Source organism: Ursus americanus, chromosome 17 (assembly GCF_024610735.1).
Source record: "Ursus americanus isolate L20-20 chromosome 17, mUrsAme1.1.p, whole genome shotgun sequence".
Taxonomy (NCBI): Eukaryota; Metazoa; Chordata; class Mammalia; order Carnivora; family Ursidae; genus Ursus; species Ursus americanus.
In genome coordinates, this window is record NC_142143.1 from 9,477,027 (window position 1) to 9,687,958 (window position 210,932).

A 210,932-nucleotide genomic window follows, 5' to 3' on the forward strand; every position below is an offset into this window, starting at 1 on the left:
GATGACAAACAGAATTTCAACAGAGAACTATAAACTACGAAAAATAATGAAATGAAGATCCCAGAGCTGAAAAATACATGAACTGAATTCTTGAGCTCAATAAATAAGTCTAACAGCAGTTAGACACACCTGAAGAAGGAATCGTGAACTCTATTAATAGAGATCTCAAAAGAAATGAGTGAGAGTAAAAACTGAGGGTTAAAGAATAGAAAGTACCAGGGGAAAAACATAAGATTAACAAGGGACATGGTGAAAAGGTCTAAAAAGTAAGGAGCCCCAGAAAGGGAGAGAGTAAATAAGGCAGAGAGTAAAACTGTTGAAAGACATGAAGCCACAGGTTTAAGAATCTCAGGGAACACCAAGCATGAAAAATGCAAAGAAAACCACCACTAGGACTTTGATGGTGAAACAGATACAAAATCAAAGATGAAGAGAAAAATCTTCCAAGGTCCCACAGGAAAAAAGAAGCATTACCTTCCAAGGAGCAGCTACCTTCTCAACAGAAGGAATGGAGAAAGGAGGACAATAAAGTGATGGTGGCTTCAATGTGTTGAAATAACCACCATTCCAGAATTCCCTATTCGTTGAAAACTCTTCAAAAAGAAAGATGGCATAAAGATGTTTTCAGACAAAGAAAACAGAGCGTATTTATCACCAATGGGTTTTGTTACCAACATAGCTTCTCTGGAGGACAGACTAAAGGAAATTGATCATGGAAAGGGTAAACGGTCCTGAGAGGAAGAAACGTGGAAATTCACAACAGAAAGGGTAAGCATAAATCGAAGCGAATGCCAAGGGAAAAAAAAAATAACAATGATCTCCTGTGAGGTTTAAAATTCATGATAACAACAGAATAAAAGGTGGGAAGAGGTAAATGCAGTTAAAATGTTCTAATTTCCTTGCATTGTCCTGAACATAGTAAAAGCATTAATTTTATATTAGACTTTAAAACATCTAGGGTCGACATTTCATTTTCCTGGGAGTAACTGCTGAAAGGATTGTGAAAGAATATGTAACTTACAAGTTCAACAGAAGAAGAAATAGAATGACAAAAACAATTCAAAAGAAGGCTTAAAAGGGAAAGAAAAAGGAACACAAAAAGGGTAGAATAAATAGAAAATGAATACTGAGTTGATTGATTTAAACCTCAACGTAATGTAAGTGGGTAATCACCTTAAATATTAAAAGGGAAATATTACAGCAAAAATATTAATCTTGTCAAACTGGTTATACGACAGGTTGGAATTTAAAAGATAGAAAAATATATACCATGTGAACACTAATTCAAAGAAAGTTGGTGTAGCTATACTTAGTTCAAACTAGACTTTAAGACAAGAAGTATTGCCAGAGATAAAAGGGACATTTCATGATGATAAAGAGTCAATCTCTTAGAAAGATATAATAATTACAAATTTGGATGCATGTATTAACACAGCTTCATAATATATAAAGTAAAAACTGACAAAACCAGAAGGTAAATTTGACAAATCCACAATTGCAGTGGGATAGTTTAACACACCTCTCTCAATAATTTATAAAGCTAGCAGACAAAAAAATTCAGTATGAGTATAGAAAATTTGAACAAAATGATTAACGAACTTGACCTGACAGAGCAACTACAGAGTAGATATTCTTTTCAATTACGTGGGGAAAATTTACCCAAACTGACTACAGGAGGTAGAATAATGGTCCCCCAAAGATGTCTGTATCCTGATCCCCAGAACCTGTGAATATGTTATATCACATGTCAAGGGGAAATAAGATTGCAGATGGAATTAAGACTGCTAATCATATAACCAGAAGATAAGGAGATTAAGCTGGATTATCTGGATGGACCCAATGTAATCACAAGATTCCTTAGATGTGAAAGGGAGGCTGAAGAGCCAGGTTCAGAGGAATACAGAAAGTCTCTAGAAGTTGGAAAAGGGAAAGGAACAGTCTGATCTATAGCCTCAAGAAGAACACAGCTTTGGGAAAACTTTGCTTTTAGCCCAGTGAGACCCATCATGTCAGACTTCAGGTAATAAATTAATGGAGGGTCTGGGTGGCTCAGTCAGTTAAGCATATGACTCTTGATCTCAGCTCAGGTCTTGACTTCAGGGTTGTGAGTTCACGCCCCACATTGGGCTCCACACTGGGCGTGGAGCCTACTTAAAAAAAAAAAGATAATAAATTTATGTTGTTTTAAGTCACTATTTTTCCAATCTCTGTTACTTGCAGCTGATCCAATTGCTACCTGATTCCAGGGTGTCTGCATCCAGCCATGTTAAACAGCAGGAGCAGTACACGAAAGGGTGTAGCTGGAATACTGGCTGAATCTTGAGGATTGACAAGAGCTGAGTCTGAAGAAGTAGGGTAAGATCCTATCCACTTCATTCGTTTGCTCATACATCCATTCATGATACGTTTACTAAGCACCTACTCTCTGCTAGATCCTGTGTGTAACACAGGGCTGTAGAGATGACTAGGATAAGGTTCTTGCTCTCCAGGAGCTCATAGTAGAAGACAGAGAATTAAACCATGGAGAAGAGCAATGCCAGGAGTAGGAACCAGAGATGGGAGCACAGAGGTTTCTTCTGTTTGCCAGTGATGGAATCCCAGTGTGTACAACTTAGACCAAACGTGTATGGGCTCATACAGTCAAAAGGAGGGCGGTCAGAGAGAGAGAATGTGGCCAAGAGGATGTGTGAGCAAAGGCAAGGTGAGAAACAGCTTGGAGGGTGTGGAGAGCCATGAGAGCTGGTGTAGGTAGGGTGCAGAGCACAAGGGAAGGAGCAGCAAGAAGAGATAGAGGCCTCATGGGCCACACCACAGGGGAGCTTCAAATGGCAGGTCATGGCATCTGGATGTCACCTGGCAGGTTATGGGGAACTGTGGAGAAAGGGAAGGAGTTGTTAAAGAGAGCAATGCAGTGATGAAATTTGGGGTTTAGAAGCATCCCATTGACTGTAACATGGAGGATGCATTGGAGAAGGGCAAGATTGCAGTCAGGGAGTCCCTTTAGGAAGTTGTTGCAATAATACAGATGGGATCATAGTGCTGTGCACATGGGGAATGCCATGAAGATAGCCAAGAGGGGCTCTAATCAAGACATAGGAGTCAGAATCAGGAAGCTTTTGATTGACTTGAGGTGGGTGATGGCAGGGGGAAGTAGATATGAAGGACATGATTCTCTGATTTCTGATGGAAGCAACTAGGTGGTGCTATTTATTGAGATGGGGGATACAGGGAGAGTAAGGTGAGGGAGATGATCGATTCAGTTTGGGGCACATTGACTTTGAAGGGCTTGGGGGACATTCTGGTGGAGATGGCCAGGAGCAGTTGGATATTTAGGTCTGGAGCTCCAGTGAGAAGCCTAATCTGGAGAGAGAAACACAGAGCCATGAGAATCTAGGACATTGACAATGGAACCATGGGAGTAGATGAGATCCCCAAAGGACAAGACTTACGGCAGCAACTCTCAACAAGATAAGCATGGGGTGGCCTAACTCCCTGGGAGGGTTTGGAATCACCAGAGGGGCATTCCCAAAGCACCAACCCTCAATTTCAGTAAATACCCTAGGAAGTGTGACCAAGGGAAACTCTTGCCGGTGAGGATGTGACCTAGGGTAAGAAGAAATTTGAGACCCTTGGTAAGAAGAAAATAGAGTCAAGGTGGGCACAGAGAGCAAAGGAAAAAGGAGCCAGAAAGGAGGAGAGGTTTGAGGAGATCCAGGAGAATGAGGTGCCCTGGATGATAGAGCAGTGACTCTCAACTGTGAATGTGCACCAGGGGCACTTGTGACAAATACAGATTCCTGCCCTTCACTATTCTGATGCCACGGGGCCCTAGAATCTCCATTGTAAAGAGTTCTGCAGGCACTATTTCTGGAGTAGAGAATTTCACGAAGACAGGTGTGGTCGACAGGCTTACACCAGCAGAGGGGTGGTGGACCCAGCAAGATAGAGATTTGTTGGATTCCGCTCTTCAGGAGGTCACCGGTAACCATGGAAGAGGTAATTTCGGTGGTGGCAGCGTGGGTGTAGACGCCAGATTGCAGTGGGCTGAAGACTGAATAGGAGGTGAGAAATAGAAGACAGCAAACGTAGACCCCTTTTAGAAGTTTGGATGAGAGGCGGAGGCGAGAGCTTCATCCCCCTCAAAGGCCAACTTCCATCTCCTGGAGAAACTTGGCAAACAGGATTGGGGAAATCTGGAGGCTGAGTCAGACACTCCGTGGACCTTCAGAATGCACCAGGAAGGCAATCTGGGAATCGGCAAGGGCCGAGCACACCTCAAGCTGCCAAATCTCAAAACCAAACCCACTGTGCCCTCCTTCTGTCTACCTACTCCAAGCGCGTTCCACCATATTCACCGCCCAACTGATCTTCCCATGACTCAGATCTGACTATCTTTCTGCCCTACTTGAAACTTCCAACAGCTACTTTCCCCACTCTCACCCAAGAGAACACCAGGGAACACTCCCAGAGAATACCCAAGTCCCTAAACTTGGCATTCAAAACCGTTCTGACTCTGGTGATCCCTACTTCCCTCTGCATCTTAACCCCACCCTCTTCACCGTCACCTCCCACTGTACCACATTCACCTTGAACCCAGGCTTCATGGAGTCACTGGCAGTTCCCCAGCGAACTGTGCTCTCCCGCCCTCATTAGCCTACTAGTCATCTTAGCCACAGCAAACTCAAGTACCACTTCCTCTGAGAGTTAGTTACTCCTTCCTCGGAGAGAACCAGCACCTTGCCCACCCCTGTACCAGAGTACAGGTAGAATAAAGTCTTCTTATCTATTTGTGGACACAGCTGTCCCCTCACTGGACTGTGTCTTCTCTGGAACCAAGGTCCTCATCTTACTCTTCTCTGAATGACCAGCATCCCGCCAGGGCTGAATTCCCAGTAAGTGCCGGTGAATGTCAAGTAGGGTTTCACCTGAAATACCCATCATGATAAAGTAAATGTTTAAATTATGAAGTCACCCCACTGACCCTTTGATCCACCAATCAAGTAATTGAATCTGCAGGTTCTTCTCCCCCCCTCCCGCCCCCTGCCTTTCCCTTCTCCCAGGTTGTACTAATGCTTTCGGATTAATTTCCCCTCCTAAATGTAAGAAAAGGCATGCTCTGGACAACTGTGTCTTTAAATTAGATGGTACAACGTCTCCTATGGACTACGAAGTCATAGGCCGGTGCGCTACAGTGGAAAGAGGCCCTGGTTCCATCTCACGGAGTTTTAGCTTGATTTTTTCTTTAACACGTTTCTTAACCTCTCTGAACCTTAGTGCAGATGGGGTTACGAATACCACTACCTTGAAAAATTGTGAGAATCTGGCGAAATGCTCCTTGCAAAGCCTAGTTTTTGTAATGCTAGTTGTTATTAGGCTTCTGAGAGCCTAATGAAGTAGTATTTTAGTGTCAGGACGCCAACAAATTGCATTTGTAATTTCAAAAGTCTAAAAGAAGCGCCCAAAGTAATACCGCCCTTCAAAGTTTGTTCCTCTAAAATGCGAACTTCTGTATCTCCGCCGGCTCCTCAGGCCCACTTAAGACGACTATAACTGAAGCTCCGCCTCCCTAGCCTCTAGCCACGCCCCTTTCCGTACAAGCCTTACGTTGTAAGGGGCCTTTAATATTGATCGACACTTCTATTCACCAATAAAAAGTGAAATTTCCGTCAACGTCCGGTGAGGGGGCAGGACTTCCTTGTTGTTGCTAAGACACTCTTGTTTCGCTCCTTGACAACCCTGGCGGGGGTGCACTAGCTGCGGCCCCGGCTCCGGCCCCCGCGGGAGCAGGTGAGGCCCCGGGGCGCGGCGGGCAGCCGGGCGGGGAGGGCCGGCCCGAAGCGGGGCCGAGAGGCGTCGCGGGGTGGGTGGGGCCTCGCCCACCGCGGAGGCCCCACCTCAGTCTCCTGCCTTCTGGTCCCCAGCCCCAGGTCCTCCAAACCCCCACCCCACACTTCGGGGACCTGCGAACTCGGCCGTGACAGATTAGCGGTGGCGACTCTGCGGGCTGCTCCTTCCCCCCGACACCTGATGCCCCGCCCTGCTGCGCAGTCCCCCAGACTTCCGAACCCGAACGCCTCCCCCCCCCCCAAAGACCTTGATTCCCCCCGACATTTCGCGGAGTAATTTCCCACTCCCGCGGCTGGACGGGTGGTCGCTATCGCCTTGGCCCAGACCATTTATTTGACTTGGACAGTCGGTGACGTGCTAAGACTCCAGGCTGGTCAGTTCCTTCTTTGGGCCTCAGTTTCCCCCATCTGTAAATAGAAGTTGGATTGAATAATCTCTAAGGCCTCTTCGACTCTGACGTTCTAGGACGTGATTCTTTGACCCAGCTGTAGGCTTCTTTGTGGATGTGCTACCCATGGGACTTGCCGGGTGTAGTGAAAAGAACTTGGCAAACCTAGTTTGGATTCCCAGTTACAGGACCTTAGCAAGTTATCTAACCTCCTGGGCTCCCGGCTGAGTATATATGAAATCAGGATACCATAGGGCATCTCCTTGGGGAATTCTGAGGATAAATAGGAATTGAAGTATGAAGAGTCCAGTCCGGTGTGGATTTAGTATGTGTTACTTCACTTCCTCTGTCTCTTACTTCCCCACGTTCTCCCCCTCTGCGAAGTGTCACCAGCACCCTTAGTGTCAGCCGTCATTTCTTCATGTGACCCTCAGATCCAGAGCTCCTGCTCTGATCTTTCTCCTGGGCTTCTTTAGGGGTTAGGGGTGCTTTGGGGTGGGGCTGAGGGTAGCGTGAGTTGTATCGCTGTGGTGGTTGGACTGATAGCTTCCCTTCTGCACCCGATGATCCTTGATTTGGTGATTACCTCCTCCTGACAAGACACCTCCATTCGCATGTCTCACCAGCCACTTAAAGTAGTTCCAAAATCAAACTGGCCTAACTCTTTACCTGACCATCCATTCCACCTGACTTGCCCTGTGTTTCTCAGTGGCGTGGCCATCCTCCCTCCCTCTGCCATGCCCCTCACACTCAGGCGGTTGTCAAGTTCCTTTGATTCTGCCTCCTCGAGGACCTCACATCTTCTCCATTCTTGGAGCTACCATCCTGACTCAAGTCTTTAAGTCTTTAATGCCTGTCCCCTGAGCCAGTGCTCTAGCTTCCTAGCTGGTGTCCCTTCCTCCAGTCTTTCCTGTTTACCCAGCCCACCAGAATAATCGCCTGAAAACAATGCAATGTCACCAACTCGCAAGAGACCTCCAAAGGGCTTCTCGTTCCCCACTAAAAATATCCACTTCTCAAGCCTAGGTGTTAGAGCCCTTCTGTACTTTCCCAGCCCAACCCCAGCATTTTTTCCCAGGCTTCTTTTTCCCTTCTCCTGTGCCAGGTTCTGTCCTCTAGCCAAACTGGACCGTTGGAAATGCTTTGAGCTTTCTGCTTGGATATCACTGTGTTTGCTCATCTCTCTGCAGAGGGGTCTTCCTCACCTTGTCCACTTGCCAGGATTCCCACTCAAATGCTGCCCCTTCCACCGAGCTTTTCTTGCTGTCCTCTACCCTGCCCCTTCGAGAATTCTCCTCCCTCTGCCCTGCATCTGCCTTGTGGCACGTACTGCTTTCTGCCATGAACCATAGTTGGTTCCTTGTGTATGTGTGTTGGTCTTTCAGATTGTAAGCTCCTTGGAAGCAGAGACTCTCTTGCTTATAGTGGAGTCGTTGAAAAAGCATAGTCTTGAAGTCCTATATACCTGAGGGAATCCTAGCTCCTCCATTTGTTAGCTGGTTAGAAAGTCACTCCTTTTCTCAGCCATCATGGTCACCAGAAAAGTAGGCATAATAGCGTCTGTCTAACAGAGTTATTGGGGGGGGGTAGTAAATAAGATCCCGTATGTAGGACACCCATCCTGTGGCCTTGCTCAAGGTCATTGTTCAATAAATATTGAACGGATTGGATACGTCCTCTCCCTTCCCAGGGGGTAAATGAAATATAATTTAATCACACTGTAGATATCTGATGGGCTTCTGCCATGTGCCAGACACTGGTCTTTGCACTCTGGGACATCTAGAGAAGAATAGATAAGGTCCTTTCAGCTTCGGGTGATTGATCGGACTCACGACACACTGCTAAGTCGTGACTGGTTGTGAGATGGCACCGGTAATTAGCAATCGTGAATGATAAAAAACATAATAAATCAGCGCTAACTCCAATTTATTTCTGTAATAATGTCATTCTTAGTCTCTTACGTTGAAATCTGTTCTCTTGAGTGGGAAGGGGGGTGGGAAACTGCGTAATCCACTGTCTGTGGGAAGCATCTGTTCTCGTGTAGAGCTAATAGCTGTGATGGTTATGACTTTTTGCTGTACTTTGTATCTTGACAAAAATGTTTGGGATTTCATCCACATTTGGGTATGTTGGTGAGAGGGTACCATGCGAGTCAATATTGTTTATTATATCGGGTCACACATAAAGAAAATGTCTTCATCTCTCCATGTCTTTCTCTCCCCCCTCCCTCGTTTGTCTTCCCTCCCTCCCCTTAGTCTAAGGCACAGCAAAAGTGTTCACTGGACTACAATAAAATGAGAAAAAATAAGGGTAGTGTTAAAAACAAGAGCAACAGCAACAACTTCCCTTGTGTGTGTGTGTGTTTGTGCGCGCGTGCACATGCGCGTGTGTGAAAGGTAATTGTCTTTTCTGAGGACTGTCCTTTATTCTGCAACCATCTCCTTGTAACTATTAAAACCTTCCTTTATAGTAGATGCGTTTAATGCTCTTGCTTAGCATGATTTAAAAATGCAATCCTGTGTTTGCTTCCCCCTTTCTAAACTGGTCTGTGAAATCCAGATCGTCCGTGTTGTTTCCTGACCTCACCACCATCTTGGATGAATGGCCCCAGGCCCTTAGGTTGCTCTCTCTCCTCCCCCCGCCAGCTTTGGTCTGTGTTTGCCAGAAGGCAGAGGGTAGACGTGGCCGGGAAAGGCGGGAGGGTGACCGAGGTGCACCAGTGTGTGTCCTGGATATGGCTGGAAGCACGAGGTGTGCCTGGACAGGTGGCGGGACTGGGAGATGCTGAGAATTGAAGCTATTTGCGTTTCTGTCTGTCTCCTACTTGCTTGTGACTGGGGAAAAGGCATAGAAGGTGGAATCAGAAGAGGAGGTGTGGGTTTGGATCCGGGCTCCGTCATTGCAGGCTGTGTACCCTGGGGCCAGCCCCCAGACCTCTCTGAGCCCCAAGTGCCTCATCTGAGAACGGGCGTGGATGCTGCCCCCACAGGTTGTTGTGGGGTGAAACGAGACAATGAATGTGAAAACCCAGTGTACCCACACCACTAGCGCTGGCCCCAGCTTGTGCTACAGAATTGCCTTGTGACTTTCGTCCGTCCGTGCTAGTACCGTGGTTTGCAGAGTGACAACTCGGCAAGTGTTTGTTTGTTTGGCTGAATGTCTAGATGTTTCGTGAGCTGGCGTATGAAGAAAGACATTGCAGGTCCCCCTCCGAGTGCACCAGTAACAAGAGCTGACATTTACTGTGAGGTAGTCTGTGCTTCATCCCAATTTCCAGGTGAGAAAACTAAGGCTTAGAGAGAGAAACACTTGTCTGAGACGTGATATGTCGATCCGGACCTGCCTGTGGAGCCCACACCCAGCCACCGCCCTGTCCTGCTCTGAGTGTGTCCTCCCATCTCTCAGATCCCGGTGGTGGTGACCGGGGGCACCCCAAGGTCCACAGGCCAGAAGTGTTCTGGGCATTGAGTGGCTGGGGGTACCCCCAGAGGGCGGGCAGACACTTTGGGCCTTATTTCCCAGAATCCTTTATTTCTCCCCCATCCTGCCCAAATCCCCTAGCCCTCTTCAGGATTCTTCCGAAATGCTTCAGACACAAAATAATATACAGCGACTGAGGTCAGTGTCACCAAAGAGCAAGGCACAGACAGCAGGACAGGGGCACTGGCTGTCTCAAGGCGATGACAGGAAGAGCCCTGTCCATGCCCCCTGTTGCCTGGGAGAAGCCTCGCAGCAGACATGGGCGAGGCTGGGCAAAGCGTGCAGAGGCGCCCTTGGTCCGGGAGGAGAACAGGGGGCCGGAGAGAGGGCACGGCTCTCACCGGCCTGGTGTACCAGGACGTCCTGGGACTGGTACCCAGCAGATCCAAGGACCCTAGCCATGGGCACACTTGCATTATTAAAGGGCTCTCTTTTAGGCCTGATGGGACTTCTTTCTGGCCTGGAGCTGTCAGGCACACGCTTATTTGCATTGAAGATTGATACGGTTATTAGAGCTTCTGGGTCTGCTATTTTTGGTAGCGTTCTTCCAGCCGGGCCTTAAATCGCGGCTGAATGACTCTAGCTGTACTATAATGATACAGCATCATAAAAGATTCTCCTACCTTTCTGTATTTGGAAGCACATCATCTATAACTGTTCCTTTTTATTCTGTAAGTCTCATCCCTTTTGGATCCCCAGAAGTACAGGCAGTGGTTAAGAAAAGCCATTTGCAATTGTGGTCCTTAATAAACATGCTTGACTAATGTGGATGAAGTCCTGGCTAATGGCAGGGCAGCCGTAAGAGCCGCGCGGCGAGAAGAGTGTGCAGACCTTTGCCGTTTCCAGATGCTCCCGGGCCTCTAATCAGTGCTCGCGATGGATCTCTAAGAAGGAGGAGATGGGTTTCTCCCATTTCACAGAGGAGGAAACCAAGGCTCCGATTCAGTTACTTGCCCAAGGCTACAAAGCAAGGGAGAGAGCAGAATTCATTTTGGTTTTATAGAACGGGCATTCAAGCCTAAATTCTCTGCCTCATGGTTCCCTTGCCTCCCCCACCTCCAAAAAATACCTGTCCCAGTGGCTTTTCCCCCTTTGTTCCTGAAGAATAGACTTTGGTAATACCTGAGTCCTGTTTCATCAGGATTCCACGTTCTCGATCCACGGAATCCAAGCAGCGTGTGCGCGCTCGCCTCTGGATTCGCTTCCAGGCCACTCCAGGCCAACACTGGTGAGCCCCGAGGAGGAATTGGATCGAATTGAAATATTGAGGTGGAAGAGGCCCGGTTCAGCGTTTTCAGCTGAAAATCTTGGGAAGTCAACAAACCTTAAAGCCCTTAGCCTCTGATCATCGCTGCGGCCGCCACCCCTGTCACACCTTGATGGCGTGGAGGGGGTGGCAAGCACGTGGCCTTGGTGAAAGCCGGGAGGACAGGATGCAATTGGAGATGGGCCTTAACATTAATGAGCAAAGACCAAACGAGTCACTGGATTTTGTGAAATAAGAAGCAGGAGCAGGGGCGCCTGGGTGGCACAGCGGTTAAGCGTCTGCCTTCGGCTCAGGGCGTGATCCCGGCGTTATGGGATCGAGCCCCACGTCAGGCTCCTCCGCTAGGAGCCTGCTTCTTCCTCTCCCACTCCCCCTGCTTGTGTTCCTTCTCTCGCTGGCTGTCTCTCTCTCTGTCAAATAAATAAATAAATAAATAAAATCTTTAAAAAAAAAAGAAGCAGGAGCAGAAAGTACAAGGAGGGGGCCCCTGGTCGTTTGCCGGCTTCCACGGAGAGCCAAAAATTGCTAATATCCGAGTGCTCCAAATGCCCGGGCCTGATGACCTCAGAGGAGCCGTCTGTCCCCCGGGAAATCAGGTGGTGGGGTTGGTCCAGCCTGGTGCGAGGGAGCCCACCAAATGGGGTGGCGCGGACGGCTTCTGAGGCCGCAGAGAGAGGGAGAAAATTGAGGGCACGGCTCGGGGAAAGTACACAGAAAGCTCAGCTCCCGGCCGCACGAGGGTTGAATTCGCGTCAGAACAGTGGTCGCCGACAGGCCAGACGGCAAGCGTGTGCTTCACGGCTGGGGTCACAGGAGCCGCACCGGTGGTGGCGGCTGGCTGGAGGCCGGTTTCGTGGGCGCCTCCCGGGTGTCGGCGCTGTGACGGCCCACATCGGGGACCGGGCCGGAGTCAGACCCCAGCCCTGCTGCTCTCTCGCTGAGGCCTCGGGCCAACGGAGTAACGGCTTCAGGCCTCCGTTCGTGCTGGCCTCCCCCACGGGGTCGCTGCAGCAGTGGGGTGCTGGGGACCAGAAATCTAGCAGATGTCATCCATAGTTACTCTGCTGGGCATCTTCCGGCTTCGGTGGCTGTGCCGTGAAAACAAGCCTGTTCAGAACCGTGAGACGTGCTGGTGTAACATGATCGGGCTGTTTGTCCAGCGCGGATGGTTAAACAGGGTTCACAGCACGGTGGTTTGTATACATCTAGATCAGTACTTGTTGTTGTTGTTTTATTTTTGAGAGAGAGCGAGTATGAGCTGGGGGGAGGGGCAGAGGCAGAAGCAGACGCCGTGCTGAGCCAGGAGCCCGATGCACGGCCCGATCCCAGGACCCTGCGATCGTGACCTGAGCCGAAGGCAGACGCTTCACCAGCTGAGCCACCCAGGCGCCCTAGATCAGTACTTCTTCTGAGATGAAAAGTGCTTTGAGCTACAGGAAAAATGGAATTGTAAAATGAAGAGAAACACCAGGATTTCTAGCAATGCTCCCAGACATTTAGGATCCAGGCTCCTCTCTTTAGGAAAAGTCCCATCTGTTATTACATAACTAGATTGGGAAAGAAAAAAAAAAATCCAAACATACGTATTAGGCTTTATACCTCTGTGTTCATATGCACACACATTCCCTCATATGTGTGGCCACGTGCCGGGCCCTGTGTTAACCGCTTTGCACACATTGTCTCACCTGGTCTCTTACAGCCCCCAAGAGAGAAATGTGACTACCCCCGTGTTACTGGTGAGGCATCTGAGGCCCCAGTTCATGCTGCTGGTGAACAGTAGAACCAGCACTAATGCCCAGGCCTTATACCTTCTGGACCAGCCAGACGGGACAGGGAGGCCTGAGCTGGGAGCCAGGCACGCCCAGGAGGACACGGAGCATCACTGCTCCCGGTCCTTCTGCACATCAGGGACCTGTGGAAGGAGGTACTTGCTTGCATAAGCCCAGGATTGTCGACCTTGACATTTAGCTTTCTAACCACGTGTGCGGGGCAGTAGGGACCGCGCGCACTCGTGTCCCTGCAGAGTGCTGCATCTGTTAATTGCGAGCTCCAGCTCCATCCTCGGCCTGGCCCGCAGTCAGTATTTGTCTTGGTAATGACAGTGTGGGCTTCTAGCAGCATACCAGTGTGTTCTTACCGGTCCCAGCAGCTCGCGTTGACTCATCCTCCCGTCTGCAGACTTGCTGGCCATTTGGAAAAGGATGTGGAGGAGTTAAGACGGGGAGGTGTCACATTGTCAGTGAGACATTTCTAATTTGTGATGTATGGGTTTAAAGCCAACTCTTTCTCCTGGTTTTTCCTGTTTTCTACAGCACCCCTAGAGGAAAGACATTTTCTGCTCCCACCCATTTGGCAGGACCTGCTTCCCGAATCTGCCGGGCGTGTCTTACTGCCAGGGCCAGCACCTCCCGAAAGCCCCGCTCTCTCCCTCCAGTGGTCACAGTGGAAGGATCATGGGAGAAACGGAAGGGAGGAAAGAGGAGGCTGATTATAAGCGACTGCAGACCTTCCCTCTGGTCAGGGTAAGCCTCAGGGGAGCGAGGCAGGGAGGCTGGCTGGGCTCACCAGCCTCGGAGTGAGGCAAGGAGCTCGTTCCCTGCAGGACTGCAGGGGGAGGAAGTGAAGGGCTCGGCAGACTCAGATCTCGAGGTCCGGAAGTTGACAGCGCTTCATTCGTCATCCATTCATTCGTCCAACAAGTCTTTCCTTAGTCCACCTGCTACGTGTTGGGCACTGTTCTAGGCACTGTGGATGTAGCAGTGAGCAAGACAGAGGCCTGGGCCACATAAAGGGAGGCTTAAGGGACATAACTCAGGTAATTAGTGCTCTAAGGAAAAATAAAGCAGGTGTATGGGGCTAGAGAGGAGAGGTTAGCTTCTGGAAAGAGTTCTCTGACCTCTGACTTGAATGAAGTTGGGGAGATAGCCTTGAGGATATCTGGGAAAGAACATTCGTAGCAGGGGAAACGGCGAGCACAGAAAACCCAAGGTAGGCTTGAGCTCCGCATCTTGGAGGAACAGAAGGATCGGAGTGCCGAGATGGGTGGCGGGATGTGAGGGCCAGAGTGACAGCAGGCCAGACCTCACAGGCAGGCCAGCCACCCAGACAGACGCGGTGACAAATGTGAATTCTATCCTGAGTGCAAAGGCGAACAATGGATGTTTTAAACAGAGGAGTAATGTGACCTGTTTGATGTTTTTAAAACCTCACTCCAGCTGTTGTAAGGAGAATGGATTTTCGGGGACCAGAGTGGAACTGGGGAGACCAGTGAGGACGCTACTGCAGGGACCCAGAGAGATGAGGGGGTGGCTGGGTCCAGGTTGTGGTGTGGAGATGGGTGTGGTCACACTCAGGACAGATCTTGAAGGTCAGGGCAGTAGAACTCACTGACGCCTTGGGTGCCAGGTACAAGGGCACACGATAGTCAAGATAGCTCCCAGGGTTGGTTTTTTCCAGAACTTAGGAGAGAAGATGGTGTCAATTACCAAGAGAGGGAAGATGGAGGAAGAGTAGTCGAGTTATCTTTTAGACTTCTCAGTGAGCTTGTCAAGTAGACGGTTGCACATAGGAGTCTGGAGCCCCAAAAAGAGGTTGTAGCTGGGAATGACAATGTGGGAACCCTCCCCATGTAGACGAGAGACAAGTCCACAGGACAGGGTGGCATCTGCTAGAGAGGAGACTGCTGGAGAAGAGAGAGAGTGGAGATGGAGCCCAGGACCGTCCCGCAATCAGGAGGAGGAGGGGGGACCCAGCAAAGTGGATGAGAAGGAGCAGCCAGAGGCAGGAAAAAGCGGGAGACATCGAGAGCAGCCAAGCTGTCTCTTCAGGCTTTTGGGGTGAGATCCAGCTGTGTTCTGGGGCCACTTCTAAACTGTTTCCGTAAGTCGCATCCTCTCCTGCCCGGGGCCAGCCTGCTTCGCCGTGGCTGCTGGCTGGAACGCGATGCCGATGAAGCTTCATGCCCTTGCAGGGGGGCCCGGCTGTTAGAGCCCGCTTGGTTCCACTGGATTCCATGCCCTCTGCCCACACCCAGCTGCACACCCCGAGTCCGGAGATGGGTCCCCTCTCTGGGCTGTGCCAGGGCAGCTCCCCAGTGTCCATGCCTTAAGCTTTGGACAGAGAGGCCAGCCCAGAAGGCCAGGTGGCGGGCTAAGCCTCTCTCTGTTTGTCCCCCTGCCCTGTCTCTAGCACTCGGACATGCCAGAGGAGATGCGAGTGGAGACCATGGAGCTGTGTGTCACGGCCTGTGAGAAATTCTCCAACAACAATGAGGTATTGCCATCGGTACAGGTGGCCTCTTGTGCCTTTGGTGACCCCGTGGGTGAATCAAGTGGCCCCCGGCCCCAGTCCAGCTCCAGAGACTCCTTCTGGGAGCTGGCTAGCACCTTCCTTGGAAGCGTTCAAAGCCTAAGGAAGGCCAGGAAGGGAAGGGGCTGGTGCTGTCTCTGGGTGCTGGTCTGCTGGTCACGCCCAGCCCTAGAGGGCTCTCCGTGCCGCCCCTACCTGTGTGCCCTGCCTCAGGCAGCCCACCCAATAGGCTTGCCCCTTGGCTCCACCCCAGTGGAGAACAGGGCCTGGCCAGTCATTCATTCATGTATCCATTCATCCATTGAGAAAAGATGTGAAATGCCATCTCCTTGCCAGTCGCTGTTCTAGGTGCTGGGGACGCGGCCAATAAGCATTGTCGTGGGAACATCATTCATCAGGGTGATGATGAGTGAGAAAGTCAGTATCGTGGTGGCCGATGGGGAGGCAGACCTTGGCCGATGAGAGGCTGTGCTTTGGGCCAACCAGGCCCCAGTCCCAATGCTGTCTGCAGCCCTTCCAAGCTCTTTGACCTTGGATGCCCATTTCTCATCTCTGAGCCCCGGTGTCCTAGTCTGTAAGGGGAGTCAGATGCCCGTCCCCGCTGGGCGCTCGTGAGGACGTGTGCACTGAGGTGGCGGGGCCAGGCGCCCGGCTCGCCGTGGTGCTCAGCGCACACCTGAACGTGGGGCTCCCCCTCCGAGGCTGGGTCCTCTGCCCCTCCCTAGACTTCTTCTCAAAAGAAGCTTCTGAAAGAGCCAGCGCAGGAAGGCGTGGGGGCTGTTGCCGTAAAGGAGGGAAGCAGCCCAGCTTCCCTTCCAGGAGCCCCCAAGCCCATTAGGGAAAAGCCTCTCTGTTCCCTGAAAAAGCTGTCAGCTGGCAGTGAGGACGATCCGCGTACAGTCTGCGGGGTGCTGTCGGGCGCGTTCCCGCGTGGGGTCCCGAGCACGGCCTGGCGCTGTGGACGCCAGGGACAAGCGCTCAGTGGCAGAGCCGGAACTTGGACCCCCGGCTCTGTCTGCAGACTGGTGTCTGCTTCCCTCCCTCCCCAGTGTCTTCTCGACAGGTGGGGTCATGTCTGTTCTTCCATCCCTGTGTAAGAGCCCCCGGCAGGGCGGGCCAGTGTGGAAACCCTTCCTGAAGGTTCCAGGAGAAGGAGAACAGCAGTAGGGCGACAGGCTCTTCCTTGCCAAGATTCCCAGAGAGGGGATTGATTCGTGCCCCATCTCCCCCGGTGACGAGCGTCCTCTTCATTCCAGAGCGCTGCCAAGATGATCAAGGAGACGATGGACAAGAAGTTCGGCTCCTCCTGGCACGTGGTCATCGGCGAGGGCTTTGGGTTTGAGATCACACACGAGGTGAAGAATCTCCTCTACCTGTACTTCGGGGGGACCCTGGCTGTGTGCGTCTGGAAGTGCTCCTGACGCTGCCCCCCCCAGTCCCCGTCCCCTGCGGGGCCTCTTCCTGCCGTCCCTCGCCCCTCGGGAGGGGGAGCAGCCCCAGGCAGCTCCTGGTTTTTCAGAGGAGAGTCTGGGGTCTTTCCTTTCGCCCCTTCGTGCAAGTTTCTGAGTCACGCCCAGTGTGTGCACGTGTGGACCTCTCTTTCCCCAGGCTCCTGGTGTGTGAAGGGGAGAGCACCCTGTGGTCTCGAGGCAGGGGAGTGGTGGGAAGCGGGACAGGGTAGGAGGGCGGGGAGGTGGAATTTTTCTCACCAGGACATGCCAGCCCCACCTCTCTTGGGGGCTGCTCTCCCCTTGCCTCCCGGGACCCCCGCCTGTCCACCCCCAGCACTGCCGGCAGCTGCCCACTGTCCTGGTCTTTATTGGCTGGAGGCAGATGGCCCCAGGAGGAGCCTGTCCTCTCAAGGGACACTGGCAGCGTCTCCCCTTGTCCTCTGGAGAAGTGGTGACTCCCCAGAAGCCCCTTCCCCAGTCTGACCCCAGGCCGAACAAACCACTGCATCTCGTTGGGCCAATAGCTCCCTAGTCCCCGGCTTTGGCATGAGGACCGAGCAGCCTTCCCCTGTCCTCCCTCCCTCCCCAGCCGCCAGGCCGGGACCTTTAGTACGGCCTCCACCCCCGCACTTGGTAACCGAGGCAGAGAGTGTGGGTGTCGCTGAGCCTTGCGAGGCCCCCGGGCCAGGAGTGCACTCCCCACGAGGCCTGTTTCGGCAGGGAGTCCTGCCTGTCGGCTACTTCTCATCAGGGACCACATGCTGATTTGTACTTCTTATCTCTGCTGGGTTTTCTATATTCTTTTTTGAGCGTGGGGAGAAGGGTTTTAGTAGAAGGGTGAATCCTATTTTACACAGCGGTCTTATTTATATAATGTCTTGGTTTTTACAATTAAAGTGACCAAAAACGGACCTCGATCTACGGCCTCTTCAGGTTCCGGCGGGGGGGGGGGGGGGGAATGGGCTCAGGCTCCTCAGGCTGTGATGGGTCCCAGGAGCCCAGGGAGTCTTCTGGAACCTGTGCCCAGGCATAGTCCTGCTCGCTCGGGCCCTGCCCCTCACCATTGTGTCCCAGATGGGGGCTGCGGGCCCTCACTGGGGCCACGCAGACACTGAGCGAGACACCCTCGGTGGCCAGACCGAGCTGCCATGGCCATAGAGACGTTTTCAGCCTCACATGATGGAGTTTGAGTTCGAAGCTGTTCATTCAAGGGCTGTCGAGGGCCAGGCCCCAGGGGCAGGGACACGGAGATGGGAAAGCCACAAACCCTGCCCTCCGTCGCTCACGGTCTGCTGTGGTCTGGAGCAGAGGAACACTTGAACCCGCTTGTTTCAACCGGACAGGAAAAGTAATGTGACCGAAGATAGGCCAGGGGCCCTCCAGCAGGAGGAAGGGGCGCCTCCACACCCAGCGCGGGGAGTGAGGAGGGGGGGTCTCTGGCAAAAGCGACTCTTGAAGGGGGACGCGGCTTCCCTGGGGGAGGGGCTACCCCAGGCCAAGAGTGGTGGGAGTAAAGACTCAGGAGGCAGAAGGAATTTGAGGATGAGGGGGGCACACTGTGGGACTGCGAAGCCCCTTCTACTCGGGGGCCGGCCCCTCAGTTCAAGTCTCAGACCCTAAAATGCTGGGCAGAGCTGGGGCAGTCTGTCCTCCGCAGCCTTCCTGAGACGGCCCTCCTAGGACACTCGGGCCTGGGGTCTAAGGCTGACCCAAGGCTGGAGAGATCGGGGCACACGGAGAGGAGTGACGGGAGAGGGGCGCCAAGGCCTGGAGTTAGCTGTGGTTTATTAACCTCCTGCTCTGCGTCTGTTCTCTCCTTTAACCTGCCACCGTGGCTGCCAAACGGGGAGGTTGGCGCAGCCTGCCACCGAGGTGGCAGGGGCAGCATTTGGGAGCGTGGGCTCCGCAGTCCACCGATCTGGCTCAGGCCTGTGCTTCCAGACCCTTCTGTGCCTCGGTTGCTTCGTCTGCAGAATGGATAATGTTGGGAGTCTCAGGCCTGCCTCTGGAGCAGGTGACCCCTCCCCCCGGGGTGTGTGCTGTTGGTGTGTTCCCACCTGACACCCAGCCCCTCAGGACGGGCTGGAGACTCAGTGAGATGGGGCTGGTAAGGGGCTGGCCCCGTGGGCATGTGATAGAGTGGTGCTTCCTGGGTCCAGGCAGAGGACCCCGTCCCCGCTTGCCGCCCCACTCCTGCTCCCACAGAAGGTCTGGTCACGGTCGGGCCGGGTCAGGTGACCGGGCCCCCTGGCAGCTGTGTCTCCCAGGGATTTCTTCCTTCTGCTCCCTGAGGCCGAGGCCAGCCACAGTCACCCCGAGCTTCCTCGCAGGGCCCTCCCCTCTCCTGGCCAGTGGTTCAGCAAGCATCCGCAGACCGGAGCTGAAGAGAGGGACGTAGTGAAGAACGCACCGTCCTTGGTAGTGAACGGCTCGAGGTCTGTTGAGCGGGACAGACCCGGAACAGAAAAGCAGGGCGCATCGAAGTCATCCACGAGGAGGAGAGAAGGGGCAGGGGTCGCGGAAACATGGGGTTCAGAAAAGGGAGCAACTCACTGCCCAGGGCACTGGGGAAAGCTTCCAGGGGAGGTGGCATTGAGCCAGGCCCCCGGCCTTTTCCGGGGGTGGGGCAGCAGCATGCAGCTACACGGCGGCCCGAAGACACCGCCGAGATGCCCTGGGAAGCGGGGCAGTTGGGCTGGAGTTGACCAGAGGGCAAGAGGGGAAGGGAGCGCGCGGAAGGTGAAGGCTTTGCTGGGGTTGGGGAGGAAGAAAATGCCGTCTGTCGAATGTGTCCCAATTTGACAGGCACTGGGCTCCCTCCCTCATGACCACGATATCCTGTATCCTCAGCAGACCTCCCAGGCGGTAGCCCCTGTCCCCGTTTACAAATGAGGAGCCTGAGGTTGCGAGGATGAGGTATCTTGCACCGGGTCCAGCGGGGAAGCCCCTAGCCAGAACCTGAGCCCTGGCCCTGCTCGTCTCTGCACCGGCTCTATTCTGCACCTGCTCTGTTCCGCACCTGCTCTATTCCCCGGCCTTCCGTGCGCCCCCCGCCCTCACCCTGCAGAGAGCTGGGTCCCCACGGTCGCTCCTTCCAGCTCCTGGCGGCTTCTCCCACTGGCCCTGGGCCTCTGCTCACACCAAGCAGCCCCGGGCCTTTACTGAGCTGAAGCGGGAGCGCAGCCCTGCAGCCCGGCCGGCCTGTCTCTGTCCCCATCCGGAGCAGTGGCTCACCGCTCACACCTCTGTCCCACTGCCAGGCCCAGCCAGAGTCGGGTTTGTTTAGAGACAGGCCCCCAGGGCTTGTCCCTCTGCTGCGAGAGCAGGGAGTGCCGGCCACTGCGGCCTACACTGACTCCAGAACCGTAGGCCTCCAGTGCAGGGGCAGCAGGGGGGCCGTGGGGCACTGGGGCAGTCAGTGTGAGAAGGTGAAGGGTGGGGACTTGGTATGGGGTCCCCGCTGCATGCCACCAAAGGGGCAGCTGCCTTTGAAGTGCTCCCTGTGGCCTCAGGAAAAACCCAGTGAATATTTAATGTCTTCTTAGAAGGGAGGCTCAGAAGCTCCAGGATCCCACTTAACCTACTTCCTGCCTCTCTGGAGAACAGGCAGGCAAGGGGGGGGGTCCCCTTGGGTTGTGGGGTCCCAGCACAAACCAGTGCCCCCCCACCCAAGCAGGAGTGACTGAGCCAGGAAGCAGGGCTTTCAGCTCCTTAAAGAGAGAAGCAGGCAACCTCTGAGTCCGCCCTGCAGACCCCTCTCCTAGTTGGGGGGGGATCGTGAAAGTTTAGCCACAAGTCGCCACCCTGTTCTATTTTCCTTTTGTTCTTCTCATCTCGTATTTAAAGCAACTACCTCCCACCGCCAGCTGCTGTCTTCCATCCTTCGAAAGGCCCCGTAGGGGGGGGGGTGGAAAGAGAGCACGCTCGCTCGCTCGGGAGGCAGAAAAGCTGAATTAGTATTAATAATATTCCCAGACTCCCAAGCGTGCCAGGCACTTCCCTGAGCGTTTTCCAGACTCGAGCTCATTTAACTCGTCCACCCGCTCTGAGGAGGTACTGTCCACGTCCCTCTCTTCACATGGGGCAGAGAGGTGAAGCCCCAGGTCACACGGGGCTGGGGAGGCAGAGCTGGGGTTCACTGTAGGCCTGGGACACCAGAGCGCCTGCATCTAAACCTCGCCAGCCCAGCGGTCTGCCCGCCGTCTCTTCATCTGCAAAGTAGTGTTCACAACCCCTGCCCTGCCTCCTTCCCAGGATGACGGGGGGGGGGGGGGGGCACTAGGCAGATGCTGGCCATGGACATGGACGTGCTTTCAAGTGGGAAGGGCTAAGCCGGGATTCGGGCCTGGGCCAGTCTGGGGAGCCACCCTGCACCCTTGAGCCTCCTGGTCCCCGTACACATCGGCCCGCAGTGCTGGAGCGTGAATGGCAGGGTGACCGTGCGTGCATCCACACACACTTCCAGTGACCAAGGACCCCAAAGAGCTGGACTAGACACCCCTCCACCCTGAGCCAGGGAAGACAATCTCCATGACAAGTGCCTGTGGGGGTTCATGGCCGCGCAAGCCCTCCCAGAACCGCATCTGTACCTCCAGTCTTAAAATGGCCCAGTGAAGTGGGGGTCCCCACCACCACCAGCGGTGAGGAAATGCCTTGTGACCCGCCTGCAGTGGGGACTGGCCCTGGGCTCAGGTTTCCCTACTGCACACCCACAGCCTCGGAGACGTGGCGAGAGTGACAGCTCCTCCGGGACACGTTCCCCACTGCACCTGCGGGACCCCCCTTCTAGACTTTCACTCTGTGTCCCCAGTGTGCCACATCTTCTGTCGGTATCTACACCTGCTACGTTTTATCCACTTGATGGCAGGAGGTGTGTGCTGTAGCACGGGCCTGGTGTGTATGGAGGATGCAGCGTGATGAGTAGGGAGTGAAAGGATGGATGGGTGGATGGATGGACGGATGGACGGACGGCTGATGGTTGGATAGACGAATGGGTGATAAGTGGGTGCTGATGGATGGGTGATGGAGGATGGGTGATGGGTGGATGGATGGATGGTGGATGATGGATGAGTGGAAAAGTCCCGGGAAACTTAGAGCAGTAGGCACCCCTGGTGGTCAGATCAGCGATGACTGAGTGAGGGGCTGAACCTTGTCCCTTGAGTTCTGATACCCTCCGCCAAATTTCCAGACCCCTCACAGAAGACCCCAGGTTTGTTTGGGACTCGCAGAGTCACCCCTTTGCCCTGGTTTCCAAGAGACATGGAAAATCCAGAAGCAGCATGAGTGGATTCCTATGGGTGGAGGAGCATTGCAGAGCAGGGAGAGGGTGCGGGGTTTGCAGTTAGCCCTGGAGACCTGCGCTGGCCCCACCACTCGCCAGCTGCGTGGCCTGGAGTGAGCCCCTTCATCTCCTGAGGCCCATTCTCCTTGTGTGCAAAATGGGGAGAAGTCCTTGCCCTCCTACGCAGAGGTCACAGGGAGGATGGAGCGTATGGAGGGGCAGCTGAAAGGGGGTCACAAGGTAGCTACTGTTGTCAAAGCCTCTGCCTGCGGGTTGTCATTGGCAAGCGCAACGTCAGCTTGGCTCCTACACGCCGGGTTGGCCTTCAATGACCACTTTCAGCCTCGCCTGCCATCCTGGTGGTCTTTCCAACCATCGCTCCACAAATATTTGACGAGCTCTGGGGAGGTGCTGGGCCCCGGGCAGAGGAAATGGGTGCCCACTGTGGTCCCTGCCCCCTGGGGGACACAGACTACAAAGGGGCTTCCTGGAGAAGCCCGTCCTGGCAGAGCCCTGGGTAAGCCAGTGGGTTTCAGGAGATGTGTGTTCCAGGAGCCCTGGAAAGCCTCGCTCAAGCCTTCCTGATCGCCCTGGTGGGCACAGAACCTCCCCCTTGAGCACTCACAGGCTGGCACACTTGTGGGAGCCAATGGGTTTTGCATTATGTATCCCTCTACCGAGCTTAGCACGGGGCAGGGTGGGGGGGTACGTACACAGCTGGTGCTCAGTAAATGCTTATTACGTGAACGCCCTTGTCCATTTATTCCTTTGTCAAATCTTTCTGCCAGGTTCTGATGGGGCCGGGGACACATGCTTGCCACCCTTCAGAGCTGGCAGTGAGGCAGACCTGAGAGCACGGGAATGCCCAGGAGGGGCGCGAAGACCAGAGGAGGGACGTTTGAGCTGGACCTTGAACTGAACTGGACTTGGGGTTCAACCCACGGGGAAGGGGCTGAGGCTGTGCTGGGAGCATATGCACGAGCACTGCCGGCAGTGGGGGGGGGGCGCACAGAGCACAGGGAGGGGGGCAGGAGAGGAGAGATCGTTCTGGATGGGGGGGGCAGGCCTTTGCAGGCTCACTCGCTGAGATGGGAAGTGGGAGCAGATGGTCATGGAGGCGGTGGCAGCATCCACATGGCAGGGTCCAGCTGCCCTGCAGCGGTCAGCCTGCAGGGTGGGGGCAAGGCCCACACCAGGATGGAGAGAGGGGGCCGAACCAGGGGAGGTGACAATGTGTGGCCACTCATCAAGGGCTGGGAATGCTGGTGTGGGGAGGTGTACCTCAGTCTTTGAGGGGTGGTCCTTGCTGTCCCCGCCACCCCCAGCTCAGAGCCCCCATGGAGCCGGAAGCGAGAGCACCACCCTGGGGACAGAACAGCATCTCGGGAGGTTTGTCTAGGGCTGGGGGAGGAGGTCAACGTTCTGTCACTGAGTCACCTGGAGGCCAGCCCTGCCTTCCCCTGGGCCTCTTGGAGCTGGGCCCCTTGACTTGCGGGCCGTTCTCTTATCAGCACTGATACCTGATCCCCCACCACATGGCCAGGCCTCCTCTCCACCGTGGCCTCTACTGTGTCCCTGGGGCCTTGGGCACTCCCTGGAGTGCCCATCTGGGAGATGACCCCCACTCAGGCCATCAGTGCCCCCTTCCAGGCTGTCGGCCCGACCCAGCTCCATGGCGCTCCCACTGTCTCTATAGGGGTGGTGATCCCACCTCCGGCTGCTGGGACTCTTCTTAGTGGCCCTGCTGCTGCCCTTGGCTCCTTCCTCTTGGGCCCCTTCAGGTGGCCTTGTCACATTCAGGGCAATGCATGCCTGCCCACTGCCTCCCCGCCTCCCCCCCTCTGGCTCAGGGCTCGGGAGCCCCTGGAGGCCCTCGGCCAGGTGCCTTCGGGAGCGGCGGGACTTCCCCAGGACTCCGGGAGAGGAGGCTGCCCAAAGAACCCAGGGGCTGCAGCATTCGGGGTGGCCAGGGCCAGACTGGCCGAGCTGTCTGCCCAGCCCTCTATAACACCCGCACCTGTGCCGGGGGGAGGACAAGCTCCTCCAGGTCACCCCAGAAAGAACTTCTCGCTGACAAACATCAAGAGTGCCGTCCAGCTCCTGAGTGATGCTTGTGCCCCGGCCAGAGACCGAACCCCACCCCCACGTCTCCGCAGCCGGGTGACAAGTCAGGAGGGCTCTGTGAGGCCTGCACAGCTCAGACAGACTCCAGGATGGGGCTGTCTCTCTGTCTCAGGCTCCCTTCTTGGCTCTCTTCCTCATCCCTCTTGCTGAGTGTTCCGCCTGCTGCTGGGCCCTGGGGCCCCGGAAACGGGCACTCCCTGCCATGAAGCCGTGTTCCCTACCTATCAGGGCCTTGGCCTCAAACCCCGCTAATTGACTGTTGAGCTCCCACGAGCTGGGGGTGCCAGGGAGAAGCCTCCATACCCAGACTGGCCCAGAGGGCTTCTTGGAGGAAGTGGCATTTGAGCTGCACCTACAAGGGATTTCCACAGGCCCCAGGGAGGTGGGAAGGCGTCAGGCATTGTAGCCAAAGAAGCTGGGGGTCGGGGGTGGACAGAGCTGGAGCTAGGGCTGGGTCAGCAGGGAGGGAGCCACGGGGGGTTGGGGGTGGATTCTTGCAGGACCGTGATGCCACAGAGCCGGGAGCAAAGGCCCTTTCTCTCAGCTCCGAGGGCTCAGGAGAGGCAGCCAGGAGCCAGTAACCTGCTTTGCTAGCCAAGGATGGAGCTGAGCCGTAGTATGCTGCAGGCACAGGCGAGCAGGGCCTCCTAACCCGGTGCCCCAGCCCCATCTCGCCCCCCACAGCAACCAGAAGGACCGTGCTGCTGCCTAGCGTACCCCCCCTGTCAGTTTCCCCACTGCCCCAGGATAAAGCCCAACTCCTCGCCCTGGCCTGCCAAGCCCATCGTGGCCCAGCCTCACTGCCTGTCAGCGGGGTCCAGCTGCCTTGACGGCCAGGTCCAGCCTGACCCTCAGGTTGATAGAGCTGCCAAGCCAGACCCCTGAGGCACCCACCTCATGGCGATGCTTCCACACCTACCAAGACGAGCTATACCCCAGCGTGACTGCCGGCCTCTCCCTGTTGGAGGACGTGGCTACTAGGATGATCGTGGCCTCACGTGTGGTCAGGTCCACCTGCATTCCCCGCCCCACACTCCCCATCCCCCGGCCCTGCCCTCCCCAACACTATCTCCTCCTTGCAGTCCAGAAGTCTCGGGGATCCCAGCTGAAGCTAACCGCAACGTGCCCCAACAATGGTACACCGTCTTCAAACCCATGAGGCGAGACCAGCGAGGGGACTTCCCAGCTTGGCCACGAGCTGGCTGTGTGTCCCTGGGGCCAGCCACCCCCTCTCTGGGCCCATCTCCTCCTCTGCGGCCAAGAGCTGATCTTCCGGATAGTACAATTCAGCTCCGCTCCTTGTCCACCCCCATCCACGCCTGTGCGGTGCCATTTCTCCAAGATGCGAGCCCTCCTCTCCCGCTAGGAGCCCTCTGGCAGGCTGTTCTCGCTGCGGCTGGCGGTGCGGGGCGACCTCTTGTGGCCACATGTGGGCATAACATGGCTCTGCAGGGACGGTCCCCGCCGGGGCCCACACGAGGGCGCTGGGAGGGCAGCCTAGGCTCTGCCTACATCCTGCTCTTCTCCAAGGCCCAGCCAGGCCCCCTCTTCAAGTTCATCAGGCCCCAGTGGGAAAAGGTGGGGTGCTGTTGAGTCAGATCCAACTGCCTTCTGATCTTCATTCACAGACATTTATTAAGCATCTACTGTATGCCCTGCCCATGTGGGTGCCGGGGCAGCAAACTAACAGAGCAGGCGGGTCCCCGTCCTTGCTGAAGCCCCAGCACCTCCACTTCGATCTCCGAGCCCCATATCTCCTCCTGGAAGCTTGCCTGCTCAAGTCCCCACCTGGAGGGCGGCCGTGAGGATGGAGGTGCAGGGGTGGGACCTGGCCCAGGGCAGACAGCAGAGACTGAGCAGATCCCCACCCTCCCCTCCTCCACCCACTCCCCCCCCCCACTCCACCGTCCCTTTGTCCAGAGGCCTATTCCAAGACCTTCTGCCTAGACTCCTGAGGACCTCCCTCCAAGCTCAAGTGCCTCGCCTTGTCTAGGAGATCAGCTTGGTGCTGACTCGCACTTTACCTTCCAGGGAAGGGGCCAAACTAATAGAATTGGATGGGGAAGCTTTTTTAAAAATAAGGATCCTTTCACAGAGAGAGGGGGCACTCTAAAATTTGTCTTTTAGGCCCCTTTGGATTTTCTGCTCAGAGGGTTTCCTCGAAGCAGGGCAGTGCTGAGCCCCTCCCCCAACCCCTTAGCCAACACAGGCCGAGGACCCAGGCGCAGAGGAAACGGCAGGCGGGGCTGTCCCCTTCAGCCCCCAGGGAGCCTGCCTAGAGAGCAAGGGAGACCCCGGCGCGTCTCCATTCCGTGGCTGGGAGTGTCACCTCCAGAGCAGAGACCAAGCCCCTCCCCGAACCTCAGTCACCATGGGAAGGGACATTTGCCACACTCCACCTTCCGTCCACAAAAGACCCAAACAACCCCAGGGATGTTCTTCCACAGCCACTCACACATCTCTGATTGCACCTGCTGAGGCAGAGGGAAGACACTGAGGCACAGAGAGGGTAAGAACCATGCCCGGGGTCACGCAGCCACTGGGAGCTGAGCCCAGAGCAGACTGTAAGTTCTTCAGAGACCCCAGGCCCATTTCACTGGACCATCTCTCTTGACTTTTGAAAGGCCTTCCTGTGGACCATTTCTGGAAGGAAGCCCGAGGACAGAAGGGAGTGGCCTATCAGGGCAAGGCTCTGGGCCACGTTCTCAAAACCACCCCCAGCCACGCAGCTCTCTCACAGGGGCAGGATTCTCTCTCCGGTGTTGTGGGCAAGATGCCGAGACATCCCGACCCCAGGACCAGCAGGTCTCTGGCTTAGCATGAGGCTTCCCCAGCCACTGGGCCCCTGGGGGAAGGGTCGGGTCAGGAGTGGGCAGACCCACGGTCGGGAGGCCCCTGCCCGCTCCTGCTACTTCTCTGACTTTGAGCAACACTTTGTTCGAAAGGGTGGCTTTTCTCCCGCTACATGAGCCTCCACGGCCAGATCTCTGGCGGCCCGGGGCCCCCAGAGCACAGCCCGGTCGGCAGGTCTCCTCAAGCTCGCCCCGTCCCTGGGTTTCCCTGCCTCCACCCGGCTTCCCAGGGGCAGATTGGGCCCTGGCGCTTGGCTCGGAGGGGGCCAGCTGGTGGGTAGAAAGGGCATCTGCTTTCAGACCCCCTGGCCTCTCCATTCACCAGGTGCTCACCTTGGAGCAGCCACTCAATGTCCCCGAGCCCAGCTTGCCGCAAAGGTGTTTATCAGCCTGCGTCTCACGTTTCGGAGATTTATCTGAGCTCACAGGCGTTAGGAAAGTGCCTAGGGCCTGACCAGCGCGTGTCCTTCTTTCCCTCTCTTCTGGGACAGGATCCTAGAATTCTGGAGGGTTCCCCCAGCCGTGGGCCGAAGGCTGAGTATCGTCAAGGTGATGTGAGGTGGCCCAACTGACAGAAAGCTCTGCGGACTCTTCTTCACAGCCCCCCGGTGAGCAGGCCCACCTCACTGGGGCCCCTGGCCTGGGGAGGCAGTGAATCAACAGCCCTCCTCCTCTGAGCCTCCCCCTGAGGCCTTCCCCCTCCCCCCACTGTCCTCCACATGGACTGCCTTCCCCTCTTCCTCCTGGGGAATCCCGTGTCCAAAGTGGACGCAGACTGTGCCCACTCTGCCTGTGAGCCTTCTCCGTGCCAGCCCCAGACAGAGCCTCGCACACTGGCCCGTCTCTGGTGGGGGACAGGGGACAGTGCCAGTGATGAAGGCAGCAAAGGGCACAGGGTCCCGCGAAGGGGACACACAGACCACCCCCGCATCCCGGGAGGCTTCCTGGAGGAGATGCCATTGTCGCTAGGATTTGAAGGATTTACGAGTGTGCCTGTGAATTAGTGGAGTGTTAGCCGGGACAGGGAAAGTGAGGCAGGCCAACAGTAGAGGTCACAAGGGTCTGGAGGCTGGAAGCAGCATGATGGGTGCGGGAACCGTAGGCAAGCAGCCCGTGGCTGGTACTGGAAGTTGAGGAGAGAAAGGAGCAGACTGGGGATAGGGACGCAGGGAGGAGGCTCTGGGTGGAGATTGCTGGCCTGAGTCAGTCCAAGGTGCAAGTCCCCTAACCTTGTCTCCCAGGTAAATGACGGGGCCATTTTCACATCTACTGCCCTGTGTTCACTTGTGCCCCGGACAGTGAGCCCGGGGGCCGTGGGAGCTGGCTGGCAGGCCATCATTCCGGGGCTGAAAGCGGTCATGTGTTCTGTGGGCCATCCGGGTGTTGCCCTGTGCCTCAAGGTCTTCCAGGACACGCAGGAGGCCCGAGGCGACTTCAGCCCTCCGATGCCCGTGCTCCGGTCCCCAGCAGCCCCAGAGGGCTCACACTCCGCAGCTGGCTGGCCGGGTCCAAATGCTGGCGCCCCACTTACCAGCAAGGACCCAGACCAGCTGCTCATGTTGTGTTCTTGCCGGGTCTCGGCTGTCCTTACGGCCGAAGTGGAGACATGAAGGTCTGTGTGCTGAGGCCCATCGGAGGCGCTCATCGCCATGAGTCCCCTTCCCCGTGTTGCAGGACCTCCCTCCCTGCTGAGGCCAAGGGGTGGGACCTAGGCTGGCGTGGCCTGCAAGGGGAAGGGCAGGGGGTGGCACAGAACCAGAGCAGGAGGAGGTAGGGGGTCAGGTGATGCCCACAGGGGACAGTCCAGGCCCACAGCCACCAGGGCTGGGGTGGGCATCTCAGTGGGGGTCATGGGGCTGCCGCAGCAGGCAGGGAGCTCAGGGAGAGGGAGTCGGGAACCTGCAGCCCTCGGAATCCAGGCTGGGCTGCTGTCAGGGACAGATACGTTTGCTGATCCCTGGGGTGGGCGATGAGAAAGAACGATTTATTAGTCACTTTACCATGACAGTCCTTTCCCCCCCTCAGCCACCCCAGGTAGGGTTATTGTGTCCCTCTTACAGGCCAGGAAACGGGGGTTCATCTGCCCCTGGCCAGCTACAGAGAGGGGCCAGGTGAACAGAATCTGGGGACAGGTGTAGCTGGGATCTGGGAACGTGGCAGGAATCAAGTTCATCAGAGGTGGTGTAGGGCCGGAGCCCAAGGGAGTCACTGCCTTATGGCAGAACGTGGGGCAGAGGTCCTTCCGCCCCTACCCGAACCCAGCACCTGAGCGGGCTGAGACTGGTAAGGGACAGCAGCCAGGCAGCCTCTCCCAGGCCTGGCCAGCATGGCACCGCCTCCGGCTTTGCTCCCTCTGCAGCGAGCAACCGTGCGTGTCCCTCCAACTACAGTATGAGCCCAGGCCGCACGGTGGCCCCACGCACCAGAAGGCGCCACGGGCACCTTTGTGTCCGAGCCAGCCCGGCCAAATGCGCTGGTGCGGCCCCCCGAGATGCTCCCACAGCAAGAGCCAGAAGGCCAAGCGAGCGCGGATAAACCTCTCATCTAGAAGAGCTGTGGTCAAAGCCATGGGCAGGGGGTGTCTGCTGGGACTCCCCCTCATTGCGCGTGTGGCTCCTGTGAGCTCCAGGGCAGGCACCGGCCAAAGGAAAAGAGAAATATGCTCTGGATTCAGAAAGCTCTGGTTTTATCAGGAACTGGCTAGGGGACCTCGGACAGACCACATCTCTGAGCACAAATCAATTCGGTTTTTTCCTCTGTAAACTGGAGACAGCAATGCTCGCCGGAAATGGTTGTCATTCATTCGTTTAACTGGCATTTACTGAGCACCTACAATGCTAGGCACTGGGGAAGCAGCACAGTGAGTCACTCTTACTAGGCAATGGTGGACACCTTCCAGAAATCAAGTTTCCAGATGCCAGCCAAGGGCCAGTGTTGAAAGCCAGCCTTTGTCTCAAGCCTGCTGTGTTAATTCTTTTCTGTGTAAGATGAGGGGAGGCCAATCAGGCTGGGGGGCAGACAGAGGCCACGCCAAGGGGGCTTTCTAGGCCAAGCTGGACTTGACCATGAGCTTGATGGAGCCATGGACAGGTGGTAAGCTAGAGACAGCTGACGAAGTCTAGCCTGTGCTTAAGGAAGATTGTTCTGGAAGCTTTGTGGAGGCCAGAGGGAAAGTGTGGGGCGGGGGGAAGCTAGGAAGCTGGAGAAATAATTCAGAATCCAGTTCTGGAACTGGGGTTCCTAGGGGACAATGACAGCATGACAGGCCTTAAGAGGCAGAGGGATTGTCAGGTGGGGGGAGGGGTGGCACTGAGCTGAGGGGTCCCAAGGGCAAAGGTTGGAGCGTAGGGAGGGGAGCAGACGGAGGTGCAGGATCCAAGGAGCGGGTCCTGGGAGGGAGGCTGGCAGTTAGGGGTGAGATGTGGGGTGGGACAGGGACCCAGTTCTGAAGGGTCTGGGATGAGGGTGATGGCTGGGGAGGGGCCGGAAGAGGAAGACCGAGAAACTGCCTGAATTTCAAATAACCACAGCCACCTTGTCCCCAAGAGGAAAGCTGTCAAGAGTCCAACACAGGAGAAGGTTGGAATAACAGAGGAGAGAAGTGGGGGGTGGGACAGGAAGGCAGGAGAGACAACAGGAGACTTTCGAGCATTCCGGACACAAAGGAGAAAGGACCTTTGGAGCCCGTGTGGCAACAGCTGGGGAGCCAGCCCCGGGGAGAAAGAGGAGGGAGGCTAGAGCAGGCTCAGGTCACTCCTGTCCCCCCACGCCCCGCTCGAACTGTCCCCGTGTGGCAGGCACCGGACTGGGTGTGCAGACAGGTACCTCACTGCCCTGGGGGCTGGACATGTTCGGGCAGGGGTGGCCGGGGCACAGACGGGGGGCAGCCACTGCCAGCCAGGAGGGCTGAGCCAGTGATGGACTCTGGAACGGACACCTGCCGTGGCCACAGGAGCACACTGAGGCTTGCCTGAGGCCATGTCATTCCCCAGCCCCAGACTACAGTCCATGCTGCACACGCCCACGCACGTGGACTCCACACACACCGGGCCCCCGCTGCCAGAGGCCGTCTTCTCCTGGACCCCACCCCTCTCTGCTCCCCCCCACCTTTCTTTAGCCTCCAGAAGTCAATCGTCTTGAGCCCACAGCTCCTGACCACCAGGGAGCCACGGCATGTGGTGGTCTCTGAGCCCAGGGAGACGCTGGGCCGTGGCTGCAGGCGGGGCTGGGTACGGGGTCCAGGCACCGGGACGGGGGTCCTTGGAGGTGCTGCTGGAGGTGCTCACTGGCTGGTAGGACCCAGCCGGGCAGTCCTGCCCTGCCCTACTCGTGTGCCCCCAGAGCCAGCCAGCCAGATCCCCCCACACCCTGGGAAGTACAGACCCTCCAGGAAACAGGGGCTGTGGGGGCCGGCGGAGGGGCTCAGGAGAGCTGAGGGAACTGGGGTCCCCCGACTGAAATACCCTCAGCCGGGGGCAGAGGCTCCCAAGTCCCACACCCTCTCTTGGAACCACACCGAGTGACTCATGACGGAATGTTCCTCCCCGTGCAGGCTGCTGTGCTGACAGCCCCTCTGAGGTCTGTCCCTGCGTGGGAAAGGCACGCTGGCCACACCAGCAACAGCACCGCCAGGAGACGGCTGCCCCTGGGGTCGCATGCAGCTCAGCTCACCCTCACCACAGCCACCTGAAGGGCAGGGCTGGAGGGCGATCCCCACCCGCTAGCCCCACCCCTAGCCCGTGGAGCAGACCTGCGGGGGCTGCAGCCCTGGAGGCGGGGGCCCGGGGAGTGGCAAGTGGCGGAGGATTTGTTGGCGTTGGGGAGGGGCTGGGGTGCTGCTGTGACCTCTTAGGTTAGCTTAGGGGACAAGGGCGAAGAGTCCAGTGACAGGGCAGGGAGGGGGCAGAGGCTGTCCCCACACAATGTGCCTGGTGGGTCCGGCCATGTCCCCTAAGCTGAGTGCTCCCCCTGCTGTCTCCTCTGTCCCCTGGCTACTCCTCTCCCCCTGATTCAGGTCACTGTCTCTAGCAGCTTCCCTGACCCCCAAATCTGGGCGAGGGGAGTCATAACCAGTCCCTTCCTTACACATAGCAGGCACAGGGCCAGGGCCCGCAACACATTGAGGGTCCACAGAAATGTCTTAATTGTTTTTTCAATCAGAAGGAAAGAAAAAAAGGAATATAATCCAGCCTGGATTGTGGTCCCCTTTATACCAACATAGCCACAAAGTAGAATTTTTAATATTTTTACGGAGGTCAAATAAATAAATAATCTTTTTTTTCTTTTTTTTTTTTTGTATTTGACAGAGAAAGAGAGAGCACAAGCAGGGGGAGCAGCAGGCAGAGGGAGAGGGGGAAGCAGGCTCTGCAGAGCGAGGAGCCCGATGTGGGTCTCAATCCCAGGACCCTGGGGTCATGACTGGAGCTGAAGGCAGTCACTTAACCGACTGAGCCACCCAGATGCCCCATAAATAAATAATCTTAAAAAAAAAAAAAGAGCCTGTCGCTCAAAAAAAGATACTTTTATGGAGGAAGGGGCCCATGAAAGTGATACCAAGGCCTTGATCATGGGGGACCCTCGAGGCCTGGGTCCCTCCTGGGGCCCCACTGTGTGATCTGCTTACTCACCTCCTTCTCCAGCAGGGCTGGGTCCTACTCACTGGCAAAGCAGGCATGCAGCAGGCATACAATAAATGAATGCTTGTAAATTAGAAAGTATTTGACGTTGATCGAGCGCTTACTCTGTGCCAGGCACTGGGCTAGGCTTCCAGGAAGTAGACACATCAATGTCATCCCCATTTTACGGATGAGGACATTGAGGCTGAGAAAGCCTAAATGATTGGCCCACGTTGTTCACCTGGAGCGTCTGAGTGTCAAGCCTGTGCTCGGAACCACTGGCCCAACAATGTCCACACGGCAGGTAGAACAGCAGGTGGGGGCGTCAAAGGGCTGAGAGTCGTTTCCAGGAGAGACAATCACACGGGAATATCGGGCCAGTCCCTCTAGATGAGCCCATGAGTCATGACCCGTGGAGGCCCCAGCGCTGCCCCGGACTTTCCTTCTGACCCCAGAGGCCCGGCAAGCCCTTCCTCCATGTGTCCAGGAGCCATGGGGGGGCCAGTGAGTGACCATCGAAGCTGACACTGAGGGCCAGGCATGAGCCGTGCCGGTGCTTGCACTGTCCCCAGGGGCCGTGGGTGACTGTTATTCCCATTCTGGGACACAGCGTGGGACGCGCCTGGATAGAGGGGATGGGGAACATGGGAACATGGTACAGGAGCCCTTCCTTCTGCCCTGGGAACTTGGAGGGGGGGCAGCAAGCCTCCACGGGAGAAGTGACATCTGAGCCCATCCTTGAAAGCTTAGCAGTATCTCCTCAGGCAGAGAAATGGGGAAAGGGCATCCTAGGCCAGCGCACAGCCTGAGCAAAGGTGTGGGAGTGCGAGGGGCCCTGGGTGAGGCCGAGGAGGGCTCAGCTCTAGGGAGCATAAGTGGGGCGCTCAGGGGTCTGCGGCCGCCACGCTAGGGAGTGGGGTGTTGGAAGATCGGGGAGCTGCAGTCAGGCGGTTAGTTGATGCGTGTTTATCGAGCAGTTCTTAGGAGCCTGGCCCTGTAACAGGCGTGAGGGGACAGAGATGACCTCAGGCGCAGTCACCCAGAAGAGCCTGGCTGGCCCGCTTACTAACCCGGACCCAGCACCTTTCCTTCCTCAGACTGGCCTTCTCCTTCCATAAAACAGGCTTTACTGCGCTTGTCGCCAGGTGACAGAGCTCTTTGAGGTCTTGGGATGAAAGATCCCGTAAATATGGAGCCCTGTCGCCAGTTGGGGCAGGGTGGAGTAGGGAGCCCACATCAGATCCCTGAGAAGATAGAGAAACAGCCCCTGGGGGGGGAGGGCACCAGGATCCTCTGAGGTTACCCCCCCCCCATAGCTGCCAAACGTGTTCCTGCTGCCAGGAAGCCTGACATGAAAGTCCTCCCCATCCCGCCCCCAGCAAGGACACTCCGCTTGGGGTGATTAAATGACAGACGCCGACACCCTGGCTGCTGACCCGTGTGGACGGCAGGGAGGAGGAAGGGGGGTGGCCTTGGCAGCAGTGAGGGGAATAGAGACTTCACTGTCGCTCGTGTGCTCCTCTGACACGAGCACACGGAGTCCCTGGCACACGAGTCTGGAGTCATGGGGGAAGCACATAGGTACACAGGTCATCGCACCTCCACGTGAGAGCCGGGGTCCCTGGAAGCCCAGAGACGATCCCTGACTTGACTGTGAGTCCAGGACAGACCGGCAGCTCGATCTCCTCATCTTCCCAAAGATCTCCGGCGGCAAAAGCCCTTCGTGTTGGAGCGGTGGCTCTCCTCGCTAGACCTCACACAAGAGGAAACAGAGGCCAGGGGGCCTTGCTGACTTGTCCGAGGTCCCACGCAGGACGGTTGTCGTTACTCACGTGAGGAAAATGGCTCCGAGAGGCCAAGGGGCCACCCCAGGGTCACAGAGCCAGCAAGCAGGTCATCGCTACGCTGGCGTGAGCCTTCCTATGGCTGCTCTGGGTAAGGGTGGACGAATGTTCTGTGGCCCAGGAGCGCCCGGGGGTGGGCTGGGGGGCCGGCAGGCGGGGCTGGGGCAGGAGCACATTTTGCCCCCCCTGGCTGAGCCGGTCCTCCGCATCTGCAGCGCGGGGCCAGCTTTTCCATTCAGCAGGGCAGGCCGGGCGCCCAGGGCCCACGGAAATGTTTTCATGTTCACCCTCTCAACATCAGAAGAAAAATTCCGTATAATAATAACAAATATTTAGGAATGAATCAAGCCTAGATTGCAGTCATCTGTCTGCCAATGTGATCCTAACATGTACATTTAAATATTTTTTTTTTTATGAAGGAAGGGGCCACCAAGGCAAAAGTCCCTGGTGACAAAGCAAGCCATCACGTGGCCCCCACTGCACTGGCTGCATGGTCAGCCACTGAGACCTTGTTCCAGGAGACAAGGCGTCCACCTCCTGCCCTGCCACTGTGTGTGAAATGATGAGGACTGGGGCGCCTGGGTGGCTCAGTCCTTAAGCATCTGCCTTCGGCTCAGGGCGTGATCCCAGGGTCCTGGGATCAAGCCCCACATTGGGCTCCCTGCTCAGCAGAGAGTCTGCTTCTCCCTCTCCCACTCCCCCTGCTTGTGTTCCCTCTCTCGCTGGCTGTTTCTCTCTCTGTCAAATAAATAAAGAAAATCTTGAAAAAAAAAAAGAATTATTTAAAAAAAAAGAAATGATGAGAACAGAAAGGAGGAGAAAGAGTGGGGCGGACGACAAGAGGAGAGCGGAGCTGGGGGAAGACTGGCCGCATGAAGAGCTTGGAGGGGCGAGAGTTGCTGGGTGAGCAGACCGCAGATAGGCGAGGGGCCGAGAGAGAGGGAGACGGGTCTGCGTGTGATCTTGCAAGTCTGATGGGTGGCACCAGTGACGACAGTCAGGATGGATGGAGGGGCACGGCACAAACATGGGAGACCCGCACACTGAAGCCAAGAATTTCTCCCGGCTCTTAACGACTTTCCCGTGGCTGCTGTAAGAAGTCAGCACAAATTTAGTGACTTATAAGCAACAGAAACGTATTCTCTCACAGTTCAGGAGAGCAGAAGTCCAAAATCAAAATCACTGGACCGAAATCCAGGTGTCGGCAAAGCCGTGCTCCCTCCCGAGGCTCTAGAGGAGAATGGGGTCCTTGCCTCTTCCAGCTTCTGCGAGTGGCCAGCATCTGTTGTCTCCTGACAACATCACTCCAATCTCTGTCTCCAGAGTCACGCTGCCCTCTCCTCCTCTCCTCTGCCTTTCTCTTAAAGAACACTTGTGATTACATGTAGGACCACCTTAATAATGCGGGATAATCTCCCTATCTCAAAATCCTTCATTTAATGGCGTCTGCAAAGACTTGTCACTCTCGCTAACATGCACAGTTTCCAGGGATTATTCACCTTCTTCTGGCCTACGGAGGCAACATGATTTAAGAGGGGCCTGCCTCTGGCCGGCGGAAAACACACCCCAGGAAAGGGTCCTTCTACCTGGATCCTTGGAGAACAAAACAGGCCTGCCTGCAGGGGAGGTGGGAAGATATGGACACGCCACTGGAACTGACTAGGTCAGGACTGGGGAGTCAAGCGCCCAGGTGAGAAGGTGTCAAGAGAGGCCCCTGGAAGCTGGCCCTACATCTGATTTGCGTTCTCATTTCACTCATTCCACGGTCAGCAGGAACTCAGACCTAAGCCAGGCCCCATGTGAGGTCCAGGAGAGCCTGCCCCGTCCTCAGGGGGTCAGCCTTCTAACCCTTGTCTTCAGGATGCTGGAAGTGCAAGTGAGGCCCCTCTTTTCCAGGGGGAGGAGTAGAGGCCCAGGAAGGGGGGTCGTTTTTGTCTGGAGTCAACTTAGCACAAAGGGCTTCACTCTTCCTCAAGCCTCTACCCCCAGCACCTTCCTGTCCTGTCTCAGTGATGTTGTAATTTCTTGTCTCTGTCTCTTCCTCTTGGTGCGTTAAAAGTGAAATAACCACAGTTACCCTTAGAAGAACTTGCACAGGAAATGATCCTCGGAGCTGTGCACTTGCTGCGTCTGTAAAGTTGGCGGGTGTGGCAAGACTGCTGGAAACGGGCAGCACTGGACTCACTCTGTATCTATCTAGCTATGTATCTGTCACACAAATTTGAGTGAGGCAGAGCAAGAGGTAGTCAGCCCTGCCTTCTCAGTATCAAATGTAGCAAACTCCCTCCTTAAAGTGGAGAAAAACTTCTGCAGTGAAACTTGGGGGTCCTGTGGGCAGACTGGGAAGTGACGGGAGCCTCCTGCCGTGTCCCGAATCCTAAAATCAACCGTAAAGCGGAAAAATCAGACTTGGATGTGAAGAGAATCTCCTAATCTCAATGTTGCCTCTTTCTAGCTGTGACTTGAAGCAAATCACTTAAAACCTCAATGAACCTGTTTCATTTACCTCTAAAATCGGGGTAGAAATGCCTGGCTAAAAGGACAATTACGCATGCGCCAGGCGTTCAGCAAGCCTTCAACAATCGTTGGGGCTACTAGCTACCCCTCCGGTGGGCCTGAGGCCAGCGGTCTTCTACTCTCCTTGCTCCCCACTTCCTTGGGCCGTCCTCAGAGAGGCTGCGTCTCCCCAGTCAACCGATGCCTTTAAGGCTCCGGCCCCGCGGCTTGTGCGAAGTCCGCTTGCGGAGCGCTGGGTCGCCGCGGCCCGAAGGCCACGGGTGGGTGAGACGCACGAGGCAGCCCTCGGAGCGGGATCGGGTATTTTGAGCCACCAGGCCGGGAGTCAAGGGCGCAGGCAGGCCCGGCCGAGCCCCCACCTGCGGGCTCCAGCAGCTTCCTGCAGCGGCCCGGCTCCGCCCCCACGCCTCCCACGCGCGGACTCCTGGCGAGGCGCGCCAGGCCCTCGGGCCCACGCGGCGGGCGGAGCAAACCGGGGCCTTTGTGTTCAAACCGCCCAATGGGCGGTGGCAGTGGGCGGTGACGCGGGCGGGGCCCGGCCAATGGGTTGCGGCCTGTCAGCGTTGATTGGCAGGCGCACACATACACACTCGGCCACGCGCGCGCCGGCCGGCCCAACTCGCGCGGAGCGGTTCTGCGCGGGTCGCATTGTCTGCCGCGGCGTCCCGCCCGCTGGCCTCGTCCCGCGGCGCCGCTGCCCGCGCGCCCCGGGCCCCTCACCGAGCGCAGCTCACGGGATTCAGACGCGGGAAGGGGGCGCGCCCGGGAGGCGTAGAGGGCCTCGGACGCCCCCGGCCCCGCACGGAGCAGCCGCGGCAGCAGGTAACCGCCGGCCGTGGGCCTCTGGCGGGTGGACGTGCGGGGCAAGGGCGGAGGGGCGGCCTCGCCCGCCTCCCCGCGGGCCCCGGGCCCGCCGACTCTGGGGTCATCGTCAGGCCGCTCCGGCCAGGGCCGAGCTGCCCAGGCCTGGCTCTTCCTCCCCGGGCCAAGCTGGGCCGGGCTCCAGCCCCGCCCGGCGCACGCCCCTGGGCCGGTCGGGAAGGACCAGCGCGGTGCCGGGGCCAGCCGCCCTGACTCATCTCCGCAGCCCGCCCACTGGCCAGCCCGGAGGGCGGATGTCTCCAGGCGGGACTTCCCTGGGCAGGACCTCCCCGAGAGGAGGGGAGCGAGAGCCGGGCCACCTCAGACCGGCCCAGGGCAGTGCCTGTGTTTTCGTGCCAATCAGGCAGTTTCCAGGGACAGGCAGTTCCCTGCCTCTGCCTGTCAGACTCTGGGAATAGGAGGAAGGCCCATTTTGTTCCGTTCTTAAAAAAAGACACCAAACAAATAGGAGGCGGGAGTGTGACTTAGAGCGGCAGGGAAGGAGCGTGGTTGGTTAAAGAAAAGAAAAGAAAGAAAATCAAATGTCTGCAGGTTCAGCCCGTAGAGAAAATGAAGGGAGAAGGGAGTTAGCACCTGGAGCGTTTTACAGGTCCCACGAGGGAAAGTAGTGTGAAAACGCCCCGTGGAAGACGCCCGAGATCTAGGTTAAGTCTGAAGACCGGCCGGATACTGCCATATAAGTTTGTGGAGGGGGGTGTGGGGAAAGGTGGAGTTGAGAAAAGGATGTGGTTCAGCCCAGAAGTGGGGAGGGATGTTGTGTTTGAGGGTTTCTTAACTGATGTGTGTGTGTGCGTGTGTGTGTGTGTGTGTGTGTGTGTGTGGGTGGGTGAGGGTGGGGTCTATTCTGATACGCAAAAGATTTGAGCTCCTAGAGGCTCTTGTTTTGTTTTGGAGGATTCAGGCCTGACCTTTCTCATCTTCTGAAATCCAGACTCCGTTGCAAACTGTTTCATGGTACTGGGACTACAGGAAAGACGGGAAGGGTGGAGGAGGGTGCTGGCTGCTGACAGTTTTCACCACCCCCTTCCACCCCGCCCCCACCCCACACACTCCCTCTGAATATTTATATTCTTGCCAACTGCTGCTTGAGTTGGCAGAGACATTGTTTTGTTTCTGCCCCGGGGTGAAGGCTTCATTCCCTACAGCAGGCAGGGGTTAAGAGGAGGAGCCTATATGGGCATCTGGAGCTTTCAGGTGGGGAGGGCAGTCGTGGGGGTGGAATTACCTTATAAGGAGTGGAATATAGAAAGGGACCCAGGCCAACTTCCTGCTTTGCTACTACCAATTGGTCCCTTTACCAACACCGGCTAAAAACCACGGAAGAATGCCAGGTGGGCATCCTACCTGGGAAGACGCCAATAAGACCAAGACATGAGGCTGCTTGTTTTTCAGAAGAGGACTTTCTAGAATTCTCCAGCTAGACTAACCAGACCTTCTGGTTTGCACAGTCTTGAGTTGGGAAATAGCAAATATGCCCTCTGTACAACCTAGGGAGCTAACAGTTTAAGTATCACCCAGGAATATTAGAAGCGATAATAAGTCACAAGTACTGGGGACTATCGAGTGAGCCGAAGTATAAAAAGACTTCGTACACAGGCAGCCAAAAGCACCACGTTGCCTCACGTTGGTCATCTGAGATTATGAATTTGAGTTTTTATATCTGGAAGGTTTATTAATCCTCCTCTGGTTGTCGAGCGCTGCCTTTTGCCTGGTCTCACCTTGGCCTCCTTTGAGTGCTCGCTATCAAGTCCAAAGCCTTGATTTCTCACCCCACGTGCTGACTTGTTCCCTCGCGCAGAGATTGACCGTAACCCCACCCGCTGCTCCACCTCCCAGTTTTGTTAGTTTGTTAACAAATACTTGTTGTGTGACAACCCTGTCGACAGCCTGTTCTGAGCATATTTGAGGCTATTAAAGACTCTAGTTGGGGACACACAACACAACTAAAAAAAAAAAAAAAAAAAAAAAAAAAGGCAGCTTGAAAGCTTTATGGTAGAGGGGAGAGACCCAGGCTGTGCCACCTGTCAGATCTAAGCTCAGACCCTGCGTCTGTCATTCACAGGCTAGGTTGTGGGCAGGATCACCGATCACCTCGGTGTCCCGGGTTCCTCCCTTGTCCAGTGGCAGTAACGGTACGTCCCATGTTCACAAGGGTCAGGGATGGCTGTGTAAGGAGCCAGGTACCTAACCTAGGAGGCATTTAGCAAAGTATTTTGTCATCACCATCACCATCCTACCAGGATGTCCTGCTGTTGCTGTATTAACCGCGGAAGGGAAACCGCACACAGACCCCTTCAGGGTGGAGGTGGGGCTTACGAGGAAAAGGTTTTCTCCGGTCCAGGTTGGATTGGCGCCCTGAGTCAATGAGTATAGCCACAAGGAAAAGACAGCGTGTCCCCTCGAAGAGCAACAGCTGGGATGAGCGTGCACACGGCTCTAGGGGGAGGGCAGCATGGTGCGGGTTGGCTGGACTGGGGCGTCTGGGCGAGGCAGCAACGATCAGAGGCGTTCAGTTAGCATCTATCGGGGGCCTGTTGTGTTCTCCGCGCTCTGCTATGTGCCAAAGGTTGCGGAAGGTCTGGTTCTGCCTCTCGTGCGGCTCAGCGGTAGGTAAACTGAAAACTAGAAAAGCTTGTGGAAAGCACCAGGAGAGGCCACCCGGGTACTAAGTGAGCTCGAGGCCGGGCGGGTGCCAGAGGGTGCTTAATGCCCCCACGTTCCCACCTCTCAGGCTGGGTTGAATGCACACGGGGGTGGACTGTTCCCTGGGAGCCAGGTCCCCAGGGAGGAGCTGAGACCCACCCCAGGCCTCCCAGGTCCTCCTTTCTCTCCCAAGATTCTCTTCACGGGAAGGGTCCCCATCCTACGTCGTCATGTCCCGCCGAAGCCAGCGGCTCACGCGCTACTCCCAGGGTGACGATGACGGCAGCAGCAGCAGTGGAGGGAGTTCAGTGATGGGCAGCCAGAGCACCCTGTTTAAAGACAGCCCTCTCAGGTAGGGATTGCCACCCCCCCCCACCATGGATCGCACTGACCTGCAGAGCAGAGGGCCGGGTGGGTCGCCGCATGGTGTCTTTCCGTTGCCACCTCAGCGGGCAGAGATCAGATGCCCTTGTCTGGTTGAGGGGAGCCTTCCCACCGGTGAGGATGCCAGGACCCCGCAGTGGCATTCCTCCTCCCCCTGTTGTAAGCCGGGCTGTTGCTCCCATGTTCAGAGGACAGGACGTGGGGAGAGGCAGCTTCAAGAATAACCCAGGCCAGATGCCCCCAAAGTGCAAGTGAGGTTCACGGGAGCCCCCTCTGCTATGGATGGGCGGGCCCTTCTGGCCATCCCCCCAGACCCACGTGTCCTGTCTGTGGGGCTGCAGCAGGGCCCTCAGCACGGCCAGCGAAGCAGCCGAGGGGCACAGCAAATGAGCTGAAGCAGGCGCCCGCCTCATCCTGCCCCGCTTGCGGATGGGAGGTCCCCATAACAGCTCCCGACGGGGCTTTGGCTAGTCCCAGGCGGCCAAGTCAGCTTGGTCTGGGTTTTCAGTGGGTGGTAGAAATTGCCACTGCATTAAGAAGCACGAGAAGAAACTTGGGCTTTGAAGTTAGGGACCTGGATTTGAATCCTGACTCCATCACTTAACTGCTGGTGGGATTTAGAGATAATGGGAGCCGAGAAAGCGCCTGTGGTTAGCACCGTCAGTAGCCGGGAAGCTGTCCGTTGCCTAGCAACACGGCTGACCCGCTCACTAGAGGCCGGCAGAGCGGCCTGCTTTCCTGTTCCTGGCCTGGCTCACCTGCCTGTTCCTGGCCTCTCCCCTCCTGGCTGACCTCCCGCAGGACCTTGAAGAGGAAATCCAGCAACATGAAGCGCCTCTCCCCAGCGCCCCAGCTGGGCCCCTCCTCCGACGCACACACTTCCTACTACAGCGAGTCGGTGGTCAGGGAGTCCTACTTCGGCAGCCCCCGGGCCTCCTCCCTGGCCAGGAGCTCCATCCTCGACGACCACCTGCATAGTGACCCCTACTGGAGTGAGTACCCGAGACCTTTCTCCTGGGGCCTTGCTTCCTTTGCTTCCAGTGGAAACTTAAGGCCCAAAGTCTCCCCATGAGTGGTTTCAGAGGAGGGGCTAGAGGGGCCGAGTGTCTGAACTCGCAGGCCGCTTTGGACAAAGAAATGGTCATGGAGCCGCTCCAGGCCCAGAGCCCCCCCCCCGCCCCCCGCGGACCCGGGGAGCTCGGGAGAAGCGAAGGGCAGTTCCATCTGTCCATCAGAGATGCTTCTCAAGGTGTCCCCGTGAGGCCCTCTGAACTAGGCTCCTGGGAGCAGCTCTCGGCCCCCAGAGAACCCCGCGCTCTTCCCTCCACAGGTGAGGACTTGCGGGGGAGGAGGAGGAGGGGCACGGGCGGCACGGAGAGCAGCAAACTCAACGGGCTTGCTGAAAACAAGAGCGCCGAGGACTTCCTGGGGTCTTCCTCGGGCTACTCTTCTGAAGATGACTTTGCAGGTGGGTGACACCTCGGCGATATGCTCCAGCAGGTCCTGGGACTGCTGGGGAGGTGATGGGGGAGGCCTGGGGAAGGCGCCCCCTGACAGCCCGAGAGCGCGCAGTATCTGGCAGGCCTCTCCACAGACCAGCCGGGCATCCCCCCGTGCCCCCACGGCACCTTGAACCCAGGCCCAGGGGGGCCCTTAACACACAGTGACGGCCCTGCCCCATCAGTCTGAGCAGCCTGCGGTCACCTCCATCGTGTTTGACTTGTTTCCAGCAAATACTTAACGTGGGGCTTCATGTAGAGGAGGGGCTTGACCCCTTTAGTTCTGAACGATGGTTTGAAGGACCTGCTGGCAGGGAGAGGGATGCAGACGAGAAGCTCAAGAGAAATAAAAGTCAGAATCCTACCACTTCATTCCTTTGACAGACATTTACTGACCTGCTGGGGGCCAGGCCTGCGTGGCGCTGTGGGGGCACAAAGGCGTGTGGTGCGTGGTCTCAGCTCACAGTCTGAAGGAGACAACTAGTAGGCAGTCTCTGTATCCCCGGGCTCTTAGAAGTGAGGACGGACCGAGCTGTGGCCTCTCTGTCCCTGCAGGGTACTTGGAGACTGACCACCGTAGTTCGGGTTCACGGTTAAGGAACGCCGTCTCCTGGGCAGCCTCTTGTTTCTGGACGCTTGTCACTTCTCCAGGTGGGTGCTGGCTCTTCTGCATACGATTATTGCCAGTCCCTTCTCCCCGCTTCTCCCTGTGGTTGGGCAGCCCACGGAGAGACCACAGGACCGTCAGGGAAAGCTCATTTCAGGATAATCATCGGAAACCGGGAGCCATAGTAACACTCTAGCACCCTTGGGTGGGGGGGCAGGAGCGGCGGTGGGGCACGATGGAGGGGATTGGCAGACTGGGCAGGGGCTCCGAGGAACGGGGTAGCCTCGGACAGGACCAAGGTGCTCTGGCAGCTCAGTGCTGCGGGTAGGGGCGGAGAGGGCCGCAGGTGGACAGAGTGGCCCCGTGAAACCATGACCTGCAGGCCACCGGCTCAGGGTGATGCTTAGGCCTTGCTGGTCCCTCTTCTAGGCCGGCTCTTTGGCCTCCTCTACTGGTGGGTCGGCACCACCTGGTATCGCCTGACGACAGCTGCCTCTCTTCTCGATGTCTTCGTTTTAACCAGGTGAGCGAGACCCCCACTTTGACAATCCGAAGCTCTGGGACAGAAGGGACCAATAAAGCTGCTAAACCCATTTATGTTCTCTCTCTGAATGTGGTTGTCCCAGCTCACTCGTAGCTTCTATCAGTGAGCAGGGAGCGGACTCCCCCGAGCCCCTCTTTGCCTGACGGATGATGAGACCGAGTCAGCTGTTGTTTTCCAAACCAGTAGCTCTTCAGGGAGTATTCTGGAATTACGGATTCCTGTTTCTTGGATTCGTCCTGCTAAATGCCAGCCCCATTTGGCCACTTCTGAGCCTGACGAGCCTGGCCTTCCTCCTGCGGGTCAGGTTTTAGGCTCCGGCCAACAAGTGGTGTTGCCAAGAAAGTTCGGCTTCCCTCTTGGCCCCACAGCCGTCAAGAACCCAGTGTTCTCTGAGGCGTGTTCAGAAGCCAGGAATAGGTGCTGTGTGAGGACGCCGTGAGTTTATTTCCCACGTCCCTGACCCAGCAGAGCCAGGAAAGAAGCCTGAGCCAGGAAGTCAGGTCCTCTGGCATAACCCTAGCCGAATGGTTGGCCAGCTGTGCTGAGAAGAGGGGCAAGGATGGGTCTGTGTCACCAGAAGGTTCCTCATTTTTCTAAAATAAAATATTGTTTAAGGAGTTCCGTATTTTTTTTTCTATTGGCTTGCTTAGAGGACCTCTATATATGAAAATTTCAGATTTTTCCAAAAGACCCCACTTTTTTTAAAATTTTTAATAACATCAATAAAATTCAGAGAGTCTGAATTCTCCCCATTATTCTAAGACCTGCAGGAACTAAAGGATCCAATCAGGCCCTGGGAAGATGAAAGCCTTCAGGGCATCCCCCTCTAACTCTAGTTCAGCACTCAGGAAAAGCCTCTGCAGATGCCCCGTGGGGATGAAGAGGCCCAAATGCCCTCCTGACACCTCTGCCCCCCCGCCCCCCACTGTCCCCTCCTGTGGTCCAGGCGCTTCTCCTCTGTGAAGACATTCCTGTGGTTCCTCTTGCTGCTGCTGCTCATGACCGGCCTGACCTACGGTGAGCTTGCCCGGTATTGCAGGGGAGGGGTAGGATGAGCGGGCCAGGCGGTAATGGAGCTGGTGAGCCAGAGGGGCAGGGCAGGGTGTGGGTGGGGGCTGGGCCAAGCAGAGATGTGAAAACCAGACGGTGATGACCTGCAGGAAAGGGAAGGAGGCAGGACGAGTGGGATCACACTGCATCTGGGCAGCTCCCAGGCCTTGGGCCAGTCCTGTCTGGCTCTCCTGGGTCCTCAGGGACCCATGTGGCATTCTCAGGGAGTCCGGCCCCAGTCCACCGATCTTGGTTTGGGTGGCTGCTCCGGACTGCCGGGCACGTCTAGAGCAACCCCCCCGGCTCAGGACATGGTCCTGGTACAGGAGCATTGGGGTAAAAAGCAGGGATCTTGACACTGTTACTAGTCGTCAGTTTCCCTCCATTCGAAATCAGGATGTCGTCCGGGTGAGTGAATTCTTCTTACGACGTCAAGTTTAATCTTTAGCTCTCTTTGAAATCAAAACAATAAAGTAGTAAAGAGAAACATGCCCTTTTATATGAATAGAGCTCATTTACAAGATGCTTGACATTGTTCCAATGCCTGTCCTAGGAGACCCATACAGCTTTTCAGGTGCCCTCATCCCTATACCCACTGCACGTGCACAGCTCAGGAGTAAACGCATCACAAGCAGATGACCCCTAAAGCAAGATGCACGTGTCGCTGTCGCCTTGTGTTCTGTCTTGGGTCGAAAGCACCCTCTCTTGCCATCTGAAACTCAGAAAACCAAAGGTGTCTTGTTCTAGGATTCTCAGCCATAGTGGTCCATGAGAGTTACCCGGGGAGCTTGTTTTGTTTTGTTTTTCCTTTTTTATAAGGAGGCTCCATGCCCAGCATGGAGCCCAATGCTGGGCTTGAACTCATGACCCTGAGATTAAGAGTCAGACACTTAACTGACTGAGCCACCCAGGTGCCTGTCCTGGGGAGCTTTTAAGACTCACCTACAGGGGCGCCGCGGTGGCTTGGTTGGTTGGGCATCCAGCTCTTGGTTTCGGCTTAGGTCATGATCTTGGGCTCATGGGATCCAGCCCCGCATCAGGCTCCACACCCCCACACACAGTCTGCTTCTCCCTCTCCCTCTGCTCCTCCCCCGACTCACTTGCTCTCTTTCTTTCTAAAGTAAATAAGTAAAATCCTTAAAACAAAAACACCTGCCCTACAGAGGGCTCCCCCGGACCAGTGATATCACGCTCTAGAGAGAGCGGCCAGATGTTGGGTATTTGCAAAGCTTCCTGGGTGATTCTGATGGACACCCTGTGGTGGCCTCTGGTTCTACCCCTGGATCGTCCCTAGCTTATTAGAGCCACATTCTCCGAGTTCTGCAACCCCCAGAAAGGTGAGGGTTCCCGAGGGGTGTGGGAACGCGTACACCCCGGGCTGTCGGGTGGACGTTGCTGCCCAGAGGAGGACGGGAACCTCCCTCCCTCGTACTACCTCCTAGCAGAAGCGCAGCTCACCGGAATGAGACGGGCTGCTGATGACCCGTGTCGATCAGGCCGCCGTCTTCAGCGGCTTGTGCCTTCTCGCTCGTGACCGTGGGCCTGGGTCACCCCTCTCCTCTGCGCACAGGTGCTTGGTACTTCTACCCGTACGGGCTGCAGACACTCCAGCCTGCTGTGGTTTCCTGGTGGGCCGCGAAGAGCAGCAGCGGGCGGCAGGACGTGTGGGAGTCCAGAGACTCCTCCCCCTTCCAGGTGAGCATCTGGGGGTCACGGGTCCTCGCTCTGCCTGTGTTTGCAGTTGATTTCCGGGCCCTTACGCCTTACACGCAGGGCTGAGAAGAGGTGCAGTCCTCGCTGCTAAGTTGCCTTGTCTCCCAGGACACCCCTTTCACTAGTGTTTGGGGCACAGGTACTGGGGAAGCAGTTTGCTTGTGCTCAAATAGGACTTGAAACGGTCCCAAAGTTAGTTGCCATCTGAAACTCAGAAAACCAAAGGAAAAAGAATGAGACAAATCATTTTGTCAGCTTTTGTTCCTTTGCAATATAATTTCGTAAGTATTTACGAAGCATCTTCTACGAATAAGGTGATATGTTGGTCAGTTACCAGTTACCACAAGTAAATCACCCCTAAAATCAGGGCCTTAAAACCACAAGCGTTTGATTAGCTCACAAGTCTGTGGCTCCTCCGGCTGGTCTAGGCTGGGCTCCCTCGGGTGTCTGCAGCTGGCCGATGGGTCACTGGGGCGAGCTGTGTGCCACACATGCTTTTCTCGCACAGCAGGCTAACCGAGGCTTGTTCACGTAGCCACTGACCACGGTTCCATGGGAGCAAAATCAGGCCTAGATTCAGAACTGTTCCTTCCACCACGTTCTAGGCCGAAGGCAATCCCGAAGCCATTCTAGATTCCAAGAGGGGGACACAGACCCCTCCTCTTGATGGGAGCCCCTGCAAGGCCACACTGCGGAAGTTGCAGGTACAGGGAGGAGGGTAGAACAGGGGCCATTTCTGCAGCCCAGGCTGTGTCAAGGAGCCTGCAGTCCAGTGGCGGGTGACAAGTGCCCAGATAACCACACTGTGTGTGTGACAATGAAAATGTAAAATTCTTTATTCCCTAAATACATTGGAATTTTGCTTGTATTTTGCTCAATCTAATTGAGCATTTTTAACTATTTATTTTGGTGGATATTACTTTCCTGGCCATCATGTTATCGTTTCATAAAATCATGCCCTATTTTGGCATAACTTTCTCTTTTGTAATCGTTAGTTAAGATGTTAAATACAATTCCAGGACCACCTTTCCTGGGAAAGGGGGGAGTATGTCATTGTACTTGTTACGTTTGCATAGACACTAATGACAATCGTTGCTTGGTTTGGGAGTGGGTGGTGGTTGAGGGCACCAGGTGGATAGGGACACAGGTTAGGAGAATGACTTCTGTTTGCTTTTTGAGTCCTGCAAATGTACAGCCTATTTAAAAATTTTTAAAAATCAGAAGCAACTTCTGCACTCAGGAGGCTCCTGTCTTTAACTGACAGTTGACAGATTATATCTTCCCTTGGCAAAGATTTTTGTTTTTAAGCCAGCAAGTGTCTCAGAATTCATAGCGTGCTGTCGGGTACAACCCCCAAGTCCAAATGACTTCTATTCTATTTACTCTGTGGGCCCTCCAATTAAAGAGAAGAAAGCAAGCCTTTTCAAATTATTTTGTCTTTTAGCCCTAGCTCTCTTGGACAGACTTAGTGGGAGCTGCTGAAGTCAGCAGCTGAACCCCTCGGCCCCTCGCTTTCCGGCATGCACACCCAGGTAGCGGAGGGAGGGGGCTGGGGTCAGCCCGGCAGGCACCCAGCCCCCTGCGGCTCCCTCCTCGCTCTGTCCCTGCTCACCTGGCTCGCACCCACTCCTCCTTGGGGATCAGACCCTTCCGGGCCGCGTGCGTCCAGCGTCCTGTGCCGCAGGGTCACCACATGTCAGCAGGCTTCTGGCACGGCGTCTCGCTGCTGGCGTACTCCCCTACCTGCCGGCCACAGAGCGGGCACAGAGCCAGCGTGTGTCCACATTTGCACGTTGCTGGGATTCTCTTCCCTTTCTGTTCGGGAAGCACTGTCGTCCTAGGTCACTCACCTCCGTGGCCTTTCTCTCCCCACCCCCCAGGCTGAGCAGCGCATCATGTCCCGGGTCCACTCTCTGGAGCGGCGCCTGGAAGCTCTCGCTGCTGAATTTTCCTCCAACTGGCAGAAGGAGGCTGTGCGGCTGGAACGCCTAGAGCTGCGGCAGGGGGCCGCTGGTGGGGGAGGCCACGTGGGCCTGAGCCAGGAGGACACCCTGGCGCTTCTGGAGGGGCTGGTGAGCCGCCGTGAGGCTGCCCTGAAGGAGGACTTCCGCAGGGACACCGCCGCTCGGATCCAGGTCTCTGAGCGTGAGCGGAGCGGTGTGGGGGTGGCACCGCGGGTGAATGGGGTGGAGGGGCGAGGTGCTGCGCACCCTGGGATGACAGAGACAGCAGTGTTTCTAAGCCTTAGTTCCCTCCTGTAAAATGGAGGTGTCATGTCTACCCTTGCACCCCCACCCAGTCGTGCGAGTATGAGACTGGCGTGCCTGGCACAAGCGGTGTGCAGCGGAGATCAAGGGGGTCTTGCATGTTTCCAAGAAGCACTGGAGCATAAAGGCCAGGAGCTGAAGTTTACAGTCAGACAGGCCTGGTTCAAGGTCCAATCCCACCACTACTGGTTGGGAAGTTCCCTCTGCCTGTAACTCCAGAAAGTCCTCAGCCGCTCTCCTCTGTCTGACAGGAGGAACTGGTCAGCCTGAGAGCAGAGCATCAGCAGGACTCTGAAGACCTCTTTAAGAAAATTGTCCAGGCCTCCCAGGTCGGTGGGACCCTTATCCAGTTCAGCATCTGCTCTTGGGCTGAGACAGCGGGGCTCTCCCGACGGGCTGCTTAGACACCAGACGGGGTGGGGGTATAGTCCCCTGACTTCTGCGGGAGCCGAACCCACGGGCTCCGGAATGCTCTGCAGGGACACGCTGGAGCGTGCTTGAGGAACGGGGGCTTTCAGGAGGCCTGTTGTGCTGGGTATAACATGCCGAGTGAATGAGTGAGTGAATGAATGAATGCCAAAGTGTGCCAGCAGGGGGACTCTCCTAAAGACCTTGACCAGGAGGTGTTTCGGTTTGCCGGGGTGGAGCCGTGGTGAGACAGACTCCAAAGGGAACAGATTCTGCTCTGGGAGACCGGCTGCTGTGAGCGTGGCATTTGTTTTATCTGTGCCTTCTTCCTGCTTCCAGGAGTCTGAGGCTCGACTCCAGCAGCTGAAGTCTGAGTGGCAAAGGTAATGGGTACTGCCATCTGCCCTAGGCCTGCTCCTCCCCCCACCACTCCCCCCCACACCTGGGCAGGCCTGGGGAGCAGAGTCCCAGAGCGGAGAGGGGATGGCTGAAACCTAGCTCAGGAACACCTGCTTAGAACCTGTCCTTGAGGTGCAAGAGAGGTTGGGTATGGGGGGCACTGCGAGAGAATTGGGATTTGTGGGTTCACGTGTAGACCCACCCTTTTTTCTGTACACGCTCACGCAGGCTGCCTTGCCATGCCCCAGACATCCGTAGGTGTGGAGGGTGGGAGAGGCCGAGGCAGAGTGAATTATGGACCTGGGCTTAGAAAGGGAACAGGGTAAGAATGCATTCCTTGGGCTCAGCAAACCAACTCATAGGCGCTGTGTTCTACAGCCAGGGTCCCCAGGTGTAGGCCTTGAATGCACCTGCGGGTGATGGGCACACACTTCTATCGGGAGCCAACGTGGGGATCCTCTTGTGTTCTTCAGCACGGCCTCACCCGTCATCAGAGATCCAAGGCTTACTCTTTTCTCCTCTCTTTGGGAGCAGGATGGCCCAAGAGTCCTTCCGAGAGAACTCCATGAAGGAGCTGGCGCGGCTGGAGGGCCAGCTGGCAGGCCTGCGGCAGGAGCTGGCAGCCCTGAGCCTGAAGCAGAGCTCGGTGGCAGACCAAGTGGGCCTCCTGCCCCAGCAGCTGCAGGCCGTGAGGGATGATGTAAGTTGGAACCCCCAAGTCCCCTGCTGAACACCCTGTCCTCTGAAGGCGTCTGTCCTAGGAGCCTATATGGCAAAGAGCCTCGTGCCCCGGTGGCCTGTTAGTCCCACCGGCCCCTGCTTGGGACTTGGCACGGACGTTGGCTTTCTTTCACAGGAGTTGTTCCTGTTTTGTTTTCAGTAACATGGAGGGTTGTTCGTAACTCTTTCCTCCGTGTGGGCTAGCAGGATTTGCTGCTAGCAGGCCCTCCCTTCCCAGGCTTGTGCTCCTTCCCTAACCCTCCACTCAAGCCGGGCACCACCCTGCCCTGGCCTAGGCCACCAGAGCAACCCTGTCCCTGTGAGCCTCTCAGAGACCCTTTTTTCGGTCCCTAGGTGGAGTCTCAGTTCCCCGCCTGGGTCGGTCAGTTCCTTCTCCGAGGCGGGGGAACCCGCACGGGGCTCGTTCAGCGCGAGGAGCTGCAAGCTCAGCTGCAGGAGCTGGAGAGCAAGATCCTCGCCCACGTGGCCGAGATGCAGGGCAAGTCGGCAAGCGAGGCTGCGGCCAGCCTGGGGCTGACGCTGCAGAAGGAAGGCGTGATCGGGGTGACAGAGGAGGTGAGGACTGTGTGGTCCCTGGAACACCCCCACCCCCTGACACAGTGTTCTCTTCCCTGGGAGCCGTAGACCTGCACAGTCCTACAGTACCGGCTTCTGGTATGTTCCAAGGCCTAAGGGACATGCGAGAGGCTCTGATGTTGGCTTGGGGCTGGTGGGGGTGGAGGGGGCCACCTAGGGAAGTGGCATGCGTGGCTGGACCCCAGTGTGTGGTGCAGGATAGAAGGGGCCCATTCAGGGGTCCCTGGCCCCCAGTAGTAGGGGCTCAGGGGTGGACCAGTCTGCTTCACCTGGCAGCCGCCCTGGGTGTGTCTTTTAGCAGGTGCAGCGCATTGTAAACCAGGCCCTGAAGCGCTACAGTGAGGACCGCATCGCGATGGTGGACTACGCTCTGGAATCAGGAGGTGTGTGTGCGCTCTCTGCCCTTTGCAGAGCCGGTCCTCATGCGGGCAGGCCCTCTGGCTCAGCTGGGGCAGCCAAGGTGCTAGGCGAGTGGGGCTTGAGATCAGCACAGATCACTCACAACAAAGGCAAGGGAAGAAGCTTGGAGAAGTCTGGATGAACTGAACACCACTGTTGGCCAGGGAGAGGCTGACATTTACAGTTACTCTGTAGTTGGATATAGTTGAGGGACAAGACTAGGCCTGGGGCATCTCCCCTCCAACCTCAGAGAGGACATGGCAATAGCCGTCCCTGCCTGGGTTCCCTGGGCTGGTGAGATGCACTGGTGTCTGGGTCTCCCACCCTCCGTCCCCTGCTGGGGTCCAGCTCCAGGTGCCCACACTGCCTTGCTTTCCTGTCTTAGGGGCTAGCGTTATCAGCACCCGCTGTTCCGAGACCTATGAGACCAAGACGGCCCTCCTCAGCCTCTTCGGCATCCCCCTGTGGTACCACTCCCAGTCGCCCCGAGTCATCCTCCAGGTACGCACCCAAAGAGGGCAGCAGCAGGGGCCCAGAGCAGAGTGACCGTGTAGCTGGGGGACTCCCATCCTGGGTCAGCAAAAGCTGTGCTCAGGGTGGGCTGTCTTTGTCGCCAGCCCTATGCTGACCCAGCTTCCTTCCCCTCCAGCCAGACGTGCACCCAGGCAACTGCTGGGCCTTCCAGGGGCCCCAGGGCTTTGCCGTGGTTCGCCTCTCTGCCCGCATCCGCCCCACGGCTGTCACCTTAGAGCATGTCCCCAAGTCCTTGTCGCCCAACAGCACCATCTCCAGTGCCCCCAAGGACTTCTCCATCTTCGTGAGTACCTGTTGGGGGGGGAGGTCAGAGGGGCTACGGGGCCTGGTGAGGCTCTACCGAGGATAAAGCTGTGATCTGTTCTTTGGCTGGGAGGAAGGGAACAGATTTGGAAGAGAGAGCAGCGGGGTGGGAAATGGTACCTCAGTCCCAGTTATCTTAGGCTGCACTGGAAAAAACTGGGTCCAGGGCTCAGGGCTCCTACAGTCCTGCCAAGGCTGCTGCCGATCTGCTAGTGTGGGAAGGGACCAGTACGGGAACAGGAAGGGAGAGCATTCCTCCCTGGGGGGCCGGGGCACTTACTAAGTGCAAGATCTTCCCTCCATCTTGTTCTCTTTTCAGGGGTTTGATGAAGACCTGCAGCAAGAGGGGACACTTCTTGGCCAGTTCACCTACGACCAGGATGGGGAGCCCATTCAGACCTTCTATTTTCAGGTACAGGACTCTGCTGTGCTCGCAGAGGTGGCATAGTCCCTTTCCCATCCACTCAGCAGAGTTTCTGAGCACTTACCCTGGGCCGGGCACCGGGGACTCAGGGCAAGAAAAAGTACAGCCCCTGCCTTCCAAGAGCTCAAGGTAGGGAACAGGGACAGCTGTGCAAGGGGCATGGGGGAGGCACCACCTAGATGTCAGCACAGGGGAGGGGCCCATCCCAGCCAGGGAGCATGGAGAAGGCTGCCTGGAAAGGGCAGTTGTCCGAGGGTGGCCCAGCTGGGCCTCAGGCGGTGCAGCATGGCTAGGGCACAGAGGGAGGGAGCTCGCCTCAACTTGAGTGGGCATCAGTTTCCTAGGCCCTTATTAGAAATGCAGATTCCCAGTCTCTACCCCAGGAGATAGGCTCCCAGGTTCCAACTGCCCTAAGGAATCAATGTTCTTTTTTTTTCTTTTTTTTAAAGATTTTATTTATTTGAGAGAGAGCGTGCATGAGTGGGGGGAAGGGCAGAGAGAGAGAACAGACTCCGGGCTGACCAGGGAACCCAATGCAGGGCTCGATCCTAGGAGGGAGGCCTGAGAGGCTTCCAGTTGGGAGGCCAAGGGTCAGGTTAGACAGAAGTGGGGAAGAGGGGGATGGCTCCTAGGTGCCAAGAGGCAGGCTACCGCAGGAGGGGGTTTGGCCACCAAGTCTGAGGCACCTGCGGGATGGGCCAGTGGAGCAATCAGGGGAACCAGACACAGAGATGAGCGGTCCACTCCAGGGTGGTAACTGAGCCAGGGGAGTGCTTGGGACTTCTCAGGGATGGGTGCAGACTGAGCCCTTAGGAGAAGGTAGAGGACAGAAGGCTGTGTGGAAGGCTAGAGGGAGGCAGAAGAATCGGAAAGCGCTGTGCCTGTTGGCATCAAACCAGGGGAAATTTGCTCCAAAAGCTCACTGAAAAATTGTGGCTTTTTGAGCAAAGAGGACAGAGGCCTGATGAGAACTTCAGAGAGAAAAATTCTGCCTAATTCAAAGTAAAAGGATTTTTTTCCAGCATTAACATCTATCAGACCCTCCGTGAAGATAATTCTGTCCACTGACAGCAATAGCTCTTGTGTCAGTCTGGGATGAATCTCGCTGGTCCTCGACTACAAGGCCATTTGTGTGTGGCTGAGGGTCAGTGGCCCCTGGAGGACCTCTGAAGGCCCTGGGGCTCCTGGCTTACAGGCTGGAAACTCTGCTTCATGGTCTGAAGACAGGAGCTTTGAAGCCTACTTCCCTGTACAGGCTGATGGCGGGGGGCGGGGGAGGGCGTGCATCTGGCTGTCTCCCTTCCTGCCCTCCTGTCAGTGAGGTTTGAGGACCTGGCCACTCTTAACCCTTCTCTCTGTACCCAGGACACTAAAATGGCCACATACCAGGTGGTGGAACTTCGGATCTTGACTAACTGGGGCCACCCCGAGTACACGTGCATCTACCGCTTCCGGGTGCACGGGGAACCCACCCACTAGGCCTTCTCTGTGCTGCGGCCAGCCAGCTGGGAGGCCAGCCCCTCTCGGCACATGCCCCCTTCTCCGGGAGTGGGAGAACAGCACCCCTGCCACTTCTCCACACGCTTGACCAGCGCACAGACTTCCAGGAGCAAGAACCCCTGGCCCGATGGAGCTGAGAATATGCAGGGCTTTCCTAGCAGCGGGACACCTCGAGGTGGACAGCAAGCTCCAACGTCCATTTTCTTTGTCCTCCTTGTGCCACGCACTGGGTGTCTACGTCCCCCTCTTGGGAGGGTGTATATATGTAGCATATCGTGGGGGATTGAGAAACAGAGAGGCAATGAGTGGACATGTACCAGCAAAGATGGGTGATCTGTCTGCCCCTTAACCAGGATGGGGCGCTGGCACCCAGGGAGCTGCTGTTGGTCGGCATGTGAATGAAGCAGGTGCCAAAGCCGTGGGTGGGATATAAGTGAGAGCCTGGGGCAAGTGAGCTGCCCCCATCCGCAGGCAGGGAAGTGAGGTCCTCTGGGAAGAAAGTGCTTGTGGTGCAGGTTGGGATTGAGCCCCAGGCAGAAAGCTCCTTGCACAGGGCAGCTGAGCTCTTCTAGAAGTCTAGTGCCATCAACCTAAGGGAGCCTGACTCATGAGGTCCCCCAAAGGCTTCGCTACACTGTATTTGTTCTGGGTCAAAGTGGGCCCTTGGGCTTCCCATACCCTCAACGGTCTGGCTCCTGTGAGCCTCTGAGGGGCCAGGGAGCCAGCCTGTATGATTCCCCCTCTGCTGGGGCTAGTTGCTTTCTCTCTCTCTCTCCTGATGCTGGGACCGGGGTCTACTCTGCTCCCCATTCCTGCTAGGGCCTGCCTGTGCCCCAGAGCAAGCTTGTCACATTCCCCCAGGGTGCAGGGAGCCCAGACCAGTTTATGAGGCCATAAGCAGCTGGGGTAAGCTTAAAAGGGTGAGAAGCAGGGTATCCCCCAGGCTCTCGGGGTGGTCCAATGAGTATGATAGTGACATTCAAGGTGTCATGGTGGGAAGAGGTCTGTCCACTGTGGGCCCCCATCCCAATCAGGCCCCTGATTGTAAGGGCCCTGATCCTCAGCTATCCCCTTGGGACTCTTTCAGCTCTTGCTCAAGATTGTTCCTTTCTGGCTCATTTTCTATGGGGGGGGGGCGGCATTCAAGGGTGGTGGGCTGGGGGGAGAAGAGGGCTTTTAGAGCCAAGCAGGCCCTGCTGTATTATGTATATATTTTTCAAGGTCTGATTTTTTAACTGAAAAGCTTCGGGCTTGATTCCTAGCCCCGTTCTGTGGGGCACTGGCTGACTGCAGTTCCTTGTAACCTGGCTGCCGCAAGGGGCTGCTGTGGAGGCAGGTGCCCTGGGAGCAGGGCTGAGCCTCAGATGGGCTCCTAGGGGAGGAAGCTGGAAGGAAGATGAGGCCCAAGGCCACGAGCGGTCCTCTGGCAGTGGCCCCAGCCCAGACAACCAGGTTTCGTTTTGCGCTCTCCTGTCACAAATGCTGCACTACTGGTTCTGAATTTTTTATCTCCAGATTCTAATTTATGCCTATGCAAAAAAAAAAAATTATGCCCAGGATTCATGGCGTGTATAGTTTTTATCTGGCCCTGGCACAGGGACTCTACTCTTGGGAAAACAAGAGAATGGATTCTGAACCAAAACAATGCCCCAAAGACTTACCCCCGAACTTCGGAAACCCAGGTGTCTCCACTAAAACCCAGCTGGGATGGGGGAACAGAGCTTGAGGCTGGCCCTGCTCTGGGATTCTGGGCTCAGGGGAGAGAAAGGGAGGTAGAGAAAGAAGGGAGGTGGCTTTATTAGCCCTCCTAGACATCCCAGTAGAAGGAGGCGGCTTTGCCTGAATCTCTCGGTGCCACGTGAGCAGAAGGTAGAAGAATTACCTGTTCACTACTGACCACGTCTGCCTTCAGTGTGGGACTGGACTCCACTGTGGGAACTGGACATTTGTCCCTTGTATCTGTGCTGGGATGGCACAAGGAGATGGGTCCCCTGAAGAGCCAGAACCTGCCAGCTCAGAGGAGCAGGTCTTGGCCCTTCCCTGCCAATATGTCCCCACATTCAGTGCCTCCAATGTGCTGCTTGAAGGGCCAGGGGTGGTTCCACAACCACACTTTCCAACATGCTCTGCTCCTGACCACGGCACCTGACCCAGGGCTGGTCCCCACTGCAGCTGAGAAAACAGAGGCTGGAACGTGTCAGTAGGGACGGCTTAGGGGATAAACTGCACAGGAGAGGGTACCAGGTGCACTCTAAATCCAGCCCTGAGATCTCGGGCCAGGTAACCCCTCAGCCCTATGTGCCAGGAAAGAGCTGGTGCTATGGCTCACCCCCAGTGACCACTCCATTTTCCCTACTTCACCCAACACCTGCTCTGCATCTAGAACTGTCTCAACAAAGCTGCACCACTAAATGAGTGCCTGGAACTTAGCACACACCGGGCTCAGTGCCCCTGGTTGTGCCCTCCAGACACGTACCCTCGGCCCATCTGCACATGTTCAAATCCTCTTGACCCCTCAAGACACAGCTCTCACCCCGTTTTCTCCATGTCCCATGCCCCCAAACCTGCATTTCCCCCTGCACCATGGCATATTCCTGTTCCCTTATTCCGTGCCAGGGAGGCCAATAAGCCAGAACAGAGGTCCTAACTGAACTAAAGACGCCACAAATGCAAGCTGTACATACAGAAGGGTCAGGATTGGCCATTCGAGATGATTAACAACTTTATTCTTTATCAGCTACAAAAGGGCTGGTGTTTTGTTCCAAACTGAGAGTTGGTAGGGCTGAGACCCGTAGAGGACCTGTGGAGTCCCTGGTAATGACAGTAAAACACTGTATTCAGTGAGCCCCTGCTAGCAGGTGTGGGTCTCGTGACCACAGAGATCCAGACCAACCTCCTGCACGTCTGAGGGCAGAGGCCAGGGTAGAGACCACAGCTTCCAAATGTAAAGAAAGTGGTTATGCTCTTAGGGGCAGAAGATTTCAAACCAAACAAGGTCCCACCCTGGTGAAGCCCTGTGGAAACATGGACTCCACGGCACCTGGCACGGGGACAGAAAGCAGTGGGTGCTCATGCTGGAGCCTTCCTCTTACAAAGGCACCAGTGGGCAGCAGCAGCCCCTATAAGCAGAACCAGGTCAAAAAGCACGAAGGAACTAGCACACAAAGGAACAGGCAGGGGCCCAAGGCCACGGGGCAGAGTGGCCGCCTACCAACAGCCGGGGGTGAGGGCTGGTGCCGCCGCTCCTCCAAGCTTCAGTTGCCTTAACTAGAAAAATGGACCGCCTCTCTCCCAGATGGTAGCTTCAAAATCAAAGCGCCTAAGCGAGGGAGACATCTGGCACAGCAGGGCCACCGCGCTCCCGCCGAGCCTGCCCACCGCCCCACGGACCCGGGAGCTGGCGCCGCGGGAAGCAGCACGGCGACCGTGCAGCGGCACCTCCCACGGGCTGGCACGGCACAGCCTCACCACACGCTCTCTCGCCGAATCCTCACAACACCACGACTCAGGCATTTGTCTACCTCTCACTCTAGATGAGGAAATAGGTTCAGGGAGGACTGGCAACTTGTCCTGTGCCCCATCTGCCGAGGAGCCTGCATTTAGAAGCCACACGAGCCTGAGGGACGCTGGGCTGCTCCCGCCCCTGCCCCGCAGCTGGGGGCTCTGGGCAGGCACAGCCAGCACTCCCCGTGGTGGCACCTCCCTGGGGGGCCTGGGCAGGGAACATGACACCATCAACTTAGAACAAACTTTTATTTTTTGTGCTGGTCTGGTCAGTCCATGGCCATGGGTCAGTGGTAACTGGACATAGTTGGAAAGAGGGGAGGGGAAGGGACCAGCAGTCCAGAAGCAGGAAGAATGGAGAAGGGTTGGGGACGGGAGGGAGGCAAGGCTGAGGAAGGACCCAGCCAGCTGGGTGTCTGCCCTGGCTAGAAAGAACGTATCTCCACCCACCAGTCCACCCTAAACCCAGGGCTTTTGGCCACAGTTCAGGCCAGGCTGGTCTGAGCCCCACACTGCCATCAGTGGCCTGAGTGACCCCGAACCCACCCCCACCCCAGGCAGTGAAACTTCCAGAAAGCTTAATGCTCTGCGCTGGGCCAGGAAGAAACTTTTTCACTGTACCTGCCCTCCCCCCACCCCAGTGGCGCTTCCAAAACTGGGGCTCAGGCCCTTCCCTGTTGTGCTCCTGCGCAGCCATGCTGGGGCAACATGGTGGGGCTGTAGCGGGGAAGGAGGGGTTCCAGTCTTGGCCTGGCTCAGAGGAACACCTCACACCCCCACCAATAGGAGGTGCCAGTGAGCGGGACTCAGAGCAAGCCCATCCCAGTCTAGGCCATCAGTGCCCCAAGGCCCAAGAAGATTCAGAGAAAGTTAAGGGCCAGGGCCTCCAGCTCAAAGTCAGCACAGCAGGGGTTGCCCTGGCCTGGCCAGGCAAACACAGGATTGTCTCCAAGGGGAAAGGAAGACCACCAGCTGTCTTTGGGTCAGTGGCAAGGGTCAGAGTTAGGGGCAGGGAGGGTCCTACAATCCAAGTGCCACTCCCCTCCACACATCTACTGGCTACAGCTTAAGAGCTTTTGGCATTACCTGTTTTGGGGTTTAAGGGGGGAAAAGGAGGACACCATTCTCCATTCTGTTAAAAGCCCCCCAGTCCCAGAGGGAAGGCTCCCTGCTCTGGCAGCAGCACTTAATGAAGCCCCTAAGCCCCGAGTCCGGCTCTGTGGAGGGGCTCTGGGTGCAGAGGAGCGAGCACAGGGGAGAAGGGTGAGCACAGGGAAGAAGGGTGCTCTTCGGCTCCTGAAAGGTTGTCACAGAGACACACAGACGGATGGACAGATGGGCAGGCAGCCAGCTCCTGGAGGCTGGTGGCCAGCCACAGAGGAAAAAGGAGAAAGACTGCCAGGGCCCTAACCGGCTGCACTTATGCACCACACACACACATACACACACGCACGCACGCATGCACACGCGCACACACACACACACGAGAGAGAGAGAGAGAGAGAGAGAGAGAGAGAGGAAGATAATAAAAAGAATAAAAACTAAGGGCCCAGATGTACAAAAAATGTGAGTAAGGAAGAAGGCAGGGAAGAAGGTGGATGATGGTCAGTCCTCCAGAAGTCTGGCCACCTTCCTCAGCTTATAAATTACAACCCCCCTGGAAAATGGGGGTGGGGGCGGGGAATGACGAGGCTCTAGCCGTGGCCTGGGGGAGGGCGGGTGGTGGTCAGAGCTGCTCTGGCCCATGTGGTGGAACAGTGGCCAGAGTACAAGGATCTTTCGGGTGGTGGGGGTGGGCCAGGGGAGATTCAGCAGCCGCTGGCAGGAGTCACGCAGGCCCCCTGGGACTTCACTTTGTGACGCTGGCCCCCCCGTCGCCGGCCCCCGCTGCTGGGCTTGGGCTGAAAGGGAGAAAGAAGGAGCTTGAGAAGTAGTGGCCCACTGGGAGCAGGGTAGGACAGCAGAGGGGCAGGGTGGCGGGAAAAGGGGTAAGAGAAAAGCGAGCAGGCAGGATGGTCCCGGCCTAGCCTGAGCAGTCATCTACTACACGGCCTGGAGCTGGGCACACCCCCCCGTTAGATGGAGCCAGCACCCAGCCTGCCCTCCTAGCAAGCGGGGCACCTGTGATGATGGTGTGAGACGGAGCTGTTCTGAGAAGCACAAGGAGAGCAGGAACCAACACCTGCCCCCATGGATAGATGGAAAGAGAAAGGCTCATCGTGGGGGAGAGAACAGAAAGGATAGTCCAGACAGAAGTTTCCTTCTCCAAAGAGGGGTGAGATGGAGAAGACCCTGGAAGGAGCAATATGAGGGGGCACCTGGAGAGAACCAGGGGACTGAGCTAACAGGAGATGCTGAGTGAGAACCACACTGATACGGGGCCCAAGGCCACCTACGCCCACCCAGGAGGACCCTCTAAGGCAGCACCTTTCCAACAACCTTCTGGACCACCACACACACATCCCACTCCCACACACAGACCACACGTGCTCTTCCTTGGGAATTGGAACCCTGACAAAAATTTTTCTATTGCTTCATTAACACCAAAGGTTAATCGGGACCAACTCAATCAGCTGTATGCAGACCATGTCTCAAAGACTGGAAAATACCGCCCTAAGAGACAAACAGCGCACGCTTAGCACTTGTGTGCCAAGAGTTGGGGGAGAGGCCTTCTATGAACTGCAGACATGGGAGCTAGACACAGGCTGCCTGAAGCTCTCCTGTCACCTCCACCAACTAAAGCAACAGTCACCTTCCCACTCCCACCCTGCGGTGGGCAGGGGACCCGGCCGGCGCAGGCAGCACACTCACCTGTGGCTGGAGACTGCTGGACAAAGCTGGTTGCACAGCCCCGAGAGAGCAAGCTTCATCTCCAGGGGGTGGCACCCCTACTGCTGGCCCTCCAGAGGGGCCTCCTTCTTCTCGTTTGGTCAGGGGACCCTTTTTTGTTGACTGCATTTTAATTTGCTGGGGCTTTGAGTTCATTGGAGAGTTGTTGGTGGTCTGGAGGAGCTGCACGAGCCAAGGAGCTGAGTGAGGCTGGAGCCGCAGGCAGAGACGTGGGCTCAGCTGCCCAGGCCCCGGGCGCCCGCCCCCAGGGACTGCCCACTCCCTGGCCTGGCTGGTCCTGAGTGAGGTGGAGAGATGTTCTCGGCCCCATTCAGTGTCTCAGGGCTGCCCCTCCCCGAGCTGATGTCTCACCTGCCTCAGCCCAGCCTGGATCCCTCCTAGCCCCTGCCCCAGCTGCTGCTCCCACACAGCCTGTGCATCTTGGCTATGCCGCACCCGCCCTAGCTCCTAGGCTGGAGTCCGGCCTGCCCAGAACCTCGTAAGAGAAACCAAGAGGCTCTTTTTCTCGCTAAGCTGGCTGAAACTCCTCAGAGCGTCAACTGCATCTCTCCTACTGCCCCTATAACAAGAGTCTGGGGCAAGTTTTAACTTCAGGCCTCCTGAAGAGACCAAGCAAATGTTTAGCATCTGGAAATGTTTAGGGTGTGGCTGTCAGGGATCTTAAGAGCTACCACCCAGGAGGGACTGATTTAGAGCCTTCCCTTGTGGCCCAAGTTCAATCTCAAAGCAGGGGGGAGGGCTGCCATACCTCCAAGGGCACTACAGCACATGTTGGCAGCTTCTGCCACTCTCAGCCAGTCCCAGAGGCAAGTGGCCTTCAAGGACATGACCTACCCGCCTACCCCAGGTCTGTACTGCATGGATGGGCCTGAGGAAGGCCGTTTTGGAGGCAAGGGCAGCCTAAGGTTGCTCCCAAGATTTCACAAAGGCTGTTTGGAGCAAGAGTCAAATCACTCTATCACTCTATCAAGTGTCCCTACCCAAGGCCATGGGTGAAGTCTGTAGAGGGTATGAAGTGGACTCCAGGACACACAGCTCAGGCCCCAAGGGAACTCGAGCCTAGGCCCCCTAGCTGTCCAACATTCACTCTAACCTGACCCAGTGTTGTAAGGGTGCCGCCCCAGCCAGGCCACTGCAGCCTGTGCCTGGCATCTCGGAGGCCAACCATGGCCAGGTCCGGACACTCTCCTACCACTGTTTCCTCAACCCCACCTGAGCCAGGCCTCAACCCCACCTGCTCTCCTCCACGGTCACCACCAAAGCCCAAGGAGACCTCTCAAGGGGAAGAGAGAAACTGGCGCTAAGGCCACACTTCAGCACTGTTCCAACTCTCCCAAGGTGGGAACTAGTGCCTCTGTCCGGGCAGCCTAGGGGGATTCTGCAGGGCTTCTCCTGCTGTGCTCACAGTCTGAAACTGGAGTGGTCCCCATGCTTCCTGGGGCTGGGCAAGGAGGGCTGCCTGGCCATACCTTGGTGATGGTGCCCACAGCCTTGGTGCGGCCTTCTCGAAACACCAGCCGCTGGTCTATGTGCAGGTACTCAGGGGTCTTGATGAAGCGGAAATGCACAGTGGCCTTGTCCCCGGTGCGCAGACAGTCCTTGTCCATGCTCAGAATGGTAGCCGTCTGCCTGATGCTCCCACAGTGCACTGCCAAGAGAGCCAGGGGGGTCACGATAGGACTGAGCTGCCCAGTGGCCTCCGGGCAGGAGACGCAGGAGTGAGAGCATGGAATATGCTGGAGCTGTGGTCAGCTAAAGGCCTCAAGGGGCCGCGTGTGGCCAAGTGAGTTGGAGGTCCGCTCTCAGGTCTGATCCTTACCACACACACTCAGTTAGACCCCACCTTCCCTGGACCCATGGTCCTGGTTCCTGAATACAGGGCACTCTGTTTGCATGTGCGCCTTGTCTAGACTGTTGGCTTCTTGACGGCAGAGCCCCTGCCCAGCATTGCGTTCCCCAGCACCTTGGCAACACTGCCTGGCACACAGAAGCATTCAGAAGACGTTTGCTGAAGGAACGAGTGTGAGGTTCTTGCGGGTAAGTCTGGGTGTCCAGAGTCCGGCGCAGAGCCGGCGCTCAGTTAATGTTTGCAGAAATGAATAAACACTGCAGCTTATGGGAAGAAGAGAGGGGGCACATCACTGAACAGCACGGAGACCTGACTCTTGGCTGCAGCTGAAACCTGGGGGTCCAGGTAGCTGGAGCGCTTTGTTGGGGGAGCTAGAGCAGAGGGCCTCCTCGGCTGGCAGTGCCCTTAGACACCTACCCATGGCCTGGTAGCGTGGGCTAATCGTGGTGGGGTGGTGGAGGACAAGGATCTCGGCCTCAAACTCCCAGGATGCTTGGGGATTCAAGCGTGGGGAAACCATCACCATGCCCTTGCGGATGGACGAGCGCTTGATCTGAAAGAAAGAGGGAATCCCACACCTCAGGGGCAATAATGCCCAGGGGTTCTTTCCCCTGGTCCCAGAGGACTAGGAGTCCTTTCTGGGAATGGAGACCACCCCAACTCAGCCTTGCCCTCTCACTGCACTAGACGACAGGTCTTCTAGGGTGGACAACACGGGGCTGACTTGAGTTCTATGTGGGAAGCCTAAACACTCCTACTAGGGGTCAGGAAAGGCTTTGGGCAGGAACTGGCATTTCAGCTAGGCCTTGAAGGATAGTTAAGAATTAAGTGGTGGTGAGAGGGCAGAGGTAGGCAAGCTTTCAAGTGGAAGGGACAGGGTGAGCATGATGTGACTGTTGGAGAGAATAAGGAAAGTCCCACTCTGCTAGTTAATTTCGTTGGCAGGGAGGTAGGTGACCCTAGAGCTAACACTTACCCCAATCCCTGAGGGACAGAAGGCTGACTGGGAGGAGGATTTGGCATGGACCCCAAGGACCCTACGTAGAGGGACGATCTGCAAAGGAGGAAGGTGTCTTTCTGACCTTACCACTGAGTTTGGGGCCCCCACCTCAGGCACCAGAAGGAGGAAAAGAGCTCAGGAGGCAGGCAGGCCTGGGTTCTAGTCCTGGCTCTAGAACTTACTAGCTGTGTGTTGCTGGGCAATTCACTCGGGCTCTGTGACCCTGAGTCTTCTGACCTGTAAAAGTGAGGTCAGTAATCCCTGCCTTACAGAACAGCCAGGACGACTAGAGATGGCCCAGAGCCTAGCGTAACGAACCCGAGGGAAATTCTTCTTTGTATTCTCGGCACTCACCTTCTTCAGTGCAAAGGAGGCTGTCTGGCCCCCCCGCACCTCCTTGACAGGCATGCGCTTGCGGTGGATTGATTTGACAGCAATGGACAGGAAGTTACCCAGGGGATCTGGGCCAAGCAGCAATGTGTCATTCAGCTTAATCAGGCCTCTCAGTGTTGTCCCCGACACCACCGTCCCCACACCCTGCAAAGAAGGCCAGGGTCTAATAAGTCTATCCCACTTAGGTCCTCCCCACCATATACTTGCCCTGATGCCCCCGTAGGAAGTGCCCACCAGCCTCCCGGGAACCCTGTTCAGTCCACCAGAAGCCACTCACTGGGACAGAGTAGGTGTCGTCAATCTGAAACTCAGCAGGCTCTTCCTCCCGGTAGCTGGTGCGGGGGGACAGGAGGTTGAGGAACATCTTCAGCAGATCTAGGTTCTCACCTGTAACGTTGGAGATCTGGAATATCGGGCACATCCTAAGTGGAGGGTGAAGAAAGACAAAGGAGCTCAGGTGGCCAGCTCCTGCGTGACAGGGTGGGAGCAGGAGAGCTCCTGGAACATGTGCCGCTGCTAAGGGCCCCACCGCCCCCTCCCCAGCCTCCCAAGCCTGGGCTCCACCCCCTCCCCAGCCTCCCAACTGCCGGCCAGATCTGCTTCAAGGCCTTCTTCTTTCATTCAGTTTTAGCTCTGAAATCTGTCCCTGTGTCTCTGTCTCTCTACCACTGCCATATTTTGGACTTGTATGACTGCCTCTTCTTCCTAAAGCACACACATTCTTCCTTAAAATTCTTACCTGCCTTTCCACTGCAGAGAAGACAGAATTCCCTCTTCCCAACATCTCTGCAGGTTTATTTCTCTCAAATTCCTGTCTGCCAGCCAGACCAGAGAACCTTCTCTTCTCCCAAAAGCTTAGTACTTTTTTGCTTCCCATGTGTTTCTTCACTCTGATCCTGCTGCCTGAACTCTTTCCCTCTTACCCAACTAACAAATCTTCTCCTCCTTCAGGGCCCATCTGCAACGCAGATTTTTCCAGGAAACCCTTCTCTGAAGGGCACTCCTGACTCCTCCCAAATCTAGGGAGCACTTTTTGCATCTGTTACACAGGACTACACCTGATTTTCCGTCAGTCATCACAACAGCCTCTATGTCACCTATCTAGGGTTAATCATACTCTTCAAGATCAGGAATTATATATTCCCCATTGCTCCCAGAGTAGCACCTGCACAGAACAGGCATGAGGAATGAATGGAAACAGGGGCGTCTGAAATGTACCCCCTCTGCTGGCCGCCTCACGGTACTGAAGGCAGCATCAGGACACAGCCACAAGCCAAAATGCCAGCCTGCTCTGGGTGCTGTATACCGACTAGCCATGAGGAGATGGCTCCTAAGCAGCCCCAAGACTCTGGGAAAAGGAGCAAATTTAACAAAGTTCACTATTATCAAGAGAGTATCTCTGACCAAGGAGGTGACCACCTTGAGGACAAGAATTATACCTGAGTCAATTCTGAATCCTCACTGCCTAGATGAAGAGCCTGGTACAGAACATCCAATATTTATGGAAGCAAAGGATACATGAACAAATAAATGAAAAATGCTAATCTGTGATTAGAGAGTTTTTGAGAGACAACAGTATAAAAACTTACTAAATAGTTATAAAAAAAAAAAAAGGCTGTGTATATATCACACAGCAGTCAGCCACAGTGCTGTGCTGTACATACATGGTTTCTAACACTTACGAGGACACTGTGGGGAAGGGAATATTATTCCCATTTCACAGGCAAGGACACTGAAGCCTCAGCTGGGATTCCAACCTCAGCAAGGCCAGCACCTCAGAATCTGGGTTGCCTGATATAGCTCCAGGGCAACACTGCTGGCCTAGAAGAACTTGTACGGAGACCAGAATTTTCTATTCCATCTAACCTCTGCGCCTGCTCAACAGTGAGTGCTCCCTACCCCATTACCTCTCAGAGCTGAAGTTGGAGGCTGTAACGATCACATCATCCTTGCTCTGTACCAACACAGGGATCTTCCGGCAGCCTGGAGACTTCAGCAGGCGCTGTAACAGCTTCAAAGTTTCTTAAAGGTTGAAATGGAACACAATTAGGGGGACAGAGCTTTCTCTCTGGCCAGGCTTCCAGGGCAAGACTGGTCCACTCCTTACTGAGAGAAGCAGGAGACAGACAGACCAGTGTTAAATGCCATGCCTGGAGAAGCAAAAGGAGGATCAAAACTTGGGGTGGGTATGTGCTTACTAGAGTAGAAGGAACACAGATAAAGCCTGTCTGGTAAGGTTACAAGTCTGAAACCTGTCGGATTTCTCCAGAGTCTCTAGAAGACCCAAATCCTGTAAGTAAGTGACTGCGGGGTCCATGGGAAAGGCAATGCTCTCAGAATGCTCTGCTTCCAGGATAAAAATTCATCTGACAAAGGATCTCTGTGACATTTACACATCTGCAGAAGCCCTTATGAGGCATTCCAAAAGGACACCTCTCCACTTCTCTTCTTCTACCATCTGCAGCAGTGAGGGAGAAATGTGAGGCTGTTCTGAAACCCTTGGTGGTAGAAGGCAATCAGACCCCCTGTCCAGATGCCTCCATACGTATCCTGTTCAGATGGTAAAACCCAACCCCCTGCCCTGCAGCCATCTGAAAAGAGGTGCCAGACTAGGAATCTCAAGGATCCTATATTTAGAACCAGAAGGAATGAAGAGCAGGGGATAATTCTAGGGTGTGCTTAGACCAAGAGCTGAACAAAGGAAGAAGCAGAAGATTCTGGCTTGATGGAAATTCAGACCAAGGTCTGAGCACAAGACAAAAAAGCAGAAGATTCTGGGCTGAAGCCCTGGCAGCACCACCAAGGAGCCACAATGGGTGACAGCCCCAAACAGAGAGACTGCTACTAGCCACAGGCTTCACTTACCTTGCAGGATGTTGGCAGGACACATGTCAATCTTGGTGACCACCACAAAGACAGGCACATTGAGTGCCAATGCTAAGCCCAGATGTTCCTTGGTCATCCCCACGATGCCAGCATTGCTGCCCACCTGCCCCAACACAGAAAGAAAGGTCAGGCCAAGGGAGACAGAAGTTGCTGCTGGGTGGTCACAGGAGCTCAAAGAAGGCTGGGTTAGGAGAGAGCTCTCATCTGACGCCCGCATTAGAACAGGGACACATGGGGTGGAAGTCTTAGGCCAGAAACAAAAGAGCTGTAGATGAAAGCGGGGCTGGGCACAGACGGCTTTAACCTCTGATTTAATGATGTGGGCTGTCAAAATCTGAAGAGACTTGGAAACAATAAAGCCAGACAGTCAGGAGAAACAACCATCTAGCGTCGTGAAGGTAGATTCTGTCTAACATCACTGGCCCCCAATTTCCTGTCTATAACATGGAGAGATAATAACATCCCCTCCTTTAGAGGGTCTCTTGAGGTTTAAGTGTCATAATGTATGTCAAAAATCCCGTACACAACTGGCATGAATTAGGTGTTCAAGAAATGGCAGCTCTTATTACTGTTAACTATTCCTTCCCGTAACAATAAATGTTTTAAAACGTCACCATAAAGGTTGGCTAAATAAAGGAGCACGCATGTACAAGTGTGCCGCACGAAATGTACCAAATGTCCTATGGACAAGAAAGAGGAAACTCTTCTCTACCGACATGGGATAATCCCTAAGGTATGTTTTTAAGAGAGGAAAAAAAGCAATGTGTATACAGTACGCTGCCGTTAAAAGGGTGTAGAACGGATCGTTGTTTGAAAGAAGCAGCTGTAAGAGCTGGAAGAAATTTGGGGAACATCTGAGATCCTCTAAACACTTCCAGCCTAGATATTAGGGAACTCTTGTTCATCTTCCCGCTGCTGTAATAGCAGGAGACAGTTCTTAGTTTTAGGAGCTGTGTGCTGAAGGATTTGGGGGTCAAGAGTAACAATGCCTATAATCTACTTTCAAATGATTCAGCCAAAACAACAACAAAAATACACATACGTATCCCATGACATCTAAAGATAAACAGAGCAAATGTTAATGATTGTTGAATCTGAATGGTGGGTCTATGAGATTCACCTTACTATTCTTACAACTTTTCTGACTGTTTTGAAACTGGAGGGAGAGAATGTATCCACAGTTGCTGGTATGATTACAAAATCTCTCTGGAGAATACCTAAGAAACTGGAAATACTGGTTGCCCCTGAGAGGAAACTGGACAGAGGAGGAAGGGAAACTTTTCACTGTAAGCCCTTTGATATCTTGTTTTTGTACCACATGCACGCGTTACTTACAAAAACATAACAAAAGTTGCCACGACACATTTATATAGTTTAATACGTTCCAGAAGGTTTTCATGTTCTCATTTGATCCCAGGTCACAGGTGAGCCGCTATCCCCCCAACACCAATGTCCCCTGCATGTTCCCTTCTGCCCACACCAAGATACCTCCTCTCTCTGCCTTCTAATTCTTCTCATTTCTTCAAACCACCTTTCCTATCCAACCCAGACTTGCTTTTGTTCTTCCCAACTGGGATAAGAAAATGCTCTCTCACTCTGTTGTCTGTATAAAGGTTCCCCCCCCCCCCCGGAAATTGTCATGGGGCAATAATGATTTCAGTGTTTTCTACAGAAAATTTTTAGTATTTGGATTATAGCCTAAAGTGAGATAATACATAACATTTCATCTAGGGTGAAGGTATTTCCTTTAATCGGCCTTGCTCACTATAGCTTAGTTGGACAAATGCTCATTTTAGACTGGTTTTATACCTTTCTTAATATAAACCCGACAACTCCCCCTAATACGCCCTAGGGCTCCTCCTCTCAAATCCCTTCTTGTAGAACAGCTTTTCTTAGCCCCGTCAAGTTGGGGGTGGCCCCCTGAAATGTTTAAGGATATGGGCAATGAAATCATGCTGAGATCTCAAGAACCTTCGGCAGAGAGCCGACAAGTGTTCACACATATGCTCTGCCTCTTTACCCTTCAGTTTGGGGAGAATTCGCCTGAGAACCTGTGTTTGTGGGGCAACTTGATCAGTTATGCTCTCAACAGATGCCTGTGTTTACTACACTTATTAATACAGGCAGCTGGAGAAACTGGGAAACGGGGAAGGGCTTGGAGAAGGATTTGCCAAAGGAAAACTTGCTCACTTGTGCTCTCTGTGAAAGCTGTGAAGCTATGGGCAAGGCTGTGGGCCCCACAGACTCCCACTCTCTGTCCAGAGATCAGTGGGACCCAAAAGGAAGCTTTGCAACATGAGCCAACACAGAATGCTCACCTGCCTTCTCAGGTGAGCTACAGGGTGAGCTGCTCTCACTAGACTCAACTGCTGTATCTTCCGGTCCAGCACGGTGCCAGGCACACGGCCTCTCCACAAGTCCCTCGGACTGGGTGACACTCCTCCCAGGCTTTGCAAGAGGCCACCTCCCAGGCACCTCTTGACTGCTGCCTGTGCTCTCCTCCACTTCTTCCCAGGCCTCCCCTTCTCTGGGGGTGCCACCTGGTGTCACCTCAGCAGAGAAGCCCAACCCCAGGAGACACATTTCTGAAGGTAGTAAGTAAACCCTAGGAGAAACCCTCCTCTGTGCCTCTCTGAAAAATAAAAGAGGGCCGCAAATGGCACCAGAGGGAGAGAGATCAAGGTACAGCCCTTCAGAAGGTCACAGTGCTCAGAGGACTAGGCATCCCTGTAAAATCTGTCATCCTTACCCAGTGTCAAAGACCCAAACCAACAGGCCTCTGTCGCAGAACAATTTCTAATACTTGCGCATAAGCACCCCCCAAACAGCCCAGCTGAAGCCTCCCGTCCTCAGGAGCGCCTCACACTTACCATGAGCATGCAGAAGTCAGGCAAATGACCAGTCATGCCAAAGACAGTGGTCTTCAGGTACTTCTCATGGCCAGCCAGGTCGATGAAGGTAATCACCTTAGTGGATTTCTCACAAATCTTTGTCCATTCCAGGCTGCCACCATGGCTATCTGGCTTGTTCACCACATTGCCTTCACTGTCAAAGCCCAGAATGTCGTTGCCCACGCTGCTGGTGCGACCAGATTCAATCTCGTGTTTGTGGCGGAAGAGCTTCTGGCGGGCAAAGCCTCGGCCATTGTCCAGTTCCCCATGTGTCAGGACCCCCAGGAGCGTGCTTTTGCCAGCATCCACGTTGCCTACTACTGCTACCCTGTGTGTACATGAACCCAAACATCCTGTGAGAGTCAGCGAGGGAGCCAAGTGAATCTGAGTAACTGGATCTGTAAGGACAGACTTGCCCCTGAGCCTCTCTAGCCCACTGTTCCTCCCATTCATGGCTGAGCACACTGGGAATGACACTGGAGGTACACCCAGGGTAGAAAGAATTATTCAGGAGGACCTAGGCTCCTGTCACGATGGCTTTCTCTCTTAACTTCCACAAGCCTCCTCAAAGCTGCCAGACAGAAGCCCAACAGCTGAGAGAGGCACAAAATGCTCTCCTCCAAGACTCTGGTTTTTATTTTTTATTTATTTATTTTTTTTAAGATTTTATTTATTTATTTGACAGAGATAGAGACAGCCAGCGAGAGAGGGAACACAAGCAGGGGGAGTGGGAGAGGAAGAAGCAGGCTCATAGCGGAGGAGCCTGACGTGGGGCTCGATCCCAGGCTCGATCCCAGAACGCCAGGATCACGCCCTGAGCCGAAGGCGGACGCTTAACCGCTGCGCCACCCAGGCGCCCCAAGACTCTGGTTTTTAGCCTCACAGGCTGATAGGTAAGAAAGTGTAGCCCACATAATGGCCACAAATGTATGGCTAGCCTCCCACTCTTACCACATGGAAATATTTAAGGATGGCAAACTACAGAAATAGAAAATGGAGCTATCATGTCTCTGGACGCTCCTTCCATGCCTCAGAAGGGGAAGGAGTGAAGCTGACGTGGCAGGAGCCAAAGGCTCAATCACCACTCTCTGCGAAGCCCTAGACCACAGGTCCTACTGCAGAGAACCCCTGAACTGTTCTGAGGCCTCCTCACCTGACCTCCAGGAAGTCATTGTCTCCTACTCGTTTCCGAACCAGGTAATCACGCACACGGCCCCCAGCTTCTTGACGTTCCCGCAGGAGGATGACATCAGCCTCTATCTGTTCCGCCATGCTCTTCACTGTAGCATAGGAGGCCTCCATGTCAGCTTCACTCAGTCCATACTCAGTCCCATCTGGTGACAAGAGAGCCCAGACATCAGCCTGCCAACAAGCCAGCCGGTCAACCACCCCTACGAAAGGCCCCACCCCAGGCACTGGAGAAGAACATGGCTCTCTCTACCTGACACTTTTCAAAAACTTGGGCACACACAGAGTTAATAAATAATAGTGCCATCGGCTTCCCCTTTAAGCAGGGTATTCATTAATTCATTCAACAGTAATCACTAAGACTCTCCAAGGTTTTATGCCAAGCCTCATGCTGGGTACTGGAAATACAGGTGCCCTTGGTGAGCTCACAGCCCAGCGGGAGAGACAGAAAATTAATTAATTGTAATACAATGTGAGGGCTTTACTAGAGAACTGTACAGAAAGAATGTAAAGCGTGAGCTACTGGCATTGCCTGGGGAAGCTAAGGACAGCTTTGCAGGGTGTTGACTCCAAGCTGGGTCTCCAAGTGTGGAAAATGAACCTACAGAGAAAGGAATAAAAACATCCTAGGCACAGGAACAAAGCACGAAGCATGGCAGGTCATGGCACATTCAGGGACCAGTAAGCAGCTCGGTGTGTTGGGGAGCAGGATGTCAAGTGGTGAGAGACCACACAAGAGGTGGGAGCCGTTAAGCAGAGACATCAGAGAGCTGCAAAACACAGTATGCACCAGGCAGTGGGAAGCCTTGGGGGTTTAGGCAGGGGAGTAACACGATCAGATCGCTGTGGGTTAGAAAGAGGTCTTGAGCAGCAATATAAACTGTGCACTGGCAAGCGAGAGACCAGAAAGGGGAGCCCAGTTAGGAAATAATTCTAATAATCCAGGCAAGAGATAATGAGGACAGGAGTCAAAGGAAAATGGGGAGAGAATTTAAGAATGATTTTAGGGATAGCTTTTTTTTAACTGAGGTGGCTCAGGTGAAATATCCAGCAAGTAGCTGAAAACAACTGAGTCTGAGCTCAGGATGAGGAAGGGTGTCCAAAGGAAAGGCAATGGACCAGTCAACCAATCACTTGAGTGCTTACTGTAAAGCAATCCCTGCAAGGTGCCTTCCACCTGGTGTCATGCAATTCCCACAACTCTTCCCTCAGCTTTTCCTCCAGTCTCTGGGTCTCACAGAATACCTCTGCTCCTTCCCTAGGCTGATCCCCCAGCATGCGCCCAACCTCTCTTCTCTTTTACTGCCTCCCAAGACCTTGCAGTACCTTTTCTCACCTTCTCTTCCCTCCTTCCTTGCTTCCTCTTACAAACGAGCTCATTCTTATACTACAAAAAGGAAACCGCCCCCCGTGCCCCTGCTTACTTACTAAGCTACCATCTCCCCTGTTCCTCCTTTTCACCATCAAGCATCTTAAAAAAGTGATTGCACCTGCTGACTGTATTTCTGATGACTGTAGAAGAAACTCATTTTTAAGGCATTCATGGACTTCAACCACTCATCTAATGCCCTTTTCTTGACCCCTACAGCATTTGACACCGCTGGTTATCCTACCTGTGCTTCTTGAAGCACCTCCCTCCCACTCTGCTTGCCTATTGCCTGAACTCTCCTGCTTCACCTCTCTACCCTCTGGTTCCTTCTTCTCTGTTTCCTCTGCTGGTTCTTCCTGCTCCTGTCCCCTAAATGCCAGTCTTTCCCAGTAGTAAGTCAGTGGCCCTTTTCTCTAAACATTTCCCTTGGCCATCTCATTCTATGGCTCAAACTGTAGCTTTGTAAACTGCAGAAACATTCATTTCTAGCACTGTCCTCTTTGCAGAGCTCTAGACTGAATTTCCAATTGCCTGGATGAGAACTCTTAGAAGCCTGGCATCTAAACTCAACTACTCCACCCCCCCCCCCTTTAAACAGTACAAAAACTAACACCACTAACAAAGCATTTTAGACCTCCCTGCAATCCTAAGGTGTAAGCATTACTGCGCCCATTTACCAGTGGGATAAAGAGAACCCAGAGTGTGAGCTTGGGTCTTCTGATTCCAAACCTAGAGCCTTTTCCTCTGGCAAGGGTTCCCCTTTGTGCCCGACTAGTTCCTCCCTTGCCTTCCTTACTTCTGATGACACCACCACCTCCCCAGTCACCCAAGCTCAACACTCACCCCTCCAGTCTTGCTGATTCTAGCTTTAGGCCTCGCTCTTCTGTCCTTGTACCTGCTCTCTTGTTGCCAATCCAGTGCCACCAGCCTGATTCAGGCCCTGTTCTACCTCAATCACTGCAAGACCCCAAGCTGGTACTTAGCATACCCGGGCTCTATTCGCTGCAGCCCATTACATACACACAACCTTAAGCTCCTAATCCAGGCACAGTTCTGACGTTTTCACTTCTAACTCAAAGCCCAGGAATGGCTCCCCCAGCCCAGAAGCATCCAGTTCCAATTCCTTAAAGGCCTCCCCCATTTATCCCCCACACCCTCCTCAGTTTCGTGCCAATGCAAGTGGCCCATGTTCCCTGCACTTCTTCAGTTCTATACCTTTGCTTATGTATTTCCTGTCCTAGCAAGCCATCAGTGCACCACACACTTGTGGAACAAGTTTTGTATGCAGGTATTCCCCTACTAGACATAGGCATCTTGAGGACAGGGTATATCTCAAACATTCCCCGGATGCCCCATGAGGGTGCTTTTCCTCCATCAAGTCCTCTAATGTTTGCAAAATGCAAAACAAATGAACAAAGAGGGAGCAGTTGGGCTGAGGAGCTTCCAAACACATGGCCAACTGAGCTCTGGAAATCTTCTACGTTAGAGGAGGGCTTGTTGAAAGTGTTCCTAATAGAAAGTCTGCTCACCTTGCCATTCTTGCCAGACCCCCAAATTCTATCCAACCTTCCCTGTTTCTGGTACAACAAAATCCTTTCAGGCCCTAGTCCACACCAGGGGGCAATCACGAGCGTTCCCTTGTCTATCTAGAGCTCCCAGAAAATGCTCCCAGTCATATTACCCTTCTCCAGCGTGCACTGCATTCCTCACTCTGTAGGAGTGGAGACAAAGGTCAAGGGGAAAAGCCGCAGAGGTCCAATTACCTAAAGCCACATATTCAGCCATGTCCAAACCTAATCAGATTTCTGTCCTGCCATCTGACTTACCTTTTCTGTACATACTCTCCTGCTCAACATGCTTTTAGGATAAAAGTCTTAACTCTTTGATATGGTATTCAAAAACCATTGAGATCGGGGCTCACTGACCTGTCCAGCCTACCCTCTTAACACTCCCAACCTCACATTCTATACTCCCACTTTACAGAATCACTTTTCGGGGCACCTGGGGTAGCTCAGTCGGTTAAACATCCAACTATTGATTTCAGCGCCGGTCATGATCTCGAGGTCGTGAGACTGAACCCCGCGTTGGGCTCTGCACTCAGCAGGGAGTCTGCTTGAGATTCTCTCTCCCCCTTCCACTGAACCCACCCCCACAGGAGCACACTCTCTAAGATAAATGAATTCTTAACAGACTCACTTTTGGTCCACCGAATATTCCACAATCACGAATGACTCTGTGTCTTTGTGCATGTGGCTTTCTTTGCTCACTCACTACTGCCTCCATTTACCTGGAAAACTCCCATTCACCCTTTAGTATCAATTCAAGGGGCACCTCCTCTTTGAAGCCCTTCCTGATGCCCCCACAAAGACCTAACACTTCTTCTATGTTCCCTGAAAATTTTAACACAGTAGCTGATTCTTGTAAGCCATGACTTAATATGAAAAATGAACAAAGTAGTTCTTCAAAGAAATCTCATGGTAAATCAACTATAACCTGGAATCCTTACAAAATTATTACTGCAATTACTAATACTAGGTAACATTTATATAATGCTTACTATATGTCAAGTATTAATCTTCACCATGACACCATGGGATAGATTCTATTATTAACCCCATTTTAAGACAAGGAAAAGCCCAACAGGCAACTGCAGACCTACCAGGCTCCAGACCCTTAACTATCAGGCCAAAATGCCTCCTTTTAAAATTAGGAATGTACACTTAAAGAGCATGTTACTCTGCTTAGAATTTTTTAATACCTAATTTATCCATACAAAATCTCTCTGATGTAGGGTGTGGAAGTATGCCATTATCCCCATTTTACAGATGAAGGAAGTGACAAACAGAGGTGAAGCACCAAGCAACACAGGAAGTCAGTAATGAAGCTGACCCCTGGGGGCCTTGCACGTGGTTTAGTCCTCTGATGTTCAACTTGTTTAACTAGTTATGATCTTTTTCTCCCTCTAAAGAATTCCAGCAGGAAGGAGTCACTGTGAATGTAATAGCGTCCAATTGGTAGATGCAAAGATAATGCTTGGGTGTACAGGAGATGTGATAATGTCTATCTGACATCTTACTACGTTCTGCCATTGGACGGTTAATCAGTTGTGAGTTGTCAAGGCATGGTAACATTCACTAAGAGTTCACACTAAAGAATAAGGGGGAAAGGGTGGGGTCTTAAGAAGATCATCAAAGAACAGTCCCAACACTTGTCAAAATTGATCTAGATGTGGTTTCTTCAATTCTACAAGCATGAAGTGGCCTTGGAGCGGTTCATCCTATTACAGCAGGCCAGATGTGCACCTGAACAAAAGCTTTCAAAAGGCTACCAACAACCCCCTAGTCACCAAATAGAATGGCTTTTTCTGAACCTGACTCTCCTTGCTGTCTTTAGCACTTGACAATGCTGACCAATTTCCTCCCTTTCTTCACAGGCAACCTCTCCGTCTGCCTATCTCTCTAACCATGCTTTCTTTAAAGTGATAAGACCCAAAACGGGAAGGTGGCAGCAAGGATGGAATGGAAGGAATAGATAGGAGACATTTCAAAGGAAGGCACAGCAGTATTTGGAGATCAAACCCCTCTTCCATGTGTCAGTCTTGCAGCATTTCCAAATATTATTATTATTATTTTTTTTAAGATTTTATTTATTTATGTGACAGAGAGACAGCCAGTGAGAGAGGGAACACAGCAGGCGAGTGAGAGGAAGAAGCAGGCTCCCAGCGGAGGAGCCCGACGTGGGACTCGATCCCGGAACGCCGGGATCACACCCTGAGCCGAAGGCAGACGCTTTAACGACTGCGCTACCCAGGCGCCCCCCAAATATTATTTTCTACTGAAATTATCTATGTATATGTCATCTTTCTTTCTGGGACAGAGACCAGATTATAAGTATCCAAAAGTACTTTGCAACAGTATCAAGCCCTTAGAAGATACTTAATAGATATCTGTCAAATAGTTAAAGAATGATTTTGAGATTTTCTCCATCTTAGACTAAAAGGAATTACTACCTCCATTTACAAAGCCTACATTCAGCAAAGACCTGTTCCTTTAATGATGCATCAAGGCCCACCAAGGCTTCCTGCAAAGATGACAGAGGCAAGTTCTGGTACGAGCTAAATTCATAACTGTTAACAAGCCCAGCTGCCATTTCAGCAAAGATAATGTCAATAATGTCACAATGAAGTAAGGGCAAACAGGCCTTCTATCGAGGTTATAAACTAGGAACAACCAAAAACAAAAAACAAAAACCAAACAAACAAAAAAAACCCCAAAACCCAAAACCCAAAAAAAAAAAAAAAAAAAAAGCCCAAGATACAATCTGCAATGAGGACAGCCTTCCTCTAAAACAGTGGGCCCCACGACAATGGAATAAGGAGGCTGGAGGACATTAATCGGCACCTTCCAGAATGGTAACAAGGCTACATGTCTGACAGGATCTTGTAGAGAGAAAAAGAGGACTTCTGTTAACACAACTATCCACACTGAATGGTCACTGTGGTCTGAAGCAAGGTAGCCTTGCTGAAGAGAGGAATTCTGGGTGTCCCTTTCTTGCAGACGTCAAGAAGAATCACAAAGGTTCTCTGCGAAGCAGGCAATAAGTAGCAAGGGGATCTATAAACAGGGCCTGGAGAGGGAAGACCTAGAGCTGCCCAAGGAAGGCTTAATTGTAGACCTAACTGTGACTTGCTCTATTACCTGAGATAAGAAGTTTCCTTGCTTTGTGCTTTCCCATTATGCAAATTGAGAGTACTGGAGGTAGAAAAGAAGCATCTGTAAAACCGCCTGGAAAGTGAATCTTTGAAGTCGAGCATACTATGGCCACTAAGGCGGGAATCAGCATTATCATTTTGTACTTTAATATCCTCCTGAACAGTTCTGCAGACACTAAAGAATCACTGCAACTGAGACACACGAACAGGAAGTCAATCAAAGAGGGAAAATGTGCTCTAAGTAATTTAAAAATAAAGCGAAAGGAAAACTATGCTCACCTGATCCCTGCCCAATGACATATATGGTCTCTCCGCATCCCTCGTCCATCCTCTCCCACATCTGCCGAAGTAGGCTGTCATACTGCTCTGATGTAGGGCTCACTAGAACCAGCTAGAAGAGAAACCAACAGCCTTAAGACCACACTTACTAGAAGAGCACCACAGCCAAAGTCGATCAATAGCCTGACCAAAGACCCTGACCGAACCCCACAGCACCCTGATCTAAAATAGCTATGCAGCCCCCTCATGCCCTCTCTGCCTCTCCTGAAATAGACTTTGAGCCTAAGCCTTCTATGAGTTGAGTTATATGGTGTACTAAAATGAGTATGTCTGAACCACAACCCACAGAAAAGACGGTGTGAGAAGCCTGCTTCCTGCTGTTTAACAGGAGGAGCAGGACCCACAATGACTGAGAATCTGGACTGTGGGCAGAAACCGATGAGCAGTGCTTTATTACCTACATGTCAAAGTCTTCCACCGGCAATGCGCAGTTCACAGGACAGAGATCTCATACACTGCCATGCCCTCCCCACTAGGCCAATGGTTATTACAGTAACAAAAGAATTCTGTTCCCTCTTGCCTTGGCTAACTTGATTATTTAGGAATCGGCAGTTAAAACTGCTGCAAGACTCATCTTCGTCAACAAAACACCATTACCGCTAAGATGAGTACTGGCACCATTATTTTGCAAATTTCTGCCAATAACATTAAAATATGAACTACTTATTTGGGGAGGCCATTTACCAATAGGTACGTCAGATTCCATCCTCTGACTACTTGTGTGTGACCTTGGACAAAGAACTTAACCTCTCTGCGTCTCAGTTTTTCAATCTACAAATAGAGATTATACTACCTGCGTCCTAAACACACTATGCAGACCAAGTAAAATAACACACAAAGCATCTAGTCCACAGCTTGATAAGTGGTAATCAGTTTCCTTCGCCCAATCATTCCTAGAAAAACCTTCTTGGATGCAACTAGCCACTACAGTCCGCTAATTGTTTCTCCCTTTGAAAGCTCTCAGAACTTTCGGTCTCCACAGCTAATTGTAGCAAGTGTATAAACTTACAGCTTCTAGTCTTTTCCTCAGGAATCAATCTATTCAACAGATCCCTTCTCCCCCTCCACACTGTCAGTTTTCCTTTTCAATACCATCAAAATTTATACACATATAGCTTCTCAACTTTAAAATAGTGAGGAGGACTTCCCCAGCTCTGTGATGAAGTAACACTTCCCTATCCCAGAACATTAAATAAGTTGGTCAGGAAATGAAAGTACTATTCTCTTTGCAACTCTGCCTTGCAATCTCCCACTGTGTTTTCGGGATTCTTCAGCACCTTGACCATGAATTGACATCCAACTCATCTGCTTTTGAATCGAGTGCATTTCTTACAATTTCCTGAGTTGACTCATTAGGGCTTGTACTTGGAACCTGGGTGTTGTCTGGGTCTTTTGCATCATGTCACATCGCCTCACACATTTCCTCTGATCATCCCTCTCTCTGAGCTTGGCCATTCTCATTGTGGCAGTAGAGACATCAGACAGGAAAACTGTAATAAGGCAGATAGCTGGTTTCTAAGTAGGCAGCTGAGACTAGAGAGAGAGAGAGAAGAGTTGAAATTTGGCTGCCTAGGTTGCAAGGGAAGTTCTCTCCAGTTTGGGTCAAGTTTCATGCAGTTTTGCCACCAGAGATTGTGAAAAGTCGCAAATGTTTTCAATGCTCCAAAAAATGTCTTTTTACTGTAACTATCCAACCACAGGTAGGAGGCAGCGTTGGTGTTCTCTCTTCCATAGGCTGCTATTTAATCTGCACAAGGAATTATCAGTTACTCGGTTCACTTCAAACATTTACTGCCTAATAGTATCAGGCACTGTACTAGGTAGGTGTCTGTTAGAAAAACAAAATTCAATCGAGTACATTTCAAGAGCTAATTGGCTTTACTCTAAATTCATGAATCAGGCAGCATCCTATTGAGCCAGGAGAAAGGAGTTCCAAGTGACTGTACCAAAACCAAAGATTTTATAGGCAGAAAGGGGGTGAGACAAGGTTATTAGGGAAAGAAAAGAAAGGATCATTTCAGGCAAGGTTACCTTCAGTTTGGGAGAGGGTGAAGCTGTAACTAAGTACTGGTTTGTAGTCCAGGGGGCAAATGACCCCCATCTTGGGCCTGTTTTTTTGTTTTGTTTTGTTTTTAAACGTCATATACATTTCTCATTTTTACAACACATCTGTACTTAAAAAATGAAGGAGCTGGAGAACCGAGAGGTTAAGAAACTTTCCCAAGGTCACAGCGCCTTTTTAAGTGGCAGGGCAGGAAAGGGAACCCAGTCCTGTCTGACTCCCAAGTTGGCATTCTTTCTCCTTTAGCGATGTTTAAGCGCCTTCAAAACACCAGTCACATCGTACACTTACTTTTTTATCCTCACAATGCCAAGCAGAAGCTGAGCCCTTAACTCCTGCCTACCTTCTCACAAGCTCAGAAACCCCGATTTAAAAGCTCCTTCATTATTCCATTCATACCAGATGAGCGTCCACTCCCAGAATGGCGAGGTTATGGGTCCTGCCCATCTTTCAGTTTTGGTTTGGGAAGGATAATCCTCAGCCCACTCCGACACGGAGCAACTACTTTCCGTCTCCTATTCCGACACCAGGAAGAGCCCCGGCTGCCTTCCTGCCCCCGGTGGGGTTGCCCGATCCTCCCGCGCCTCCGCTCCCCCTGCCTCAGCCACCTCCGACTCTCGGCAGCCGTGGCCAGTGCAGGGAGAAGACCACCCCCTCAGTCTCGGGGGAGGTGGCACTGCTCGGGGACCGCAACCGCGCGGGGCGCTCCGGGCGTCGGGCGCCCCCGTTCCACGTGGCGGAGCCGAGGGGTTGTGATCTCGGCGGGAGCAGGACGGCGGGAGGCCGGGCAGGCGCCGCCAGGGGAGGACGGCGGTGCGCGGCCCCCGGGGGCCGCCCCTCGTCCGGGAGCCCCAGACGCTTCTCGTACCGGCGGGTGGGCAGGCTCGGCTCGGCCCCTCCCGCCCCCACCGGCGCCGTCGCCGTCGCCCTGGAGACGGCTCGGCCCGCCGCCCCGTCCCTTCAGCGCCCGCCCGGTCTCCTCAGCGCCGCCGCCGGCGCCCGGGCCTACCTTGCTGGTGAGGTCCAGCTCCGGCTCGCCGTTGAGCGCCTCGCCGTCCTCGCTGCAGTCGGAGTCGAAGCCGCCGTGGAGACGGGCGGCAGCCGCCGCAGCCCTGGCCGCCTCCGGGGAGCTGGGCTCGGGGGCGAACATAGAGGCCGGGACCGGCGAGTCCATCGGGGAGCGACTCCGCTCCGCCGCCATCTTTAATAACTTAGGCTAATTCGTAGCCGGCCTCCCCTCCCTCCTCGGCGTATTTGCCTAATCTATGCGTGGCCCCGCCCTGCCCCTCATCGGATAATTTATGCGAAACTTCTCCAGCCGCGTAGAGGGTGACACGTATCTCTCGCTAAGAAACAATCGACCAGGCCTCTCAGTCACCAATCACTGCAGCCCTTTCAAGCACCTAATGAATAATTAATGAGGTCCAAACCCCAACAACAAATGTCTGGGACGTCACGCGCCTAGTTCGCCCCTCGGGAGGGGGCAGCACCGCATCCACGCTACCTGCCTGGAGCCTTCCAGCCAACGAGACTGGGCAGAGTATGACTGACGCAGCAGCCATCCAATGAATGGGGAAATACACACAACGTTTACCCTCACCTCCCTCTTTTCCGTAGGCAGGGTTCAGTTTCCAAATCTTACTGCAAAACAGTCGCCGCGGAGAGCCTTCCGATGATGGACAGGGGCAAGGCCCAATCTAGTCACCGAATAGGTCCCGCGCCTCGGGCCACCGCCCACCGGGATAGTAAACTGCACAAGGCCCCTCCCTCCTTTCAACTCAGTGACTCCCTCCCGGCAGTCCCTGGAAGATCGAGGTCCGAAGTGCTGGCAACCTCCGGGCAATTTTAATAGAAGGATCGATGCCTGGAATACTATAGCAGCCAAAGAGAGGCAATTAATTAAACGCTGACCTTAGGGAGAACTCTCCATTCACTGCTTCTGCGGAGAGAGCCATTACAGGGCCAAAAAGAGGCAACGAGCTAAAATACAAGCCAAAAGTAGCTCACCACATTTGTAAACTGCGAAGCTGAGATGTAGGGTCTGTTAGGGTAGTTTCCTATGGATGATTTTTCCAGAGTATCATCAGTTGTGGAAAGTCTCAATCCACAGTACCATCAGCACAAATTTTAGGTGTCTTTCCCTGTCTCAAGTGTCTGAAAAGCTTGATAAAAGGAGGGATTAGCCAAAACTTGCATAATGCTGGCCTTGGCCACTCGTCGCAGGCAGCAATCAAGAAAGAGCAGCCATTGCGATGGTAACATAACCAAGATTTAAAGTTTGGCACACAGGATTCAATTAGAGGCAGGGTTCAAAATGGCCTTCAGTTTCAGGGAGCCACCTAAAAAAACAAAAACAAAAACGAGGCAACCTCTGCTTGCTCCTGTTTTCAACTACAATTTTTTTTTCTTTTCTTTTCTTTTTTTTTTTACAATCAAGTCTTAGGTGCACAAACATAGTGGGGAATCGGGGACAAGAAGTCGTTCAACTCCAAAGGTCGTGATAATAGCTCTTCGAATGTGTTTTTTTCTTTTCTGGCTAAATTGCTCACCACTATCCTATATATCCCTCTATGAGGTAGTTGAAAACATTAAAATCTTTATTTGTCAGAAAAGCCAAACATCAAGCCTTAGTACTCTAGAATAATAATTGGTATTTACCATTTTACCAACGGGCTCTTCCAGAAAGAGCTCAAGTTCAGAATGTGCTGACACCTACTGGTAGACTAAAAAACATGTCCTTCTCACTATAGGGCTTGCCCAGAAAAAACCCTCCGAAGAGTAGATGCTCCTTGAACAGAGAAATCTAAAATTACATATTGGGAAGGGAATTCCCTTCCCATTTTTACATTCTTTCCGAAGACAGGTTAGAGTTCAGGTTCAAATTCCAGATCCACTATACTAGCTGCCTGACCTGAGAGAAGTTAATTAACTCCGAGCTTTGGTTGTCCCCTCTAAAAAAAAAAAAACAAACAAAAACAAAAAGCAGCAGCTATCTCATGGCATAGTTAGCAAATAAATGAACAGCGCTTGCAAGCCTCCATTAACTAATGTCATGAAAATACAACTGCAACCCTTAGGAGGCTTACAAATTACAAAAATGTAAGATAATTCAGAAGTTGACTGTATTAAGGCAGGACTCCCAACCATAAGGTAAGCACTCAAGGGTGTGTTAAAGTGGTAACCCTGGTGAGTGTAATGGTGTTAGGAGAGTCGTGTTGCAGCAAGGTTCAAGAAATGCCTGAATTATGTAATCTGGTTTTTCGATTTTCTGCACAAAAATCCCAAAGAAGGGCAGCCAGGGTACATGATGCCTTCCACATGACCTAGAGATAGATAAAGGGGAAAAAAGCCCACGCGGAACTGGGTGTTTACCTTCCTGACACACAAAACACCTTGAGAAAATCCAGGGAGTAAAGTTCTGTGTCAGCCACCGTGAGACCAGGTGGGAGCCTAAGGGCAAGGGGACAGTGGTCTGTGTGTGTGTGTGTGTGTGTGTGTAGTGCACCGAAATTCGACACCACTGAAACAGGACTCTCCATTCCACTTGAAATGTGACTCCGGGCGAGGCACTTACTCTCTGCGCTCCCAAGGAAGTGCGAGGCGGCCGGGCCCACTAACCAAGACAATTTACGCCCGACCTCATTAGTAAGGTTCTTTGAAATCACCTGGTGAATAGCGCGCTAGACAAACATAAAACGGTCAACGAAGGAGTAGCTAGTCCAGGTTCTCGAAAGTACTCCGCTCGAGAAGACCGGCCCACAGAGGGAAAAGGGAGAGGAAGACGGGGAAGTGCAGCCGCAGGCCGGGTCACCGCCCCGGAACGGCGCCGACGCCCGGGGAGGGGTGGGGACCGGCGGGCGTCGGGGCGAGACTCCGGCCGGCCGCCCCGCCCTACTCAGCGCCGGAAAAAACCGAACCCAGGGGCCGGGAACCAGCTCTCGCCGCTCCACGGCCCGCGGACCCCGACCGCGCCCCGCACCGGCCGCCCATCACCACCCACACCCATTCAACCGACGGGTGGCAGCCGCGGCCTTAAAGCCGGCGCCGCCTGACGACAGGCTGACGTCATACGTGACGCCGCGGCGGGCGGGAGCGGGGACGGCGCAGGAGGGCGTTTCCGGAGCACGCGCCCGGCGAGGGCCGCTGACGTCCGGCTCAGGTGCGCGCTCGCCCGCCCGCCCGAGCGCGGCCCAGGTGGCGGCCCGCAGCGCCAGGTGGCGGCCTGCAGCGGTGAGGGGGCGACCCGTGGCAAGGGTAGGGGCAGCGGCGGGAGGGCGTGTCGGCTTGCACTCACGTGATGGGCGGGGAGGTTGGGGTGTGGGCGGCGAGGCGAGCCGGGTGGGCCCGACCCCACCCCTCGCGGGCCTGCCAGTCGCTGCGCAGGACCTTCCCTCGGGCTGCGGCCGGACCCGCCCCACCACTTACCCCGCCAGCCTGGGTCTCCGCGGCGGGCGCTGACCCGGGTTGTCTCCTCCGCAGGGCCGCAGCGAGAGGGCGAGAGAGTCCGCGCGTTCCGAGGGAGCCGCCCCCGCCTCGGCCCGTGTCCTGCGGGGCCCCACCGCACCCGAGGGGATGGAGAGCAGCCCCCGAGGCTCCAGCTCGGCCCGCGATCCCACGCTGGCCGGCCCTCGCTAGCTGCTCGAATTTTGCGTTTTACTCACCACCTAGGCCTTGTCTCCTGAGTCAGTGGCGTTGCGGTTTGAAAGAAATGGAAGAAAAGGAGCGATGTGACCAATTCCGTTCGGTCCTCCTGCATTGAGGCCTGGTTGGCATTTGCAGAGAGGAAAATACGGCAAGAAAATTTTGGGGCTTTGGGGGGTTTTTTTGGAGGGGGATAGAAGAAGGGAAACAACATCTTAGATCTATGATTTTTTAAAAATTCTGCACTTTGACAGTGGTGGCGAAATACACTAATCCAAAAGTGATCTATTGATGGAGGTGGATTTTTTTTTTCCTTTTGATTCCAACCTTTCTCCCCGTGACAAAGCATAAATCATGGACTCCAGAAAATAAGGTGGATCTCAGGAATCCTGAAAAGACTGAGAAGCTTACATTCTTCCTCTGGAGGGAAGGGTGGGGTGTTTTTAGCCCTCTCTGGAACCTAAAACGAAAACATGAGTTGCGTGCCATGGAAAGGAGACAAGGCCAAATCTGAATCTTTGGAGCTGCCCCAGGCAGCACCCCCACAAATCTACCATGAGAAACAGCGCAGGGAGCTTTGTGCCCTGCATGCCCTCAATAACGTCTTCCAGGACAGCAATGCCTTCACCCGGGAAACGCTGCAAGAGATTTTCCAGAGGTAGGAGACCCCTTCTCCTTGGCATTTTTACACTTTTTGCTATTTCTGAATTTCTGTGGGTGGGGCAATGTCTCAGCTACCTAAACCTTCAACAGGTATTAATTAGCGATATGTCGTTAGCAGGTATAGGGGATACAGAGATGGGGAAAATAATGACTCTCATTGAGCACTTACTATAGGCAAGGCACAGTGCTAAAACCCTTAGTTGTGTCATCTCCTGTGTTCCCCTCAATGATCCCATGGAATATGTGTTATTTCCATTTTATGGACATAGGGCTCAGAGAAGTTCAGTAATTTGCCTGAGGTAACATAACAAGAGATGGAGCGGAGTTTGAATTCAGGTTTGGATCTGTGCTGTTGACCACTATGCTGTAATGCCTCTCAAGTCCTGCCCCCAAGAGGTGACAGTCTCGAAGGGGGACAAGATCTGTACACAGTCACCTGTCATCAGAGGTGGAATGCTGTGGGTTTTATAAGGAAGGTGCTCAGCTATACACAGTGCTCAGTTTTTCTCTGAGGCCATGTGCTGGCCTTGGTGCTTTTCTTACATTGCTTTGTATAGCCCTGCCAGCAGTTATTTTACTGTTTCTATTTTACTGATAGAGCAACAGGCAGAAAGGTCTGGTAGTTTGCCCAAATAGCTTCTAAGTAGCAAAGCTATGATTTGAAGCTGACTCTAGATCTCTTCCCCTTTCTACTTCATTTTCAATGGCCTTTTTACCCACTTTGCTGAATGCTGCCTGACAGGTTGATAGAAGTTCAGCTCTTTCTCTCTCTACTTTGATGTTCTAAGATTCTTTTATCAAAGGGTTTGAGAATTAGTTCTGCAGTGTCTGGGTGGACACAGCAGTACGTCTGCTCTGCTACTTCCTGAGTATTGGGAAAGGCACGGAGAGCAATTGTATCAAAAGTACCCGACCACCCTGCTAGTAAGTTGGGCCTGGGTCTAAAGATTCGGACTATGATTATAAGCTGTTTGTGGATAATTGCTGTTTGTGGATAACTCTTTCAGTGTGCTTTTCCCTGAATGAAAGAATGCTAAATATTTGCTAAACACTCACATGGAACCAGAGTTTATTCCTGGCTACTAAAGCTTTAGCAAATTTATACTACACGCCCCAATTTCCATCAGCACAAGGTAAAGATCCATCTCAAAGTAACAGCAAACCAGGATGTAAGAAAATATACTCAGTTTCCACTCCAGAGGTGGAGTTCTCTGTAGAGCATTTTGTATGGAAAGATTTGGTGTGGATAAAGAGAAACAAAGAAGCACGAAAGGGATAGAGGAAAGGGAGAAGAGGTGAGGAAGAGAAGATGGAATTTTATAAACAAACATTAACTAGTGGCCTACGGCATGCCAAGCACTGCTAGGCACTGTAGGGAAAACAAGTTCAACAGGACTCAGCCACTAAGTGCATCCCAGAACTCCACATTGACCAGACCTTGAGAATAAACTTGGCGAAGTTAGAACCCTGGAATTTAGAGCCATTTGAAAGGGAAAAGATGATCTGTTTGGATCTTAATGGAAAGAATAGTAATGTTGGCAGGTTAAGCTAGATAATTTTAAATTCCCAGATACAAAGTTTTATGCTCTTTTGAAGATGGGGCTGATGAATGGGAGAAACGGGAGAAAATGTTTGATGAATGCTGTTTGTTGAGAGGAAGTTCATCCTAGCAGTCGAATTTTAGCCAGATAAAAGAGAAATATAAAAGCAGGGTGGAGTTTCAGTGCAGTTGTGGATATGAGATGACTCATGTTTGGAACAGAAATGAGTAGGGGGTAAGAAAAAGTAAAGCCAATGGCCCAGCAGCATGGGGATGGGGAAGAGAGGAGTCAAGGTGGCAGAGTCTCAGTCAAGGATTTGAACACAGTGGCAGAAGAGGTCATTGGTTTGAAAAGGATCAGTTTTCAACATGTGAAATTAGAGAAAAGCTCAGAAACTGGACAGGCGTCATCGTGCACATACACAGATGTGGATGTCTGATCTCGCACATCTCATCATATATGTGCCTGTGCTTTGAAAAAGGAAGGATTTAAAAGTCAAATAATGTAGTAGCAGCTTTGCTGAGTTATTTGGAAAATTCTCAGCCTCAAACCGTTTTCACTAGACTGATCTCAGTTGTTCAGTAATGAAATGTTCTTGCAGCTAGGTATGTATCCCTCCCCTCCCCCTAAAATAGCTGTTGAAATCTAAGTAGATGAAAACCACTTGGAAAATCTAATGCAAGCGGGAAGGGACGAAGAGATGTTAGACATTGGTGAACCACCGGCAGAGGAGAAGTCCAGCCTCCTCATTGAAAGGTCCCTGAGCAAGTGGAAGGAGCCACATTTAAAGGTGTGGCGGTGGTAAATTGCTAAAAGGTGTAGAGTGTTAACCTCTAGAGATGTAAATCATTTTGTCCAAGAGCCAGGCAAACACATCGTCGTCATGGCCAACACCTACAGGTACACTGATGTGCCTGGCGCTATGATCTGTGCTTTATATGTATTTAATAATTTAAAGACACATCAGGAAGTTCTGAGACGTGTTTTCTAAGGTCACATTTCTTCAGACCTGATAAAAAGGAAAATAATAATTAAAAAAGGAATCTTGATGAATGTCTCCACTCCTTTTTGTTAAACTCTGAAATCCTCACCGTAGCCAGACACAGGAATAACCACGAGGGAGGACCAGGAACTCACCTGAGGGCATAGGCTTTAGTGAGATGTGGCTACAGCCTATCTTCTCACTTAGAGATCACTTCAAATCCCATGGCTCTAACCTGTGGCTGTGACGACGGGAGTGAGGCTTGCTTTCTAGTCCAGAACTTCTATCCAGGGGCACCTGGGTGGCACAGCGGTTAAGCGTCTGCCTTCGGCTCAGGGCGTGAGCCCAGCATTACGGGATCAAGCCCCGCATCAGGCTCCTCCGCTGGGAGCCTGCTTCTTCCTCTCCTACAGCCCCTGCCTGTGTTCCCTCTCTCGCTGGCTGTCTCTCTCTGTCAAATAAATAAATAAATAAAATCTTTAAAAAAAGAACTTCTGTCCAAATCCTGAAGACAGTCCTGAACAGGAGTTTGCCGAGGAGTCTCAAGAAAAGAACCACAGAACAGGACACCGTGGAATTCAGTGGGACCCGTGTGTTGAACTATGTGGGAGACTATTGTGTGTCACTCACCTGCTGCCCAGGACCGTGCGAGTCCCTGTAGCCACGCTGCCCCTCAGCTTCCTTCTTAACACGGTGAGATTAAGTTCTGTCTTAAGACTGTTGGAAGGATTCAGAGCTAAAGCTCCTAAGAGTAGCTAACACAGTGGGCACCCGGATACTGCTAAATAGAAATGAGTGCTGGTATAATGGCACACCGGGTGGACCCCACGTACTCAAGTGACCACTCTAGGAATGAAATGGAGGCCGTTCTCCGCATTCCCTATAGTGATATCTTCTAGGCCAACACATGTTTATTCAGTTGCCACTGCTTTGCTGGGAGGGCTACAGAGTAGAAGAACCATCCCCTGTGCTTCGGGAATTTGCTCTTTGGTTGGACATGTATAAGGTAAGGGAATTCTTTCATGGTCTTGTAAGATGCAGATTATTCCCATTGTTACAGATAGGCGAACAGGCACAAAGGTTAAATCTCACAGTTACTGTTGGTGCTGCTTGCTAGGATAATGTGTGGTCCTCTCCATCTCTCTCTCTCTTCTACACAGAAGCCAGGAAAGATTCCATGGAAGAGGTAGGATGTGACATTGACCTTGAAGAAGTTTTAGGATTTGGCTTGAGCAGGAAAAATAGAGGCCACATGGTCATGGTGTCTGAAGTGCACTTAAAGCCCAAGGAGAGGAGAACGGCAGGCCCAGGAGGGCCGGGAGAGTTGGAGTTAGCCAGTGGGCAGTTGGTTCCAGTGGCAGTTCTTACATGAGAGAGTGAAATGATAACTTGGTGAATGAGGCAGGAACATATAGGTACCTTGGTGGAAGCAGAGTTTGGGAACAAGGAGATCAATTTAGCAACTGTGTCAAAAGCCCAGATATGGGGCAAGGAAGCTCCAGTTTGGGGAGAGCGAATGGGAACAGACAGTAGAGGGTTAGAATCTGAGATAGAAGATGTGGGACATGGAGAAGAGACCCTGGGAACACTGCTGTAAGGTGCACCTCAAAAAAAATGTTTGGTCAGGTATGTTTGGGAACTGAAATCTACCCTGTCTCAAGACTCAAGGTGAATATTAGCATATTAGGGGTTCCACAGGTTCCTGTAGGAAACTTTTTACTTGATTCTTTCAGCCATTAATGTATTGAACACCTTCTGTGGTCATCTGGGAGCACACTGAGGAAAGCATGGCTCCCAAGTTTTGAGCTTGGTAGGGAGTTAAATGGTGAACAAGGTAAAAGACCCAGAAGTTTCTTTGTTGGAGCCTTCATGCATCTCCTGGCTGGAGACTTCACCGAAAGTGGGGAGAAGCTATTGAAAAATTGGTGAAGGGGAAGGAACTTGATACACCTTGAGCTAGGCTTGCTTTCATATGCTTGCTTTCTTATTTAATACAAGAGCGCACTGAGAGCCTTGTCCTCTGAAGCTGCATTTTAGGCCCAGGCCCCAGGGAGTCTACTGGCCTTTCCTTCCCCCCCCCCGCTGCCACCACCCGCTCTGGTTCTTGAGTCCTCACCATGAGACAGCAAGCACAACGTTGGAGTCAGACAAACCTGACTATGAATGCTAGTTCTGTCATTTATGAGATAAGTGATCACAGGCAAGTCACCATTTTAAATCACCAAACTTCAGTTTTTTAAACCTATAAAATGGAAATAATTTATAGCTTTATAGTTTATTGTGGAAATTAAATGCAATATACATAAAAGCATCTTGCATTGGGTGTAGCATGGAATTTTTCAATAAATGGTAGTTATGGTTACAGTAAAATGCAATTTGGTTGCAGAGTGAAGTTTTGTGTCCTCTGATCCCCTTTGCTAGCTCTGGAGACAAGCTCACAGGCTCTTCTTAAGGGTCTGCTACCAGTGTTTACAAAGAAAGAGATAGAGTAGCAAAACGAACATGGTAAGCATGTCAGTAAACATTTCTTGAGCACCCGTCATGTGCCAGGCACTCTTTGGGTCCTGGTGATATAGTCCTAACAGGATAGAGAAGGCCCCTGTTGTCATTCTAGTGTGGAAAACAGATGTGTCGGGTAGTAACAGGGCTGTAATTAAAGCAGGTGGAATAAGAGTTGGTGCCTGGAAAAAACTGAAGACTGGGTGGTCAAAAAAGGCCTCCAATGCACTAACACTTGAGATCCAGATAATAAGGAGCAAACCAAGTGTCGATCTAGGGGAAGAACTTTCCAGAGGGCTGAAACGGTGTGTGCAAAGGCCCTCAGGTGGGAAGGAGTTTTGTGTGTTTAAGCAGTAGGGAGCAGATGTGTGTGTGTTAGAGGAGGTAGGAATGTGGTCAGCAGTGTTCTGAGGGCCTTGCAGGGAAAGGAAGTAATTTAGACTGTATTTAAGTGCTCTGGGAGCCATTGGAGGGCTTAAGCAGTTGGAAGGAATGTTTTATGTTTGAAAAATATCAGTATGGGGGCACCTGGGTGGCTCAGTCGTTAAGCGTCTGCCTTCGGCTCAGGGCGTGATCCCGGGGTTCTGGGATCAAGCCCCATGTCAGGCTCTTCCACTGGAAGCCTGCTTCTTCCTCCTGCTTGTGTTCCCTCTCTCGCTGGCTGTCTCTCTCTCTGTCAAATAAATAAAATCTTTAAAAAAAAAAAAAAGAAAAGAAAAGAAAATATAATGGTTGCTCTTTATAGAAAAGTTTAAAAAAAAAAAAAAACTCTAGTAAGATTTCTTGAGTGTTCGGAGTTGACCTAAAGTCATGATTCTCTTCTAAAGATGGCGCTTGGGTGCCTGGGTGGCACAGCGGTTAAGCGTCTGCCTTCGGCTCAGGACATGATCCCGGCGTTATGGGATCGAGCCCCACATCAGGCTCTCCCGCTATGAGCCTGCTTCTTCCTCTCCCACTCCCCCTGCTTGTGTTCCCTCTCTCGCTGGCTGTCTCTCTCTGTCAAATGAATAAATAAATAAAATCTTAAAAATAAAATAAAATAAAGATGGCCCTTAGCAGTCTCCTGGACATCTGCCTTCTGCTTTTATTCCTGAGAAACTCACCCCGTTTCCCTTCTTCCCCTTCACACCAAGGTGGAAGCAGTCCACGCCTTCCTGCAAGATGGCCTTCGCTTGGGTCCTGCTGGCCTGACCAGCCTATGAAAGCAAAATCATAGGACTGGAAATGCTTTTAGAGCTGCTGCCCTTGCCTTGAGATGAAGGAGCGGCTGATAAGGCCTGGCCAACGATGACTTAGAGCTGGGTGGGCCAGTTTAGTTTTGTTTGGCACGTTCATTTTTTTCATTTAATTGTTTGTGTTTTAATTTTTTTAATGTTTTATTCAAGCATTTTACACACACACACTTATTTGAAATACTTTGGGTGGCTCACGCATTCCAGTTCAGTATAGGTCTTACTACTTCTCACTGCTTTCCATTTGGCCCCCGTTCATACGTGTATGTTACCTGCCTGAGCCTCTGTGTGCCTTGGAGTATTTAAAGATTAACGATTACCAAGTGTGCAAGCCTTAAATAGAAAGCATCTAAACTGTTAAAAAAAAAAAAAAAAAAAAAGGAGAGAGTCCAAGATGGCAGAGGAGTCGGAGACCTTAGTTTCACCTGGTCCCAGGGATTCAGCTCGATAGCTATCAGATCATTCTGAACACCGGCACACTCAACCAAAGATCTAAGAAAAGCGTAGCTGCAACTCTATAAATAGAAAAGCGACCACCTTCTACAAGTTAGGAGGTGCGGAGAAGTGAACCCGAGGCGATATATCTGAAGATAAACCGCGGTGGGGGGGGGGGGCTCTGTAAGCCAGCCGAGGAAAGTGATGGAGCAGCAGAATCGGAACTTAGAGAAGTCTACTCCAGTAAGGGACGTCGCTGCCTGAAGGGTGCTCAGGTGGCGAGGCGGAATCCTAGGTGGTTCAGTGCGGTCTCAGGATCCCAGGGGTCACAGGAGAACCGGGGGTGGCCTGAGTACGGCAGAGCTCCCAGACATCGGAGCAGGGAAGCCAGCTGCAATCAGTGAGCCCAGGAGTGGGCTCTCAACTCAGGGTTACCATATACCATGATCCGCTCTCTGAGCAGGAGCCCAGAGAGCGGCAGAACCAAGGCAAGACCCCCTTCTTCCCCTGGGGAGGAGCGGTGCAGGTGCATACCACAGGAGTCTTCAGGGTTTGGAGACTGAAAATGGGTCATGTACCTGAGACGGAAACGCGCGGTCACAGACTGGGTGAGCATGGAGAGCAGACAGAGACCAGGGAGACAGGCGGGATTGACTGCTTTTCCCTGAGGGCTCACTGAGGAGTGAGACCCTGAGCTCTTAGCTCAGGGGCAGGGGCTGAAGATTGGGAGGCCACATTTTCATTCTCATCCTCTAAAGCAGCATAGAAAGCCTTCAGGGAACAAGTATCTACGGAGAGCAATCCAGAGCCTTACTCAGCCTGGCCCCAGGCAAGGGTGGTGCAGTTTGGCCAAGGCAAAGACATCTGAGAATCAGTGCAACAGGCCCCTCCTCGAGAAAATCAGCAAGAATGTCCCGCGAAGACCAAGTTTACTGATAACCCAGAACTGCAAAACTCCAGTGCTGGGGGGAATAGTATACAGAATTCATGGGTTCTTCTCATGATTCTTTAGTCTTTCCATTTTAATTTTTTTCTCTTTCCTTTTTCAACCAATTTCTTCTTTTATCAACTCTTCTATTAAATCTTTTTTAATTTTCATTTTTACAGTTACATTTTGTCTTTTCATTGCATTTAATTTTATTTTTGTATATCTATGTTTTTCGTTCTTTACAATTTTGAGATGTAGTTTTTCTAACAAACTAAAGCCAAAATATACTCAGGATATAGTGTATTGTTCTGTTCACCTGTTTATATTCCTCCTTTTTTTTTCTTTTTTTTTCTTTTGTCTTTTAATTTTCATTTTTATGGTTACATTCTATCCTTTCATTGTATTTATTTTTGAACATATATAAGTTTTTCCTTCTTCACAATTTGGGATCTAGTTTTCTAACAAATAGACCAAAATACACACAGGATCCCATGTGTTGCTCTGTTCAGTTCATCTGTCTGATTATACTCTCTCTCTCTCTTTTTAATTTAATTTTTTTTTTCAGTTTCAGGTTTCTTCTGATTAGTGTATATTTGTCTGCTGTCATTGTTGCCATTTTAGTATTTTGTTCTCTCGTTCGTCTATTCTTTGGACAGAATGACAAATACAGAAAAACTCACCTCAAAAAAGAGAACAGGAGGCAGTACTGATAGCCAGGGACCTAATCAGTATGAATATAAGTAAGATGTGGGAACTCGAGTTAGAATAACGATTATAAAGATGCTAGCTGGGCTTGAAAAAAGCATAGAAGACATTAGAGAACCCCTTTCTGGAGAAATAAAAGAACTAAAATCTAATCAAGTCCAAATCAAAAAGGCTACTAATGAGATGCAACCACATACGGAGGCTGTAAGTGCTAGGATAAATGAGACAGAAGAGAGAATTAGTGATATAGAAGACAAAATGATGGAGAATAAAGAAGCTGAGAAAAACATAAACAACTACTGGATCACAAGGGGAGAATTTGAGAGATAAGTGATACCATAAAGCGAAGCAATATTAAAATAATTGGGATCCCAGAAGAAGTGGAGGCGGGGGGGCAGAAAGTATATTGGAGCAAATTATTATGGAGGACTTCCCTAATCTGGGGAAGGAAACAGGCATTCAAGTCCAGGAGGCACAGAGAATCCCCCTCAAAATCAATAAAAATAGGTTAACACCCTGACATACAGTAGTGAAACTAGAAGGAGAGATAAAAAGCTTCCAGGACAAACAGAAACTAAAAGAATTTGTGATCACTAAACCAGCCCTGCAAGAAATATTAAAGGGGGTCCCTTAAATGAAGAGAGGGATTTGGGGGCTTAAAAGTAACATAGACCAGAAGGGAACAGAGACAATATACAGAAACAGTGACTTTACAGGTAATACAGTGGCACTAAATTCATATCTTTCAGTAGTTACTCTGAAATTTACTCTGTAAATGGGCTAAACGCTCCAATCAAAAGACACAGGATATCAGATTGGATAAAAAAGCAAGACTCATCAATAAGCTGTCTTAGACTCATTTTAGACCCACACACGCCTCCAGATTGAAAGTGAGGGGTACCATTTATCAGGCTAATGGACATCAAAAGAAAGCTGAGGTGGAAATCCTTACATCAGACAAATTAGATTAAAAAAAATTTGTTTTAAGAGTTTTTATTTGACAGAGATAGAGACAGCCAGCGAGAGAGGGAACACAAGCCAGGGGGAGTGGAAGAGGAAGAAGCAGGCTTCCAGTGGAGGAGCCTGATGTGGGGCTCGATCCCAGAATGCCGGTATCACACCCTGAGCCGAAGGCAGATGCTTACCGAGTGAGCCACCCAGGCGCCCCCGGACAAATTAGATTTTAAACAAAAGACTGTAATAAGAGATGAGGAAGGACTATATCATAATTAAAGGGTCTATCCAAAAAGATCTAACAATTGTAAATATTTATGCCCCTAACACGGGAGCAGCCAATTATATAAACCAATTAATAAAATTAAAGAAATACATTGATAATAATACAATAATACTAGGGGACTTTAACATTCCACTCACTGCAATGGAGAGATCTAAGCAGAAGATAACAAGGAATGACACACTGGACCAGACGGATTTCACAGATATATTCAGAGCACTCCATCCTAAACAACATAATGCACATTCTTCTTGAGTGTACATGGACCATTCTCCAGAGTATTGGGTCACAAATCGGGTCTCAACTGGTACCAAAAGATTGGGATCATTCCCTGCATATTTTTGGACCACAGTGCTTTGAAACTGGAACTCAAACACAAGAGGAAATTTGGAAAGAACTCAAATACATGAAGGCTAAAAAGCATCCTGCTAAAGAATGAATGGGTCAACCAGGAAATTAAAGAAGAATTTTAAAAATTCATGGAAATAAATGAAAATGAAAACACAACTGTTCAAAACCTTTGGGATGTAGCAAAGGCAGTCCTAACAGGGGAGTATATAGCAACACAAGCCTTTCTCAAGGACAAGAAAGGTCTCAAATACACAACCTAACCTTACACCTAAAGGAGCTAGAGAAAGAACAGTAAATAAGGCCTAAAACCATCAGGAGAAGAGAATTAATAAAGATTAGAGAATTCAATGAAATAGAAACCAAAAGAACAGTAGAACAGATCAGTGAAACTAGGAGCTGGTTCTTTGAAAGAATTAGTAAGATTGATAAACCCCTGGCCAGACTTACCAAAAACAAAAGAGAAAGGACCCAAATAAATAAAATCATGAATGAAAGAGGAGAGATCACAACCAGCACTGAAAAACCCACAGCAAATATCATTCTCAGTGGGGAAAAACTTAGAGTTTTTCCCCTAAGGTCAGGAACACAGCAGGGATGTCCACTATCACCACTGCTGTTCAACGTAGTACTAGAAGTCCTAGCTTCGGCAATCAGACAACAAAAAGAAATAAAAGGCATCCAGATCTGCAGATTTTTGTGGATGACATGATACTCTATGTGGAAAACCCAAAAGACTCAACCCCAAAATTGCTAGAACTCATACAGGAATTCAGTAAAGTGGCAGGATATAAAACCAACGCTCAGAAATCAATTGCATTTCTATACACCAACAGGGAGAATAAAGAGAAAGTACAGAGTCGATCCTGTTTACAGTTGCACCCAAAACCATAAAATACCTAGGAATAAACCTAACCAAATAGGCAGAGGAGCGGTACTCAAAACTATAGAACACTCATGAAAGAAATTGAGGAAGACACAAAGAAAGGGGAAAATGTTTCATGCTCATGGGTTGGAAGAACAAACATTCTTAAAATGTCTATGCTATCTAGAGCAATCTATACATTCCGTGCAATCCCTATCAAAATACCATCAGCTTTTTTCACAGAGCTGGAACAGCCCTAAAATTTGTATGGAACCAGAAAAGACCCCAAATAGCCAAAGGTGTGTTGAAAAAGAAAACCAAAGCTGGTGGCATCACAATGCCAGACTTCAAGCTTTATTACAAAGCTATAATCATCGGGACGGTATGGTTCTGGCACAAAAACAGACTATACATAGATAGTGGAACAGAATAGAGAACCCAGAAATGGACCCTCAACTCTGTGGTCAACTAATCTTTGACAAAGCAGGAAAGAATATCCAGTGGAAAAAGACAGTCTGTTCAACAAATGGTGTTGGGAAAATTGGACAGCCACATGCAGAAGAATGAAACTGAACCATTTCCTTACACCATACACAAAAATAGACTCAGATGGATAAAAGACCTAAATGTGAGGCAGGAATCCATCAAAATCCTAGAGGAGAACACAGGCAGCAACCTCTGACCTCGGCCGCAGCAACTTCTTGCTAGACAACGTCTCCAAAGGCAAGGGAAACAAAGGCAAAAATGAACTACTGGGACTTCAAGATTAAAAGCTTTGGCACAGCAAAGCAAACAGTCGACAAAAACCAAAAGACAGCCGACAGAATGGGAGAAGGTAGTTGCAAATGTCTTATCAGATAAAGGGCTAGTATCCAAAATCTATAAAGAACTTACCAAACTCAACACCCAAAGAACAAATGACCCAATCAAGAAATGGGTAGAAGACACGAACAGACATTTCTCCAAGGAGGACATCCAGATGGCCAACAGACACATGAAAAAAAATGTTCAATATTACTTGGCATCAGGGAAATACAAATCAAAACCACAATGAGATACCACCTCACCACCAGTCAGAATGGTTAAAATTAACAAGTCAGGAAATGACAGATGTTGGCAAGGATGCGGAGAAAGGGGAACCCTCTCACACTGTTGGGGGGAAATGCAAGTTGGTGCAGCCACTCTGGAAAACAGTATGGAGCCTCCTCAAAAAGTTGAAAATAGAACTACCCTATGACCTAGCAACTGGGTATTTACCCCAAAGATACAGATATTTTGATCCAAAGGGGCACCTGAAAGCCAGTGTTTATAGCAGCAGTGTCCACAATAGCTAAACTCTGGAAACAGCACAGACGTCCATCAATAGATGAATGGATAAAGAAGATGTGGTTTATATATACACCAGGGAATACCACTTAGCCGTCAAAAAAAAAAATGAAATCTTGCCATTTGTGACGATGTGGATGGAACTAGAAGGTATTATGCTAAGTGACAGAAGTCAATCAGAGAAAGACAGTTGTGTGATCTCACTCATATGTGGGATTTAAGAAACAAAACAGGATCATAGGGGAAGAGAGGAAAAAATAAAACAAGATGAAATCAGAGAGGGAGACAAACCTTGAGAGACTCTTGATTATGGGAAGTGGACTGAGGGTGCTGGAGGGGAGATGGGTGGGTGATGGGCATTAAGGAGGGCACGTGATGAAATGAGCACTGGTATTATATAAGACTGACGAATCATGAAACTCTACCTCTGAAACTAATAATGTTATATGTTAATTGAAGTTTAAAAAAATTTTTTAAACTAAAAGAGTAGCAACAAATACTACCTATGCAAATGAAAATATCAATTACTCTTTTCTAATGTTTAAGAAAAATGGCTGGGGGCGCCTGGGTAGCGCAGTCATTAAGCATCTGCCTTTGGCTCAGGGCGTGATCCCGGTGTTGCGGGATCGAGTCCCACATCGGGCTCCTCCGCTGGGAGCCTGCTTCTTCCTCTCCCACTCCCCCTGCTGTGTTCCCTCTCTCGCTGGCTGTCTCTCTGTCACATAAATTAAAAAAAAAAAAAAATGGCTGTATTAAGGCAGCAAGATCAGCAAGGAAGAAGACTGTAGAAATAGGTAGGCTGGGAGTTTCATAAAGGAGACCTCTTCTGAAACATGGTTTGGGTCCACTGACTTTGTGAATGACAGCAGGTAGGCCCTACCACTACTGAATTAATGTTTTGCATAAAAAGAGGTAATCTCTAGGGCAGTAGGAGCCTAAACTATAGAATACTTGGGTAAAAAGTGGTTACCTTGTACTGAATGGGGAAAGAAGCTTCCAGGGGCGGTAGTGGAAGGTGTCCGTGGCGTGCCGGGCAGGAGGGGTTGGGCAGCCCACACATCTCAGCCCTCCTTTCACATTTGTAGGTTGTCTCCAAACACCATGGTGACCCCCCACAAGAAGAGCATGCTGGGAAATGGGAACTACGATGTGAACGTCATTATGGCAGCACTTCAAACCAAAGGCTATGAAGCTGTCTGGTGGGACAAGCGCAGGTAATCTGAACCAGGCTTGAGATGAGAACTCGGGCGCGAGTGGGGAGGTGTTCCCGACGGGAACCTTGGGGACTTGACCGCCTCGGAGGCTGACGCCGTTTCTCTTCTGCAGGGACGTCAGTGCCATTGCTCTCACGAACGTCATGGGCTTCATCATGAATCTGCCCTCCAGCCTATGCTGGGGTCCGCTGAAGTTGCCTCTCAAAAGGCAGCACTGGATCTGTGTTCGAGAGGTGGGAGGTGCCTACTACAACCTCGACTCCAAACTGAAGATGCCCGAGTGGATTGGAGGCGAGAGCGAGCTCAGGTACCTGTTGCAAATGGGCCAGGCTCCTTCCATTGGTGCACTGGGGAAGTTGAGCCCATCTTTGGTTCTTTGACAAAGGAGACGAAATCCCTAGCTCCTTGCGTCCTCTCCCCGCCCCGCTTAGACTCAGGGTCTCAGACCTGAAAGACCTGTATCTTTGATGGCCCATGAGGATGTGACGTCCCTTTGGTAGAGAAGTTCCAGCACCCAGAACGCTGGCCTTCTGGTCTGGGAGGACTGGCATCGTAACATTGTCTTCACTTAGACAACTGGGATGGTACAGCTGCCAGTTCAGAAGGAAGGCAGACGTTTAGACCAGAGAGGGCTCAATTTCCCTGAGACCAAAGAAGAAACTTTTTTTTTAAACAAAGAGAAGTCCCTTACTTGAGTACTTTGGGCCGGCTCTGTTCCTCACAGAACTAGATGCTGTTGGCAGTTCCATGAGGATGAGTGAAAATTCAGGTTAGAAATGAACTGGACAGGTTGAAAGGATGAGGACACTGGGGAGCACGCGGCCCCGAGACTAGAATTTGCAGTTTTACCAGCATTTCATTTTCTCTCTCGTCTACCCTTTGTTCCCGTAGGAAATTTCTCAAACATCACTTGCGAGGAAAGAACTGTGAACTTCTGCTGGTGGTGCCAGAAGAGGTGGAGGCCCGTCAGAGTTGGAGGGCTGATGTGTAACGCCGTTCTACCCAACCTTCCCTCACCTCGGTCCCCAAGTCCTCCGTCATGTGCTGTGGCCTACACAGTGGGTCTGCCCTTGCCACTTCCCAAACATCTCATTGGGTTTCCCCTCAGATTGGACAGTGCAATAGGACAGACAGATGTGTGGACTGTTCCAAGAACCAACCACCCAGCGTTACTCATTCCTGGGACAGGAAGGTAGGAGCTCTGTGTGCTTAGGGCAAGCTGTGGAAGACCCTTATTTAGTGAAGAGAGGAGGAAGACAGGTGGGTCCTAGCGTATTTCCCCCATTCCTACGAGAACTTGACAGAGGCTCTGCTGGAGAACCCTGCTGCTGTGACTCACCTGGAGATGCTGCCTCCACTTCCCCTTTCCTGGCAACCAGTGGGTCTGAAGACACAGTACATGCAAAGCCCGGGTGACTGGCTTGACGGACCCAGAGCGTAAGGGCCTCTCAGGAAACCATCTCCAAAATCCCAGCAGTGGTACAGCGTGCTGTCTCCAACCCTAATGCCACCCATTACCCCCATTTTTAAGGGTGGTTTATGGCCATCCTTGGAATTTTCTAATGAAACATTCTCTAGTATTCCTTGCCGGGTGGTTGAATCCTGCAATATTCTAGTGTGACAGGGTGAGCTAGATACCTAAGAGGTCATGGCGGAAGGCAGACCGGGGCAGGCATGGATGGCCTGTCGGCCTCACTGCAGCATTGTCCCTGCCACTTCACTACAATGATTTCGGAGGCTCTGGGGCACAGACAGGCAAAAGGGCAGTTTTCCCAGTTGACACACTCCGGCAAAATCAGGAAACAAGTCTACTTTCGATATCCAATTCCACTAGTTTGAGAAACAGTTGTGTGAGGCAAGTATTGTGAAGATAAGCTACTCAGAGATTAAGAGCATCTAGAATTGGTAGAAGTCCTAGGCTCGGAGTCACTATACTGATAAGAAAGAATCAGAACCCTCAAGTTGGGTGTTTACGTGCATTGTTATAGGACCTGGATTTGTCATCTTTCTTTAGTTTCCTTTACAAATCAATGAGAATTGATCCACCCCCTACCTCTTTAAATAGTTGTAGGCCACTTTTCTCCTGTAACTTTGGAAAACAGAAGGAGGGGAAGTATCCTACCACACTGTGTGTCACCAAAGTGGTTGTGGTTGCCTCGGGGCAGGTGGGCAGGCAGAGACAGCCTGTCTACCCCTTACCACCGTTGGTGGTCTTGGCAGGTCTGAGAGCTGCCCCACTGGCCAAACGTCTCTCCAGCAGCAAAGCCAGCCTGGGGCTTGCATGTCAAGCCTGAGCAAGCTTAACAGGATGAAGCTGAGGCTTTCTCCCCACTGTGACTGGAGTGCATGTTTACACCAGCACTTTTTCTGCACATGTACCTTCAATCCAACAAGGCCGTTTTTTACGCTGAGTTAACAGAGGCCACCAAGCGGCTACTGCATCACACCCCCTCGGCAACGGGCTGCAGTCTCTTCTGCACCATTTTCCATACCAGACCTGCTTGGCACCACAGGGAGCTCTTTACCCCTGCACAATGACATTCCAACCACCACCAGCCAGAAGTTACAGCCGACCTGATTGTCACAAGCAGGACCTTGGGCCCATGGGCACTGTCAGTGATAGTAAGCCATTTCCTGAGAGGAGGAGGAAACTCCTCTCCACCAATCTGCTTGGGCCTGTGCAAATGGCACTTCAGAGGAGTCCCTGTGCACTTGGAGTCCATGAGCCAATGGGATATGCAAAGACGCTTAAACATTTCAGGGCTGGTTTCTCTGTTCATATCCAATTTTGGTGCTTAGGAACAGGGACCCATGCTGATGCCCAAGGGCAAAAAGCCCCACTTCCTTTAAGGAAGGGGACAGGCCTGACCCTGATGCCCAGTAAGGGGCAACCCTAGGCTTTTTGTTTTTCTTGCTTTTATTCCTTTTTTTGTTGGCCTTGTGCTGGGTTTGTTTACAAAAGATGTATTTTGTTTAACCAAATATTAAAAATGGAAAACTCCGTACATAAATCTCCCATCTGTCTGCCTGAATTCTGTAATTATGTATGTAGAAGGGAAAAAAAGTAAACTTTAGTTTGATGACGATGCTTTAGAAGAAAAACTCACTACCATCATAAGTCACCTTTAGAGCTATGTTGTGCTTTGGTCAAACCTCTCACCTCAAAAATCCAGGTAAGCTATTCACTAAGTAGGATTTGGTTCAAAAGCCTGAGGCATTTTTCAGTTTATAAAAACTGGGCTCAACAATCTGAGGAAAACTAATCAAAGTACAAATTTTCTTTACCAGCACTGACAAGTGACCAGTGTTTTTCTCTGGTTAACAAGGTCAAGATCACAGCAGAGGGCCTACTGGATTTGAACTCAGATCCAGCATTTCCTATGCAGTCTGGCAAATTACTTAACCTTCCTGTGACTGTTTCCTCCTCTGTAAAATAGGAATAGTACTATATGCCCTAACTTGTATTATTCTGATAAATACAAAACACCTCAGTACCATTAATACTATAGTGCTAATAAAAATTTTCGTTAAATGGAAAAACTGCAAAGTTCAAAGACAGGGCTACAGTTGGATTCATGATCAGCTCATCTCGGCAATTATTTTTAAAAGAACAAACCAAAAAAGTTCTATTTGCCACCCTTCCCTCCCTAGACCAGATATTAGTACTATGTCATTCCCTATAAATCCTTTACGACTGTATGTCACCGTAGACCTTACAAGTACCTGGACCCAGTCCTTTGTTGGTAGATCTGAAAATGACTGCCTGAATTCAGGGCAAAGATTACTATTAAAAGGTTCTTGGCCAGAAATGAAACATCTTTTTCACTTTTGGAAGTTTAACTAACTTGGGCCTAAGGGGTCAAACACTGTTAAATGGTGGTGCTAGCTGAGCTGAGAGGAAAGTGAGGGACAGTCTAAGTGATTTTGAGGTATATGTATCACAAGTACATAGATGACACTTTCCATTGGAATCATTTTTAATATTTAAATACAAAAAGTGAGCACTTACTTTTTTTCTTTTTTAGACAGACACCGGTCTCTCATAGCCAAAATGGGCAGAGGAAATGAGCTCCTGCTCTGTCCTCCACAGTCCCCATCCTATGGTTGAAACTGCTGCCCGGCCCTCCCTCCTTTCCAACATAGAAATTCACAGTGGCTGCTTTACACTACGGCTGTAATGCATTAATGTATTTCATATCGTGTGCATGTCCCTTCCCAACATCTCCATGCTTAAAAACAAAACTGGGGTACATCCTTCCCAGTGGCATCAGTTCCTGTGCCACAATGGGACAGTGAGATCTTCCGATCATGAGTGATTTAGTGAAAGGGGCGGGATGGCCAGAACTGGAGTAACCGTCTGCACTGCTGCACTCTGGTATCAGAGTGAGAACAGAAGAAATGGGACAGCGTGGAGGGCACAGTTGCAAGTTGGGAGTCTCCGTGAGACACTGGGGAGAATTCTCCCCAACAGGTTTAGATAGATCAATGTGCCAGAGTTACTTAAAAAAAAAAAAAATCCAAATAATCAGCAGTTCAAACACTATTGAATTTTCAAACTTGTCCCACCAAGACAAGTCATATAGCAGTAGCAATCTAGATCTTTCCAGGAAGTGAAGGTAGAGCCCCTGGCATTCCTCCTGAGAGCCCTGTGTTAGGCCCTAGAAGTATCTGGAAAAGAAAAGGAGGAGTATAAGGCATCATACAAGCCTAGGGATTGCATTTCCACTATAACTGACAGGGGAGACAAGCTCTACACAAACTGCTGAGCACAGTCGGGTACCTAAAGGCATGGGCTGGATCCCAATCTCTACCCACAAGTAACTGCTGGTCTACCCAGGTGCTGGGAAATCAACACCTTGCACCTCCACCACTGGCAAGAGGCCCAGGGACTGGGCTCACCTGCCGCTGCTGCAGTTGTTGCTGCTGCTCCATCTGCAACTTCTCAGTCTCAAAGACAACAGGAAGAACCAGGATCATGAAGGAAGTGGTCCCAATCCACAAGGCTGCCCTGGAAAACCTGCGGAGGGAGTGTGAGCATGATAGCGAGACACAAAAACAGATCGCTTCACCAAGAAACCAGTAACCAACCCTCTTAAACTCCCATGTTTTTGATACCCGTGTTCTACCCAACCCTCGCACCATAACCCCTACCAGAAACAGGATGAGCAGTTTCTGCTGGCTGTTTATCTCGTGCCAGCAGTTCTAACATTCTCCTGAGTTCTCACAAAGGTATTTACACGGCACAATAATTACCTCCCATAATGTGAAACGATCCTCCCAACGACCCTGTCCCATAAGAACTGCCACTTTAGGGGAAGGAAATTGAGACCAAGAAAGGTTAAGGCAACCACCAGCCCAAGGTCACTCAGCGATCTAGATGGCAGGCTGGCCTCCAACCCCGGTCTGCTACTTCCAAAGCCCATGCTCATTCACGGCACTTCAGGCACCCCAGGTACATCCCAATGTCTTTGCCCTCGTCCCTTACCTGTACATTTTCTGAGCCACAAAGAGGGAGAGATCAAAAGTGGCTCCAGCCGCGGACCGGACCCTCTCTGGGAACATCTCCGTCAGACCCCACAGTCTCTCCGACAGGGTCTCATCTAGCTGTGGTGGAGGCGGCGCGAGTCTTGACTGAAGCAATGGCAACCATCCCCTGGGGCTAGGGCACCCCGCCCCGGCCCAGTGGGGGCCCTAACCCCGCCTCCCGGAGAAGACACCTCCCCTCCGACCTCTCCGGGCTCCGCGACGCGCCTTCGTCCGAATCCCGCAGCACGCGGAGCTCACACCCCCGGGCGGGCCGTTCCCTGGCCGTAACCTCGCACCCCGCCCCACACCGCAGGGCCCCAGTACCTCCTCATCGTCTTCCTCTTCCAGCTCCTCCTCAGTCTTTTCGGAATCGCCTTTCGGAAGCAATTCGTCCGGGGACAGGGGCGCCCCAGGACCGCCGGCGGCGGCGGCGGCGGCCATGGCTGCAGGGGGAAACACCGGAAGCGGAAGCGAGGAGGCGAGTGCAGCGCCCCTGGAGGACAGAGCTGCACTTCCGGGAGCCGGAGGCTGAAGTGCTGGGAAAGAGCGACGCCTTCTGGCCGGCTGACTTCGGCTTTCGGCCGAGTAAGAAATACCTTGGTCCAAGTACAGAGTCGCGGTGCTTCCGCGGTAATTCTCTTTGGTTTAGTGTGGGCCTAGAAACCTGCATTTTAATGAGCTCCCAGGGGTCACACTGCGACAAACAGCAATCCAGTCTCATTTCCCCGAGGGGTGTGTTATATGGTTGGAGTTAGGTATTTGGAGGTTTATTGGTCTTTTGGGAAAACATCGAGTGAACAGTACCAATGTACTAAGACAAAGTCAAGAGTTAGCACTTAAATACTTGAGTACCAGGTATTGTGTGTTGTGTACTCATTTAATCGTCACAGCAACCCACTGAGGTATGTACTATCGTCCCTGGTTTAGAAATGAGGAAGTTGAGGCACAGTATAGAGGTGCACGGGAAGTCTTTCTGGAGGATGGATTTCTACAAGTTCGCTGGCCAAAAAGTATGAACATTTAGTACTTTGCTAGATATTAGATAGTTGCCCTCGAAATTACATCATACACTTTCACAATTATAAATGGAAGTGTATCCATATTTTAATTTTTTGCTTTGCTGGATTAGATGCTTCTTTTTATAATGTGCCACACAGGTGTTTTGTTTTTTTTTTTAATTTTATTTATTTATTTGAAAGACAGCGCGTGCACAAGCAGGGGCGGGGGCAGAGGGAGAGGGAGAAGCAGATTCCCTGCTGAGCAGGCTGGACCCCAGGACCCTGAGATCATGACCTGAGCTGAAGGCAGACCCCTAACCGACTGAGCCACCCAGGTGCCCCTCACACAAGTTCTTAATACACGAGTAATTTGATAAACGCTTTGGCCAGCTGACCATGGAATCAGAATCTCAGGACTGAAGAGTCCAGGTCTCTGATGCAGGACCATGTCCTTCGTCCTATGCTTACATAAGGAGGGGCAGGTACGTTTGCACTTCCTCCTGTAACAATCCTTGGTCCTTTTCAGCTCCGAACAGGGCAGCACTCACTATAGAAAGTTTTTATGTCTCAAAAGGGTGCTTACTGTATTATTCCATTACATAAAGTTCAAAAACCGGCAAAACCAATCTTTGGTGTGGATTACTGATTCCCTTTGCATACATCGGAGGGAATATTTGGTAAGGGGCAGGAGAGTGGCTTCTGGGGTGTTGGTAAAGTATTCTTTCTTGACCAGGGTGGTGTTTACCTGGGATGTTCATTTTGGACAATCTATTAGCCTGTACACTTATGAATTACGCCTTTTTGCATTTGTTAAAATTATTTACGTTGGCTAGCGCTATATAAATACAAGGGCAGCTTAAGAGCCCAGTAATGATGGCTTTCAATTCTTTTGTGGGCTCTTTTAGGAAATGCTGGTAGTGTTGAGTCTTGAAGGGAGAGAAGGCAGTCTTTTTTTTTCTTTTTTCTTTTTTTAAGTAGGCTCCACACCCAACCTGGGGCTTGAATTCACAACCCTGAGATCAAGAGTTGCATACTCTACCAAGTGAGCCAGACAGGGGCCCCTAGAGAAGACAGTCTTACGTGGAAGGTACAGGCATTAATGCCTCCAAGTGGAAAGTCACAATACTAATGGGGAGACGTTTTAGGAAACCTTCAACCAACTAATTTTGTTTGTATTCACAAGAGCAATACATGATCTGAAAAAACAAAAAAACAACACCCTATTTTTAAGAATAAAAAAACTTTCGACCATTCTATCACTGTGGAGGGATAAAAAAAAAAAAAGGGAATCATACAGTACAGAGTATTAAAAGCCTTGGGAGAGATGCGATGGTCTAGAAAAGGCAGAGTGAGAAGGTAGCCCAGAGGCCAGGACCCTGTGGAATCAGACATTTAAAGGTCAGCGAGTACTTGCTGGCACTCGTAGACAGTAGACAGGTGGTTGCCAGGGGCTGGGGAGGGGAAACCGAAACCGATAACCAAAAAGGTAACAGTGCAGCTAGGGCAGCTACGACTTCTCCCCACAGCTGCTTGTTCTCAGAATGCTGTCTGCCACCATGTTTCTAGAAGATAATATTCATGCCTGACACCGTGATAACCAACTGTGAATTTAGTTGTTTTGCAGAAACTCAGGGTTTCATCCAGAAGCCAGCTGGACCCAGTCAGGACACTGATCTCCCTCCCCATAGAGCCCAACACAATGCGGTTAACCCTCCCTCACTTTGTAACCGCCTTTATCTGATTTTGAGTCACATAGCTCCTCTCCCGCTTTACTCAGACCTTTTTCCACTTGCTTTTAAAAACCCCTGGCCCTCCTGCTTCAGGGAGGCAGACTTGAAGCTTATCTTCCCAGCTCATTTGGCTACCAGAATAAACCCTTGCCTTACTGTACACTCGAGGTCTATCTCAGTGATCAGCTTCACCGCATGTCGGGCACTTGAACTTGGGTTCAGTTACAAAATGGGAAGTTACTCCTTGATGGGTAGAGTTTCAGCTTTATAAGATGAAGCGTCTGGAGACGGATGGTGGTGATGGGCGCACAACATTATGAATGTATTCGTTACCACCGAACTAATTAAAAATGGTAAATTTTACATTATGTGTATTTTGCCACGATAGAAAACATTTTAAAGACAAATAGAAAACAGGAACTAAAAGAAAAGAAAAGAAAAGAGATAGAGGGGAAGGGGAGCCTCAAGAGTTTCAAGGAGGAGCTGCTGGAGAGGAAGAAGGGAACTCAGAGAAGAGCGGCTTCACTGAAGGTTTCAAGGAGAGACGCTGAGAGGCAGCAAAGACGACGGAAGGCAAGAATGATGCCAGGCCAGGGGGCACTGTGGAAGGAAGGGTAAGGAGACAAGTAAAGGTGCTAACAAGTGAGTGTGGATGCCCCAGGCAGGTGCAGAGCTGACTATGCCGTCTAGATGGAGATGGGGTGTTCTAGAACCCCAGCCTCTGGCTCCTCTCCTACCCCATCCCTCAAGTCCACGATTTTGCCTTTCCTGTTTCTGTTCTGTCAGAATGTGAGATTGGTGATACAGCAGTTCTTGCTGTGGGTCAGTGGGCAGGCATAGATCCCTTTGAGAATCTTAGAAAAGCTGTAAGCCCTCCCATACAAAACAGACATTAGCCCGATCCGCACAACTGGCTGGTGGAGTCCCTTGCAGGCCTGTAGGACTAGATGACTCCCTCTGACTGCCTCTAATCCTCCCTCTGACTGCCTCTAAAGCCGCACTCACTCGCTGATGCCCCCAGAACTTTCGTGCAGCTCCCCAGTAACAGCTCCCACTAACCCAACACGCAGCGCAGAAATTGACAAAATTGTTGTGGTATCACAAGAGATAACGTCACACAGATGGCACTATGGCCCCTAAGTAGCAGGTTTGGTTCATAAAGACCTTGAAGGAGGAGGAATTTTAACCAGAGCCTGAAGGATGTATCTGACTAGAAAGGTAAGAACTTGAAAGTAGATAATATCTCGTTGGGAAAAATACAAGGGTTGGGGTGGTGAGATGTGGCCACCTTCCTCTTTTCTCCTTTCCCTTTTTCTCACATCCATCAGCGAACACAAATTGATCGGGACACCTGGGTGGCTGTCGGTTGAGCGTCTGATTCTTGATTTCAGCTCAAGCCATGATCTCAGGGTTGAAAGATCGATCCCCCCCCCGGGGGGGGGGATCAGGCTCTGTGCTCAGCAGGGACTCAGCTGGAGGTTCTCTCTCTCCCTCTGCCCCTCCCCAAGGCACACTCTAAAATAAATAAATCTTAAAAAAAACCTGATCATAACACTCCTCTGCTCAAACTCACCAGCAGCTTATTTCCCTTATCGCTCAAAATAAAAGTCCTCCTTCACTGCAGAACTGTCCCACATAACGGCTCCAGCCCTCTCTGGTGCCAGGGCGCTGTGGGAACCCACATTATTGTGACAACCAAACCTGCCCCTCATGATTCCCAAGGTTTCAGTCTGGGCTCCACCCCGTCCAGCTGTGTCACCTTGAGAGCAGCTCGTTTCTTCATCTAAAAGCAGGGGACGAGAACAAACCTGGATTCTATGAGATTTGGCAACAGGTGTCTGGCATCGAGGGCACTCAGTAGATCCTTGCTACGGATGCTGAGCCAGGAGCAAGCTAACTCGCCGCTGCTCCCATTAGGGGCAGCATTTACAGCCCATTTACATTTGTATCCTCTAATTTCTTCGGAGTTATTCTCCCCTTCATCAGAAAGTGAGCTTATGGGCTGGAACCTCTATCCATCTCCCCTGAGCTGGCCCATTAGAGGCCGTCCCCCAGCAGCCCCTCTCTTTCACCAGGAGCTGGGAGTCAGCAGGCTCTCACACCTCTGCTGTATGATCCTGGACCAGTTTCTGAACCTCCTGGAATCTGGTTCCTTACCTCTGAGGACACCTGCTGACAGTTCCAGCTTCACGGGGCTGAGCTGAGGGAGACAGGTGTAGGAGGGCAAGGTGCTGACCATCGTAGCCACTGCCAGGCTAAAGCTCTGGGCTCTGTCCCCATCGCAGTGCCCTCCCCCTTAACTTTGGGAGCTGGGTTCCCTCTGACTCCCTCCTCCAACCAGAGCAGCTTTGCTCTCACGAGGACTTAGGCAAGGACTCCCTCTCTAGGAATGCAGCCCCCCGCCCCGAACACTCGACTGCTTGACAACTTGGTCCCTGCCAGGTCTGACCTCGTCCCAAATCTCTGGAGGACTGCAGAGGAATTTGGGCAGAGAGACTGTTCCTGTCCCGGTCAGCCTCTGCGGATGCCCGGGAAGCGGGACTGCTTCTCGTGCAAGGGTGACATTTCCCCACAACTTAAAAACTGTCTCTGGGCAGCCAAACAGAAGCTTAGACTCCAGGCTCCCCTGACTTCTTCAAGAACTGCTGCTTTCATTTCTCGGTCACTTTGGCCACAGACAGATGACATACCAGCATTTAATTTTTTAGAAAGTAAACAGGAAAGTAGCACAAAAATAAGAGTGTTGCCATGGAAGGCTGGGGCTCGCCACCGCCACCGCCACCTTCGAGAAGCTGAAGCTAGGAGAGGGGGTGGATTCCGAGAACAATTATTCTTCAAAGAACAGAGAGAGTAGCCCCCTGGGGGTGGGGGCAGAGAACCGGGAGGGCTGTGCATCCGAGGCCCCCAACACAGGGCCCTTTGGAACTGCTGGTGCCACACCCCAAATGCCAGCGTGAGGGGTGACGCCATGACTCCAGCAGCTTCCGCAGCAGCATCAGGCCAGTGAGGCAGAACCTGGGAAGGCGCCTTCTTACGTGAAGTGACCACTGGACAGCACCCCAGGGCTCATTCCTGCTCCCCGCCCTGGCCTGGGGGTCGCGGTGTCCACCAGTATGTTGTACCTTCCTGCTGCACCCCCCCCCCCCGCCCCGAGCGGGCCAGGGTCTTTTGGCCCCGTTATATGACCCTTTCTCCCAGGACCTAATCCCCTAGTTCGGCTACAAAAAGCCCTCAGCCATGTCCCACTCCTCTGGTCGGTGGGCTTCTCCTTTTCTCCTAACGAATGTCTTCAGGGGCTTCATTTCCTCCTGCGGCTGACGCTCTTCAGCTCCTCCAATTCCTTCTCCATTAAGTGGGACTCGGCGGTGGTCTCAGACAGCTGAAAGGCAGGCAGCGGGCTGCTAGAAAGAAGGACCTTTCCGGGCTGTGTCACGTTTGCGAGGGCAGCTCCGTGCACTGGGGGAAGGCCCCCTGGCCTCTCTCTCACACCCTCCACCATGGGAACCCCTTGGGGAACCCCCAGGGCCTCTCCGTCACAGTCCACCCTCACAACATTCTGGTCACCTAGGATTGCGCGGCATTCACTGCCTTAAAGACAGCAGGCCTCAGGGGATGAAAATGGCGGACAGTGGGCCATCCTGAGGCTAAGAATTAGGGTCTGAGTTGTTTCTGAGCTATAGCTCCCAGAATGGTGATTAGGGGGAAAAGTACTTGAAAAAGAATGCCACTTTCCTCCTTAGGATCTTTCAATGGACTTTAGGTGGAAGATATTCAGGACAGGGACAGAAACTTTACTCTCCAAAGTACAGGTAGGCTTACCGTGGAAAAAAAGCTACACTTCTGATCAATTCTCTGTTCCAAGTGCTTTACTTAGCTTATTAACTCAGTACAAGGATCCTATTCTGGTGCCCATTTCACTGATGAAGAAACTAAATTTCGACACACGGAGCAGTGAATTAATTTGCTGAAGTCACAAAGCCAGTGGCGGAGCTGCACAAGGAACCAGGCGGGTTGGCTCCAGAACGCGTGACAGCAAGGGGTCTCCTGCGTCCCGGTCAGCTCTCACCTGCAGCCCCAGCCCAGCAGCCTGCAGGGTCTTTCGCAGCCACGAGAAGCCGAGACTGGCACAGAGCGTGCTTCTCAGCTGGTCCGCGCTCGCATGATGTGGGACACCTCCAAGCCACGGGCAGACTGTCCGCCTTCCTGGAATGCCTTCATCCCATCCCCCACTCCTCCCTTTAGCCTTCCACATTTAGCTCAAATATCCCTTCCTCTGACACCCTCCGGACACGACAGAATGACTGTCTCTCTGTCCTGTGCTGACGCCCGGGCCGACGCAGACTCCAACCGTGGCTCTCCCCAGGAGGCCCTGCTGCTGTGTTTACTGCCCACCTCCCTGCTAGACCGGGAGCCCCTGAGAGCAGGGACGCTGTCTGATTTGGATCTTCGGGTTCAAAGCAACTGACCCAGGGCCAGCAGGTCCTCAGAGGGATCAGCTGGATGGAATGACCCGCGGTGGAGCCTCCCCCCAAGGAAAGCCTAGGCGACCCTTCCCATCGCCCTCCTCACCATGTCCAGCAGGATGTCCACCTTTAGCCGCAAGAGGTTGTTCTCTTCCTCCAACTGCTGGTTCCGCCGGCGGAGGCGCTGAGCCTCCCTCCTGTCCACGCCGCCACTAATCCCCGTCTCTGGTGGAAGGACAGAAGTGGCAGTTACGCGGGGGCTTTGCTCCCACCGTCTCGGCAGACACCACGGCAGGACATCAGCCCACCTGCTATCCACTGGCCATTTTCAAACTTCAGGCTTTGCCCCGCCAGGTTCATAGTGGGGGTTCCGTAGTCGAGGCCCAGCTCCACCTCCCGGGTTGACCGATCCAGCTGTGGACGAGACACCGCCTGGGGCTTCAGGAAGCACGTGCACACCAGTCCCCACACCTCCCCAGCTAACTGTGTGACCCCAGCCACTCATTTCTTTTCTCTGACCATCACTGGGCACATTTCGTAACTTTTGTTCAAAGTCAGAAAATCCAATAAGGTACAACAAAAACTTCTAAGCTCCAAGAAGAAACCTCCCATTTTATTATACATGTTTTCCAGAAAAACTTTATATGCCGAAATCTGAATTATTTGACATCTGCTGGGCACTTCACAGTTTGAAAAATCCTACTATAGGGGCGCCTGGGTGGCTCAGTCATTAAGCGTCTGCCTTCAGCTCAGGGCGTGATCCTGGCATTCTGGGATCGAGCCCCACATCAGGCTCCTCTGCTGGAAGCCTGCTTCTTCCTCTCCCACTCCCCCTGCTTGTGTTCCCTCTCTCGCCGGCTGTCTCTCTCTCTGTGTCAAATGAATAAATAAAATCTTTAAAAAAATAAATAAAATAAATAAATAAATAAATAATCCTACCATAGATTTTTAATAAAGTAGAAAATCCTTTTTAGAGGTAATAACCCCCTACGTTGTTATCCCTTGCTTACCAGGGAGCTCTACAGGTCACAGAAAAGGCATGAAATGCTAACCACCCGATCCAGGAGCTGCAACATACCCTTGAATGCCCTTAATGGTGGCAAAACATCACCCTTTAAGAATGAATTTGATTCTCAGACACGATTAAAACCAATTCCTGGCCAAGTCTTGGGAATAAAGCAAAGGCAAGTTGGATAATACCATTTGGAGCCAAAAATTATCCTGAGATCAACTGTCTTACTAGGTTCTTGAACATGCTCTGATGGTGATTTCCAAACAAGAGTTAAAAGAAAATATTTTTTAAGTTTATTTATTGAAGTAATCTCTACACCCAACGTGGGGCTCACTCCCCGATCAAGAGTTGCACACTCTTCTGACTGAACCAGCCAGGTACCCCCGGGGTTAAAACTGTTTTTAGCAGTAGCAATACTATGAATTAGAAGGATGTCCTCCTTACAAGGATGCCTCTGGAGGACCACTTCCCATCAGAGACCAGGCCTGATGCTCCAGTCCCCGCACACTGGGATGGGCCCCAGTGGTGATACTCACGTTATGCAGGTTGGAGAGAGAAGCGGACTTCCGAGGGGGCGTCTTCTTGGGACTGAACGTATTTCCAAAGAGAGGCATCGTTGGCCTGATGAAGGGAAGGTCGATGCTCCCTTCTACTGTCAGAAAAAGTCACAAACAGATGGGTCAATGACCTTATGCCCCCGTCCTCAAATCATGAAAACATACATCTTACTACGTGGCTCTTCACAATCCTGGTGATGGCACCCATGTGTTGAGAGCTCACTAGGGAGAATGCTCAATGAGCCCCTTGCGTGAGACCCCTCGACTCTCACACCCCCCCTTTGTTTACTCCTCTTGTTATCCCCACGGAACAGCTGAGGTTTAGAAAGACTAAGGCCCTGGGGCGCCTGGGTAGCGCAGTCGTTAAAGCGTCTGCCTTCGGCTCAGGGCGTGATCCTGGTGTACCGGGATCGAGTCCCACATCAGGCTCCTCTGCTATGAGCCTGCTTCTTCCTCTCCCACTCCCCCTGCTGTGTTCCCTCTCTCGCTGGCTGTCTCTCTCTGTCAAATATATAAATAAAATCTTTAAAAAAAAAAAAAAGAAAGACTAAGGCCCTAAGTGGGCACTAGCATTTCAGTGCAGGGCTGTGGGGTTCTCCAGTTTTGTCACCACGGGTTAGTGCCTAACCTGCCTGTTTCAAGTTTTGTCATACAAGGTGATATCACCAGATTTACAGTCAAGAGCAGGGAATGCCATCCTGCTTGTTCCTGGATGCTGGTGAGAATCACACGTGGGTCAAGAGGCCCTGCACAGAGTCCATTTGAAAGAAACGAAGCTCTATTGATCCTTCACGTCCAGAGAATGGTGCCCCTTGCTCAGTCCTGTCAGAAGGTCACCTGTCCTGTGTGGCAGGTGAGGTGTCCCGTGGAAGGAGGAGGCCGAGCACATGGCAGGGCTAACACTACCACACATCTGCTTTCAGCAGATTGTAACCCAGTGAAGTAGGTTTACTGACACTGCCCATTTGGGGGGCTGGGGGGTGTTCGTATATTTATGTGTAACACAGAAAAGCATAGATTGTAAATGGATTGCTTCATGAATTTTGACCACACCTGCACAGCCCCCCCACCCCTGTGCAGCCACCCTCCAGATCGGGATACAGAGCATGTCATCACCCTGCAAACCTCGCCCAGCAGCTTTATATCCATGGATTCATGCAGGAGGTCTTCCTCTGGGTCTGGTTTCTTTCACTCGATATGTTTGTGAGACTGGTCTGTGTTCTGTGCAGCTAGAGTTTGTTCGTTCACATTGCAGTGAAATAGTCTACCGAGCGAGTGGACATTTGGATTGTTTTCAGTTTTTGTCAATTAGAAACAGTAATATTAAGAATATGCCTGGACATGTACTTCTGTACACGTAAGTATACTTCTCTGATTCTAGATCCGGGGGTGGAATTCTGGAACTGTCGAGCATTCATATGTTCAGCTGTAGTAGATACTGCTAAATGGTTTTCCAAAGTGGGTGAACCAATTTATATGTCCTACCAACAGTGTACAAAGTTTTGAACTTTGGGCATTTCTTTTTTTTATCTATTCTGGTAGGTATGCAGTTGTACCACACCGTGTGCTTGAACTGCTTTTTCCCAATAAGTAATTAAATTGAGCACCTTTTCATATACTCATCAGACATTTAGATACCCACTTTTGTGACATGCTTGTTCAAGTCTTTTGCCACTTTTCTACTGGGTTTTCTATCATTTTCTTGTTGATTTGTAAGGGCTCTTTATATATGCTGAATATTAAGTCCTTTGTTGTAGAGAAAGAATGATATTTGAAAATATTTTCGCCCAATCTGGGACTTGTCTTCTTGCTTTCTTATTGGTTTCTTTCTGATTAAAGATGTTCTTAATTTTAATGAAATCTATCAATTTGATTTAATGATTAGTGTTTTATATCCTATTTAAGAAATTTTTGCATACTCCAAGATCATATTTTCATATATATAACCTTCTGCAAATTTTATTGTTTTAGCTTTCACATTTAGAACTATGATTCCTCTGGAATTAATTTTTGTATAAGGTGTGAGACAGAGGTCAAGGTTCATTTCTTCCCAGATATTATCCAATTTTAACTTATAATACACAAGTAGTTTAAAAAGATTCCTTCTAAGAAACTGTAGACTGAAGATAACCATAACAAAAGCACAAATGAACAGAAGGAAACAAAGCTCTCAATTTTCCTACTCCAACGTATAAAATCTTCCTCCACCACATTATGAGATAGAAACAGTGATGAACTGGATGCCTGGGTGGCCCAGTCGGTTAAGCATCTGCCTTCGATTCAGGTCATGATCTCAGGGTCTGGGATCAAGCCTGACATCAGGCTCCCTGCTCAGCAGGGAGTCTGCTTCTCCCTCTCCCTCTGCCCCTCCCCTTACTTGTGTGTGCTCCCTCTCCCAAATAAATAAAATCCTATTTAAAAAATGAATTAATCACATCTGACAAGAAGCTGGCCAAAAAAAAGAGAACTTCTCAAGACCATTTGAAACAAGGTTTGTATCAACTATCATTGAAAGATAACTCATTGTATGAATCCATCACAATTAGGACGACATGCACTCAATGAGAACGTGACGAAAAACCATGCTATCATCAGTGATGCAGAAATTAATGTCACTAAAATTAATGATAAAAGTCTAGAAGCTTCTTTGGAGGTTTCACAATATAAAATACAGAAGTTCATGTCTGTATGATTTATAAATAAATAAAAATAAAGATATTTGGAGCAGGTGTACTCATGAGAAGTTCATTGGTGTGTATTTGTAATTAAAAACAGAGTAGACCCACAACCTGGGGGATGGCATTTGGGCCTGGGCACAACACGAGGACTTGGACAAAGCAAAATGCTTCCAGCTTGGTAGTGGATGGGACAGCAGTGGGGACTAAGATGCTGAGGGAGGCTGAAGCTGCGTGACCGTGTCATTCAAAACAGTGGAAGGGCCTGGCATTGTTTCTGCTGGAGAAAAGTAAAAGGGTGGAAGAGGGAAGACAATCTGATGTCTGTAGAGGGCAGAACAAGAATGAAACGGGAACATCTGGGAAGAAAGAGTTTAACTCCAAAAAGAAAAGAGCACAGTAACACAAACTTGTATCACTCTCTGCACAGCCACCAGGGCCCAATGCTGAGCACGCTTCATAGATTTCTTTTATTCCTTGCAGCAACCCCATCAGGTAGGTATTTTCCTATCCTTATCAGAGATGAGAAAACTAGGGCGTGGAGAAGTTAGCCAATTTTCCCAAGGTCCACAACCATGGTCAGTTGGCTAAAGGTATATATCAAATTACCCCTGTATTAATAATGAGTGGGGTACATCATAAAAAGAAGCATTTTCATCCACCATATTGGCAAAACTTAAAAGATGAATAATATCCAAGGCTGGTGAGGGTGTGGAGAAAAAGACACTTCCGTTTTCTTTAGGTGGAAACATAAGATGCTGTCATTTTCCCAGTTAGGCAAAACCTAGTAAAATTTTAAATGTGCATACTTTTTGGCCCCCAAATCTTCTAAAAACTTATCCTCCAGAAAGAACTGGACATGTACATACAAATGTTCCCTACTGTTGGTAAAATAAAAAGTATTTTATTTTGGAAAAATAAAAAGCAATCCAAAATGCCCACCAATGGATGGTACAGCCAAATCCATTGTAGCACATTCTTATAATGGAATGCAACAGGACAAGTAAAAACAATGAGGCAGCTGTGTATGGACTGACCTGGAAAGACCTCCAACACACTCTAAACATTAAGAAAGCAAGATGCAGAACAGTGTGTATACTATAATGTCATAAGAGAAGACAGAAAAGGGGGGGGAAGGCAAGAATATAGGTGTATACATTAAAAAATAGAAAAAATTCTGGAAAGATACACCAAACAGCTCACTGTGGTTAAATGTGGGAACGGGAGTAGGATGATGGCTTTAGTGAAATCATCATTGTATAGGTAAAAAGTGGTCAAGTGGTAGTAATTTCATATGTTATAATATCAAACTATATTAAAGAAATATACTTCTGGGGGTGCCTGGGTAGCTCAGTCAATTAAGCGGTTGCCTTCTGCTCTGGTTATCATCTCCAGGTCCTGGGATCGAGCCCCATGTCAGGCTCTCTGCTCAGCGGGGAGTCTGCTGCTCCCTCTGCCCCTCCCCCTACTCGTGTTCTTTCTCTCTCTCAAATAAATAAATAAAATCTTCTTAAAAATAAAAAAATTTAGGGGCGCCTGGGTGGCTCAGTCCTCAGGTCATGGGATTGAGCCCCGCATCGGGCTCCCTGCTCTGCTGGGAGCCTGCATCTTCCTCTCCCACTCCCCCTGATGTGTTCCCTCTCTGGCTGGCTGTCTCTCTCTGTCAAATAAATAAATACAATCTTTAAAAAAATAAAAATTAAATTAAAAATTAAAAATAAATAAATAAAATTTAAGAAAGAAATATACTGGGACGCCTGGGTGGCTCAGTTGGTTGAGCGGTTGGCTTCGGCTCTGGTCATGATCTCTGGGTCCTGGAAGGGTCCAGGGTTTGAGGCCCACATCGAGCTCCTTGCTCAGCAAGGAGCCTGCTTCTCCCTCTGCCTGCCGCTCCCCCTGCTTGTGCTCTCTCTTACTCTCTCAAATAAATAAAATCTTTTAAAAATTAAAAAAAAAAACACGAAATATACTTCTGGATTTAATAAATTACTACAATGATGTTAATTATTAAAAAACAAAACAAATGAATAAAAAACAACTAAAAAGCAGCCCCTGCCCTTCCAAACACCTGGAAACATCTGAAGGAAAAATACTTGGCCAAGTTGTTCTTGCAAAGCCTGCAACTGTGCTAAGAGTACTACACATAAGCATATTACTTGGACACAACAGACCAAGTACCAGGTCTGGCTCTGCCCCTCAACTGCATGCTAAACCCTGGCCAAGTTACTTTCTTTCTCAGGGTTTTAACAGGGGCACTTCCCTCATGACCTCATTAATTCTCATAACCCTTAAGCAGAGAACTATCATCCATATATTACAGTGGAGGAAAAGGAAGTGTCTGGACGAGATGCTTTTTAAGTCTTATCCAATAATACACAAACATCTTTGGCTTAGACCCTAAGATTCTGGAACTTTGGGTGGACCCAGAGGTCCCAGCTGAGCCCCTTGGCCCAAAGCAGCTGACTCTCTAGTGAAACTGGAGAAAGAGAAAGAGGGCTCAGTTCTAAGAAAGTGAAGGGAGTACATCTGGGTTCCAGTCATGTCTCAGCCGCTCAGCCCCACTGGGACCCCAGAACTTAATTGTCTTTGGGCCTCAAGCTTCTCTATTTGTAAACAGGGATAACAAGAGTACCCACTTACAGGTTGTTACAGTGCTTTATAAAAAGCCGTGGCATTTGATGCTCACAACTCTGAGAAATAGATCGAGGTAAGTATGTCCCAGGCAAAAGATCAGACAACTGCGGTTTAGAGAAGTAACTTGTCCCCAGTCACACGGTGGGAAGGTGGTGGAATTGGGCTTCAAATAAGCTCTACTCCTCTGCGCTGATAATAATCACTTCATCGCTGCGCAATGCTTTACAGTGTGCAATGGGCCATAAAATACATTATCCTATTTTAATCTAACAAGAAGCTGAGGCAGCAGTTTTTGGCTTTCACTGGATTCTCAAAGAGTTCAGAGCTAGTCCAGTACGCGCCGGGCAGATACTCGGCCACCCCGGGCCGCTGGATTCAACTAACGGTAAAGAACAAACGTTCACACGCACGCCCTTTAATCCTCTTCGCAGCCGATTTACGGGGAGGAATTACAATCCCAGTTTACAATCGAGGAAACCCACTTCGAGAAGGGCGGTGACGGGCCTGGAGTGAACACAGCCTCCGCCCAGTCCCCCGAACCCGGGCCGCTCCAACTGCTGGAAAGCCCCGAGTCCCCTAGGAAACGCCCGGGCGTCCCACCCCTCCTCGGGCCCTGCGGCGCCGCTGTGCTCAGACCTAGCGCGTCCCAGAAGCCCAGGTCCAAACGCACAAGTATACCTGCCGGAAACCGCCTGCAGGGGTTCGCGTCACCCGCCGCGACCACGACTCCGGCGCTGCTCCGCCCCCCTCCACCTGTGCGCGCACGCGCATCCCCGCCCCGGACTCTACCATCGCCGGAGGTGGGGGGTGCCCGGCGCGGTGGGGTGCACAACGGAAGTCTATGCGAGCCCCAGAAACGCTTGAGGACTGCCCTCGGTATAGTAAAGAGACTCCGGAGGGAATGTCTCCTGGAGTCACTTACATTCCCCGTGCTATGGACTGGGAAGAGGAACTACACTCTCCCTCCCCACAAACCCATTGGTCTGGTCTCCCCAGCCACCTGGGGCCGTCACCGTGGTAACGGCGTGTAGCGGACGCGGCGGCTGCTCAGCGCGGTTCCATTGTTGTGGGAAAGGTGGAAGTAGTGACTGCGCCTGGCGTTGCCTTGGGAACGCCAGGACTCACAGTAGCAAAATGGGCCTCTCCCCGACGCCCCTCCTCCTCCTCTTCCTCCTCCCCGACCACAAAGCAAAGGGCACCCCTTCCTGGTGGATGTGGGGGCAACAGGTGTCGGATGTCCCATCCAGAACTTTGCGGGGTCCGCTGAAGGACCCGTGGCGGAACCGGCCCCAAGTTCGTCTGATTCCGCCGGTGTCTTCAGGTAAGACGTACAGACGATGACCGCCCTGCCCTCTTCCGCAGACTGCCACCTCCCCCAAGTCCCGACACTGATCGGCTTTTAAAAGCAGGGGAAACTGAGGCCCAGGGACCACTTCCAGGTGGCGCAATGAGCAAGGGCAGCAGATCTCCTGAAGTCCTAACAGTGTGTATTATTGGTTCCATTTGAAAAATAAACAAACTCAGAGCCATTCAAGGGATGTTTATTGGGTGCCTAGTGAGTGCACCAGGTCATCCATCCATCCAGTGAGGGCCAGATCCCATGGGCCTCCGGCTGCAAGTACAATTTTCTTCCAACTACACCTCAGTGCATTAAAAAGGGGAGCGGTCTATGTTCTAGAACCAAACTGCGCGGTCTAATCTAGCACTCTCCAGTGGAAACATATGGGGGCCACATGTGTCTTTTAGAATTTTCTAGTAACCATATTTTAAAGATTAAAAAAAAAAAATCAGGTTATATTAATTTGAGTATTTTATTTAACTCCGTGTGTCCCAAATATTATCATTTCAACATATAATCAATGTTAACATATAATCATTTCAACATATAATCAACTGCTTCAGTTTTTAAGTTTAAATGAATTAAAATTAAAATTTCAGTTCTTCAGTCACACTAACCAGATTCCAAGGGCTCAGCTGTCATATGTGGTTAGTGGCTACTGTGACACACAGATCTAGCCTTTTCCTACCTTTCTACACTTGCTCCCCTCTGCTTGGATGATATTTCCTCCTCCCCTTTATCTAATTAACTCCGGCTCTTCCTTCAAGCCTTGACTAGATCCAAACCCAGTATCAGTTCATCTCATAGCACTGCATTCCTCCCTTCAAAGCAGTGGTTGCAGTTATAATTCACAACTATTTATATAATCTGATTATCGCATGTCTCCCCTCGTTGACATAAGCTCCATTAAGGCAGGGATCAAGTCTGGCTTAGGTCAGCACCCTGTCCCCAGTAAGTGTGCACTGGTGGCTTGGTGTTGGGCACTCAGTAAGTCGTCATTGAGTGGCTGAAGTTTAAACTGAACAAAAGTCTGATTCCAAAGTCAGCATCATTTTAACTTATGTAAACATGCTTGAAATTGTTTAACATGTTAACTTTAAACGGGGGACATTCAAATGTCAGCTCTCAGAATATGTGCTGTATGAGGGCGGAATGTTTGTTATTTTTCCACTCGTCTACCCCCAACACAGCACAGTGAGACCCACAGGGTAGATATTCAGCAAGTTCGTTTTCTCCTCCATCCGTTTTTCCTCCCCAAGAGTGATGGTAAAAGCTTTTCAAGTTTCAGAGAATACCTAAAAGGGTATGATGAAAAATTCAGAAGAAAACAGAGTGTAGATTTTAAACATTTCTTTTAAGAGCCACAATAATAGCCAATTCTTCCATTAGGCATGAGTAAGAATGTCAAGTTAAAGGAAGAGGCTTCTTGACAGAGTCGCCCTAAGCCTGCTTCTCAGAGAACATGCCATAGTTTTGCAGTCCTGCTGGGGAGTGGGTAGGAGGAAAGTGAGAAGCCCTGAAATGCACCTGCCTCTTCCTTACCCTCTCCCCCTTGCCTACATAGAGAAAGGCTAGGACCTGGAAGGAGGAAATAGTATTGACCTGGGCCTGGGACAGCCTTTCCTGCCGTCCAGCTGACTTGGGACAGCCCCAAGCTTCTGCGGACTAGAAAGAAGAACGGTGAGTGAGTCTAAAATGGAATCAAATATTGAGTGTACCTAATCCCTGGGGATTAACTTGCCTAATGCAGAAAGATGTGGAAGCAAATAATTCCAGTTCAGAATTGTAATTACAGTGGTATAATGGAGAGATGAAAGCAGAATCCTGAATTTCCCAAGGGGGAGGGGTCACTAATGGCCTGGACTAATTCAAGAAGGTTTTCTAAAAGAGGGGCACGTGGGTGGCTCAGTCGGTTAAGTGTCTGACTCTTGATCACAGCTCAGGTCTTGATCTCAGGGTCATGAGTTCAAGCCCTGGGTTGGATCCCATGCTAGGCATGGAGCGTACTTAAAAAGAGAAAAAACAAACTGTTTATAAAAGGTTTTCCAGGAGATATATCATGTGGGATGAGCACGGACTAGAGGGAACCGCGTGTAAAAAGCCATAGAGGCACCAAGAGCATGGCAGAGTAGGGACCAGGAGGAAGGGCAAAGGGGCAGGCATAGAGAATGCAGGGCTGGGGAAAGGCAGAGCAGAAGGCGGGAGCCCAAGGAGAGGAAAAGACAATGTGGTGAGCCCCTGGGGTAATTCTCGCACTAAACTACCTTTGCTCTCTCCTTCCATCACATATGAGCTTCCTGAGGGCCGATCTGAGTCTTTTACTTCATTAGAACCAGGCCTGTGCCCCTGGGCTCTGGCCACGGAAAAGCCACAGGTGGAAGTATGAACTCCTGGCCAATAAGCCAGGATCCAGGAGAGCAGTCCAGCCAGAGAGTTCTGAAGCCAGGAGGAAGAGTAGTGATGGGGCCAGTTTTCTGGGAAGGAGCAGGAAGCCTCAGGTGGGTCAGGGCCCTCATGCTGAGGAGATGGGCCCAGGGTCTTAGAATCCTGGCATCTGAGAGCTGAGAAGGGTCTTAGGAAACGAATCCAAATCTCTGGCTTGGCAGGTGAGTCTCAGAGAGACGGGGGTTTGGTTTCCTTTCTAACTTGGAAACTGGTATGCTGGGTGGCCTGGAGCCCTGGCCTTTTAATCACTCTAGTCTCCTTAGTTGAAAAACTAAAACAATATTCAAGGGAAACGGGATGGCAGTGGTCGGGGGGGGAGCATCAACAGGAAAGGAACAGTAAATATGCCTGAAATCCCTCAGAAGGGCTTGTCAGACAATGGGCTCCGCTCCCCACGTGGCACGTAGCACGTTTTACCAGGTGAGCGCGGGTTGTGTTTTCTAAGGTGGTTCTATGCTCTGTGTGATTTCCAGGAGGCTGCCTGAACAAGACTGGAGTAGGAAATGGGAGGCTCTTAAGTGGACACTCCCTGTTTTGTCCGTTTCCAAGAAACTGGACAATGGATCATTTCAGGAACATGGATGTCATCAATGTCACTGCCTTGCCAATGGTGCCAGTGGATGAGCACCTGACTGTGCCCCTCGTGGCACGGAATGCGGCAAAGAATGCCCTGAGGAAGAGTCTGGAGGACAACCCGCCCTGTATCCTTCCATGATGCTGTCTATAGTCCAGGCCAAGTGCACCTGCCACAGAGCTAGGACCCGTGCCTGCGTCCATGACACGCACGATCAGGCCCTTTCCTTATGTGCTCGTTCGTTGTTTTCAATCAGTTAAGCCCTACCTGTCCTCTAAAAGAATCTGAGACTGTGACGGATCGTGTGATTTGAGTTTATTGTACTAGGATAATCAGAAAGGGCCCCAGAGGAAGAAATATTTGTGGAAAGAATAGGGAAGAAATTGTCTCATTCTTTCTCTTCTGCCTTCCAAAGAATTACAGATAGCAACTAAGAAGCCCCACTGTAGCCCCCTTTGCCCCCAGATCAGTGAGCTGAAGACCCAACACTGTTAGTGTTCTCATTCCAGTTGACCTTGCCTCTTCTCATCACCTGCCCGCCCTTCTGCCTGGGCTCCAAGTTTGCCCTTTCTGGCCTCCCCCAGGCTCTTCCAGCATCGGACTTCTCTAGCCCTGCCTTCATTGAGCCACATCTCACGTCTGACTCTGAACTTTCTGCCAGAAGCCCATCTCTGGAAGACCTTAGAGCTCAGCTGGCAAATAACTCTCTCGGGTTATAAATAAGCCCAGGTCGGCTCGTCTCATCAAGAGCTCATTGACCTTCAAGTTCCACTGGTGCCAGCCAAGCTGCGTGTGTCCCTCTGCATCCCCTCACCTTCTGCAGCTCTCAGGAACCCTTCTCGAGATGAGCACAAGCGGTCCCATCAGGGTCTGCTCTGGGGACTCACTTTCCAGGGCCTTTTTCTAGTGTGTCCCCTCTTTCTTCTTAATTCCTCACTCATCTCAACCTAACTAACCCATTTCACTTCCTGTGGTTTGTCATGTCCCTCCTTGGCATCGTCATTTGTCAAGTATCCTCTGATCTTTAAGAGCCCTTGAGGGTAATGGAAGTAAGAGTGAACCCTGCTTGATGGGGAAGCAGTGAGGAGTGATAAGGATTACAGGTCTTCTACAGAGGATATATTCTAGACCAATTGAGGCCAAGACAGAAAGAAACGCAAACGTAGAGAGGGTAACAAGAGGGGCCCTTGAGCGGAGCAGAGATTTCAACAGTGATAAACAAGGTCGAGACACCCTCTGACCCAGTTATCCCTTACCTGAAAATCTCCCTTAAAGGAATAATGCAAAATACGGAAACAGCTCTCTGACTAGAAGCATCATGGCATTATTTTTAATTGTAAGAAATTACGAACAACTTAAATATTCGATAGCCATGGAACAGTTAAGTGTATTAAGGTGCACTCTCTAAATGGATTCATACAGTGCCCTTTAAAATATCTTGAGGATTATTTAGCTTTATGGAAAATGATCATAATAACAAGTGGAGAAGTCAGAGTCCTAAAAACAGATATTTGCTGAGACTATAATTAGGCGAAAAGGTATGTATATAAAAAATACTGGAAGGAAATCTCCCCAAATCCTAACAGAAGTTGTTAGCGTGGTAGCATAACGGATGATTCTTTTTCTGTTTTCCAAGGTTTCTAGGATATGGCTAATTTTCATCTGGAATTCCTAAAGGAACTCATTTAAAACGACAAAAGAAGTGTGAATGTTTGTAAAGAAAATAGTTCAGTGGAGAAACAGCTCAGAAAGAGAGTGGGCCAGGCTAGCCTGCCCTGTGCCTGTGTGATCAGTACCCAGAGAGTTTCCTTAGCGGACCCCCCCCCCCAGCCTGCCTCATTGGCTCCATACACCGGCTGAGCCAAAGGATTGCTGAGCTCGATCTGAGTCCCAACCCACTGGCCAACATCCTGGTGAGTGATGGGTGCTGAGACAAAGGCTTCCAGGCAGGAAGGGCCCTGGGAGCTCCCCCATTTATTTGAAAGCACATTTGCACAATGGAGATCTCAAAGATATATTTTATGACTTAGTGAACTTTATTTTTGGGAGCAGTTTTAGGTCCCCAGCAAAAGGGAGCGGCAAGTACAGAGTCCCCACATACTCCCGTCGCAGCACACGGGCAAGCTCCCCATCATCACAGTGGTACATTTATTACAACTGATGAACCTGCATGGACACGTCATCATCACCCCAAAGTCACCGTTTACATTAGGGTTCTCTCTCTGTGCTGTACATTCTTCGAGTTTCGACAAGTGCAATGACATATATCCGCCTTTGCAGTATCGTGCAGAAGAGGCTCGCTGTCCTAAAAATCCTCTGTGCTCCTCCTCTTCACCCCTGCCAGCTCCTGGCCACCCCTGCGCTTTCTGCTGTCTCCATAGTTTTACCTTTTGCAGAATGACCTAGAATTGGAGCCCTCCAGGGGGCTGGCTTCTCGCACTTAGTAATAGGCATTTAAGGTTCCGCCATGTCTTCTCATGGCTTGATAGCTCGTTTCTTTTTGGCGCTGAGTAGTATTTCTTTATCCGGATGTGCCACAGTTTATTTATCTGTTCACCTCTCGGTTGCTTCCAAGTTTGGGCAATTATGCATAAGGCTGCTGTGAACATCTGTGTGCAGGGTTTTGTGTGGACATACATTTTCAGTTCATTTGGGTAAATAGTGAGAGCGTGGTTCCCGGACCATATGGTAAGAGTATGTTGAGTTTTCTAAGAAACGGCCAAACTGTCTCCCAAAGTAGCTGCACCATTTTGCATTCCCGGCAGCCACGAGTGAGAGCTCCTGTTGCTCCCCATCCTCACTGGCATTTGGTGTTGTCAGCGTGCTGGGTCTTGGCCAGCCTAACCAGTCTGTAGCGCTATCCCCTGGTCGTTTGAATTTGCAATTCCCGAATGACAGTGTGCTATTGAACATCTTTTCATGCGCCCGCCTGCTCTCTGTCGATCTTTTTTTTTTTTTTTTTTTTTTAAGATTTTATTTATTTATGTGACAGAGAGACAGCCAGCGAGAGAGGGAACACAGCAAGCGAGTGAGAGAGGAAGAAGCAGGCTCCCAGCAGAGGAGCCCGATGTGGGACTCGATCCCGGAACGCCGGGATCACGCCCTGAGCCGAAGGCAGACGCTTTAACGACTGCGCTACCCAGGCGCCCCTCTGTCGATCTTCTTAAGTGGGGTGTCTGCTCAAGTCTTTGCCCCATTTTTTGATTGAGTTGTTTTTTTATGGTTGGGTTTTAAGAATTCTTTGTATATTTCGGGTCACCGTCCTTTACCAGATGTGTCTTTTGCAAATATCTTCTGCCAGTTCACTCCCAACTAAATCTCCTAACCCCGTCCCCCTTGGCAGCTTGCTTTCCACCAAGTTCCTCTGTCCCCAGGGCCCTTGAGCTGGTGATTGTCTCCACAGCTTTCGGCTTCACCCTCTCCCCCAGCTTTTCCAGTGCTGGCTTTTGGGGTCAGTTCATCTCTTGAGTCCATCTTTTTGTTTTATTTATTTTTTAACTTTAAATCACAAGGCATGCATGTTTATTCTAAAATACTCAGACTGGGGCGCCTGGGTGGCTCAGTCGCTTGAGTGTCCAACTCTTGGTTTCAGTTCAGTCAGGACCTCAGGGTTGTGAGGTCGAGCCCCACATCGGGCTCAGCACTCACTGTAGAGTCTGTTTGGGATTCTCTCTCTCTTTCCCTCCTCCTGCACCCCTCCCCCCTGCTCATACAGTCTCTCTCTCGAAAAAATAAATACTTTATAAATAAATAAATAAATAGCTCAAACCATCTACAAGTATGTAAGTAAACTGTGAAAGTCGCAGCCCTATTTTCCTCCTTAGAAGTGACCATCATTAATTGTTTGGTGTGTCTCCTTCCAGAACTTTTCTTATGCATTTAGAAGTATAGAATACATATATTTAGGGTTATTGTTTTCTTTTTTTTAATGTGAGTAGGGTCATACCATAAATACTGTTTTTTAACCTGCTTTGGGTTTTTTCTTACTCATTTATTTTTAGCATAAATATCTCTTGGAGATTCTTCAGAGGCAGTGCTGTTGACCTGCCCCATTCTTTTTGTGGCTGCATCATATTCTGTGGGTTGGATGTGGCATAATTAATCTGACTGTTCCCTATTGATAAATATTTCAGTGGTATTTTCATCAGAATGAACATGTGAATATTTCTGTGTATGTATCTTGGGGCTCATTTGCAAGTATTTCTGCAGGTAGAGTCCCAGAATTGAAATTTCAAATTTTGGTAAATAGTCAAATAGCCTTTCACAGAAGTAAAGCTGTCGTTTTCTCATGCAGCACTGAGGCTAGTTGCAGTCGCCCCTCCCCCACCAATTGAATTGTGAGTGAAGGCAAAACACATACATTATTTGGAGTGATTGCATGGACGTTAAGCAACCTTGTATCTGTGTGTGTGCACGAATCGGTGGGAGAGGGCATAGCCCTAAAGGCACAGGCTCTGGAGTGAGACTGTCCAACTTTACATTCCTGCTCCGTTGTTTTCTCACATTGTGACATTAGGCAGGTTATTTAACCTTTGTGAATCTCTGTTTTCTAGAAAATGATGGAAACAGTAATAACGTATCTCCCTCTTAGGGCTGTTGCAAGAATTAGAGGAGTTAAAACTCACAAAGACCCTTAAATCAGGGCAGAGAAGAGCACCTGGCTCCCAGGAGGGACATTGTATATGTACAAACGTGTAGGAGAAAAGTCTGGAAGGATACACACCAAACAGTCAATGGGGTCAGTTCTGGAAAGGGAGTGAGATGGAAGGCGAGTAAAACGTTTTTTTACTCTACATACTTCTGTAATGTTTGGGTATTTTACAATAGGAATGTGTTTGTATGTCAGTTCTGTGATTTTTTTTCTTAATGATAATTTTAAAAGCAGGAAAAAGAATGTTTTGCTCCCAGAAGCAGGATCCGGTGGCTTTTCAAGATTGCCCAGTGTTGGCATATCTCCTCAGGTGCCCTCCGTTGCCAGGCGGAACCAGGAAGGGGCTGGCAGGACCAACCCTGGGTCCTCCTGTGACCTAGAGGAAGGGACCCCTTGCCTGTCCTTCCTGTCCTCTGCCCAAGCAGCTGGTCAGCTCTGTCAGGCCTGCTCTCTGCTCCCAGAGCCCATCCCCCGGCTCCCCTGCCCGGCCTCTGTTGGCTGCGGGTCGCCCTGCCCTCTATTCTCCAGGCCTTGACGGTGTGGCCGCTTCTCCTGAGTCAGCGCCTTAGCCAGACTGGTTTCTCCAGCCTCTCTGCTGCCTGGCACCTAGCCCAGTGCCTGGTGCCCAGGAGCTGCTTTGTAGATGTGTAGTAATGAACGAGTAAGCCCCCGATCTTCCTCCCCACGCCCCACACGGCCATGTCCTATTTCTGTTCCCTCTTCCATGCCCCAGGTGTGGGTTTCCCTCGTCTCTGGCCGTGACCTTTGCTCAGCTCCCCTTTCCAGTCCTCCTCCCTTCCGCGCTCTGCCTGCAGCTCGGCACCCTGGAAAGGCCTTCACTGCATCTTCCACCCCAGGACTAGCGTAGGTGCTCCTTCTGGGCGCACGTCTGGCATCCTGTCCCTCCCTACGGCAGCACCCATCACCCCGTAATCACCGGCTTCTCCCTAGTAATCCTCGAGCCCTTGGGAGGCAGGGATGGCAGTCACTGCTCACTGCTGCAGCCTCGCGTGGGGACAGCATTGCCTCTAGCAGGTGCTCAGGAAATATCTGTGGAATGAATGATATGGTTGCAAATTGTAGCTTCTCTCCTGTCCTTCAGCCTCATATTCCAGCTACCTGGAGCAGGGACACCAAAACCTCGCTGATCATCAGATTCCCCAGGGAGGTTTTTAAAAACTAAAAGTGAGGGGCACCTGGGGGGCTCAGTCGGTTAAGCATCTGCCTTTGGCTCAGGTCATGATCTTGGGGTCCTGGGATCGAGTGCCATGTTGGGCTCCCTGCTCAGTGGGGAGTCTGCTTCTCCCTCTTCCTCTGCCCTTCCCCCCTACTCATGCTCCCTCTCTCTCTCTCCCTCTCTCTCACTGTCTCTCAATAAATAAATAAAATCTAAAAAAAAAAAAGCCCTAAAAGTGAAAAGAGCATCGCACAGGACTGTGTGTTTTGTGTGCTCTCATGTAAACAGGATTTCTCTGGAAGGCTATGTAAGAACTAAAGGCATTGGTGGTGGGTAGGAGGGAGACTTTTGACTCTACTATTTGATTTTGTACTTTGTAAAATATTTACTGTTTTTTAAAATTTAAGTAGAGAACTAGTCAGGAGCCACCGTAAATAAACAGTTCATGACCCAAGGCAGACGTCAGGAATGAGCTTCTCTAATGAACTGGTCTGTCTGAATAATTCCCCAGCCATGCTGGTCATCCGCCAGGTTTGGGAGTTGACTTCCTGCTTACGGCCACTGCTGTCATCTCAAATGCAAACAGCCCCGCACTGGTTTCCTCATTTCCCCCTAAAACTTTTCTTCCAGTGTTCATCTGCCCTTCCCGCTCTCTGTGTGTGCACATCTCGTCCATCCTTCCAAGGCCCGGACAATATTGGCTACAGTGGCATCCTGATAAGGCTCAGAGACGCTGCTGTTGGCTACGTGGGCGAATACCCAGCCCATTCACTCATCAGGCCTTCTCTTCGACTGCTTTTTTGGAACAGTAGTGTTGACAGGCTTAACCAGATGCGACCCCTTTCCCCATCTACACACACCTGCACACATACCGATTTCGGATAAGGTGATGGGAAGCTGGGGGCGCCTGGGTGGCACAGCGGTTAAGCGTCTGCCTTCGGCTCAGGGCGTGATCCCGGCCTTGTGGGATTGAGCCCCACATCAGGCTCCTCCACTATGAGCCTGCTTCTTCCTCTCCCACTCCCCCTGCTTGTGTTCCCTCTCTCGCTGGCTGTCTCTGTCTCTGTCGAATAAAAAAAAAAAAAAAGGTGATGGGAGGCTGGAGGGCCATTTCATAGTGTATCAAACCTCATCATGTCCCCCAACACTCATGTCCCCCCTCTTCTGGGCAGTCCTCTGTGAATGCTCCAGCTCGCACTACTCTCATTTGTTCGAGTCCCAAACACAGCGGTTTAGGACTTAACTGGCCCATGTGTGCTGACGTGACTGTCCAAACAGATTGTAAATTCCTAAGGGCAAGAGCACAGAGTCCTAATCCTTCGTTATCTTCATTATCCAAGAACGGGGCTGGCCTCATGGCTGACAGTCAGTACAACTTGCTGGGTCACCGACATTCATTTTTCTTTCCTTTTCTTTCCTCAGGAAGGGATTGGGGGCGGGGGAGTCAGAGATCCAGAGAAATCTCTTGAGAAGTCAAGGGTATGGTGATTAATAATAATAATAATTACCCTTTATTGAGTAGCTCCTATCTGATAGTAGCCTCTGTTCTAGTGTTTTAAGATGCATTCAATACTGTATATCTGATTCTGACTAGGACCCGAGAAGGTAGGTATCATTGTCCCCCTACAGAGAGTTTAAACAATAGCTTTTTTTTTTTTTAAGATTTTATTTATTTATTTGACAGAGAGACAGCCAGCGAGAGAGGGAACACAAGCAGGGGGAGTGGGAGAGGAAGAAGTAGGCTCCCAGCGGAAGAGCCTGATGTGGTGCTCGATCCCAGAATGCCGGGATCACGCCCTGAGCCAAAGGCAGATGCTTAATGACCGCGCCACCCAGGAGCCCCTAAACAATAGCTTTTAACCCGTGGAGCTTAATTGGAACCCCATTCCAAATCCTGTACCCCACAGAGGTGTCGACAAGAGGAGGCATAGCCAGGAGGAGGGGCAGCGTGAGAGAGGGCAGAGGTGGGGGAATGTATTGGTGGTGACACTTGGGGGGGGGGGATGAGGTCAGTGACACCAACGGCCACCAAGGCCCTAGCACCTAGAGGGAAGACAGCGAGGCGTGCCACCAACTTTGCTCCAGGCCTTTTGCACACCAGCAGGAGAAGTGGCCTGGTCTCTGACCCCCACCCCCCTCCAAGATCTGCATGAGTCCCTAATGCCCCTTTTCTTTTTGGTTTTTGAAGGCAATTGAGAGATTTGAGTTGGAGAAGAAGGCTTTGAGAGAGAAAAGTCGCGACAGTTCCAGAGACCGAGGCAAAAATCCTTTCTCATAGCCTTGCTGGTGCTTTTGTGGGGTTCGGCTTTTGTTAGTATGTCAAATGCAGTTAAGCAGGAATCCAGCGTTTTAGCTGAGGATGTCTTTGTCCTCTTCCAAAGGAGCCTCACGTCTGAGTTCCTAGCATTGGGCAAGTTAGGAGGGAAGGACAGCGTACTCAGAGACGGCCTGCCATGTGGCACACTGCGCCACTGCTTTCACGCGGACTCCCTTGTTAAATCTTCATAATGTCCCCACCTGTGGGGTAGGTGCCACTGAACCTAGTTTATAGATGAGGGAACAGGCTCGGGGACGAGGGAACAGCTTGTCTGCAGTGGGTCCTGGATTCGGGTCCCCGCCTGCCTTCACAGCCCATGCTCTCTCTGCTCCTCCTGGGGCAAAGAGTCTAACCCATCAGAAACTGAGTCTTAGTGACTCAGCAGCGCAAGTGGGGTCCAGCGAGAATAACAGTGTGGCCGTCATCTGGCAGCTCAGACCAAGTGAAAAAGCACAGCTGAATTACTGCTCAGCAGGGGACAGACCCCATGGTTACTCACATCCTGTTTCTCCTCCGTTCTTCTGCAGACAAGAGTCCAAGCAAATCACAGTATACTTGCAGAGGCTCAGAATCCAGGAATGTCAGATCTTTCATTTTTAAAAGGGTAAGGGATCTATTGCTGGGTCTCTTTCTGACTGATTTCTGCTGGGCACGAAATAGATTTTAGTCCTGGGGAGGGCGTGCTTGGCACCCGGCTGGGGATGGTGCAGGAAAACCACAGGGTGCCCTTCTGAGAGGATCTTAAGCTGTCTTAATAACCCTAGAATGTCTCATACGACCTCAGAGGGGTAGCATGAGGAGTCTTCCCGAGGTCATTTGTTTATTTTTAGAGCTTCAAAGGGGGGTCCTCTTAGAAACAGTAAGTTCAGAGTGGGCTCACACGGAGCCACGGTGCTGCCCCGCTCCAAGAGGCCCGTTCACACCGCGGTGGAAGTTGTGTCCGTCACTCGGACGCCGCAGGAAGCTGACGGTCAGGAGTAGGGCAGCGACCTATCCAGCATCCTGCACCTGGCTGATGTGTGGCCGGGCTGGCCGCTGCGTCTGCAGCAGCAATCTGGCCCCACCTCAAAGCCACCCCAGGGAAGATGCTCCCAAGCCGGTTCTTTCAACTACCCAGGTCGTGTGTATTCAGACCTTTCAGTGCCGGAGCACACCAGACCATCCATTATTGTTACTACGTTTTCACTTCTCAGCCCAGGAAATTCCCAAGCCGCAGAAAGCCCGATGCTCGACAGTGGGTCGAAACTGCCACACTACGTCTGATGGTGGCCGAGCAGATGTGAATGCCCTCCCCAAGGTGGCACAGCTGGTCAGTGGGGGCGCTGACCTCTGGCCCAGGGGGGTCTGAGTCAGGGTCAGGGTAGTTCATCAGAGAGTTCTGCCAATGCCAGTGCCATAGCCCGGGTAAAAGGCGCTCAGTCCCCCAGAACGTTTCCAATAGGTGCCTTGGGTGATGGTGATTGGTTTCCTCTTCCAATTTTCTATATTTTCACATTTTTATAATTATCATATTGGCTCTTTCAGAAATTCTTTTCTAAATAAATAAACCCAAAAGGGAGGAAGCTATATGCTCCAAATCATTAATGACGGTAATATTAATTGGTGGTCATCAGCGAGTAGTTAATTAAATGGTAGCATATCTCCTTAACAGGATCTGTTATCTTAAGTGGTAAATTGGAAGACAGTGCGGCAATGTGGAAAATCTACAGTAGAGAGAGCAGAGCATGAAGAGTGTATGTGTGTGTGTTTGTATTTCGTAAAGCGAGTGAAGTTACACATACGTATGCGTATGCAGGTGCTCAAAGCCTGAAAGGGAAGATAGAAATAACACGAACAGGAATCTGGTAAGAGGTGCTGGGGTCATGAATGCGCCCCCATTTTTTTTTTTCAGTTTTCTAGAAGGTGGTTATATCGTGTTCAGGTTGAAAGGGGGAAGATATCATAGTATTGGTTTTAAACTGTCCAATGACGGACCTCAGTTCCATATTCTGCTTTTTGTTTCAGAAAATAGCCCATAAAAATCTGCTGGCGGAGCTGTACCAGTACCCAGCATTTAACAGCGCTGTACCAAACAGGCTTCCAAACGGGGTCAACTTCTGTGACATGGTGGGCAATGTGGTCCGGGCCGAGAGAAACCCCCTTAGTGGCAAGGTAAGGAAAGACAGCGGGCAGCGCACCACTGTCGCACCCGGCTCCGGGGCGCCCAGCTGTACCCCAGCTTTACAGCAACCCGTGTGGCAGGCAGACGCGGCTGTCCCTGTTTTATACCCCAAGAAACGGAGTCACGGTCACTAAGTAAGTCACCCAGGGCCACACAGTTTGCAAGTGACTGAACTGAGATTAGAACCCAAACCCACACGTTCCCTCCAAAACCTAGATTCTTCCTGCCAGAGGACTGGTTTCCAGACTGTTTTGATCATGTTTCCTATGAGCAAGAAATGGTAAGTGTCCGCCCTCACAATGTGTTTCTTTTTCTTTATAAATGATGCAGGTGCTCTGTTGTCAACAGCTACATTGTATGTTAGTAATGTTAATTTTTTTTTTAATTAGACATTAGTTAGAATATTTTCCTCCCACACCCCTTGGCACCCCTTGGAGTGAATTACCACTTGGAGTGGGGTGCACTGGAGCACGCTGGGTTCCTTAGGAAGTCGGGTGGGGGCATTCCGAGGCCCAGAGCAGCTGTGAGACACCACTGGCCACTCAGGAGGTGGGGCTGAGTGTAAGGCGGCGTGGGGAGGGGAGGAAGCCCAGGAAATGGTATCTGTAGCCCTACAGCCGTGCCTTGGCGCCCTTCACGATTGTTCACTAACCACCATGTCCCCAAAGCAGCTCCTATCATTGTCCCCTGGGCTCCTAACTAATCACTCCACCGTTTGGGGACCCAGCTTCATTGTCTTAACTACCCACACTTCCCAGTGCTGCTTCAAACCCCTCACTCGCCCATCTCTCTCTCTTTCTCTCCCTCCCTCTATCCCTCTGTCTCTTTCCCTCCCTCTCTCTCTTGCCCCTCCCCCCACCTGCCTTCCTTCACCCCCTCCTCTCTTCACCAGTCCTCCCTGCTGCCTTCTCTCCAGCGCTGTCTCTACATCAGTCCCATCCATCTCACTCGGTGTCTCGCATTCACTTTCTAAGAGTAATGATCTGTTCCGGGCCAGTCACTGGCCAGCATGGTGATGGTGTTTGCTGGAGTTCCGGTGCCTGGTTCCAACATGGACTGCAGTCAGCATGTGGACAGCTGCCTTTGACCAGGCAGTGGTGGCTCTGGGGTGGGGTACCTGATCCCCTGCTGTCCTCAGCTCCGAGGTGGAGGAGTGGCCGGCACGCAGAGCATCACATTTGCCCCAGGACAATGTAAAAAGATGTTCCCTGCATGGTTATGTGTGATAGCAAGGACCTGGAAGGTAACCCTCTGGGCTCTAGTTTCTTCTATAAAATACAGATATGAGCAGTCTCTACCTAGCGGTGTTACTGTAAAATTAAATATGCTAAGGATCTTATTTAAGTGTATAAAAAGCACTTAGGGGGCGCCAGAGTGGTTCAGTCGATTAAGCGTCTTACTCTTGGTTTGGGCTCAGGTCTTGATCTCTGGGTCCTGGGATGGAGCCCCACGTCGGACTGCACATTCAGCAGGAATCTGCTTGTCCCTCTCCCTCTGCCCCTACCTACCCCCCACCCCGTTCACGTGCACACTTTCCCTAAGATACATAAATAAATCTTTTTAAAAAACTGAAAAGCACTTGGCATCGTGCTTAATAAGTCATGAGTTCTCAAAAAATGGTAGTTTCTCTTATCAGCATTATTAGAAATAGTTTAAGGATGATTAAGAGAAGGCCAGCTCCGTCATTTTGGGTACATATATCGTGGACTACTTAGCCATTGAAACGAGTGCTTGTAAAGAGTGTATTTTGCTATGCTGTGATGCTAAATGAAAAATATCAGTATAAAAATTCTACAGTAAGTCTGGGGATGAAATCACACGTAGATATTACCAATGTTCGCTGAGTGATAAGGTTATAGCTTTTTCTTCCTCCTTTTTCTGTGCTTTAAAAAGAAGAAAGGGGCACCAGGCTGTCTCAGTCGGAAGAGTATGCGAGTCTTGATCTCAGGGTCATGAGTTCAAATCCCACATGGGGTGTAGAGATTATTTAAATAAATAAGAAGCTTTAAAAGATAGATAGATAGATAGATAGATAGATAGATAGATAGATAGATAGATAGAAGAAAGACTTAAGAACAAATAGATTGTATGTTTCAGGGACCTGCTGTCCTGCATGACATTCCTGCCCCCTGGCACAGCCACACGCACTCGTGTTCCATTTGCTAGGTGGGTAGCCCCAGGGACAGTGACTGCTGTTACTTAATGTCCCATTTGGAGGGCCCATGGGGAATGTTCTCCTTAGGACTTAATCCCCAGAAAAACTTCGCATCTCCTGGCATGCTTTTTGTCTTACAACTGATGCTTCCAACTAATGCTTTTCTTCGGCTCCCAGGAAACTCAAGGCAAATTTGTGTCTTACCGTTATTTTAATTTAATTTAATTTTAATATTTCTTAAAGTTTTATGTATTGAAGGAATCTCTACACCTAGCACGGGGCTCCAACTCATGACCCCGAGACCAGGAGTCTCACGCTCCGCTGACTGAGCCAGCCAGGCGCCCCGGTGTCGTACCTTTAAAAGGACCTTCTTCCGTCCTGCTCAGGGGCCATCGCAAACCCTTCCCTGCCTCCTCACACCCTCTCCTCCATCACTTCTCCCTCCCTCTTGGCAGCCCACGTGCCTCTGCTTCAGAGAATCTGGAGGCCGTCACTAGACCAGGAGCTCCACGAGGCTCAAAGGCCCGTCTCCCTTGCTCAGTGGCGGGGGCCAGCCCGGCACCGAGCCTCGCCTGGGACGTGGTGAGCTGCCCACGCTCGCTGCCCTGGCTTCTCACTGCCGCTCTCTTTCAGTGCTTCTGCAGCCTGTCCCCTTTCCCGTTCCTGAACATGGCCCAAGTCTGTCCACCCTTCGCTCTCAGAAGGCCAAGTCCGAAGGATGTACGCTGTTGTTACCTTAGATGACTGCTCTGTGGAACCGACCCAGAGGACGATTCCTGCGCTCGGAAGTTCTGTCCTTCCTTGGTTTCTGAGGTAGCTTCGCCGTCTGCCGAGGCAGCCCACGTCCTTCAGGACCCCTCCCTCTGCACAGACTCATGGGGACGGCGCAGGGTGGACAGGAGTCATCGTCTCCCCACCCAAGGCTCCCCACTGCGTCATACCTCCAAAGCCCGAGCTGTGCTCCCGACCCCCATGTTCCTCCACCGCCTGCCCTCAGTCTCCTCAGACCGGCTTCTCCTCCTGTCTTGTTGAAAACCACAGCCTCCCACCCGAGCATCAACCACTCTTGTCCCTGGCCCTCGCCCCTGCATCTGAGCCGTCACTGAGATTCGACTGCTGTCTTCACTGTACCTCCTCCTTCCCACCGCCACTGCCAAGTTCAGGCCCCACACCTCCCTGTCTGGATCCCTGCACCTGCTGCTCCCCAGGCCGTCGGCCTTACCACCTCAATCCCCTCTAATGCACCTTCTGTGCTGCCTCCAGGGATCTTTCTAGAACAACAATTTCATGGTGTTCGTGCCCTGTTGAAAATTCTTCGGTGCCAGCTATCCTCCCTCCCCCTGTCCAGTGGCAGAACCACCCTCGGTCCCAGCACCCAGGTGCCTCATAGTCTGATGCCTGCCTGGCCTCTCAGCACCCAAACCACAGCACAGAAACCCCTTGAAGTTCCCCAAGTGTGTCCTGCTGTTTCCCAACCTCAGCACGTGCTTTCTCCTGTCTGTGCAGCTCCCAACTCTCCCTTCTTCATCAGTCATTTTTACTCTCAGAGCCTCCCTTCAGACCCCAAGCACAGGTTAGCTGGCCCTCTGGGCTCCGTATCCCCCTGGATTCCTTCTCTCAGGGCACCCATCACACTAGATTACAAATGTCTGCTTGCCTGGGAACATCTCTGAGGCAGGGACTCTCCATCACCATCCAAGCACCTAGTGGGTGTTCAGTGAATATCATGGAAGGGCTGAAATGAAGTCCTTGTTGAAAGGGAACAGGAGTATGAATAAGTAAGAATTAGCATGCCCTTAGCGAGTGTTTCCTAAGTGCCTGGCGCTGTTTTAAGCACTTTGTGTGTCTAACTCGCTCGTTGAATCATCCTATCGGTCCTCAAGGTGGGGACTGTCACTTTCCATTCTCCATGACGTCAGCGGGCTGCGTCTCAGGGCCCAGAGGGGGTCCCAGGGGACCAGCCAAGAGGGGCCCTGGCTGCTCCCAGGCTGGAAATCAAAGCCGAGTCAGCAGGAGGTGAAAGCAGAGTTTATTGAAGGTATGGAGAGAGAGCAGGTGGAGACAGAGTGTCTGGGAGACTCAGAAAGGAAAGAGGTATGAGTCTTGTCTATGTTTGATGTCTGGGGTGGTCTGGTGTATGTGTCCTCACAGGCAGCCAGGAACTGGTTCGAGCAAGGCAGAGGCCCAGATGTCCTTCCTTGGAGCCAGGCGTTTTGGTGTCGATGTCTAGCACCAGTGGTCTGGCATACACTGTCCAGTCATTCTCACCCAGGCCTTCCTTAGGTGTCATCTATGCTGGAGAAATTGTCAACTCCTTGTCCTTTACAAGGAGGCCATGTACTATTTGCATTCTGAGGCTTGTGTGAGGTGGGGGGTGTGGGTCCTGGCAAGAATAAAATCAGGAAAAGGAGCAAAAAGCAGATCTTTATGGAGTCCTTCCATTTCCCTGTCTCATCTGGATGGGGAAACAGAGCACATACAGCTTCAAGAACGTTGCTCAAGGTCACATGGCTTGTAAGTGTAAGAGCTGGATTTGAACCCGGGCAGTCTGGTACCAAAGTCGGTGCTCTTCACTGTTCCGACTCTACTTTTGCTCTAAGTTAACAGGAGGAATGGTGAAAAAGACAAAGAGAGCTCCCGGCTAATGCAGGAGGCTTGCTCAGCGTGGCACTATGCCCTCCGCTACATGGCCCTGAAGGGAGAGCCAGGGGGTCTCTCCCTTCGCATCCAGGAGGTGGGGGGCAAGAGCGGGATCTCTTTGCTCTTCATAAAGCTAAGGGGCAGCCTGTGTGGTGTTTCTGGGATCAGGCTGCCCGCTTCAGAGCCTCCCGGGCCATGTGAACTTAGGCAAGAATCCTAACCTTTCGAGCCACTTCTATAAACCGGGGATGCCAGCTGAGCAGGGAGCTCGACACAGGGCTTGATCTCAGGACCTTGGCATAACCTGAGCCGAAGGTAGACCCTTAACTGACTGAGCCACCCAGGCGCCCCGACATATTATTACGTTACTAAGGTAGTAGCTTTGGAATCAGAGGAAGGTTCCTGTTGCATCATAAGGAAGCCTGAATTTTCTGCCTCTTGGAGTTCACTGATAATTCTATTCTAATTTTAGAATTCCGTAGGTTTCCTGGGAAGGCGGGAACTTCCTGGTCCAGTGATTTGCATGTGTATGATATCTACGTTTGTTGATTGCTGCTGATTGAAGTGGGTGAGAGCTTGCCCCCCCCCCCCAGCCTGGAGTTACAAGTTTCGATCCCCGCCCTAACGCTTGCTGGCTGTATGTAAAAACGCCTGGAAAGGCACATAGTCGGCTCTCACTTTAAAGGGTAAATGTTGTTTTTAAGTTGACGCCAAGATGACTGGCGGGAAGATGGTGTGATTGGTAACAGTAACAAGGTGTGGAACGTAGGAGGAAATGCAGGTCTTGGGCAGAGAGGATGATGAATCGGCCTGTGGCTCCAGGTGAGAAGTGGTTTTTTTCAAAACCAACAGCAATAAGAATGTGAATTTTTTTTTTTCCCTAAGTCTTTCTGTTCAGCTAAAGAATTAGAGAAGTTTCTCTCTTCTCCTTCTCCAAGAGCCATATGGCTGGATAGCTTCTGGTGGATCTTTCATGAGAGGTACCAGGTAAATGCAAATTTGATCTCTTCTCTCCCTCGCTTAAGTTATTTTTCTAAGGAACAAGCCCCAGCCTCTTTAATGAAGCCTCTCTGATCGTGTGGAGCACCCCTGCAGCCCCGTCTGCCATCCTCCCCCTCCCCAGACCTCGCCCATACCCCCTGTGCTTCAGCCACTGCACAGTGTCTTGTAGCCCCTGGAACATCAGGAACCGGTCCCTGTCACGTGGCTGGTCACCTGGTCAAGCACAAGGCGCGAGCAGAGTCAGGACCTCCCAGCCCAGACTTCGGGCGCTCGCTTCAACAATCGGCTTCTACGCATCAATCTAGTTTATAAATCTAAAAATGAGTGTACTATTTCATGAATAACATGAGGTTAAACTCTCAAGAATAATATTTCTCAAAGTTCACCCTTAAGAGTAGTACAAATAGTACATATTTCAGCATCTCAGCCGTTGGCCGTTTCAGCCAAGGACTCTAGTAATTCCTTCTCCACTTTTATTCCTGGTAGCCCAACAAGGAGGTCCAGAATAAGCTGTTTGACCGGATAGCCCAAAACTACGCCTCTCTCTTGTTGCGTGAATCCAAGTCCCACTATGAAGAGGCTCTCTTAAAAGTGAGCATCGACCACTGTTGGGAGGGAAGAAATCACACTAGGTATCTCTTCACTTCTGATGCCAATAGAACGCCCTTCACGTTCTTTCCGTGAAGCAGTAAGTAGGTTGTGCGATATCCACGCACCGACTTGTAACGCAGCAGTTACAATAAATAAAGTCTATCTCTATATGGCATGTTTCAAGTGAAAAGCAGAGCAATTTATAGAACTCCGTGTTTAAAAATGTGTATGTGTATGTATATATATGTATGTGTGCCTATGAATAGAAAAAAAAATCTGGAAAAATACGTACTAAACTCTTAGCAATGGTTATCTCTGGGGAATGAGGTTGTAAGAGACTTCCTTTTCTATTTTATGTATTTCTGTAGTAATTATATAAGCATGTAATTTTAAAAGTATGAATATATATTCACAAAGACCGATTTAACTACATAAATTATTTAAATTACCACAGTCAGGCTTAAAAGGCAAAGGAGAAACCGCAGAAAACACATGGCATATACATCATACAACATAAGAAACTCTTACAAATTGGTGTGCGTGGCTGGCTCCGTCAGAGGTCCATGCCACACTTGATCTAGGGGTCGTGAGTTCAAGCCCCATGTTGGGTGTGGAGATTACTTAAATAAATAAAAACTTAAAGAAAAAAAAAAGAATTTATACAAATCAATAAGAAAAAATGACAGTTGACAAAGTACATAAACTAGAAATTCACCAGAGAAGAAATATAGATGGGGAAAAATAGTTCACCCTTAACGGTAGTCAAACATACAAATTAAAACAATAATCATTTGATACCCCTTTTTACCTGCGAGATTGCATGGATTCAAGAGTAATTCCCAGGGTTGTGAAGGATCTGGAGAAATGGCACTCGGACAGTCTGAGTGAGAAGTGAATTGATACATTTTTGCTGTAAGGCGCGTCCACTAGTTGAGTGTCCGCCTACCAAGTCCCGTAGATTTTCCGTGCCTCAGTTTCATCATCCATGAAATGGTGATAATGCCTCGCTCACTGAGTTGTCCTAAGGATTAAATGAGATGATGTTTGTAAGGCACCTGACATACCGCCCAGCACGTGATAAGCCCCCAGCACATCATAGCCGCTTATAATTACTACGTGATTCCATCTTCTGGAGGGCGTAATCAAATACTGAGGAAAAGCTGCTTTCCCTCATGCTTTCCACAGAGTTTTGACTGCCTGCTAATGTGCCAGACACAGAGGTAGCTTAACAAATAAAAACAATTAATCCACGTAATTTGCAATGTAAAGTCTTAGAAACAAGACAACATCCACTGATGGGGGATGTTGAAGTAAATTTTGATATGCCAATCCGCCCAATATTATGAAGGTCATTCTTGGGGGGAAAAAGTTCCAAAGAGTGGGTAACAACCCAAGGAGTGCTTATACTATATTGTTAAATGAATAAGGCCAGATATAAATGTATAATTTGAGATCAACCATAGTTAAGAAGGAACACCAGTACCACTTATGCATAGGGAACAAAAAAAAAACAGTAGTAGTACTTCCTGTTATCTCTGGGAGGTAGCAAGATGGGCAGGTCAAATATATCTTGTTGTCTGGGCTACTCTTCGGCCAGGTGGCAGAATGGGCTGAGCCACAGACGAGGAGCAGAGGAGCTGGGGGAGGGGGAGGTTGCTGGCCAAGCATCTCATGAGGTTTGAGGTGTGGTCCCCATGCAGGGTAAGGAGTCCACCAAGACGTGGGCCAGCAGCAGATGGAAATACCCCCCCACCCCCCCGTGAATGGAAGGCAGCGCGGTGTCAGGAAGAGAGTTTTATCACAGATCCTCTCTGCAGTCAGGAGCTCTTTTCTGGGTGTGGAAATGTCCAGGCTGTTGTCTGAGCTCTGCTCCCCCTCCCCCCACCCCCAGAAGTTGCCATCGCTGCTGAGTAAAGCCGTGTATACCAGCTTCTGCTGCTGCTTCCCGCAATCCTGGTTCAACACGCACGAATTCAAATCGAGCATCTGTAACACGATAAGCCTGTGGATTTCAGGTAAGAGGGGGCTGCTCCATCCCGGGGAAAGTGATTCCCGAAGCACTTTTCTGCCTGAGCCTAGGTGTGTGGTTTGCCATCGCCCTTGCTGACATCAGAGAAGGGAAGGTGTGCAGTTAGAGCCCCCAGGAGGACTGATTTCCCTGCTTCCACAAAGAAACCAGCTCTGAGACCTTCCTCGCCCCCTCTTTGTGCCCAGCAATCTGCAGGAAGCGGGTTTCAGCAGACGTTAGTTGCCCGTGTGCTGTGGACTGATGGACCCAGAGCTCAGGAACCCAAAAGCGGATGCTGGTTGGCTAATCTCCCCCTTCCCCTCCAGGGTGACCCCATGTGGCCTCACCGTAGTCTCCTTGTCCCTGCCACACACGGTGCCAGGCTGAGGTTTGCTTTTTAACTACCTTTCACTCCCGTTCCCTACTCCCCTCTTGTCGACCTAGATATTTCCCGAGGTCATTAACATCTGCTTCCAGTTGAGAGGTTCCTGTGTACTAAGGGCTGTGCTAAGTAAGCACTTTACATTTCTTACTGTCTTGGGCGCCTCCAACTTCATTCCCACATTGGGATATTTGCTAGGAGAACTCACAGTCTCAGCACCTGGTTATATTCACGGCTGAGATTATAGCAGTGGAGTCAGGACACACAGCCAGGGAGTGCTCTTTAAGGGAAAAGACAGGCAGAGTCTGGAGGACTTCATGTGCAGGCTTCCTTCCGCTCTTTGCCTTCCATGAGGAGTTAGGCAGGGCGCTCTCATCCCCCAGCAACACAAATGTAGCAACACATGTGATGTTTCTGCCCGGGGAAGCGTGCTAGAGACACAGCACCCCAGGTTTATACTGGGGACCGGTCACGTAGACACCTGTGTCTATCATATACCAAAATTCCAGGAAAGCAGGTGTTCAGCAGAACCCACGTTGTTCTACAGATAGTCTAGGCACAGTGAGCCATGCTTATCAATTAGGGAAAACATTTCCCCCCAGCTATATTGTTATCATTGACCTATGACATGGTGTAAGTTTACGATGCACAAAGTGAAGATCCGATGCGTGTGTGTATTGAGGAATGTTAACCATAATAAGGTTAGTTAACACATCCTTCAGCACACACAATTACCATTTTGTTGTTATGGCAAGAAGACTTAAGGTCTACTCTCAAAGCAATGCTCAAATATCCAACACGGTATTGTTTTTTTTTAAGATTTTATTTTTATTTTATTATTTGAGAGAGAGTGCGAGCGAGAGCGAGCAAGTGTGAGCATGAGCAGGGGGAGGGGCAGAGGGACAAGCAGACTCTCTGCTGAGCCAGGAGCCTGATGCAGGGGTCCATCCCAGGACCCCAGAATCATGACCTGAACCAAAGGCACATGCTTAAACCAACTGAGCCACCCAAGTGCCCCTACTACACAGTATTAGTATCTGTAGTCATTGTGCTTGTACATGAGGTCCTGGAACTGGTTCCTTCTGTAATTGGAAGTTTCTACCCTTTGACCAGCATGTTTTCCTTTTCTCCAGCCCCAGCCCCTGGCAACTGCCATTCTACTCTCTGCTTCTATAAGTTTGGCTTTTCAGATGTCACGTATAAGTGAGATCATGCAGTCTTTGTCTCTCCTTGCCTGTCTTATTTCACTTTAGCATAATGCCCTCAAGGGTCATCCATGCTGTTGCAGTGTCTGATTTTCCTTCCTTTGTTACGGCTGAGTAATATTCCGTCATGTATCTGTACCACATTTTCCTTATCCATTCATCCATCGATGGACACTCAGGTTGTTTCTACATCTTGGCTGTTGTGAATAATGCTGTGAATGTGGGATTGCAGAGATCTCTCTGAGACAGAGGTTTCATTTCGTTTGGGCATCTATACTCAGGAGTGGGATTCCTGAATCATACGGTAGTTTGATTTTTAATTTTTTGAGGAACTTCCATTGTGTTTTCCATAGTGACGATACCAGTTTACATTCCTACAGCGCACCAGGGTCCCTCTTCTCCACATCCTTGCCCACACTTGTTATCTCGTCTTTTTGATAATAGCCATTGTAACAAAAGTGAGATGATATCTCATTGCAGTTTTGATTTGCATTTCCCTGTTGATGAGTGTTGCTGAACGCTTTTTCATGTACCTGTCGGCCATGTCTTTGGAAAAATACCTGTTCAAGTCCTTCGCCCATTTTTAATCAGATGATTTGGGTTTTTTGCTATTGAGTCTATGAATTCCTTATACACTTTGGATATTTAACCCCTTATCAGATTTATGGTTTCCAAATGTTTTCTTCCATCCCATATGTTGCTTTTTCATTTTATTGTTTCTTTTGCTGTGCAGAAGCTTTTTCGTTGGATGTCATCCCACTTGCTGATTTTTGCTTTTGTTACTTGTGCTTTTGGTGTCATAACCAAAAAGTCATTGCCAAGACCAATGTCAGAGAGCTTTTTCCCTCTATTTTCTCCCAGGAGTTTTGTGGTTTCAGACCTTACATTTAAGTCCTTCATCCATTTCAAGTCAATTTCTGTATCATGATTCAGTCTTGGTAGTTTGTACACTTTTTTAGTTGACCACATTTTATCTCTGGGCACTCAGTTCTGTTTCATTGATCCATGCGTCTGTTTTTTTTTTTTTTTAAATGATTTTTTATTATATTATGTTAGTCACCATACAGTACATCCCCAGTTTCCGATGTAAGGCTCGATGATTCATTAGTTGTGTATAACACCCAGTGCACCATGCAATACGTGCCCTCCTTACTACCCATCACCGGTCTATCCCATTCCCCCACCCCCCTCCCCTCTGAAGTCCTCAGTTTGTTTCTCATAGTCCATAGTCTCTCATGTTTCATTCCCCCTTCTGATTACCCCCCCTTTCTTTATCCCTTTCTTCCCCTACCGATCATCCTAGTTCTTATGTTCCATAGATGAGAGAAATCATATGATAGTTGTCTTTCTCTGCTTGACTTATTTCACTTAGCATTATCTCCTCCAGTGCTGTCCATGTTGTAGCAAATGTTGAGAACTCGTTCTTTCTGATAGCTGAGTAATATTCCATTGTATATATGGACCACAACTTCTTAATCCAGTCATCTGTTGAAGGGCATCTCGGCTCCTTCCACAATTTAGCTATTGTGGACATTGCTGCTATGAACATTGGGGTGCATATGGCCCTTCTCTTCACTACGTCTGTATCTTTGGGGTAAATACCCAGTAGTGCAATGGCTGGATCATAGGGTAGCTCAATTTTTAACTTTTTAAGGGACCTCCACACGGTTTTCCAGAGTGGCTGTACCAACTTGCATTCCCACCAACAATGTAGGAGGGATCCCCTTTCTCCACATCCTCTCCAACAATTGTTGTTTCTTGCCTTGTCTATTTTTGCCATTCTAACTGGCGTAAGGTGGTATCTCAGTGTGGTTTTGATTTGAATTTCCTTGATGGCTAATGATTTTGAACATTTTTTCATGTGTCTGTTAGCCATTTGTATGTCTTCATTGGAAAAGTGTCTGTTCATATCTTCTGCCCATTTTTTGATTTGTTTATTTGTTTCTCGTGTATTGAGTTTGAGAAGTTCTTTGTAGATCTTGGATACCAGTCCTTTATCTGTAGTGTCATTTGCAAATATATTCTCCCATTCCGTGGGCTGCCTCTTAGTTTTTCTGACTGTTTCCTTGGATGTGCAGAAACTTTTAATCTTGATGAAGTCCCATAAATTCATTTTATCTTTTGTTTCTCTTGCCTTTGGGGATGTGTCATGAAAAAGGTTGCTTTGGCCGATGTCGTAGAGGTTGTTGCCTATGTTCTCCTCTAGAATTTTGATGGATTCCTGTCTCACATCGAGGTCTTTCATCCATTTGGAGTTTATTTTTGTGTATGGTGTGAGATAGTGGTCAAGTTTCATTCTCTTGCATGTAGCTGTCCAATTTTCCCAGCACCATTTATTGAAGAGACTGTCTTTTTCCCACCGGATGTTTTTTCCTGCTTTATCAAATATTAGTTGCCCAAAGAGCCGAGGGTCCATTTCTGGGCTCTCTATTCTGTTCCATTGGTCTATGTGTCTGTTTTTGTGCCAGTACCATGCTGTCTTTGTGATCACAGCTTTGTAGTACAGCTCGAAATCTGGCATTGTGATGCCCCCAGCTTTGTTTTTCCTTTTCAACAGTTCCTTGGAGATTCGGGGCCTTTTCTGTTTCCATACAAATTTAAGGACTGTTTGTTCCAGTTCTTTGAAAAATGTCCTTGGTATTTTGATTGGGATAGCATTGAAAGTGTAGATTGCTCTGGGTAGCATGGACATTTTAACTATGTTAATTCTTCCGATCCATGAGCATGGAATATCTTTCCATCTTTTTATGTCTTCCTCAATGTCTTTTAAGAGTGATTTATAGTTTCTAGAATATAGGTCCTTTACGTCTCTGGTTAAGTTAATTCCAAGGTAACGTATGGTTTTTGGTGCTATTGTAAATGGGATGGATTCCCTAATTTCTCTTTCTTCGGTCTCGTTATTCGTGTATAGAAATGCAACTGATTTCTGAGCATTTATTTTGTATCCTGCCACGTTACTGAATTGCTCAACTTCTAATAGTTTGGGAGTGGCTTCTTTTGGGTTTTCCATATAGAGTATCATGTCATCTGCAAAGAGAGACATTTTGACTTCTTCTTTGCCAATTTGAATACCTTTGATCCCTTTTTGTCGTCTGATTGCTGTTGCAAGGACTTCTAGTACTATGTTGAATAATAGTGGCGAGAGTGGGCATCCTTGTCGAGTTCCTGATCTTAAGGGAAAGGCTTCCAGCTTTTCCCCATTGAGAATAATATTTGCAGTAGGCTTTTCATAGATGGCTTTTATGAGATTGAGAAATGTACCTTCTATTCCTACACTCTGAAGGGTTTTAATCAGGAAAGGATGCTGTATTTTGTCAAATGCTTTTTCGGCATCGATTGAGAGGATCATATGGTTCCTGAGTCTTTTCTTGTTGATATGATGTATCACGCTGATTGATTTGCGAATATTGAACCACGCTTGCATCCCAGGTATGAATCCCACTTGATCGTGATGGATAATCCTTTTAATGTACTGTTGGATTCTATTAGCAAGTATCTTGTTGAGGATTTTGGCGTCCATATTCATTAGGGAAATCGGTCTGTAATTCTCCTTTTTGATGGGATCTTTGCCTGGTTTGGGGATCAAGGTAATATTGGCCTCATAAAATGAGTTTGGTAGCTTTCCTTCTGTTTCTATTTTTTGAAATAGCTTTAGGAGAATAGGTATTATTTCTTCTTTGAATGTTTGGTAGAATTCCCCAGGAAAACCATCTGGGCCTGGAGTTTTGTTATTTGGAAGGTTGTTTATCACTGACTCAATTTCTTCATAATTAATTGGCCTGTTTAAGGAATCAATTTCTTCCGGTTTCAATCTTGGTAGTTTATAGGTTTCCAGGAAGGATTCCATCTCTTCCAGATTGCTTAGTTTATTGGCATATAGCTGTTGATAAAAATTTCTAATAATCCTTCCAATTTCAATGGTGCTCGTCGTGACCTCTCCTTTTTCGTTCATAATTTTAATAATCTGGGTCCTTTCTCTTTTCTTTTGGATAAGTCTTGCCAGGGGTCTGTCAATTTTATTGATTCTCTCAAAGAACCAGCTCCTAGTCCTGTTGATCTGCTCTACTGTACTTCTGGTTTCTGCTTGATTGATTTCAGCTCTAATTTTGGTCAACTGCTTCCTCGTGCGTGGATTAGGCCTGTCCCTCTGTTGCTGTTCCAGCTTCTTGAGGTGAGAATATAAAAACTGCATTTTAGATTTTTCTATTCTTTTGAGTGAGGCTTGGATGGCTATGTATTTCCCCCTTAGGACTGCCTTTGCAGTATCCCATAGGTTTTGGACTGTTGTATTTTCATTCTCATTGGTCTCCATAAATTGTTTAATTTGATTTTTGATTTCCTGGTTTATCGAGTCATTCCTGAGCAGTATGGTTCTTAGTCTCCAAGTGTTTGAGTTTCTTCCAAATTTTTCCTTGTGGTTGAGTTCCAATTTCAGAGCGTTGTGGTCTGAGAATATGCAGGGGATAATTTCAATCTTTTGGTATCGGTTGAGACCTGTTTTGTGTCCCAGAACATGGTCTATTCTTGAGAATGTTCCATGGGCATTAGAATAGAATGAGTATTCTTTGGTTCTGGGGTGTAGTGTTCTATATATATCTATGAGGTCCAACTCGTCGAGTATGGCATTCAAAGCCTTTGATTCTTTGCTTAGTTTTTGCCAGGGTGTTCTGTCTATTTCTGATAGTGGAGTGTTGAGGTCCCCTACTATTAGTGTATTTTTATTTATATGTCTCTTTATTCTGGTTAAGAGTTGGCTTGTGTATCTTGCTGCTCCCCTGTTGGGGGCATATATATTTATAATTGTCACATCCACTTGTTGAATACTTCCCTTAAGAATAATATAGTGCCCTTCTGCATCTCTAACTATAGTCTGTAGTTTAAAATCCAATTTATCTGATATGAGAATTGCTACCCCAGCTTTCTTTTGAGGTCCATTTGCGTGAAAGATGGTACTCCATCCCCTTACTCTCAGTCTGAATGCATCTTTGGGTTTGAAATGAGTCTCTTGTAGACAGCAAATGGATGGGTCATTTCTTTTTATCCAATCTGCAACCCTGTGGCGTTTTATGGGATGGTTCAAACCATTTACATTAAGACTGATTACTGAGAGATATGATTTTAATGTTGCCATGTTGCCAGTAAAGTCTTTGTTTGTATTGGCTGTGACTTTCTGTTCTGTATCACTCTTGGGGCCTTTTTACTTTTATAGAACCCCCCGTAATATCTCCTGTAGGGCTGGTTTCGTGGTTACGAAATTGGTTAGTGACTGGCGATTCTGAAATGTCTTTATTTCTCCATCAATTCTGAATGACAGCCTTGCTGGATAAAGGATCCTTGGCTGCATGTTTTTCTCTGAAAGAGCTTTAAATATGCTCCCCCAACCCTTTCTCTCATTCCAGGTCTGTGTAGACAGGTCTGACGTAATTCTGATGCTTTTGCCTTGGTACGTGAGAAATTTCTTTGCCCTGGCCGCTTTCAATACTGTATCCTTGCATCTAATATTTGCGAATTTCACTATGACATGACGTGGCGTAGGTTTGTCATGGTTGAGCTTGGGAGGGGTCCTCTCTGCCTCTTGGACACGAATGTTTGTTTCCCTTGCTAGATTAGGGAAGTTTTCAGCTACAATTTGTTCAAATATCTCTTCTAGACCTCTGTTTTTCTCCACCCCCTCGGGGATGCCGATGATTCTAACATTGGATCGTTTCATTGAGTCAGTAATCTCCCGTAACCTACATTCGTGGGCGTGGATTTTTTTAAGACCATCTTCTATTTTCATTTTTTCCTCTATTAACCCATCCTCCAATTCACTAACCCGTTCCTCTGCTTCTGCGACCCTGGCCGTCAGAGCCTCTAGTTTTGCCTGCATTTGGCTCATAGAATTTTTAATTTCTGTTAGATTCGCTCTCATTTCTGTCCTTAGGGATTCTATATTCTCAGTAACCTTTTCGTTAATAGTTTTTTCAATTCTACTCATCATTTTGACCATCGTTACTCTGAATTCCATTTCTGATAATTTGGTTACATCCATATCCATTATTTCTGTGGCAGAGGCCACAGAATCACTGTCTTTTCTTTGCTGGGGGGGGCTTCTCCTTCTTGTCATTCTGATGAAGAGAGGTTGCGGGGTTTCCAGAGCCCAAATTATTGACTGGGTCCCAGGCCGTGCCCCTTGTTTTATAGGGATCTTAGGGATGTGGGCTTCTTCTTTAAAGATTTTATTTATTTATTTATGTGGCAGCCAACCAGCGAGAGAGGGAACAGAAGCAGGGGAGTGGGAGAGGAAGAAGCAGGCTCCCAGCGGAGGAGCCCGATGAGGGACTCCTTTCCGGAACGCCGGGATCACGCCCTAAGCCGAAGGCAGGCGCTCAATGACTGCGCCACCCAGGCGTCCGGGTTGTGGGCTTCTTGATTTTTCAGCCTGCCTTCTGTGTTCTGGGGGAGGGGCCTGCCGCGCCGATACTCAGGCAGCCATGTTTGGGTAGAGTCTTGGCGTCCCCTGCGAGGGGGGATGGGGATGGGCGCTCCCTGAGCCGGTATTTCCAGGCTTTTGTTCTCTGGCGGCTTTCCCTGGCGGTTTGCTGTGCCTCTTCTGAGAGTCAGAGCAGCAGCGGCCGAATTTCAGCCTCTGTCACGGAACAGAGGGATTGCGGCCCGTTCTCTACTAATGTTCTGGCCACTTTAACTCTGTTTCTGTTGGTGCTGCTCAACCCTGCAGCGTCCCGGGATGTGCGCCCCACACCCGGCGTCCCAGCCCTCACTTCCAGGGCCGGCGCGTCTCTGTCCTTTGTGTTTCTAATGCCGCCAGCCGCCAGCCGCCAGCTGCCCCGCGCGCGCTCCCGGATCTCCCGGTCTCAGTCTGGATCCAGTGAGCGCACCGGGATTCCGGTGTTCCGGGAGATGCCTGGTGGCGCGCGCACCCGGCTCACGGTCTCAGTCTGCTGTTTTGCGGGTGCCGTCCGCGAGCCCCGCCCGCTCTCCCGTGCAAGTGGCTGCCGCTTCCCGGCGCCCAAACGCGGTGGCTCCCTCCCCCTTCCGTTTATCTTCCGATATCTGTGCACAGTTTCATGGCTCCCCGCTTCGTACCTCAATACTCAGCGCTGGAGATGGTCATTTGTAGAGATCCAGATGCGTCTTCCTGCGTCTCAGGCTGGTTCCGTGGTTGTTTAGGCTGGTCTGGTACCTATCCAGCTCGACTCGGGGGACCGGCTGAAAACGGTGTCTCCTACTCCTCCGCCATCTTAACTCCTCCTCCATGCGTCTGTTTTTATGCCAGTACTGTACTATTTTGATTTCTTAGCTTTGTGATATAGCTTAAAATCAGAGAGAGTCATGCCTCCAGCTTTGTTGTTTGGTTCTTTTTTTCAAGATTACTTTGGCTAGTCAGGGTCGTTTGTGGATCCTCACAAATTTTAGGATGTTTTTCTCTACTTCTGTGAAAAATACCATTGGAATTTTTCCCTTTTTTTTTTTTTTTTTTGAGTTTTGATAGTGATTGCATTGAATCTATAGATGGCTTTGGGCAGTATGGGTATTTTCACAATATTAATTCTTTTGATCGATTATACAGCATATCTTTCCATTGATTTGTGTCTTCTTCAATTTCTTTCATCAGTGTCTGATGGTTTTCAGTGTATATAGATTTTTCACTTCCATGGTTAAATTTATTCCTAAGTGTTTTATTGCTTTTGATGTTATTATGAGTGGGTTGTTTTCTTCATTTTTTTTTCACAGAGCTCATTGTCAGTGTATAGAAACCCAGCTGACTTTCATATGTTGATTTTGTATCCTGACAACTTACTGAATTTGTTTATTAATTCTAACAGTTTTGTTTTGTTTTGTTTTGTTTTTTTGACAGAGACAGACACAGCGAGAGAGGGAACATGAGCAGGGGGAGTGGGAGAGGGAGAAGCAGGCTTCCTGCAGAGCAGGGAGCCCGGTGCGGGGCTTGATCCCAGGACCCTGGGATTATGACCTGAGCCGAAGGCAGACGCTTAATGGCTGAGCCACCCAGGCGCCCCTAATTCTAACAGTTTTTTGGTGGACTCTAGGTTTTTCTATATACAAGATCATATCATTAGCAAGTGGAGATAAATTTACTTCCTCCATTCTGATTTAGATGCGTTTTTTTTTTTTTTCTTTTCTTTTCTTTTCCTTTCTTTCTTCTCTCTCTCTTTCTTTGTCTAATTATTCTGGGTGGTGAGAATGGATATCCTTGTCTCATTCCTGGTCTTAGAAGAAAAACTTTTCTCATCATTGAATATGATATTAGATGTGGGCTTGTTGTATGTGGCCTTTATTACATTGAGGTGTGTGCCCTTTGTACCCACTTTGTTGAGAGTTTTTACCATGAAAGGATGTTGAATTGTGTCAGATGCTTTTCCTGCATCTACTGAGATGATGGTGTGATTTTTATCTCTCCTTTCATTAATATGGCGTATCACATTGATTTGTGGATGTTGAACCATCTTTGCATCCCAGGGATCAGTCCCACTTGATCATGATGTACGATCCTCCTGATGTGCTCTTGAGTTCATTTTGCTGGTATTTTTTTGAGAATTTTTGTGTCTATATTCACTGGGGATATTGGCCTGTAGTTCTCTTTTCTTGTAGTGTCCTTATCTGGCTTTGGTATCAGGGTAAAGCTGGCCTCATAAAATGAGTTTGGAAGTGTTCCCTCCTCTTCAATGTTTTGAAAGAGTCTGAGAAAGATTGGAGTTCATTCTTTAAATATTTGGTAGAATTTGCCTGTGAAGCCATCTGGTCTCGGGCTGTTCTTTCTCTGGGAGGTTTTTGATCACTGATTCAACCTCCTAACTCATTACTGGTCCGTGCAGATTGTGTATTTCTTCATGATTCGGTCTTGGTAGTTCGTACACTTCTAGGAATGTATCCACTTCTTCTAGGTAGTTGGGGAAAGTGGGATCAGTGTAAAGAAATGTTTACCAGCCAACTTGCAGATCCTGGCCAAAGGCCAACCTCGCAAGCAAGATTTTCCAAGGATAGAAGCCTGGGGCCTGTTAAGTCTTTTCCGTATACCCATTTAATCCTCTTAACATATGCAGAGTCAAAGAGGTCCAGCAGCAAACAAATGGGGGAGCAGGCATTCAGATCCAGGCTGTCCCACCGCAAAGCGAGGTCTTTGACCACTGTGCCATCCTGCCTCTCATTCTCTGACTCTTTTCTTTCTGTGCCTCCTTCCCCTTAACCATTCCCAGTAATAAACTTCCTGCCCACTTACTTTGTCCAACGGAGACAGTATCTTTGCCCAAGAGTTCAAAATTTCTCTAGCAACCCTTGGTCTTTAAATCCTTTCTAAACCAAAGAACTGAGGGAGACAGTGGAGCCCTTCTACTGCCTGAGAGTTCAGGTTCCAAGAAGCCAAGACTCTGAAACACATGGTTTGCTTACAAGAAAAGCACTAGCCCCATTAACATCACCATCAAATATTTAAGGAGAGCCCGTTTCCGTTTAGCTAAGTGTGATAGTATGTTGAGCAAATACTAAGCTCCTATTTATCATGTGCTAGGCCCAGTGCTAAGCCCAGGAGGTGTAAAAGTGAATTAAGATCCAGGTCCTGCGCTCGGGTCATAGTTCAGCTCAGGTCCTAGTTCAGCGAGAGCAGAAGAGATAAGCAGGAAAAGGAATGATTACAATGCTTTCGCATCTCTGCAGCCCAGGGCCAGGTGCCCTGCTGTGACCCAGTTGTGATCCACGCTATTGAGGGGGTAGGGCGAACCTCACCATCTCTTTTCCAGAGGAAAGCACTAAAGCCCTTCCACAAAGGAAGTGGCTCCCCCACGGCCACAGGGCCCGTGTAGGGTGAGGCTAATGCTAGAAGCTCCCCCACTCTAGCAGGAGGGCATGGGGGGCAGGGGCAGGGCTCTGTCTTCTGTTTTCTGCCTCCTTTCTCCTTTATGGAAGTTTTCATGATCACTCTTCACTCCCTTTTAGGTATCTGTCCTAGCCTACAGAGCTATAACAGTTGGGACTATTCAGAACTGGATCCAGAGAGATTCCGGAGAGAAAAATTAATTTTGCGGAGAAGATTGTTAAAGAGTAAGGTACCCCTTGTTCACTTGGCCCCCTGCGCCCCTGCCACACCAGCCGCCATCTAGTTGGGGCAGGGCAGGCCCTTAGAGTTGAAGTAGTCAGGCCTGGTTCCCACCCATGCTCCCCCAAACTAGCCACCAAAATGACTGAAGTGCTATTACTTAGAAATTATAATTAGAGTCAGCACAACGTAATTGCTGGGATAAGGGGTAGAACTTGATATTATGCCAATGGACGCCAGTGACTGGGTCTACTCTGGGCCAGGCTCCATGGCTCTTTATCCTTTTATTTAATCCTCACAACCACCAGCTTAAGGACACACTAAATCCATTGCACAGATAAGGAGAGCAGAGCTCAGAGAAGCAAGTTGCCAAGGCCTCCTTTCTTATTAGCGCAACAGACGGGTAAGGGGCTCCGTGAGCCAGGCACGCACAGCCTGGCAGCTCAGACTAGTGGGAAATGTAGGCCACATAGCCACACTCCCGTGGATGAGGCGTGGCCGTGGGGCATACAGCAGCGTGCTGAGGCGGCCTGGCGAGAGGTACTCAGTCCAGCCCTAAGAGGATCAGTAAGTGGCACTAAGCTGAGATTTGAAGGATGTGTATTTGAGGCAAGTGAAGGGAAGAATTACTGTTCCAGGTGGAGGGAACAGCATGAGAGAAGACCCAGGGGCATTCCTCATGGCAGCCATGAGAGGACTCTCATGGGTAACCAGCCCGTGGGTGACTAAGCCAGGATCCAAACTCAGGACTGCAAAGCCAGAGAGACACAGTGCTGGGTTAGGCGGATTTCCTCCAGCGGGGCATGTCTGCCCCTTTCATGGGAGCAGCCCAGGGATGCACGAAGCCCTACCTTTAATAGGTCAATAGGACCCAGGGGGCAGACAACATCTACTAGTGAAGTCCTTTAACAACCCAGGACCCTTTGGAAGTGGAAGATAGGAGTGAGAAAAGTATTTTTTTCTTAAATAGGGTGAAAACAGCCCATACTGTAAAGAATGAGTCTGAGCACGAAGCGTTACTCTGATGAACAATAAAAATAATGCTATTGCACACGGACCCCATTCTTTGCACCAGCCCCAGTTTGGGTTCTTTTGTGTCCTCCCCACCCGAACCTTATGAGCGAGCCCGTTACCCTTCATCTTACAGCAGGATTTGAGGTGCAGAGAGGTTCCTGTGCCCAGGGCTTCCGGGCACAGCTCAGGGCCAGGATTTTGCCCAGAGGGACTAGTCGGCCTCATGCTCTTGTTAGCCAGTGGCCTCTCTGGCCAATGACACCGTTCTCCCCCTCAGTCCACCTCCCTTAGGGAAAGTGAGGCCACTCAGCAGGACGGGGGTGGGGGTGGGGGATCTCCTGAGAGGCGGGACTGTGCACACCACGGTGAGCTTCCTGACCCTGGACGGGCGCTGGCAGAGCTTCTCGTGCGCTGCCTAGAAGGACAAGTGGCGTCAGCATCTCTGGATGGGCTGACTCCCCATGACCTATGAGCGCCGTCCAGTTTGGGAAGCACTGGCCCAGGGCACGGGGAAGGCCGTCCTCAGAGAAGAGCACGGCTGTGCTTGTTGGGTGGAAGTGCTCCTAGCACTGCTTCCTCAGAGCCCAGCACTTTCCATGGCTGCTTTTCTAAGCATTTACATTTACTGACCCACCGAATACATTTGCTTTCCCAGCAATCACCGTGGACACACAGAAGTTTCGAAGGAGAAAAAATGTAACCTGTAAACTGTCTTCAACTTTAATCACACTCCCCGAGGTTGATGGACTGTTGCTTCAAGTGTTTAATGCAACATTTATTCATTTTGATGTTTCAGGGTTTTGAGTTTTTGTTTTTCTTTTGAAGCCAGTACTTTTTTCATATGGGTTGAGTGCTTGCCCTGTGTCCTGGCCTCCGCAAACATTATTTACTTTAATTGGTTCACCAGCCCCGCAAGGTGGTTAGTATTCAAACCTTTAACAGGATCAGAGAGGTTAGGTAACTTGCCCAAGGTCACTCCGCAGAGGGAATGACAGAGGCGCTCTGGTTTGCGTGAAGTCCCTTTTCCCCGCTGTTGCCGTTGCCTCCAGGGAGGGGGCTGTGTCAGAACTCCCGGTCCGCTGTGTCACCTCCAGGACAAGGGACTGAAGCACATTTTTCTCTTCCCTAGAAAAAGAGTTTTCTTTGTTCAGTTCTAAGAGGCATTTCTCCCAGACGTCTCTCCAGAACAAGAAAGTTCCCTTCCCTAAGGTGAGTAGAGGGCCACAGACCCAGACCCCTTGCATCCCCGAAAGCTTCAATGACTTCTAGTTGGTTCCACATCTCTGCACTCCCTGTCCATCCTCTCGGGGAGGGGTCCTCGTGGTCCTCTAGATCCGTGTGCATGAGTAGAGCACCAAAGGGTCACCACAGAAATGCAGGGATTGGGGCGTGAAGGGGATGGAAGCAGTTTCTAAGTGTAGGCTCAGCTCAAAGTGTTTTCATAGCTTTTCCTCCCTATCACTCCTCTTCATAAACCCACACCTGGCTGTCATATCTGATGAAGGAAAGATGTTAGGGTTCAATGCCGCCGGCTTTCTTTTGAAAGAATTCTTGAGATGTCTTTGGTGCAAAATGGTGGTTTTATTAAAGCACAGGGACAGGACCCGTGGGCAGAAAGAGGGGTTGTGAGGAGTGGCCCATGATATACTTTCAAGTTGGGAGGGGGTTAGGGATAGCGTAAGTCTCTAAGGAATTTTGGAAGCAAGGTTTCCAGGACCTTGAGGGAGCTAGCTGTTGTTGAGAAAAGGTCATTTTACTGTCTAGTAAAAGTTTAGTCATGAGATCCTTCAGATGTGTACCAGTGGGTGTTATGCTTGGGGGATGATTGCCAACATGTATCTTGGGGGAGTAGAGATAAAGGAAGTTTCCAAAGGAATTTTTATATGTTCAGGTAGACCCACAGGATCCTGGGGGTCGGGCTAAGATTGCCTTTTGCTCTTCGCAAAGTATTAACATCGAGGCAGCTGAGTTCCGAAAGGAAGGTCACTCTGCCTGTTTCAAGGACTCCTCAGTGGGCTGTAGATAATAAGGAAATTTAATTTTTCTTTTGTCTTTGTTTCCCACACCACTCTGGACACCAGTTTACCCCTCTCTGCCCTGTGATGTTCCTTCCTAGGTAGCTCCAGGACCACCTCGCCCCATCACTCCCCTCCCCTCCTCTCCCCTCCCTACACTCCAGTTTGAGCCCCTTCACCATTGCAGTAGGCTCCTGTCTCCCTCAACCTCCCCAGTACCCCTTGTAGTCTTTTCAAAAGGCAGATCTAATTACTATGTCATACCACCGTCACCCCCTGGCCCCAGCCTACTCCCCCTACCGGAAACACCCTCCCCCAGCCCAAATGAAAAATACCTCCCAGACTTCAGAAGGCTTCCTCTTGCCTGGGGGTAGACTGACCTGTGTGGCCCTGCCACGTCCTGCCAGCCCCATCCCCACCTTCCTCGGCTCTTGGGGCTCCTGCAGCCGGGGTGTTCTCTTGGTTCCTTGTAGACATCACATCCCCTACCAGCACCTGGCCTCTGTACCTACCATCTCTCTTGTCCCAGATAAGCTCCCTCCCCGACTGCCACCCACATTGTCAGCATCTCCTCCCACTGGTAACATGAAACCTGCCAAACACTCCCTAGCAAGGCCTACTTTTTCCAGAGAGCTGGAAAAAAAATAAATGCCTGGGAAAACCACGCATGAGGCCTTCTGCTACCCATTTTTATAAGTAATGCATCGCTGGCACCCAGCCGAGGTCACTGGTTGACTACCGTCTTCGACTGCTCTGCAATGGTAGGGTTGAGTAGCTGTGATACAGACTTCAGGGCCTGCACAGCTGGAAACATTTACGCTCTGCCTCTTTGGACACCACCCCAGTGCAGGGGACACGCGCTCATCCTTCCATCTCCGCTGAAGACCTCAGGGTCTGCAGTCTCCACCCTGGTCCCCATGCCGTTCCTTGTTCGACGTGCTCAGAGCCCTCTCCTTCCGAGCTAAGGAATTATAGGTCATTCCGCTGATCATGGCTGTCTCTCTCACTAATCTTTAAGCTGTATGTAGACCGACGTCCTCATTTCTAACACCCTGTTTTGTTTTTATTTTTATTATTATTTTTTAAAGATTTTATTTATTTATTCGACAGAGATAGAGACAGCCAGCGAGAAAGGGAACACAAGCAGGGGGAGTGGGAGAGGAAGAAGCAGGCTCCCAGCGGAGGAGACTGATGTGGGCCTCGATCCCACAACGCTGGGATCACGCCCTGAGCCGAAGGCAGACGCTTAACCGCTGCGCTACCCAGGCGCCCCCTGTTTTGTTTTTAAGAAGTAACCTATGTCAGACCAGCCTTTCCCCTTTGTTTGCTGCAGAGTTGGGGGTGTTTCCACCCTGGAACGTTCAGCCAGTGTTTGGAATGAGTGAAGGGTGTGCCTTTCTTTTGTAAAGTGGGATAAAGGCTACTGGCGACATCAACACGCGCTCAGGATGACCACTTTCAGAAAACAGGATGTGAGGACACTTGGGGATCTTTAAACGGGGATCGCGGTATTCCTTGGAAAGTCTCCGTGTCCTCATAGGGGTTGAAGGCCTCTAGTTAAAAGCCTCTTCTCTGTTCTGAAGAAAAGATTTACGGTAGCCGTACTCTTCAGTTTCGAAGAGGACAATGACACTTTATCGGTATAAAAATCTGATAGAAACAGAAAGGAGGGAAATCTGTGCATAGGTGAGGGCGATAGTAAGCAGTGAAGGAGGATGTAAGACAGAGGCCCGTCAAATCGGGTGCTTACAACATCCAGCCGCTCATCGGCTGGGGCCGCCCCATAAGGGCCGTATTTCGAGGGCAAATGACTATTTATAGGGCACATGACAGGGGTCTGAAGTCAAACATTGTTTGCCTGCCTACGGTTTGGAGCGAGCTGCCTTTCTGTGTTATCCTGTCTTTACGTCTTGGGGAGGCTGGGGTAGATGGGCTCGCCTCCCCTCCCGGATTCCATTCCAGACCCGAAGGGCCAGTTGTGACCTGAAGGTCAGCTAATGTCAGCGAATCGGGCTCCCGAGGTCACTCATGCAGCACGAGTCTCACAAACAACATTGTTTAGCCTGCCTGCGGATATGCAGGACACGTCACAGAAGCTTCCAGCACCCTCTCCCGGGTTCCAACCATAGCCGCGGAGCCATGTGGCCTCAGACAAGCTACCTAAGCTCCCCAAGACTTGCTTTCTACGGCTGTGAAATGAGTACAGCAGCAGCAGGGCCTGCTTCCTGACACCCTGAAGACTGCAGCACACGGGACGGTGTGGCCGGGCTCCCTGTCAGTCTGCGGCCACACACCCCAGCTGGGCCCTTGCCACGTGCTGCCACGCGTCCCAGTGATGTAGTTTTGGAATATAGGTGAGGTTCGGTGGGGTGGAGTCCAGCGGTGACAACCAAGAAAGAATTCTTGAGGTGTCTTTGGTGCCAAATGGTGTTTATTACAGCAGGTGGACAGGACCCGTGGGCAGAAAGAGCTGCTGCCCCGGGGTTGTGAGGGGCGGCTGATTATACACTAGGGGGTTGGGGGAGGGAAGGAAAAGGGAGGTTTCCAAAGGATTTTCATATGTTAAAGACTCACAGGATACCCAAGGCCTTGCCATCGTCAAGTTAAGGTTGCTTACCCGTCTAGTAAGGCATTCTCATGAAGATAGTTGGGCATTTATACTCTGCCCAGTTCAAGTGTCTGTGGATGGCTGCAGATTATAAGGACATTTAATCGTTCTCTACATTGCCTTCTGGAAGCCAGGTTATTGATGGAAATGCTTTGTTCCTGTAGATCGCGAAGACATTCGCAAACTGAGCGAGACCCCTGTCTTGCAGGATTGTGGTCCCTGTAAGTGTTTTTCCTTTCCTTAGCTTTAGGGCCGCCAGGAGTGTCTGAGGAATGTCACATATTTCCCGTCGGGGTGGGGGAGGTTGTGGGGTGTCAGCTTCTGCTTTGTCCTCAGCTTGCCTTCGGTTCCCTCATCACGCAGCACAGCCAGGCTCCCCTCCCCCCAACCCTTATTTCACTTGGTCTCCCTTTCCAGAAATCTTGCACCGCCGGCCGCCTTTCCCACTTGCCCTCCCGCCCCAGCTTCTTCCTACCATTAGAAGCAGCCAGCAGGAGGGCCCTCACCTTCCTGCCCCGAGGCGACAGCCCCATCTGTACCCTCACCGTCCACCAGGCCCCTGTGCCTAAGGAGGGAGGGCCCTCTCGCACTTGGGTCTGGACCTCGCCCCCTGTGGGCACAACCCCCGTCTTTATCACCATCTTCTCCTGCCCTGTTGGATCGCTCCCATCCTCGAAGAGTCCTTCTCCGGCACCTTCTGCCTTTGCCTCCGCACCCCCAATTCCTGCCACCCTTCCCACCAGGCTTTCTCAAAAGCCTCAGCCGCACCCACGGCTCCCGCCTTCAGTGCGTCCTAGCCACTGCTCCTGCCTCCGGGGCCCCAACCCTAATCTGCTCCCCCCTCCGGTCCATGTCACGTGGTTGGCTGCTCCAATCTTCTTGAGACACTTTTTTCTCTCGGTTTCTGTGTTGCCAGAGTTTTGCGAGTGCCTTCCTTCCTGTCAATCTGTCCTTGCCCCTTCCCCTCTACCTATATGTTCTTCCCAAGGTTGTCTCCTCTGGTCCTCTTGATGTGGTTTTGGAATATAAATGAGGTTCAGTGGGGTGAGGTCCGGAGCCGACGACCAAGAAAGAATTCTTGAGACACCTTTGGTGCAAAAAAGGTGGTTTTATTAAAGCACAGAATTAAGGCCCAAGGGCAGAAAGAGCTGCTGCCCTGGGGCCTTGAGGAGTGGCCGTTATATACCCGGGCGTTGGGGGATGGGGAAGTGGGGGGGTAAGGAAAAGGGAGGTTTCAAAAGAACTTTCATATGCTAAAGAGGACCTAGGAGATGATGGAGGCCTTGCCATTGTCAGGTTAAGTTTGTTTACCCCTCCAGCAAGGCATTAACATTAAGGTAGTTGGGAGATTCCTGGAAGAATGTCGCACGTGTCCCACCCAGGAGGGGGGGGGGTCGCAGGGTGTCCCCTTGTGCTTTGTCTTCAGCCAGCCTTCCGTCCGTCATCACTCTGGTTCTAAATGCCACCCATATGCCAGTAACACCCAGATCTCCCTCCCCACCCTGGGGTATCCAGCTGCCCCCTGGGCCTCACCAGGGGGGATCTCCGTGATGCATTTTGCACTGTAGGTGAGGTTCGGTGGGATGGGGTCCAGAGCCGCAGGCCAAGAAAGAATTCTGGAGGTGGTTTTGGTGCAAAAGGTGGTTTATTAAAGCACAGGGACAGGGGCGCCTGGGTGGCACAGCGGTTAAGCGTCTGCCTTCGGCTCAGGGCGTGATCCCGGCGTTATGGGATCGAGCCCCACATCAGGCTCCTCCGCTATGAGCCTGCTTCTTCCTCTCCCACTCCCCCTGCTTGTGTTCCCTCTCTCGCTGGCTATCTCTATCTCTGTCAAATAAATGAATAAAATCTTAAAAAAATAAATAAAAAAAAACAAAGCACAGGGACAGGACCCCGGGGCAGAAAGCCCGGGGTTGTGAGAAGCAATTGGTTTTATACTATGGGGTTGGGGGAGGTAAGGGTAAGGGAGGCTTTTAAAAGAACGTTCATATGCCAAGGAGGACCTACCAGACTGGAGGCTTTGCCATGTCTAGTTAAGGTTGTTTTCCCCTCTAGCAAGGCGTTAACATTAAGGTAGTCGGATGTTTCCTGGAGGAATGTCACACACGTCCCACCCAGGAATGGGGGGGGGTGCGGTTTGCAGGGTGTCAGCTATGTCCTCAGCCCTCGTCATCTTCTTCTCCCTCGTCATCAACATGGAAAGTGGGGAGGAGGTTGCGGATTCCCAGCACCCAGCATCCACACTCTCCCGGCGGAGGGCGGCAGCGTCTTCCCAGGCTCCTCCCTTTTACCCTTGGCCCCAGCCCCCTCTGCACATAGTGACCAGAGCGACCTTTTCACAGACATAACACCAGGTGAGACAGGTGAGACTGTTCTCCGCTGAAAACCTCCAGCAGCTTCTCCCTTCTCCGGTGCACTTGGAATCCGATACAGACTCCTTGGGCTGACGTGGGCTGCCCTGCAGTCCGGCCCCCACCTCCGTCTCCAGGCTCCTGGCATCCTTTCAGTGCCTCGGCGCCAGACATCAGCCCGCCAGACTTCCTTCTGCCTCTTGGACACTCCAGGCCTGTGTCCGGTTGGGCCTTTGCACTGTGACCTTCGCCTGGAACGTGCTTTGTCCTCAGAGTTCCTAGGGAACAGCTGGCTCCTTCTTGTCCTTCAGATCCTAGTAGCACTGACATCGCCCCAGTGAGGCTGGCGGGTCCTGACCGCCCATCTCCCCTCACCACGCGGGGCACTGAACGTGGGGGACTGAATGCCCTGGAGGGCGCTTCTCGCAGGCTGCCGTCCCTCCCAGGGGCTTATGTTTGCTTTAGTGTCTGACTCGCTCTGTTAGAATGTAATCGCCAGGAGGACAAGGCCCCTTTCCTCGCTGTTCTGTCTCCAGCTCCTAGGGGGGACCTAGCCCAAAGACGACACTCAACAAAGAGCCCTTGACCTAATGAATGGGGCCATCTGTGTGAAGTCTTGGTCCCGCGCTTGGCGTATAGTGGCCGCCCCCAAGAAGCCGAGACAAAGCGGGCACTGCAGAGGGCATCGCTGTCACTCAGAGACCAAGATCACAATATTATTGAGTGTTTCCGCACTGCCTGTCACCACCGTGTAAAACAAAATGTATTTTCTTTGTACCGAAATACGTAAAATCTCCTGACAGTTATTTCAGGAACCCAGCTAAAGAATTCCGTTTTCTGCCCCAGAAATAGAAATAATCAAAAGCTTTCCAGCCGTGAAGGCAGCTGAAGTCGTAACTGGTGAACCAGGACGGACGGGTGGAATTCCACGCTGAGGACAGAGCCTGTCTCTTGTTTTCAGCAGACACACTTTCCCATCTGCTCACAGAAATAGCTGTCTGCGTTCAAGATGTTTCTCAATGGCAGCCATCTGTCTAAGAGTCCGCGGTTCAGTTGTTTTAAGTCTGACCTGTCGTCTGTCCTTCTCTTGCTTACTGCTGGGGGTCTGTCCAGTGGGAACGAAAAAGCATCTAACGGTATATCTGGCTTCTGCGTGAGGCTCAGCCGTACCTAAGGGCCCCTACCTTTTAAAGGCGGGGTCATTCATTTAACAAATATTAGAGAAGATTGTCAAAGAAGGTCTTTATAAGGAAGAATCACTGGGTGATAGTCGAGTGTCTGCCTTCGGCTCAGGTCATCATCTCAGGGTCCTGGGATCCAGCCCCACATCGGGCTCCCTGCTCAGTGGGGAGTCTTCTTCTCCCTCTCCCTCTGCCCCTCCTGCTTGTGCGCTCGCTCGATCTCTCAAATAAATAAATAAAAATCTTTAAATATATATATATATATATATATGGAGAAATCATCATCAGAATTCTTACCTGCAAACAGTGGAATCTCCTCCAGGAAGAAACGTATTCAAGGAAAACAGTGGTGCACCGTTCCCCAGGAAGGGCGGGCATGTTAGTTTCAGAGGCCATGGCAGCAAGAACGATGCCAAGCTGTCCCACCCCTGCAGAGGGACACAGCTGTGCCCCCACCAGCATTCCCAGGGACTGGATACTCAAACCTCCGCTTTGCTTTCCTGTCAGCAGTCTTCCCAACAGTGGAGTCTGCCTGGGGCCACTTCGTCATGTTGGTCATTTATACTTCGAAGTGGCGGGCAGGTGTGATGCATCTAGAGGGTAGACCATAGGGAAATGTCTATATCGCAGCCACAAAAGAAGTCTTTCACCTTGGGGCATGGCTCTTGTGTGTATGCAGAAGGAAGGGCATACACGTGACAGATAACACCGCCAGAAAGAGCCATTTGAGCTGAGAACCAAAGGTTGAGGAGTCCGCCGTTAAAAGAGTGAATGGAAGAACCTTCCAGAAAAAGGGAACAGTGTGTGCAAAGGCCCTGAGGCCAAAAAAAAAAAAAAACCCTCAAAAATTTTGAGATATTCAAGGAACAGAGAGAAGGCCAATGATACCATCACCCAGCTCATGTGGGAAAGAGGGGCAGGAGTCCAGGCTGGGGAAGTAGCAGGGGCCAGGTCCCATACAGTTGGGAGGCTCACGGTAAGGAATATGGATATAATTTAAGTGCTATGGGAATCCATTAAAACAGGGAGATGACACCCTCCGATGTATATTTTTATAAAATCACTGTCTTCTGAATATGGAGAATGTAACAGAAGGGGACACATAACCAGCTAGGAGGCTTTGGGGTTGTCTCAGGAAGAGAAAGTGACTGCAGGTAGTGAGAAGTGGAGACCTGAAATGTGTTTTGGAGCCAGGTCTTTCAACAGGTGCTAAGCGATTGGCTCTGGGAATGGGGAGGAGGAAAGGAAGGAAGAAGCCAAGGAGGCTTCCCCGGTGTGTGGCTTAGACACCTGAATAGTGCCGTTTGCTGAGAGGGAGAGTGGAGCCTTTGAGGTAGGGGCCAGCTACCAAGAGTTCAGCTTTGAACTTGTTACCTTTAACACGTACCTGTGAGAAGCATGGATGCAGATGTCACCCGGTGGTTCAATCTACAGGACTAGGCTTTGGAGGAGGGGTCCGGGTTAAAGAAAGAACAAGTCCTACCCAAGTTGTCCGTATCTGTGACAACATATAGGAGCTGGGAGTGAATGACCACCATGGAGCTGTAGGTAAAAGCAGGAAAACACACTAGCTTCGTTCCAGAAGATCTAAATTTCCCTCCAGGTGAAGCCACCTCTCAATCGTACAACTTTCAGCAAAACTGAGCCTCTGTGTTCTTACCTGCAGAATGAACATCACCACTAATACCCATTTTTGCAGATTCAGTCCAGGGACAGGAAGTGCCTGAGATTGTTCAGTCAGGTCCTATTGGAATGTCTACTCATTTTAACCACTTTTCCCAAGTTCCAGAGCATGGGGACAGTAAGGGTCGTTAACAGTAATGACCCCAGCTCCTCCAGCTCATGCCCATACCTGCTAATACCAGATCTGTGAAGCCTGCTGCCCTCCCAGACACTTCCGGGCAGCCCCAGATTGAATCTCACATCGGCTCAAAAACAGGCTCCCTGGCCACCCTGTCCCATCGCAGCTGAGCCTTCAGCGTGTGGAATCTCGAGCAGCAGGGTGAGCATGGGGGGCAGGAGGGCTCCATCTCCTCTGGGCCGTGGTGGGGAGGGGATCCCAGAGCAGTCTGAGCTTACCCGCCACCGCATGATAGCTGCTTTGCCTCACAGCTCGGACGTCGTCACTGGTCACAACCCAAGAAACTAAATGGGGAAGTGTCTTCTCTAGGGCTTGCAAGGCAGGTGATTGTTATCTTTGACAAAGGAAGCAATAGACTCAAGAGAGATGAACAACTTAGCCCAGGCCACATAACTGACCTCAGGTGACATCCGGACACGGTCAGTCTAAAGTCCTTCTGCGCGGCCCTGCTGCCTCTCCAACAAAGAGACTTACACCCAGGACTGGAGTCCAGTGAAGTGCATTTATTCTCTGCTGGACTATAGAGCTCTCTAAGGAGCTGTGATGCTTCATCGAGCCGGGAGCGTTTTCTCTCTAACACATCCCAGGACCCATTTCTACGCTCTAAAAATCAGTAGCTGTTGGCCAGCCAGCTGCACGGGACACGGGAAGTCCTTTCAGCGCGCTTCCCATTCAAATATCATATTTATATAAAGCAAAGTGGTTGTTGCGGCTGGTGGACTGCTTGTCTGCCACTTGGTGGGCCATCTGTTCAACATTGCCAAACTCCTCCTCATCCTTAAAGACAGAACAGAAGTGTCTTCTCTCCTTGGAAGCCCTCCAGCTCTCCCCCAGACAGAATCAAGCCTTCCCCCCCACCCGCCCCGTCATCGGCTTCCGATGATACTCTGCTCGTATGGCTGTGGCAGACTGTTAGTTGTTCCCCAATATCGGAGCGCTCTAGCTGCCATCTTGGACTCTACAGACAAGGCTCCTATCTTAGGGATGTTGTAACTACGAGCTGGAAGAAGTCAGAGTCCCTAAGGATTTATCACAGTGCAAATACCGTATTAGCCCTGGAGTGCCTACCTTCAGACTGTTGTTATGTGGGAGGGACATTTCTACCTAGTTTGGACCACTGTCATTTTGAGTCTCTGTCACTCACCTAACCCCAACTTACATTACCTGTCTAGGAAATAGGTGATACTTTCCACCCCTTAGCGAAACTGTCTATTTACTGCTCTCCGCGGCTAGACTGGGAGCTCCTCTGGGCAGGAACTAGGTCCCAAGGTGTGCCCGGGGGCAGACACGGTGGCTGCTGCTCAGTAAAATGTCCCCTGAGGAAGGTGCAGTGAGTGTGTGTGACAACAATGGCAGGAACGCTCGCAGAGCACGTTCCAGGAGCGGCTGCTCGTGTGCTTTGCACGCACGTGGGGACTTCATCCTCCTAAGAACCTAGGAGGAAACCAAGACCACCAAGTGGTTCAGGGACTTGTCCAAGATTAGCAGCTGTTCGGAGGGACAGGGCTGGGACTGGCACCCCGGCCTGCTCCATCCCCAGCGTCTGACTTTTCCACAGCAGCACCTCTTGGCCGCGCTCCTGGGTCGGAGGGCTGAGTGCTCAGGCTGCGCTGAACGGTCTCCCTCCACATGCTCTGTCTCTAAGAACAATGAGCCATGTCTAGGAAGTTTCGTGTACACTGTTTGTATTCCTCTCATCACCAGTTTTATTAAATTTATTCTTTTTTTTTTTTTTTTTCCGCTGGAGTCTCCTGGTACAAATTCAACCACTGAGAAGGACTCTTCGGCCAAGAAGAGCTCAGCAGATAGGTCCCAAACACAGAATGCTGCGACAGGTGGGTTCACTACCTAGACAAAAGTAGGCGTCTTGACTGCGTTACGCTCTCCCAAGCCCTGGCTGCTTGGGTTTGTTCAAACATAATTTGCCACCCTAGTTTACATCTGTAGTTCTCGCCCGGGCCTTGGCACCAAGTGGTATCTGAGAAGAGGACAGAATTATTTTTCAGGGGACGCCTGGGGGGCTCAGTCGGTTGAGCATCTGCCTTCAGCTCAGGTTGGGATCGAGTCCCGCGTCGGGCTCCCTGCTCCTGGGAGAGCCTGCTTCTCCCTCTGTCTCCGCCTTCCTCTCTCTGCCTCTCATGAATCGATCAAAAAATAAAAGCTTTAAAAAAAAAGAATTATTTTTCAGTTCAACGAGCACTAAGTTCCACTCTGATGATGGTGAGTTCAGCACGGTGCTGGTATCTGTGGGGAAGAGAGGTGGTTAGCAATGGAAGAAAAAAGCCCAAGGCACGATGACTGCCCGCTCCACCCCCCGCCCCGTGGCCCCGTCAGAAAACAGCTTTGATTGAGGTAGGGATTGATTTGTGCCCAGATGTTCGTTTATGAAGGAGACTGAGTGACTACACAGAGGGGCCAATGCCTTTGAAATAAAAGTTTGCTACTCACAGTTCTCGTAAAAAGAGAGGCCCACTCAGGGCCATGGGAGGAAGCACCAGGGTCCGTCAGGAGGCAGAACAGAGCAAGGGGAAGGCATAGGCCACAGACTTTACCGGGATTTCTTTACAAAAGATTAGGCATGAAAAGGCTAACAGGATGGGGCGCCTGGGTGGCACAGCGGTTGAGCGTCTGCCTTCGGCTCAGGGTGTGATCCCGGCGGTATGGGATCGAGCCCCACATCAGGCTCTTCCACTATGAGCCTGCTTCTTCCTCTCCCACTCCCCCTGCTTGTGTTCCCTCTCTCGCTGGCTGTCTCTATCTCTGTCAAATAAATAAATAAAATCTTTAAAAAAAAAAAAAAGGTTAACAGGTTAGGGTTAGCTAGTTTGAGCGACCTTGGTGGGCTTTGGGGTGTAGGGCTGTCCCTAGTTGTCTGGCACCTGGCCTCGGGGTGATTTAGGGCAGGGGAAAACCCACCTTGGAGTGCTGGAGTTAGAGAAGTGGGTGGTTCAGAGCACGGGCTCTGGGTCACAGGGGAGGCGTGAACAACTGTGGCCATGAGTTTTGCCCTCTAACTGCTGGATGCCGAATAGACCGATACAGAACCTGGGAAAGCAAAGGACAGGAACTGTTAAGTATCATTCTAGACAATTTCACACATGTCCTCATAATTCCAAAAAATTAAACAATCCTTTTTCTTGATGGAGAAATGAAGGCTCTGAGTATGTGAATTACACCTCAATCAAGCTGTTATTAAAACAAACAAACACACACAAAAACCAGCTTGGGAACCACCATTGAGCGATCTATCCAGATCCCAAACAGAGGTAAATATTTGTAGGAGACTTTGCAAAATGTAAACATATAGTTGACTCTGGAACAGCACAGGGGGTAGGGATGCTGATCCCACCGCTCAGTCAAAAATCCATATGTAACTTTTGACTCCCCTGAAGACTGAACTACTCTTAGCTTACTGTCGTCTGGAAGCGGCACCAACCACGTGAGCAGGTGATTAACACGTATTTTGTATGGCATGTGTATTATATGCTGTGTTCTTACAATAATGTAAGCTAGAAAAAGGAAAATGCTACTAAGGAAATCAGAAGGAGGGGCGCCTGGGTGGCTCAGTCAGTTAAGCGTCTGACTCTCAATCTCAGCTCATGTCTGCATCTCAGGGTCGTGAGTTCAAGCCCCACGTGGGCTCCATGCTGGGTATGGAGCCTACTTAAAACAAAACAAAAGACCAATTATATATTCAATTCATAAAGACCCATGAGTCAAAGAGGAAGTATCAGAGGGACTTAGAAAATGTTTTGAACCGAATGAAAATGAGAACTCTTTTTTAAAAAAGATTTTATTTATTTGACAGAGAGAGAGACAGTGAGAGAGAGAACACAGTGGGGGCAGGAGAGGGAGAAGCAGTCTCCCCACCGAGCAGGGAGCCTGGCCTGGGGCTTGCTCCCAGGATGCTGGGATCATGACCTGAGCCGAAGGCAGATGCTTCACGACTGAGCCACCCAGGTGCCCCAGACCTTTTTTTCTTTTTCTTTTTCTTTTTTTTAAAGATTTTATTTATTTATTCGACAGAGATAGAGATAGCCAGCGAGAGAGGGAACACAAGCAGGGGGAGTGGGAGAGGAAGAAGCAGGCTCATAGCAGAGGAGCCTGATGTGGGGCTCGATCCCATACCGCCAGGATCACGCCCCGAGCCGAAGGCAGACGCTTAACCGCTGTGCCACCCAGGCGCCCCCCCAGACCTTTTTTCTAACATGAGCAGTTAATGCTATAGATTTCCCTCTGCAGACTGCGGCGTTTCACAGATGTTTTAGATATGCTCTGTTCATTTTTATTCAGTTCAGATTGTTTGCACTTTGTAGTTCTTATGAAGAATGCTGCTATGGGCATCCATGTACGAGACTTTGTGTGCCATGTGTTCTCATTTCTCTTGGGTCTATGTAAACCAAGGCATGCAATTGCCAGGTCATATGGTGACATTTTGAGGAACCGTCCTCCAAAGTGATCATCGTTTGAAGCATGTAAGAGGACACAAATAGACTATTATCTGTACTGTATAGAACCACATATATATAAAATAGGATATATACAATAATATATACAATATATTACATATTTACTATGTATATTATATATTTACTGTATGTGACCAAATATTTATAATTTCTATGTTTTCCCATTCTTTTTCTTTTTTTTTTTTTAAGATTTTTATTTTTAAGTCATCTCTACACCCAGTGTGGGGCTTGAACTCACAACCCTGAGATCAGGAGTCGCCTGCTCTTCCAACTGAGCCGGCCAGGCGCCCATATTGTTTTTTCATTATTCTTGAAGTTCCACGTTTTCCTTTGGTACCATTTTCCTTTGACCTGAAAACAAAACAAAACAAAACAAAACACCTTTCCTTTAGTATCTCACTTACAATAGGCCTGCTGGCAGTGAAGCCCCTTTGTTTTCTTTCATCTGAGAATGTCTTTATTTCACCTTCATTCTTTTTTTTTTTAAGGTTTTATTTATTTATTTGACAGAGAGAGAGAGAGAGAGCACAGGAGCAGGCAGAGCAGCAGGCAGAGGCAGAGGGAGAAGCAGGCTCCCTGCTGAGCGGAGTGCTCCACGTGGGGCTCGATCCCAGGAGCCCGGGATCGTGACCTGAGCCCAAGGCAGACGCTTAACTGACTGAGCCACCCAGGCGCCCCTTCACCTTCATTCTTGAAGGATATTTTTTCTGAATATTCTGGGTCAGAAGTTCTTTTCTTTTAGGCCTTTCAAATATTCCACGGCCCTCTGGCCTTAATGGTTGGATGAGAAAATCCAGGCATTTCCATAGTTGTTGCCCTTTTGTGTAATGCATTTTTCTCTGGCTGCCCTCAAGATATTTTTTTTTGTCTTGGTCTTTCAGCCAGTTGATTACAATGTGTGTGGGCGTGGGTTTCTTTGGATTTAACTTGTTCGGGGGTTTGTAGAAGTTCTTAAACGTTTAAATTTCTGTCCTTTGCCAAATTTGGAAAAGTTTTCAGACATTATTTCTTTGAATAATTTTTTTTTGTACCACACTCTTTGTCCTTTCTTTATGGGACTTTGATGACGCAGATGTTACACCTGTTGATATTGTCCCATAGGTCCCTGAGGCCCTGTTCATTTTTTTCAGTCTTTTGTTTCCACGTTGTTCAGATTGAGTGGTATAATAAAAATATAGGTGTGGTCTTTGTCCCCAGTTCCTAACACAGAGCTCCTAAAACCCTCAGAGCTTCCCCAGTGACGGGAGTGTCTTTTGTTATTCATAATGAACGTCTTTCAACAACACCTGAGTGCTTGCTAATACAATGACTCAGGTTGGGGCTCCAGGCGGCTTCAGGATCAGCTCCAGTTACCAGAAAGACCAAACAGGAGTAGAGTGGGAACGGTCAGCACCACCCTCTCCAAACTCCAGGGAAAAGAGGAGGACTGGAGATTGAGTTATAAAGACTCTTGAACGGTGTGGTTTGGTGAACTTCCAGGTTGCTGGGCACATCAGTGTGCTGGGAATGTAGTATGCTGAAGACGGCGTGGACCTTCCACCCCTATACCTTGCCCTACATATCTCTTCCATCTTTCTGAACTGCCTATTTTTTTTACAGATTTTATTTATTTGAGTGAGAGAGAGAGAAAGAGCACAAGCAGGGGGAGTGGCAGAGGGTGAGGGAGAAGCAGGCTTCGCATGGAGCAGGGAGCCCGATGTGGGGCTTGATCCCAGGACCCCGGGATCACGACCTGAGCCAAAGGCAGATGCCTAACCGACTGAGCCACTCAGGCACCCCTCTGAGCTGCATTTTTTTTAAATATTTTATTTATTTATTTGACAGAGAGAGAGGCAGCAAGAGGGGGAACACAAGCAGGGGGAGTGGGAGAGGGAGAAGCAGGCTTCCCACTGAGCAGGGAGCCCAATGCGGGGCTCGATCCCAGAACACTGGGATCATGACCTGAGCTGAAGGCAGACGCTTAACAACTGAGCCACCCAGGTGCCCCTGGGCTGCATTTTTTATAATAAATCTGTAAAGGTAAATATAGCACTTTCCTAAGTTCTGTGAGTCATCCTAGAGAATTATCAAACTTGAGAGTGGGTCATAGGAACCCCCAAATTTGTAATAGGCTGGATAGAAATGTGGGTAACTGGGCATCCCATTTGAGACTGGTGCCTGAAGTGGACACAGTTTTGTCAGACTGAGTTCTTTACCTTGTGGGATCTGAGGCTAACTCTAGGTAGATTTGGAACTCAATTTTATTGTTGGAGACCCAGTATATATCAGAGAATTAGAGAATTGGTGTAGAAGGACCAGACATGTGGTATCAGAAAATACCACACAAATTGGATAATTTCTTTTTTTTTTTTTAAGTTGAAATTCAATTAATGAACATATAATGTATTATTAGTTTCAGAGGCAGAGGTGTGATTCATCAGTCTTATATAATACCAGTGCTCATTACATCATGGGCCCTCCTTAATGTCCATCACCCAGTTACCACACCCACCACTCCTCTCCACTCCAACAACCCTCAGTTTGTTTTCTATATTAAGAGTCTCTTATGGTTTGTCCCCCTCTCTGATTTCTTCTTGTTTTATTTTTTTCCTCTCTTCCCCTATGATCCTCTGCTTTTGTTTCTTAAATTCCACATATGAGTGAGATCACATAATTGTCTTTCTCTGATTGACTTATTTTGCTTAGCATAATACCCTCTAGTTCCAGCCGCGTCATTACAAATGGCAAGATTTCAATTTTTTTGATGGCCGAGTAGTATTCCATGGTATAAAAAAACCCACATCTTCTTTATCCATTCATCTGTCAGTGGACATCTGGGCTCTTTCCATAGTTTGGCTGTTGTGGACATTGCTATAAACACTGGGGTGCAGGTGCCCCTTCGGATCACTACGTTTGTATCTTTGGGGAAAATTTACCCAGTAGGGCAATTGCTGGATTGTTGGGTAGCTCAACTTTTTGAGGAACCTCCATACTGTTTTCCAGAGTGGCTGCACCAGCTTGCTTTCCCATCAACACTGTGAGAGGGTTCCCCTTTCTCCACATCCCCGCCAACATCTGTCATTTCCTGACTTGTTAATTTTAACCATTCTGACAGGTGTGAGGTGGTATCTCATTGTGGTTTTGGTTTGTATTTCCCTGATGCTGAGCGATATGGAGCATTTTTTGACATATCTGTTGGGCATCTGGATGTCTTCTTTAAAGAAATGTCTGTTCATGTCTTCTGCCCATTTCTTGATTGGATTATTTGTTTTTTGGGTGTTGGGTTTGATAAGTTCTTTATAGATATTCGATACTAGTCCTTTATCTTATAAGACATTTGCAATTATCTTCTCCCATTCTGTCGGCTGTCTTTTGGTTTTGTCGACTGTTTCCTTTGCTGTACCAAAGCTTTTTATCTTGATGAAGTCCCAGTAGTTCGTTTTTGCCTTTTTTTCCCTTGTCTTTGGAAATGAGTCTAGCAAGAAGTTGCTGTGGCCAAGGTCACAGGGGTTGCTGCCTCTGTTCTCCTCTAGGATTTTGATGGATTCCTGCCTCCCACATTTAGGTCTTTTATCAATTTTGAGTCTATTTTTGTGTATGGTGTAAGGAAATGGTTCAGTTTCATTCTTCTGCATGTGGCTGTCCAATTTTCCCAACACCATTTGTTGAAGAGACTGTCTTTTTCCATTGGATATTCTTTCCTGCTTTGTCAAAGACAAATTGGATAATTTCTATTGATTTATCTTCAAGTTCATTGTCTCTTTCCTCTGTCACCTCAGTTCTGCTATTGATCCCATCTGGTGAATTTTTTTTTTCCAGTTGTTGTATTTTTCAGTTGTAAAATTTCTATTTGGTTCCCTGTCATAGCTTCTTTTTCCCTACTAAGAGTTACTATTTTTTTATTTGTTTCAAAGTGTTTGCCCTTACTTCTTACATCATTGTTGTAATGAATGATTTACAGTCTTTATCTGATGGTTTCAACAGCTGAGTCATTTTAGGGTGGGTGATGCTGACTGTCTTTTTCCCTTGATAATTCATTAACCTTTCCTCATTGTTTTATGTTGAGTAATTTTGGATTGTATTCTGGATATTTTATTTTATTTATTTATTTATTTATTTATTTATTTTTTAAAGGCTTTATTTATTTATTTGACAGAGAGAGGAGAGAGAGAGGGAACACAAGCAGGGGGAGTGGGAGAGGAAGAAGCAGACTCCCCGCTGAGCAGGGAGCCGGATGCAGGGCTCGATCCAGGACCCTAGGATCATGACCTGAGCCAAAGGCAGATACTTAACAACTGAGCCTCCCAGGCACCCTTGGACATTTTAAATGTTATAAGATTTGAGTCTAGTTTGAATGTATTGAGAAGGTTGGAATGTTTTGTTTTGTTTTGGTTTGTTTTGTTTTGGTTTGGTTTGGTTTGGTTTGGTTTCAGCAGGAAATTCACCCAGTTAGGGTCAGATCACAAGTTCTGCCTTCTGTAGATTGCACTTTCAATGCCAGTTCAGTGTTCAAAACTTTTGCAATGCCCTCTGGATCCATCCTACGCATGTGCCACCCAGGGACCACATTTGAGACCTGAGCAGTGAGCTGCCTTGCAGTTCAGTTCTCAAAGCTTTTTTTATGCTGTTTAGGGTCAGATACACTTATGTGTGTGCAGCTTGGGTGAGCGTGGCTTCCATACACAATTTTATGGGATTCCTTTCTTGACCTCTCTTCTCTTCCCCATGCTCTGGCTCCAAAGGCACCCCTGTCTGGTCTTCTGCTAGAAAGTTGGAACTTCAGCCTCTGCACTCTTCTGCATATTTCCTATGACTGAGTCTCCATGGGCCAACTGGGAGGAGGACAGAGAGGAAAAAAGCAACAGAGATTCCCTTCACACTCTTTGTGCAAGCCCATGGTGCAGAGAAGGATTCCCTCACAGTTTTAGATGCCTGTCCAGCTGCCACTTCTTCTGCTGTCACTACCGTATAGGGTTGCAGCTTTAGGAAGAGGGCCTGCTGAGATGCATGGGTGGAAGACAGAACAAAACAGGGTTTCCCCCACTCTTGCTGTCCCTTAGGGCTTCTCACTTTTGGACCACAGACAGAGGGCTTCTGTTAGGTCTCCTTCTGTCTTCACCCGGTGCTCAGTTCTGGGATTCATGTTGCCTTTGAGCTGGGGCATATGAGGGGAAAGAAGAAATCCAGGAAACTCTCTGCCATATGGTTCTTATTCTGAGTTCTGGTTTTCTTTCCCAAGTCACCTGCTACCATCTACTTTTCAGAGTCCTCAGATAGGCACCCCATCCATTATGTCCAGGATTTTCAGTTGCATTGAGTGGGAGATGGGGTAGAGTGTGTTTAGTCCATCCCAACCACAACTGGAATCCTGATAGAGTTCTTTTTTTCCCTTACTCCATATTATTCTAATTATTTGGAAGTTACATATTCTCTCTATATTCTTTACTGCAGATTTTTCTTTATTGCAGTGAATCTCAAACAGGAACAATCTCTCTCCCCACCCTCAAGGAACATTTAGCAATGTCTAGAGACATTTTTGGCTCTAAGTGTCTCCGGGAGTGATTGCCACCAACATCTAGTGGGTAGAGGTCAGGGATACCGCTAAACGTCCTGCAACATACAAGGTAACCCCTACGGCAAAGAATCGTCTGGCCAAAATGTCCGTAGGACCAAGATGGTGAAACCTCACTTTATTATATGCATTTGAATTTCTCTCATTCATTTTTAGCTTTATCTAAAGTTAATTAATATCTTAACCCACCTTTCCTGAACAAATCAAGGGCTCGGACTAATTTAACTCCAATCTCTTCCCTCCAGACCCAAATGCTATTTTAATCTAGTGTTTTTAGTTCTGTCTTATTTTAAAACCTCACAAATGACACATTATACATATTATTGTAGATAATTTTTATTTGCTCTTAAACTATCATTTTATTTGCCTACTGCTTCCTGATGCTTAGACCATCTTTCTGGGATTATTTTTCCTGGAAAAAAATATTAGATAGATATTTAGAGAGAGAGAGAATAAGAAAGAGAATCTTTAGCAGTTCCTTCATCACAGTTGTCTTCCCGTAATTTTTGTTTTTCTATGAATGTCTTTATTTCACCTTTGTCCTTGAAGATAGTTTGCTGGGTACACAAGTCTACCGCAGTGCTTTGATGATTTCATTCTATTGTGTTCTGCCTTCTATTGTTCCTGTTGAGAACTCTGCAGTCATTCTAATTGTTACCCCTTTATACATGATCTATTGTTTCTCTTGGCCCATCTTTAAAATAGGCTGTTAACCTTCTCCCACAGAAAAGCCATAATTTTGTGCAAGGGTCGGATCTTTTATTCTCAATACCCTTCCTGATTCTGCTTAGCATTTTTGTTTGTTTGTTTGTTTGTTTGTTTGTTTTGAAGTAAGCTCTACACCTAACATGGGGCTTGAATTCGTGGCCCCGAGACCAAGAGTTGCATGCTCTACTGACTAAGCCAGCTAGGCACACCTCTGCATAGTATTTTTGTGGCCATCAAGCCTCTCCTTCCTTTTCTGTAACCATAGCGTAACTTGTAGAGAATTCTACGCACGGCGTGGAGTTGGTGTTACACTTACTACTGCATGCCTTTTTTTTTTTTTTTCACGAAACTGTGAGTTCCTTGAAGATAGTCTACTCCCAGCACTGAGCATGGGCCTAACACGTAGTAGATGCTCAGTGGATGCTTATTGGGTGGATGGATGATGGATGGATGGACAGATACGCAGAGGGACAAACGTGTGCGGTCGCAGGTATGTGTCTGGCTGAAATGCAAATGCAGCTGCATGAACTTACCGGAGCCGCTTCCTCTAGCATCTCCCAATGATCCGCGTGCCCCCAGGCACTTTCACACCAACAGGAAGCTGAGATCTGCCATATGCTCTTTCTCATCACAGCCGAAAAGTGCCAATGATCCTTTTCTTGTTAACATTACATTGACAGAGCATCACGGTCAGATTCTGGGCTTGAGGAAAGCTACGAAACTAGTCAAGAGGATATCAGAAGCAAGAGAACTTCAGAATATGCTTCCTAAGGAGGTGAGCACATGATTGGAAATGTAATAGTAGAGATGGTTTAAGAGGGGCTAGGAGATCTGGTGAGAAAAGCCAGCACTGTGAAGATGTCAGGGTAAGAACTGGGGTGTTTCTGATTATACTCTGGGGTGATACAGTCAGGACATCTCCCAAGGCTAATTCTTGGGTGACGTAGGCACCAGTTAGTTGAGTGAGTGTTTCATCTGGATTTCTCCAGGGATTTAAATTACTCGCCTGGAATACAGGAGCCTTGGTGTAATGCAAAGAGAATACGGAGACTCAGTTTCCTACTTGAGAAAATGGGGACGATGATTCCTGGGTCATGGTGTTCTTATGAGGTTTACCTGAGGTAGTGATGATAATTAACATGTAATGAACACTTACCATATGTACGACATTAACTAAACCTGTATGTGCCGTCTATTTTATTTTACTGTCACAGTCCTCTGAGATAATCTCTCCTGCTCTTTAGTTTATTAATGAGGGAAGTGGTCACTCAGAACATTGTCCAGATTCACAAAGCAAATAATGAGAAAGCCAAGACTTGCACACAGAGCTGTCTGACCCTTTTTCATCTCTGAGCTTTGCCATTAGCAAAGTCCCCAGGACTTGAAAGGTCCTGGATTAATGTGTGTTCTCTCCTCTTCTCCTCCCCTCCCCTAACTCTTCCCCACAAACCTCAGAGGGTGGTCCTTTACATCAATGGCACCTTCAGAGTTCTTGAACCTTCTTCATTTCTCCATATTTTACCACTGTCTATTTCCCCTCAGCATCTAGGAATGAAATTTTGAGAAGTAGCCGGAAATGATGAAAAAGACAGACAGACCTGGGTTCAAATGTCAGTGCTGCGTCTCATCAACTGTGATACTTAAGCGGGTTAACTTTTCTTTTTTTTTTTTTTTTTTGTTTAAGATTTTATTTATTTATTTGACAGAGAGACAGCCAGCGAGAGTGGGAACACAAGCAGGGGGAGTGGGAGAGGAAGAAGCAGGCTCACAGCGGAGGAGCCCGATGCAGGGCTCGATCCCAGGACCCTGGGATCATGCCCTGACCCGAAGGCAGATGCTTAACGACTGAGCCACCCAGGCGCCCCTAACTTTTCTGACCTTATTCTACAAAATGGGGAAAATCGGGGCCCCTGGGTGACTCCGTTGGTTAAGCATCTGCCTTCGCCTCAGGTCATGATCTCACGGTCCTGGGATCGAGCCCCACGTTGGGCTTGCTGCTCCGCGGGGAGTCTGCTTCTCCCTCTCCCTCTGCCCCTCCCCCCTGCTCGCTCTCTCTCTTCTCTCTCTCTCTCAAATAAATAAAATCTTTTTTTAAAAAGTATAAAATGAGGAAACTAAAGTCCAGCAGTGGTTACGGCCCTTCCTGCTGACAGGGCTGGTGGTCAGTGATGAGCAGTTGTGTCCTACTCTGTGACCCGCGTTGGTGAGGAGAGGAAGGCGAGCCGCTAGAGTGGATGGTGACAGATTTTGACAGGAGTGGACCGCAGCTGAGAGCCAATGGCCTGGCAGAGACAAGGGGAAGGGAAGTGCCAGAGGGGAGCTGGCTTAGCAAGCTATTTATGGGGGCCCGCTAGACCCCCCTGACTGAGGAGCTAACTTCACCATTTTGAAGAGGCACAGCATTGATGTAACCTGTTGCCCATTCTTTTTTTTTTGTTTAATGCCATAGTTTTTATTGAGAAGACAATCTTCACCCATGGTAAAGTCAAACAGTATTGAAGGATATGTAATAAAAAGTAAATTTCTCTTTCATGCTGGGCCTTATGCCTCCTACCCAGAGGCAACCGCTATCTTCCCATATATCCTTGTAGAAATGGCTGATGAACATCAAGGAATATAAACCTTTTACAAAATACAGACACTGCAATAAAATATATACTATTTTGCACTTCGTTTTTTTTCAACGTGACACATAATAGCTAATGTTTCTTGGGTGCTTACTGTATGTCAAACATCATTCTAAACACATCATATATATTAGCTCATTGAATCCACACATAACCCTATGAAAAGTAGTTTGTATTTATTATCCACATTTTATAGATGAGGAAAGCAAGCCTCAGGAATATTAAGTATCTCGCTTAAAGCCAAATAGCTAGTAGGTGGCAGAGCCGAGATTTTTAAAGGACACAATTTATGTGCTATAAAATTCATCATTTTAGGGGCGCCTGGGTGGCACAGCGGTTAAGTGTCTGCCTTCCGCTCAGGGCGTGATCCCAGCGTTCTGGGATCGAGCCCCACATCAGGCTCCTCCGCTATGAGCCTGCTTCCTCCTCTCCCACTCTCCCTGCTTGTGTTCCCTCTCTCGCTGGCTGTCTCTCTCTCTCTGTCAAATAAATAAATAAAATCTTAAAAAAAAAATAAAATAAAATTCATCATTTTAATGTACAATTTGGTGGCTTTTAGTTTCTTCACAAGGTTGTGCCATCATCTCCACTATCCAATTCCAGAACATTTTTATTGCCCTCAACAGAAACTGCATACTCATCAGCAATCACTCCCCGGTCAACTCTCCCCAAGCCTCTGCAAGCACCAATCTATAGATTTGCCTCTTGTGGACACTTCCTGTAAATGGAATCATACAACACGTGGCCCTCGGTGATTGATCCCTTTCACTTAGCATTGTGTTTTCAAAGTTCGTCCATTCATGGCCTCTGTCTGTACTTCATTTCTTTTTATGGCTGAGTACCGGTCCCTGTATGAAGAGACCACATTTTGTTTATCCACTCACCGCTTGATGGACATTTGGGTTGCTTCCATCTTCTGGCTCTTACGGATAATACTGCTTCCGTGAACATTCCTTTTTTTTTTTTTTCCCCGTGAACATTCCTGTACAGGTTTGTGTGTGCGTGTGGTTTTCTGTGCTCTTGGGTGCATAGCCAGGTGTGCCATTACTGGGTCGTAGGGTAACTCTGTGTCTCACTTTTTGAGGAGCTCCCGAACTTTCCCCCAGCAACTGCACCATTTTACAGTCTCATCAGCAACGTGTGAGGGGCTCAGTTTCTCCATACCCTTGCCAATACTTCGTTTCCATTCTTTCATGAGGGTTAGCCTGGTTGGCATCAAGAAGTATCTCGTTGTGGTTTTGACTTCCATCTCCCCGATGACTAGGGGTATTGAGCATCTTTCCATGTGTTTGTTGGCCGTTGTGTGTCTTCCTTGGAGAAATGTTTATTCCAACTATTGCCCATTTTTAGATCGAGTTGTTTTCATTTTTGTTGTTGTCACAGTAGTAGAGCCAGGATTTCAACTTGAGCGGTCTGACTCCAGATCCCGTGCTCTCAATCACACTCTATACCGAGTTCGGGATATCTTCTATAACGTTCCGTACGAGAGCACCTGGCGATCCATCACTGTCTGTTTTCATGTTTACACCTGCGTTCCATCGTTCATTAGCCATTTTGCTGTCAGTAGACACGTGGATGCTTCTAGTCTTGGCCATTATAAATTCTGGTGCCTTGAACAGCTTAGCGTGTGTGTGTTTCTTGGCTCACGTCTACAAGTACACGTGTAGGAAACATTCCTAGAAGCGGAACTGCTAAATCAAAGTACATCTTAAATTGCCCTCCCGTGAAGTTGTGCTGATTTGTTTTCCACCAGCAGCATACGAGAGCCCTTCCGTGTACCTTTGCCAGTGCTGTGCGTTATCCGTTCGTTGCTGTTCCCAAGAGGGGGATATGGTCCTTTTTTATTGGTTCAATATGAAGGCTTTAATTATGAGTGAAGTTAAGTCTGTTTTTCTTTTTCTTTTTAAAGATGTTATTTATTTATTTGAGAGAGAGAGAGAGCATGAGCAGGGAGCCCACGGGACTCAATCCCAGGTCCCTGAGATCTCAACCTGAGCTGAAGGCAGACATTAAACCGACTGAGCCACCCAGGCGCCCCAATTTTCCTCTATTTATAATAGTTTGGAACTTCTGTTTCTATGAAATGCCTGAATCTTTAGTTTTTTTGGGGTTTTTACTAAGTAGAAATCTTTCTTCTTCTGAGGTGAGGTTCTTAGTGTTTTGCTCATTATTCATTTGTAGAAGCTCATTTCTTAGTCATATGTGTGGCAAAAACGTTTACTATTTAATCGTTTTACTTTATGGTATTTTCTGTGAGAAAATTGTAATGTTTTACAGTCATATTATTGGTCTTCTCTTTTATGGCTTCTCGATTTCATTTCTTACTCAGAAAGATGTTTACCACTCTAAGATTATATGAAATGTTCTCCCAATTTTTTCCGCAATATTTTTATATCATCCCCTATTCGCAGTGCAAACACTTTACTCAGATAAACCAGATGTCACCAGGGGTCACTCTGCTCCTTTGAATTTAGCTAAAGATTGGCTTAAGCATTTGCCATATGATTTGTTTGAAGCCCAGTCTTCTCCCCACATGTCTGTGGACTCTGGGGGCTTGTTTTTCCTGGCACTGAGGTCCTCTTCTGTCCCGGATGCGCTCTGCACAGACCACATCAGCCCAAATACGGAGCTCACCTCTTCCCTTCACTTTTGCAAAACCGGCCACACAGGCCTGTGTGTGTGTTGTGAGGATAGAAGGTATTACCAGGTTTAAAGAGGTGGGAAGAAGGGGGACCCTATCACAGTGGTTGAGAACAGTAATATGAGTTACCCTTCTTACAAACCCTGTAGTTGCCCCACCGGTTAGACCCCCTCCCCCAGCCCTCGCCATTTTCCTCTCTTCTCCTTCTCGCATCTCCAAGTCCTGCTCATTTCTGACGCAGAGCAGTGTAGCCCTCGCTCTGCCTTTGGCTCTGAGCTTCTCACCAAGTGGCTAATCGTTGTGTGTTCCTGAGCAAAGACAGTCTCCTTGATGTGGGAAACGAAGGCAAGAGAATGAAATGAGATCTCCTTACTGCCTACAGCCCATTGACCAATCCCTGAGACAGGCAGAATGACCTTCCCTTGGAAGCTCGGCCACCTCGATGTTGACACTTTGCTAGGGGAGAAAGGCAATCTTAGCCCGACCCCCAGGACCCTGTAAGTCTACTTTAACATATAAAAATTCCTTTGGAAACTTCCTTCATCTCTACTTCCCCAAGATACGTGTTAGCAATCATCCTCCAAGCATATGGCCCACTGTCTGAAGGGTCTCATGACTAGGGTTTTACTAGACAGTAGCGAATGACCTTTTCCTCACAGCAGTAGCCCGTCTAGATCCTGGAAACCTTGCTTCCAAAATTCCTGAGACTTAAGACTATCCCTGGGGCGCCTGGGTGCCTCAGTCGTTAAGCGTCTGCCTTTGGCTCAGGGCGTGAGTGATCCCAGGGTGCTGGGATCGAGCCCCACATCGGGCTCTCTGCTCCGCTGGGAGCCTGCTTCTTCCTCTCCCACTCCCCCTGCTTGTGTTCCCTCTCTCGCTGGCTGTCTCTCTCTCTGTCAAATAAATAAAATCTTAAAAAAAAAAAAACAACCCACTATCCCTAACCCCCTCCCAACCTGAAAGTATATAATCAGCCCCTCCTCACAACCCCAGTGTAGCTCTTCCTGCCCACGGGTCCTGTTCTAAATAAAACCACCTTTTTAATAAAGATGTTTTAATTAAACCACCTTTTGGCACCGAAGATGTCTCAAGAATTCTTTCTTGGCTGTAGGCTCCGAACCCCAGCCTTTTCTATATCACCCTCCCTGTGGTAAATTCTGGTACCAGCTAAGATAATTTTTTTATATCCCACTACAGCAGGAATGCAAGGGGAGCTCGGTAACTGGATAGAGACATCGGGATTAAAAACCCTGCAGAATGGTCAACAGTAGAGCCTTTGGCTTAACACCAGGAACAAGGAAAGGACTCTCATTTCCACCTCCCTTTGAAGTTGTTCTCAACCCAGACATCCAACTTCAGGGCTCCCTCACTTCCCTAGACCTCAGAGGATTTTCCTTACTTCCTTGCAGGCTCCTCCACTCATTGAAAATGATTTTAGGGGCGCCTGGGTGGCACAGCGGTTAAGCGTCTGCCTTCGGCTCAGGGCGTGATCCCGGCGATCTGGGATCGAGCCCCACATCAGGCTCCTCCGCTATGAGCCTGCTTCTTCCTCTCCCACTCCCCCTGCTTGTGTTCCCTCTCTCGCTGGCTGTCTCTATCTCTGTCGAATAAATAAATAAAATCTTTAAAAAAAAAAAAAGAAAATGATTTTAAGGGGCACCTGGGTGGCTCATTTGGTTGGGCATCTGCCTTCAGCTCAGGTCGTGATCCCAGGGTCCTGGGATCGTGTCCCACGTCGGGCTCCCTGCTCAGCGGGGAGCCTGCTTCTCCCTCTTCCTCTGCCTCCTCGTGCTTGCACATGCACACTCTCTCTCTCTCTCTCTGGCAAATAAATAAAATAAACAAATAAATAAATACGTTTAAAAAATAAAAGGATTTTACAAATATTTACTAGCATTTTTTAGATGTTTTATGAGTTTAGAGTGTCCCATTAAAATTTTAAATGTATACACCTGTGACCTAGCAATGCCATTTCAGATGACCTCTCCTGTAGAAAGGTTCATACGTGGCCCCCATTACATTAACCTGGGCTGGAAAGAAAACTTAAATTCCTGTAGATAAAAAAGTAAATTGTGAAATGTCCATAATATGGATACTGTGGCTATGAAAAACAATGAGACAGTTTTTGTTTGTTTTTTGGTTTTTTTGGTTTTTGGTTTTTGGGTTTTTTTAAGGTGCAAAAAGGCACTCTTATTATAGCATGAGGACAGGACCCGCGGGCAGAAAGAGCTGCACTGTGATCGTGAAGAGTGACTCATTATATACTTTTAAGTTTTGTGGGGGAGAGGGTAGAGATCAAGGAAGTCTCGAAAGGGATTTCTGCACATCGAAGAAGACTTAGAGGATCCTGGAGGTCTGGCGATTGTCGAGCTATGGTTGCTTTTAGTCTCCCACGAAACATCAACATTAAAGCAGCCATGAGTTCCTTGAGGAATGTCATGCTCTGCACGTCCCAGGTGTTTATCAGTGGGCGGCAGGTTGTAAGGAAATTTAATGTTATCTACATTTCGCTTGCCTTTATTCTCCTCATCGTTTTCCCCCCGAACAATGTTGACCCTTAAATCTTTTCAGGTTGCCGAGGGTGCAAGGTCTTATCTTCGGTAACTTCTTCCTGCTGAATCGGGGCATGGAGATGGCCCTACCTATGGGTCAACATTGGTCAGTTGGGGAATTTACATATATAGGAATATCGAAGGGCAGGGGCAGCCAAATCCAAGGCGGACAACATCTCTGAGTCCAGTGAGACAGATTGATAGCTTCTAACGTCAAAGAAGTTAGCTGACAATGTCTAAAGTTCATAAAGCAAGAGAACATTACAGGTGATGTATTTAGATACTGGTAAGTGAAAAATTAAAGAAAGAAGACGTTATATGAGAATATGATTCCATTTTTATTTTTGAAATACATTTTTGGTATAAAATTGGTATCTGCATACAAGAAAACTTGGAATGATACCCAGAAAAGCGTCCATAGTATTTATTCTTAGGCATGCAAGTGTGGATGAGGGAGGCTTTTATCTTTTACTTTTTACCTTTTTTAAAATATTATATGATTTTTTCATAGTGAACATGAATTTATTTTGTAAAAAAAATAATAGGGGTTTTCATCCTCAGAGATAGCATAAAAATGATCTCTAAGTGTCAAAATAAAAAACTTAAAAAAAAAGGAGTTCTGTTGGTCTAGAACGAGAAAGAGGACAGTCCCACTTCAGAACATTTCATTGAACATGCGTGCAGAAGGAGGGGACTGGCTGGAGACTGCCCGGGAGTATTGAAAGCACTAAGGATGTCTAGGTTGGAGAAGACGAGACATAGTGAAGATCAAGGGCTCTCCTCCAGTATTTTAAGGACCATTCTGTAACCCATGGTTCTGGAGGAAGATGGGGTGGAATTACAGAGAGTCAGATGTTTATCTAGGGTAAGAAAGAACTTCCTAAGGTCATCTTGTCAAATTGTCATCTTAAACCAGCTTCAGCCCTTGGCTCTGCTGCAGACCATCTGCTGGTCTTGCTGCAGCCCTGGCTCTCAAACCAGCTCGTTCCTCTTGCCAGGTCTCTAATGCCAACCCTTCACTCTAGCTCCTACTCTGCTTTCTCCCTGCCCCTTGGATCTGATGTTCCAGAACTTCTCATCTTGCACACTGGCCAGCATTTGCCCAGTGCTGTGGCTAGGAGCCAGCCCTTTCTACTCCTGTCCCCAGGTCCCTGCACCCAAGGCCCCTCCCCTGCCTTCCACCTGTGAGGAGAAATCAGATGCTTACCAACAATGGAACTGGATGTTTCTGAAGGTAGTATGTTCCTTGCTTCCAAAGTTAGGGAAGCAAAAACGGACAATTACCTGTTGAGAATATTATTGTAAGGAAGTACATTAATTGGAATTCTTTGCTTATAAGTAACAAAATCTGTCCTGGGCCAACTTGAGCAAAAACTAGAAGGATGTCGAGTAGCTAGAAAGTCTGAAATTGAGTCCAGGCACCAGGAGAAGAATCATGGCAGTTTCAGCCCTTGACCCATCTCTTCAAGGTGACATGTCTGGAATGGGTGAACCCCCATGTGTTTTCAGTCTATAGTTTACCCCACTCAAGACTCAAAATCCCAGGAGCAAGCTCTGGAAGAGCCTGTGAAGACCTCTGGGGACCCCTCCAGTGCCCTCATGGGGGAGCAGGACTTCTGACTTAAAGTCCCCTCAAGCCCAGAGCAGTAGAGGGCAGGTAAACTCCCCTAAGCACAAGAATCAGGGCCTGTCAGGAAAGGAGGATGGATTCTGACAGCCAAAAGGAGACCTCTAGGATGAATGTAGAGCTAGATTAGTGGATCCTGGATTCACCTTGGAATTTTCTAGACTTTGAAAAAAATTTTAAATAAGTTCATTAAAGCAAAATGACTGCTATCTACCATCACCATCGTTTCATAGAAAGAAGGTCATTAATACCAAAAAGGAGAAAGGTCATTCAGAATAAAAGAAAGGCCTTAAAGTGAACAAAGTTACTCTATGTCAGATTTATGGCGATCTTTTTGTCCTTGTTGCCCTCATTTCACTGGAGACCAGTGAACACAGATGGGCCCCCAGTTTGGCGGTGGGGTTTTAGGAATTGTTGGGCTAAGTGATCTGTACGTTCCTCACTAGCCTCAAGTTTCTGTGAAGCCAGTGGGATCTTACTGTCAAAGAGTAGTTCTCCCCTGGGGGCGAGTTTGCCCCCTAGGAGACTTGGCCATGCCTGGAGACATTTCAGGTCCTCACAACTGAGGGTGAGCGAGGAGGTAAGGGTCCTACTGGCATCTAGAGACTAGGGATGCCAGTCAACATCCTACTATCCACAGGACATCTCCCAGCACAGGGAATTACCTGGCCCAACATGTCAAAGTGATGAGGTTAGGAGACCGTGCTCTAGATAGAAAAAAAAAATCTCATGAAGCCCTTGAAATGGAAAGTACTAGAGAATAGTGCACTCAGGTGTTGTCACAGCCCTTATTCACGAGGCAGACTTTTTTAAGTTAAATTATACCTGCTTCTTTAAAATGTATTGTTTCTTTAAATACACAAGTATTTTACATTGAGTAAATGAGTATTTAGTACATGCGCATTATTGACGTTGTTGGGAAAAGGCAGAGAAATAATAAGTGAGGGAAACAAATCACTGTTGGCCCCAGTCCCTTCCCTTTCCTGAGATGCCTCCTCTCAGCTATAGCGCATCCGAAGGAGACGTCTTGATTTTCCTGCTCCACTAACCTGTTCCTTCCTGGGTCCTCCCACCCGAGCAGCTGGTACCTACACCTGTAGTGACATCCTTGACTTCTCTCCTTACTCTCACGTCGAGTCCTCCAACAAATCCTGCCAATTCTGCTTTCACAGCAAATTGCCAATCCCATCACTTCTCACCCCTCTCCGCAACTGCTCAGCTCAGTCCCAGCCCAACAGTGCCCACCCCTGCAGAGACCTCTTGGACCACCCCTCAGGGCCACGCGCCCACGGCAGGCCTTTCTCTACACACCAGTCAAGGGGATCAGTAGAGAAATGAATCCAGTTCTGTTGAACCCCAGCTCAAACCTTCCAGTGGCTTCCATCACACTTAGAAAAGAGCCTCATTCCTTACCTCCTCATGGGCCTCCCTGACCACCCTGTGGAAAAGATTCCTCCCCTCCCCAGTCCCCCTTCCCACCACCCTCCATCCCTTGCCCTGCTTGATTCTTATCCAAAGCACTTATTGCTCCATAATGTCATGCTATTCCTTTATTTGTTGAATTGTTTATTGTCTTTGTCTCAACTGTAATGCAAGCTCCACGAGGGCTGGAATTTGTCCTCTTCTCGGCTCAGTCTCTAGCACCTAGGACAGTGTTTATACATGGGAGTGACCCAATAAATATTTGCTGAATGAATCGTTAACATTTTGGGAACTATACTTCCGGTGCCCTATCTTTCTTTTAAACCGATTTGTTTCATAGAGAAATATATAATGCTATCTACCTGACTTTACATCTCAATTTTTTTATTCTTTTAAAATATATTTTATTTTTTTAGAAGATTTTATTTATTTATTTATTTATTTGAGAGAGTGAGCGAGAGAGAGAGCAGGAGTGGGGGAAGGGCAGAGGGAGAAGCAGGCTCTCCATTGAACAGGGAGCCTCCATTGAACACGGGGCTCGATCCCAGGCCCCTGATACCATGATCTGAGCCGCAGGCAGATGCCTAACTTACTGAGCCATCCAGGCGCCCCTGCATCTCAATTTTTTAATCAACTATTAGATCTGAAGCCGTTTCTTAGGACCAACTCTTCATAAACATTTCAATAGCAGCATAACTATTCCTTGGGATAGAAATATCAATATCTTCTTGAACATGCAGATTATTCTAATCTTTTGCTATAGTCGATATCTCTGCAGCAAGCATCATAGTACTTAAATCTTTTTTCTTTACTTTGGGTAATTTCTTTAGGATAGCGTTCGAAAAGTGGAGTTGCTGGACAAAGAACATTATTACCTTTACATTTCTTAATCCATGCTGTAACAATGACAGCATGTAATTTTTTCCACTCTCTCTCCTACTCAGTCTCACCCAGCCTGCAAAAGCCCTGAGCTGACGTCCAACTTCTTCAACATTTATGGGAAGAGCCCTCTGATTGTGTACTTCCTCCAGAACTATGCCAGTCTGCGGCAGCATGGTGAGGACGTGTTGATAGTCAGGAGGGAAAGAACCAAGAGCACCCCATATCCTCTCCACCACGGGCAGGGCACGTGTTATTATTCTAGGCCTCTGCTTCCTCCTCCCAGAACGAGGGTGTGGAAAGGCACCCGGCCCTTAGCACTGTGCCTGGCACGTGCTCATCAAGGGTAGTCATGGATACGAGCCCAAGGCTCAGAATCTTGCTCGTTCTTGTTCCAGGTTGGCCTCATGAACCGGCTGCATGCGATCTTGGGCAAGTCACATTTCCCTGGGGGTAAAATCTCTTCCTATCTACCAGAGAGAAAGCTAACTAGGTGCTGGAACATTCTTTGCAGCTCAATAATGACTCCCAGATGCTCATTCACCCCAGAGGATGTATTGATCAGGATCTGGGGTCCAGATATGTGTTTCTTGTAACATCCTCCTCACACACACACCCCTCCTCCAGACCCATCAGCAAATCTCTGGCCCTCTTAGCATTTATCTTAAAGATTTGGTAACCAACTCAGATCTTAAGAAAACAGATGTGACATGTTGGTGTCCTGAGTCCTAGCGCTTTACTGTAGGGGTCAGAACATGGAATCAGGTCAGCCTGGACTCAAGAACCAACTCAGCTGTTGACCAGCTGAGTGATCTTAGACAAATTGCAGCTTCTTCCTGAACCTCATTTTTTCATCTATGAAATGGGATAACAGCACCCGCCTTCTAGGGCTGTTACGAGGAATTCAGGCACAAGAGCAATGAAGGCTTGGCATGGAGCCTGGACGTTACCTGTCTGCACAGAGCTCCCCATCAGGAGGGGCTTCCTGAATGAACTGGGTAGCCCTGCTCTTACAGCTCTCATATCCCCAAGCTTATTTATATGCCCATAGGCAGAGGGTACTAACGGTCACATTTCATAGCACTTTATTCTTTATAAAGCGCTTTCCTATATATCACCTCACTGCTCCGTAGACAGCGTAGTATAGTGGAGGGAGCCTGGGTCGGGGATACACAGCCCCAGGTTTGAGTCCAGCTCAGCAACCCACTGGCCTTAAGATCTCGTGAGCACAGCTTAACTTCTGAGCTCAATATCTTTATCAACTTCTTTGTAAAATAAGGATAATTAGGGGCACCTGGGTAGCTCATTCAGTTAAAGTGGCCAGCTCTTGGTTTTGACTCAGGTCATGATCTCAGGGTCACGGGATCAAGCCCCACTTTGGGTTCTGTGCTCGGCGTGGAGTTGGCTTGTCCCTCTCCCTCTGCTCCTCCCCCTGCTTTTTCTCTCTCTCTTTCAAATAAATAAATAAATAAAATCTTTAAAAAAATAAAATAAAATAAGAATAATTATACCAAACCAATAGTGTTATGATCAGGATTAAATGGCGTAGGGCTAGTTCTAAATAAATAATAACTATCATAATTATTCACATCAGTTAAGGCAAGGACTGTTATCCTTGTTTGATGGAGAGGAAAATAGAGACATAGCGGGTGATGTATCTTGACTGAAATCCCAAACTCCTGAGATTCTGACCAATCCAGAAGGGGTAGAGAGGGTGGGCAAGGAACGGAGGATTTTTCAACATACAAACATGATATTGGGAATGAGGCCTTGAGACTGAAAGTTGGAACCCCTTCCTCTTCACTGCTGTGATAATAGAGTAGGAATGGTATTTATTTGCTTATTTTTTATTGAAGTATAGTTGACTCACTACATAGTTTCAGGTGTACGACACAGTGATAGGACAATTCTATATAGTACGAAGTGCTTCACACGGTAAGTGTAGCTGCCATCTGTCACCATACAGAGTGAGAATTTTAGACGGCAGTCTGAAAAGAGCATTTCCTAGCCCTTCCATCAGCAGGAGGAGAGAAGGGCTTTGTCAAAAGACAGGGAATGGCCTGGCCGCTGGGGAGGATAGCCCCTTGCCTTCCCCAGTAGGTCACGGCCAGAGAGCAGGAGTCCTTACCTGCTCAGATTTCAGTGATCTGGTCCAGAAACAGGTCATTCTCCCTCCTCTGCCCTCTCCCCCCTCCCCCCTCCCCCATGCAGTAGGGCACCCTACTGGTAACGCTCAGAGTCAATACCAACTGACGGTGTGGGCCTTTCCTTGACGGCCGATGCCACTGAGTCCGTCCTGACATATGCTGAGATCATCGACCTGACCCTGAGCAACATGAAGAAGAGGAAGGACAACCTCCACCAACTGAACCGGCTGCACTGGAATGAACGGAATTATTTTGACGAGTACCTAAGAGGACTGCAAGAAAACTTCCTCAGGTACGTAAGGGGCTTAGGGAAGAGGCATTGTTTGAGCATCTGTCTGCTGTTGCACATGACAATTTTTTAAAAAATGCTTTTAAAGCTTTTAAGTAATCTCTACACCCAGGGTGGGGCTCAGACTCACAAACCCAAGATTAAGAGTTGCACGGTCCACTGACCAAGCTGGCCAGGCGTCCCTGCACACGACAATTTCTTTCTTTTTTTTTTTTTTAAAGATTTTATTTATTCGACAGAGAGAGAGACAGCCAGCGAGAGAGGGAACACAAGCAGGGGGAGTGGGAGAGGAAGAAGCAGGCTCATAGCGGAGGAGCCTGATGTGGGGCTCAATCCCAGAACGCCGGGATCACGCCCTGAGCCAAAGGCAGACGCCCAACGGCTGTGCCACCCAGGCGCCCCACGACAATTTCTTTTTTACATGCATTTTAAAGATTTACTTATTTTATTTTGAGAGAGAAAGCACAAGCAGGGGCGGGCGGTGCAGAGGGAGACAGGGAGAGAGAGAGAGAGAATCTTGAACAGACTCCCTGCTGAGTGTGGAGCCCGACGCAGGGCTCCAACTCATAACCCCGAGATCCCGAGCTGAGCCAAAACCAAGAGTCGGACACTTAACCAACTGCGCCACCCAGGTGCCCCTGCACATGGTAAGTTTTAATTGGGGGCCGAGCTTTGGGATTCTCTTAAGCACATGTCTTGTGGTCAGAATGTAAACTCCACAATAACAGAGACCAGATCTTTCTTTTCAAATTATTTTTTTCTAACTACAAACACATTTATATTCAGTGAAAACAGACAGACAAACCTGGAAAAGCACCTGGAGGTATACACTGCCAACATTTTTCTATAAATCCTTCCAGCCTTTTCTCCTGGGCCCGTAGACTACTAAACAAAAGTAGTGGAGTCATACTGTCAGTCTGGTTTTTAGACTTTGTTTTCCCACTTAGCAGCGTATTATGGATATTTTCCTGTGCCTTCTGACTTTTTAAAATATTTTTATTTTATTTAGAAAATTTTCAGGCCTTCCGGAATTGTTGCAAGGATGGTGCACTGAACACCATATGCCCACACTGCGTTTACCAATTATCCACATTTTGCCACGTTTTCTTTCTCTCTCCGGTAATTAGGTCAAATTCAGATTTCCCCAGTGGTGCCCAAAATATCCTTTTTGGTTTTACTTGCTGCTCCAGGATCCAATCAAGGATTGGGAATTATATTTTGTTGTCGTATCTCTTTGGTGTCTTTTCACCGATGACAGTGCCCTGCCCCCACCTTCGTTATTATGCCCTTAATCAATTAATACATTATTAATTTTTTGAATAACATAGACTTTTTTGAAAAGCTCAAGTCACGTTCTGGATTTTTCTGATTATTTCTTCGGGTAGCATTTAACGTATTCCAGAATCCCCTATATTTCTTGTAAACTGGACACTGGGGCGATACTAGATGCTTGATTGGATTCAGGGAAGATCTTTTTGCCGAGAACAGCTGATGATGTTGTGTATGCACACTGCGCTGCACCAGGAGACACTCAGTGTTGGGGCAGCCGGACAGGTGTCCCTGCCAGACCTCTCCACTGGAAGACCCCTGTTTTATGTGGTTAGTCTGTCATAAGTGGTGTGATTCTTTGAGACTGAATGAATCTGCTCTCCCCAAACCTTCGCCCTGTGGTTTTAGCATCCACTGATGGTCTTTGCCTGAATCAATTATTATAGTTGGGGTTGCAAAATAGTGATTTTTCTACTTCCACCATCCCTTCTCCATTTATTAGCTGGCACCTTTTTCTCTAAAGAAGAGCTCACCTTCTTCTTTTGCTCGGTATCTCTCTCCCATGTCGTCTCTGCCTGCTCCCATAACTCTCTCACGTGGACATCCTGGCTGCAAAAGCAGCTCAGGAAATATTTGGCAAAGAGAAACGAGATTTCCATGCCTGGACCAGCGCGGAACTGGCTGGGCACTTCATTACCCAAAATAACACTGGATTCGGTTAGCAAGGGAGAAAGGGGGAATTGTTGTTGGCAAGACATTGGAATCTGCCATCGTAGGAGAGAAAGAAAACAATGAACATATAGGTAACTGCTTTGTTTTACAAAGTGATACCGTTGAGTTATTTCCAAGTTATGATAACAGACACGCACAAAGGGGCGCCTGGGTGGCACAGCGGTTAAGCGTCTGCCTTCAGCTCAGGGCGTGATCCCGGCGTTATGGGATCGAGCCCCACGTCAGGCTCTTCCGCTATGAGCCTGTTTCTTCCTCTCCCACTCCCCCTGCTTGTGTTCCCTCTCTCGCTGGCTGTCTCTATCTCTGTCAAATAAATAAATAAAATCTTTAAAAAAAAAAACAAAACAGACACGCACAAAAACCTGTTAGGCACCAGCCCCACAAAGATGCAGTTCAGCCTAAATGTTCATCAGGTGATTGGTTAATAAACTCTCATATGTGCGTGCTTTGCAACCAAGAAAAATGGCCACGTCGACCTAATCTTATTTGATAAGGAAGGATGATCACAATATATTATTGGACCAAAAAAAAAAAAACCCAAAAACCAAAAACCTCAGGATATAAAATAGTGTGCACAGTTATTTATCCCCATTTTACAGATGCCGAGGTCAAGGACAGAAACTTAGAGGGCCACCACATATGTGGGGAGGACAAAATATGGGGCCAAGAAGGAGGAGGGGCCACAGGGAAGGGAGAGCCTGCGCGTAAAGGCACACCAGCCATGAGGCTCAGGCAAGCAAGGGCTGAGGGAAGTCGTGATCCGCGGTGGGGGTGCCACATGCAGAAGCCTGGGGCTGAGACGGGTTTGGTGATTTGGCAGAGAGCGGTCTTAACAAGGCTGACGGCAGACACCAGAGCCTGGGACATGAGGGGGCATGAGGGCTCCCCATGGGTGAGTAACAGGGCTGTTTCAATGTAAAATGGAAGACTCCAGGCTGTGTGAAGGGGGGAGATTGGAAAGATGCAGGTGAGGGAGGAGAGGGTCAGGACTGGGGAAGGGAGAGGGCCCAGGAACAGTTGTTGTTCTCTTTTTTTTTTTTAATTTTATTTAGTTATTTGAGAGAGAGAGCGTGCGCCTATGAGCACGGGGAGGGGCAGAGGGAGAGGGAGAAGCAGGCTGCTCCCTGAGCCACAAGCCAGATCCCAGGACCCTGAGATCATGACCAGAGCCAAACACAGATGCTTAACCGACTGAGCCACCCAGGCACCCCCACAGGAATTGTTCTTCAGGGCTCTTTGCTTCTGCCTCTGTTACTATGGTTCATTATGTTTCTTCTATATTTCACTCATTATTCCAGCAAATACTTTCAGCAACTTCTATGCACCAGGTAGTGTATTCTGTTTATAACATACATGTTTTGTAATGTCTGTCTCTCCCAGTAGTTGTAACAATTCTTGAAGGGGGGATCCTTGGAATGCCAGAGGCTTAGGGTTTTTTACTTACTGGCTGTGTGACATTGGACCAGTCATATACATCGCTGAGCTTCTGTTTCTTTGTTGGTTAAATGAAGATAGTATTTGCTACTTTGGAGAGTTGTACCGATCAAGTAAAATAAGGCACATAAAGCCGTTTATAGGACCAAGCCCATAGTAGGTAATTCTATCACTTAGAATTAGGTTTAGCTTCGAGTGACAGAAGAACTCAAAATGGTGGCAAGACAAGATGCAAATCTATTTTTATTATTTAAAAAGGAGTCCAAGAGATATGGCAGGTCACAGTGGCAGGGACCCAAGCCCCTTTTGTCTTATTTCTCTGTAATCCTTCGCCCATGATTCATCCTCATGGTCTAAGATAGCTGCTCTAGCTCCAGTCATTGGGTCCATATTCCAGCCAATAGAAAGGAAGATGAAGTCCGAAGAAATGCATTCCTCCTGTGAGTCACAAATAAACCTTCCATTTTTCATTCCATTGGCCAAAACTTAGCCCCCATAGTTACCTAGCTACGGCATGAGCAAGACGAAAATAATTTAAGGCTAATATTAAATTTATTCAAGATTAAGTCTACAGCATATATATTTCAGAAATATAGAAGGACATCCTTGTTTAATAAAGGCATCCTTATCAGGTGAATTATAGTATAGGTATTTTCAGTCAGTAGAAACTTTGTAATTATGTGTTCGCAATCTCATTGCTAAATATATCCACTTTTTATTGGATAAGGCATTATCGAGAAGCTCAGCATACCTTCTGTTAATAAAGCGATTCTCAGAATTTTGTCTACGAAAGAAAATGGTGCCCTTGAAACACCATCTGTGCTGGTAGGGGCACCTGGGTAGCTCAGCGGGTTAAGCACCTGACTCTTGATTTTGGCTCAGGTCATGATCTCAGGGTCCTGGGGTGGGGCCCTGCGTCATCGGGCTCCAAGCTCAGTGGGGACTCGGCTTGAGATTCTCTCTCTCCTTCTCCCCTGCCCCTCCCCCCCACCTCCTGCACTCTCACACTCTCTCTAAAATAAATAATCTCAAAAAAAAAAAAAAAACACCAACCACAACCCCACATTTGTGCTGTTAGACATCAGGGCAGGGCTACCCTTGGGGAAGTAGGGTTTGACTGAGGGTACAGATGAGGGGGCTTCTGGGGAGCTGGCAGTGTTCCGTTTCTTGATCTGGGAGCTCGTTACATAGGTATGCTCAGTCCACGAAAACTCCTCGAGCTGCACGTTTCTAGTCTGTGAACTCTGGTATCTGTGTTCCAAAGGAACATACTAGGGAACTGCTTGTATTGGTGTATTCCTTTTCTTCGTAGATATTGTAATGGTTTTGTCATGTCGGGGGGCGCCTGGGTGTCTCAGTCAGTTGAACATCTGCCTTTGGCTCAGGTCATGATCTCAGGGTCCTGGGATCAAGCCCCACATAGGGCTCTCTGCTCAGTGGGGAGCCTGCTTCTCCCTCTGCCTGTGCCTGCCACTCCCCCTGCTTGTGTTCTCTCTGTCAACTGAATAAATAAAATATTTAAAAATAAAGAAAGAATAAAAGAGTCATGTCTGAAGGAGATACCTAATGAAGTGTTTATGGATGAAATGACATGGTATCTAGGATTTGCTTTAAAACCACCCATTTGGGGTGGGGATGAGGGGGTGCGAAAGGAGTAACAGATGATTCAAGATTAAATGGTGTTGATTATGCAGTTTTCTTTACTTTTATATATTTTTGGAAGTTTTTGTTTTGTTTTGTTTTTTTAATGGTGGCCATAACAAAAACAGAAGGTGACCAATGCCCATATGGAATATTACTTGCAGGTGGGCTAGGACTCCTTTGGGAGCTCAGTTACCAGTTTATTTCCCAAACAGAACATATCACTTAGGAGCACTGGCTTTGAAGTTGGACAGACCAAAGCTCTGTCTCACTCTCTGAATGGATGATGTCCATCACTTAGCCTGTGTGAGGCTTGGATACCATCTGTAAAACAGGGACACTAATAGTACAGAGTACTTGTGGGTGAACAGAGATGTCTAGCTCCAAGCCGGGCTCAAGAGAAGTGCTCGGTAAATGCCGACTGTCAGAGATAATACCTGCGACCCCATGCCATGGAAATTGCAGGGTCCAAAGCAGCATAGGACTTGGGGTTGAAAGTCTGCAGTTGGGGAGACCTGGAGCAGTCCCCCCTCAAAAAAAGTAATCCAGGGGCGCCTGGGTGGCTCAGTCGGTTAAGCGTCTGCCTTCTGCTCTGGTTGTGATCCAGGCGCTCAGCTGAGTGGGGAGCATGCTTCTTCCTCTCCCTCTGCTGCTCCCCCTGCTTGTGCATGCTCTCTCTCTCGGTCAAATAAGTAAATAAAATCTTTAAAAAAAAAAAAGAAAGAAAAAGAAAAGAAAAGGCAATCCAGGGGCCCCTGCTGTAAGTGGAGGAAGAGCCTAGTTTACGTGTGTGGGTGAGGCATGTATCGAGGGAACAGGGTCTGTGGCTGCTGGAGAACTTCAGTGACATGTGGGTCCAGAGCCCGGATCCTCAAACTTGTCTCGGGGCAGAGCAGCCACAATTCAGAATGCTCTTTGCAGAACTCCATGAAACGTTTCAACGTACGATTCTGTCACACGAACTAAAGATGCTTTTTCTAGTGGAAAATATGAGCCTAAGGCACGTGGGGGTTTCAACATCTCAAGAAATAACAATATAGGAAATATTATCAAGGAATTACATCAGTGTTTTTCCGTTAGAAAATGTGATCATCGGGGCGCCTGGGTGGCTCAGTCAGTGAAGCGTCTGCCTTCAGCTCAGATCATGAACCAGGGGTCCTGGGATCGAGCCCCACATCGGGCTCCCTGCTCAGCAGGGAGTCTGCTTCTCCCTCTTCCTCTGCCCCTCCCCCTGCTCATGCACTCTCTTGCTCACTCTCCCTCTCAAATAAATAAATACAATCTGAAAAAAAAAAAAAGAAAATGTGATCATAACAAGGACAGATGCAATTTGCTGCTGTTCTTTGCCTCTTTGTTGCAAGCAGAAACAGGCTCCCCAGCGTTAAGAAAAAGTTGTGGCAAAAGATCCCAAAGGTAATAATGTTGTGTCCACAGAATTTCTTCCTTTGACTTGGAAAAAGATGCCCATGGTTGAAATAACCATTGGTTTCGATACAGGCAGGTTGAGTCTGAGGACCCTGGGGAGGGTCCCCCAGGATCAGCCAAGAGGGTCCTTGGCTTGACGCAGGATAGAAATCAAATGCAAGAGAGAAAGTGAAAACAGAGTTTCCTGAATAGTACAAATGACAGGTAGAGAATAGTGGACAGAATGTCTGGGAGACTTGGAAAGGAAAGGAGAAGGAGTCTTGTCATTGCCTGGGGTTAGGGGTTTATATTGGAAAGGGGTCTAGGGTACTCGTTCCTCCAGGAGTCCAGGGTAGGGCCCAGTCAGAGGTGAGTGTCAGGTGAACAACAGGTGTTAGTCCATAAATTACTGAAGGTAGGGGTACTGATGCCAGTGTCAGCCTGGAACATGTTGGCATTAGCTCTTTTTAGACATTATTAGGTGTTTGGGGCCGAGGCCAATATTCAGAGAATGATTAACCATCTTGCTTGCCCCTTGAAGTGGGAACATAGCTTCTTTGGCTTATTCTGAAATGGGGCCGAGCAGAAAAACAGCGGAGACGGAGCCTTTCTAAAATGGAGTCCCTTCAGGGGCACCTGGGTGGCTCAGTTGAGTGTCAGGTCGTGATCTTGGGTAGTGGGATCGAGCCCTGCGTTGGGCTCCACGCTTAGCACGGAGTCTGCTTGTCCCTCTCTCTCTCTACTCCTCCCCCCACTTGTGCACGTGCTCGCACTCTCTCAAACAAACAAATAAATAAATAAAATCTTTAAAATAAATATATAAAATAAAAGAATAAAATAAAATGGAGTCCCTTCAGTTTCCCTACCTCTGTTCAGGCCGAGTTCAATGCTGGTTTTTTAATACCGGTCTCTCTGCATCCATCCTCCATCAGCAGAGAAGTATATGACAGGATCTTAATTCTCACAAATGCATTCTTATTGCTATTTTGTCTACCTTGAGTGCCCATAACCTGCTGCTTCATCAAGTCAATGTCTACTCAACATTTCAAAAGGCAGCTGGTGGATCACCCAGTTGGCCATTCCCACTGTGTACCCTGTGCTTGTCTGAACACACTCCGCTGGGAACCGTCTTCTAGAAGAACAGCAGCAGCAGCTTCTGGCGTTACCTGAGCACGTCTTCCTTTACTTATTGTGGACCAGACACTGCCCTAAGCACCTGACCTGTGGTAACTCCATTAGGCCTCACCACAGCCGTGGGTTCTATTATCACCTTCAAAATTCAGCTTTCTTTCAGATCTTCTCTTTTTTTTTTTTTTTTAAGATTTATTTATTTGTCAGAGAGAGAGAGAGCACGCGCACAAGCAGAGAGAGCGGCAGGCAGAGGGAGAAGCAGGCCCCCGCCGAGCAGGGAGCCCAGTGCGGGACTTGATCCCAGGACCCCAGGATCATGACCTGAGCCGAAGGCATCCGCTTAGCCGACTGAGCCACCCAGGCGGCCCTCTTTCAGATTGTTGGTTTCTTCGCCTGTCCTCCCGAGTTGAGCATATGTTCCTTGAATTCCTTATTCCTCTCTGTGTCCCCAAGGACCGACATGCCCCCTAGCACACAGCCGGGGCTCCGGACTGAGTTGCTGCGATGTCGTCAGCTCTCTGGCTTCAGTCAGTTGCTCTGGAATGAATAAGTTTGTAAATATTTGTCTCTCTTTACATACGAACATAGGAGTGAAAAGATCATGCTGACTCTGCAGTATTTTTCCGTCTGTGCCTTTGTTCCCCACAGGGAGGTGAAGAATATCGATCGAAGAGCATTAGATAAAAAGAAGGCAAACCATATGTTCATCCCACCTTCCACCTTCATTGAGGAATCCCCTGACAAGAAATTTGGAGGAAGTCCTGAGAAGGCGACTGCATTTCTTTTAAGGTTTGTTCTAACAAAGACCATGGAAAAGTGGAAATATGAACACTGTCAGAATTTTTTTTTTTTTTTTGTAGTTTAAGTAGGCTCCACACTGGGTATGGAGCACAACATGGGGCTCGAACTCACCACCCTGGGATTAAGACCTGAGCTGAGATCGAGAGTCAGACACTTAACCGTCTAAGCCACCCAGGCACCCCTGTCAGTATTCTTTATTTAAAAAATTTTTAAATTTATTTTTTATTAACATAGAATGTATTTTTTTAAAGATTTTATTTATTTATTTGACAGAGAGGCAGCCAGCGAGAAAGGGAACACAAGCAGGGGGAGTGGGAGAGGAAGAAGCAGGCTCCCAGCGGAAGAGCCTGATGTGGGGCTGGATCCCAGAATGCTGAGATCACGCCCTGAGCCGAAGGCAGACGCTTAACGACTGTGCTACCCAGGCGCCCCACAACGTAGAATGTATTATTTTGTATTGTATGTTTCAGGGGCACAGGCCTGTGATTCATCGGTCTCACACAACACCCAGCACTCACCACAACACATACCCTCCCCCATGTCCATCATGCAGCCACCCTCTTTTTTTTTTAAAGATTATATTTATTGGGGTGCCTGGGTGGCTCAATCAGTTAAGTGTCTGCCTTCGGCTCAGGTCAGAATCCCAGGGTCCTGGGATCGAGCCCCATATCAGGCTCATTGCTCAGCGGGAGGCCTGCTTCTCCCTCTCCCTCTGCCTGCTGCTCCCCTTGCTCGTGCTCTCTCTCTGTCGAATGAATAAATAAAATCTTTAAAAAAAATAAAAATAAACACTTACATTCCTTTCAAAAAAAACCTGAAAACCATTTTAAATGCTGTTTTATAATAATAATTATTATTACTTTATAATATTATCAAGGTGTAATTTACCATAAAATTTGCTCGTTTTAAGTATACAATTCAATTAATTTTAGCAAATTTACAAAGTTTGGCAACAATGCTACAATCCAGTTTTAGAACTTTTTCATCACCCCAGAAAGATCCCTCATGCTCAGTTGTAGTCAATCCCTGTTACCCTGTCCCTTTTTAATAACCTCCCTGGAAATAACCATTTAACATTGCCACTTTATTTCAAGGGTCGGATATTAGTCCCATGGTGATGTTAGTTTCAAAGGAGGCTGGGAAATGTAATTAAAAAAACAATCTGGGCTCATTGCCATCTTAAACAAAAACTGGCTCCATTGCTGAAGAAAACGGGAGAGCAGATGACGGATTGGTGACTAACCATCTCATCACAGATAGATGGTGTTATAGTCTCCATTTTAGAGAAGAAACCAAAGCTTAATGAGTTGAGAAACTTACCCAAGGAAACCTTCCAATCTTAAGTCTTCCAATTTTTTTTTTTTTAAAGATTTTATTTATTTATTCGACAGAGATAGAGACAGCCAGCGAGAGAGGGAACACAAGCAGGGGGAGTGGGAGAGGAAGAAGCAGGCTCATAGCGGAGGAGCCTGATGCGGGGCTCGATCCCAGAATGCCGGGATCACGCCCTGAGCCGAAGGCAGACGCTAAACCGCTGTGCCACCCAGGCGCCCCAAGTCTTCCAATTTTAATTTTCCTTTGAGCGAGAAGACCACAATTTTTTGATAATAGCAGTTTAGCTTGAGACCCACCTGTTTGAAACATGGAATCTTAAAGGATCAGTGGTGACTCATCGATCTATCAGAAACAATCTTTCTGATGTCCACCTTTGATTCTCAGAAATCTAAGCCAACGCAATTTAATTTGCCAACATTATTGTTGTTCCCTCAGACCTGACTATCTTCCAATTACTTCTTAATCTAACTAACTCCTCGCTGACCTTTAAAACCCAGCTCAGGCATCACCTTCAGGAACTCTCCCCTGACTTGCCTACTCAGGGTACCCATTATGTGCCCTGTGCTTTCCTGATCGTGCCCCACAGATCATAGCCTACTCAATCATAGAGTCCCTAGACGGAAGATTTGGCCTCAAGGAATCTTGCCCTGGGTGACCTTGATTTCCTGGGCGTAGGTCCAAATACTGGCACCCAGCAGTGCTTAGAAGGCGGATGAGGGGACCGTGCAGTGTGTTCCAGCATTCTGCTCTGATTATTTGCTGTTGTCATTATTGGTTCCTTTGTAAACTTTTCCTTTCAATATCTATCAAGATTCCAGGGACACCTTTGAAGAAATCACACTGAATTTTTGAGCTGATTTTTATTAAGTGTTTTTTATTTCCCCCACAGGAGGGGAAAGGAGGAGAGGGAAAGACAGGCAAGACTGAAGTTGAACTGCTCTCCCTTGTCACTCTCAGACCCTGACTAATTCTCTCCCCTAGGACTGGGAAGCTCCTGCGGGAGCCCTGATATTTCTACCAGGTAGGGTAAAACAACAGGAGAAAAAGGAAAGTGTGGCCGAAGACCGAGAAACAGAAATAGCTATTCCCAGGATAGGGGAGATAGTCCATCATAGTTTTTCCGAGGCTGAGTGAAAAGCAGGAGTGCGGAGTTTTTGCTTGGGCCATTGCATTTACTCATGCATTTGCTCTTTTACCCATTATTTTATTTAAACTATTACAACTAACGATGTTAACCTAGACTATAATAATGGCTTTCGTTGTTAACTAAACAAGAAGCTGAACCCACGACAAACATCACCTCATTTTGACCTTTATTTTTTTTTTTTAAAGATTTATTTATTTATTTATTCGACAGAGATAGAGACAGCCAGCGAGAGAGGGAACACAAGCAGGGGGAGTGGGAGAGGAAGAAGCAGGCTCATAGCGGAGGAGCCTGATGTGGGGCTCGATCCCATAACACCGGGATCACGCCCTGAGCCGAAGGCAGACGCTTAACCGCTGTGCCACCCAGGCGCCCCTCATTTTGACCTTTAAATAGCCATATGAGGCAGACAGTACCCACTGTATATTACACAGCAGCAAGCCCCGGTGAGAAGAGGTTTCAGGGGGAGAGAGCAAGAGAGAGAGAGAGAGCATGGACCGGGGGAGGGACCGAGGGAGAAGCAGGCTCCCCGCTGAGCAGGGAGCCCAACGTGGGCCTCAATCCTGGAACTCTGGGATCATGACCTGAGCCAAAGACAGACGCTTCACTGACTGAGCCACCCAGGCATCCCCAAGAGTTTCACATTAAGAGAGGGCACAACCAGGATCCAAAAATGTCTCCCCAGACACTTCTTTCAGAAGTCACTAAGGACTGGTGCCCCCAGACTTTTCAGAGCCTGAAGAAGAGCAGACCTGCTCCTCCTGATGCAGATACTGGAAGGGGAATGGAGGGAAGTCGGCTTGGCCCTGTGCAAGGCATATCCATCGTCCCGTTCAAGTCTAGGTGAATTTTATTTTTCCTGTAGTTCAAAGGAGGCAGCTGAGGCTCGCTTGAGTCGAGGCCCAGGTTCCTCATGGCTCAACTGTACATGGGACCATTCTGGACTAGGAGGTTTGGGGCAGACCCATTTTGGAGAAAGCATCTAGCCGTTATTTTACAGGATTACTGCTCTAGGGTGGAGGAAGAGGCAGGCAGGGCGTTTTCCTGAGCTCAGAGCCCTGATTCTCCCAATGTGCTGGAGACAGGACAGCCGGAAGTCGTGGTGCTCTTGGCAGAGGCCCATAAAAATATCACTGCTTTAAATTCTGGCACCCAAATAAAGCACTATTGAGTAGCATAAAATACGGATCTTCAGTATATCTGCAAACTTTGGTATCTTAAAATAACACATAATATGTCAAGAAATTACAACTGGATTACAGATTAATTTTTTTCCCTTAATTATAACTTTTACTTATTGATTCATTTTATCACCTTGGGCAAGGGCACCCAACAGAGTCATGCTGGCCAGGTCCTTACTCTGTTCTAAGCTTTAATCCCCACAGCACTCCCGTAAGATATGGGGTGGGGTTGTCCTCATTTTATCACGGGGAGCTGAGGCTCAGAGAGGTTTAGTGACTACTGACCAAGCTCTTGCCTCTAGTAGACAGAAGAGCCAGGATTTGAAACCAGCAGCCAGACTCAAGGGCCTGACCTACAGCCCATTTTTAAGAGAAGTGGTAAGAAGTAAACTTAGGGGTGCCTGGGTGGCACAGTGGTTAAGCATCTGCCTTTGGCTCAGGGCGTGATCCTGGCGTTGTGGGATCGAGCCCCACATCAGGCTCCTCCGCTAGGAGCCTGCTTCTTCCTCTCCCATTCCCCCTGCTTGTGTTTCCTCTCTTGCTGGCTGTCTCTGTCTCTGTCAAATAAATAAATAAAATCTTAAAAAAAAAAAGAAGTAAACTTAATATGAAGAGAAGTTTTATCAATGTTTTTTCCTTTGATTAGAGAAACAGCCGCTGACACTGGAGTATGGCAGCATGGTTTGTACCCCACTGGTTTGGGCTATGAAATCTCTCCGGTTAAGAAGGGCTTATAAATACTGTTATTTCTGACATTCTAATATTTCAGAATGGAAGAAGAAAACAACTAATTCAGTTCATTTTAACAAGTATTCATTACTCTGTCCTCTTCCTTAAATATGCTTTAGCCACTTTTTCATCTGGCCAACTCCTACCTGACCCTTAAAGCCCAGCATGGGCAGCACCACCTCCAGGAAGTCTCCCCAAACTGCCCTAGTGACTGCCTACTTTGTGTTCCGTGCTTTTGCAAGCTTGCTCCACTGAATATGACCTACTTTAGTGATGGAATTTTCTGTCTCCCTCTCTGTACTATAAGTCTCCCAAGTTCGAGGACCTCGTCTCATTCAGCATCAAATCTTTTGTACCTGCTTCAATGGCTTGCTCATAGTAAGGATTCAGTGAATTTTTGGTGAAGGAATTAATGCTTAGCTAATGTGTGTTTAGCATTCAGCTTCAATTCATTGCTTGTATAAAAAATTGATCACATTTTACTTTGCCTCTCTATACCAATGAAGTGGGGAATCAGTCCTCTTAAGAGATCACACTGATTTAAATTTCTTTTGCTTATATTAATACACATTCATCCTTTAAAAATTAAATAGAGAGGCAGCTCTGGGGTCAGATCACCTGGCTGTTAATCCCAGCTCCTCCATCCATTACTAGCTGTGTGACCATGAGCCATTACTTAACTTCTCTATGTCTCAAGTTTCTTCATTTGTGAAATGGGAATGAAATAGTTAGTAGAGCATAAGTGGTTATGACGATTCAATGGGTTAACATTTGTAAAGCACTGAGAACAGCGTCTGATGCGAAGTAGTATATAAGTACGCATTAAATTAACTGATTAATGGGGCGCCTGGGTGGCTCAGTCGGTTGGGCATCTGTCTCTTGATTTCGGCTCAGGTCATGACCCCAGGGTCATGAGATATAGCCCCAGTGAGCTCCGCACACCGTGGGGTGTCTGCTTAAGATTCTCTCTCCCTCTACCCCTCCCCACCATGCACACATGCTCTCTCTCTTCAAATAAATAAATAAATCTTTTTAAAAATGTAACTGATTAACTATGAAAAGCATAATATAAGTGCTTATTAAATTAATTAGTTAATGGTTCAGCAAAGCTGGTTACATAAGATTGCACTCCTCAGGACCCCCTTTCCATTCCCCAGCAACACGTTTTCCACTTTCTTCACTGATTGTTTTGGTGTTTGCTTTCCTATTGCTGTCAAAAGATCATGGTCCTCCAGCTCCTTGATATTTCAGTGGTAGGCCTTGAGTTCTCACCAGGGAACACGAGGACTGGGTTCTGTCTCGTATGCACAACTTCCAATCCCATCCTCCCAGTGTGTTTCTGTGGTGATTTGGTTTGGATCACGAATCAGCACTGTGACACCGTCAACACAATTGCCGTGAGCCACGGAGATTGCTATGGTTTTTTCTCTTTCTTGTAAAACTTTTTGCTACCCCTGGAACTAAGTTTCTCTCTCTTTTTGATCTGCCTGTTTTCTTGCCTTTTTTTTTTTCTCATGTACTTATCACAACTTATCTCCAAATTCCCCTTGGTCATATAAATCTCCCCCCAGTACATTCAGACACATTACACAGTCTATCCATTTCACCTTCATTCCCCAGTCTTCTGACCAGTTTCACTCTGAGTGGTTGATTTTAGGCTGTTTATGTAACCCTGGAGACTCACTTCCTCATTCTCTTCTTCTCACTGGCCTTTTCATCTGTTTCTGTTTGTGTCTTTATGATTCATCCACAGGGAGGACATCAAGAAGTCAAAACCAACGCAGAAAAAGGAAGCCAGAAGCCAGCTTCCTTACCCCTCACCTTCTTGCTCACCTGAATGATGAATCTTTGTCCAAGAATTGGGACAACTTTTGCCTGAAGCCTGCCCGTGTTGTTGGGTTTCATCTAAAACAGAAACAACAAAACAAACAAAATAATGCCACAACACATTTAGTTGTTCCCAGTCCATGGGACAAAGAATATTAAAGTTCACTTCTACCCTGGGCCAAGGTCAGGATTTAAATCGAAGCTAAGTCACCTCATTCACTCATGCATTGACTTCCTAATTCTTTCACTCACTAATTAGTAGTAATACTATGGAAGGTATAATATTATTATACAACACAGTAATAGTAATCATAGGAGACATTAATTGAGTACTTAATGATGTGCTGAGTTCTCTGGTAAGTCCTGTTTAGACCTTATCTTGGTTAACCCTCCTAGTGGCTCCCCACAAGGTGAGTATTGTCACCTCCATTTCTCCCGGGAGGACACTGGGGTTTGGAGGGGTTGAGCAAGCCCTCTAGATGTCTATTTTCTACCATGCCTGCAGCAGTCCCTGAGGATACAGAGATGAATAAAGACGCATTCCCTGGCCTTAAGGCGCACACAGTCTGGAAGAGGGGGAAGGATGTAGGGGCCAATAAATACATTAATGCTTTGCTAGAAATCTGTGTGGAATCCAAGAGCCAAACGGAAAGTGACTTCCTTGAGACTCAGAGGTACAGGGGCCCATATGTGGAAGGAGCTGGGCTGATGGGTGTGGCTTTTATCACTAGGGGGTGACCTGGTCTGCGTTAGAGCAGTCTGCCTGGCAATGCCAAGTGGGAAGAAAACAAGCGGATGGCTATTTGCCTGAATCAAGAAGAAAATAAGTGCATTCTTGGGACCTCCAGTGTCTCCCACAGACACGTATATTCACTTGAATCGTCCTGGTGAAGAGATGGGGGAAGGTGATAAGGAAGGAGTTCAAGCTTTGGCCCCAGAAAATTCAGGGCTTTGAGTCCCTACCCTTCCTCAAAATAGATGTCTGACTTTAGGCCTAGTAGCTGTGTGACTCGACCTTTTCTGAACTTGTTTTCTTGAATGCAGAAAGGGAATGCCTGCCTAGCGGTAGTGTTGTGATCATGAAATGAGATAATTTACGCGAAGTTCCTGCCGCATGGTATTTCACTTGGTCATTGCTACCAGCTATTGTTGTTGTCATTGCGGTTAAGAAACATACACTTCTCCTGAAACCAGGACATACGGAGCACTTGCCATGTGCAAGGCGCCATACAAAATACCCAGAGCTTTCTCACACCTTCCCTTCCCATTATTCAAATTACAGTTAGCTCTTTATTTACAGTTTCTCTAAGGAGCCACACTCTCTCCTATTTCTGGGCCTTTTGCCTGTTGCTGCTTCTGTACGTGAAAATCCCGTCTCCCTCTTCACTATGAAGTCCCAACATCACTCATTCCTTCTCCTCCTTCAGGACCCCACATAGACATCCTCTCCTTCGGGAAGCCTTCCCTGATACACACCACCAGCAAAGTTGGCCTATGGACCCCTCCTATGTGCTCCCACGGCCTTTCATGTCCCTCCCTCTTGGGAGCAGTTACCATAGTGCATGTGAACGCCTGTCAGCCTATCTGTTTCTACTAGCCCCCTCCCAGAAGAAGGTCTCCTGGTTTTCTGGACCCAGGGCAAACCGCATTGCTGTCTTTCAGGACAATCCTTTGCACAGCTTGGGGCCAAGATCTCTGCACAGACCCCTTCTGGAAATTACTGAGGATTCCTAACCTTAGGCCCCTCAGGAAGTTCAAGATGAAAAGACCTGGGGCGCCTGGGTGGCGCAGTCGTTAAGTGTCTGCCTTCAGCTCAGGGCGTGATCCCGGCGTTCCAGGATCGAGCCCCACATCGGGCTCCTGCGCTGGAAGCCTGCTTCTTCCTCTCCCACTCCCCCTGCTTGTGTTCTCTCTTGTTGGCTGTCTGTCTTTGTCAAATAAATAAATAAAAATCTAAAAAAAAAAATGAAAAAACCTGTCTCTGCTCTTTGTAACTATTAAAAGGGAAAATTATGGTGAGGAATACTTTGCCCTTTATAAGGGGAAGGGGGTAGAACGTTGCAGGGAACTAACATTTAAGAAGCATTTACTGTAATGGATAAAACAAGTGAGTAATTGTGTAATACTCCAGTTCTGTCATTCCCAGTGTTGCTGAGAACCAGCGTCCTCAGCTGCAGAAAGGAAATTCCGACGTTGAACTAGAAGAGACGAAGTTAAAATCCTACTGCCCTGATTTTGAACTGATGATGAATTAAGGATGTATTTTATGTTTAAAAACAAACAGTTGCCTGAGTAACCGAGAGATGGGTTGTCTAAAGAGGGGAGGGGAGGAGAGAATAGAAGGGGTTACAAAGAAGTCTGAAGAAACTTTTGGGGCGATGGATATGTTCACTCTCTTCATTGTTGTGGAAGGTTCTCAGGTGTAGACACATTTTAAAAATGTGCACTCTCTGGCATGTCACTTATACCTCAAGCTATTTAAAACAGAAACAAAAACCCTATTTCCTAAGTCTGTCCGCAGAAACGACCTGGAAATAAAGACCGCAGTCGTGATGCCCAGACTGTGATCTTGAAATACTGTTTGCACTAAAAGAATTCAGGGATCCTTGAAGAAATGTCTGGTTCCCAGTCTAGGGCAAGGAAATCATGAGATGACTTGCGACACTAGGACAACAAAGAAGCTAGTAAAGACAAGAGTCCTGTCAGAAAAAGTCAGGAGCCAACTTGGGATCTCATTGGCTAAAGATGGGCTAATTTAGGGGTACCTGGCTGGCTTGGCCGGTAGCGTATGCAACTCTTGATCTCAGGGTCATGAGTTCAAGCCCCACATTGCACGTGGAGCTCACTTAAAAAAAAAAAAAAGGTGGGGACAATTTAAGCATTGTAGTAATAGTAATTGCCATGGATTGAAGCACATCAAACACATTTTCACTTAGAGATTCATATTATTGCTTTAAAGAGATTAATCGGTCACCATTGAAAGACACTTGGGAACCAATTCATTATTCTGAAACCCGGTAAATATGGGAGGGAAAGTCAGCATTTATCATGCCATTTCCATACAAACCTTATGACCAGGTAACCAAACAGTAGATGAGGGCACGTTTCTCTTTTAGAAGTATTCCACTTAGGGGCGCCTGGGGGGCGCAGCGGTTAAGCGTCTGTCTGCCTTCGGCTCAGGGCGTGATCCCGGCGTTATGGGATCGAGCCCCACATCAGGCTCCTCCGCTATGAGCCTGCTTCTTCCTCTCCCACTCCCCCTGCTTGTGTTCCCTCTCTCGCTGGCTGTCTCTATCTGTGTTAAATAAATAAATAAAATCTTAAAAAAAAAAAAAAAGTATTCCACTTAATAAATTAAAATGAACAATAGAATTAAAGTATTACTATTTTGCGACCCCTAATGAATTAATCAATCTCGGTTGATCATCAACAGCTGCTAACATCCCCAAAAGACGAGAAGCCATTAAATGCCTCCTAATGGTAGACCACCTATAAAATAACCATTACCTAATAACCAAACTTGGATCTGATCTAGACTTTACATCCAACTACTGGAATAGGAAATACAGAGAACAGAGGAGATTATCACACCAGGATGCAATCAGCAAAATCCGGGCTCTGGAAAACTCCATTTTTAAATAAATGACTCCATTTTTTGGGGTGCCTGGGTGGCTCGGTCTGTTAAGTGTCTGCCTTTGGCTCAGGTCATGATCCCGGAGTCCTGGAATCATGCCCTGAGTCAAGTCAGGCTCCCCACTCAGCGGGGAGTCTGTTTCTCCCTCTCCCTCTGCTCCTCCCCCCCACTCATGTTTTCTCTCTCTCTCTTGCTCTCTCTCAAATAAACAAATAAAATCTTTAAAAAAAATGACTCCAGGGGTTCCTGGGTGGCACAGCGGTTAAGTATCTGCCTTCAGCTCAGGGCGTGATCCCAGCGTTATGGGATTAAGCCCCACATCAGGCTCCTCCGCTAGGAGCCTGCTTCCTCTCCCACTCCCCCTGGTTGTGTTCTCTCTCTCGCTGGCTGTCTCTATCTCTGTCGAATAAATAAAATCTTTAAAAAAAAAAGACTCCATTTTTTAAAACAAGTCACAAGGAAAAAAAGAAGGAAATCTATAGATTTTTCAAAAGAGGGTCGAAAGGCATCAGTCAGTTGCTCCATGTAGACATTTTTTGATCCCAGTTGAAACAAACTTTAAAAAATAGATAGCATTGATGGGACAGTTGACTATTTGAATGCTGCCTATATATTTGATATTAAAAGTTATTAATTTTTAAGTGTGCTAATGGCATTACGATTCTGTTTTTAAAAAGAGTCCTTATATTTTAGAGATCCATACTGAAATATTCACAGAAGAAATTATATGTCGTACGGAATTTGCTTCAAAATAATATGAGAGGGCGTAAGTGGATGGAGATACAAGTGAAATAAGGTTGGCCATGTGTTGAAAGTGGTTGAAGCAGGGTGATGGAAATATTACATTATTTTACCTTTGAATATATTAGAAATTATCCATAATAAAACAATTCAAGGTTTTTACTATGAACTAAACACTTTTTTTTAAAGATTTTATTTTTAAGTAATCTGTACACCCAATGTGGGGCTTGTACCACAACCCCAAGATCCAAGAGTCACTCGCTCCACTGACTGAGCCCGCCAGGCACCCCTGAACTAAACACTTCTAAGCATATTTCCACATTATTTTATTGTCTTCTCACTATAGTTCTGTGAGTGAGGTACAATTTTCCCCATTTTCAAGAGGACTTTCTTGGCTGAAGCCACCCCTGGCTTTGACTTACCCAGTTCTCCTAGGTATTCTCCTTGGCCTCTCTCTTGCCCCCTTCAACGCATTCTTCACACAGCAGCCCAAATACTTCGCGTGTATTAACCCATTTAATTCTCACAGCAACTCAGTACTGTTACTACTGGTTTTCAGATGAAGAAATTGAGGCACAGAGGTTAAATAATTTCTCCAAGACGACACAGCTAGTAACTGGTTGATCTGTACTATGTAAGCCTGGCTTAGTGGCCACTCCTATGTGTGCTGAAACCATACTTACATAAACGGAAAATAAAATCACATGTATATACAAGGTCTGCCATATACTGGTTTAGTATATTGGTTAAGAGCATGGACGCTGGAGCCAGACTGTGAGCCTCAAGAAAGTTACTTAACCTTGTGGTACCTCAGTTCCCCCATCAGCAAATAGGGGTGATAATAGTTCCTACCTCATAGTGTCTTCGTGACCAGTGGTTGCCTTAATCTGTGGAAAGGAGGAAGTGCTGTAATTGTTGGCTGTCATCAGATGTTTCCTTTGGCTTCTCCCCTTCACTTCAGAGAGCTGCTTTCTCCCTAGCACCTTCTACCCAGCAGAACCACTTGCAGGTCCCTAAATAAGCCTCTGTGATTATGTTTTGGTGTCTATCTCCCCTACTAGACTCATGGCTCCTGAAGGGCAGAGACCTATCTTCATCTCCTTCTCCAGCAGAGAGCTGGGATCAAGCTGTGTTTGTTTATTTATTTTTAAAGATTTTATTTTATTTATTTGAGAGGGAAAGAGCGAGCACAAACAGGGGGAGTGGGAGAGGGAGAAGCAGGTTCCTCGCTGAGCACGGAGCCCGATGTGGGGCTCGATCCCACGACCCTGGGATCATGACCCAAGCCAAAGGCAGCTGCTTAACCGACTGAGCCAACCAGGCACCCCATCAAGCTGTGTTTAGTAAATGTTGGTTAAATAGCCTGTCAGGGGCATGCCTCTCTGGGCAGCTATGTATGAAGTTGGAAGTTTTTCAAATTTGGAAACAAATCTACATAAATGAGAAAGCCCCGAATGACTGGTGTGTGTGTTGGGGGCGGGGGCGGTAAGTGTGTGTTTGAGTTTCACTGTAATTGTTCTACGTACCAATCTATAGCCCCCACTGGGGTTTGTATCTTGTTGGTTGGTGAATCCCTAGTGCCTAACACCTAGTACAGTGTCTGACAAGTAGTAGGGATTCAATAAACATCTTTTGAACGAATTAAGTATGTTTAAGAGGAGATACCAAGTGAAATTTTTGTGTGTGATGATCTTTCATTCTTAAGTTCTCTACTAAAGCATTTCTCGTATTTGAGCTCTTGAAACTCCAAGAATATGTACCCACAGGCACCAGTTTGAGGAAACCCAACTGCAGACGGTGGGATCATATGCCTTTATTTGATTATAAGGCGGTTGTCCACAGAGGGGCAGTAAAGTGTAATGGTTTAAAATTCAGGTACTCCCACTGCCTGGTTTTGTTGTTTCTAGAATACCATAAAAATGACACAAATTTTGAAAATTTTGTAGAGAATTTGTGGACTCACTGAAGGATTTGAGAAATTGAGAAATCTATTTGACACAATTACTAATTAGTTACTAATTGATACAAAAGCTCCGGCTCCCCATACTCTGTCTAAAATAGGAAAGTAGCATTTGCAATGCAGGCTTGTTTTTTTTTTATGTAGTCGTTTTTATAAGTCTCTTATGGCTTCTGAATTTGTGTCATATTTAAAAAGATTTTTCTTTTTTTTTTTTTTTTAAAGATTTTATTTATTTATTTGACAGAGAGAGACAGCCAGCGAGAGAGGGAACACAGCAGGGGGAGTGGGAGAGGAAGAAGCAGGCTCATAGCGGAAGAGCCTGACGTGGGGCTCGATCCCATAACGCCGGGATCACGCCCTGAGCCGAAGGCAGGTGCTTAACCGCTGTGCCACCCAGGCGCCCCTTAAAAAGATTTTTCTTATTCTGGGATAATAAAAAATTGTCTCGTTTTCTTCCAGCACTTTTATTATTACATTCAGATTTAATCTCTTGATCCATCTGGAATTTATCTTGGTAAAAGGTGTGAAGTATGGTTCCAATTTTATTTTTCTTCCAGATGGCTACCTAGTTGTTCCAACACCATTCACTGAATTCATCATTTCCCCACTGATTTGAAATACCACAGTCATCATATTCAGAATTTTTATATGATATGAAAAACTAGTTGTTTGTTTTTTTTTTTCTGTCCTGATCTGAGTGGAAAAGTCTTCAAGTATACTTTTTAACTACACCCAGTTTTTGGTTTAAAAAAATTTTTTTAAGTTGCATATAGCCAATATCATATCCAAACACGATTTTTATCCTCATTTTATGAATTTGTCATTACCAAGCTCATTTCTGTTTCTTTAAGTGTAGTGCACACAACCTTCAAATATTATGAACATTTCTCTCTCCCAGCTGTCACTACACCAAACTACATATGTTATATTTCCCTAAATCGTCTTGCTGTGCTCTTTGAAGCTCTGGCATACACTCGATGTCCTCACCTAACAAGTTGCTCAGAAGTTACTACAATTATTTTAGGTGAGGTCTCAACGTGAAGGCCTATCATCTCTATTCAGTTCATCCCCAAACTGGGCACTGATTTCCCTTTAAATTTAAAGGACAGAGTATGTTTCTGGAAAATAAGATTTTGAAGGAGCTATGGCAGTTACTTGTTGGCTTTTTCAACAATCAACTCTAGGGGGAAAATGTCCTACAAAATGCCAACTGCTATTGTGGGATTTTTTTTTTTTTCTATTTATTCCAGCAAAATGATTCAGACACTGAAGAAAAAGGGTCGTCCTGTACTAGGTCTTGAACTCAAAGAACTGTTTGCACAGATACTCATCATAGCCTCCACCTCAGCAGATGCTCTTTCAAATGTTTCATGACTCTCGTCAACAGTCAGTCTCCATTTAAGGGGAGCAAGATGACGCTGCCAGAGACCAGAGACGGCTGTGCTGGCAAGAAGGCGGGCCCCAAATTTCTATTTAAAAGCTGGACCAAAATATGTTTGGCTTCTGTTGCCTATTTAAAACTTCAAGTTAAGACGCAGAAAAATTACTCTCCATCCTGAATGGGCCCTGGGTGCCTCCCTCACAGACTAGAGAGCAGCTGATGGTATGAGAGTCAGAAATTCGGAATGTTGAGGTGTTAGTGAAGACCCCATATTCGACCTCCTGACCCGAGGTCCCGAACAAGATAAGCATTTTCCGCCGCACCTGCCTCCACCTCCGCTGAGCACCCCTCCCCGCATTGGCCTTCCACCTCAAGACCCCTTCCCGGCGGCCTCTCTCCATTTCGGAACAACCCCCACCATAGGGCCTTCTCTCTCACAGCGGCCTGTCTTGACCTCAGCGCCCCCCTCGGGGGCCCCCTAATTTCCACGCCTCTCCTCCGTGCCCCCACCACCTTGGAGGCTTCTCCCCGACTTCAGCATCTTCCTCAGCTCAAGGGAGACCCCCAGCCTCCCCTCCTATCAGAGCCCCTCTCTCAGGACATTTCCTCCGCCTCAGAGTCCCTCCCTCACCCCAGCGAGCCATTCCTCGAGGCTCGTGTAGACACTGCTCCTAGCTCCTCCTCCCCCATTCCTATCCCCCCTGGGGTCCCGCCCACCGGGGCCCAGCCCCGCCTCAGTCCCGGCCCCACTCCAGGCTCCGTCCAATGTGGGCCCGCCCCCTTGTTCTCCGCTCGGTCTTAGTCTCAGCCCCACCCAGTCCTGCCCCCCACCGTGGACACGCCCC

General features: G+C 49.6%; 7 protein-coding genes across 12 annotated transcripts; 4 read left to right on the forward strand and 3 right to left on the reverse strand.

Annotated features, from left to right (window-relative positions):
- The first annotated feature begins 5,683 nt into the window (after positions 1 to 5,683).
- On the forward strand, positions 5,684 to 17,652 carry DNAL4 (dynein axonemal light chain 4). Its single transcript, XM_045779918.2, has 4 exons — positions 5,684 to 5,787; positions 13,295 to 13,504; positions 15,171 to 15,254; positions 16,547 to 17,652. Exons 2-4 carry the CDS (start codon positions 13,436 to 13,438, stop codon positions 16,709 to 16,711), a joined length of 318 nt encoding a protein of 105 aa, XP_045635874.1. The 5' UTR covers positions 5,684 to 5,787; positions 13,295 to 13,435; the 3' UTR covers positions 16,712 to 17,652.
- A 19,910-nt stretch (positions 17,653 to 37,562) lies between these two features.
- SUN2 (Sad1 and UNC84 domain containing 2) lies at positions 37,563 to 55,410 on the forward strand. Of its 2 annotated transcripts, none has more exons than XM_045779443.2 (18): positions 37,563 to 37,796; positions 40,693 to 40,851; positions 41,685 to 41,875; positions 42,214 to 42,351; positions 42,938 to 43,033; positions 43,419 to 43,512; positions 44,480 to 44,550; positions 46,154 to 46,278; positions 48,177 to 48,431; positions 48,815 to 48,892; positions 49,311 to 49,354; positions 49,905 to 50,070; positions 50,445 to 50,666; positions 50,986 to 51,070; positions 51,472 to 51,587; positions 51,736 to 51,903; positions 52,243 to 52,335; positions 53,713 to 55,410. In XM_045779443.2, exons 2-18 carry the CDS (start codon positions 40,730 to 40,732, stop codon positions 53,824 to 53,826), a joined length of 2,178 nt encoding a protein of 725 aa, XP_045635399.1. In that variant the 5' UTR covers positions 37,563 to 37,796; positions 40,693 to 40,729; the 3' UTR covers positions 53,827 to 55,410. The 2 variants fall into 2 exon arrangements, with proteins under 2 accessions (XP_045635399.1, XP_045635400.1); XM_045779444.2 differs by having other exon boundaries at positions 50,989 to 51,070.
- GTPBP1 (GTP binding protein 1) lies at positions 53,710 to 80,254 on the reverse strand. Its single transcript, XM_045779445.2, has 12 exons — positions 79,899 to 80,254; positions 76,768 to 76,879; positions 70,374 to 70,554; positions 69,200 to 69,548; positions 66,309 to 66,432; positions 65,351 to 65,465; positions 63,721 to 63,865; positions 63,405 to 63,587; positions 62,468 to 62,603; positions 61,671 to 61,849; positions 60,163 to 60,363; positions 53,710 to 59,252 (listed from the first exon to the last, which is right to left on the reverse strand). Exons 1-12 carry the CDS (start codon positions 80,088 to 80,090, stop codon positions 59,160 to 59,162), a joined length of 2,010 nt encoding a protein of 669 aa, XP_045635401.1. The 5' UTR covers positions 80,091 to 80,254; the 3' UTR covers positions 53,710 to 59,159.
- Positions 80,255 to 82,795: 2,541 nt separating this feature from the next.
- JOSD1 (Josephin domain containing 1) lies at positions 82,796 to 102,030 on the forward strand. Of its 3 annotated transcripts, none has more exons than XM_045779733.2 (5): positions 82,796 to 83,143; positions 83,369 to 84,188; positions 97,377 to 97,505; positions 97,618 to 97,812; positions 98,397 to 102,030. In XM_045779733.2, exons 2-5 carry the CDS (start codon positions 84,004 to 84,006, stop codon positions 98,494 to 98,496), a joined length of 609 nt encoding a protein of 202 aa, XP_045635689.1. In that variant the 5' UTR covers positions 82,796 to 83,143; positions 83,369 to 84,003; the 3' UTR covers positions 98,497 to 102,030. The 3 variants fall into 3 exon arrangements, with proteins under 3 accessions (XP_045635689.1, XP_045635688.1, XP_045635691.1); XM_045779732.2 differs by having other exon boundaries at positions 82,796 to 83,119; XM_045779735.2 differs by having other exon boundaries at positions 83,032 to 83,048.
- TOMM22 (translocase of outer mitochondrial membrane 22) lies at positions 102,006 to 103,513 on the reverse strand. 2 transcript variants are annotated; one of them, XM_045779737.2, is made up of 4 exons: positions 103,356 to 103,513; positions 102,991 to 103,109; positions 102,405 to 102,522; positions 102,006 to 102,173 (listed from the first exon to the last, which is right to left on the reverse strand). In XM_045779737.2, exons 1-4 carry the CDS (start codon positions 103,470 to 103,472, stop codon positions 102,099 to 102,101), a joined length of 429 nt encoding a protein of 142 aa, XP_045635693.2. In that variant the 5' UTR covers positions 103,473 to 103,513; the 3' UTR covers positions 102,006 to 102,098. The 2 variants fall into 2 exon arrangements, with proteins under 2 accessions (XP_045635693.2, XP_045635692.2); XM_045779736.2 differs by having other exon boundaries at positions 102,991 to 103,136; positions 103,356 to 103,503.
- Positions 103,514 to 103,618: 105 nt separating this feature from the next.
- On the reverse strand, positions 103,619 to 117,847 carry CBY1 (chibby 1, beta catenin antagonist). 2 transcript variants are annotated; one of them, XM_045779994.2, is made up of 5 exons: positions 117,779 to 117,847; positions 111,771 to 111,886; positions 110,531 to 110,636; positions 110,329 to 110,447; positions 103,619 to 109,138 (listed from the first exon to the last, which is right to left on the reverse strand). In XM_045779994.2, exons 2-5 carry the CDS (start codon positions 111,846 to 111,848, stop codon positions 109,058 to 109,060), a joined length of 384 nt encoding a protein of 127 aa, XP_045635950.1. In that variant the 5' UTR covers positions 111,849 to 111,886; positions 117,779 to 117,847; the 3' UTR covers positions 103,619 to 109,057. The 2 variants fall into 2 exon arrangements, with proteins under 2 accessions (XP_045635950.1, XP_045635949.1); XM_045779993.2 differs by having other exon boundaries at positions 111,771 to 111,883; positions 117,779 to 117,844.
- A 224-nt stretch (positions 117,848 to 118,071) lies between these two features.
- On the forward strand, positions 118,072 to 204,288 carry FAM227A (family with sequence similarity 227 member A). Its single transcript, XM_087868702.1, has 18 exons — positions 118,072 to 118,421; positions 120,004 to 120,119; positions 121,358 to 121,585; positions 123,289 to 123,359; positions 129,475 to 129,544; positions 130,131 to 130,207; positions 131,608 to 131,754; positions 137,445 to 137,546; positions 138,048 to 138,152; positions 140,044 to 140,167; positions 151,702 to 151,806; positions 153,945 to 154,024; positions 164,579 to 164,666; positions 174,240 to 174,334; positions 185,373 to 185,530; positions 187,594 to 187,746; positions 196,003 to 196,143; positions 202,298 to 204,288. Exons 3-18 carry the CDS (start codon positions 121,444 to 121,446, stop codon positions 202,383 to 202,385), a joined length of 1,746 nt encoding a protein of 581 aa, XP_087724828.1. The 5' UTR covers positions 118,072 to 118,421; positions 120,004 to 120,119; positions 121,358 to 121,443; the 3' UTR covers positions 202,386 to 204,288.
- The last annotated feature ends 6,644 nt before the right edge of the window (positions 204,289 to 210,932 follow it).

Coding starts and splice junctions, on each gene's coding strand:
- JOSD1 (XM_045779733.2), top strand. CDS start 84,004: ATGAGTTGCGTGCCATGGAAAGGAGACAAGGCCAAATCTGAATCTTTG. Junction 84,189..97,376: donor CTGCAAGAGATTTTCCAGAG/GTAGGAGACCCC, acceptor TCACATTTGTAG/GTTGTCTCCAAACACCATGG. Junction 97,506..97,617: donor GTCTGGTGGGACAAGCGCAG/GTAATCTGAACC, acceptor TCTCTTCTGCAG/GGACGTCAGTGCCATTGCTC.
- SUN2 (XM_045779443.2), top strand. CDS start 40,730: ATGTCCCGCCGAAGCCAGCGGCTCACGCGCTACTCCCAGGGTGACGAT. Junction 44,551..46,153: donor CATGACCGGCCTGACCTACG/GTGAGCTTGCCC, acceptor CTCTGCGCACAG/GTGCTTGGTACTTCTACCCG. Junction 51,071..51,471: donor CTACGCTCTGGAATCAGGAG/GTGTGTGTGCGC, acceptor TTCCTGTCTTAG/GGGCTAGCGTTATCAGCACC.
- TOMM22 (XM_045779736.2), bottom strand. CDS start 103,472: ATGGCCGCCGCCGCCGCCGCCGGCGGTCCTGGGGCGCCCCTGTCCCCG. Junction 102,523..102,990: donor GTGGCTCAGAAAATGTACAG/GTAAGGGACGAG, acceptor CTCCCTCCGCAG/GTTTTCCAGGGCAGCCTTGT. Junction 102,174..102,404: donor AACAACTGCAGCAGCGGCAG/GTGAGCCCAGTC, acceptor TTTCTTTTCCAG/ATACTTCTAGGGCCTAACAC.
- DNAL4 (XM_045779918.2), top strand. CDS start 13,436: ATGGGAGAAACGGAAGGGAGGAAAGAGGAGGCTGATTATAAGCGACTG. Junction 13,505..15,170: donor AGACCTTCCCTCTGGTCAGG/GTAAGCCTCAGG, acceptor CCCTGTCTCTAG/CACTCGGACATGCCAGAGGA. Junction 15,255..16,546: donor AATTCTCCAACAACAATGAG/GTATTGCCATCG, acceptor TCTTCATTCCAG/AGCGCTGCCAAGATGATCAA.
- GTPBP1 (XM_045779445.2), bottom strand. CDS start 80,090: ATGGCGGCGGAGCGGAGTCGCTCCCCGATGGACTCGCCGGTCCCGGCC. Junction 76,880..79,898: donor AGCTGGACCTCACCAGCAAG/GTAGGCCCGGGC, acceptor TTTCTCTTCTAG/CTGGTTCTAGTGAGCCCTAC. Junction 60,364..61,670: donor CTGTGGGCACCATCACCAAG/GTATGGCCAGGC, acceptor TGGCTCGTGCAG/CTCCTCCAGACCACCAACAA.
- FAM227A (XM_087868702.1), top strand. CDS start 121,444: ATGGATCATTTCAGGAACATGGATGTCATCAATGTCACTGCCTTGCCA. Junction 138,153..140,043: donor ATGAAGAGGCTCTCTTAAAA/GTGAGCATCGAC, acceptor CCCCACCCCCAG/AAGTTGCCATCGCTGCTGAG. Junction 185,531..187,593: donor GAAAGAACCAAGAGCACCCC/ATATCCTCTCCA, acceptor GGCCGATGCCAC/TGAGTCCGTCCTGACATATG.
- CBY1 (XM_045779994.2), bottom strand. CDS start 111,848: ATGCCTCTCTTTGGAAATACGTTCAGTCCCAAGAAGACGCCCCCTCGG. Junction 110,637..111,770: donor CTCTCTCCAACCTGCATAAC/GTGAGTATCACC, acceptor TCTCGTCCACAG/CTGGATCGGTCAACCCGGGA. Junction 110,448..110,530: donor AAATGGCCAGTGGATAGCAG/GTGGGCTGATGT, acceptor TCCTTCCACCAG/AGACGGGGATTAGTGGCGGC.